Source organism: Dendropsophus ebraccatus, chromosome 14 (genome assembly GCF_027789765.1).
Source record: "Dendropsophus ebraccatus isolate aDenEbr1 chromosome 14, aDenEbr1.pat, whole genome shotgun sequence".
NCBI lineage: Eukaryota > Metazoa > Chordata > Amphibia > Anura > Hylidae > Dendropsophus > Dendropsophus ebraccatus.
Window position 1 is genome coordinate 34,225,084 of NC_091467.1, and position 288,358 is coordinate 34,513,441.

Sequence of the window (288,358 nt, forward strand, 5' to 3'; positions counted from 1 at the left end):
CAATAGGGGATCTACTCTGCTGAGCTTTTATACTCGCTGCCAGATATTTCCCAGGCCTTCCTGCCTCAATGAAATTTTTTTGTCCCTTAAAAAAAACAACATGTTGCGCCTTATTAGCCAAATACGAGGAGAGTTCTGCTTGCGCCACCCTCAGAGCTTCGCCATTCTTACGGGAGGGGTCCAAGCCAAACTCCTGTTCCATTTTACAAACAGCATCCTTTAACTCCAGCTCTCGTTTAACAAACGATCTCCCTAAAAAGAACACCTCTTAAAAAGGCCTTCATTGACTCCCAGACAGAATGAGGGTGGGCTGAACCCTTATTGACTTCCCAGAATGCACGCAATTCTTCTTTTATCTTATCTTTCTGGTCTAAAAGAGATAACCAGTATGAGTTAAATTTGAACAGCCTAATCACACCACTGCTTTCACCCAAATCCCCTATAATACCAACCAAAGGGGAATGGTCAGAAAGTGAACGGGTCTCATAGGTCAGTCCACGAATCCTTTTTAACATATCCTTATTACAAAAGGCAAGATCGATACGAGAAGCAGACATGTGGGATGCACTAAAACAGGAAAAAACAATCTCATCCCCCCTTAGGCATCTCCAAATATCACACCACCCACTCTCTTCTACAAATTTATCCAAAGGAGTTCTTCCAGATATATGCTTCAAGAGTTGCCCCCTACGATCTTTCACTCTGTCAAAAACACAATTAAAATCCCCCAAAATAATAAAAGGAAAATCCTCTCTTGTTAACAAAAACTCCACCAAATCAACTAGGATCTGGGAAGAGAAGGGGGGTGGGACATAGAGGAAGGCGATCACCAACTCAGTATTGTATATTATCGCATGTAGGAAAATATACCTACCGCCGGAATGTATTCTCTTAGCGATTAACCTGAATGGAATTTTCCTATGAATATATACAGAGACTCCACGCGCATAACTAGAAAAAACTGCATGATAGGAATGGGAGGCCCACCTGCAATTCATCCTCAACAAGGAGTCTGAAGTACAGTGAGTCTCAACTAAAGCCACAATACAAGGTAAATGTTTCTGAACTACATCAAAGATCACCCTCCTCTTGACTCTATTCCCCGTACCCCTCACATTCCAAAAAAAAAACTTTAAGTGCTTCAGCCATCTACCACTCTAAAAAAAAAAAAAAGAAAAAAAACCACCCCAAGCCCCTCTCGTTCTCCTCTTATATATTCGCCTGGTGCAATCTTTTTTTGATATCCTGAAAAGACATTCTCTTTTCCTGTGTAGCCCTGGAGAAATCTGGAAAAAGTGAGATTTTCCCACCATTATAAGATATTTGTTTTTGTCTGGCCAGCTTAAGTATTACGTCCCTGTCCCCCGAACAAATAGTCTTTATGATCATAGTCCTGGGAGGACTACCGGGAGGCAATGGCCTAAAGGGTATTCTATGCGCTCTTTCCAGAGCAAAAAATTGTGAAAAAACCTCTTTGCCAAATGAATCCTCCAGCCAGGATGTGCAAAACTTAATGGAGTCATTCCCCTCAACCCCCTCAGGCAGGCCCAATATTCTAACATTTGACCGCCTCGAACGGTCTTCCATTTCGTTAACCTTGTCTTGCGTAGACAGCAACTGCTGCGAGATATCATTAACCTTTTTCTGCAAGTCCAAAACCCCTTTCTCCAAAGGGGGAATAGCTTTTTCACAATCCATAACTTTTTCTCTCATTTTAATCATGTCCCCTCTCAAAAGGCCAATATCAGAGGAGAGAGCCCCAACCGTTAGGGACAAGTCCGACACCGCCTTATTGCAGGATCTAATTTCAGCAAAGATCTTATCCAGCGTAACTTTAGATGCCTCAGCACCCTGCTCCAAAACCTCCCGTGTCTCCTTCTCATCCTCTCGCAGGGTATTGAGCCCAGAGACCGCTCCAACGTTTTTTTCAATCAGCGGGGATGCAAGTGGATGGTTCCGAGATTTCCCTCCACCAACGGGGGAATTTAAGAACTTGTCCATTTTGGGGGATGAGCTGCCCCATTTTCTTTTGCGCTGGTTTAGGGGCCATGCTGATGCCCAATCAATCCACTTTCCTCCTGTCCTATCTGAGAGATACAGAAGGAAGGGGTGGTTGAAATGTTTACGGACAATGAGAGAGTTGCCTTAGTATAAAACCAGCATAGTTGATTATTACTCACAAGGTACCAACCGAGGGGGTATAGGGGAAGATGCACCAAGACTTGTATCCAGTTTGAGCAGCACAACAGGGACCTAAGGCAGCACTCTCCTGAGATCAAAAACAAAAACAAACGGATAGGCTTAGTACATAGCAGCAGCACAGCGTCCAGCTGGAGCGTCTCATAACAGCAACTAAGTCTTACCCCAGGAGCCACACAGTCCAAGAAAAGCAGGGGCATATAAAGTTCATACAGCCGGCCCCCTAGTCTTCAGGCTTCCTACGCTCCCCTTGGCTGCAAAAACCATATATAAAAAAAAAATAAAAAATAAAATTCAGGCTGCTCATTTAACCCAGGGGAGGGCATCTCATACTCCAGAATAAGCCGGCCATTATTCCTCCGGCCGCGGCCCCGGAGAAAGGGAAGAGCCCGCTCACACCGGTCCGCCCCCTCCCCCCGAACCCCCGCCCCGAGAACCACAACCACCACCCGGCAAATCATGCCTCAATAACTGTCAGATAACGTGTCCGGCTGATGCCGTCAGAACTCACATAGTCCAGGGCCAGGCAAGGCGCAGAGGGAGAGAACGCTTCCTAGCGTGTGTGCACCACCACACAACATGGAGCCGGGGTCCTTCTTAAGCCTACTAGGGTCACGTGATCCATGCGACTGTCCTGTGTAAAGCCTGTCCGGCCGTACTAATCGGCAGCGCCAGCAGACAAAACCCAGGAGAGACAGGCTTCTCAGCAATACTCTCAGTGTCCGGGTGACACCCGACGCCATTCGAACAGCCCATCAGCTCAACGTTCTCCTTCAGGAGCTGCACTCCCCAAACCGGCACGTATGTAGACAGGCTAGCCGCGGAGGCCTTCAGGTAATCCAGCCAGGCATGTCCGAGGAAGCGAGAGGAGATGCGGGAGGAATTCGGGGAGGGAGGGGAGGAGCAAGGAGCCGTGCGATGTAGGACGCACTGGACGACAACGGCCTATTTCCCTTAATTTAGTAGATCAGGGAGACTTCAGATTCTCTAAAAAAAGATGACATCTCGAATCGGGGTGTAATTACAATGGATCGCCAGCAGGGGCGCACTATATATAGAAGCCAATGAGTACCATTGAGTTCTATATATAGTGCGCCCCTGCTGGACATTCCATTGTAATTACAATGGATGTGCATCTAAATGTAATACAGTATACAGTGTTTTTGATTGAATACATTTATGGAATACTTTGGGGAGCAAGGGTCCTTGCTCCCCAAAGTATTCCATAAATGTAATCAATCAGTACATAACAGTAACCCGCCGAACCGCTGCCCGCCAAACCGCCACCGCTACCGAACGCCCGCCCGCCGCTGCCGAACGCCCGCCGCTCTGGACTAGACTTAACTACTACTCTCATGGTGATGGGAGAGTAGTAGCTGGGTTATATCGCCGCCGCCGCTGATGCTGCTGATGGGCGCAGGGGAGCCGCTCATCACTGTGCAGCTATCATCCCCCTCTGCTCCTCCCTCCTCCTTCTGCCAAACTTTACACTGACTATGTGATGGCTGACTCCCCGCCCGGCGCCGCTCTCCGATCACACATGCCAGACGGGGACACCAGGACCCAGCATGTGTTATCGGAGAACGGCGCTGGGCGGGGAATCAGCCATCACATAGTCAGTGTAAAGTTTGGATGGAGGAGGAGGGGGGAGCGGAGGGGGATGATAGCTGCAAAGTGATGAGCGGCTCCCCCTGCGCCCATCAGCAGCAGCATCAGCTGCGGCGGCGATATAACCAAGCTACTACTCTCCTATAACCATGAAAGTAGTAGTTGAGTCTAGTCCAGAGCGGCGGGCGTTCGGTAGCGGTTGCCGATTCGGCGGGCGGGCAGGCAGCGGTTCGGCGGGTTACTGTTATGTACTGATTGATTACATTTATGAAATACTTTGGGGAGCAAGGACACTTGCTCCCCAAAGTATTCCATAAATGTATTCAATCAGAAACACTGTATACTGTATTACATTTACATACACATCCATTGTAATTACAATGGAGTGTCCAGCAGGCGCGCACTACATACTCATTGACTTCTATATATAGTGCGCCCCTGCTGGACACTCCATTGTAATTACACCCCTGGTTCGTGACGTCATCTCTTTTTAGAGAATCTGAAGTCTCCTTGATCTACTAAATTAAGGGAAATAGCCCTATATGTGCATTTCCCATAATTAATGTACATTCGAAATTTTTCTAACTTTCCGTAAGTAATAACATATTAAAAAATAGTTTTGGCCGGAGTTGTCCTTTAAGGAAGGAGCCCAAAATGTCCTTAAGGACCGGAGCAAATTTCAGGAATATGATGTGTCACTTTATCCATTAATAACTTTGGGATGCTTTTACCTATCCTGCTGATTCTGAGATTGTGTTATATTTCTGGTAAAATTGAGTCGATACTTACAGCCTATCTTTATGAAAAACCTCAAAATAACGTGAAAAATTGCATTTTTCTAACTTTGCAATGTTGTGCTTGTAAGGAAAATGGATATGCCAAATAAATTAGATATTAAATAGCATTAGCAATATCTCTACTTTATGTTGGCAGCATTTATTAAACTTGCCTTCAATTGTTTAAGACAATAGAAAGCTTCAAAGTTTAGCAGCATTTTTCCAAATTTTCACAAGAATTTTAAAATCTGATTTTTCAAGGGACCAGTTCATGTTTGAAGTGTATTTGAGGGGGCTGTATTTTATGAAGCCCCACAAAGCACCCAATTTTAGAAACTGCACCCCCCAAACTGTTCAAAATCAATTCCAGAAAGTTTTTTTAACCCTTTAGGTGAGTCACAGAAATAAAAGCTAACTGTGTGAGAAAATTTAATTTTTAATTTTTCTTTGCAGAAATTATATTGTGATCTAATATCTTTCATAATAAAAACCCTATTTCCAGAGAAATTGCCCCATGTCTCCAGTTAAAGAAATATATGATATGTGGCCCTATTGCACTATTTGACGCAACCACAAGCCTCAGATGTAAAGGAGCGCCTAGTGAATTTTGAAGCCTCCTTACAATTGGCCAATTTTCAAAGTATCACTTCTGGTTGGCACCCCTAAAGAGACACCATTTAGGAAACTACACCCCTCGAGGAATGTAACAAGGGGTAAAGTGAGCATATGGACCCCACTGGTGACAGGTGCAATGTGCCTTGAAAATTATAAATTAAATTTTTTACACTAAAATGTTGGTGTAACTTTGAATTTTTTATGTTCACAAAGGGTTAAAAGAAAAAAATAAACCAATAATCATGTAGAGCAATTTCCCCCAATTACAGGAGTACTCCACATGTGCACACAAAGTGCAAAGTTGGCACACGGAAAGCCTCCAAAGGGAAGGAGTGCAATTTTGATTTTGGAAGCTGGATTTGGCTAGAATGTAGGAAGAAGGCCATGTCGGGTTCGCAGAGCCCCCGTGCTGCCAAAACATTGTAAACCTCCCACAAGTTACCCCATTATGGAAACTACACCCCTCAAAGAATGTAATAAGAAGTATAGTGAACATATGAACCCCACTGGTGGCAGACACAAATGTGGAACAATGTGCCGAGAAAATGAAAAATTAAATTTTTTTACACTAAAACGTTGGTAAAGCCTTCCATTTTTCATGTTCACAAGGGGTTAAAAGATAAAACAAACCACTAGTTATGTAGAGCAATTTCCCACCAATTACAGGAGTCCCCCACACTAAGTGCAAAGTTGGCACACGGAAATCCTCCAAAGTGAAGGAGTGCAATTTGGATTTTGGAAGCTGGATTTGGCCAGAATGGAGGACGAAGGCCATGTCGGGTGTGCAGAGCCCCAGTGCTGCCAGAACAGTGGAAAAACCCCACAAGTTACCCCATTATGAAAACTACATTGTTAGAATTTAACAATAAGTATAGTGAGCATATGGACCCCACTGGTGACAGACACAAATGTGGAACAATGTGCTGAGAAAATAAAAAATCAAATTTTTTACACTAAAATGTTGGTGTAACTTTGAATTTTTTACATTCCCCATTGTTAAAAGAAAAAACAAACCACTAGTCATGTAGAGCAATTCCCCCCGATTACAGGAGTACTCCACATGTGGACACATAATAGGGGGAGATTTATCAAAGGGTGTAAAATTTAGGCTGGTGCAAACTACCCACAGCAACCAATCACAGCTCAGCTTTAGGCAGTGCTGAAAGGAAAGCTGAGCTGTGATTGGTTGCTGTGGGCAGTTTGCACCAGTCTAAATTTTACACCCTTTGATAAATCTCCCCCAAAATGCAAAGCCGGTGCACGGAAAGCCTCTTAATTGAAGAAGCGCAATTTGGATTTTGGAAGCTGGATTTGGCCAGAATGGAGGACGAAGGCCATGTCGGGTTTGCAGAGCCCCTGTGCCGCCAAAACATAGTAAACCCCCCACAAGTGACCCCATTATGGAAAGGGGTATAGTGGGCATATGGACCCCACTGTTGATACAAAGTGCAAAGCCGTCGCACAAGAAGCCTCCAAAGGGAAGGAGCACAATTTAGATTTTGGAAGCTGGATTTGGCCAGAATTGAGGACGAAGGGTTCGCAGAGCCCCCGTGCTGCCAAAACATTGAAAACCCCCCACAAGTGACCCCAATGAACTCAGGAATCTGTGGTTCATACGGGGTGGGGTCACTTGAGGGGGCTTGTGGGGCTTCCTGGGACCTAGTCCTGGGACGGCGCCTTTGGGGCTTGTCATCACTAAATCATGATGACGATGAGGAAGAATAGGAAGGAAAAAGGAACGAGGGATCTTCCTCTTCTCCCTTACTGGTTGTCTCAGTATCGGAGGCAATCCAGGCATATGCCTCCTCAGCCGAGAACCTGTGGGCCATTTTTTTCTTTTTTCTTTAGGGTGCCTTCACACACACCGGATTCGCAGCAGATTTCCCGCTGTGGATTCGCACTGAAATCCGCTGCGGATGCAGTGTCAGTGTATCCCTATGAGAATACATACACACAGCAGAAATGACATCCCACTGCATGTATGTTAACCCCCCCCCCCCCCCTGCTGGCTGGAGCATACATCACCTCCTCCCCCCTCCGGTTTGCTTCGGGGCTCCCGGCGTCTGCCATTGCGCGCAGCCAATCAGTGTGCTGCCCCGCCGCAGCCACTGATTGGCTGAGCGGGACGTCCTGCTGAGAAGCCCCGAAGCAAACCATATCGGGGAGGAGATGATGTATACTCCGGCCAGCGGGGAGTTAGCTTACATACACGCAGTGGGATGTCATTCCCGCTGCCTGTATGTATTCTCATAGGGATGCACTGACACTGGATCCGCAGCGGATTTTCACTGTGAATCCACAGTGTGATAACATCCTTAGAGGGGTTTGTAAGTGTTATGCTTTTACACGTGTAAGTGTGTTTGTTTTATGTACTGTTTTTACATTTTATTTGTGTGGTTTAGATTTTTTTATTTTTTTACTTGGGAGGCCCACCGAGGGTGGGGGGTGGATGAGTAAATAAAGAATTGTTTACTAAAAAAGGAAAAGTAGAGGGGCGGCAGGACGGAGTGGAGAGGATAAGAGGAGAGGGGAGAGAGTAAGAGGAGAGAGGAGAGGGTGGCAGAGGAGGGGGTGGCAGGAGAGGAGAGAGGGTAAGAGGAGAGGGTGGCAGCGGAGAGGGTGGCAGGAGAGGAGCGGCAGGATGGAGGGGAGAGGGTAAGAGGCGAGAGGAGAGTGTGGCAGGACAGAGGGTGGCAGAGGAGGGGAGAGGGTAGCAGGAAAGAGGATAGGGTGGCAGAATGGAGGGCGTGGGTGGCAGGACGAAGGGCAGCTGGGTGGCAGGACAGAGGAGAAGGGGGGCTGGGTGGCAGGACGGAGGAGAAGGGGGGCTGGGTGGCAGGATGGAGGAGGAGGGGAGCTGGGTGTCAGGACGGAGGAGGAGGGGAGTTGGGTGGCAGGACGGAGGAGGAGGAGGGGGGCTGGATGGCAGGATGGAGGAGTAGGGGAGCTGGGTGGCAGGACGGTGGCAGGACAGAAGAAGAGGGGGGCTGGGTGGCAGGATGGAGGAGGAGGGCGGCTGGGTGGCAGGACGGAGGTGGAGGGGATCTGGGTTCGACGGACAGAGAAGGAATCGGGCTGGGTGGCAGGGCGGTGGCAGGATGGAGGAGAAGGGGGGCTGGATGGAGGGACAGAGGAGGAGGGAAGCTGGGTGGCAGGACGGAGGGGAGAGGGTAAGAATCGAGCGGAGAGTGTGGCAGAGGAGGGGAGAGGGTGGCAGATAAGAGGATAGGGTGGCAGGACGGAGGGGAGAGGGTAGCAGGACAGAGGGTGTGGGTGGCAGGACGAAGGGGAGAAGGTGGCAGGGTGGAGGAGGAGGGTGGCTGGGTGGCAGGATGGAGGAGAAGGGGGGCTGGGTGGCAGGACGGAGGAGAAGGGGGGCTGGGTAACAGGATGGAGGAGGAGGGGAGCTACATGGCAGGACGGAGGAGGAGGGGGGCTGGGTTGTCGGAAGGAGGAGGAGGGGGGCTGGGTGACAGGATGGAGGAGGAGGGTGGCTGGGTGGCAGAACGGAGAAGGGGGGTTGGGTGGCAGGACAGAGGAGAAGGGGGTCTGGGTGGCAGGACGGAGGGGGGCTGGATGGCAGGACGGAGGAGGAGGGGAGCTGGGTGGCAAGACGGTGGCAGGACAGAAGAAAAGGGGGGCTGGGTGGCAGGATGGAGGAGGAGGGGGCTGGGTGGCAGGACAAAGGAGGGGGGGCTGGATTCGACGGGCAGAGAAGGAATTGGGCTGGGTAGCAGGACGGTGGCAGGATGGAGGAGGAGCGGGGCTGGATGGAGTGACGGAGGAGGAAGGGAACTGGCTGGCAGGACAGAGGAGGAGGGGAGCTGGGTAGCAGGATGGAGGAGGAAGGGGGTTGGATGGCAGGACGGAGGAGAAGGGGGCTGGGTGGCAGGACGGAGGAGGAGGAGGGGAGATGGGTGGCAGGACGGTGGCAGGACGGAGGAGGAGGGGGCTGGATGGTAGGACAGAGGAGGAGGGGATCTGGGTGACAGGATGGAGGAGGAGGGGGGCTGGGTGGCAGGACAGAGGTGGAGGGGGGCTGGGTGACAGGACAGAGGAGGAGGGGAGCAGGGTGGCAGGATGGAGAAGGAGGGGATAATTACTGTATCATAAAGGGGTGGGTGTCCTAAGATCTATATTCTGAATTGTGGCCATACACTTGTATTGTAGGGGATTGTATAGATGTCATTTACATCATATACTGTTATTTTTTGGAATTGGTCTTGGAATTGGATAATGGATGGTCCCTACTTTTACCCTTTGAATCTGTTAGTAGTGGGGGGACACCAGCCTGTGTAAGGAATGGTGTCTTGGACTGCTGGGGCGGTTGTAGAGAGCCAGGGGTTAATGGGGGCTGTGAGGGGGCTGTGAACAGGTTAACTGGCAGTTAAAGATGGAGTTAAAGGTTGTCATGGGGTGGAGTTGGTTGGCAGGAAAGGGCTGGCAGCGGGAGGAGCTTATGGGGTATATATGTCTGGGTAGGGGGCGGACTCGCCCTCTTTCTCGGTTTCCAGCAAGAAGTGTGTCCCTCCCTCCCTATTGTTGAAGGTTTGGTTTAGTTGGACAGCATTGGTGTTTACAATTTGGTGGTGGATTTGGTGTGTATGAGTGTTACAACTTTCATTCTAAGTCACAGCGGTGAGTAGTCAGAAAGGAGAAGGAGGCAGTGCCCGTCGGCCTTCCGACAGCTGGCACGACCCCGAAGAAGACAGTTTTGGTTCTCCAAAGTAAACATTTAATAAAGCTGTGGCCGACCCCGTCCACTTAAGTTTAAATAGTTGTCTGTGCAGTCATTTCAGGAGTTCAGCACCATCATGCAGTATAGGTTATCAAAGCAGTCAATACTGGATGCTGTTTATAATGGCCTGTTTTCGGACTATGGAGCAGCACGTATAGCTGATTCTCATATCTTCCCTTTTACATTGCAGATCTTCCAGACTTTATTAAAACGGTGGAGGACGTACCTGGCGAGGATGAACAGATCAGCGACCAGGAAGAAACGCCAATACCTGTAGCAGTCCTCACAGTACTAGAAAAGACACCAGAGGAGGCCGAGATGGACATAGCTGAAAAAACTAAAGTTATGTATATCCACAGAAAGAATAGGGATCCTGTGGCAATAAGCCTCGCTGAAAAAAAGAAAGAGATAACAAGAAAGAGAAGATTTTGGAGGAGCTATCAGGAGTCTTTGTGAATTAGGATTCTGTAAATGACCAACCGTTACCTACTCAAGAGGAGTGTGAGTAATCCATTTCGCACTAATTGACCTTATTATTACACTATACATATTGCGGCCAATAGAGGAACCATTGGATGTTGTATTATGTTTTCTTTTATTTCATCACTGTTTGGTCAGTTGTTTGCTGACCCTTTTACATTTTCTTGTAAAATTTAACAATGTTCAATAAACTATTTGTCATAAAAGAAAAAGAAGATTTTGGAGATTTGGCTCCTTGTTCAAAAAAAGAAAGGAAAAGTTCTGGACCAAGAGTGAGATAAGAAAAGAAAGGAGGGAGAAAATAAGAAAAAAAAAAAGAAAAAAGGTGAAAAATAAGCAGGAGGTCTGTGCTGCAGAAAGGATGAGAATACACACCGGCCGTGGACCCAGCCTTATGTCTTATACATGTATACCTCCCAACCGTCCCGGATCAATCGGTACAGTCCCGATTTGGGGGTGTTGTCCTGCTGTCCCGGAACAGCCCCTCTGTTTCCCGCAGGCGTCACTGAAGCCATCTGACAGTGTGAGCGGCTCCTGCGGCTGCTGATAGTGTCAGGTGGCTTCAGGGACGCTCTTTGCATAAGCAGAGAGCTTCTGGAGCAGCCGGTTGGATACACAGCTCAGCTGCTGCCCCGGAAGCTCTCTGCTCCAGCTCCGCACGGTACCTGCTTTCCTCTTCTCTCCTGTTATCTACTGTCTGCTGCAATGCTGGTGATGTTCCAGGTCAAGGAAAGGTCGGAGAGAAGATGAAAGCAGATACCGCGGGGCTGGAGCTATGAGCTGCGGGGGCAGGGGGCTGTGTGTCAGGCTGCCTGTTCCCTCCTACTTTGTCCCTGACCTGTGACCATCTTGGAGAAGACCAGCAGCCAGTTGGAATCTGACTAGGTGAGTATATGTTGTTTTTATTATTTTCTGTCAGGGAAGGGTCTGCAGTGGGATTAACTGGGGGAGGGGGAATTACTACATTGGGATTAACTGGGGGAGGGGGGATTACTACAATAGGATTAACTGGGGGTGGGGGGATTACTACAACGGGATTAACTGGGGGAGGGGGATAACTAAAGTGGGATTAACTGGGGAGGGAGGATACTACAGCGGGATTAACTGGGGGAGGGGGGATAATACAGCGGGATTAACTGGGGGAGGTGGGATACTACAGCAGGATTAACTGGGGGAGGGGGGATGCTACAGCGGGATTAACTGGGGGAGGGGGGATTACCTCAGCGGGATTAACTGGGGGAGGGGGGATGCTACAGCGTGATTAACTGGGGGAGGGGGGATGCTACAGAGGGATTAACTGGGGGAGGGGGGATTACTACAGAGGGATTAACTGGGGGAGTGGGGATAACTACAGCGGAATTAACTGGGGGAGGGGGGATGCTACAGCGGGATTAACTGGGGGAGGGGGGATTACTACAAAGGAATTAACAGGGGGAGGGGGGATTACTACAGCGGGATTAACTGGGGGAGGGGGGATACTACAGCGGGATTAACTGGGGTGGGGGATTACTAAAGTGGGATTAACTGGGGGAGGGGGGATTACTACAGTGGGATTAACTGGGGGAGGGGGGATTACTACAGCGGGATTAACTGGGGGAGGGGGATTACTACAATAGGATTAACTAGGGGAGGGGAATTACTAAAGTGGGATTAACTGGGGGAGGGGGATTACTACAATAGGATAAACTAGGGGAGGGGAATTACTACAGTGGGATTAACGGGGGAGGGGGGTTACTACAGTGGGATTAACTGGGGAAGGGGATTACTACAGTGGGATTAACTGGGGGAGGGGGGATACTACAGTGTGTCCTAGGGGGAGGGGGGGTTACTACAGTGTGTCCTAGGGGGAGGGGGGGGTTACTACAGTGTGTCCTAGGGGGAGGTTACTACAGTGTGTCCTAGGGGGAGGGGGAGGTTGCTACAGTGTGTTATATGGGAAGATGGGGTTTACTACAATGGGATATGGAGGCACAGAGGGGTCTGTACCATATGGGACACAGAGAGTTACTGTGAAGCAGATGAGGATGATACTGGAGAGAGGAGCCTAAAATGTTTGTCTCGCAGATGGCCGGAGAGGTTTTCAAGATGGCCGTGCATGATGGCGAAGAACCACAAAAGTGATCAACAAGAGAAGACGTCCCCTGTGAGTCACTGAATAACTGCACTATAATACCTATAAGGTCTGCAGGTGTACAGCCTCATCTACTGCTATATAGTCAGTGCTGAGGGACAGTACTGCTCAGTGTATAGTGGATGTTATGCAGTAGTAGTTTGGGGTGGATAAGTCACTATGCGGTGAAGATCTGGTGGTAAAATTTGTTTCCTATATAATGGTAATAGGCAATGGGGGCGTGGCTATGGGGCGTGGCCATAGGGCGTGGCACATTGCCGTGACTGTCCCTCTTTCCTCCGAGCAAAAGTTGGGAGGTATAAACATGTAGTTACCACCTAATAAACATCATACATGTAAATCCTGATGATTTATTGCTATTTCTTCTCTAGTCACACTCTGTCGATTAGATCACCGTGATTCCTGCATTTATTACTGTTGTACTATTGTTTTGAGTGACCAAAACAAAGATTCACAGGGGATCAAAAAAAGTGCAGGACAATCACAAATAAATATAATTGTATTCTTTATTTAGGTAATTTTAATTTAAAATACATACAAAATGAATGAAAAAATGAAAAAAAGGTAAGGGGAATGAAACAGAACCAAATACATAAATTGGTGAGGGGACATAGAAAAATGTTTTATGAGGTCATATATTGCACATGCATGAGAATTAAAGGACAACTCCGGGGAAAATTTTTTTGGGCTTATTTAACACACATTACAAAGTTATATAACTTTGTAATGTGGTTAAATACCCGGTCTGGCCCCCTTCCCCCACTTTCCGACCCCTGACCCCCCACCCCGGAAGTTAAAGAATATATACATTACCTATTACGGTCGTCACGGTCCTCTTCTCTGGTGTCGGGTGATGTCAGAGCTGGGGGCGGTCCGGGTCTTCTTCCTCCTCGGCGTCTTCATTGAGAGTGAATGGGAGAGAAAAGGCTGCTGGTGCACATGCGCACCAGCAGCCTTTTCATTGGCTGGAGCCCATCACATGGCTTCCAGCTTGCCCAGCCCTGATTGGCTGAGCTTGCTGGAAGCCATGTGATGCGCTCCAGCCAATGAAAAGGCTGCCGATGCGCAAGCGCACTGGCAGCCTTTTCTCTCTCATGGACCCGGAAGCAAGAGACATCGCTGGACGGCGGAGGTAGGTGACGGTGAGGCGGACGGCGGGCGAATGGAGTGGCGATCGTCACCGGAGGGATGGTGAGTATGGTGTCTGTGTTTTTTTTTGGGGGGGGGGTCCCGCCGGAGTTGTCCTTTAATGAAGACTAAAGTAACTGTGGCAATACAGGCACCCTCCACTGGGTATTGAATAATATAAACAGTAGTAAATAGCAGCAAAAGATAAAGTGTAAACAGTAAAAAAACCTATTTAAAACTGTAGTTGCTCAATGAGCAACACACATAGGTGAAATCACCAAAAAGTATATACAAATACAAACTAGGAGGATGCGTGTATTGCAACAAGTCCCACACACCTACTCACCCTACGCACGTTTCGCGTGGCTCGCTTTGTCAAGGGATATGAGTAATGAGGGGAAAACCTCATTCTTTTATACTGGATGTAGCCAATCAAAGCACCTCAACACAGGTGGAGTAACTCACCCTGATGGTAACAACGAAATCAGGGAAGAGAGTATGACGGAGAAAACCGGAAGTACGTACACAGTGCGTCACACGCAACCGGAAATGATGCTGGCAAACTCCGGTCACATGACCGCGGACATTTGACCAAAGAGCGCACCTAACTCAAATCTAAATAGAGATAGATCTATAAACAGCTATAACCTAATGAAATAAAGAGGGAACTAAACCTATATCATGACAAGGTGAAATTTCTTATGGCAATGGATGTAAAGTAGTGCGCATGCGCAAACGCCCCCAAAAGAAGAATTACATAATGGCCAGTAAGTATATAGCACAATGGCTAACAAACAGTGATGTGTACACATATAACCCCGATACCAGTTACATAAATAAAACATAGTGATGAGTGAAGGTGCTCAGTGCTCAGTGATACATGCAAACATAAAGTGTTAAATAAACCAACTGTGAACAAGTGAATACTTACCACTATCAAAATTAATAGGTACCTAAAATAACTCTTTTCCCCCCTCACCTCCCCCCCCTCCTCCCCTTTCTTGATTCTGGTTTAATATAGCATGTCAGTTTTTCCCATCCACACCCCATGTGTATCTATTATATTCGCCTTTTTATGCGATCATATTATTGCACTGCAGATTTGCCCATTAATTTATTCATATTTTGTACACGTGATTTATATGCTATGGCATTTATTATGTATGTTGCATTGGGAGTAGGTATAAGTATATGTGTATATATATGCATTTTTAATATGGTATATGGTATTTATATATGTATGTTGTATTTGGAAAAGACATAAGTATATAAGTATATTTTTATATTCAATTAGCACTTTTGCAGAATATGATGTATATAACTAGCACTTTGCACTTTCATATGAAGTACAGGCTATTTTTGTATAGAGATTTATATACTTTTTTCATATATCTTTCACATGATTATTAATTTATTAGTTATTTTAGGTACCTATTAATTTTGATAGTGGTAAGTATTCACTTGTTCACAGTTGGTTTATTTAAAGGGGTTGTCCGGCGCTAAAAAATTATTCACAGAATAACACACATTACAAAGTTATACAACTTTGTAATGTGTGTTATGTCTGTGAATGGCCCCCTTCCCCGTGTCCCACCACCCCCACCCGTGTACCCGGAAGTGTGGTGCGCTATACTCACATGACGTGGCCGCGTCATCAGCCGCTCAGCCGCGATTGGCTGAGCACAGTTATGCTCAGCCAATCGCAGCTGAGCTTCGGATGACGCTGCAGAGGGCGGCCGGCACTCGGGAAGATCCGCCGTCCGCCCGAAGAAGACGTCACTGCTGAGGATCGGAGACCGTGGTCGGCACGTGACAGGTATGTATAGCGCACCACACTTCCGGGTACACGGGTGGGGGTGGTGGGACACGGGGAAGGGGGCCATTCACAGACATAACATACATTACAGAGTTGTATAACTTTGTAATGTGTGTTATTCTGTGAATAATTTTTTAGCGCCGGACAACCCCTTTAACACTTTATGTTTGCATGTATCACTGAGCACTGAGCACTGAGCACTGAGCACCTTCACTCATCACTATGTTTTATTTATGTAACTGGTATCGGGGTTATATGTGTACACATCACTGTTTGTTAGCCATTGTGCTATATACTTACTGGCCATTATGTAATTCTTCTTTTGGGGGCGTTTGCGCATGCGCACTACTTTACATCCATTACCATAAGAAATTTCACCTTGTCATGATATAGGTTTAGTTCCCTCTTTATTTCATTAGGTTATAGCTGTTTATAGATCTATCTCTATTTAGATTTGAGTTAGGTGCGCTCTTTGGTCACATGTCCGCGCTCGCGTGACCGGAGTTTGCCAGCATCATTTCCAGTTGCGTGTGACGCACTGTGTCACATGATCGGCACGTACTTCCGGTTTTCTCCGTCATACTCTCTTCCCTGATTTCGTTGTTACCATCAGGGTGAGTTACTCCACCTGTGTTGAGGTGCTTTGATTGGCTACATCCAGTATAAAAGAATGAGGTTTTCCCCTCATTACTCATATCCCTTGACAAAGCGAGCCACGCGAAACGTGCGTAGGGTGAGTAGGTGTGTGGGACTTGTTGCAATACACGCATCCTCCTAGTTTGTATTTGTATATACTTTTTGGTGATTTCACCTATGTGTGTTGCTCATTGAGCAACTGCAGCTTTAAATAGGTTTTTTACTGTTTACACTTTATCTTTTGCTGCTATTTACTACTGTTTATATTATTCAATACCCAGTGGAGGGTGCCTGTTTTGCCACAGTTACTTTAGTCTTCATTAATTCTCATGCATGTGCAATATATGACCTCATAAAACATTTTTCTATGTCCCCTCACCAATTTATGTATTTGGTTCTGTTTCATTCCCCTTACCTTTTTTCATTTTTTCATTCATTTTGTATGTATTTTAAATTAAAATTACCTAAATAAAGAATACAATTATATTTATTTGTGATTGTCCTGCACTTTTTTTAATCCCCTGTGGATCTTTGTTTTGGTGTAATATATATTTCTATGTGCGTTCAGGACTGAACTATTTGGGCATTTTTTGTTTGGATATTGTTTTGAGTGATTGGCATGTGTCCTGTGCTACCATATTAAATAGCGCGCCAATGATCCGATTTGTCTGCTGCAAGTTATGCCCAGCAGCATGTATACCCTGAGGAAACCTTTACTATAGCTGATGAAAACACGTAGGGAGACAGGGTCGGACTGGGGTACTGTGGGCCACCAGGGAATTAGGAGAAGTCCCATGAAACTAACAAATCTCAGGCAGTCAGGGGGAGCGGGAACATAATGAAGAAAGTATACTTATGAGTCCCTGTGCCCCTATAGTGCCTCCTTAAAGATATTTGACAGCCGTCAGCCTTCTGCTGCTCCTCCAGCTGCAATGTCACAATGTACTCGGCTAAAGGATCACCCACTCTGACTGAGGCAGGCATCAGGAACCTCAGTGCGCGTCGCTGGGGCTTCCTGTACCGGAAGTCCCGGCCTGGGCGCACACTGAGCTTCCGGGGAGCGACACATCAGCCGGGGCAGAAGAGGAAAGGAAGCAGTGATGGGGGAGCGCTGGTAGGTGAGTTGGGTGTTTGTTTTTTTTATCTGCTGTGCAGGGGGGAGTGATCTATAAGGGAAGAATACGGGGGAGCCATCTATAAGGGGGGAATACGGGGGAGCCATCTATAGGGGGGGATACAGGGGGGAGCCATCTATAGGGGGGGATACAGGGGGGAGCCATCTATAGGGGGGATACAGGGGGAGCCATCTATAGGGGGATACAGGGAGGAGCCATCTATAGGGGGGATACAGGGGGGAGCCATCTATAGGGAGGGATACAGGGGGGAGCCATCTATAGGGGGGATACAGGGGGGAGCCATCTATACGGGGGGAATACGGGGGAGCCATCTATAAGGGGGTAATACAGGGGGGAGCCATCTATAAGGGGGTAATACAGGGGGAGCCATCTATAAGGGGGGGATACAGGGGGAGCCATCTATAAGGGGGGGGGATACAGGGGGAGCCATCTATAAGGGGGGGGATACAGGGGGAGCCATCTATAAGGGGGGATACAGGGGGGAGCCATCTATAAGGGGGTAATACAGGGGGAGCTATCTATAAGGGGCCAATACAGATGTGCAGTGTGTAGAGAGATGAGGATGGTGACAGAGAGTGGAGCCTAATATGTCTGTCTGGCAGATTCTGTGGATTCGTGGCTCGGAGAAGTTCTCATAACAGCACAGGGCAAATGGAAAAGAAGATGAAAAGGGAAGAACTCTGATCAGAGAAAACGTCCCATGTGAGTCACTTGATGTATCTGCACTGTAATGTAATGTATATGGTGTACAGAACCTGTGTAGAGCTGGGTACCTCTATATGACTGGATGAGGTGATAGTGATCTGTGTACAGTGGATTAGTCAGTAGCAGCGGTGGTGTTAGTCAGTATGCGGTGGTAATATTTGTTGCTTGTTATCTGGCATATATATAGAGAAGGGCAAAACAACATGTCTCATATAGACAGAGGAGCAACAACATGACTATTATATTATATATGAACCATGTTGTTTCCCTGTATTCTGTATACAGGGAAACAACATGGTTCTCATATATAATAGTCATGTTGTTGCCCCTCTGTATATATGAGACATGTTGTTTTGTCCTTCTCTATATATAAGCCATGTTGTTTCCCTGTATATTGTATTATACAGTATACATACAGGGAGACAACATGGTTCTCATATATAATAGTCATGTTGTTGCCCCTCTGTATATATGAGACATGTTGTTTTGCCCTTCTCTATATATAAGCCATGTTGTTTCCCTGTATATTGTATTATACAGTATACATACAGGGAGACAACATGGTTCTCATATATAATAGTCATGTTGTTGCCCCTCTGTATATATGAGACATGTTGCACTGGTGTGACAATAAACCCTGCAGATTGCTGTTGGAAGTGCCGTCTCCATTGCGTTTTTTGGATACTTTGAAGCCAACCTGGTCTGGTTTGGTGAGGCACGCACGGTTATTTTTTGTTTTTGCGCTGCTGAGAGACTGTGTTGTGAATTAAAGTTTATATTAACAATAATTTGTATTTTTTATTGTACGTAATTGTACTGGCTGGGGCGGGGTTGCAAAGATGGGGGGTTTTGATGGCGGCGGCCGCGGGGGGTGGGGCCCAATTCGCACCTCTGCCCAGGGGCCCATATTGCTGTTAAGACGGCCCTGCCACTGAGTGGGGTGTTTAGCACTCATATGCCTACACATGCTGGTAGTGGTTAGCCTGGTTAGCCAGCTCTCCTGCTGATCCTGGTGTGGCACAGGTTGTGCACTACAGTCCGTCGGTTATCCGCATTTTCTTCGAAGAACCTCCAGACTTGCGAACATCTAGCCCTGGCCACGGGAGTTTGACTCCGTGAAACAGTTGTTGATCTACTTGCTCTGCCCCTGCTTCTCCCTCTGCCCACCCCTCTTCCTGTTCCAACCTGTCCTGTGGCTGAACTTGACTCCCCCTCAGAAACACTGTCACTAGGCTTATCCACCCAGCTCGGGTCAGTCACCTCGTCCTCATCCATCAGCTCTTCCTCCAATTCTGAATCCCTCCTTTCCCTGGAGGGGCCAGGCTGTGGGGAAGGAGGCTGAGCTTTTGGAGCAAGGGTTCCACGCCCTTGACTAGCGTGGGCGGACTGTGTGGAAGACTGGGTGGTGGATAAGTTACTGGACACATTATCCGCTATCCACATCAGCACCTGTTCACACTGCTGCAGTTTCAATAGTGGTGTACCCTGAGACCCCATAAGTTGAGAGAATAATTTAGGGAGTGAATGTCTGCGGTGTGCCACTGCTCCCTCCTCAACGGGTGCTGCTGTGTCACCCTGCCCAGAATCATGGCCTCTGCCCACTACATTACTTAGATTCCCACGTCTACGCCCTCGTCCCTTACCCCTGGGCTTCACCATTTTATTGATACTGCACAGTCAAGACTGAGATAGCTGCACTACAGATCACAGCAAGGCAAGAAAATATATTACTCAGACTACTTTTGGAGGTAGTCGTATAGAGTCTGTGTGTAAGGGATGATATATGGTGTATAGCAGCACTTACACAGGGCAATCAGTAGCGAGCTTAGATATGCCTTGACTAAGAAAGGCAGAAATCAGAAAATATACTGGTGGTCACACTATTTTTTGGAGGCTGTCGAATACAATCTGTTTCTGACTGCAGCTTTATGCTCAATGCCACCATCTTACACAGGACAATTAGCAGTGAGCTTGGGTATGGCTTCAGTAAGATATACAGAAATAAGTAAATATACTGGTGGTCACACTAGTATTTGGAGGCTGTCATATAGAGTCTGTTTGTAAGTGGTGGTCTTTGGTCTGTGCCACCTGTTACATAGGACAAAGAGCAGTGAAGTTATATGCAGGTGTACTACAAATCACAGCAATACAATGTACGACAGCAGCACTACCAGCCACAAAATAATAAAATAGTACTGAGCACATCTTAGGGGTCTGTATGCAACACCTAATGTCCTCTTTCTGCCAGCAGCTGATCACCACAGTGTGCTGCAGAAATTGTGGTAGCTGCACTGCAAGTCCCAGCCAGCAGTCTGGAGTAATTAAAAAAAAACAAAAAACATTTTAAGCCCTTACAAGGGCTGTTTGATTCCTTCGCTAGTATTCCCTGCCTACTGGAATGCTATTTCCCTCCCTAAAGCCCTCCCTGACCAGCAGCAGCTTTTTCCCTAATCTATTCAAGCATACGTCTTTAGGCTGGGTTCACACTAGGTATATTTCAGTCAGTATTGTGGTCCTCATATTGCAACCAAAACCAGGAGTGGATTAAAAACACAGAAAGGATCTGTTCACATAATGTTGAAATTGAGTGGATGGCCGCCATATAACAGTAAATAACGGCCATTATTTCAATATAACAGCCGTTGTTTTAAAATAACAGCAAATATTTGCCATTAAATGGCGGCCATCCACTCAATTTCATCATTGTGTGAACAGAGCCTTTCTGTGTTTTTAATCCACTCCTGGTTTTGGTTGCAATATGAGGACCACAATACTGACTAAAATATACGTAGTGTGAACCCAGCCTAAGAGAGCACTACTGGCCAAGATTTTTATGTGGCAGGGTCATCTGATCTGGCCAACCAATCGCTGCTATCGACATGTATGGGTCCCACGTGATCGCAGGATGTACCAAAGAGTCTCCTGCATGTTTATTGGCTGAGAAATAGCACCCAAACTTACAGGAAACGGATGATGAGATTTTCTCAAGTATCGCGAGAACCCTAATTCTCAATCGAGTACCAAGCTCGGACGAGCATGCTCGATCACTACTTAAGACAATAGTACAACATTAATACATGCAGGAGTCACAGTGATCTAATCCAAAGAGTGTGACTAGAGAAGAAATGAAAATAAGTCATCAGGATTGTATGATGTTTATTTGATGGTATAATGTATATTTGATGGTACATGTATCAGACATAAGGTTGGTCCACAGCCGGCGTTTATCCTTATCCTATCGGCAGCACAGCCATGATGTCCTCCTGCAGATCTTTCGTCTTTTTTCTTGTTTTTTCCTTATTTTATCTCTCCTCCTTTCTCTTATAAGATGACTTCTGGTCCGGGACTTTTCTTTTCTTTTTTTGAGCAGGGAGCCAAATCTCCAGAAACCTTTTTTTCTTGCCACCTCTTTCTTTTTCTCAGAAAGGCCTATTGCCACAGGATCCCTTAGTCTTCTGTGAACATCAATAAACAGGTTTTTTGCCATTTTTTCTATGCGCCTCACTGTCTCCTCTGTTCTCTTTTCCAATACTGCAAGGACTGCGGCCGGTATTGTTTCTTGTTTCTGGTCTCTGACATGTTTCTCCTCACCAGGTAAGTCTGGAAGGTAAAAGAGAAGACATGAGAATCAGCTATACCAGATGCTCCATAGACAGAATACAGCCCGCCATAAACAGCACCCAGTATTCTACTAACAGATTCAAAGGGTGAAAGTAGGGACCCATCCATTATCCAATTCCAAGACCAATTCCAAAAATAACAGTATATGAGGTAAATGACAGCTATACAATTGCCTATAATACAAGTGTATGGCCACCATTCAGAACCTAGATCTTCGGACACCCTCCCCCTTTATGATATAATGATTATTATTACCTGGTTTACGGACCAACACTTCTTCTAAATGCGCCTCCTGTGGCCTCTGACGGCGGCGGCGCCGACACCAATAAATGATGCTGTGAAAGAAAATAAAATCCTTAGATATATTAAGCTGGAATTGCCAAACTGCCTAAATGTTTCCTTTCTCATCCCTCCTCAAGGCTTCATGTACGGCTATGTAGTAGAGATCCCATAACCTCAGAGCCGTCTATAACCATCAAAGAATATAACCAGCAGGAACTTACCAGGAAATGATGACCAGAAAAGCCAGGACCAGTCCTATAATCCCACCGATGAGACCTCCGCCTGGTGATAAACAAAGACAGGGATTATTATGTGTTATTTATTACTATTATGATTATATATATATATATATATATATATATATATATATATATCATTGTGAAAGTAACTACTCACTGATATGGCCTCCGTTGTTCCCTATCCCAGGATCCCCGATCACTGTCAAGAAAGGAAAATATTACAGATGTTATATACATTTCCCAGCTACATAGATTTAGTGTCCATTTAGAAAAATAAAGTTCCTCCAATATGAGGCCATTACCAGATGACTCTGTGACTTCCCCTTTTCCAAAGCACAATGTAAATAGTGATACCATCACCAGGACTCTCTGCAGAGACATCCTCACTCTCCAACTGCCAACTGCAGAGTAACCCCAGTGCATCCTGGAACCTGTCATATAGCAGTGTGATGTCATAGACCCTTTCTTATTCCATTGTGATGTCATCAGGCATCTGAGCTAACTGTGAAGTTGTGTCAGCAGTGTTGTCATAGTAACATGGAGTGAGGGATGAGCACTGTATGTAGGGAGGAGATTGTTTACTGAGCAGTATGATGGATAAATAAATAAAAATAAAGGGCACCGAATATACATAGGCTCCAAAAAGAAGCTAAAGTAAAAATAAATAAATAAAAGTACTTTACAACAATTCATATATATATATATATATATATATATATATATATATTTTATAACTGTTTTTTTGTCTATACAGTTTTGTACTAGATTATATATCCAGTATAGCATGTGAAGAAAAAAAAAAGTGTGAAGAAGAAAAAAACATAGATGGTCCAGTTAATAAATGCATTATAGAAGTACTACAAAACCCTGAATAACCTACATGAGGAGGTACTACAAGTCCCAGGATGTCCTGTAAATAAATAACCTATGTAACATTCAGTTAGTAAAATCTCAACATAGTCGACATGTAAATTACAGCACAGTGCAGCACAGGAACTGCAAGTCCAATATTTTCATATATATATATATATATATATATATATATATATATATATATATCCATATATACATAAATGTATATATATGTATATATATATATACATTTATTTTTTAAAAATGTCAGTCTGCCCACTTTAATTCCAATTTTTACAGCCAGCACCACTTTGGGCCAGTCTGGGTGTGAGGCGGCCATCCCTCTCTGTGTATTATTAGTGTTACATCAGTTGCCCAAAGTCAATTCTTTTTTTATCAAATTCTTTTGATGCCCATGCTTTGACTGGTCGAGCCAAATGGGTGCATACTTTATTATAAATTATAAATCTTATCTTAATATAGTCTTTTGAAAATCTTGTCTTAATATACATCTCTAGGCAAGTAGTACTCTGCTCTGTACTGACCAGGGGAAAAACCTCTTGAAACTGGTGGGTGTCCCATTCTTTTAATTGTTTTCACACATTGCAGTTCCATAGTCATACTGTGTCATATCAGTGAAGATACTGGACTATGACAGTTCTGCAATGGTGAATTGGTGAAGGCGCTTACTTGGCTATTAAACACATTTTTCCGTCTTCTATAGGACAGACAGCTTGTAAATTTCCACTAGATTTTTTGGTTTTGTGAATTGGAGGAGACAAATTACTTATGCTTACCATACAGATATCAATGCTTCTAACCTCAGGATCAAGATTTAAGTTGATTAAAAAACCAAAGATAGCTTGAACAAACGAACATTGGTCATGGATATAGTCTTCTGAAGTCAGCTTAAAGTCTAGCTCTACCAATGTGTACTTAAACACATACACAGTGTGTGGAGGTGGATGAGTGGGAAGAATTTGTCAGGTAAATGTTCTTGACTCAGAAAGTAATTTAAAAAATTCAGAATAATTTACTGACTACAGAATCACTCCTTTCACCACACATAACTTTCACTTAAAAATATGAGTTCTTGCATGTTGATGTAAATGCCTTTTAACCCATTTCTTCCCTTAAAGAGCTGGTAATGCTATTAGAATACATTAACCCCTTAAGGACCTTGGGCGTACATTTACGCCCCAGCTGTCTGGGCCTTCCCAGGCTATGGAGAGGGCTCACGAGCTGAGCCCGCCCCATAGCGGGTGAGAACCGGCTGCTATCTGCAGCCAGACCCTCACCCTCAATAGCGGGCCACAGCGATTGCGCGGGGCGCCAACCATTAACCCCTTAAACGCCGCGATCACGCCGCGACCGCAGCGTTTAAGTATTAGTGACCGGAGCATCTCCAGTCACTTAGCGATTTCTTTTCCTGACTGCCAGAAGTCTTCTCCTTACCTCTGTGCAGTCCTCGGATCAGTTATCTGATTCAGGCAGGCTGAATGGCAGGCTGAATCAGAAGATCATTGATAACACTGATCTCTGCTATGCTATGGCATAGCAGGGATCAGTGTTACTGATCCAATGTATGAAAGTGATAGTTTCCTAAGGGAACTATAAGGGTGCGTTCACACCTACAGGATCTGCAGCAGATCTGCAGCAGATTTGATGCTGTGTTCAGTTACTTAAATGAAATCTGCTGCAGAAAATCAGCTGCAGATCCTGTAGGTGTGAACGCACCATTAAAGTGTAAAAAAAATAAAATAAATTAATGTTTTACAAAATGCAGCAAAGCCCCTCCCCCAATAAAAGTGAAAATCACGAAAAAGTTAATTAACATATTATATACCGTAGCGTGCGTAATCGCCCAATATATTAAAATAAAACATTACTATTCCCTCACGGTAAACGGCTTAAACAAAAAGTGGTAAAAAAAAACGCTTTTTTAAAATGACATTTTATGTATAAAAAAATTTATAAAAAGCGATCAATACGTTTGATCTAGAAAAAAATTTTATTAATAAAAACTAGAGGTCATAACGCAAAAAATGACACCCCATACGACCCCGTAGATGAAAAAAATAAAAATAGTGAAATGAAATAAAACCTAGAAAACCTGCATATCACCGTGTTCAGATGAACCTATAGAATAAAGGAAAAATGCCAGTTTTACCGTAAAGTGCATTACGTAAACATGGAACCCCCCAAAATTTGCGGAATCGCATTCTTTAACCCAAATTCACCCCATAAATGATATTTTGGGGGTTCCGTCATTCATTTTATGGCTGATTGAAAGATGCCATTACAAAGTACACCTACTCCTGAAAAAAAAAAGCCCCCACATGGCCCTGTAGGTGGAAAAATGAAAGAGTTATGGGTCTTAGAAGGCGAGGAGAAAAAAACGAAAACGCAAAAGTGACAATTGACCCGGTCCTTAAGGGGTTAAAGAAGTACCCCTGAGAATACTTTTTAAATCAACTGGTGTCAAAACGTTATCCAAATTTGTAATTTATTTCTATTTAAAAATCTCTAGTCTTCCAGTACTTATCAGCTGCTGTATGTATTCCACCTCGGGGCACCCCTTGGAAAAAAAAATTTCCTCGGGGCGCCCCTACTAAATAATGTTCTACAAAATAAGAAAACCGTCATACAATGACTCACAGGTGACGTCTTCTTTGATCTGAGGCTTCACTTTCCCTTTTCCTCTCCATCCGCCATGATGATTTCTTCCAGCTACTTTTCATCTCTTCAGAACCTGCCAGACAAACAATTTAGGCTCCGTACATTTCTAGCAACTTCCTTCCCTTCCTCCCTCCTGTAGGCTCCCATAGTAACTGCGCTGTTTGGTGTTATGTGCAGTAAAGCGAGTAGGAATGTGGGATGCCCCCTGTATGTAGGATCCCCTGCTGTGATGAACTAATAATGCCCCCAGAGGTGCCCCCATGAACTAATAATGCCCCCAGAGGTGCCCCATGAACTAATAATGCCCCCAAAGGTGCCCCCATGAACTAATAAGGCCCCCAGAGGTGCCCCCATATACTAATAATGCCCCCAGAGGTGCCCCCATATACTAATAATGCCCCCAGAGGTGCCCCCATGAACTAATAATGCCCCCAGAGGTGCCCCCTATGAACTAATAATGCCCCCAGAGGTGCCCCCATGAACTAATAATGCCCCCCGAAGTGCCCCCATGAACTAATAATGCCCCCAGAGGTGCTCCCATGAACTAAAAATGCCCCCAGAGGTGCCCCTATGAACTAATAATGCCCCCAGAGGTGCCCCCATGAAATAATGCCCCCAGAGGTGCCCCCATATACTAATAATGCCCTCAGAGGTGCCTCCGTAAACTAATAATGCCCCCAGAGGTGCCCCCATATACTAATAATGCCCCCAGAGGTGCCCCCTATGAACTAATAATGCCCCCAGAGGTGCCCCCATGAACTAATAATGCCCCCAGAGGTGCCCCCATATACTAATAATGCCCCCATATACTAATAATGCCCCAGAGGTGCCCCCATATACTAATAATGCCCCCAGAGGTGCCCCCATATACTATTAATGCCCCCAGAGGTGTCCCCATATACTAATAATGCCCCCAGAGGTGCCCCCATATACTAATAATTCCCCCAGAGGTGCCCCCATATACTAATAATGCCCCCAGAGGTGCCCCCATGAACTTATAATGCCCCCAGAGGTGCCCCATATACTAATAATGCCCCCAGAAGTTCCCCCATATGCTAATAATGCCCCCAGAGGTTCCCCCATATGCTAATAATGCCCCCAGAGGTGCCCCCATATACTAATAATGCCCCCAGAGGTGCCCCCATGAACTAATAATGCCCCCAGAGGTGCCCCATATACTAATAATGCCCCCAGAAGTTCCCCCATATGCTAATAATGCCCCCAGAGGTTCCCCCATATGCTAATAATGCCCCTAGAGGTGCCCCCATATACTAATAATGCCTCAGAGGTGCCCCCATATACTAATAATGCCCCCAGAGGTGCCCCCATGAACTAATAATGCCCCCAGAGGTGCCCCCATGAACTAATAATGCCCCCAGAGGTGCCCCCATGAACTAATAATGCCCCCAGATACTAATAATGCCCCCAGAGGTGCCCCCATATACTAAAAATGCCCCCAGAGGTGCCCCCATATACTAATAATGCCCCCAGAGGTGCCCCCCATATACTAATAATGCCCCCAGAGGTGCCCCCATATACTTATAATGCCCCCAGAGGTGCCCCCATATACTAATAATGCCCCCAGAGGTGCCCCCATATACTAATAATGCCCCAGAGGTGCCCCCATATACTAATAATGCCCCCAGAGGTGCCCTCATGAACTAATAATGCCCCCAGAGGTGCCCCCATATACTAATAATGCCCCCAGAGGTGCCCCCATGAACTAATAATGCCCCCAAAGGTGCCCCCATATACTAATAATGCCCCCAGAGGTGCCCCCTATGAACTAATAATGCCCCCAGAGGTGCCCCCATGAACTAATAATGCCTCCAGAGGTGCCCCTATATACTAATAATGCCCCCAGAGGTGCCCCCATATACTAATAATGCCCCCATATACTAATAATGCCCCAGAGGTGCCCCCATATACTAATAATGCCCCCAGAGGTGCCCCCATATACTAATAATGCCCCCAGAGGTGCCCCCATGAACTAATAATGCCCCCAGAGGTGCCCCATATACTAATAATGCCCCCAGAAGTTCCCCCATATGCTAATAATGCCCCCAGAGGTTCCCCCATATGCTAATAATGCCCCCAGAGGTGCCCCCATATACTAATAATGCCCCCAGAGGTGCCCCCATGAACTAATAATGCCCCCAGAGGTGCCCCCATGAACTAATAATGCCCCCAGAGGTGCCCCCATGAACTAATAATGCCCCCAGATACTAATAATGCCCCCAGAGGTGCCCCCATATACTAATAATGCCCCCAGAGGTGCCCCCATATACTAATAATGCCCCCAGAGGTGCCCCCCATATACTAATAATGCCCCCAGAGGTGCCCCCATATACTAATAATGCCCCCAGAGGTGCCCCCATATACTAATAATGCCCCCAGAGGTGCCCCCATATACTAATAATGCCCCAGAGGTGCCCCCATATACTAATAATGCCCCCAGAGGTGCCCTCATGAACTAATAATGCCCCCAGAGGTGCCCCCATATACTAATAATGCCCCTAGAGGTGCCCCCATGAACTAATAATGCCCCCTGCTCTGCCCCTAAAAAAAAAACATCCTACTCACCTAATCCGCGCTGTGCAGGCAGCAGCTCTCCTCCTCTTCGGGCTCCATCTTGCGAGCCGCGGGGACGGGACTTCCGGCAGGCGTGATGACGTCACATCATCACGCCTGCCAGAGAGGTCACGTCCCGGCCTCCCATAGGCTGCTGGCGGCCTATGGGAGTGAATATACAGTAGGAGCAGGATGCAGACACTTCCTGCTCCTATATTCTGCTCACTTTAATAGTCCGCCCGCTCACAGTGCGGGCGGAACATGAAAGTGATCCGTGCATCCCGAGAAGCTGCGCGGCCGCAGCTTCTCGGGATGCTTAAAGAGACAGCGCACATTTTCCACCGGGATCCCGCGGCACCCCTGGCGGGTTCTCCCGACGCACAAGTGTGCCGCGGCACCCCGGTTGGGAAACGCTGTCCTACAGGAAGTGGTGTATTCTTTCCAGTCTGACACAGTGTTCTCTGCTGCCATCTCTGTGCGTGACAGGGCTGTCCAAAGCAGTAACATATACCCATAGAAAACATCTCCTGCTTTGGACACATAAAGGATATAAGGGTTGTAATGGAGAGCTGAGGGAACTAAATGTTTTCAGGGAATTGTATTCCTGGGCAATTGCTCAACCAGGAAGCAGTGATTTTTTGTACATATGTACTCTATGCGCTACCCTAACCTTATTCTCTCCTAGAGGTCGTGTTTCTTAGTAATATGCGCCCCAATAAGTATGGCAGATATTTTCTATGTAAAATCTAAAGAAAACAGAGCTTGCACTGGTAAAATAAACTTGATGAGCATCACATTCCCCATCTATTTCATTTGGATCCTGCATATGGTCGTGGGCACATGCCTATATAGAAGGAGTAAATGTGTGTCATGTAGAATGTCATAATAGCTGTTAGGGCAAGAAGACACATGGTACCTTTCACAGATTGGTTTGCACTGCCAAAATGTAGAAAAATGCTTTTGTTCTCTGGTGTAAAGTGCAGGGATGAGGTTTGGGCGCAGGGTTAAAGGGGTTATCCAGCGCTACAAAAACATGGCCACTTTCCCCCTACAGTTGTCTCCAGTTCAGGTGCAGTTTTCAATTAAGCACTGAGTTTCAAAGCCCCACCCAAACTGGAGACAACAATAGGGGGAAAGTGGCCATGTTTTTGTAGTGCTGGATAACCCCTTTAAGCACTGGAAGCTGTTAATTAAAGGAGAAGTCCGGCAAAAATTTTTATTAAAGTATTGTATGATGGCAGGGGGACACCGAGGGACACAGGGCAGAGTGGAGTTTACTAGAGGGATTGGGGATGCCTCTTTTACACTTTGCACTGGGAAATAAAAGCATTTTTCTATGTTATGGAATCACAGTCACGTGAAAGATAGCAGACATATACTGTATATGGAAGTTAACATATATCTCTTTGTCCTAACAGCCATCTAATAGTGCCAGCAGTTTGGAGCATAACTGCAGATGAGAGCTTCACCACTAGTTTGTCAGCCTGGCTCCATGTAATAATTGCCATTTTCTCTCACCCAGCTGAGTGTTTTATTGATTTTGCGCAGTTAAGGAGTGCCTACTCAAGCCTACACCCCCTGGAGACCAGTATTGCCTAATCCTTCCTTCTTTCTCTCCCCCACAAGTGATTTGCTCCTCCAAGAGCCAAGCTTTAGCTAGTTCACATTTCTCACGTCCCCAATCCCCTGTGGATCTATGTCTCCAGTCTTCCTGTGCTCGCTGTCATGTTAAACACACTTCCCGCTTGTTCTGCCATTTTCTGCTGTCACGTTTCTATTTAATTTTTTCCTTTCAAGTGGAAAATTTTATTTCTTCCCTAGATAAATAACTGCAAACTCCTGCCGGGTGGGGAGAAGGGGTGAACTAAATCTGCTCATCCCATTAGACATGGGGGAAATCCAGGTATTCATATACACTATCAACATTCATAGAGCATCACTGCAACTTCCTGGGGTAAAAGTTCTCCTACTGCGTGTGATGACCTGGACCACATCATATGACCCAGATACAAGATCTGGGCATGTACTTTAGTTTGTAGTTTTACAAACTTTTCAACAGTAAACTTTGTTATTGAATAAAAAATGTTAAGGATTGGCAGCAGATTGTTAGATTCTTAGAATCATATTATAAAGACTACAAGATAGGAGTTAGATCTTGGGGTGGGAGTAGTAGATATGGATAAACTTGTAATTTACTTCTATTTAAAAATCTCGAGTCTTCCGATACTTATGAGCTGCTGAATGTCCTGCACGAAGTGTTGTTTTCTTTTCAGTCTGACACAGTGCTCTCTGCTGCCACCTCTGTTCGAGACAGGAACTGTTCAGAGCAGGATAGGTTTTCTCTGGGGATTTGCTCCTGCTCTGGACAGTTCCTGTCTCGGACAGAGATGGCAGCAGAGAGCAATGTGTCAGACTGAAAAGAAAACAACACTTCGTGCAGGACATACAGCAGCTGATAAGTACTGGAAGACTTGATATTTTTAATCAGAAGTAAATTACAAATCTGTATAACTTTATGAAACCAGTTGTTTTGAAAAAAAAAAAAAAAAAGATTTTCGCTGGAGCACCAATTTAACTCTTTGAGGACCAAGCCCAAAAATGACCCAGTGGACCGCACCAATTTTCATTTTCATTTTTTACTCCTCCCATTCCAAGAGCGTTAGCACTTTCATATTTTTATGTACAGGGACATGTAAAGGCTTGTTTTTTCCGGGAAGAGGTCTACTATGTAATGGCGTCTTTCATTCAACCATAACATGTATGACAGAACCCCCAAGATATTATTTCTGAAAATATAAATTGGTGAAATTGGATAAAACGATGCAATATGGTGACTTTTGAGGGGTTCCTGTGTCTATGTAATGCACTATACGGTAAAAGCGATGTGATACCATTATTCTATAGGTCAGTCTGAACCACAACCATGTGCAGGTTTTACAAAGATTTTCTGATGATTTTTTTTTAATTGAAGTCCTTTTTTATTTTTGCAATTAGTTATTAATAAAATGGTCCTTTTGTGACTCTTATAACGGTTTTAGTTTTTTACCTATGGGGCTGTATGGGGTGTCATTTTTTACGCCATGTTCTCTTCTTTTTATTAATACCCTATTTATGTAGATCGGACGTTTTGATCACTGTTTATTAATTTTTTTTATATATATATGTAATGTAAGCAAAAAATCGGCAATCTTGCCAATTTTTCCCTCATTTCGTTTACGCCGTATAGAATGACGATTGTTAAATTTTAATAGATCGGACAATTACGCACACTACGGTATATAATATGTTTATTCATTTAATTATTTTTATATGTTTTATTTATCAAATGGGAAAGGGGGGTATTTTAACTTTAATTGGAGGAAGGGCTTTGGGGTATTTAAAAAAAAAAATATATACTTTTTTTTTTTTTACACTTTCTAAGTTCCCTTGGGGGACTTTTACTTGCAATCATTAGATTGTATACACTGATCACTGCTATGTCTAAAGATGCGTTTACACAGAGAGATTTATCTGACAGATCTTTGAAGCCAAAGCCAGGAACAGACTATAAACAGGGAACAGGTCATAAAGAAAGACTGAAATTTCTCCTCTTTTCAAATCCATTCCTGGCTTTGGCTTCAAAAATCTGTCAGATAAATCTCTCTGTGTAAACATACCCATAGGCTTAACAATGATCAGTGTAATAGGCGTTCTGCTGATTGGGCCTGCCTGTGGCAGACTCAATCATCAGAGTGCCGATTGGACTGCACAGAGGAAGGTAACAGACCTCAGGTGGTACATTAAAACGATCGGAACCCCCGCAGTGTGACAGGAGAGGCCCCTGTCACTTACACTAAAACGTCACGGTCGCAGCATTTAAGGGGTTAATGACAGGCTGCAGGGCGATCGCTGCAGCCTGTCATTAACGGTGAGGGCCCGGCTGCTGATTGCTGATCTGGTCAGAGAGTGCTTCATAGCTCTCTAGAGACCCAGGATGTAAATGTACGTCCAGGGTCGTCTGGTGACAGACTTCAAGGACGTGCATTTACGTCCAGGGTCGTCTAGGGGTTAATGGACATACGACAATCCAGCCATCGGCCACATGAATAATCGAGTCTTGTAAAGGCACTGCAAGCAAGCACCGATCTTTCTGACCGGCACACATTTGCACGTAGCCTAAAGATGATAGAGCCACAAGTAAGGTACCATGGAATAAATAAAACAAACAACAAACCCCTCATCCCTATGTACCCATACACATCTTTATGTAGCATATTTCATTTGCTGTACCAGTGGGATTAATCGATCAGGCACTGGTCTCACAGAACACTGGATTTGAAATCAGGAATAAATAATATTCCAGACCGTAGGTATTTTTGTTCCAGGATTCCCAAAGGACCTGAAACTCTTATGTTCATACTTGCTAATTGATGCTGGACTGTTGTAATGGTGCAGTATGTGTGTATTTTTAAATTCAATTTGCACTTCTGCCAGCCCGCATCATCTGTGCTAAGAGGGTATACTCGTACAGTATATGAAACAAACACCTATTCTGATATGTATAATATCTGATTTTATATACTATATTTGTCTATGTCACTACTCAACTACTGCAGCAAATTACTGTCTGATGTCTCAAGATCCCCTTTTCCAACAGAGGGTCCGGCCGTACATTCATATCCTTCAGAATCGTCAAAAAAAGCACTTACATACATCAAGGCAAACGGTTCCCTTGTAGAGGTCAAGAGACTCAGTCTCCTTAGTCTTCCACCAACTATAAATATCTCATAATATAAGCTAGGTATTTTACTCTTGACATTTATTGCCTCCTTACATCCCCCACGCCCCAAGGGAACTGAAGCAATCTCATTTTATACAATTACCGGTCACAAGTAAGACAAAGCTCTTAAGAGGGAGGGGTATACACACAATTCCCCATTACACTTCATTTCCAATAATGACATCCCAGCACAAGGCCGACTTCTGTCAGAAGGTGGCTTATGTGAAACTGCTGTGGGTATAATGCAGTCAACCGCAGAGCTTAATATACTGCATTTAAAGTGAACACAGGTTCCACCCAGTCTGCCCCTTTAAAAAGTCAGGCCCATATGGCTATGCTTGCTATGAATGGTAGGCAGTTTTCTATAGTATTTTTAGTATGTCTTAACAGGAAAGGTTTGATGCAGATTCTACAAGCAGAAATGGGTAATTAGGCCGGGTTCACCGTAAGACAACGGCCGTTCTGTGACCTGGCTGTGTCACAGAACGGCCGCTGTCTGTGAAGTTCATCCTGGCCGGTACTACAGTACCAGCCGGATGAACTTAATTTTTTTATTGGAATGCGGGTGCTTTCTGGTGCATCCACATTCCAATTAACCATAGAGAACAATGTAAAGTACAGCCTAAGCTGCACTTTACATTGTCTGCACATTGTCAGTTTTGTGCGGCCGCTATTCAATGAATGGACATGTCAGTTTTTTGTGCGGCCACTTAGAATCCCAGCCAGAGTGTGTAAAGTGTGTATACACTCCGGCCAGGATTCCATAGACTTTAATATAATCTGCCAATTCAATAAATAACATCCGTGGTTGTAAAACTTCAACTACAATCCGTTTTTGCATTAAAAAAAAAAAAATAAATAAACGGGTAGGAAAATGGATGCAATTGGTGTACATCCATTTTGATCCGTTTTTACATTGACTTCCATTATAAGCAAAATGCATCCTTTTTTAACGTACACAAAACGTACTTGACCTTATTTTTGTGTACGTTAAAAAAAGGATATGTTTTGATCCGTTTTTTGTTTGTTTTTAAATGGAAGTCAATGGAAAAAAGATCAAACGGATGCACATGAATGCATGTGTTTTTTCATCCATTTTTTTGCAAAAACAGATGGAACAAAAGTAGTGTGAACCCAGCCTAACAGGACATAGTTAACAGCCTTCAGCCAAATACCCATTCAATGATATATCCTCTCAAGACTCAATATCACTATTGATATGGTAAGGATACTAAAAGGTCACAAAGATTATTAGGAAAGCTCATGGGGACTTCATATTTGCAGACTTTGCAGTGCCTATTTAGGTCAGTCAATCGTTTCTCATTCCATCTCCAGGTTCTCAACATAATCCACAGTATGTTGTTTTCCTATTCTCTGTTATTGATAACATTAATGGCCAATGAAGCAAAACACTTTTCTTGGCTAAACTTTGGTTTGGTTCACTTGGTTCTGGAAACTGTTTGTCTTACATCTATCAATAAGACAGACTGCTAGACGCCCATCGGAAGGAAAGGGAAGTTGGAATATTCCACATGAGATACAGTATGTCATGTTATTCAGTTTATATTCACATAGCACATAAAGGTCTAATGTCTGACATTCTTATCAACATCTTCAGTCTTTGATTTGTCCTGGGCAAGCTTTCAGTCACACACACTAGTATAACACTAGGACCCATTTTGTTGATTCTATGAAAGTTTAGAGTTCAGCACCATGGACAGTGGACAAAATGTTAGACATTTCACGCACTGGTTCTAACTGGATGCAAATCAACACAGACTTTTTAGATGTTTCCTTCATTTCTTTACTTAGTCAGGCATGTCACTAGCACCGGACTAGCTAGATGTTTGGCTTGGTGCCCTGGACTGTCACCCTAAACTGCAGCTGTGTCCTCTGGAGGCACATCATAGGCTGAGGGCACTTAAAAACTGCCACCTATGACCCACCAGGACCGGGGGCACATTAAGAAGCCTGATAGAAGTGGGGCAGTAGGGAGGGTATATATTCTAAGTTGGTAATGATTTTTAAATGGGGGCTCTAAGTGGCATAGTTTCCATGTTAGGCACTAAGGGGGTTTCTGAGAGGCGGTAGGGGCTTAAATTCTAAGTGGGGCATCATTACTGTAGAGAGAGGGCAAACAAGGGGCACCATTACTGCATAGGATACAAATGGGGGAACAAAGGAGCCTCTATTTTTGTGTTGGACACAAAGAAAGACACTATTACTTTCTTGTTCACTAAGGTGAATCGTTGGGAACAGGATTTAGGGACCAATTTTACTGACACTAAAACTGCATTACTATAATGAGAGGTTTCTAATTGTGTAAATCTTCTGGAGATAGCAAGGAAGTTACTGTATTGGTGGTACATGACCCCCCAGAGGGTACATAAAATGTATCTCAATATCCTCCCCCCTTCTTCCATTTTTTTGTATTACTGTATATGTTGTTAATATATTCGTGTACTCATAAAGGTGATGAGTGGTAACTGGAAGAAAGGGAAGAAAAAGGAAAGTGAGTCACTGGTGCTAACTGCACTGTGATCACTTATATCAGGTCTACAGTGGTATCATACCCTGCAGAGCAGAGTGTACAGTATGTAGTCATGGACTTTTTTTATTGGCAATTGTATACTGCAATTAATTAACTGCAGGACTATTAGGGCCGTATTAGATAGCCAAACAATAAATGTATGTGACCTGTTAGATCAGCGCTTGCATACCAAGCCTATCATACAGCTCAATGATCATGAAGCAAGGGCTGCAAAGACATTGTTAGAGATGTCTGTGCAGCCCTTGCTGTAAAAGTGTAAAAATAATACAGTTTACTTACCTCTCTACAATCCCCGGTGTCCCTAAAGCTTCTCCCCACTCACTGCAGCTGCTCGCTGGCAGGTCTAAAGCTGCCTCTGAGGTGACAGGCAGCTCATCCAATCACTGGCTGAGACATCACCACAACCAACGATTGGCTGAGCTGCCTGTCTCTGCACATTGCACTGCTTAAGACAAGCCAGCGGAGAGCCAGGAGAAGCTAAAAGGACACAAGGGAGCATGGAGAAGTAAGTATATAACTTTATTACTTTCTTTACACATTCCTCAGCTGCCGGCCATTACATGTAGCAATGCAAGGCCAGCGGCCAAAGATTTTCCAACATGCTTAAAAGACAACAATCATTCAGACCATCCCAATACCTCTCCCAAGATCCTTCTTCTCCTCCCTTGTAACTCTCTTTTCAGGTTTTGTCTGGTCTGGTAAAAAACCACGCATCGCTAGAGAGATTCTAGTTAGGAAGAAATCGCATGGTGGCCTTGCTCTACCTGACCTCCGGCTCTACTACCTTGCCGTTATCCACTCCAGGATACTTGATTGCTTCCTCACCCGAAGCTCTAAACAATGGGTAGCAGTGGAGCGTTACAGTTCTGGAAAGGAACCTAGTACTTGGACATGGCTGCCCAAATGTCCCTCTGGAGGCATTCCAGATTTGAACACTCACCTGGTATTAAAATCTATTAGTGCCGCTATAACCTCCTCACCCCCGAAAAGCCGTCTCTTCATGGGAGATGGTCCACTTTCTCCCATATTAGGAAATCCAGCATTTCCACCAGCCTTGGAGGCATCGGTTTATCTGGGTTTCCCACGTGCACAGGGGGTCTGTTTTGGAGACATTGTCACAGACGGTAATCTTAAACCCTATGAAGAGCTAGTCGCTGCCTCCCTACAAACCTCTAATAGATATTTGGAGTATATGCAATTACACCATTTCTTCATGACTCATAAGCGGAAGCTCCAACTTACTAGATCCTTGACCACATTTGAGAAGCTTTGCACGCAAAACACTCCGTGTAAAGGGATGGTTTCCCTCCTCTATTCTTTATTGCTGGAACCTCTCCACTCCACCCCACTGTCGTACATGGCAAAATGGAGTAGGGATCTAGGGAGAGATATATCTGTATATGACTGGGATAAGTCTGTGACTATGTGCTTCAAGACGTCCATTTCCTGTAAAGCACAGGAGACGAACTACAAACTCCTGATGAGATGGTACAGGATACCGACTGTTTTGCATAAAATGTATCCCGCTGTCCCTGAGGTGTGTTGGCGATGTGGAGCGAAGAGGGGTTCCCTCACTCATGGTGGAATTGCCCACCGATCTATGATTTCTGGAACAAGGTTATAGATATTATTCTTAAACTGACAGGTGTTCGTTTGGACCATGATCCTGCACCCCTACTTCTCTCTATCATACCTCTACCTGAGAGGCGTCCTAAAAAATCCCTCTTAAGTTTTCTCTTAATGGTGGCGCGCTCAGTTATCCCCCGGTTGTGGAAGACTACAAAATCTCCTACTATGTGTAGCTGGCTGTCGGAGCTGGCTAATATTTGCAGAATGGAGGAGTTAGTGGCCGACTCATGTAGTCAAGCTAAGAAACATACCACGATCTGGTTCCGATGGTTAGAATTTGTTACTACAGATGAATACAAACTTTTGTGTGTCCCGGTTCACCCAGATGCAATAGGAGGGAGGGACCTGGAGGTCAATTCCAATGACCGTTCTCGGGACACTTAACCCCCCCTGACTACTTTAGGCGACATGCCTGATTTCCATATTGTGGACTTTCGGGGGTGATATTTCCTTGGTGGAGTAGGGCCAGTGGACGCCACTTTTTGGATATATGTCTTTGTTATTATATAATTGACACTTGACCATTAAGTTTTGCTACGGAATTCTTCTGGGCTGCCTGTATTTTGCATCTTACTGTTTTATGATGCTTTTTCGTCTTTCTTTATATACCTGACTTGGATGCCTTACATGTACACATCTACACTGTACCCTCCCTCTTCCCCTACTTTTTGTTACTATTGTTTTACTGGAAAAATCTCTAATAAAAACTTTAATGTGAAAAAAAAGAACATCACTGTAAAAGTTCTCTAGTGGAACAAATAAAAAAAATTAAAATATTTAAAAAAAAAAAGACAACAATCAGCTGATGATCATCTCTTCTGCAGATCATTGTCTTTAGTACACAGAGCGATAATTTGACAAATCGGCCTGAATCGGCCGGTTATCACTCAATCTAATACGGCCCTTATTCAGAGCAATGCTGTTAGTTACATTAGTGTTTAAAATGGGGTATATGATCTGGTGGCAGCGCTATCTAACTATACTATCTTGGGACAATGTGCGGATGAGGGAGTGAATCCTAAGTCTTCTAAAAGTTATCACTTTGCTGCACTCAATATATGTCTTAGAGGGGACGGGGGTCTGGGCTCATGCCCCTCTTTTTAGATACCAACAATAATTGGGGGAGATTTATCAAACATGGTGTAAAGTGAAACTGGCTCAGTTGCCCCCAGCAACAAATCAGATTCCACCTTTCATTTTCCAAAGAGTCTGTGAGGAATGAAAAGTGGAATCTGATTGGTTGCTAGGGGCAACTGGGCCTGTTTCACTTTACACCATGTTTGATAAATCTCCCCCATAGTCCCTATAAAACTAGAGATTGCAGGGGCCACAGTGCTAGTAAAGTTTTGCAGCCACGTTGGATTTTTGGTTCCCTGCGTGCCACCACTTAACTCACCCTCTAACTCAACCCTATTAAAGTGAATATAGCCCAAAATCTAAATCTGAAGAATAATACGGTCTTCTAGATAATCTTTTACATAGCATTGGGTTTTAAATCATAACCTGCTTGTGTTGAAGCAATCGCATCTATATTCACTTCACTGTAACATGAAGATTATTTCAATTATATGAAGATAACAGAAGGCAGAATCGGGTTTTAGAATTGTCACGCAAGAAGGCTATCTATCCTAATCCCACAGACCCCGGAGATCTCGACAGATCTCAACCTTTAATAACAGTCCCTGCAGACTCTTTGCGGCAGTCATAAAAGTGGAATCATTACAAAAGTAGGTAATCCCAACATGAACCCGCTTGCCTACTAAAATTTGGAGAATCTGGATTTAAACTACGTGTTTCCATTTCTCGGCTCCCAAGAGCTCTACTTTTCTCGGCAGAGACGGTAAACAGTTTTAGTAAAGGACATGTCTATCTTTATTTTTATGTTTGTTTTCAACCATTGGTAATGACTTTAAAATTACCTTTGAAAGACAAGAACACTATAAGAGATAGGGTGAACTATCTAATTGTGTACGTGCCGTCTCATGTTATCATGTTGAGGGACATTCAATCAGTGACTGCAATGTTGCAATTTTCCTTCATCACATCTTCAGAGCATGGGCCCCTAATAACCAGTCACAGATTCATTACAGCTCCTTGGCAACCTGCTTGGTTTGGCTAAAAATAAAGTGTCGTCCTGTGGATAAAAAGCTGCCCGCCTTTGGTGTGCTAATTAAAAAGGACGTGGTGGTGTCCATTACTCTGTTTACTGTATTGTTCACATATTGGTAGATTTGCTGTGACCACATCTTATTACTGTCGAGTGCAAAACATCAACTCTGCTCACCATCATTTTTTGTGTACTATTTGCACTTTGGCTAAAAATGTGGTGTTTTGCCAGATCTATAGAGCTCTGCTAGATTCTAAAGATTCATGTGCCTGAATATAGTAGGCTAGATGATCTGTTTTGTTTTGTTTGTTTTTTTTTATCCATTTTTCCATTGACTTCCATTATAAAAAAAAAATGATTAAAAAACACTGATCCAAACCCATCAGGTTTTTTTTTAGCATACTTGTGTAGGCTCAAAAAAGGATGCGTTTTGATTAGAGATGAGCGAACCTGGAGCATGCTCGAGTCCATCCGAACCCGGACTTTCGGCATTTGATTAGCGGTGGCTGCTGAAGTTGGATAAAGCCCTAAGGCTATGTGGAAAACATGGATATAGTCATTGGCTGTATATATGTTTTCCAGACAACCTTAAAACTTTATCCAAGTTCAGCAGCCCCAGCTAATCAAATGCCGATCGTTCGGGTTCTGATGGACTTGAACCTGAACCCAGTTCGCTCATCTCTGGTTTTGATCCATTTTTTTTTTTAATGAAAGGCAATTGCATCAGTTGTTTTTTTTTTCATTTGTTTTTTGCATAAAACGGATGAAAAAAATGGATTGCAAAAATGCAGTGTGAATTTAGCCTGATTATAAATATTTAATGTTTAACTGTAATCTCTAATATAGAACATGTTATGACAAAATGCTAGCAATGCCCTGACATGCTGCTTATAATGTCTGGTATGTAGAAACCCGCCTTAAATGCAATTACTGTTAAAATTTTAAATATTAGTTAATACGAGTTGGACTGTAGTGGTGATGGTTGCCTGCCGAGGTTAAACCTGAATCTCTCCAATACCCTGAAGGGAAATAAAACCTAAAGTAAAATAAAACACAAATTGGTCCTCATGCTTAACAACATTGTAAGAAAAGGATAGGCACTTGAAGAGGATATGTGCCTATACAGTAGACAAATGAAGTCTTTTTGAAGCACAAAACAAAGAGAGTGGGTGCCCGCCTCACCAAACCGGACCAGTAGGACACACACATGAAAGAGGGAAATTCAAATTATTTTTTAACAATATTATTTAAAAATAAGATATTACGACCATGGTAAAGTAAGGTAGTAAAAATGCATGCAAAATAGAAAAACAGAAAAAAAAAATATGAAAACACATCAAAAAGGAAAAAGAAAAAAAAAAGATTAAATGATAAATAAAAGATAAAAATAGACAAAAAACCTAAAGATAACACAAGACAGATTCTGAAACTATGGTACAATTCAGTCCAATTACTGTTAAACCTCTTCATGACCAAAGGTAATTATTGCTTTAATAGTTTATTTTTTCACCTACGGGGCTGATTTGCGGATCATTTTTTGCACTATTATATATACTTTTTATTGGTAAAATAATGGTGCAAATTGGAATTTTTGATTATTTTTTATAAAGTTATTTTTCAATAAATAATTTTCTAAAAAATCAGCAATCCTGTTTTTTTGGGGTTTTTTTTTCAATTTTTCATTCATGCTGTTCACTGTGCAGAAACAATATTTATTTGTATAGCGCACACAGATTGCGCAGCACTTCACCAATCTGTATGTCTTTGGGTGTGGGAGGAAACCGGAGTACCCGGAGGAAACTCACGCAAACACGGAGAGAACATACAAACTCTTTGCAAACTGTTATATCCAATATTATACAATATCCTTGTGCAGGAGTGCCAGCAACGAAGATTGAATTCACGTCTTCTCAATAGATATCCCAAGAAGTCGCAGCACATCCAAATAATGAAAAAACTTGTGATTTTTATTTCATAGTAAAGATATCAGCCAGTGCAACGTTTATGTCTTATCACGAGACCTTTCTCAAGGCTTGAGAAAGATTATGGATGTGAAGGGGTTAAAAAACTGTCAGGAACTGCTAATCCATGAACATTCCACCTGGAAATCACCTCTGTTTCTGCAGTAAAATCAGTTTGATCCACTTAATCTGTTTTAGCCATTGCTGTCAGCTTTAGCATCTGATGACTTCTAAATAATTTACCAATGATCAATGTGAATAAATCATTTGAGCTATTTATAGGTAACACAAGTATAAAAGCAGTTAAAGTTAAAGGAAAGGATGTACAGTGATTTTCTAGAGCTCTAAAATGAAAATCATTACCCCTCCGGCTCCTAAAGAAAACACAATTGGTAAAGGAAAATCCATCCATGTGGCCCACAGTGGAGAATGCTGCAATATGCAATGGTCCATATGAAATCACAAGCATAGAGGTACAGTAAAAAGACCATGGACTTCTAGGGTAGCCCTATTGCAGCTCTGTATAAAGCCGAGTTGCTGAACAGCCATAAACATGCTAAGCTAGGTGAACATAATTGTTTTGCATGTTTGAAACTTTATTTTGGAGAAATGTCATTGCTAAAAGCAAATACGATATTTTTAAATGATTTTAAGGGTATAAACCCACACACCGTATACGCAGCGTATTTACTGCTGCGATACGCATCAAATACGCAACAAATACGCAACAAATACACAGCAGATTAGATCTAAATAACTGAACACAGCATCAAATCTAAACCATCAAATCTGCTGCGTATTTGTTGCGTATCTGCTGCGTATACGGTGTGTGGGTTTGTACCCTAAAAAAATAATAAATAGGGGTGAGGGGCTGTACGGTCATAAAACATTATCAATAGGGAATTACTAGATTTTTGATTGAGTTTAAAGGGAATGTCACTAGGTATATTCTGCCTTTAAATGAGGGCAGCATAAACTAGTGACAGAAATGCTGAACAGATCGGTATATTATTTGCATCATTGTGTTTAGCCATTCTCCTAATATGCAGGAGAATGGGATTCTTGCCATACCCCTTCCCCCGCCCTCCAGCTGTTGATTGACATCTGACTGCCTGTACACAGCATGGATAGATAACTTCCAATCAGCAGCTGGTGGGCAGAGTTTTCTGCTTCTCATGAATATCCAGGACTGCTGGATTTATGCACATTATGGAGAGGACTACTTATTGTCCATGCTATTCAGAAGGATATCTCTGTATCAGCTGCATAGAACAATGTAAGTAATACATCATTCTGTTCAGCTTCTCTGTCACTGCTTTATACCACCCTGAGATAGACCACAATAAACCTGCTGACAGAGTTTCTTTAACCTGTAGCCCCCCCCCCCCCCAAAAAAAAAAAAAAAAAAAAAAAGAATAGATGTTATTGCCATTATACAGTTCACAGTGCACTGGTTAGACAGCTTTTACAGTTTCTAGATATGCCCTTCCTTTCCTTAGTTATGAGGGGTTATAGTTTCTCTGACTATTCTGGTAATAGTTAGATGGGCATGACCTTAGTTTTAAAAGGGGAGGGATTTTCAGGTGATTGGCAGAATTATTCAGTGAGCGTAAAAGTATTACCTTGAGGGTTGTGTATGTAATACATACTCCCTCACTGTATAATCTCAACCATCACCTGATATTCACTCCCTCCTGAATTTAATAAATTGTCAGACAAACCTACAGATCCCATAATTAGAATAGCCTATCTACAATCTATAAAAAGGTGTGTACAGAGGCCTAAGCTATTTAATTATAATAAGAGCTCCTTTTTGGGGTTGGTGACAAGTCCTCCTATATATTATCTAGTATACTTGTGTAGGTCTACTATTGAAGTCAATATGATGATGGACGTTTAAGGCACACAGTGTATAAAATGACGGATGTTGTCTGCACGGACGTCAAAATAATGATCATGACAATTATTATGCAAACCGAGGACGTTATTTTTTTGTTCACACAGTTTTTCTCAACTGAAACTCAAATGACGAACGTAGTTTTAAACGGAGCTGAAAAAAACATTGTATGAACATAGCCAAACTGAGGACAAGAGAGGTGATGTATCTGGAAGAAAGCAGCCATGATTTTCTAAACCCTGATAACCCCTTTAATTTCAGTATAAACCAGTCAATAACAGTATAAGGCTACAAACCCGTTCCTGCTTGCTTCGGGGCTCCCGGTGTCTTCACGGCCCGCCCAGCCAATGAGTGTGCTGCGGCGGGGCAGCGCACCGATTGGCCGGGCGGAGCGTGCCGGGAGCCGCCGAAGCAAGCAGGAGCGGGGACCTGGTAATGTATATCCTGCCCGCCCCCCCTGCAGCCCCGATCGCCCCACGCCGCAAAATCGCCCCCCGCAGCCCCCGGCCATACGATCGCCCCCCCGAAGCCCCCGGCCGCACGATCGCCCCCCCGCAGCCCCCGGCCGCACGTTCGCCCCCCCGCAGCCCCCCGCCGCACGATCGCCCCCCCGCAGCCCCCCGCCGTACGATTGCCCCCCGCAGCCCCCGGCCGCACGATCGCCCCCCCCGCAGCCCCCGGCCGCACGATCGCCCCCCCGCAGCCCCCGGCCGCACGATCGCCCCCCCGCAGCCCCCGGCCGCACGATCGCCCCCCCCCCGCAGCCCCCGGCCGCACGATCGCCCCCCGCACCCCCCGGCCGTACGATCGCCCCCCGCAGCCCCCGGCCGCACGATCGCCCCCCGCAGCCCCCGACCGCACGATCGCCCCCCGCAGCCCCCGGCCGCACGATCGCCCGTCGCAGCCCCGATCGCCCCCCCGCCGCATGATCGCCCCCCGCACCCCCCGGCCGTACGATCGCCCCCCGCAGCCCCCGGCCGCACGTTCGCCCCCCCGCAGCCCCCCGCCGCACGATCGCCCCCCCGCAGCCCCCCGCCGTACGATTGCCCCCCGCAGCCCCCGGCCGCACGATCGCCCCCCCGCAGCCCCCGGCCGCACGATCGCCCCCCCGCAGCCCCCGGCCGCACGATCGCCCCCCCCCCCGCAGCCCCCGGCCGCACGATCGCCCCCCCGCACCCCCCGGCCGTACGATCGCCCCCCGCAGCCCCCGGCCGCACGATCACCCCCCGCAGCCCCCGACCGCACGATCGCCCCCCGCAGCCCCCGGCCGCACGATCGCCCGTCGCAGCCCCGATCGCCCCCCCGCCGCATGATCGCCCCCCGCACCCCCCGGCCGTACGATCGCCCCCCGCAGCCCCCGGCCCCATGATCGCCCCCCGCAGGGGGCTGCGTGGGGCGATCGTGCGGCCGGGGGCTGCGGGGGGCGATCGTACGGCCAGGGGGGTGCGGGGGGCGATCATGCGGCCGGGGGGGGGGTGCGGGGGGCGATCATGCGGCCGGGGGCGATCGGGGCTGCAGGGGGGGCCGGCAGGATATACATTACCAGGTCCCCGCTCCTGCTTGCTTCGGCGGCTCCTGGCACGTTCTGCCCGGCCAATCAATTCGCTGCCCTGCCGCAGCACACTGACTGGCCGGGCGGGCCGTGAAGACACCGGGAGCCCCGAAGCAAGCAGGAACGGGGACCCGGTAATGTATAATGTTCAGCGGCTAGGGGGTTAATGGGGAGGGCTGCAGACAAAATCGCAGCAGGGATGTACATCCCTGCTGCGAGTTTCTCTGCTAATGAAAGTATAGGGCTGGGATCTGCAGCGAGTCTCGCTGCAAAAACGCAGCAAGGAGACTCGCTGCAGACCCGCCAAGTGGGTTTGTACCCTTAGTGCTTAGATTCCCAGATATCCTAGCAACAACAAATATATTCATAACGAAGAGTTAAATTACAATAAACTTGTGCATAAAGGTAAAACTGCTGAAGGATGTGCAGATCAGAGTGTGGGTGCATATCTTAGAAACACGTTTTATGTACTGTACTTTGATATTTTAAGCATGTGGGAGTACATGTGGCTACATTAGAATTAGAGAAATGATATCACATTGAAAAGAGATTTTCTTTTTCACTTTCATAAATAAGATTAAGTTGTAGGCTTGCAGAAGGTATGACTTGTTAAAAAGGTTTTACTGTATATCTTACCACCCACAATTTGTAATTACAGCGCCTGTGGACGCATTTAAAGACTTTCAGAAATTTACAGTTTTGAAAAACTAACACATTTAAAAAAAAAAAAATTCAACAATTGTTCAGCATAAGCCAGTACTGATTTTTTCCCCCACTTCTGTGTATATGGCAGCCAGTCTTCTATGGGCATTGCTCATGTCGTATCAAAAGAGGATTTGCCTAGTTCCCATGTTGAGTACAGAAGTCCTTAAATCAAGCATCTAAATCTCCTGTACACTTCTGACATTCACATTGGTCTGATTTGACCTGGATGTTAATGCGGAATCTGCTTTAGATTCAATGGTAATCTAATTTAAAGGAGAAGTCTGGGAATTCTCAATATACATTAATTATGGGAAATACACATATCGGGGGAGATTTATCAAACATGGTGTAAAGTGAAACTAGCTCAGTCGCCCCTAGCAACCAATCAGATTCCACCTTTCATTCCTCACAGACTCTTTGGAAAATGAAAGGTGGAATCTGATTGGTTGCTAGGGGCGACTGAGCCAGTTTCACTTTACACCATGTTTAATAAATCTCCCCCCATAGTGCTTTATTCCTTCATTTACTACAGCTTGAAGTCTTCTATTCCCAACAAAAATGGTGATGTCACGAACCACTGTCTAACATGAAGAGGTGTAAACTGAGCTGCTTGCTGGGGATGGAAGCATGAAGCAGGGAAACCTCTGGTAACAACTCCGTTGCGGGACAGGAAAGAGACCACCGGGATGACGTGAAGCATCATCCTCCTGCTGATATTTCACCAGTCCCTGCACCGGAGCTCTCATTATCTGTATAGTGTGGGTGGTAGGTTACCCGGATAGATGACTACTGAGGGAGCTGCTCTCACCAGCTCTCCTCTCCTCCTATCAGCCTAGGCTCCATCCCTGCTGCCCGTGTAGCTGACCCGCCGTCCAGACCTTCCTTTACTTCTCCTTTAAGTCATGTCGCTTTGCGCTTAGGGAGAGAGCAGGCTGTACCCTTTGTACCAGGACACAGCCTCTCCCCAATCGCAGAGCGACACAGAAAGGTCCAGATGGCGGGTTGGCTACATGGGCAGCAGGGATGGAGCACAGGCTGACAGAGAAGAGTAGAGCTGGTAACAGCAGCTCCCCAGAAGTCTATCTAGATCTACTATCCACCCACACAATACAGATAACAACAGCTCCGATGCACTGATGGGAGAGAGACCACTGGGATGATTATGATTCACATGTCACATCATCCTGGTGGTCTCTCCCCCTTTCAGCACTGAAGCTGTTACCAGAGGTTACCCTGCTTCATGCTCATGTCCCCGCCAATGCACACCACCTCTGTATGTTAGACAGTGGGTCATGTGCATTATATGTGCATTTCCCAAAATTAGTCTATACTAGAAAATGTACCCGGCGCTGCCCGGGTATAAAGTGTCAGTGTGTTAATTAGATTTGTTCTAAGGTGCCCAGGAGGCCAAGCTAAAGGTATTGTTTCATCTGAGTTAATCAGTGGAATTAGTGTATACCTGTAGTGCATAGTTGGAGGGGTTCTGTATACCCACAATGTATAGTTTTTAGGGGTCTCGCATATCTGTAGTGCATAGTTGGGGGGGCTGTATACCTATAGTGTATAGTTGAGGGAGGTCCTGTATACCTGCAGTGTACAGTTGGTGAAGGTCCTGTATACCTGTACTGTATAGTTTGGGGGTCCTGTATACCTGTAGTATATAGTTGGTGCTGCATACCTGTAATGTATAGTTGGTGGAGGTCTTGTATACCTGTAGTTTATAGTTTGAGGGTCCTGGATACCTGTAGTGTATAATTGGTGGAGGTCTTGTATACCTGTAGTATACAGTTCGGGAGTCCTGTATACCTGTAGTAAATAGTTTGAGGGTCCTGTATAACTATAGTATAGAGTTGGTGGAGGTCCTGTATACCTGTAGTGTATAGTTTGGGGTCCTATACACCTGTAGTATATAGCTGGTGGAGTTCCTGTATTACCTGTAGTATATTTGGGGTCCTGTATACTTGTAGTATAGAGTTGGTGAAGGTGCTGTATACCTGTATTATAGAGTTGGTGTAGGTCCTGTATACCTGTAGTGTATGGTTTTGAGGTCCTGTATACCTGTAGTGTATAGTTTGGGGTCCTATATACCTGTAGTATATAGTTGGTGGAGTTCCTGTATACCTGTAGTGTATAGTTTTGGGGTCCTGTATACCTGTAGTGTATAGTTTGGGGTCCTGTATACCTGTAGTATATAGTTGGTGGAGGTCCTGTATACCTGAAGTATATAGTTGGTGGAGGTCCTGTATACCTGAAGTATATAGTCGGTGGAGTTCCTGTATACCTGTAGTATATAGTTTTGGGGTCCTGTATACCTGTAGTGTAAAGTTTGGGGTCCTGTATACCTGTAGTGTATAGTTTTGTGGAGGTCCCATGCACTTGTAGTGTATAGTTTTGGGGTCCTGTATACCTGCAGGGTTGTATTTACCCGTATGGCAGTGTTATTCAGGCACAGTGTGTCGGTATTGGTCATGTCTGGTATGGGGGTGTTATCCAGTCACAGTATGGCGGTATTGGTCAGGTCTGGTGTGGCGGTGTTATCCAGTCACGGTATGGTGGTATTGGTCAGGTCTGGTATAGCGGTGTTATCCAGTCACAGTATGGCAGTATTGGTCAGGTCTGATATGATGGTGTTTTCCAGTCACAGTATGGTGGTATTGGTCAGGTCTGGTATGACAGTGTTATCCAGCACAGTATGGCGGTATTGGTCAGAACTGGTATAACAGTGTTATCCAGCACAGTATGGCGGTATTGGTCAGGTCTTATATGACAGTGTTATCCAGTCACAGTATGGCGGTATTGGTCAGGTCTGGTATGACAGTGTTATCCAGTCACAGTATGGCGGTATTGGTCAGGTCTGGTGCGGCAGTGTTATCCAGTCACAGTATGGTGGTATTGGTCAGGTCCGGTGTGGCAGTGTTATCCAGTCACAGTATGGCGGTATTGGTCAGGTCTGGTGTGGCGGTGTTACCCAGTCACAGTATTGCGGTATTGGTCAGGTCTGGTATGGAGGTGTTATCCAGTCACAGTATGGCGGTATTGGTCAGGTCTGGTATGGAGGTGTTATCCAGTCACAGTATGGCGGTATTGGTCAGGTCTGGCAGTGTTATCCAGTCACAGTATGGCGGTATTGGTCAGGTCTGGTATGACAGTGTTATACAGCACAGTATGGCGGTATTGGTCAGGTCTGGTGTAGCAGTGTTACCCAGTCACAGTTTGGTATACCTGTTGTGCCCTGTATATACATGTACTGTATGGATGGAGTAGGGGGTCCTGTATATACATGTACTGTATAGATGGAGTAGGAGGTCCTGTATATACCTGTACTGTATGGATGGAGTAGGAGGTCCTGTATATACATGTGCTGTATAGATGGAGTAGGGGGTCCTGTATATACATGTACTGTATAAATGGAGTAGGGGGTCCTGTATACATGTACTGTATAGATGGAGTAGGGAGTCTACCAGTTATTACTGTGGATGTTGTGAGGCAGCTTCCCTAGCAACCATTGCTCCCTGTGAAAATGAAAGCAGTAATCCTATTGGTTGCTAAGGCTAAGTTCACACTGCGTTTTCAGCATACGTTTAACGCATCCGTTTTTTGCAAAAAAAGCATGAAAAACGGATTGCAAAAAACGGATTCATTTGTGTGCATCCGTTTTTCCATTGACTTCCATTATAAAAAAAAACGGATCCGTTTTTTTTGGCGGACCAAAACAGACCAAAAAAAACGTTGCTGACCCTATTTTTCTGGACGTTAAAAAAAACGGATCCGTTAAACGGATGCTGAAAACGCAGTGTGAACCTAGCCTAAGGCTCCAACTGCTGTGTCTGCTGCAGCTAATTATATCACCTGTGTTTGCAGTGAGGAGATTTTCCCATTCATCTCTATGGGGCGCCTCTCTTTCCCCTCCCCCTCCCCTCCTGTACATCTGACGGGAACGGGACCTTCGCAATAACTTTCCCGGGCACCCAATGTATCTGTGTGCCAAATTTGGGGTCAAACGGTTCAGGCGTTTGGAAGTCTATAGAGGACAGACAGACAGAAGGACAGACAGACAGAAGGACAGACAGACAGACTTTGATTTTTATGATATAGATTGAGAATTTGTATAATTTTGTTGGACAATAACATATTTAAATATATGTTTTGCCCGGACTTCTCCGTTAAAGGGGTATTTTGGTATCACAAAATTGTATTTAACCCCTTCACGTCGGCAATACGGCTATATATGTTCCTGCTGCACATACCCTGTGCATCTGAAAGGTATATAAATGTTTCTAGCTGGGAAGGGGTGTTAATGGGTGCAGGTCCATTTCAATTCGATCGGCCCTGCACGTCTTACTGTTCTAAGACCTGTTGTAAGGCCATGGTGCACAGGGATCACTGCGTTTAAGGTAGTCAGTAGGGATGGTCCGAACCCTACGAGGTTCGGGTTCGTATGAACCCGAACACTCGGCATCAGATTCCCGTTGTCTGCCCGCTCCGTGGAGCGGGTGGAGACAGCAGGGAGGACCGCCTAGAAAACTGGGATACAGCCTATGGCTATGGCTGTATCCCAGTTTTCCAGGCGGTCCGCCCGCTGCACGGAGCGGGCAGACAGCGGGAACCATTACCGAGAGTTCGGGTTCGTACGAACCAGAACCGAACTCTGTTCGGACCATCCTTAGTAGTCAGTGACAAGACAAAGACCTGTCACTGACTGATCAGGACCCTTGCAGCATGGCTGCAGGGATCCCAATCCTTTGTACTGGCAGGTGGGGGTAAGCCACTTATCTCTGCTAAGAGTCTGCTCTCAGGCATAAGCAATTGCCGCTGAGGAGACCCCAGTAGGGCAGTCCTTTTTTCAAGACGTTTCCTGTTTCCTGCAATAAACGCTAGTTTCTTCATATGTAAATAGGACTGCTCTATGAAGTGTAGGCAGGCCCAGCGCCTCAAGTGCAATAATATTCGATCAAAGACCATGTTTATTTGGTGGTAAAATGGTTAAATAAATGTACCATCAATACATTCACTTTAATTTTTGCCCATGCCGTGGTCCTTTCTTTAAACCGCGATTTCTTTAAACCCGGTTCCTGTGTATGGAGCCATTCTTTTCCCGGGAACCGGGTCAGACTGAAGCACTAGAGGAGGGCCGGCCCGTCCCCAGTGGGAAGAAACCCCCCACCCCTCTATAATGCGGCTCCATTTATTCTCATGGAGCCGCATTTTAGAGGGACGGGGTTTCCTTCCACAGGAGCGGGCAGGCCGCCTCCAGTGCTCCATGCCCGGCTGGTGCTCAGAAATAGAACAACACCACATGCGGTAAATGGGTCGCGGTTCAAAAAAAGGACCATGGCACGGGCTTAAGGCGAATGTACTGATGGTACATTCTCTTTAATGCATATTTGCATATGTGTTATGTGTTTGCATTCTGCACTTCTGCAATACCTCCATTCTGTAAAAAATACTTCCATGTTATACTTCCATATTCTAAGGATTCATGGATGTTTCTATGGGTTTCAGACACTTTCAAAGCAAAACGAGTATTCAAACTATTCAGATATTGACAGAACATCTCAACTGCAAAGACTAATATGCCTCACTCTTAGACAAGTCCACTTTAAACCATAGCCCAACACAAAGAATGTATGTTTCAATGCACAAGAAAAACAGAGATTTCCTGGTTTTTCCTATTTTGTTTTGCTTTAAGCTTTCTTAAGAGCTCTCTTGCAGAAAACCCAAGAATCAAAGTATAGACAGCTACAGCAAATACATTCCGGCATGTGGGTATTTGTAGCCATCACAGCCCGTGAGACCATATCAAAGGCCTACAAGGTAAAATATATGCCTCTTAGGCACCCCCCTAACTGAAAGCATATTGATTCATTATAGTAGCAATGGCACTATTGAAAGCCGAGATGAAAGCGGTGTGTATGCCTAGTTCAGGAAGCTGTGTCATAAGGGTAAACGTGTTATTAGTGTGCTACATCTTCGGGATGAAAATAGCTGGCAGGAATGTAAAAAAGGGTTTTACATAGACGTGTGAATTTAATGATAGCTTAATGTATAGATCACATCGGAGATCATTATTATACCTAACATGAATATGTTCATTCTGTCACATATGAAATAAAATAACACTACAATAGTAGGCAAAAATAGAAACAACAGCTGTCCCTATTCTACTTGTAAGAATTTCACCTTCTCTACCCCCACCGAATGCCTTTCCTTCATTGCTTCTCTGCTTTACTTGTCTGTCTGGGAAAAAACAGAAGCACGCAAACAGCTCGGCCTGGCAGAAACAGTCTAGACTGGCATTCTCAGCATGGTATTTGCAGGTAAAGTATGCGTATGCAAGGGAAGACTGCCAAGCCACAAAAACACAATGATGTAATACAAACAGGTCCTATAATGCACTCATTCAACAAATGTCCTTGCAAAGACAAATCCACAGTGTACAGTTTTAACAAGCATGCTGCCCGCAACACCAGATTGCACATCAACAAAGCACAGACATATCACTGCACGTTGTATGGGTATGCACTAGAGAGCACTAGGGCAGCTCGTGTCCCGCCTCTCATAAACATTATCTTCACAATGCGCATAAACACAATAAAAATGATAAGGATTATGACCCATCTAAAATGCCTCGTGGATAGGTTCAGCTATTGTTTTTTTATTTAACCCCTTTGACGAACATTATACATCTTTTGTTGGCAGGGTAAACATAGCCTGACATTGGTCTCCTGAGCAGAATATTATAGGAGCTCATTTGTTGCATCTAATTACAAAGAGTAGAGAAACCTCCAACTCTTTAAAGGGAATCTGTCATTATGTTTATGTTATTTTAAATGAGGGCAGCATAAACTAGTGGCAGAAATGCTGAACAGATCAGTGTATTACTATCATTCTGTTTAACCGTTCTCCTAATATGCAGGAGAATAGGATTCTTGTCGCACCCCTTCCCCACCCTTTGGCTGCCGATTGACAGTTGCCCGTCTATATACAACATGGAGAGATAACTGCCAATCAGCAGCTTGTGGGTGGAGTTTTCTGCCTCATGAATATTGAGGACTACTGGGCTCATGCACATAATGGAGAGGACTACTTATTGTCCAGGTTACTAAGAAAGATATCTCTGGATCAGCTGTACAGAACAATGTAAGTGATACATCATTCTGTTCAGCTTCTCTGTAACTAGTTTTTGCTACATGGATAACAGGCAGAAATTCCCATTAGAAGCCCCACCCCTGGACTGCACTCAAAATCCCATCTGCTTCAATGGGATACGTCACGCGAGGCATCCCATTGAAACAGTTAGCATACAGGATTCTGAGCGGAGTTTGCAGGCAGGGGTTACGCTCGGAATTTCCGCCTGTTTTCCGTGCCCTTGGTGCTGCTTGATGACTGCTTGGTCATCCAGTTGTTAAAATAATTGCACCAGACAAAAAACCTATTTTTTTTTCCATAGAAGATGCACATTTTGTTCAGAAATTGTATGTGGTTTTTCAGATACTTTTACTCAGTGTTCTAGGTGGGCGTCTACTGATGATGAAGCTGATTTCAGAATGCCCTGCAGTGCACATCTGCTTTCCTGAACAACCTTGCAAGTACACTAATAACTGCACTGACCATGGACGAAAAAACTCACAAACAGCAGATTGACTTCCACAAATATGTGTCTGTGGTTGGCATCTGTCATGTTCATACAGTCGGTAGAAAACAGACTAGAATTTATGTAAATCTAATGCCTGCAGTTTCTGGATGGCGCCATTAAAAGGCTGCCATAGAGGAACATAAGGCCTTTACTGTACCTCCATATGCCTCCGATTTCATCACATTTTATTTGAATGTTACAGAAAAAAAAGTCATATATAGCACAAAAACAGTGTTCAATAGCTGCTTTCATTTTAGCTTCATGTTTTTTCAAATAAGGTACAGAGAAAATGATGAAATCTTTCACAAATCTGATCTTTGACAGCTGTAGGTCTCCTGTTTCTTCCATCTTCCTGCACTGTCCCTTTCCAGCAGGAAGTACCTGCTCAATCAGGCAGTGACTGGCTGGGCAGGCGTTTCTGAGCCAGGATGTGACTGAGCAGAAGCGGGAGTTGCATGAGGCCGGCAGCTGACAGAGGTGTATTCTTTCCAGTTGGACACAGTGCTCTCTGCTGCCTTCTCGGTCCATGAAAGGAACTGTCTCCAGACGCGAAAGAATACCACTGCCTGCAGGACATACAGCAGCTGATAAGTACTGCAAAACTTAAGATTTAATAGAAGTAAATTACAAATCTCTGGCATCAGTTGATTTTAAAGATTTTTATTTTTTGCTGCTCTACCCCTTTGAAGAGGTCAGGCCATCATAATATGATGACATAGCCCAGGGCAGTTTCTAGGCCATTTTGGCAACAGGGCAAATCTGAAAAAAGCGCCCCCTCCCCGGACCTCAATCAGCTTTTGTCAATATGGGGGCATGCTGAGTGAGGTGTGAGGTCCAGGGGGGGACCTAGACTGCAGAGCGCCCCTATCTGGAACATGTGTCCTGGATTCCTGGGAGGGCTCATTCTGGGGGACACTTACAGAAGGAGGCCATGTTCACATGGCGTAAGAGACCGGCCGTTCCGTGACCCGGCCGGGTCATGGAGTGGCCGGTCTGTGCAAAGATTATCCCAGATGATCTTTCCTGCCGCAAAGTTCTGATGCGGGCGCATCAGTGCGCGCCCGCATCAGAACTCCCCATAGCTCACTATGAGGCAAGCGGCTTGCTTCATAGTGTGCACTGACATGGGTTTCTGCTGCCGCAATTCACTGAATAGCGGTTGCAGAAAACTGACATGTCAGTTCTTTGCGGCGCTGCGAGGGGTCCTGGCCGGAGCATATACTATGGGGGAGATTCATCAAACATGGTGTAAAGTGAAACTGGCTCAGTTGCCCCTAGCAACCAATCAGATTCCACCTTTCATTCCTCACAGACTCTTTGGAAAATGTAAGGTGGAATCTGATTGGTTGCTAGGGGCAACGGAGACAGTCTCACTTTACACCATGTTTGATAAATCTCCCCCTATGTGTATACACTCCGGCCGGGATCCCATGGAAAGCAAAGTTTTCGTACAAAGTACAGCCATTGTTGCCGATAGCAACAACGGCTGTACTTTTACGAAAACATACGTTGTGTGAACATAGCCGGAAGCAGTAAGAGGAGACAGGTCACCCCCTCCCATCCTGGAGTGATGTATCTGTGACCACAGCTCCCTTGTGAATAACTACAACTCTCAGAATGCCCTACACTAATGAAGCTCTCAGGGCATGCTGGGAGTTGTAGTTTGTGAGGGGACAACACCTTGAGGTCTCGCTTCATTCGCAGCATATTCTGAGGGCTGTGGCCTGTCAGTAAATGATGGGAGTTGTATCATTGTTTGCTGATCTTTTGAGTAGTTGTATAAATTATTATCGGTTGCACATCTCTCTGTGTATACAGGGAATATGCAGCCGATAGTAATGTATTTAAATGGCTGTACGAACCATACAGCAGCCTGGTTGCACATGACTGCATATGGGGCATGTAAAAGGTCCTTACTAATATATATGCTATAGCAATATGGGCCCTATACTATGAATATCACTTCTCTGTCTCCTTCAGTTTCTCCTCATCAGACACTTATTGCAGCAAAGAGATTAAGGTTTAACCTTTACATTGCCTGCACAGGTTACTGATGTAAGGGTTAAACTCTCAGCAATAATTACAAGTGACTGATAAGGAGAAAGTACAGACTCCAGAGTGAAGCTGCCCATCCCCCCCCCCCCCCCCCCCACTCACATACCTGGCCGGACACTGCCGATGTCTTCCCAGTCCCCCCACCCCCACACACTCAGCTGTAATAGGAGAGAGAAGCAGGACTTACAGGCTGCTTCTCCTCTGCTGTATTCAGGCCGGGTCGGGGGAGGAGACCTGTCACATGGGAGCTGCTGCCTGTGTGATGATCCTTAGCAGAGCAGCCAGGAAGTATCCCCAGGTCTCTGCTGCTGCCTCCTCTCTCCTCTCCCTGCAGCGTTCATATGACAGGACGCAAAAAGAGCCCCCCAGGAGCCAGGTGCAGTGTGAGGGGCGCACAGAGGTCTATGCCCCGGCCTCTGCACAGACAATGTCAGCCACTGCTGCTGAGTGAGGAGGGCGCCCCCTAGCTGTCAGCGCCCCGTGCCATAGCCCGCCCTGCACGGTGCTAGAAACGGCCCTGACATAGCCTAGTGATACTAAGACCCCTTTGGTTACTTCTAGATCAGGCTAGTTTTCCTTCATCATGGCCAGACACCTATTTTTTTTTTCTATGCGTAGATTTGATAGGTACATTTTTTTTCACAATCTACAGTAATCAGTAAATAGTAATCAGTAAACCTGTAATTTTTGTCCTGCTCACTTGCTCCCGCTGTAAGCCAGCAAATGGAACATGCTGCTGCATAAAGAAATTCTACTAAGCTCAGTGATATAGGGAAGAGGACTGCTTAGGCTCCTGCGTTTGCAGACATAGAAAAAGAATGCAAGGAAGCATCTGGAAGCTTTTGAATAATGTACATATTACTGTAGTGTAAGGGGAGTTTTGGACAAAGCTATATACATATTACGTTTTGTGAAAGTTGGGGACACTTAAAAAAAAGATATGTACATCCATATGTGTTGAGCAGGGTGGTCTGTAGGCAAGCTAAAGGGAGGGTATAGTAGTGCAGGCTAGCTGGATGTTGTAGTGTCATGGCCGTGGTTAGGGGCCAGAGTGGCACGCTAACTGTTTTCCCACAAACACTTTTACTAAATCAGGAAGTGCAGATGGCCAGGACTTCCTGTATTGAGTGTTTTTTCTTTTATCAGCACAAGACTAAAAAGAAGCCTTCAGGAGACTGGACCTGTGTTTCAAGTAGCTTTGTTTACAGGCATTATAATAAAAAAAAAAAATCAATGTAAATTGCAAACTTGCTTTATTTCACATCCCCTGTTGATTTATATTTTGAAAGTTATAACAACAGTGACCATAGAAGTAGTACTCAGTCCAGTTGGGATCAGTAGACTCTTCTGATGAAGCCTTGCAGTTTGGCTTGCTGTGCGTTGATAGATGAGAGAGAAAATCATGCGCACCGGGACTCTGATGACACTGTCACACGATAGCGGAATAGATGTAACCAGCGACTTGTACTGTCTGTGACCAGAGGCTTGAAGGAAGTCGGTAGAGCCAGGGGACCCATAAGCAATAAAGCAATTTCTCCAACCCTGAGCTAAGACGTATAGACGATAAGAGAAGATGATGGACCCTGCAGCGTGGACTGGCAACCCCAGAGGTAGTGGCATTCTTTGTGATCACAGCTACATAGCTGGAGGAGACACAGGAGCTTTTCTGACTGAAGGACACATGAGCCCTGGCTAGAGGTCAGGCTCCTGCTCTCCACACAGACCTAGCTCAGATCACCATATTTATGCTACATTGAGGGTTCCCATTGGTTGAGAGAGGGCTTAGGTAACTTGGACAATGATTGGGTGACAGGAGAGGGAGGTGACCACAGATAGGTAGCACAGTAATCCAAGAGAAAAACATAGTTAACCCTTGCATAAAAAACCTCAGTGAATTCTCGCTGTAAATAAATATAAATACAATATGAATACATGGTCACCCAATTCATTGCCACCCTACAACATCAATACACAACCAGCAGAAGAGTTACAGGGACCGGGACACTCCACATATCAGGGATATGGGGGGACAGAAGCTGGGGTCATAAGAGATTTTTTGGGGCTATTTTAACATTACAAAGCTTATTCCTCCTTTAACTGAGGTTGACATCTTAGTTACAGTACCTCAGATATATATATATATATATATATATATATATATATATATATATATATATATATATATATAAAGTTTGAATGCCAGGACTGGAAGTAAGAAGTTGTACAGCTGTCTGCTGTGTACACAGTCCTTACTGAGTGACAGAGTCCAGACTACATTGACAGCCAGCTCTCTTGCAGCTGCACATACTCTGTGTTGCTGCAGACTTTGGGAGACTTTAGTTGTTCAATAGTCCGTTAATGTTTCATTTCTGGTAGACTACAAAAAAAAAACAACAAAAAAAAACATTTTTAGACTAGTGCATTTGTTTCAGAAATGCAAATTTCAAGGTGATTCAACATTTTTCCCCCTCTATGATACATACTTCACTTTTATGTTTTCAAATAGCATTTTCATAAGATCAAAATATTCAGCTTTTCAATATTGTTTTGTATCATACATGTGATCTGTGTATGAAAAAGAAAGGCTGGGTGAAGAATAACACCCCAAGCAGGGACAGTAATGGGAGGGGGAACTAGAAGATGTTAAAGTGATACTGTCACCCCCCTTACACTAGCTTAATTTCATTGGTGGATAGTGTCATCTAGGAAGGGCATCATGGCAGCTGGGCCCCATCTCCGGACTACCTTGAAACCCCACCTACTGTAGGTGAAACGGCCATTGATAAAATGAAGCCATTTTATAGCAGAAAGGAGACACAGACAAGTTTTATACATGTATATATTGAATGTGCAGCATCTAAGCTTGTGGATTGTGTCTGGGGGGGGGGGGGGGGGGTGACAATATCACTTTAAGCCCTCAGCATTTCAGAGGCTTGGCGCTCCAGAGTCCCCATTAGGCTGATCAGTCCCAGTGTCACTGAGGCCGGACGAAGACAGAATCCTATGGCCACTGACTTGCTGCCGCGACCTTAGACAGCCAGGAAACCACAACGATCATGTCCATTGCTGTGATGGAGGGAGAACAGTCACTGCTGGATCACAAGGGGTAAGTTCTTGGCGAAATGTGTGTGCATGTGTTAACTCGAGCTTCCGGCCATATGTCAAGCATAGCCACAATAGAAAAACATGATACCACAAAACAACACAAAAACACATAAACATGAAATACCACGACATACACAAAATAAGCCACTGGCTGTGCAAAATTCAGATAAGAAATAGGTACTCTAAAAGAGAAAAGATTGTTCAGGTACAATGCATTCTCATTCATATCTGACCATTATTTATTATATGGTTGTACACATATTCGTTCATTTATTTCCTTCCACAAATTTTCTTGCAGTCAACAGCTTGCTACAACGTGCATCTACATTAAGCTTAATCCTTATGCCATTTTACAGCATGATAGTGATGATTAACATAGGCTATACATTATAATAATTACATTTGCTTGAGTAGCATTGTGCAGCAAAGGAGATTAGCAAAAGATTCAAAAGGTCTTTATTCAGAAAACCAACGTGAAGCATAAGCACAGAGATGCAGGTCAGGCATAAATAAAGACGAATAGAACTAGAATCGGCTACGGAAAACATTTAGGTCTGTAGGTACAAGATCTAGAGCTATAATTACTGAATAAACCTATTTAAGTGTCCATTTTTTCCATCTGTGTTTAAGATGTTCTATCAGATTACAGTGTTGATTTGACCCATTTTACAGCAGATACAGCATGCCAAGGCTTTAAAAATCAGCAACACTTGCTTGTCTGCAAATACAAATACAGTATTTTTGAAAAATTCTAAGAATGCCACTTGGCTTTACTTTTGTATACATACTTTATTTTTGGCTTTTACTTCATTTATATATAGCTGTTTAAAAAAAATAAAATGAAAAACAGGTGTAAAATTCAAGGGAATCAATGTGTCTGCTTCCTTCCAGATGGACACACAAATCATTTTCAGGACAACAATACAAGCAAAGCATATATACACATTTAGTACTGTGCTGAGGATGAGGTAGAATACTTAGAAGAACAAGAAAAACACCTGTGCCTGTGTATTGACTCTTGAATTAGTCTTCACACCACCTTATGCCCACTAGACTCGGCTGAACCTTCCTAATGGGTGGCACAGGCCCCAGACCTTGTTACCTGGAATGAGCAGAATGCTGAGGGTTCCCTGCTGACATCTGCGCTGCAAGACAGAGTTCCTAGGCTTACTGCAACTTTGCTTTGTCTGGATCAGTTCCTAGCTCTTTGGCTCTTTTGTGGATACTGTCCTGCTCTATGACTTCTCCTTGTCCTCGGGGTGGGTTGAGGTTGTCTCTGGCTGGTCCTCTCTTAAGCGGAGTTTAACAGTGCATAGTGCTGTGTAGCATTACTAGTGAAGAAGTTGTGAGAGGCCTCCTGTCTTGCGTCCTTCCCATGCGGGGTACTGACTAGGACTGAACTGAGGTACAGGGACCTGGCAGAGGGCCAGGGCCCAGATAGGACCACTGTGGAGAGCTATCTAGCTTGTGTCTTTCCTTCACCATGTCCAGTACGAAAAACCTTTGCTTCTCCTCCACCCATGTGACTTACTTCCTCCTCAGCGTGTAAAGTGCGCTGTGAGTGGGTGAAGAGTGCAACAGAAGAATAAAGGACGGAGATGATAGGAAAGAGGAAAGCTAGACTTCTACTGAGTCTACAGATTCAGGTGACACACAGAAAACAATAACCCTTTACAATCCTTCAGCTGTGCAGCTTTCATATACATAGATAATATAATATAGCGACATCTAGTGGCGAACTTTAGTACTACTTTCATCAGCGTAATAACTCAATAAGTACAGACTTTTGCGAAGGGTGAACATATACGGAACACCCGTGGTGGAACACCACACTTAGATGCTTACATAAAAAAACTTCAGAAACCTGTACAGTTCATTGTCATGATACAGGTATGTTACAGCTGCAGCCCAGTCATAAACCACTGTCTCTAGGCCCCCATTTAGGTCTCTATTTAGTATATATGCCAGGAAAATCTCTGAAGTATATATTAAACGGAAGCTGTCAAAAATGCCTTACAGTGGCATTCCCAATTCATCTGTTATTATACCATCCATTAAGCCGATATGTCATGAAATGCTATGTAAAGCCTATGACATATGCTTTAGGCGCATGCCTGTGACAGGTATCATACAGTAATGTCCATCACCCATAGACTGTAATAGCATTAGAATAACCGATTTAAAAAAAAAAAATGGAATAGCAGTCTACTTTTTTATCTTAAATGTCATTTATTGCAGTGTATATACCACAGACGTAAAAAAAAAAAAAAAAACATAGCTACACATCCACAAGTTGTAATTAAAAGAACAATTCAACAACTAGTAACAGGTAGTTAGTATACATTTTTATCAAAGTGTACAAGTCCACTTACCACTTTACACCCACCTGATTCAAGTGGATCCCTAATCTACAGGGTGTAGTGCTGAGTGGCGACTACTATTGCCTTAGCACCAGAGGCCATAGGTTGAGCTGTACAGTAGTCTGGCAACCTCACTGCTAATCGTCCAAATCGGGCCAATTAGGCTTATTATTGCTCTGTGTAATAGAGACAACGATCAGTCGATGATAACGATCAATGTTTTAGGTTTGGACCACATTGGGCGCCAACCATACTTCGCTACGTGTAATCGCGATTCGCCGCCTGATGCGCGCCGCCTCCTCTCCTGTGTTCAGCTGAAATGCCGCTCAGATGCTGCTGCCGCCGGGTCCAGGAAGCTGTGGAACACAGTAGACAAGACTGGGAGCGGGAAGAGGTAAGGTGTCAGGTGTTTCGACATTGGCTGCATGGACATCGCTATGTCCATGCAGCCCTTACTGCCCGATTATCTTACTAATAGGTCCAGTAAAAGAGTGCCAATCTAACAGATCGGCGTTCGTTTACTAAAATGATCGGGCCATAGTCGGCCTGTGTAATAGTACCCTTAGTCCCCATCTCTGGTTAACCCCAAAGCACAGACAGCAATGGCCTCTAGACAACAGCACCCCAGTGTGAACAGATCGCTAAGCTCACCTTTCCATGTGCTCCCGACCAACAGACTGAGAAAAGCTAGGCATTAAAGGGCTATCCAGGATTAGAGAAAACACAGTTGCTTTTCTGCAAAGATATCGCCACCCCTGTCATCAGGTTATGTGTGGTATTACAATTTAGTTCCATTTACTTGAATAGAACTGAGCTGCAAAATCACACCCAGAGGACAAGACTATTGCTGCTTCTAGGAGAAAGCGCACATATTTTTTTCTAAGCCTGGATAACCCCATTAATCTCTATGCAGTCGATGGGCAGAGTGCTAGAACAAATGAGCAGAGTGCTAGAACAAAAACGTACAAGTGTAGGTAGTGTACACCAACAAAAATAGTTGAAACCCTTGCAATATATAATCAGAGATGAAGTACATGAGAAGGGATTGCATAAGAATAAACCTTTATTTCGTAACCCATAAAATAATGTCACCAACAGGTGTACAACTTTAAGGGCCCTATTCCACTGGACGATTATCGTTGGGATAATCGTTAAATCGTTTGGAATGAAGCGATAATCGTTCGGTTGAATAGCAGTTAACAATTAAACTACAAACGAAAAATTGTTGGTCGCTTAATGAGACCTTGACCTATTTTTATCGTTGCTCGTTCGCAAATCGTTCGCATGGAACAAGACGTCGTTCGCAGTAGCGAAAAATGCAATAGCGACGGCAAGACGACCGCAAGAACGATCATAAGTAATGATCATCGTTACTGGCTAACTGGGTGACTGGATTAACGTGTAACTGGGTGAACAATTTCAGGTCGTTCATAATACTGGTAGTTGAGATTGTTTATCGTTAACAATTATTCTAACAATAATCGCCCCGTGGAATAGGGCCCTAAAACAAACAGGGTACAGCTCACCAATCTCTGATAGCCGAGGTGTACTGTGTGCACCACCCAAAGCACAAAAGAACCAGGCCACAAGGCGTATCTAAACTATTGGTTTGTTTAAACTGTAATCATAAAATACAGATAAGATAAAAATGTATAAACCTTGGGGCCCAGATAGTGTACATATAATAACAGGTATGGGTAAACAGTAAAAGTAAAGAGACAAAATTAAATAAATACAATGCAGTCTAAAAATCAGTAGAACTGTCTAATAAGGAACCCATAAAAAGTATAATGGACAGGTAAACTGAGGAGCCTATGCCCAGCAGTCCCTTCAGAATGAGACAGTAAGGTTATGCAATTGAAGGACCGGTCCAATAATACCCTTCATTCATTGCTTTCTATAGGTCTATTTAGATTTGGCTGGTGTTTTACCTGTTTTGCTATTTTGATCTTCTGGCCTCTGAATTACCGTTCTTTGACTTTACATTTTCCTGATGACTCCGTACTGTATTTGCTATCTCCGGTTTTGACCTTTTATGTGCATGACCTATCCTTATGTTGTTTGTCTTGTTTTGTCTCTGTGTGCACAGTTACCTAGGGAGGGACTGTCGACCAGTTGTCACTGACCACCTAGGGTCAGGCTGGCAAGTAGGAAGGAACAATTTTCGGTCTCCTAGCTCTAAGGCTTACTGTTGTGTCTTCCTTGTCTCATCTCTCCGGTCTTATGGTCTTGACAAAAATAAATAAATAGAAAGGAAGAGCCTAATATGAATGTACCAAAATTTTAAGTGGTTGACCAGCAAAATCTTTTTCTTTCAAATCAACTGGTGTCAGAAAGTTATATAGATTTGTGATTTACAGTGGTGCCTTGGATTACGAGTATAATTCGTTCCAGGACTGCGCTTGTAATCCAAATCCACTCTTGAACCAAAGCAAAGCAAAATCATTAAAATGCAGACAATTGGTTCCACGCCCCAACAATAATGATATAATAATGAAATAATGATTTAATAATGAAAGAAACAGCTGAATATGTGATATTATAAGCTACTGTACAGTATAGCAATCAGCATGTGGAATATAATGTATAGTAAGTGCATAAACCTGAAAAAACAGACGCAGTTTGTAGATAGAGGATGGAACGGCAGATCCCCATAATGCAGTAGCGTAGTACAACAGGCTAGAATAGAGAAGCAGGGCTGCTGTCAGAGGTCTGTGTGGTCACATGACAGCAGTGGGGAAGAGGGTGTGTTCAGCATGGACCACTCAAAATGTGATAATCACAGAGCTGTGCAGGAGGACAGTGACAGAAACCTTTCTATACAGCAGTGTATAAGTGCATACATATAGCAGCAGTGTGTATAGCTGAGTGTAAGTGCAGTCACATTATAGCAGCAGTGTGTATAGCTGAGTGTGAGTGCAGGCAGATTATAGCAGGAATGGAGAGAATGGGAAACACAAGGACTGACAGAGACTCCAGGGAGCATGAAGGAATGAGCAGGGCATATGTGGGCACATAAATGCAGCGCTCTCTGTCCAGGGAGAGAGGTTAGAGCTATGAAGAGGTTACCTCCACAGTCCTGTCCCCTGATGCAAGCCCCAGCCTGAAGTCATTCTGCTATGATTTGAAAGGTGAGGGAGACTTCCTGGGTCAGAGTACAGTGCTGTAGACCACACTATGCAGATCATGCCCCTTTCCCACTCGCCCTCCTACCCAGTACAGGGAACTCTTAAAGGGGTTATCGAGTGCAACAAAAACATGGCCACTTTTACCCCTCTCTTGTCAATAGTTCAGGTGTGGTTTGCAATTAGTTCCAAACCCCACCCAATCTGGAGACAAGAGAGTGGCCATGTTTTTGTAGGGATGGATAACCCCTTTAAACCAAAGCAATGCTATTAAACCAAGTTACAATTTTGAAAAACTTTGATCTCTTCTTGCAAAATGCTCTCAATCCAAGTTACCAAGGTACCACTGTACTTCTATTTAAAAATCTCACGTCTTCCCATAGTTATTAGCTACTATATGTCCCACAGGAAATGTTGTTTTATTTTCAGTCTGTCACAGTGCTCACTGTTGACCTCTCTGGCCCAGACAGGAACTCTCCAGAGTAGGAGAGGCTTTCTATAGGAATCCCCATAGAAACCTCTCCTGCTCTGGACAGTTCCTGTCTCGGCCAGAGATGTCAGCAGAGAGCACTGTGTCAGACTGAAAACAACACAACATTTCCTGCGGGACATATAGTAGCTAATAAGTATGGGAATTTTAAATAGAAGTAAATAACTATATCTATATAACTTTCTGACATCAGTTGATTTGAAAGAAAAAAATTGGACAACCCCTTTAACCCTACAGACACATTTAGGGCAGAAAGCTTTACCAGTCTACATGATAAACATTAATGAAAAACATGACATGGACAGAGACCTGGGGACCTGGATACCCTTCTACATGGCCCAGTGTAGCACCTTGAGACCGGAACTCATTCACAGAACCTTTACAAGAATCAGTCAATGAACATTGTGTTATCCACCTGCATTCCATACAGAATTATTCATTCAACCGACGATTTCTCCTTTGTTGGCTTACCACTTGCCCTTTTACATGGGCTGATTATCAGTAGTGAGGGCTCTTCTATCCCGATAAATGGCCCATGTAATAGGACCCTTAGCTGCCGAGCCTACATACCTCCAGGCTTTTATATCTTCAGTTATTTGCTCATTTTTTTTTACCAGATCCTGGAAGGTTTTCTTGTCCTAGACTTTGACCTCTGCTGAAATAAATGCAAACCCTAAGGTGTGCAGTTTTGTGCATCAGTCTTTGCTTTATACTTTTCCTTCCTTTGGGAAACTACTTGCTTTGACTCAAAAAACTGCATGTGCGATTCCAACCTTACAGCTGTTTGTGCGCCTGTCTCCTGACATTTCTGCAAGGGTTGTGGGGCGTGACTATGTTAGTAGCATTGACATGATTGATAGACATGGAGGGAAATGGAAAAGAGGGAGGTAAGAGCAAGGAAGAATCTCGAGGCTCATGCATAGTACTACAAATGCTATAGCAGGTGCAGTGCAAAAAAAAAAAGATATAAAATATCAGAAACCCCTCCAATTCTTTATAAAGAATACGATAACTGCTTCACTGATTCATTATTGGCACAAAAGAAAAAAAAACAGGACAAGAAATAGCATAGCTGGGATTCTCTCCAATATATGCTTTAGATTGACCCCAAAGGGTTGCTTCACCTTAAAGTTTGCAAATAGGTCTATATCAGACAATCTTGTATGCAGGTGCAAAAAAAAAAAAAAAGCTGCATTCGAAGCAATGTGCAGGATGAAGATGATGAACACCAAGTGCGATACATAAAATGTGTGGGAGAGAAGAAGGGATGGAATGCAGAAAAGAGGGAGCTAGGTGAGGAATGGTGCGAGATAAGTAAAAAGAAGGAATAATTGCATGGATACAGAAAAAGGGATCTGCAACAGAGAGCTGAACAATTACAGGGAGGGGAGATGAGAGTTTGGACTATATCCAGCAGGAAAGCGAGTGGCAGACAGAATGAAGGAGGTAGGCTGCTCTGCTTCTTTTGTAGGAGGTAAAGGGATTCCCCCACATGAGGGGAGCCCCCCCTCCAGGTTAGGAGAGCAAACAGCTGATGTCCCTGCCTTTGCTGACTGTCACAATACTGCTTTGCCTCTGCAGTGCGGGGACGTTTGGCTGTGTAATCTCTGGAAGGGACGCCAGGGGCTACGAAGGTCTCGTTGACAACCTGCCGACGAGCTGGGGGGACTCACCCTGAATAAGACAGGACGTAACTGCCATCAAGAGGGTGAGACTTTAATATATTAGGGGAACCAAAGCATGGGTGCTCGAATACAGTACAATTTCTCACTGCTGGAGATCCTTGACACAGGATGCAAAGCAAGCAGCAGTAAAACATTCCTAATAACTTGCCTCCTGCTATGTGCATAGAGCCAGTGAATACTAGGGTTAGGGCAAACTCGTCATTACATATTGATGTGTATGGTTATATGTATGGGATGGGGGATTTTTGGGTGTTCTGTACTGGCAAAATCCTTGTCACTAAGTTTTTTCCTTTATTATTGAAAAATACAACATATACGGTAAAGGATTATTACCACAGCTGGATGTACTATGTACATCGCCCAGATGAAAGATCAAGGTATAAGAGAAGCAGCCAAGCTTATAACAGGCAGGTACTCTCAGCAATAAAATAGAATTATTGGAATTCTCTTTCTATAGGTCAGACGGTAGGTTCCTATCAGAATGTATTCTTTAGCTTTCAGATTTTAGTCAATGCACATACTGGAAAGCGGATGGACATATCAAAATAGGACAATTGTTCATAGCATCATATTAGGACCAGTGATAGGGAAAAGCCAAGTGGTCATGTAAGGAATTAGCGGAAAAAAGACCAGCACTGGAATAAAACCAAGTAAAGGTCTTACCAGCAAGCTGAAAGATTTGTCACAAGACACTCTGACCCTGTAACCTTAGGTCAGACAGAATTCAAGGACCCCTGACTCCTCCATTAACATGACATCCAAGGCTCCATTAAAGACCCCAAGGTTTCTTTAGGGTCACCTTGGTAAAGTGATGTTGAACACAGTTTATTTCTGTCAACAGTTTTAGCAATTGCAGGAGAGGAGAAGAAACACGTAGCCGGAGATAGAAATGCATGTATATAAAAGAGATGTGTGTAATTTATGACAGTGAAAGAGGGAACGTATTCAGATACAAGTTTACAACCCTTTAAATCATTCGATGGTGTCAGACGGCTACCATGTTGTGTTCTCACCCGGGAATTTGGTTTATGTTGGCTGTAAACAATAGTAACTTATTCCATTCAGGCTATAGTATTTTTAGTATGTGGCCAGTAACTTAAGGTCCTTAGGGACTGCAGTGAACACTTACATCCCATGTGTCTTGTATGGTTATAGAGGAAAATCTTACTTCATGTAGTGATGACTTTTACAGTACTAATAATTTCCCTTCTCTGAGTCATTCTATTTAAACCAAAGCAATGTAACATACTAAATTAAATTAAAAAATCAAAAGGGGCAATACAAAGAATATTCTAAACACTATAATATATGGTATACTGTGCAATGGTAATGGCAATGGTATTGATTATAAGGTTGCATGGCATAGCAGCAATGTCAAAGCAACTTGAAGTTTAAAGAAATATTATTTCTTCTAGATTTCCCATTTTCTAAGAGGCAAGGAGGACCTGCTTGGGCTGTGACCAACGGATGAGAAGACGACTAGAAGAGGAAAGAACGGTGGGATCGTACCTTGGGAGAAGAGGAGAGGGAGGGTGGGAGAGGCAGGAAGAGAGGAGGAGGGAAAGCAGAGGAGTGCAGAGAGAGAGAGAGGCAGGGGATGAAAAGGCAGAGAGATTCATGAAAGAAAGAAGAGAGAAACTGATGCTGGAGAGAAGCTGGAGATAGATTCTACTGAACCTACAGAGCAGAAGAGTGGAAAACATAGCTGAGGAGACACACCAGAGGAAGAAGCAGTGCAAATGAATGGGAATGGGATAAAAGATATAGCAACACAGATTTGGGATCAAATGCAGATAGAAACTGGGGGAAAAGCAAGATAAAGGGAGAATTTGCAGAGAAAATGTAGCAAACCAAAAGAAAGCGAAACAGGTACGAGAGGTGCCAGGACCAGTACTTGCCAACCTCCAGTCTGTACCAACTGTTCTAACCCCCCCTACCTCTAACCTGTGGACTATTCTACCTTTCCTCTTTACACCCCAAACCTTCCTCTTTGGACTTATCCCCTGACACTTTGGCAGTCTTTGCTTGTTTGGTACCTCCTCTACTGGGACTACTTCCCATCATGCGTTCTTGTGGGTAAAAACAAATTTCTTCTTGCCCATTCTTAAACCTTTTTGATGGCAAAAAAGATATCTCACTAAAATGACGGGGTGCACATTGACCGGTGAATGTAGTTTTAGAGTTCTATAGAAAAGAACTCCTCTGGCTGTACTTTTGGATGACAGTATCTTCATTTTGTCGACATTCTTAACCACTTAATGCCAGGATGCTGCCAGACAGAATCTCTTCTATCCTTTTGGTCCAGGTAAGAGCTACATTTGCTTACATAGGGTATTTTATGCATGGCTGTACTGAATGTGAATAAACAAGATGTACATGACAGGGTATATAATGAAATAATGCTCTGAGCAAAAATAGAATCAGAGAATCACCAGCGTTCCAAAGAAAACATGCTGCTTCGTGCATTGCCTTCACAGTACGATACGGCTATTTAGGATATAGGCTAATCCCATTGGTCTAGGAAGACTTGGAAGAAACTTTTGTGTTTTTTTGTTCTTTAGAGACGACTACTACAGGCACATTGGCCAAAAGGATGTCATGCAAACTGAAAATGAATTTACTAGTAAAAAAAAATTAAGTAAATTTGTACATTTTTACTGTTCAACTTTCATTGATCAACAGAACATTTGTACATGTTACCAGTTAACATAAATTAGCCATGAAATGCCCCTTATATTACTTACTACCTTATAACTACCTGTATGGTCAAGTTTTCCCAGTGTCAGACTGGGGTATTTGGGGCCCACCAGAGAAAATGATCCTGGGGGCCCTTCAATGGAGAACCAGTGAGAAACAACATGTCAGTCAGTGTTAGTGCATGTTCTAAAGCTGGGGGCCCACTGGAGGATCCTCTGGTACTCTGGTGGGCCAGTCTGGTGGCTTTTACACAGGCCAATTATCAGAAATGAGCAGGGGCTACCGCTATAGGAACCGTGGCGGATGCTACAGGGCCCGGTGGCCCCGTCAGCCTGTGTGATGTCCCATCTTCAGACCTCTGATTAGTCGTTCAGGACCTTTGTCCTAAGTCAGCTAACCAGGGAGAAAAGCATGCCGTGTACTGTAGCGAGGCCCAGTCCACCCACCCACATTCCCACATTAAGGTTACCTCGCCTCCTGGTAACTACTAGGTCACGTCAGGGCTATATTCCTACTTGCTTCTGCCGCGTCGATATGTAGGCCACGCTGCACTTTATCCTCCCACCATGTAAGTGTACGTACGCAGGTCCCCCTCTGTCCTACTGCCTCGTACACTTGCAGCCGCCATTGAGGACTGAGACAGGGCATTTCAGCTTCATGGGCACATGGGCCGGACCAGAGTTTCCTGTCTTCCTGTTGCAGTGCAGCTCCAGGTTAGCTAAGTTAGTTTTAATCATAATCAGCTTGACATACTAAATGCAGTAATATTTATGAGGTGATTGACAGATCTGCTTCCAAAGAGTTTCTGCAGCAGCTACTATTCATACTGAGTTCTGATTTTTAATGCTATGATCATCTACCACATGAGCTCTATACTAGAAGGAGTCTTCTCTTTATTCTGTCCCCTTTCTGTCCTTCTGCTCTATAATTCCACATAGTCCACTTCCAAAGATGTTCTGTCTCTTACTAATGCTGGATTCATTGTTAATAACAAGGGTCCCCATCAAACACTAAAGCCACTATAAACATTATTCCTTCATCTTACACTTTAGCTTATTTCAGCAATCAGGTGATTGGCAGTTCTCCTTCTAAAGATGTTCTGCAGCAGCTGCTACTAATGCTAGGCTTTAATCTTTAATTAACCAATTGCATAATATAGTATAGAATGTATTTAAATGTAAATCTAAGGTGTGTATAAAATGACCAGTCCACTATGCAAATGATTGAGTATGTGAAAAAACACACAGACAGATGGATCACGTCTCAAACAGTAATATATACCAGTGTGCCCTGGATTGTCATGCGCTCCTTCCTCAACGTGCGTTTCGGTGCCTGCCTTTGTCTAGGGATTCACAAGGGCAGATTCCGAAACATGCATCAGGGCAGGCGCATGTGACGATTGCGATGATCGTCTCACTGCTGAGATCTGATCCCAAGATACAGGCAGGGGGAGAGCACGGCTCCATCTCTCAATCAAATCCAAACCTCAATCAAACAAGTACGCCAGTCATAAATAAAGCCACATCCCCATTGGGGCACATGCTTCTTAGATGGATTTGCGTCATGATTTACGCTACGCCTCCTCCCCGTCTTGCTGCGCCCCTTCTGCCCGCCCATCAGACAAGCAGGGCATATGATTGGAGTACGCCACAGATAAGGGCATATCTGCTGCTTTTCTGTAGCCTACGCCTGGGGTGTGTTTTGATACATTTCACTCAAAGGGTTGGGCATTTAGCAGGGTGTGTGTAAGGCCTGTTCACACTATGGAATCGGTGCAGAATCCTGCCTTCTACCAGTTACAATGAGAGGGCGCATGCGCCTCCCTTATCTGTGCCTCTCCGCTCAAAGAATTGATGTGTCGATTCCGTAGTGTGAACAAGGCCAAAGGGAAGCTCTAAATTCCCCATTTCAGCAATCCAATCCAGATTATCATTAGGCAACCAGGTAGACTACTTTTTTTTTTTATAAACTTCAACCATCTACTATATAACCAACTGCTCTAAGTAGTATGAATGTGATTATAATATTACATTCTATTCTAATTTGCTAAGTATTCTGTTTAATCTATCAGATTCTTCTATAAAAACCTCATTAAAAATCATACACTTCACAAGATATCCAACTACAGAGAGATTTGAAAGTACTTTTCGGGCACATATTTAGGGTAATGTGTGCGCCATGCATAACCAATTGTTTTCATTCTGAATTACGGCACATATTTGTTTTGCACATGCATTTCAGATACACTAAATCAAGTGACGTCACATATTCAAAGTGTATTGCCTGAGAATGCACTCAATGAATTCAATAAGGATAAGAGGCGTCCATGACTTAAGGGGAAATTGACAGCAAGCATATGAATATATCTGTGCTGCCAGTTACCAGGTGCCTATCACACAAGCTTTGCATACAACACCTTTAGCAATGCTCTGTGATCCGGAATATTCTGAAAAAATGTTCTTTTATTTGGCTGATAGTGTCACAGAAGTGGGTCCCGCCCCATCTCGCTCTTTAGCTGCTGCTTTCAGGCTACCCCGCCTCCTCCAGTGTCACCCGCCTCCTCCAGTGTCACCCCGCCTCTGACACTGTAAGCCCTTTTTTTTCAAAAATGTCAGATATATGCAATATATATATGCAATGCTTATATGACAGGCATCTGGAAACTCGCAGCATGGATATAGCTGTCGGTTTGCTGTCAGGGTGAAAACTCCCTGTTTACATGTGCTTCATCTGACATACACTCTGATGCAAATCCATGACCTTTCACACTGCATGTATGCGAATTTCTATATCATAAAAATTTCCTCAAAAATGTTTTGCTGCCACCATAAAGTCTAGAAATAAGAAGCACATGTAGCATTTCCAGTGACATTCACATAGAAAAGCCAATTATCCCACTGAATGATAATGGTACAATTCCTTGGGCGAATCTGCTGCACGGACATTCAGATTTCTGCTGGGAAAATATGCACTAGATCTGAAACAGATTTCTGACACAATTTAAACAGGTACTCCAGACATTTTTTTTTCTGTGTTACCGGGGCAGTTATATAGGAAAAACCTTATTTTTACCACTCCCCGCCACACCTGCTATCTCAGTGTCTGTCTCTTGCTGCAGTTCCTTGTGTCTAAGGGCCCTATTCCACCAGAAGATTATCGTTCAGATTATCGTTAAATCGTTCGAATCTAAACGATAATCGTTCGGTTGAAATGCAGTTAACGATTAACGACCGAACGAGAAATCGTTGATTGCTTTATAAGACCTGGACCTATTTTTATCGTTGCTCGTTCGCAAAACGTTCGCAAATCGTTCGCATTGAATAAGACATCGTTCGGTCGTTCGCAATAAATACGAACGCAATAGCGAATAAATGGCGAAGAAAAACGATCACAATTACCGCATAAGTAACGATTATCGTTCCATGGAAATGAGTGAACGTTTTCAGGTCTTTCACAATAGCGGTCGTTTGAGATCGTTAATCGTTAACGATTATGCAAACGATAATCTTCCGGTGGAATAGGGCCCTAAGTTGCACAAAGACCTTCCTGCTTAGCCATCAATGATCACAAGGGTATCCCGCCTCAGCCACTAATTGGCGGGTAGGTACTGTGGAATACAGACACAGCGTGGGACCAGCATCAGGATAGCAAGTACAGTAGGGGCAGCAAGGAGGGTAAATATAGCCACACCCTGAGCAGAGTTAGATTTAAAAAAAATTGAGAATACCCCTTAAAGTAACATCTATGGGGGGATTAATCAAACATGATGTAAAGTAGAATTGGCTCAGTTGCCCCTAGCAACCAATCAGATTCCACCTTTCATTTTCCAAAGAATCTGTGAGGAATGTAAAGTGTAATCTGATTGGTTGCTAGGGGCAACTGGGCCAGTTATACTTTACACCAGCTTGATAAATCTCCCCCAATGGGCGTTGTTTTAATCGCCAACAATAACCGTTCTTGCCATAAAAAATACATCATGTGAATATAATGTGTCCAATAAAAGGGTGTGGGCTTAAAGGGGCTCTGTCTACATATACCAAAAATCCACCAAATATGTCAAAACTGTTGCGGTAACATTGTGTAGTTATTAGACAGTGGTTTAGCATGTACATGAGTATCAGGATATGTACCAGCCCCCTCCATGTCTCAAACAGCTTACTTTTGAGATGTGTAAGAGCCGGGTGTGAGCACTGAAGAGTAGAAGGCTTCAACCCCTTTAATGATAAATCTTAGGCCAATTTCACACATCTGTGTACCGTCCATGATATATGTATTTCACAGGTTGCACATGGACGAGTGAACTTTTTCTTAGGGTATAAACCCACACACCGTATATGCAGCAGATATGCAACAAATACGCAGCAGATTTGTTGGTACAGATTTGATGCTGTGTTCAGTTATTTAGATCTAATCTGCTGCGAGTTTGCTGCGAGTTTGCTGCGTATCGCAGCAGTAAATACGCTGCATATACGGTGTGTGGGTTTATACCCTTAATATGTAAATAAGGGGGTTTACTGTACTTGAGTACTGTAGTTCTCAGTGCACTTATCTGCAGCACATTTCCTTATGAACATTCATAATGGCGCTCCATCATGATGTCCCCCTTTATCCCGATCATAGCAAAGAGACATTATCAATAGTCATAGGGAGTCCTGATTTATTATTAAAGGGGTGACCCACCAAAAAACAATTCCTTAAAATAAACTGGTGCTCGAAAGCGCCAGAGATGTGTAATTTACTTTTATTTAGCAATTTCAAGTCTTCCAGTACTTATCAGCTGCTGTATGTCCTGCTGGAAGCGGTGTATTCTTTCTTGTCTGACACAGTGCCATCTCTGTCCACGTCAGGAACTGTCCAGATCAGTATTAACCCATAGCTGCACCAGGACGTTACTGAACGTCCTCGTGCCGCTATGGGAGTTCAGAGGGGGGTCTCGCGGCGACCCCCTTCTGAACTGCCGCGATCCCGGGTGCCGTATGTAGCCCGGGATTGCGGCTATTAGCGGGCACGGTCCGATCGCCGTGCCCGCTAATTAAGTACTTAGAAGCAGCTGTCAAAGTTGACAGCTGCTTCTAAATACTTGCTCATCTCCATCCCTGGTGGTCTAGTGGGGGGATCGCCCCCCTGCGGCGCGATTGCTGCGGGGGGGGGCGATCCCCGCATCCATCCCGGGCCAGGGTCTGCGCCGTAATGGCGCTGATCCCGGCTCGGCATTCTATTGCTTTTGGCTGCAGCAGCCAAAAGCAATAGAACACCGATCTCATGGATTCATGCAGTATAACTATACTGCATGGATCTCTATGAGAGATCAGAGTGCATATACTAGAAGTCCCCCAGGGAAGCTTCTAGAATATGTGTAAAGTAAAAGAAAAATGTTTTTTTAATAACACAAAGCCCCCTCCCCTAATAAAAGTCTGAATCACCCCCCTTTCCCCATTTTATAAATAAAAATAAATAAACAAACATGTTTGCTATCGCCGCGTGCGTAATCGCCCGAACTATTAATTAATCACATTCCTAATCTCACACGGTAAACGGCGTCAGCGCAAAAAAAATCCCAAAGTGCAAAATTGTGCATTTTTAGTCGCATCAAATCCAGAATAATTGTAATAAAAAGCGATCAAAAAGTCGTATATGCGCAATCAAGGTACCGATAGAAAGATCACATCATGGCGCAAAAAATGACACACACAGACCCATAGACCAAAGGATAAAAGCGCTATAAGCCTGGGAATGGAGCTATTTTAAGGAACATATATTTTCTTTAAAAGGTTTTAATTTTTTACAAGCCATCAAATCAAATAAAAGTTATACATGTTACATATCGTTGTAATTGTAACAACTTAAGGAACATATATAACAAGTCATATATATATATTACCCTAGGGCGAACGGAGTAAAAACAAACCCCCTCAAATAAAAAAAAAAAACATTTTTTTTTTCAATTTCACCACACATATAATTTTTTTCTGGTTTCCCGGCACATTTTAGGCAAAAATTACATCTGCCATAGCAAAGAACAATTAGTTGCGCAAAAAATAAGGGCTCATTTGGGTCTCTAGGTGGAAAAATGCAGTTGCTATGGCCTTATAGACACGAGGAGGGAAAAACGAAAACGCAAAAATGAAAACTGGCTGTGTCCCCTAAGGGTTAAAGGACAAGTGCCATGAAAAGCTTTTTCCCAGTAATTGAAGCACATTACAAATTTACAAATTATATAACTCTGTAATATGCTTCAATCACCTATCTGCCTCCCTTCCCTGTCTTTTCCCCCCTCCACCCACCACCAGGAAGTATCCTAACTCACACAGACCTAATTACTGCCGTCACCGTCACCAGGCAGCTCCTTCTTGTGAGGATGAGTCATCAGCAGGAGGGCTGCTCTAGGTCCTGTTACAGCAGCCCCCCCCCCTCCCCAGTCCAAGTGATGGCTTGCAGTTGTTCGGCCAATGGGAGCTGAGCAAGCTGAGTCACCTGACAAGGCGAGGGGGGGGGGCTGCTGTAACAGGATAAGGAGCTGAGAGAAGAGCTTGGTGATGGTGGCAACAGTAATTAGGTCTGTGTGAGTTAGGACACTTCCTGGTGGGGGGTGGAGGGGGGAAAAGACAGGGAAGGGAGGCAGATAGGTGATTGAAGCACATTACAGAGTTATATAACTTTGTAATGTGCTTCAATTACTGGGAAAAAGTTTTTCATGGCAATTGTCCTTTAAATCCCCATTGGCAACCTTTTCTCTCCAGACTATAAAGTATACACCACTTCCTGTAGGACACACAGCAGCTAAGTACTAGAATACTTAACATTTTTAAGTAAGTAAGTAAATTACAAATCTCTGGCACTTTCTGGCACCAGTTTATTTAAAAGAATTTTTGGGGGTGGTGAACTACCCCTTTAAACGGAAACTGCCACCCCAGCACCTGAGCCCCCCATACTTACCCCCACCTGCCATTACAGTACACCACTGTTATATTCCAACAGTATGTTATTGCCTATGGATGTAAAATAATATACTGGCACCTGTTAGAGCATACCTTGACATCATGGGGATTACCAGGGGAAAAGGAGCCCCTATCACTTTGCTCACAGAATAATTGTAATTGATTGCGGAGCTCAAGTGGTTAAATATCCAGGATCTGATACTTGAATCTTTATTCTCTGATCCTAGCCATTGATGCTGGGGGGCAGCTGTCAAACACAGTTGCTTCTCAACAAGTGATAGCATAGGCACATCTTTCCATGACATGAAAAGTTTCCATAGGCAATATATAATAATCAGCAGATCGTTACAGATTTAATGTACTGTAATGTCTATTGTACTGTAACATTTAGACATGTAATGCTAAGTACTTTATGCTTCTCATAAACTATGTACAATTCCTTTTTCATTAGTCAGCAAAGTCTGTCCTTCACTATAGTATATACCTAGGTGAGCAGTATGTTGCAAATAGGACATCATTTGTTTTATGCTGGCTTAAAGGAGTACTCCAGCGAAAATCTTTTTCTTTCAAATCAACTGGTTTTACAAAGTTATATAGACTTGTAATTTACTTCTATTTAAAAATCTCAAGTCTTCCCATACTTATCAGCTGCTTTATGTCATGCTGGAAATGTTGTTTTCTTTCCAATCTGATCCAATGCTCTGCTGCCATCTCTGTCTGTGACAGGACCTGTCCAGAGCAGAAGCAAATCCTCATAGAAAACCTTTTTTTAATGGGAATTTGCTGCTGCTCTGGACAGTTCCTGAAATGGAGCAGTGTGTCAGGGTGCATGCACACTACCGAATGGCGACGGAAAACCCATCGCGCATTTCACAGCTAGCAACCGCCCGTGGACTGTGGCTGGCTGGCGTGCACGTCTGTGCCTGTCTCATAGACTCCATTCTATGCACGGGCGGATTCTGTCGTCCGTAAAAAGAGTTCATTCTTTGGACAGACGACGGAATCCGCCCGTGCATAGAATGGAGTCTATGACAGGGGTGGAGACGCATGTGCCATTCCATAGTGTGCACGCACCCTCAGACTGAAAAGAAAACAGCATTTCTTGCAGCACACACAGCAGCTGACTGGGGATTAAAAATAGAAGTAAAATGACAAATCTATATAACTTTCTGAAACCAGTTGGTTTAAAAGAAAAAGATTTTCGCTCGAGTACCCGTTTAATGTTAGAGAGCTGACAGCTATATAGTTTTGCATAAAAAAAAAAGGTTCACTAGAACTTAAATAGAAAAACTTGTAAATTAATGTATTTATGTATTTGCAAAACTAATTACAAGCACAACTCTATTAGACGAGATAAGAATACCCCTTTAAATCTTGCTCATTTCTACGTGTCTATATTATAGCCTTGCACCTCTAGAGCTTGAAATCAGAGCAAGAAGCCAGTAATCCCTTGCACGCATCAAGACCGCCTCATTCCTCTCTGCATGAATAGAGTCAGTAAGTTATATTGACTCTCTAATCCTTAGATTATGTCTCCCCATTGGGCACATGGAAACAGAGCACAAGGCGGCAGGATATGTACATGCATTTAAAATATCCCAGTTGATGGAAACTTTATAACAAAGTGCACATCCATTAAGTAAGATCCCATACAGATATAGAATGTTCCACTAAACAATTATCAAATCTCTTTGTTCTCCACTAAGCACATTTGTAGAAAAAAAATATATAACCCAAGGTGTTCACAGCATGCACAATTTGTTTAACACTTGGTACTGTAAGTTTTGTTAAAGGGAATCTGTCACTAGGTTTATTCTGCTTTAAATGATGGCAGCATAAACTAGTGGTATAAATGCTGAACAGATCTGTGTATTACTTATTTCGTTCTGTTCAGCCGTTCTCCTAATATGTAGGAGAATAGGATTCTTGACACACCATTCCCCCGCCCACCAGCTGCTGATTGACAGGTGACTGCCCATACACAGCATGGATAGATAACTGCCAATCAGCAGCAGGTGAGTGGAGTTTTCTGCTTTTCATGAATATTGGGGAATACTGGGCTCATGCACATAATGGAGAGGACTACTTATTGTCCATGTTATTCAGGAGGATATATCTGGATCAGCTGCACAGAACAATGTAAGCGATCCGTCATTATGTTCAGCTTCTCTGTCGCTAGTTTATGCTACCCTTAGAGAGTACAGCACAAACCTGCTGACAAAGTCTCTTTAAATGTAAATGGTACGGACTTCTCTCAAAAAGGAAGAGATTCTCACCAATGCTAAAGGGACTATGTAGGGAAAATAATATTAATGGCCTATTGATATCTCATTGGCACTCCTAACAACCAGCTACATGAGGAAAATATAGGGGCTTGGCTAATGTCAGGTCTTTTTCTTTGTTTACCAAGTTACAGTATCAAACATGTGGCTATGTCTGGCAATATATAGCTAAAGGGTCCTATAAAAAAATGTGCAATTATTGGCTAGCAGATGGGCAAATACATGTTAATCAGCTGAGTGGGCTTTTCTAAACTGCTAAAAAGTCATAGGCCGTACGTCTCCTCCTGTAATAGGGGATATGCAGCCGACGCAAGAAGAGGGTTGTATAAAGGATCCTGTAATCGTTTTCATGGCTCACCGGCCTGACCGATCAAGTCTTTTGATGGCTCTCTATATGAGTGCTGAGATATAGCCCCAAGAGTCATTAGCTTGAACGGAACCGTGCTGCTATAAGCTATATATAGTATCAGGCAAGCCACAACCTCAGGCACAATGTGCACCACTGCTCTTCTTCCAGTTTGTCAGTGGTAACTATCATGTAGCCTCTGTTATTCAGTTCATGGAGATAGTGAGCTAAATATTACATTTACAGATCTGGCAGACACCCCTCCCTCAGACACTTTACTCACTGCAGCCAGGGCCTGATGCCATGAGTACTGTTTGTGTATGTGATTTGTATTATTATATAGTAACTGTTGTTGTCTATGTGCTCATGCTTATCTATGATATGCACTGTGTAGTATTAGTATTTTAGAAATATGGATGGTATTATATTATCAATATATGGCACGATTTAGGCACTCTAGAAGGTGATTTTGACTGCTTTATTACCACTATTATGGTAACAACGTATGACACTGCAATTTGGAATATATATAGTAGTGATATTAAGATTCACCGATATGTAGAAAAAGATACTGGGGAACTTAACGTTCAGATGCGTAGTCTTATTTCAAGTGCAGGTTAAAATTTCAGCAGATACATCTGTGGCGGGCCTGGACGCCAACCAGTATTCACACAAGCATTCACAGATCTGACGAAGCGCGCATGCGCGTGAAACAGCTGTCATAGCTTGTGTGAATAGTGGTTGGCGTCCAGGCCCGCCACAGATGTATCTGCTGAAATTTTAACCTGCACTTGAAATAAAGACTACGCATCTGAACGGTGAATGCCCCCGTATCTTTTTCTACATATCGGTGAATATATTAAGGAACGTCTGGTCTTCAAGGGGAGCACCCCGGATGCAAAAGCATTGTGAAGTACGTGAATCGTGCCTAGTGAGTAGTGCCGGTACTATGCTCCTATAATAAGGTTATATTGAGATTTCTATTGCATTTGGAAACTGCACGTTCCACTCACTTTTATACTTTATGGTGTTAGTCTTTAGGCAACGCATTATGATATTTATTGGCCAGTTTATGATGGTTTTAAACAATGTATGACACCATGGCATATATTTTATGCAGAATTACAGTATTTAGCCACTTTTTTATGCTGTGAAATTAAGCAGTTATTCTTTTCCTGTGTAGCCCTATGGCAACTTTTCCGATGAAAAAAGTAAAAAAAAAAACTTAAACGGAACCAGTCGGCACAGTTGTGCTGATATGGTTCCCTGTAGCACAGTATAGAGTTACTGTGCAGCTCACAGAGCATACCTGCTGCGGCTGCAGCAAGAGCTTTACAAACGAGAAAAAGATAACACTTCGTGAGGCAGGTAAAGGGACGGTGACTAGTCATCTGGACAGGGGCTCTCTGCCTGTCAGCGCACAGTGGGGGGATGATTGACTGTCAATCATCCCCGCACTGTGTGCAGAGAGCGGTGACTAGTCATGGACGGCTCCCCGCCCAGACGACTAGTTGCCGGCCATCTCCCTGCCTCGCGTGGCATAATAAAACTTCTTTCTCACCTTTATAAAACTACTGCTACAGCCGCAGCTGGTATACTCCATAGATCGATACTGTGCTGCAGGGAATCATATGAGCACAATTGGTGCTGATTGGTTCCCTTTAAAATCTTCACATTTACACATGTCTATAATATATATCTATCTTTTACATATATTCATATGACTGACCTATTTGTACAAATAAGCAACCTGTAAGTTTCAACTATTTTAGCAGTGGAAAGTTATTGTTAGGCATTAGAAAGCCACAATAACAAGGCATAGAATAGATGCCTCCTGAATGAACTTCTAATACGATTTCACTTCTTATATTGGAAGGAATTGTACAGACATATTTAACAGTAAATCTCAAAGCTTGCAAATAACAGAAAGTAATAACACACTTAAAATAAGATAGATATAGATAATCTTAGCTTAGCTGCTAAATTCACGTTCGAGCTGTGGGATTTACATTTTGAAATCTGACATTAATGCTATATATATATATTATTTTTTTTTTAACAAAAGACAAAACCTGTTCTTATATTTAGGCTCTGTTCATAGTCACTGAGGGAATAATGGTAATGGCTAGATGCTGAGGGGACTGGGAGGACATTGTAGCTAAGAGTGGTAAATGCCGAAGTTAACCAGCACTGTGCAGTCCATTCAGTTAACATAGCTGCACCATTACGTCAACAACAGCAGCCTATACCTATCCTGATACAGGTAGCTCCTGATCAAAGTGCAGTCGCAGCTGACACCGAAAGATCAGGTTACCATGGCTAAATCCCATGCTGGCTCCTTGCACAAGCCCTACTGGCTTGTGCACAGAACTTGGGCGACGTGGGATGTATCCATAGTAACATGGTCTGCAATGTGACAGGTATCCTTAAATAGTATAATAATAATATAAAAAATAATAATAATATAATATTAATCATGAAAAACCTAGGGTATTTTTACATTAGAGGCTGCTGTCAGTGCTTGCAAGCTATTCCAGCATAAATGGTTAAAAAAAAGTGAGAACTGGATATTACAAAAATGCATGAAAAACCCCTCAGGCCCTCTGAACCAAACCGTTACAAACCAGATTCGTTACGAACTTTGCAAAAGGTTCGTCACGAAGTTCGTTAAAACCGCAACGGCGTCGCAAAACTGTATTGTTTTCACAGAATGGAAGAGGATATAAGGAATTATTACTCCTAAAATCCCTTTTATCCTTTTATTATGTGAATATCAAGGTGTGTGACGTCACTACAGGAACAGGAAGTGCCTGAGCGTCCATGCTCTTTCTCATTGTGTGTCTAGACTGCAGAGAGAGAGAGAGGAGCTCCGTGCTAGTTAGGGAGGGAAAGCACATAGATAGATAGGCAAACAAGTAGATATTTACAGGGAGGTAGAGAGAGGGAGAGAGAGATAGGAAGTAAAAAACTTGTGATATCCAGAAAATAGTCAAACACCGATATATCACAAAATATCTTTATTACTTGCTCGAAATAGTATAAAGCACAGGATAGTGGTTGGGGGGAGGGGGGGCAGAGGCTGTGTGACCACTAATCACAATCATTTATGCCAACAACAACCTTAGTATAAGAGGGAGTGCAGGCAGGACGCCCACAATTTATTCTTTAACGCCAAGCCAGATGTTCGTCTCCCTGCCCAGGCTCAACAGGGTCCTCTTGGCCTCTTGGTGGTGGAGTCATGGTGCGTGCCTCCGTCAGATGAGGTTCTTTATTCTCTTCATCCGATGAGGCCTCTGCTGTTTGTTGAGCTTCTTCATCTCTGCTGACAAATGAACAGTGGACAAAATCTGTTATTACAAACATGTTAGCAACATTGTAACAATTCTCAAGAACCAATATGCATCCAAAGCAGGATTTTACTTAGGCTTTTTGTGTCCTTTTTTATCCAGTATGTCCAATGTGTTAGCCAGGGGCGTAACTACCACTATAGCAGCCATAGCGGCTGCTATGGGGCCCGCCGCATCAGGGGGCCCCATGGCCTGCTCCTGCAATACACTGGGCCCCCTGAGCCGTCATCATTTGCAGCACCGGGTGGCCCTGCTGGTCTCCTGGGTTTTGCAAATGTCCCTTTAACTGCAAGCACTCCTGACCAGAGCTAGCAGTTATGTAGTTATGACTTCACTTGACCGTTTAGTGGTCAGTCGGGGGGGGGGGGGGGCAATCAAAAGTTTGCTATGGGGCCCAGCCATTTCTAGTTACGCCCCTGGTGTTAGCCTTACCTTTGCGCATAATCTAGACTATTGATCAACATTCTCACACTGCTCCCCAAAAATGATGCTCAGGGAAAATAATATGTCTGCAGAAGTCATTTATTCTCATATCTTGCGCTAATTAGCCCTTGGCTCCCTAAAAATCTCACTTGAGAAATGAGTGGGACATTGTTAGGTCATATGTAATCATTGGGGCACATTTGGCGCCATTTATCCTGTCCGTGCTTTGTAGCTAAATCGAACTCCAGTTAGGTCTTACATCATCGACTTATTAAACAATTTTTAGTATCCAGTTAGGGCATGCTGCATTTATAAAGAATATTGAGTGTACAGCAGGGGGAGCATTATTGTTAGTAACTTTATTATTATCCAGTTCCAGAAATATATAGGTCCCCCTGCAGGAAGCTCGATGTATATAATCTCTGTCTACGTAACACATGTCTATATGTCTGCACACATAAAAGACTGAACTAATACTGACATCATCTGATCCTAGCATGGACAGATGCAATTAAGACACACACTTACTGGCGCCGTCTGCTGGCATTCAAAATGAAATGCAGCATTGGGGCAAAACGCAAAGAGCCGAGTTGTTCTTGTGAGGCCCCACGCCTCATCAGCTGCCGTCGCTCCCTGATGAATCTGTCCCTCACACTGGACCACCTGGTCTCCACATGTTTGGCTGAAAGCAAAAAACGTACAGACATTAGTAATATATGAGCGTCAGGTGACCATAACAGTAGAGTTTCTTGTTTGACAAAGTGGGGAAATAACTTACCAATGATCAACTTCTGTAATCTACTATGCTTGTCCCAACCTGGGTACACAATCCGGGCAACCTCCCTCCATGCGGCACTCCGCCTTAGCCGGCTTGTGTACCCAGGCGCAGGGCCGTCCCATAGCAGTGGCCGAGCATGGACCTTAATAAAAAGATAAATAAATAATATAAACCTCTTGCAAACAATGCTTGCTTGGTAAGGTAATAGCTAGTCGAGGCTTTTTCCTTGTTAGAGGCAATGTTGCTGACTAAATATGACGTCACTTATGTGGGTGGGTTATGGAGCTTCCCATGCTGCTAACTCCCTCCCTCCTCCCTCTCCCTCCATGATGTCTGCTGCCGGCCCATATCATATACAAAGTACACAAATACTCCCATCATGTGGTCATAGTGTAAGCCTCAAATATTGCAAACATAACGTAATAGTGAATTTGACACCACAATCCGGAGGGGGGATGGGGGAGGGGGGAGTGAGTTAGCTGCAGGGGCAGCTCGCTAACACAAACCATAAGTCACACCCTCGTTTCTCAGCAACATGTGATCAAACAAAGACAATTCCTGAAAGAGATATTACACAAACATAGCGAATCAAACATAATTAGTGGCACATTGGCTACAACTGGAAATACATTGCATTATGTTTCACACAGACACATAGCCTAAGGGTACAAACACACACACCGTATAAGCAGCCTATTTACTGCTGCGATACGCAGCAAATACGCAACAAATACGCAGCAAATACGCAACAGATTAGATCTAAATAACTGAACACAGCATCAAATCTGCACCACCAAATCTGCTGCAGATCTGCTGCATATCTGCTGCGTATACGGTGTGTGTGTTTGTACCCTAACAAATATAAATGTATAGTGCGATTTAGAGCTAACCCTTATGGGCAAGCCATAGGAATTACACACATTCGTAGGGACGTGAACTACTATCAGCAATGTATGGTGACCAAAGTAGTCACACAGGGCAATGGGTGGGGGCAAAAATCCATAATAAACATTTAGCTTCGTCATAAATAAAGATCATTCATGACTAACTTGTAATTGATAAATTAGGAAGGAAAGAGCCTTTAACAACACATATATAAAATGAAGCAATGTAAAGTACCGGGACAGAATGTAAGTATTATTGAGAACAGATATCTGATATATTCGAAGACCAGACCTGTACATTTAATTTTGACACTAACTCTAAAAAATACATCAAGTGACTGTCACACACATCGCTTCTCAGACTCACAATGATAAGCCAAAAAGCGGTAAGCTGTTAGAACTCCACCTATGTCAACATTTATTAACTCATTAATGGCAAGGCATTATCAAATACTTACTTGTAAGATTAGTCCATAAACGTCGATGAGTGATTTATCGATAACCATATCTGCCTCCATCAATTTGCCTTCACCGTTCTAAATAAGCTAATTGAGTAAATTGCTTTCACTCTTCAGATGTGAAAATACACAAAATGCAGAAATAACCTTGGCATATGCACACAGGAACTAAAAAATGATACATTTGTTATTTTGTTTCTCAAAACAATCACGTGACCCCCCTAGATGCAATTGTATCATGGCCAGTGAACCTGCTTCATAGGAGTAAGTAGATTTAGTTTGTCAGAACTTTGTAAGCCGAGGAACAAAAATAGAAATATAATCATCACTAGCAGTAGTGGATTATAATAGGGGCGTTTTGGGCAGCAGCCCGGGGCCCTGAGCTCCTGGGGGGCCCATGACCACCCAAAAAGACTTATACTTTCTATGGTGTACTGTCTCCTGGCTACACTTCTGCCATGATTTGCAAAAAATCACTGTTTTTTTATGGCAATTTTGCACAAATCAGGACATCATGACATTATCTATCCTGTACTATGAACGCCAGGCTAGTGCTTCCATAGTTACAGTGGGGTGGGGGGGCCCAGGCTTGGTGAACAGCCCAGGGCCTATGGTAAAGTTAATCCGCCCCTGATCACTAGTAGTCTGTTTTTAATTATACTGGCCTGTAATTGATCAACTGCTGCCTTCTTCTCAAGTAGCCTCTCCTCAATAATACTGGACTGGAATCAATCAACTGCTGCCTCCTCCTGCTGCTCAACTTGTCTCTTCTCAACAATACTGGGCTGGGTGCAATCAAGTGCTGCCGCATCCTCCTTGTAAACTTTTTTCCCAATATTTTTTTCCACTATTTTGCCACTTTTATTCACTATATTTTATTCATTTTATTCCTATTATTATTATTATTGTTATTATTATTTATTTTATTTTTTTCTTATTATTTTTGGATTTTTTCTTTCCCCCACTTTTTTCATTGTAATAGCAACTGCAACTAAACGAAACTATACCCTATCACACTCCCACTATTGTAGTTGCAATTATTCAGCCATTAGAGCAAGGTTCGTTTTCGGTTCGAACTGATCCGAAATTCACGAAAGTTCGCCGGATGGAACCGAATCAAACTATTCAAAAGTTCGCTCATCCCTAGTGATGAGACATTTATCCCCTTTACAGTCAACAGGAGATAAGTGTCCATGATGGCATAACCCATTCAAAGCATCTGCTACTAATGTCTTGGTGCAATATACCATGGGACAACTTCAGAGGTCCTGAGGGTCTATATTTTGATTGGCTAGAGTTGTTTTAATGGCTTAAAGTTGGACACACAAAATTTCTGTACATGTGTTCTTACATACTGTACTTTTTTTAGTTGGTTAAAGCAGTGTTTCTCAACCTACGGTACACATACTTCAGGGGGTACGCAGGTTGAGGGGTTTTGTGGAGGTATAAGAAAAAAAAAAATTGCTTTTGGCACCGGGAACATTTCTAACAGTAAGCAATGTCCTGATGCTAATCACCACCGCTCCTGACTCCACCCACCTTCTTTTGCCAGCGTTCTGTACTGGGGGTGGGGCACTAAGAGAGGGTGCACAGCCTCAGGAGTGTCACTGATTGGTCATCAGGGACCCCTCCAAGACCGCCCTCCCCTAACTTCTCCCACCAGCATCGTACTTCCTGCCTCAGCACCTGCTGTGCGAGCCTGGCTGCAAGGGGACATGTATCTTCCTACAAAGGGAATTGTATCTACCTACAAGGGGCCATGGGACATGCACCACCAGTTCAGGCAAGCCCAGCCCTCCTAACTGTAAGTGTTCCCAAAAGTTTTGTACAAGGTGTATATTTGTCACACTTTCCACCCCTTATGTGTGTCCCCAGTGTACTACCACAAGCCTGGAGTAAAGCAGCAGAAAATAGCAGGTTTACTGCACAAACCAGTCACTTTGCATAAAAATCTGACTTTTTTTTGCAGATGGGCACCCTGCTTACCATATGTGCAAGTGTGGGGGCATGGCAAAGCGCAGAGGGACATGGCCTCATTTTGTGCCTGATTTACCATAGTAAAAATCTATACCAGCTTAGACCTGTTGTAGATTTCGCCAAATATACTGAAAGACGTCAGCTGCTAAAGAAATCTGCCATGGAACCATATAACCACCTGTGAGTAGTCTGATAGTTTTCTCATTATAGGTGTTTTTTTTTCTAATAGGCTAGACTGAACATAGGCTATGTTCACACAACGTAAGTATTAATCACTGCTGTTGCTGGTGATTTTCAACACGGCTGTCATTAACTTACATTATGCTGCAGCTAGAGGGAATCATGGCTGGAGTGTATACACATAGTATACACTCCGTCCTTGATTGCTAGTGCCCCCCGCAAAAACTGACAGAGAACCTGTCAGTTCACACAATGGAGCATGCGCCAACAGCCGCATGCTCCATTGTGTGCAGTGGGGAATTCAGACGCGGGCGCATCCACATCTGAATTCCGCAGATGTGAAGATCATGGATGTCAGAGGATGATCATGTCAGAGGATGATCTTCTCTGACACCGGATATTCTGTGACACGGCCGGGTCACAGAATGGCTGGTGTCTTACGCCATATGAACATGGCCTTAATCTGTACCTGAGAATATTCATAAGTAAAAACCCTTAAAATCTTTAAAATATTCCTTATATTATTATTATTATTATTATTAATCTAAATCCAGTTTCTTGTACTTATTCTTAAGCCGTGAGGCAGTGATCGCTCTGATCATGGTCAAGATATATTGTCTTATGTGCATGGCTATTTGGCTTCTTTTTACTGAATGTTAAATCATGTTTTTATGAAATTTGACAATAAAGATTACTTATATTGATTATGACAGTGTCCTTTTTGTAGGAGATATCATGGTCAATATAGTAAATAGAAATGCAGACACGAACAAAGCAACACCAACATAAATCCAAATTTTTTTATTTAAAAAAAAAAAACAATATGCAACATTGTAATTCAATATTACCGGCCCTTTAATAACCAGTTGATCCGGTGACTCTCAGGTTAGGTCTGGTGGAGACCACAGAACGTGCCGCAGTCATCCCCACCTGTCCACTGTTATCCTGATCTGAGGGCCACCAGACCTAAAGATCCAGAGGAAGGCGAAGAATCCCCCGGAGAGTTCTACCTGGGGGGGGGGGATTCCTTCCTGACCCCACAAGTGGCGATCGGATCTGATCTCCCTGGATCACTACTAGCCTGCTGCATACAGCTGTATAGATCATATAGGATCAGGAGACTCCATTCTGTAACGGAATAGTGAGATTACTGTTGCTACATGCACCACATAACATTGCTATGGTGGTGAAGTGGCCTTGGTAGCACGGTTATTTTTAAACATGCCATTTGGGTGGATTGACTTTAAAGAGTCACTGTCGTATTTTATTTTTTTTTTGCAGAAATCAATAGTCCAGGCGATTTTAAGAAACTTTGTAATTGGGTTTATTAGCCAAATCTGCCATTATCTGCATGTAAAAAGCCTTTTCCCAGGTCCCCCCCTCCTTCCTCTTTTTCATCCACTCTGAAAAATCTGAAAATTGTGACTTGTTGCAGGAGACGTACCCTGTCTGCTCTAGGGAGAGGGTAGGGGGGAGGAGGAAGGAGGGAGTTAGCCGGCAGCAGAAAGCAGATAACAGAGGATTACAGGCACGGAGCTGGGTGACAGCTGTAATCTGAGCTCAGACAGGTCACTGGTGATGGTCAGAAGAGATAACGGGTGAGGTATTTGTAGATTAACTCTTTGTTGTCCTGTTTTGGTCTTTTCTTTAGCTCTCTCCATAGGAGAACAATGAAGACAGGGGGGAGAGCTTCAAACTGCTTTTCATGATAAAAATGCATTTTTCGGATAATAAACCCAATTACAAAGTTTCTTAAAATCGCCTGGACTATTGATTTCTGCAAAAAAAAAAAATCACGACAGTGACACTTTAACAAAAAAAAAAAAAAAAAAAAAAAAAAAAGCTATTTCACGTTTATTAACAATTATTTTTTGCTTATGATGGATGATCCAGCATAAGGCGTCTTATCATAAAGCAGTGTACGTAAACTAATCTATAAGTGGTTGGAAACCATTTAAAGTCTTGATTTCATAAGCAAAATAATTAGCAAACGTTGATGTGTTCGGTACCTGAAGGGACGTAAATCAGATTAATTTAAGAAAATAACATAGGCTTATTTATTAGAAAGGCCTAGAGCGACGGCTAAGTATATCAAAGCACTTCCATTTATCCTCAGCAATGCATTAATCAATACTGCTGTTTCACTTGTGTATCCACAAACAAACGACAATAATCTGAACATGTGCATGGAAACAATGGAGCAAATAAAAGCCCTGACTGCTGCACTTCCATGTCTCAAGGGAAGGAAAGGCTTGACTCTGTCCTTAAAGGGATTTTCTAGGCTAATCAAAAAAATAATTCCCAGGGGTTGGGGTGGTAAAAAGAAACGTATACACATCCCTCTACTCACTGCTGGTCCAGCAATGCCAAAGGCAAGTGCAAATGCCCACTAAAGGCCCTATTACATAAAGCGATTATCGGGCATATTTGGATGATATCGGCTGTTACGGCCAACAATCGTCTCATGCAATAGAAGACAACGATCAGCTGACATGCACGGTCGGCTGATCTCTGTCTTTGAACATGTTGAAAGACCAACTATCACCATGTGTTGCCAGGCATTCTGTTAAGATGAAACAAAAAATGGGACCCAATGGAGAAGACAACCCTTCTCAGCACTAATTTACGCAGGACAAAAAGTGTCCCCTTTTAAAAATCCCTCCTCCATTTGCTTCAAGAGGAGATAGGGAAGTGTTAAGAAAGTAAGTGACTTTATTTCTGCACTGAAGCTCCCACAGAAGTCAATGGGAGCTTCAGGGCTTAGTCTCCCAATGCTGCTGGCAGCTATGAGAGAGCTGCGGTATAGCACTGCACAGTGATGGATAATATGCACATACCCCCAAGGCTTGTTTTATATATTTTTTTTAATCCAGTCTGTCTCTTATAAATAATATAAAATATTACTGGATGAGCCCATTTAGGTCCATTTTATGACCTAAAGTACTCCCAAGAAAGAAAAAGACAAGGATATAAAAAAGGGTTAAAAAGAATCACTAAATATTTAAAAGCCCTGGAGGGAGTCACAATGACAAGATTACACAGCCGATGTTATACAGCACAAGCACATTTACAAAGCCTGAAGTACAAGGCTGTAAAAAAGATCTTGTGGCACTCACTTTTTACACAGTCATACGTAAGGCTCAAGATATAGCAAGAACTGATGTGTCTTATATTAAAGCTACCAACGAATAATAATTCTGACTGAAAAACTTTTATGTACTCTTGTTTGTGAGCACTTTCATAAGGCTGCATTCAGTGCTTGCAGGATTTCCTAATGTGTATCTCTTACAGATCACACTTCAAGGTATACAGTGGCATCCATAACTCACAGGCTCCCATGTTAAAGTGAATGTACTATCAGGAACATCGCTACTTTTTTTTTTTTAACCTTCAGTTCTTGTGCTCGGCACCGTTTTTTTCTGAGCACTGGGGGCAGTGGGGCGATATGAATGAATGATTCTAAATGAATTGATTCTAAGAAAAAATCCTGATGATTTCCTGAAGCTTTTTAAGGCCTCTTGATCAGGATTTCCTGACAGTAAAAACTGACATGGATATGAGAAGGAGGCTATAACAGATGGATAGAATTCTTTTATGGCATGTCCACAGGTTATAGGTCATGCTTCCACCGCAATAAATGGAGAGAGCTACTTTATATGGTGCGTTTAGAGACTCCTGTTGTGAAGACAGAAGGAACAGGTAGCAAAGCTGGTACCAATGGAACCTGCACATATCAGACATTTACGGCATAATCCACAGGACATGCCCATACATACAGAAGGTGTGAGTACCACTGTAATTATATTTGGTATCACTTCCAGCTCTACATGATGTAAGCATACCTTTTCCTTAGGTACATATAACTTATTAATTGTGTCACGTCACTAGTCCACTACTGTCTCCAGTACCTTATGGCTGTGCTGAAAAGTGTTTTAGCCATGTCTTTACATCCTTTCTGCAATGCCACACATTCTTCTTTCTCCCAGGCATGTTTGTTTGATGTCCTAGACCAGTGCTTCTCAATTCCAGTCCTCATGGCCACCAACAGGTAATGTTTTAACCCTTAGAAGACCGGGCCAATTTAAATTTTTGCATTTTCGTTTTTTCCTTCTTGTGCTTAAAAGGCCATAGCACTTGCATTTTTTCACTTAGAAACCCACATAAGCCCTTCTTTTTTGCACCACTAGTTGTACTTTGCAATGACAGGCTGAATTTTTTCATGAAGTACACCGCAAAATCAGGAAAAAATTCAATGTGTGGTGAAATTGAAAAAAAAAAAACGCATTTCTTTTATGTGGAGGGTATTTTTTTTACGCCGTTCACCCTGGGGTAAAACTGACTTGTTATATATGTTCCTCAAGTCATTATGATTACAACGATATTTAATATGTATGACTTTTATATTATAAGATGGCTTGTAAAAAATTCAAACTATAACGCTTTTATCCTTTGGTCTATGGGGCTGTGTGAGGTGTCATTTTTTGCGCCATGATGTTTACTTTTTATCAGTACCTTGATTCCGCATATGCGACTTTTTGATCACTTTTTATTACAATTTTTCTAGATTTGATGCGACCAAAAATGCGCAATTTTGCACTATGGGATTTTTTTGCACTTGTGCCGCTTACTGTGTGAGATCAGAAATGTGATTAATTAATAGTTTGGGCGATTACGCACACGGTGATACCAAACATGTTTATTTATTTATTTTTATTCATAACATGGAAAAAGGGTGGTGATTCACATTTTTTTCTTTTACACATATACTAGAAGCCCCCCTGGGGGACTTCTAGTATATGCACACTGATCTCTCATTGAGATCTATGCTGTAGAGTTATACAGCATAGATCAATGAGATCAGCACTCGATTGCTTTCGGCTGCTGCAGCCAGAAGCAATCGATTGCCGAGTGGGGATCAGCGCCATTACGGCACAGACCCCTGGCCCGAGCTGTGTGGTGAGCGATCCACCCCACTAGACACCAGGGAACGGCTGCATAAGGTAATCGGATGCAGCTGTCATCTTTGACAGCTGCATCCGATTACCTAATTAGCGCGCGGCAATCGGACCGTGCCCTATAATAGCCGCCGCCCTGGGCTATATGCGGCACCTGGGACCGCGGCGGTTCAGAGCGCGTCCCCGCTCTGAACACCCGTAGGCGGCCCTGGACGTACAGGTACAGGTATGTCACAGGTGCAGCAGGTATTATGACAGGTGTTCTTTGTATGAGATATTATCAAAACATGACCTGCAGGTGAGCCATGAGGACTGGAATTGAGAAGTACAATCCTAGTACCACAGTACCAATGTTTCCTGCACTCAGGGACACAAATTAAAGTGTCACTGTCGTTACAACTTTAAAATTCTTTTTACTTTTTTTATTATCATGGAAAACACAGCACTTCCTCTTTTCTTACAGTTTTTTTTTCTCAAAAAAAACGAATCAGTCAAAAAACAGGAAGTCCTGTGTATCCCAGGCCATCTGAACGCTCACAGAGAGAGGGCAGTCATGTGATTGATGGACACATTGAGCCGTGACTCTCTGTACTGGCCAGAATTCCTGTGGTTAGTCTGTTTTTTCTCAACCAGCACAAGTCAAAAAATCTGCCTCCAGGAGACTGGACCTGGATTTCTGGTAAGTATAGCTTTGTTTTACAGCATGATAACAACAACAAAAATAATGTATATTGCAAACTTGCTTTATTTTACATCTACTGTTGATTTAGATTTTGAAAGTCCCTCCCTAATTGGAAGGTAGTGTGACTAAAAGCGACCACTTCTCCTCCCAACTTCCAATTAGTTACCTTTAGGCTATGTTCACACTTTATGTTTTTATAAATACGGAATATGTTCAAAAATATGTAAAACCACTGCCGTAGTTTTCGTGCACTACGGCCATTGTTAACTTTGTTACTTTGTTAACATTTTTCTACGACCGCAGTTCAATGAACAGCGGATGTAGTTAACCCTCACAATGTATGGTCATGCTGTACGTACATTGCACAGAGGTCTATAGCGAATTGGATTGCAGGCACACCCAAAGGTGCCTGTAATCCAAATAAAAATAATGTTTTGACACAGTTCTGACTTTTCTTGTGCCAAAATTGAGACTGGAATAAAACAAAAAAAGAAAAAAATACATTGCTATAGGAGTGAATATAGACTTTTGGTGCAATGCCAATCTGAAATGTCATTCAAACTGTGCAATATGCCTCATGAGATTCCCAGAAGACCCTGTCAGCAGTGGATGAGCTGCATACTATTGATTTCCGATTAACTACAGAAATTCTCTGAAAGAGAGTAAGATACGTGCACACCTACCCTTTTCTTTTTTTTTAACATATTTTAGAGACTGTAAAGAATGAATCACTATCAATATATGTGAATATACTGCCATAATCAAAAAGTGTTTGATAACTTTCAGTCTTCATTTGCAAGAAAAAAAGGGAATTGTCAAAGAAACGGGAAAGACACTGGGTTTCAAAAGTTAAGATGAGAATATGACACAATAAATGTTGTGTTGGTCAAGTGTTGACCAACAGTAATACATAAAGACTAATCCTTAAAGAGGTTGTCCAGGAAAAAAATCCCTTTTCCCCTATGCACAGGATAGGGGAAAAGTAGGAGGCCGCGAGGTGGTCCGTCCTCTGTACCCCCTGCCAATCTCTGTATCGGGCCCCGCCAGCTGATGAATAGAGATGGGATACGGGACCCGCGGCTTAATGAATTCCTATGGAGCGACGGAAAGAGCCGAGTACGCCAGAAGAACGTTGCCCCTTTTCTGTCAGCTCCATAGGAATAAATAGAGCAGCGCGTCCCATACCCACAGCAGCTCTATTTATAACAGCTAGCGGGGCCCGATATGGAGATCGGCGGGGGTACAAAGCTTTTATATATATATATATATATATATATATATATATATATATATATATTCCCTAGCTGGATAACCCCTTTAAAGCTATAGGCTATATACCAAGTACCATCTATGCTCACAATAGTTGTCATATGAGAGTGGGTGTTATTTAACTTTTATAAAGGTTTACTTTCTTCAGGAAAAAGAAGCACTCTAATGGGAATTTTCCAGGTCTGTACCAGGTACAGAGATACAGACACAGGCAGATAGGTGATAAGGAGATAAAATAAATGATGCTCTTACCTTTAAGTTATCAAATTAAATTTTTGTTGGAAGATTAAGTGCCACAGAAGGAGGGGCGTAGCTAGGACTCATGGGGCCTCATAGCAAAACACTGTGACCCGGCCTCCACACATACAGTTTTTTTGCTATGGGGTTTTTTTTGTTATTCCCCGTACACATACTCACCTGGCCCAACACAGTCCTCTGGCATTCCTTTTTTCTCCCAATGGCTTTTTCTCGGACATTTAGAATGCCACAGCATTTAACTGTGAGCCTTCATCACGCTCACAGTTAAAGGGACAGATGCTTCTTGGTGCATGGGCCCCCTGGAAATAGCGTGGTCTGCCTTTATGGTAGCTATGCCACAGCACAGAAGTGATGCTGAACCACAGCATGCACGCCTCTTCCCTCCCCCACCTCTCCCTGCCTTTCCTAATTGCCTTCCAGAACCGAGCCTCCTGTCCTGTAGGTCAATTAGTCAAGGAAGTGAGAGGTAGAAGTACATTCTGTGGCTCTGCATCATTTTGCAGCACTTCAGCTTCCAAGGAAAAATGCTATTTTATAACTCGACAAATGGCAAATCAGCAAAGACAAAGCCATCATTTGTTTTATCTCTTTTATCACCTATCTGCCTGTGTCTGCAGCTCTGTACCTAGTACCGACCTGACAGATTCCATTCAAAATTCTGGTACACTTATGAGAAGATACAGCATTACTTTTAAAATGACCTTGATCCCATTATCACACCATCCTTAGTTAGGCATAATAGATGTTATATACACGGCTTCAGTCTAAAATGTAACACCTTTTCAAAATTAAAATGCAATAACCATGTCTGGGCTGACAATTTCCATTTCATAAGAAACTTTGAAACATCAACCCTATTCATGAGCTTAAGCAGAACTCTTTAAATCCATTTGGAGCAATTAAACAAATGGGCATCTCTCAACCACTGCCACCGAGTCCAAAAGTAATCTAGAACTACTGAGAAATAATGTGAATACATAAAAACAGCAGGTCTCTAAATATTACATTACAGCTCACTAAAAAGAATTGTTATCTTGGCAAAAACAAATGCATTGGGCTGAAGAGGGAAGTAAATTTAAATATTGCTTATAAACAGAACTCTAAACAATAAAAAAAAAAACAGAGAGGAAAATATATTTTACCACAATAAAAAAAGATAAATGTTTCCATTTATTTACCAGCTACCATAACATGGCAATATAGGCTAATAAAGCAGTCTGTGAGGCACATACTGTGTACCAGGGCATCAATGCCAACTAATAAGCAGGAGTTTTGCTCCCATCTAGACCTCACATCATGCCCCTGGCCTCATAGTTTAATCACATTCCGACAACCAGACCCCTACCATCTTAGCATTTATCATATATCCAGGTGATAGATCAAATAGCTTCTAACCAGAATCTCCCCTTCAAAAAAAAAATCTTTAAAGAGAATGTACCATCAGTACATTCGCTTTAAGTTTTGCACATAAATAGCCGGTGAAGCCGGTGCCACAGTCCTTTTTTTGAATGGACACAAGTTATTAGCATATGTACAAAGTCGGTCAGACATGGTCCTTAACACCAAAATGGTCTGCGGAGTTAAGGGGTTAAAGGGGTTATCCAGCACTACAAAAACATGGCCACTTTTCCCCCTACTCTTTTCTCCAGTTAAGGTGTGGTTTCCAGTTAAGCTCCATTTACTTCAACGGAACTGAGTTTCAAACCCCATCCAATCTGAAGACAAGAGCGGGGCAAAAGTGGCCATGTTTTTGTAGCACTGGATAACTCCTTTAACCCCTTAACGACAAAGGGCGTATAGGTACGCCCTATTGCCGGTAAGGGCGTTCAGAGCGGGGCCGCACGGTGTTGTTGTCAATAAAAAGCCCCCTCCCCTAATAAAAGTCTGAATCACCCCCCTTTTCCCAGGTTATAAATAAAAGTAAACAAATAAATAATTAAACAAACATGTTTGCTATCGCCGCGTGCGTAATCGCCCGAACTATTAATTAATCACATTCCTGATCTCGTACGGTGAACGGCGTCAGCGCCAAAAAATCCCAAAGTGCAAAATTGCGCATTTTTGGTCGCATCAAATCCAGAAAAATTGTAATAAAAAGCGATCAAAAAGTCGTATATGCGCAATCAAGGTACCAATAGAAAGAACACATCATGGCGCAAAGAATGACACCTCACACAGCCCCATAGACCAAAGGATAAAAGTGCTATAAGCCTGGGAATGGAGCGGTTTTAAGTGACGTATATTTGTTGACAATGGTTTGAATTTTTTACAGGCCATCCGATACAATATAAGTTATACATGTTATATATCATTTTAATCGTAACAACTTGAGGAACGTGCATAACACGTCAATTTTACCCCAGGGCGAATGGCGTAAAAACACATTTCCCCCAAATAAACAAAATGCGTTTGTTTTTTTTCAATTTCACCACACTTTGAATTTTTTTCTGGTTTCGCAGTGTACTTTATGCAAAAATTCAGCCTGTCATTGCAAAGTACAATTAGTGACGCAAAAAATAAGGGCTCATGTGGGTTTCTAGGTGGAAAAATGCAAGTGCTATGGCCTTTTATGCACAAGGAGGAAAAAACGAAAACGCAAAAATCGAAATTGGCTCTGTCCTTAAGGGGTTAAAGGAGATAAACTGCCTCACCAAAAGTCAAAAGGATCTGGCAGAGGCTTATTTCCATCGCCCTACTGAGAACACATGTACACTCAGACATGCATGTGTATGGATGTGTACATGTATCGGGCAGGGGGGCAGAAGCAATATCTGTCAGCCAATCAAGAATTGAACCAATACAAATTCTAGTCTGGGAGAACTCTTCTTAGCTACTGTGACTACTACTTACCTTTTATCACCATAGGCAGTAGTATGCAGTAGTTTTCACCCATATTCACTCCATTCCTCATCTGTAAGATTATGTCTTTTGCTAAACTCTCCATCTTAATGCTTTCCCGTTTTCTACCCCCAGTGGTCTCAGAACAGGAACATCTGAGAAATAACCACTTTGCATCCAAGGATCTACTGGCAATACTTGATGCTGCAATCTTTTTCTACAGATTCCACATACATTAACCCCTTCTGGAAGAGGCTAATTTTTGGTTTTGCGTTTTCGCTTTTTCCTCATTGCATTTTTACACCTACAGACCCAAATGAGCCCTTATTTTTTGCGTCACTAATTGTACCTTGCAATGACAAGCTGAATTTTTGCATAAAATATGCTGCAAAACCAGAAAAAAAATTATATGCAAGGTGAAATTGAAAAAAAAACAAAACGCAATTCTTTTTCTTTGGGGTGGCTTAGTTTTTACGCTGTGTGTCCTATGGAAAAACTGATATGTTATACTGTAGATGTTCCTCAAGTCGGTACAATTAAAACGATATGCAACTTGCAAAACTTTTATATTATGTGATAGCTTGTAAAAAATTAAAACCATTGTTAACTAATATATATGTTCCTTAAAATCGCTCCATTCCCAGGCTTATAGCACTTTTATCCTTTGGTCTATGGGGCTGTGTGAGGTGTCATTTTTTGTGCCATGATGTGATCTTTCTATCGGTACCTTGATTGCGCGTATGCAACTTTTTTTTGGATTTTTTGGGGATTTGATGTGACCAAAAATGCGCAATTTTGCACTTTGGGATTTTTTTGCGCTTACGCCGTTTACCGTGTGAGATCAGGAATGGGATAATTTAATATTTGGGGCGATTACGCACGCGACGATAACAAACATGTTTATTTATTTATTTTTATTTATAAAATGGGAAAAGGGAGGTGATTCAAACTTTTATAAGGGTAGGCCCCGCTCTGAACTCCCCCACCCGCGCGAGGCCGTAAAGTTACGCCCTCATGCGGGAAGGGGTTAAATATTGAGAAAAATAATCTTTCATATATTGAAGGCAGACTGGAAACAGCACTGGATTCTGATCCACAATATAAAATAATTGCTCTACAAACATGCCACGTATATAGGACAAGCCTGGACCACAGCGGGTCAGCCGCCTGTATTAAAATCTATCATTTAATGGAGAGCAGAAAAGATAGCAGGATCCAGTGGTGATATCTCCACTAAACATCCTTGTATCAACATCAGTTTCACAGTCAAGTTTAGGATAAACAGGATTTCCAGGAATCAATTGAGCATAAGAACATATTCATCGACATATAGAAATACATTTGCTCGGTGTCTAAATATTTGTCAATGAAATGGATGGATTTATTGCGGCTCGCTTGTTTTACAGCTCCGATTGGTGACCTTGAGGCTGCTTTAATATCATCATCTGTCATGTTGAGCCCACAGCGTCGAAGTACAAATATATACGAGAAGGCTCATAAATGGAGGTTGAAATTTAACCTGGTTTTCTAGTGTATGTGATAACATATGATATGGGCAAATCTCTGTCCTCTCTAATGCTGATGTATGTTATTTCAAGACCTGCAAAATAAAAATTAAAACAGTTTAATAGGTGTAATGCTAGGTTTTGCTGATTTTTCTTTCTTATAGTAAAGAGTTGATAAAATAAGTAAAGGGGTTCATCAGTTTGGACAATTCCCTACTTTATAGAAGGCTCCCTTGACAATAGGGCATGCAAAACATTTCCGCCACTACTAGGACCCTTTTCTATCATCTAATCTGTGAGAAATGTTTGGAAGTATAGAAAAAATTGCACAATCCCTATTCAAATCAATGGAGTGATGTATGAAGGCCTGCCACTGGTGTAGATTGTACAAAGTTTCCAAATTTTTGCACAAACCTCCTGATCTGCACTGCGCTTGCCAAATAGATAGGATTCACTACAGTAGGGGTATAGCTTACCCGTGCACTAGATTTACTACAATTCTAGTGAAATTGTACACCAAGTCCAGGCTTAGATCTTTCATGTAAATTCCTCCATCTTTGTTGACTGTGTAATGCAGCACAAGAGAGGTCCTCAAGGATGATAGGATGCAACACTTTAAATCTCCTCCCTTACAATTAATAGATGAGTAGTATAGACAGCGGACCCCCTATACCCCCCCAACCAAATCCAATCAGAGGGTTGGCACAGATCACCCCTTCCTGCTCCTCTTTAACCATTCAGTGTCTGCAGCAGTGACCTACCTCTGCCAGTTGTTGGGAGCAGAAAGTTGAGATCTATGGGGACTCATTGGGCAACAGAATGGCGGCCTAGCTTTAACCATAAAGAAAAAAAATCTGTATTGTGTATGTATATAGGTTTTCTAAACTGGACAGTTCTTTAAGATTATTAGCCTATAATCATAAACCTAATTTTAATCCCTTTGAAAATGTAAATTTTTAACAAAAATACAGAAACTGTTGCATGAAGGGACATCCCTATCATATGCCCATGAGAGTTTCTTGGGTCTCCCCTCTATTAACCACAACACAAAGCGGCTTTCATTCTGGTAGATATAACCTAACCATATATTACACAGTCAGTCATTAATCTGAATAGTTTGCATGTAATACTACATTTCTACAGCAGCAAGAAATGTATGGCGAATGGCGATAACATTTCATTGCACAGGGTTTCACGTTTCAACAGTTTTTATTTGGATCTTAGATCATATAAAGGCAAGTATCGTTGCCACGCAAAATGACAAGACAAAGTCATGAACATATGTAAGTTATGTAATTAAGTAAAACAGGTGAAATCCCGCCTGTCTCAGTGTCCCATAGCCCGTCTATGGGGGAGCGCCCGCCCTCTCATTCACTCACAGCAGGACACTGAGCACGGCGGGAGAGATCCGCCGCAGAATTCCGCAGTATTTGCTCAGTGTGAACATACCCCACCACATCAACCAGTAAATAAGCAGAACAGAACAATGGTGCACCGATTGAAAAAGTATTTGCTACACAGCCAGACAGTGAAGCAATAACAGAGGTTGCAATGTTCATAAAAGCTCCTAAAACATACCCAGAGTTTAAAAAACAATTTACAAGTTATTTAATGAATCCCAGCCGGAGTGTATACACAAGAACACACAAGACTGACAGAGCAGACAATGTAAAGTCCGGCTCTGGGCGCACTTTACATTGTCGGCTATGGTGATTTGAAATGTGGGCACACCAAAATGTGCCCGCATTCCAAATCAAAGGAAATGAAGTTGAACCGGCTGGTAGTGCAGTACCGGCTGGGATCATCTTCACTGACACCTGGTCCATAAGCTGCCAAGCGCTGGATGAGAGCGAATTATTGCTCAGAGCTATAACTCTTTTGTATATGTATGTGGTGTTGATTGTTGACATCAACTCCTGTTAAAAGGAAAGGGAGGAGGTTTTCTCATATCTAGCTAGCACTATTTTACACATAATGAACAATTTGCAGACCAAAAGACTACTCAAAGGGAGAATACGCTTAGCCCCAATAAACAGTAGGACCAGTTGGGACCACCAATCGATAGAGGTTGGGAAGACTTGGGTAATAAGTGGTTTGCATTTTTCCCAGTAACCAGATACTAGAGGGCAGGACCCCAGAATATGGTACAGGGATCCCCTATGACCATAGCCCCTCCAACACTAGATTGAGGGCCGATAAGGGGTAAAGTACCACCTCAGAGCCGTCTTGAGTGCTGACTCTACATGGGAAGTACTTGAGTGGGCTTCGTAAATAATTTGAAAGGTGTAAGACCAATTCGCGAAAGAGAATTGCTGTCTCAGGTCCTTTTTCCATAAATTGCACCAGGGGTCTCTGAATCTGAAGCTGCAGAGATCAACTGATGGCCTGGTCAACTTCAATATAAAAATGCTTGTCTTCATGAGAACCGTCCTGTAAGAACCGTATATTCCATTACTACTGAAAAGTTATCAGAGGAGGAAAGAAATCCATCTTTCACAAGTACCATTTGACATCAAATTTAGAGCAGAGCCCTGCCAGTCTAAAATTGAAAGTAATTGAAAGCAATGGATAAGTATTCCACTTGGCATACTGAGTATTTTTTATTCAAATGCTAATTCAAAAGTAATCAAAGCCCCCTCCATATTTCCAAAGACCACAATTATTTTCAATGTATCAAGGCTGATCCTGTAAAGTAATTGACTTTGTTCACTCAGAATTAGGACAATGAAATATCATGCTGAGGATCAATGCTTTTCATACATAGTCAGAGGTTTTAAACAGTAATAAAAATCGCCTGTACAGTCAGAACTATAATTATTTCTGAATAATGCAAATGGATTGCCATAGACTGACTGATTAGCCAGACATGACCTATGAATAGGGATTGCTGACAATTAACAGCACCAAGTGCCGATGGGAATATTCCGGCACACTAGAGAGGTACTTTATAGAACGCCGCTGCAAATAGACTTAATTACTGCATAAATGTGTTTTATGGAAAATGAAAATCACAGAGCTTGGCTGATGACATTCATCGGGCCACAATACTAGATGAGAGGTTTCTTTTGAAATTAGAAGTAATATTCCAGAAACCAAACAGGGGTTTGACGCAGACGACTGAAAAGCAAATAACTGTTCCTCAAATTTTTACATTTTACTTTGGCTCTGCCAGTTGTCAACCATTATTAGGCAGCCACGTAACAGCATATATATCATAATGTCTATTACTAAGAGAAAATACAGTAATGACAGGCTGTTACTGAAGCCGACGGAGATATGTTCACGACAAAACAAAGCAAGCTTGACCTCATTGCACCTCTGCTCAGTTTTCTTCTGTTGGATATAGAGTTTACACAGTGGCACCTGTTGTAGTTAAGCGGAACCTGTCAAGTGCATCATGCTGCCCAAAGCATGGGCAACATGAAACAGGGATAGACTTCCTCAGGGCCACCAGTTATTTTTCTGTTTAACCGTTGAGACGTTCACTGATCAAGAGAACAGTGGTCACTTGTGCCTCCAGTGAATTTAGTGGCAGCATCTGCCGTCACACCATTGACTCATTATAGGACTACCAAAGATAGCCTAATACAGTGCTCAACTTGGGTGAGAAAAGTCCTTTCGGCTGTCCCCACCAACTTTTTCTACTCTAATGACCATGACTGACAAGTCTCTACATACTTGTGTATTGGGAGAGACCATTTAATCACATCTTCAATGGCAGAGAGTTACATTTCACAGGTAGGGAGAGGCTGAGCGGCTATTGTCTTTGCTATCTACTGGTGTCAGTGTTCGCTGTAATGCTCTACGGATCACTTTTCATCAGGCCTTTACTTATCAGAAACAGGACAGGAAGTCTTAAGCCCCTATTACACAAGGCGATTCAGAGGAGCAAATAAGCGCCGACCTGTCAGGTCAGCACTCATTTGCTCCTCGTTGCCTGTTTGCTGCCGGCGCTATTACACACATCGGCAGTGAGCGGGTAAGATCGGGGGGGGGGGGGGGGGGGGGGCTGGAGCCGCAGGGGGGCTGTCCGGGTGATCCCCACGGGCAACCCATAAAAGGATAGCGTCAGTTTGCTGCCGCCGTTCCTGTTCCACAGAGCGACGGCAGCATATCACTACTGTCCTGATTGTTTATTTTTCAAAGACAACAATCAGCCGACATAGTGCATGCCGGCTGATCGTTGTCTTCTATTACATGAGACAATTTATGTCCGTAACGCCCGATAAAGGCCAAATACGGACGAAAATCACTTTGGGTATTAGGGCTTTTAGCTTAGTTTAGCTTTAGCTCAGTTTTAAGGCTAGTGGCCAGAATGAATACTGCAAGAGTTTAGAATTATTTTATAGCATATTCAGTGGCAATAGTTGGTTTTCTGATGACACATTCCCTGTAAGGAAGAACTTCCATCTCTCCTTCCCGCCGGATACACGTCTGGTCACTACACAAAAAATTATAGTGGCTTTCTTCCAAAAAAAAAGTTGTGTGTGAACACCCCTTCCTAACCCTGACCCCCCTCACACACACACACATACACACACACATGTCTATTTCTGGATTAGGGACATGGCCAGGTTTCAATTTGTACTAGATTTACATGGCAGGCACTTGATTAAGCAAGGCGGAAAGTCATGCATGTGAAAGTAGCCTAATAGAAAGCAGGGGAACACAACGCTAAGTGTTCCAAGTCTGCCACCAGATACTTTTAACAATAGCCTTAGTTTGAAGACTTCCATTTAGGGACATAATTATAATATTTCCCAATACTGCCAACCAAATTAATTAATAGCCTGCGCAGCATCTTACCACGGGGGCCCCTCACTGTCCCTTGACCCAATACGATTAGTACATTTTCATGCAGTCTACAAATATTCATCATTGTATATTTTCTGGGCATAAATCCAGGCTGGCCACTGTGCACAATAGTGGCTGCAACCTATTTATTATCAGAGACAAAAACTCGGGCTGCACTTCCAGCCTCATACAAAAGCTGAACTGGCAGACAGTGCATTGACCGTTCAACACATTCCTGGATTATGTATTTATAGACCAATCCAGACACCACATAAGTGTGAGTATTCAATCTGTCAGGACTTTTTGTCTATGTGTCACTTTTGTGAGAAAAAAAAAATGGTATTCTGAGGAGAAATAAAGGGAATCTGTCAGCACCTGGACCCGACCCAAGTTGCTGACAGTGTTATATAGGTCACAGCATCCTATTCAACATGGTACCTGTAGCTCATCCGTCCATGAAGCAGAAAATGCGTAATCTGCGTGTGACCAAGTGTCAAAGAGGAGTTGCTGCTCTCTGGCCATGCTGCTCTTTGTCACGCCTCCTCCTTGGTTCAGTGCTTGTGCTGATGCAGTAGGAAGATGGAGCCATTATCCAAAGTAACCATGTGGATTACTTTTTTTTTTTTTTTAATGGCAAGGGAAAAGAGCAAGGACTTGCTTGGTTTTAAAGGCTAACTGCCCTGTATATCCCTTGCACTAGTTTTGATGCTTTTATTTCCAACACCTTGGGGGGGATTTATCAAGATCAGCATATTCGTACGTCTTAAATTAGGCCCCAACCTCTTTTCCCCGGCCAAACACCTGCCGGCCATGCGCCCAAACCTGGGTCCAGCGTCCCAAATATACACCTGCTTCCAGAAGGTGTACACTTGGATCATGATTCAGGCATGATGAATCATGATAAATGAGGTGCAGTAGGAGGCCACACCTCCTCCCTGCCCTGTAAGGCTACATTCACATGGAACAGAATTGCTGCAGATTTTACCAGCAAATTTGCACCTAAATAGACCAAAAATTTACTCCTGCTGCACATATCACTCTATTGCTAAAGATTTTGCCCCAGTTTCGGACGTCGATTAGACCCATTGAATGGGGGCTAATCAGCATCCTAGTAAACCAAGGCATACGTGACAATAAATATGTGTAGCATAAGTAGCATTTCATTTATCTACGCAGATTTCAATCTGGGCTATAAATATGTGAACTGTGATGGTCTACAAATTACATGTGGCATTTTGCAAAATACACCCTGTGACCATGGCATGTCAGTCCCATTAACAGAACAACAGTAGCCTATTGCAGCCTTTTTTTTTACATACTATTATTATTCTTTTTGCCTATTTGCCTAAAGGGGGTGATTATGATAATGATTCTAGCACAAACTCAATGGATGGAGCCGGAATCTGAGTTTAAGAAACCTGACAGCACCACGACACAATGAAGAGCACACAGCTTCCAGCCCTGTTCATTGTATATGTGCTGGACACGCAGTTTGTCTGTATAGCTGATCGGGGGGTATGTTTGATATCAACTATCTGGAGACTGGCACTGTGTTGGGCTGAATACAGAACACAACCATACTGTACATTGTGTGGTATTCCACCACACGTGTTTTTTTTTATCTCTTCTGTGCACCTCTCAATAAGCTTCCTCTTTTCAGGTTAAGTAGTGATGAAGAGTATTTTACAGTTGCACCACTAGATGTCAGTATTTCTTATTCCTATGTATTGCACAGCTGAGGAAGGTCATGGGTTAATGTTTTATGTATACCATGTGTTATTGTTGGCCAATAGAAGATGGTCTCTGCTTCTGACCTATTATCTTTCTTCTTTCTTATGCACACGCTCAACCCCACCACTCACAGTGACGTTTTCTTTAGGCCCCTGTAGGAGGAGACAATGGTGGAGGACGTACACAGTAAGTCTTATTTAGATTCTTGTGCGAGAAAGACACAAAGCAAGACGGTCCCTGCTGGCTTATGCCAGGACCCTTGTTCGGGACAACAGAGCAGTTCAGATGCAGTTAAAGACTTACTTCTTTGAACCGACTACTAGAGATGAGCGGACCGTCAGACTTTTGGTCCGACGGCATCGGCGCTCTCTCATCATGCCTTTGATCCTGTCCGCATACTTGCGCTCCTGCGAATATGCGGCAAGAATATTCCAGGGAATTCAACAGGGATTCCCTGGAATATCCTGGCCGCATATTCCCCTGAGCGCAAGTATGCGGCCAGGATCAAAGGCATGATGAGAAAGCAAACAGCTTTTGGACCAAAAGTCCGAGCAGTTCGCTCATCTCTACCGACTACCAGTTCCAAGATAAAGTGCTAAGTACACCAAAGGGAGAGGTACATCCAGAAACACTCTGACCCACACCGTGAATCAGTCTAAAAAGTGCAGGGCAGTACCCTGAAAAGAAGAGGGACTAGCCTGGATAGGACAAAGCTACCGAAAGAGGTCTACGTACTTTATCTCACAGTGCAGGTAACTGGGAAGACCCGGAAGCTTAGCTACACCCAGATAACCACGACTGGGGCTTGTATCACCCTATTAGGATGGTAGCTCGACACTGTAGGACACAAGGTGGTCAAACCAAAGTCTAAACACAGGTAAAAGTAAAGCGTATACACAGAGATTTTCTTCAAAGTTCTGGCAAAGTACATTGCTACATTGGGTTGAGGCTCCTACAGCTAACTCCTCCACTATGTCAGCACTGCTACAACCGCTTCTCTTCTTTCTTTCAAGCACCTCCTTTAAGCAATAAGGTCAAGCACTAAAGACTTTACAAAGATATATCCACTTGTATTGTTTATCCTGCAAAACTCCACAGTAAAGCTACTCTATATTTTTATTATAACTGGGACTCTGTCATTCTTCCTTTGCCCCGGCACCTACACACACAGCACAGTACACCTTGGGTTATTTTTTCCCTCTCTGTGGGTGGCGTCTTGGGGACACAAACCGGCCACACACTACAAAGCAGGTACCAACATGACACCTGTGTGCTGGACAAGCACTGGCGTCACGATATTACCATCACCGGCCGAGTACCACAAATGCTGATCGTTATGAAAAAAAAATCGTTACTCCGACATTGCTAATCGTACGATCGAGCCAATTATCGTTTCGTGTAAACGCAGCATAAGTCTGTGTTCTACCAGTCATCACTACCCAGTAGGTGTATTCATGTTAATTCTATTTGCTTTTGGTGATTAGCGTGCGATTAGCCGTGTATATAGATCCGGCGTGTTTAATGTGTGTTCACTTGGCTTGAAAAAAGTCTATATGGTATGGACAGAAACATTGCTGTTGTGTTCCACTAGCAAAAATATTCACTGAAATTTTACTTTCTTGCCGTTATTAGTGCAGCTATTTTTTGGACTTTTTTTACCGGCCGGTTGATTTTTCCGGACAAAGTGTTCTGATGCGGGCGCATCCGTGCGCGCCCGCATCAGAACACTCCACAGCACACAATGAAGCAAGCGGCCGGAGCCGCTCGCTTCATTGTCTGAACTGACAGATCTTTCTGCGGACGCAATTCACTGAATAGCGGCCGCAGAAAACTGACATGTCAGTTATTTGCGGCCTCGCATGGGATCCTGGCCGGAGTGTATACCATGTGTATACGCTCCGGCCGGGATCCCATAGCTAAGTAGGCAGTGTTCACAGGCGTACAAAGTACTTTTACGTAGTGTGAAGATAGCCTAAGATTGTTCGAACGAAATGTGTCAATCTTTCTCTGTGTATGGAGTCTGTTTTATCTTGTAGCTTTAAAAGGGAAGTTCATCCAAAATGGTTTCTTTCAAATCTACTGGTGCCAGAAAGGGCCAGAAATTTGCAATTTACTTCTATTTAAAAAAAAAAATCTCACTTCTTCCTTTACTTATCAACGGCTGTATGTCCTGCAGGAAGTTATATTCTTTCCAGTCTGGAGAGCAGGAGAGGTTATTTATGGGGATTTGCTGCTGTTCTGGAAAATTCTTGTCACAGATAGAGGTGGCAGAGAGTACTGTGTCAGACTGGAAAGAATACACCACGTCCTGTAGGACATACAGCAGCTGATAAGTACTTAAAGGGGTTATCCAGCGCTACAAAAACATGGCCACTTCTCCCCTACTGTTGTCTCCAGTTAAGGTGCGGTTTGCAATGAAGCTCCATTTACTTCAATGGAACTGAGTTTCAAAACCCCACCCAATCTGGAGACAACAGTAGGGAAAATGGCCATTTTTTTTAGCGCTGGATAACCCCTTTAAGGATGGGATTTTAGAATTGAAGTAAATTACAAATCTCTAGCATTTTCTGGAATGAGTTGATTTGAAAGAAAAAAAATTAGATGAACTACCCCTTTGAACAAAGAGATTGTTGGACAGTTCCCTGAATTGCTGGCTTTTTTTCCCATGCTTTCCAAGTCGCATGTACATATGCAGCATGGCAATTAGTGGTCATCTAGAAGTGCAGCTCAGAAACACCATGTACTAGCACATGACTCACCAGTGATGAACTACACCTCCCAGCACTCTCTAACAATTGTTGTTCCTGACTTAGTCAGTGTTTTTTTTTTTTTACCTACCGTATTTTCAGGCATATAAGGCGACAGGGTTTATAAGACGACGCCCCCGACGTTTAAGAAGATTGTCAGGGGTTCGCAGGAAAATGTTAACCCCTTTACCCCGTTCCCGGCGACCACACGTCTCCTGGCCCATTCCCGGCGCAGGCAGCGTGACGTATACTGCCTGCGTCAGGGACCCCCAAAGCTCTCCCGAGCAGCCAAGCGTTTCATCGAGAGCTTCAGGGGATCCCCGGGGCAGTCAGTGTACGTCACACTGCCTGCGCCGGTAACGGGCCAGGAGACTACGGAGGCCAGGAACGGGCCCCAGGTGAGTTAACTCTTTGTTTTTTATAATGGTCGCCCCATACGGTGGGGATGGGGCCCTCTTTGAACCCCCACCACTGTATGGAGGGACCATACCCGATGTATAAGACCCCCGACTTCTAAGAAGATTTTTCAGGGTTAAAAAGTCATCTTATACGCCAGAAAATATGGTAAGTGAGAGGTTATTTGTGCTAATTTAGTGCTGAGCGGGTGACTTTTACCATGAGCTGACAGGGGGTGATGGGGTTAATTAGTTGGATTCTATAAATACCACTAATAATAATAGAGAGATATGATATGTCAATGAGGTTTCATATCCATGAGCTGTACACGTGGGAGGCACTCGCTGCATCTGCCCGCCGCAAATTCACATTATTCCTCTTAATCGTTTGAACATCTGCTGCTTTCAAAATTTCTATCAAAGCCCTAATCTCCAGAGCCCCCCTTGTTAACCCTGGCCCTCCCCCCGTCCACAGAGCTCCTTTATTAATGGATCAATGGATGGCGATGTGTTTGTGTCACTGACCTGTCTATACAGTACGGCCTGCATATTATCTGATGAGCTGTCCGGCCGCTAGAAATGCTTGTCTGCGCCTTCTGCACTTTTATCATAAGCAATGTCTGCTATATACTTTCTGAGGCCTGTACATTGGGGAATGCTATGAAGAATATGATCGGTGATACGTAGCATTGGTTTGTCTAACAGAATCCTCCCATGTCTTACAAAATCATTAAAGAAGGATAATTAAAGGGGTTATCCCAAGAATAAAACTATCCATCATCTATCTCTCTGACTGCTGGGACACCATGGACTGCTGCACCTAGGGGGTAAACAGCTGGGATCTAAGTTATCTCTGGTCCCAGCCACTGCAAGTGATGTTAGCTGTATAACACAGCTGGTACTTGTACTTGGTTTGGGCTTAACCCCTGAGCCTGCTCCATCGTCCCTAAGACCACCATCATAGGGTGTTAAAGGGCAAGCCCAGCCATTTGAAAAATTTTCCATCCGGCAGGAGCAGGGGGAACAAAACAAACTATCATAACTTCTCTCCAGTGCTGAATTGCCCCTTCGGGACCCCTACCGGGCTCCGGGATCTCTTGCACTGCCAAAGTCACAACTCGGTTGATGGGCTGCCCACTCAGCCAGTCAGTGACTGGGATGGGACGCCGATCCAGTCACTGATTGGCTTACCATGCAGTCCATCAGCCAGGACAGGCATTTTCCCCCAAGTTGTGACGTCATCAGAACAGGGGAAAATGCCTTCCAGTGGGGGTCCCGGGGCCTGTCATGCAGCACATCATGGGTCCGAGGAGAGGTAAGCAATGATTGTTTGTTATGTGTTCCCCCCACCTCTGTCGGCTGTGGAATTTTTCAAATGGCTGGACTTCTCTATTGAGGCTTATGCACATAAGCTAAAACATTGCGTCTATATATTGTCACAGTCATAAGGGTGGGGTTCTGTCCTGAAGCCTTACTGATATCAGTAGTAGTTTCTACAGATTTATAATTTACTTCAAATTTAAAATCTCAAGTCTTCCAGTACTTATAAGCTGTTGTATGTCCTGCAGGAAATGTTGTTTTCTTTTTAGTCTGGCACAGTGCTCTCTGCTGCCTCTGCTGTCTCTGTCTGAGACAGGAACTGTCCAGAACAGTAACAAGTCCCCATAGAAAACCTCTTCTGCTCTGGACAGTTCCTGTCTCGGACAGAGATGGCAGCAGAGAGCACTGTGTCAGACTGAAAAAGATACATTTCCTGCAGGACATACAGCAGCTGATAAGTATGGGAAAATTAGAGATTTTTAAATAGGAGTAAATTACAAATCTATATAACTTTCTGAAACCAGTGGGTTTAAAAAACCTTTAATGGTGGGAAGAGATAGGTGAAAGTTTTTCATTTGACCCTATTAATAAGTGTAAAAAACTTTATCTTTGGCTTCAGAAACAATATAGGGTAAGATGAATCAAAAGGCCTTACAGTAAGAATGTTAATGCAGCCCTTGTTAAACGATTATCAGGCTATTTAAAAAGCCCAGTAAACATCTACAATACAGATCAGGCCTTCATCGGCCCGTGTAATAATGCCCTAGGGCTGCTTATACATGTCCCCTATGTTGCCTGAAAACCTGGAAACCTCAGAAAATGATAGAAACACCACGGAAAAGAAAGCAACCCTGTAGACTGGCTGCAGATGACAGCAGATACTGGTCAGACTGGTTTTTGGAGGTAGTCGAGTCTGTGTGTAAGTAGTGCTTTATGGTGTATGTGTATGCCACCTCTTAAACAGGACAATGAGCAGTGAGGTTCTATGCAGGTGTACTACAAATCACAGCAATACAATGTACAGCAGCAGCACTAGCCACAAAAAAATATAATAGAACTGAGCACTTCTTTGGGGTCTGTAAGCAACACCTAATGTCCCCTTTCTGCCAGCAGCCGGTCACCACAGTGTGCAGCTAAAATCGTGTTAGCTGCACTGCAAGTCCCAGCCAGCAGTCTGGAGTAATCAAAAAAAAATATATATTTTAAGCCCTTACAAGGGCTGTTGGGTTCTTTCTCTAGTATTCCTGCCTACAGAAACTCTAATTCCCTCCCTAACACTCTCCCTGACAATCAGAAGCTCTCTCCCTATGCTCATCCAGCATGCATGTGAGGCGAGCACCGCCGACACAGATTCTTATATGCCCAGGTCATCTGATCTGGCCAGCCAGTCGCTGCTATCGACATGTAGGGTTTCCACGTGATGCTACAAGCTCCCAAAGACTCTCCTGCGTGATGACTGGCTGAAAAAAAAAGCCGCCAAACATGCAGGAAGAGGAAGATGCCATTGTCTCGAGTATCACGAGATGCTCGTCCGAGTAACGAGCACCATCGAGTACACTAATACTTGAAAGGACGAACATGCTCGCTTATTACTAGTTACTAACTCTGTAAGTTAAACAGTGCATAAAAATAAACTATGTAGCGAACAACAACAGTAATCGTTGCCCTCTAAGGCTGCCTTTACATTATAGTTTATGAATGCTCTACACAAAAGGTGTTTCCATAGTTTGCACAAAGCCATAGAACATTGAGCACTGAGCCCTAGTTGGCGTTGTTAGTGATTAAGCCCTTCATGCATTTTGTTCCAGCTCCGTTTTCATCTTCCTTTCTCCCCGTGTTCACTCGGTTTTCCACTCTCAGTCTGCAAACCCTCTCTTATTTTTGCCCCTTATCTCCTACACTTTCCCTCCTATTCCTTGAAATCTGGTATTATCTCACTGCTTGCAATGCAAATTAAAAGCGGTTGAAAACCACACAAGTGACGTAGGGATCAGCAGTGGATGCCGGTCTCCATTCAAAATAATGAGGCCAAATCACGAGAATGCGTTTTAAGTGTTTGCTAAAGATTGTTATTTTGTTGTGAGGGTGGCAGTGTATAGGAACCCAAAGGATTATTTAATTGTACTGTATACCTGGCCGCTCTCCTGAGGAAATAGCTGCTTGGCTTCTATTAGGTGATGGAATCCATCTTAAGTGCTTTCTGCAGAGATAAGAATATATTGCAGTATGTGTCGTGAACAAAATACATTGCTGTCTGAGGGATTTGTGCTTAGGAAATGTGCGCTTGCTGACGCTTGGTTCAACCTTTTCCTTTCCAAATTAAAATTTCCCATCTAATGAGAAATGTGCAACTCAGTCCAAAGTAATCAAAAATCCACACAGTAAAAAGTCGTACATGAAAAATTCATTCACAAGAGGACTCGCTTAGATGTGCTACTTATTAAAAACACAAAATGCCACCTTCTTTTTCTTTTTGGAATCACATTTTGAGGATTTTGAGAGTAAAATCACACAATAACGTTACAGTGCAGACGTGTTTTCACAAGCCAACTACAACACTACTACATTGTGTGTTCTAATGTGGTGTCCTACCACGGGTGTTGCTATTAATTACACCATTCGTAAAACCCTTCTGTACTTATTGTATGCATGTGGTGATGAAGGTAATGATAAAGTTTCGCCACTAGGTGTCGTTGTATTTTCTGTATGTGCTCAGATGCTGCACGGCTGAAGTATGTAAAGGGATATTGTATTATTTGTGTGTCATACAGATCTGTGAACCTATGGGAATCTTTCTTCTTCTTCTTTCCTATCACCTCTCTCTTTACTTCTTCTATTGCACTCTTCACCCACTCACAGCACACTTTAGATACGCTGGGGAAGGAAGTCACATAGGTAGAGGAAGTGCATAGGTCTTTGTAGAGGAAGGACGCAAGCTAGACAGCTCTCTACAGTGGTCTCGGCTGGGCCCTTGCCCTCTGCTAGGTTCCCCCTACCCTCAAAGTTTAGTCTTAGTCAGAACCCTTTTTGGGATCGGAAGCAAGACATGACACAGCTAACAGTTTTCTACTCAGTAACGCTACACAACACTATGCAGTGTTAAAAACCCTCACCGGAGAGGACAAGTAAGAGTCACAGTGCAGGACAGCTTCCACATACAGCAGTAAGCTAGGAACTGATCCAGATAGAGCAAAGTTTCTAAGGCCTATGAACTCTATCTCGCAGCGCGGTTGTAAGCAGGTTAGGTGTAAAGACCCAAAGGTCAATACACGGGCCCAAGTATCCTCTTCTTCTTCTAAGTGTTCGTCTACCTCATCCTCCAACATCCTGGCAGAGCACAGTACTACTTGGATTGATACTCTCACAACATCCTCCTCTCTGCTACTCAGATTCTTTGTCAACACACTACTCGGACAGCACGACTGTACCCTCTACTACATTCCTATTACAGATCTGGTTGTTGTATTGTGAAGTATTCATCTACAAGTATTGTCATGTGTATTATTAAGTACTTTCTCAAGAGAAATCAATACTGTCAAAGCAAAGCTGTATAATTCGCTGCACAAAAGTACCTTTCAAGTAAAAATTAGGTCATTTATGCTAAAAGAGACTCTGTGATTCTTCATCTTACACCGACACAGTGTACACTACAGCCTTGGGACATTTCCCCTTTCTGTGGGTGGCAGTTCAGATAGTCTGGAAGGGTCACTACATCACTCCGGCCAACCGTGATATCATCCCAAGGGACCCTGTAGCAACCTGGCAGGACACTGACCACAGGGGAACAGGGTACAACCAGCCTTATCAACTAAAAGTAGGCGTGCCATCACACCTGTGTGCCCAACCGACACTGGCGTCACAAAATAACATCTTAAGGTCCAGCTGTATCTTGGCCAACCACTACTAGAGTGGTGTCACACCTAGCAAGTGACTGGCCGATCCTCTGACATAACATTCCAGGGGGTCACGACACAAATGTTGCGGTTGCCACATATGAACTCAACGGGACCTGCAAACATTGGCCAATGGCCACATGATTCTATCTTTTTATTTTATTCTTTTAGGCCGGGTTCAAACTATGTATGATACCGGCCGTTCTGTGACACCGGCCGCACGCTCCATTGTGTGCAGTGGTGAATTGGCACCCATGTGCACCCCCATCCGAATTCCCCAGAAATGAAGATCATCCGGCCGGTGACTGACAGCCACTACCAATGTCACCAATGGCAATTGTGTGTTATACTGTAATCTAATGGCCAAGCTGTGGGCCCGATTATGCTTCTTACAGAGTGCACTGCACCAATGGTGGTCTCTTACTGGCAATACTGTTTCTTCTTTCAGCGCTGAACACATCAACCTCACCTGCCCAAACCGCCCATTTTATTGAATGGAGACCCACATAATGGTCACATGTGACACTCTCCCCAACCATAGTCATACAGCAGGCTTTCTAGACTAGCCTGACTACCTAAAGCCACATGACATCCAGGGGCAAACTGCACAGATACCACAACAAGCATAACAATATAGTAACATAGCAAACTGCAGGACCATGCACAGTATATCAATGTCTGCAACACATTCTGCAATGGCATCACGGCTGACAATAACATGTCCAACAAATAATGATACAGATTACGGCCAGGTTCACACTACGTATAACACCTGACGGTCACATATATATTTGTATATAATTTTTTTTTCACTAAAGACTGTTGCATTGAATAGCATAGTCTACAATGCTATCCCATACTTTTTTCAGTATAGTTATTTATACTTATTGCAGTGCACGGGTAGAGCTTTCATGGTGTATACACATATACAGTATGTATATGAACATAATTTTAAACAGTTAATGATCTTAGGCTTAGTACTGTGTTTCTGTCTTACTTTTATCTATATGAAACTACATTATGAATAATATTTAGTACCTAGTCCTTTCTGCCTGCAAGAGGAGGCTAAATTATTCTCTATTGCCCAAAAATATAATTGCTTTTGGTCCTTTTCTATTTTTATTTCACATAAAAAGAAGGGAGAAGCGTGTTCTCTGGTAATATTTAATATGGAGCCCATCAGAGCGTGTCCTCAAGCAGAGCTGGAAATGAATGGTGCTAAAAATAGGGAGAAAACTGACATTATGAAAAAAATATGAATAAATCATGTAGTAGGTTGTGAGTGGATTGTTCCTATGTAACATATACACTTGTGTTTGCTGTCAGTGTGACATGCCCAGCGCGCTGGGAAGACGTGATTACTGTCCATCTTACTCAGATCTGTTTACAGTATAACAGCACCCTGTCGTGTGTGGGCGGAATCTGATGTGTGGTCAGCTCGCTAGAAACATATTCTAGAATTATACCGCTCTGTTCTACATAATCCTCAATTTGAACATAATAAAGGATGTGGAATGATTTTCAATGTCCAGTCTATCTATGGATAAGGCATACGTGTTGTAATTCTGAATACCCTTTAATCCACTTGTTACACCTCAAAATAAGTGTTGCCAGAGGTTCCTGGTAGATTGAAATAGCACCATTTTTGTTAGGATGAGAGAAAATGTGGACGATGAACAGTCAGCTCAGTAATTTGTGAAAATATACCCATACATATTAGAGGAAATTTGTCCAAGCCTGGCAATATTGGCAGGGCTGGTACATTTTTTAATGGGGGTCACCTAAGGGTCCAATTACACAAAACGATTATCAGTCATACTTGGCCGGTTACTGGCTGTTCCGGTCGACAACGATCAGCCGACATGCACAGTGTCGGCTGATCGTTGTCATTCAGCATGTTCTAAAATGACAATGATGAGAGTGATGGTCTGCTGCATGTCACCCTGTGCAACAGAGCGGCAGCAGTGTCACCGATCTATTCTATGGACCACCCGGATGATCTAGAGTTCATCCAGGTGCTCCCTCCCACAATTCCCTAATCTTCAATGTCTGTGCATGTAACAGCACAGACAGCAGGCGGGGAACGACGAGGAAGCGAGCGCTGATCTGACAGGTCGGCGCTCGCTTCCTCCTCAATAACGGGCCATGTAATAGGGCCCTAACTCTCCCATAAAATCAGCTGTTAGGACATAGAAGGATCAAGCATGCTAAAGGGGCTGGCAATGGTTTATTTCCCTTCCCTTCTATTGGAATAAACATGCACGCTCAACCACAGCAAGTGTGCAGGTTTAGGCTAGGTTCACATAACAGGGCAGTTGTCTTTTAATAAATAACGGACACAAATAATGTTCATCCTATTCCTCACCCTCCCCCTTTCCTCCATCCATCCCATTATTGGTTGAACTTGATGGACGTGTCTTTTTTCAATCGTACTTTGTAATTATATACGGCTCCCGGCCATACTTATTATATATACAGTATATATGTATACCTATTATTATTATTATAAGGCTGCCATCTTACCTGAACTGCTTTTAACAGTATTTAGCAATATGCTTAAGGCGGGCCCCATAGACATAAACACAATAAACATCTACAGACCCTGCATGCTCTGTGACCTCTGACATGACCAGATGTTATTTTAACAGGGAGGTGGAGGCTGAACTCTTATTGTTTTCTCTATCCACTGGTGTCACCTTTTATTGTAATTTTGCACAAAATGCGTTACTGACACCCTCCTCCCTATTATCATAGACAGAACAGGAAGTTTCAGCTTAGTTGTAGGCTTATTGGTCATAATCAATAATTGATTATTTATTTCAAAATGAAAAATATGTGAAAAAATGTAAAAGCATTTTTTTAATACTTTATCATAGCATAACAATAGGTAATTTTCTGATGATACATTGTCTATAATTTTATATGTTTAGCTATGATAGCAAAGCATGCGCCTCAGGTTATAGGGCAGCGCCAGGAATCCAATGTCCCTTTGCGGAGTACTGAAATAATGGTCTAGGGTAGCTAATGGAATCTTTGGTGAAGTAGCGCGCCCCATATATCAAGGGCAAAATTTACACCAGGCCCCCCCAAGCTTTCCCCTTGCTTTAATCGAAAGAAATAGTCTCTGAAATATTATACTGTATATGAATCGATACCATATGTTTGCAGCATCCACCCCCATGATATATTCGACATCAATTCATCATGCTCTGCCCGCACCTCTTTTTTTTTTCTATTCTGTAGCAGACGTAATCGCTTGTATCTTCTCCTCTATCCCAATCTGTTGTCTTTCCTGACGTTATCTACCCTACCTCCTGTCTGTGCATCACTCCCTCCGTACCCCTGACTTTTTCTTTTTTCTTTATCACACCGTTGCTTTATTTATTTTCTTTATGGCCGCCACCGTCTTTCCCTTCTCCAACGCCGCCGCATGCTCTGCACTCAGCCTTTCTATCTGTATTGCACAGATGACACAACTATCACTCAGGCTGCTAGAAGAGAAATGTATTCATTACTAGTCCCTGTGTTTGCAAGTTAAAGAGGCTTGGAGAGGTCCATCATTCATCCTGGCACTGAGTTGTCAGATAGCCCAATGGATTGTATCGCTGGGGGCGTGCCTAAGCATTCTGCTGCCCGGATAGCAACAGAAATTGCTGCCTTCCCTTCCATAACACAGACTAACAAGCCTTCCTATTAGTGTGGCATGCATTATAAATAGGAAATATTGACATTTTAATTGTTATTATCTCTAGCGGCAATAAAGGGCCATCACACGCTGGCTGCGGGAGCACGGAAATGTAGATTTTATAATCTGATTTGCAGCCTTTACGCTGCTTGGTATTGCTGTCAGAGACAGCTGCATCATTATAATGTAACTCATGTGGGCTGCTGGCAAACAAAGGTGGGCGTTTTTTGTCTCCAATAAAGTAAACCAATCATCTCGACCACTTCTTCAGTGGTTCAGACGATATCTCGGTCGGGGTCCTTGGTTAATATGTATGACATAGTGATAAAGGCTCTAGGATTTTTAGGTTAGGGTGATAACACATGATCAGGGTATGTTGCAGTGTCCAATACTGCAGTGAATTTTTACCATTACTTACAATTGGAAACTGGTTTGATGCAGTTATATTGCAACATGATTGTGTGTTCTCCCACTTGCTATGTTTAAAACCTAGTATTTTGGCCAGTGTTTTAAGCCAAAAACAGGAGTGGGTCGAAAACATAGAAAAGCTATGATCCGACTATGTGAAAATGATGCCTGTCTTTCTAAGCCTTTATTACCAGTGGACGGCTATCTTATAGGGCTAAAATGGTGACCATTCAGAAAGACAACCATCATTTTTCCCTTGTTATTTGAAACAAGTGCCACTATTCCACAAATAATGGCTGTTGTTTGGCCGCAAAAGGACGGGCGTCAAATTTTTTTTTACCTCAAATGATCAAAAAAAAGACGTTGCTTGGTCACGGCCAAAATATATTTCCATTATCGTTTTTCTATTGTCAGTTCCACTCCTGATTTATTCTAAAAACTACTTTTTGTGAACATAGCCCTATTATTATATTATATGTACTGTAAATGGGGTTAGAAGTGTAGTTTTTGGTGAAGTTTGTGATGAGTTATTTTTTAGCTGTAGAGGTGGATCCCCTATGAATATTTCTTTTTCATTTGAATACAATAATTATTTTGGCTCAAAAACAACGTGTGAGAGAGGTGGCCTGAATGTGGGTCAGACAGATGTCAGTTTGGGTCATCAGACCTGCGGCCGGATCGGGACGCTTAGCCATAGTACACATAAAAATAGGCATCTAAATTATACTATTGTGAACCAGGCTTTTTGTAGAAATATCATCAAAGAATAAGCCAATGGTTACAATAATGGTGACACCTAGAAGACATGTACATGCGTCTCACGCATCTGTATTATAAAGGACAGTCAACACTGTTTTTCTACATGAGGACTGATTTTTAGAGAGACACATACAGCACACCACAGGGTCTTGTTGATGAGACCACGTGAAGTATGACTAGAGCCAGGGAGTCAATATAACTTGTACTGAGCATAAGATGTGGCGGGATGCCATTCTACATCCTCAGCTTCGGACGTTCCTTAATATGCTGGAGTGGTCTGCATATGGATTCATGCACACATGACAATTACAAAAATTACACACATGACAATTGTCAAAATTTCTTCAAATACCAATATACTACCATTTTTCTTGCATGTGTTTCATTAATTGTAGCTATGTAACCAGGATTATATTAATATGTATTATATGAATATGTATATATAAATGCCATTGAATTATAGTTGGTTTACATCTAATTTCAAGGGGATATTGGGGCTTTAAAAGTAAATCTAACCTTATGGGGGGGATTTAGGGGGGATACAAGTACGCCGGTCTTATATTAGGCCCCGCCCCCTTTTCACTGGCAGGCTTCACTAAGAGGCGCATGCCTCTTAGTGAATCCGTCCGGCTGGGCGCCCGAATCTGCGAGCAGGTGTAAATTATGATAAATTAAATTATCACACGCCCCCAAGCTCTGCCAGCCCACCCATCGGGCAGACCGGGGGAACAGGATGTGTACGCAAGGGAGAAGGGGTTTCCTTTTTAAATTTTAAGGCCTATTCACAGGTTAAGATATCAGTTCTAGAACCTTGTTACATGGGGAAAATTATGGCCCAAACGACCTGAAAAATGATTTGTGTTTGATTGCACATCCCCCCATAGTGGATGTGTAGCCAAGGACTTATTGCAGAAAATTGCCATGCAACTGAGCACTGATCACCATGATCTGCACTGCAGACAAGCTTGGGCCTTTTAATACATTCCATAGATTTATGGGGGTCCACCTCTGAGTACTCCTACTGATGAGCTGTTTTAAGGCTCTTGTGCAATCACAGCTGCCTCTTCAATTTTTCTTTGGATTGTACTTGTAGCCACCATACTACAGTATGAGTAGCTGGGGTGCAAGGTACTGCAGGATAGGCCACCACTCTTTAAATTGTCACTGTCTTAAGAAAGATTTTTGATCGATTGGTTTGATCGATTGGTTCATACCCCCACCAATTATTAGAATAAGTACACTGCTAATAGCTCCTTCACTTGCTGCAGGAGACTGATTCTAAAGTAAGTTTATTGAGAAAAACTCCTGCAGAGAAGCACTCGGCCAAATGATCACCAAGATCGATGCTTTTTACTTGCAGCCTGTTGGTCCAGTAAAAAGGCTGTTAAGGCCCTCATATACCTTTAATAACTAACGGACGAATGATCATCTGCTCGTCCTTCCCATGTTCAACACACCAAGTGTTCTTGTGTTCTCTATGGGGAGAAAAGCGGTAAGCTGTGGCTTATCTCTCTCTGAACAAAGGGGCCAGCTGTGATTTTCTATCACGGACGACCCCTATCACCACCAACATCTCAATTCAATGGTTGTTCTAGAGGGCCCCACACACTTTATACCGGTGGCTAATAACACCACAAGTAGGGGGTTCGACTGCTATAAGTCTTAAGTATATGAGTTCTCTTGTAAGTCAATGTCCCTTGCAAGGTGACTAGGGACAGCAGCTAAACCAGAAACCCAGCTGTTGACAGCTGTTTCAGGGTATTTTCCTAAAAGGGTATAATACCCTACAACTTCTTATATTATCACTTATATATATATATACACAGATAGTAAAAAAAAAATAAAAGCTTGTTCTCATCCCAACTCCCTTCATTGTCTATGAAAGGTAATCAGTCCAAGTATCCATCTAGCTTATGATATCTATGTCCTTGCTATTGTCTGACGCCTGGCAGCCTGACAGCAGATTCATTAGTGCTCTATAGATCTGATGTCAGAAGACTGGCTAAGTGGCATCTGCTCATTCTAAGTTCACAGTCCGCTATCCTTACACTTAATTTACAAAAAATAGTGTCGAAGACAATTGAGAAGGATGGAACAATAGTGATGAGTTAACTGAGTGACTCCATGTATCTTCTGCTTAATGGCTGATTGGCAGGCTGGCATGTGGCGTGTGGATTTTGCCAGCCCTAAATACGTAGTTTGGAGGTGGCTGTCCATGCATTTCCTCTCGTGATTTATGTGATTAACAGGATGCAGACTTTCTGCTGTCTCTGCCTGGGCACAATTAGAGCAACAAATGAAGCTTAATGGAGGCATGGAGATGCGTGTCACATCCGTGTAATGCTCTGATCGTTTCAGTCCTAAGACACCGCTCCCCTAACTAGTCACTGTCATAAAGGCTTGGAACAGATTGCACTGTATCCCTGTTACTCAGAATAACTAATATGAATGGCAACATTATGATATGTAAAGATCCAGTTAAACAGGGTAATGTATAAATGTGCGATCACATATAGCATATTGTCACAGTGTGAATAATAACAATGCAATCTCATTGCATTGCATTGATTAACCATCACTTTGACAGAGGATATTGTTAAAATACAGTGGTACCTTGGTTTAAGAAGAACTTGGATTGAGAGCATTTTGCAAGAAGCTCACAGTTTTTCAAAATTTGACTTGGTTTAAGAGCATTGCCTTGGTTTAAGAGCTCCCTGGACTGGGTAAGAGCGTGAGTGGGGGAGGGGCATGGTCTGCATAGTCTGGTCTACAGCCCTGTACTATGACCCAGGAAGTCTCCCTCACCTTCCAAATCATAGTAGATCCACTTCAGGCTGGGGCCTGCATCAGGGGACAGGACTGTGGGGTAGTCTCTCCATAGCTGTAACCCCTCTCTCCCGGACAGAGAGTGCTGCATCTACTGTATGTGCCCACATCTGCCCTGCTCATTCCTTCATGCTCCCTTTAGTCTCTGTTTGCCCTTGTGTTACCCATCCTCTCCATTACTGTACAGTAACTTATATGACATAATCAGCTGTTTCTAAATCTTTGTTTAATTTGTTTTACCTGTTATTTAGAATTTTTTAAAAATCATTATTTTTGGGGTGTGGAACCAATTTGCTTTAAGAGTTATTTGGATTACAAGCGCAATTATGCTCGTAATCCAAGGCACCACTGTACTAATAAATGAGGATATTGTTAAAAGTGCAGACCCAGCAATAGTTCATGACTGAAAGAGAAATCTAACCTGCTGATTGTCCCTATAGAGAATAGGTCCCTGAGGAAGGTAAGTTTGTTAGGTTTATCCTCAGCACCATTTTCAGGATATTTGTTGATTATTGGACATGCTAATGAAGTGTTTTATTGGACTGGGACATGACTACCGCCCCCAGTGCACTGATCCAGCCTGGCCTGCCCTTCCAATAAATCTAATAAAGGCCCTATCCCACCAACAGATCTGACGACAGATTATCTGCCAAAGATTTGAAGCTAAACCCAGGAGTGGATTTGAAAAGAAGAGAAATCCAGTCTTTACTTTATGACCTGATCTCTGTTTATAGTCTGTTCCTGGGTTTGGCTTCAGATTTTTGGCAGATAATCTGTCGTCAGATCTGTTGGTGGAATAGGGCAGAGCCCCACCCCAATATTCAATAGGAAGAAGGCCCTTGGTTCTATAGAAGTCTCCCTATCCCTACTGATCTGAGTGCCAAAGGACACACATGCCCAGTTACCATCCCTGTCCGCCTACTGAGCTGAGTGCTAGAGAACACACACATGCCCAGTTACCATCGCTGTCCACCTACTGAGCTTAGTGCTGGAGGACACACATGCCCAATTACTATCCCTGTCCACCTACTGAGCTTAGTGCTGGAGGACACACATGCCCAGTTACTATCCCTGTCCTCCTACTAAGCTGAGTGCTCAAAGACATACTGTACATGCCCAGTTACTATCGCTGTCCACCGACTGATCTGAGTGTTGGAGGACACACATGCCCAGTTACCATCACTGTCCACCCACTGATCTGAGTGCTGGAGGACACACATTCCCAGTTACTATCCCTTTCCACCTACTGAGCTGAGTGCTGGAGGACACACATGCCCAGTTACTATCCCTGTCCTCCTACTGAGCTGAGTGCTGGAGGACACATATGCCCAGTTACTATAGCTGTCCACCTACTGAGCTGAGCGCTGGAGGACACACATGCCCAGTTACTATCCCTGTCCACCTACTGCTCTGAGTGCTGGAGGACACACATGCCCAGTTACTATCCCTTTCCCCCTAATGATCTGAGTGCTGGAGGACGCACATGCCCAGTTACTATCCCTGTCCACCTACTGCTCTGAGTGCTGGAGGACACACATGCCCAGTTACTATCCCTGTCCACCTACTGTGCTGAGCGCTAGAGGACGCACATGCCCAGTTACCATCGCTGTCCACCTACTGATCTGAGTGCTGGAGGACACACATGCCCAGTTACTATCCCTGTCCACCTACTGAGCTGAGCGCTGGAGGACACACATGCCCAGTTACTATCCCTGTCCACCTACTGAGCTGAGCGCTGAAGGACACACATGCCCAGTTACTATCCCTGTCCACCTACTGCTCTGAGTGCTGGAGGACACACATGCCCAGTTACTATCCCTGTCCACCTACTGCTCTGAGTGCTGGAGGACACACATGCCCAGTTACTATCCCTGTCTACCTACTGATCTGAGTGCTGGAGGACACACATGCCCAGTTACTATCCCTGTCCACGTACTGAGCTGAGCGCCAGAGGACGCACATGCCTAGTTACTATCCCTGTCCACCTACTGAGCTGAGTGCTGAAGGACATACATGCCTAGTTACTATCCCTGTCCTCCTACTGAGCTGAGTGCTGAAGGACATACATGCCTAGTTACTATCCCTGTCCACCTACTGAGCTGAGTGCTGAAGTACATACATGCCTAGTTACTATCCTTGTCCACCTACTGAGCTGAGCGCTAGAGGACACAAATGCCCAGTTACTATCCCTGTCCACCTACTGTGCTGAGCGCTAGAGGACGCACATGCCCAGTTACCATCGCTGTCCACCTACTGATCTGAGTGCTGGAGGACACACATGCCCAGTTACTATCCCTGTCCACCTACTGAGCTGAGCGCTGGAGGACACACATACCCAGTTACTATCCCTGTCCACCTACTGCTCTGAGTGCTGGAGGACACACATGCCCAGTTACTATCCCTGTCCACCTACTGCTCTGAGTGCTGGAGGACACACATGCCCAGTTACTATCCCTGTCTACCTACTGATCTGAGTGCTGGAGGACACACATGCCCAGTTACTATCCCTGTCCACGTACTGAGCTGAGCGCCAGAGGACGCACATGCCTAGTTACTATCCCTGTCCTCCTACTGAGCTGAGTGCTGAAGGACATACATGCCTAGTTACTATCCCTGTCCTCCTACTGAGCTGAGTGCTGAAGGACATACATGCCCAGTTACTATCCTTGTCCACCTACTGAGCTGAGCGCTAGAGGACACAAATGCCCAGTTACTATCCCTGTCCACCTACTGATCTGAGTTCTGGAGGACACACATGCCCAGTTACTATCCCTGTCCATCTACTGATCTGAGTGCTGGAGGACACTCATGTCCAGTTACTATCCCTGTCCACCTACTGATCTGAGTTCTGGAGGACACACATGCCCAGTTACTATCCCTGTCCACCTACTGAGCTTAGTGCTGGAGGACACTCATGCCCAGTTACTATCCCCGTCCACCTACTGATCTGAGTGCTGGAGGACATACATGCCCAGTTACTATCCCTGTCCACCTACTGAGCTTAGTGCTGGAGGACACACATGCCCAGTTACTATCCCTGTCCACCTACTGAGCTTAGTGCTGGAGGGCACACATGCCCAGTTACTATCCCTGTCCACCTACTGATCTGAGTGCTGGAGGACACACATGCTCAGTTACTATCCCTGTCCACCTACTGAGCTTAGTGCTGGAGGACACACATGCCCAGTTACTATCCCTGTCCACCTACTGAGCTTAGTGCTGGAGGGCACACATGCCCAGTTACTATCCCTGTCCACCTACTGATCTGAGTGCTGGAGGACACACATGCTCAGTTACTATCCCCATCCTCCTACTGATCTGAGTGCTGGCAGACACACTTGCTCAGTTACTCTCTCTCTGTCCACCTACCGAGCTGAGTGTTGAAGTAACCCTTACTTCAGAACATTCTATACAAATAGCTTTCAGGAGACATCTGCGAATAAACACCAAAAAAGATCTCAAAGATGAAATCTACCTTGTTGGTACTGTAACTTGTCTAGTGTGCATTGACCAGTGGCAATCTTGGTTGTCTTATTATTGCGGAAGCAGCATGGGTTGCTGATTCTTGTCGTTTTACAACATGAGGCTTTCATGAACTGAATGCTATTGTATGCCCTGTACGGTTACACTATTGAGTTGTTAGATATTAATATAGTATATCTTCTTTTAAAGGTCATCACAGCAGGGGTCAGTCTCGCTCTAACCTCTCTCCAGGACCAGTGTGAAAATCTCCAGAATAGTTCAAACATTACAGGTGAGTCATAAAATGTGCAGCAAGAGAATTGAGATGATTCATGGCTGGGGTCTCCACAGAGGGGATGTTTTTTTCACATTAACACAGTTAGAAGGATCTAGACTGGATTTAGGTAATAGATAACAAAGCTGCCGTGCAGGGTGCCGGCTTTCTTTCATGCTGTTTATGAGAGTCTAGCACATTGAAGAATGAAGCGCTGATTTATGTGTTAAGCATAGAGAACATGAGCTTATTATATAATGAGACATACAAAAACCGTGCTCATAGAGAATGGCATATCTGCTCACTTTATTTCAATATATCTTTAAAAAAGAGGATGCGGGAGGGGTGTGATACTCTGCGGTGGGGGGAATCACCTTACTGAAGGAGATAAAGATGCAAGACTGATGAAATCTTCAATGCTAGTTCTATGGACGAGTGGCACTTATGTTTGACGGTTACAAAAAAAATAAATGAATAAGAGGCACAGAATCGTAGCTGTTCTCATAAATAGGCGCAGACTTAGTTGCATAGTAAGCTGGCAGTTCTGATACACCTTTAGGGTTTGTTCACACTACGTAAAACTACGGACGTAGTTCTCGCCGCAGAACTACGACCGTAGTTTTGCGGGGTGGGACATAGCTTTATTTTTAATGGGATCCCGGCCGGAGGGTACACACGTCGTATACGCTACGGCCGGGATCCCGTGCGTCGCCGGAAAAAACTGACATGTCAGTGAATTCCGGCCGCAGAAAGACCTGCCAGTGCACACAGTGAAGCGAGCAGCTCCGGCCGCTCGCTTCACTGTGCGCTATGGGAAGCGAGCATCCCGCATCAGAGCTCCACGGCCGTAAAGATCACTTAAGTCCTGGCCGGGATGATCCAGGCTAAGACCGGTCGTTCCGTGACCCAGCCGGGGTCACGGAACGGCCGGTTGTTCACAGCGTGTGAACATAGCTTTAAAGGAGAAGTTCGTCGAAAATTTTTATTAAAGTATTGTATTGTCTCTGAAAAGTTATACAAATCACCAATAAACACTCATTACATGAAATGCACATAAAGTGTTTTTTCCCCTGCACTTTCTACTGCATCAAGGCTTCACTTCCTGGATAAAATGGTGATGTCACGACCCGACTCCCAGAGCTGTGCGGGCTGTGGCTGCTGTAGAGGATGATGGCAGGGGGATGCTCAGTGTCCCTCCAGTGCCCTGTGATCTCAGTGTTCCCCTGCCATCATCCTCTCCAGCAGCCACAGCCCGCACAGCTCTGGGAGTCGGGTCGTGACATCACCATTTTATCCAGGAGGTGAAGCTTTGATGCAGTAGTAAGTGCAGGGAAAAAAGCACTTTATGAGTATTTTCAGTAATAAGTGTATATTGGTAATTTTTATAACTTTTGGGGGGCTATACAATACTTTAATAAAAAAAATTGCGGGACTTCTCCTTTAACTAAATTGCTCAATTTTTCAGGTGTTCAATTGACTTAAGGAGAAGTCAGGCCTCCTTTTTTTTTTTTTTTTTTTTTTTTTTAAAAGGAAGGGGCACGGGGAAAGTAACAAAGAGTATTACCTCACCCCTCCCAGTGCCTCTTCAGCCCCAGACTACCGCTTCAGGACCCCTGCAGGCTCCGGGATCTCTGGCGCTACAGACATCATGACCCAGCTGATGGACTGGCCGCTCCAGTCACCGATTGGGCTGTCCATCAGCCGAGACAGGCATTTTCCCCTGAGTCATGATGTGATCACAACTCGGGGCGAAAAACCTTCAGGCAGGGGTCTCGATGCCAGTCCCGTCACTCACGGCGGTCATGGGGAGAGGTAGGTTAGGACTCGTTATTATTTTCCCCCCTGCCGGCTGCCAGTTTTTGAAAATGGACAGACTTCTCCTTTAAGTAACAACTACAATAAATAAACTGCAGACCATGTATACCAAGGAATTAAAGTGGTACTATCATTTCAAAAAACGTATGCCTACAAATACATTAAAAGTTTTCGTCAGTCAGGGTCTGGGTTAGGGCTGGGCGGTATACCGTGAAAATACCGATACCGTCTCTGGCGTCGGTTAACCGACCTCAACTTTGCCAGGACGGTATCTGCGGTATTTCCCATGTTTGTGTGCTGAGCAGTGACGCAGGGATGCCGGCAGCCAGGCAGGATGTGGCAGCAGCGGATCGGATGAAGGATCACTGAGCTCTGACACTACAGCCTGGGGAGAGCAGCGGCCAAGTGCAGCCTCTAAGTGTCCTGCGCTCTCCTCCTGGGCCTCTCTCCCCGGTCAGCACATGCAGCACAGAGCCGAGGACCGGACTGCTTCTGCTGGAGTGACCGCTCTGCCCCCTCCCCCTCCTGTCACTGCCGGGACCCGTCCTTTTAAACAGGGCAATTGCCGCACAGAGCAGTGACCTGGAGCCAGAGCGGTTCCAGAGGCTCCAGTCACTGTGCACTGCCACAGTTCTCCCCCTCCGAGTAACTAACAGCAGTAGCTCTCATGAGGTAACCTCTTCCTACTGTGTGCCGCTGCCGTCCACACAGCCCTCCCCCGTCACCAGTCTCCGTGAGGTACACTCTACAGCCGCAGGGTTGTAAATCATTCCCCCCCCCCCCCCAGGCCAGATAACTATCGAAGCTGGGATAGGGACAGTGTCTGTGTAGCAGCAGGTTATTGCACGGAGGAGCCGCTTTCTTGTTTAGCTGCCGTGCTCTGTCTATTATCACTGACACCCGAGGCAGAGGCTAAAGGAGGCAGCGGTTTCTCAATTCTCTATGTACACAGAGCATAGCAGAGCTGTCTCAGTTCATGGACACTAAAATAGCAGAGCTGTCTCAGTAGTCTCCTGTGTGTAGAGACCTGTCCCCCCTCCTATGTGTATATACAGAGACCTGTCCCCCCTCCTATGTGTATATACAGAGACCTGTCCCCCCTCCTATGTGTATATACAGAGACCTGTCCCCCCTCCTATGTGTATATACAGAGACCTGTCCCCCCTCCTATGTGTATATACAGAGACCTGTCCCCCCTCCTATGTGTATATACAGAGACCTGTCCCCCCTCCTATGTGTATATACAGAGACCTGTCCCCCCTCCTATGTGTATATACAGAGACCTGTCCCCCCTCCTATGTGTATATACAGAGACCTGTCCCCCCTCCTATGTGTATATACAGAGACCTGTCCCCCCTCCTATGTGTATATACAGAGACCTGTCTCCCCTCCTATGTGTATATACAGAGACCTGTCCCCCCTCTTGTGTGTGTGTGTATATACAGAGACCTGTCCCCCCTCTTGTGTGTGTGTGTATATACAGAGACCTGTCCCCCCTCTTGTGTGTGTGTGTGTATATACAGAGACCTGTCCCCCCTCTTGTGTGTGTGTGTGTATATACAGAGACCTGTCCCCCCTCTTGTGTGTGTGTGTATATACAATGAGACCTGTCCCCCCTCTTGTGTGTGTATATACCGAGACCTGTCCCCCCTCTTGTGTGTGTATATACAGAGACCTGTCCCCCCTCTTGTGTGTGTGTATACAGAGACCTGTCCCCCCTCTTGTGTGTGTGTATATACAGAGACCTGTCCCCCCTCTTGTGTGTGTGTATATACAGAGACCTGTCCCCCCTCTTGTGTGTGTGTATATACAGAGACCTGTCCCCCCTCTTGTGTGTGTATATACAGAGACCTGTCCCCCCTCTTGTGTGTGTGTATATACAGAGACCTGTCCCCCCTCTTGTGTGTGTGTGTGTGTGTGAGTATATACAGAGACCTGTCCCCCCTCTTGTGTGTGTGTATATACAGAGACCTGTCCCCCCTCTTGTGTGTGTATATACAGAGACCTGTCCCCCCTCTTGTGTGTGTGTATATACAGAGACCTGTCCCCCCTCTTGTGTGTGTATATACAGAGACCTGTCCCCCCTCTTGTGTGTGTGTATATACAGAGACCTGTCCCCCCTCTTGTGTGTGTGTATATACAGAGACCTGTCCCCCCTCTTGTGTGTGTGTATATACAGAGACCTGTCCCCCCTCTTGTGTGTGTGTGTATATACAGAGACCTGTCCCCCCTCTTGTGTGGGTGTATATACAGAGACCTGTCCCCCCTCTTGTGTGTGTATATACAGAGACCTGTCCCCCCTCTTGTGTGTGTGTGTGTGAGTATATACAGAGACCTGTCCCCCCTCTTGTGTGTGTGTATATACAGAGACCTGTCCCCCCTCTTGTGTGTGTATATACAGAGACCTGTCCCCCCTCTTGTGTGTGTGTATATACAGAGACCTGTCCCCCCTCTTGTGTGTGTATATACAGAGACCTGTCCCCCCTCTTGTGTGTGTGTATATACAGAGACCTGTCCCCCCTCTTGTGTGTGTGTATATACAGAGACCTGTCCCCCCTCTTGTGTGTGTGTATATACAGAGACCTGTCCCCCCTCTTGTGTGTGTGTGTATATACAGAGACCTGTCCCCCTCTTGTGTGTGTGTGTGTATATACAGAGACCTGTCCCCCCTCTTGTATAAATAGAGCTGTTTAAGGGTGTTCACATCACGTTTTTCTCCACAAGTCGGGCTACACGTCAGGAATCAGTGAAAAAAGGATGCGTGCAGCCCGACGTGCGACTGACGGCCACATTGACTTTAATGAGCAGGACAGAGTCATTATGTGACTGTGTTCTGCTCATTTGCTGAACGTACACGGCTTTTGTGCAGGACTCAAAAGCACGGTCGACTAGATCCTGCGCAAAAGCCGTGTACGTTCAGCAAATGAGCAGAACACAGTCACATAATAGCTCTGTCCTGCTCTTTAAAGTCAATGTGGCCGTCATCTGGCCGTCAGCCGCACGTTGGGCTGCACGTCCGCATCCTTTTTTCACTGATTGCTGACATGTAGCCCGACGTGTGGAGAAAAACAAGATGTGAACATACCCTAACTCTGCTGAGACCCCTAATAATAACAAATAGACTAATTTCACAGCCTTGTGTTGCTGCTGAGTAAGTTACTTTTTTTTTTTTTTTTTTTAAACAAAATATCCTGAGTTTGGCACAGACAAGTGGGTGTGGCTTACAAAGGGGCGTGTCATAATTATCGTTCAATTATTGTTACCGCAGCTACATGTGCGATAAACCGCGATATTGATTTAGGCCATTATCGCCCAGCCCTAGTCTGGGTGTTAGCTAGAACAAATTGAGAGAAGCGGTTGGCTAAGCACTTCTCTCCCTGTGTAGCTGCTCCCTCCATCCATCTCCTGCAGCAAGGTGAGAGAAGAGGAGAGAAGCGCTTCTCACAATCATAACGTTTTACACACTTTAAAACATGTCAAAAGTATTCTGAAATGCTAGTAATGCTAGAAGTTTGGCTTTTTTGCCACACACACAGTAATAACAACCCTCCACACAGTAATGGTGCCTCAATAATATTGCTCCCATAAGGCCCCACACAGTATTTGTGATTCTCTAGATACCTCATACAGAACTAGTGCCCCCACACACTAATAATTCCTCTCTTTGTTTCCCAAAAGTAATTGTGTACAGTAATAAGGGCCCATTTGTATTCCCTAAACAGAAATTATAACCCCCCCTTTGTGCCTCCATACAGTAGTCTTAAGTAATAATGTACAAAAGGTAGGTATACCCCTAATTTAGTAGGTAGACCCACCATATAGTAGTTAGGTAAGTAGACTTCCCCGATATAGCAAGTATATAGCAGATAGGTCGACTCCATATAGTAGAAATATGTAGAAGACGGCACTTCCGTGGCGGTGGTGCTCAAGGTGAGAAAAATGTTCAGATATTAGGAAGAGCCCTATGTTACTCCCCTCCCATTCCCATTGATGTTTTCCCCATATTGTTTACTTCTTGACGTTTTTACGTTGGCCCCGCCCACTTTGTGACGTAATCACGCTTGGGCCGCCCACTTTGTGATGTCATCACGTTTGGCCCCACCCATATACTTTGGCGTTTTTTTGTTGTGTATATATACCTGTTGGTGACCTCACTGCATTGTACACCCCTAAGCTGATGAAGGCCATGCTTGGCCGAAACGCGTCCTTGTACCATATGTTTGCTACACTACAATAAAGAAGCATAATCTACTTGGTGAGTGCCGGACTCCATATAGTAGGCATATAGTAGCTAGATCCCCGATATTGCAGGTAAAGTAGTAAGAAGTACTTATCAGCTGCTGTATGTCCTCCAGGAAGTGGTCTATTCTCTCCAGTCTGACGCAGTGCTCTCTGCTGCCACCTCTGTCCATGTCAGGAACTGTCCAGAACAGTAGCAAATCCTTTCCTGCTCTCCAGATTAGAAAAAATACCAGTAGGTCATACAGCTGCTCATAAGTGCTGGAAGACTTTTCATAGAAATAAATTACAAATCTCTGGCACTTTTTGGCACCAGTTGACTAGTATAACATACATGGGCGCCTTAAGAAGCAGGGCAAGAAGCTCCACCACAGTTTTCAACTGTTCTGAATGAATAAATACAGTTGCTTCCATGCTTAGCTAATTCCTACCCTGTGCCACCATAATCCTTATGCCCCAGAATTTACATAGTGATGGCAGGTAGCTAACATCACAATGCCCCAACAACATCTCAATAAAAAAGCTAAATTCATGGAACACAATGACCTCCTTCACACGTAGTTGCTATAGCTATAATAGCATATATAGATTTTTTTGTAGATTATACCTAATTTAAATACATCTTTCAAAGAAATACCAGTCCATGGCCACCATTAGTGTAACACTGATACATGAAGACATTACAGTTAGTAGAAATTGCACATTGCTTTTACTGATTTTCTTATACAAAGCTGATTGTACGGTATCCACTTTAGTCTTTTATCATTAGGATGACATCCTGTTATTACTACCGTCATTGCATGCTAAGTGCCTTTTTTGCTGTCATTGTTCCCTTGTGCACTTTGTACACATAATTTCAGGACTGTGAGACGAACTGATTTCGTATTGACATATAATAGTTACTTCTATTGCTCCTTTTCAGGTCCTGCCTGCAATATATCTATTGATATGATTGGAACATGCTGGCCGCGTACACCGGCTGGACAATTGGTGGCCAGGCCCTGCCCTGAATACTTCCAAGGTGTACAGTACAATACCACAGGTAATTTAGGATCAATAAGAAAAAAAATGGGGGGGGGGGATTGTTATATTGTAAAACCGACAGCTTTCAATCTGCCGAACACAAGTGAGAAGAAAGTGTTGCCGAGCGGCAGCAGCATGCACGCCCCTCCCTCCCCCACCCCTCCCTTCTTGACTTCCAACTGAGCCCTGTACATTATTCCTACAGGGAGGGATGGTGGAGGCAGGAGGCATGCATGCAGCAACTCAGCAACACCTCCTTGACGCTTGCACTTTGAGCATGATATAGAGCTTACAAGTTCCCTTAAAAGAAAAGCATGCTCATCTATTCTTTTGTGGAAATCTGCATGTAGATACACTTTTATAATAGGCTGCGTTCACACTACGTATATTTCAGTCAGTATATTTCAGTCAGTAATGCAACCAAACCCAGGAGTGGATTAAAAACACAGAAGGGATCTGTCCACACAATGGTGAAATTGAGTGCATGGCCGCCATATAACAGTAAATAACTGCCATTATTTCAATATAACAGCCGTTGTTCTAAAATAACAGCAAATATTTGCCATTAAATGGCGGCCATCCACTCAATTTCAACATTGTGTGAACAGATCCTTTCTGTGTTTTTAATCCACTCCTGGTTTTGGTTGCAATACTGACTGAAATATACTGACTGAAATATACATATACTGACTGAAATATACATAGTGTGAACCAAGCTTATTATGCTGCAATGTCTCAGAAGACTACAAAGAGTATAATCAACTAAATATAAGATTACTAGGTATTATCTAGAAAACCCACCACCTAAAGAATTGTAATGTAAAATGGTGAGATGACTGCACATGTAGAACTACCTCTCTATTGGAAAATCTACAAAAGAACCTTCACTTTAATATTTGTATGTCCATGAGAACTCCTACAAAATATCAATGCTGGACAATAGACTCAAGTTTCAACAAATAATTATACTTTATTGTTTACACAAACAGTTGAAACACTTAAAAACAGGAAGCAATACAATATATACATTGTATAGATTTCAAGGCAGGTAGGTAAGTGTGTATATACACACACACATATATATATATATATATATATATATATATATAATGTGTGTGTGTTTGTAAAGTATATTCTCAAGTAGGGCAGAGAAAGACTAATAATTATGCTCAAAAAATCAAATACAGATGGTAAACACAACTAGTTCAATAAATATAATGCAATAGTGGAAAAAGGTAGGTACAAATGTGCTAGTATCACGGTCTCCTCACCCTATGTAAGTCTATATAAGTATACTGCCAAGAATGGATAAGTGGTGTTGCTTGGCAGTACACTTATATAGACTTACATAGGGTGAGAAGACCCTAATACTAGCACATTTGTACCTACCATTTTGCACTATTGCTTTATATTTATTGAACTAGTTGTTTATCATCTGTATTTGATTTTTATTTTTAATTGATAATTATTAGTAGTTTCTCTCTTCCCTACTTGAGTATATACCTTACAAACATATACATCTATATATATATATAATTTACAGAGATATTTATAATACAGCATCAGAGGGGGATCCCAGTGATAAGTATAATAAGATTTGTAAGAAAATATTTGGGCTAAATGATCCCATCAGTGATTTTATAGAAAAGCAATGCAATCTAAGGAATAAATCGTGGTGGTTACATCGATGCATTAATAAATGTGACTCTGTGGTTTGCGTCCTATGATTGTTGGGCTTTAGGCCAATGGCATTAAGATTTGCATCAGTGTTTAAAATCATTGACTCTAGGAATGACACATTCATCCAGTGAATTAGTACTTTAACAAGCAGCAGAGTAGATGATGAGATCATATAAAACCACGTTCTTCACCTTTTCCAACCAGAAGTCATATTATATCTGGAAATCAGCTGCAATTGCTTTTCGGTTCTGTAGATTTACAGCTAAAGGCTGGGTACACACTACCAGTGGAGTAGCTACTATGAAGGCAGGGAAGGCGACTGCTATGGGGCCCCTGCAGGAAGGGGGCCCGAGGAAGCCTGCCCTGCCTTCATTGTAGGTACCCCGCTCCCCCAGGGGTCCAGAGAGGAAGAGGGACCCCCACTGCACTGTTCAGCCCCCTCACTGTAGGGTAGATGCTAGAGTGTATCCTCTCCTTTGAGGTGTGATGTCACCAGGAGGGGCGGGGCCTCGACCGGAAGTAGGAAGTAGTGAGCTGCTGCACCATTCACTGTGCAGAAACAGAGTGAAGGAAGCTGCAATATCCACAGTAGCATGGAGGGGTATACAAGGGAGAGGACTGGTGTGTGGGGTCTGTATACAGGGGGAGAGGACTGGTGTGTGGGGTCTGTATACAGGGGAGAGGACTGGTGTGTGGGGTCTGTATACAGGGGGAGAGGACTGGTGTGTGGGGTCTGTATACAGGGGGAGAGGACTGGTGTGTGGGGTCTGTATACAGGGGAGAGGACTGGTGTGTGGGGTCTGTATACAGGGGGAGAGGACTGGTGTGTGGGGTCTGTATACAGGGGGAGAGGACTGGTGTGTGTGGGGTCTGTATACAGGGGAGAGGACTGGTGTGTGGGGTCTGTATACAGGGGGAGAGGACTGGTGTGTGTGTGGTATGTATACAGGGGGAGAGGACTGGTGTGTGGGGTCTGTATACAGGGGGAGAGGACTGGTGTGTGTGTGGTCTGTATACAGGGGGAGAGGACTGGTGTGTGGGGTCTGTATACAGGGGAGAGGACTGGTGTGTGTGTGGTCTGTATACAGGGGGAGAGGACTGGTGTGTGTGTGGTCTGTATACAGGGGGAGAGGACTGGTGTGTGGGGTCTGTATACAGGGGGAGAGGACTGGTGTGTGTGTGGTCTGTATACAGGGGGAGAGGACGGGTGTGTGTGGGGTCTGTATACAGGGGAGAGGACTGGTGTGTGGGGTCTATATACAGGGGAGAGGACTGGTGTGTGGGGGATCTATATACAGGGGGAGAGGACTGGTGTGTGTGGGGTCTGTATACAGGGGGAGAGGACTGGTGTGTGTGGGGTCTGTATACAGGGGGAGAGGACTGGTGTGTGTGGGGTCTGTATACAGGGGAGAGCACTGGTGTGTGGGGTCTGTATACAGGGGGAGAGAACTGGTGTGTGTGGTCTGTATACAGGGGGAGAGGACGGGTGTGTGTGGAGTCTGTATACAGGGGGAGGACTGGTGTGTGGGGGGTCTGTATACAGGGGGAGAGGACTGGTGTGTGGGGGGTCTGTATACAGGGGGAGAGGACTGGTGTGTAGTCTGTATACAGGGGGAGAGGACTGGTGTGTGGGGTCTGTATACAGGGGGAGAGGACTGGTGTGGGGTCTGTATACAGGGGGAGAGGACTGGTGTGTAGTCTGTATACAGGGGGAGAGGACTGGTGTGTGGGGTCTGTATACAGGGGGAGAGGACTGGTGTGTGGGGTCTGTATACAGGGGGAGAGGACTGGTGTGTGGGGTCTGTATACAGGGGGAGAGGACTGGTGTGTGGGGTCTGTATACAGGGGGAGAGGACTGGTGTGTGGGGTCTGTATACAGGGGGAGAGGACTGGTGTGTGGGGGATCTATATACAGGGGGAGAGGACTGGTGTGTGGGGTCTGTATACAGGGGGAGAGGACTGGTGTGTGGGGTCTGTATACAGGGGGAGAGGACTGGTGTGTGGGGTCTGTATACAGGGGGAGAGGACTGGTGTGTGGGGTCTGTATACAGGGGGAGAGGACTGGTGTGTGGGGTCTGTATACAGGGGAGAAGACTGGTGTGTGGGGGATCTATATACAGGGGGAGAGGACTGGTGTGTGGGGGGTCTATATACAGGGGGAAAGGACTGGTGTGTGTAGTCTGTATACAGGGGAGAGGACTGGTGTGTGGGGTCTGTATACAGGGGGAGAGGACTGGTGTGTGGGGTCTGTATACAGGGGAGAGGACTGGTGTGGGGTCTATACAGGGGAGAGGACTAGTGTGTGTGTGGGGGGGTCTGTATACAGGGGGAGAGGACTGGTGTATGGTCTGTATACAGGGGAGAGGACTGGTGTGTGGGGGGTCTGTATACAGGGGGAGAGGACTGGTGTATGGTCTGTATACAGGGGAGAGGACTGGTGTGTGGGGGGTCTGTATACAGGGGGAGAGGACTCGTGTGTGGGGGGGTCTGTATACAGGGGGAGAGGACTCGTGTGAGTCTGTATACAGGGGGAGAGGACTGGTGTGTGGGGGGGTCTGTATACAGGGGGAGAGGACTGGTGTGTGTGGGGGTCTGTATACAGGGGGAGAGGACTGGTGTGGGGGGGGTCTGTATACAGGGGGAGAGGACTGGTGTGTGTGGGGGTCTGTATACAGGGGAGAGGACTGGTATGTGGGGTTTGTATACAGGGGAGAGGACTGGTATGTGGGGTCTGTATACAGGGGGAGAGAACCCCTGTAAACAGACACCCCACACTGGTCCCCTCTCCCCCTGTATACAGACCCCACACACCAGTCCTCTCCCCCTGTATACAGACCCCACACACACCAGTCCTCTCCCCAGTATAAAGACCCCACACACACCAGTCCTCTCCCCCTGTATACAGACCCCACACACACCAGTCCTCTCCCCCTGTATACAGACCCCACACACACCAGTCCTCTCCCCCTGTATACACCCCCCCACACACACCAGTCCTCTCCCCCTGTATACAGACCCCACACACCAGTCCTCTCCCCTGTATACAGACCACACACACCAGTCCTCTCCCCTGTATACAGACCCCCCCACCACACCAGTCCTCTCCCCTGTATACAGACCCCACACACACCAGTCCTCTCCCCTGTATAAAGACCCCACACACACCAGTCCTCTCCCCCTGTATACAGACCCCACACACCAGTCCTCTCCCCCTGTATACACCCCCCCACACACACCAGTCCTCTCCCCCTGTATACACCCCCCACACACACCAGTCCTCTCCCCCTGTATACACCCCCCCCCCACACACCAGTCCTCTCCCCCTGTATACAGACCCCACACACCAGTCCTCTCCCCTGTATACAGACCACACACACCAGTCCTCTCCCCCTGTATAGACCCCTCACTCCAGTCCTCTCCCCTGTATACAGCCCGCCCCCACTCCAGTCCTCTCCCCCTGTATACAGACCCTACACACCAGTCCTCTCCCCCTGTATACAGACCCCACACACACCAGTCCTCTCCCCTGTATACAGACCCCACACACACCAGTCCTCTCCCCTTGTATACAGACCCCACACACCAGTCCTCTCCCCCTGTATACAGCCCGCCCCCACTCCAGTCCTCTCCCCCTGTATACAGACCCTACACACCAGTCCTCTCCCCCTGTATACAGACCCCACACACACCAGTCCTCTCCCCTGTATACAGACCCCACACACACCAGTCCTCTCCCCTGTATACAGACCCCACACACACCAGTCCTCTCCCCTTGTATACAGACCCCACACACCAGTCCTCTCCCCCTGTATACAGACCACACACACCAGTCCTCTCCGCTGTATACAGTCCCCCCACACTAGTCTTCTCCCCCTGTATACAGACCCCCCACACACACCAGTCCTCTCCCCCTGTATATAGATCCCCCACACACCAGTCCTCTCCCCTGTATACAGACCCCACACACACCAGTCCTCTCCCCTTGTATACAGACCCCACACACCAGTCCTCTCCCCTGTATACAGACCACACACACCAGTCCTCTCCCCCTGTATAGACCCCTCACTCCAGTCCTCTCCCCTGTATACAGCCCGCCCCCACTCCAGTCCTCTCCCCCTGTATACAGACCCTACACACCAGTCCTCTCCCCCTGTATACAGACCACACACACCAGTCCTCTCCGCTGTATACAGTCCCCCCACACTAGTCTTCTCCCCCTGTATACAGACCCCCCACACACACCAGTCCTCTCCCCCTGTATATAGATCCCCCACACACCAGTCCTCTCCCCTGTATACAGACCCCTCACACCAGTCCTCTCCCCTGTATACAGACCCCTCACACCAGTCTTCTCTGCTGTATACAGACCCCACACACAAGTCCTCTACCCCTGTATACAGACCCTCACACACCAGTCCTCTCCCCTGTATACAGACCCCCACACACCAGTCCTCACCCCTGTATACAGACCACACACCACCAGTCCTTTCCCCTGTATATAGACCCCCCACCACCAGTCCTCTCCCCCTGTATACAGACCCCACACACCAGTCCTCTCCCCCTGTATACAGACTACACACACCAGTCCTCTCCCCCTGTATACAGACCCCACACACCAGTCCTCTCCCCCTGTATACAGACTACACACACCAGTCCTCTCCCCCTGTATACAGACCCCACACACCAGTCCTCTCCCCTGTATACAGACCCCACACACCAGTCCTCTCCCCCTGTATACAGACCCCCACACACCAGTCCTCTCCCCCTGTATACAGACTACACACACCAGTCCTCTCCCCTGTATACAGACCCCACACACCAGTCCTCTCCCCCTGTATACAGACCCCGCACACACCAGTCCTCTCCCCCTGCATACAGACCCCAAACATCAGTCCTCTCCCCCTGTATACAGACCCCACACACCAGTCCTCTCCCCCTGTATACAGACCCCACACACCAGTCCTCTCCCCTGTATACAGACCCCACACACGCCAGTCTTCTCCCCTGTATACAGACCCCACACACCAGTCCTCTCCCCTGTATACAGACCCCACACACCAGTCCTCTCCCCTTGTATACAGACCCCACACACCAGTCCTCTCCCCCTGTATACAGACCCCCACACACCAGTCCTCTCCCCTGTATACAGACCCCACACACCAGTCCTCTCCCCCTGTATACACCCCCCCACACACCAGTCCTCTCCCCCTGTATACACCCCCCACACACACCAGTCCTCTCCCCTGTATACAGACCCCACACACCAGTCCTCACCCCTGTATACAGACCACACACCAGTCCTCTCCTCCTGTATACAGACCCCCCACCACCAGTCCTTTCCCCTGTATATAGACCCCACACACCAGTCCTCTCCCCCTGTATACAGACCCCACACACCAGTCCTCTCCCCCTGTATACAGACCCCACATACCAGTCCTCTCCCCTGTATACAGACCCCACACACCAGTCCTCTCCCCTGTATACAGACCCCACACACCAGTCCTTTCCCCCTGTATACAGACCCCACACACACCAGTCCTCTCCCTGTATACAGACCCCACACACACCAGTCCTCTCCCCTGTATACAGACCCCACACACCAGTCCTCTCCCCTGTATACAGACCCCACACACCAGTCCTCTCCCCCTGTATGCAGACCCCACACACCAGTCCTCTCTCCCTGCATACAGACCCCACACACACCAGTCCTCTCTCCCTGCATACAGACCCCACACACATCAGTCCTCTCCCCCTGTATACAGACCCCATACACCAGTCCTCTCCCCCTGTATAAAGACCCCACACACCAGTCCTCTCCCCCTGTATACAGACCACACACACCAGTCCTCTCCTCCTGTATACAGCCCCCCCCCCCCACACACACACACCAGTCCTCTCCCCCTGTATACAGACCCCACACACCGGTCCTCTCTCCCCTGTATACAGACCCCACACACCAGTCCTCTCCCCCTGTATACAGACCACACACACCAGTCTTCTCCCCCTGTAGACAGACCACACACACCAGTCCTCTCCCCCTGTATACAGACCCCACACACACCAGTCCTTTCCCCTGTATACAGACCCCACACACACCAGTCCTCTCCCCTGTATACAGACCCGCACACCAATCCTGTTCCTTGTACAGACAATGGTGTATTACACCAAAGGTTTCCTGGCCGTTACGTCTGATAATCATTTGGTGTAATAATCCATGTTATCAGCTGATTGTGGTCTTCAAACTGGTCGAGTAATCCAGATCACGATAGTGCTGCTGTCTACAATGGGCAGCTTGAACAATCTAAGGATTTTTTGGGCTGCCCGTCCCGCAGCTGCCCGCAGTTCCCCCTGTCACTTTCTGTGTGTGTAATAACACAGAAAATGTGCAGGGAACAAAGGGGAAGCGAGCACTGCCCTAAAACATCGCCGCTCGCTTTCACCTCTTAATCATGCTGTATAATATGACCCGCTCAGGGAGAAGCTCAGAAGAGAGAATATGCTCAGAGAAGAGGATACATACTAGACTGTATACCCTGCAGTTAGAAAAGAGAACATTCTAGACCAGAGATGTCAGACTCAGGCCCTCCAGCAGTTGCAGAACTACAATTCCCACCATGTCTGGACAAGTAAGGCATGAAGGAAAATGTAGTTTGTAACAGCCGAGGGATGAAGTCTGACACCTGTGGTCTAGACCTTTCAAAACTGCACTTGCTAGAATGTATGCCCTCTCAGAGGAGAGGGTACACCTGGTGGAGATGCCCTCTCAGAGGAGAGGATACACCTAGTGGAGATGCCCTCTCAGAGGAGAGGATACACCTGGTGGAGATGCCCTCTCAGAGGAGAGGATACACCCCAGACATTTCAGTACTAAACATTCTAGAATGTATGCCCTCTCAGAGGAGAGGATACTCGATGGACTTTACATTACTAGGCTATGTTCACACATAAAACACAGCACTCGGTTTTGGTTGAAGAAAGAATGACCGAAATACTATGTGTGAACATAGCCCTAAACATGCTAGGATGTATACCCTGCAGTGAGAAACTCAGAGGAGAGGATACATTCTAGACACTTCAGTACTGAACATGCTAGAATGTATCCTCTCCTCTGAGTGTATCCTCTTTTCTGAGTTTCTCACTGCAGGGGATACATTTAGCATGTTCAGTACTGAAATGCCTAGAATGTATCCTCTCCTCTGAGTATATCCTCTCCATTGAGTTTCTCACTGCAGGGGATACATTCTAGCATGTTCAGTAGTGAAATGGCTAGAATGTATCTCCTCTTCTGAGTCTCTCACTGTAGGGGATACATTTAGCATGCTCAGTAGTGAAATGGCTAAAATGTATCCTCTCCTATGAGTCTCTCACTGCAGGGGATACATTCTAGCATGTTCACTACTAAAATGGCTAGAATGTATCCTCTTCTCTGAGTATATCCTCTCCTTTGAGTTTCTCACTGCAGGGGATACATTCTAGCATGTTCATTCCTTACATGGCTTGAATGTATCCTCTCCTCTGAGTATATCCTCTCCTTTGAGTTTCTCACTGCAGGGGATACATTCTAGCATGTTCAGTACTGAAATGGCTAGAATGTATCCTCTCCTCTGAGTATATCCTCTCCTCTGAGTATATCCTCTCCTTTGAGTTTCTCACTGCAGGGGATACATTCTAGCATGTTCAGTACTGAAATGGCTTGAATGTATCCTCTCCTCTAAGTATATCCTCTCCTTTGAGTTTCTCACTGCAGGGGATACATTCTAGCATGTTCAGTACTGAAATGGCTAGAATGTATCCTCTCCTCTGGGTATATCCTCTCCTCTGAGTATATCCTCTCCTCTGAGTATATCCTCTCCTTTGAGTTTCTCACTGCAGGGGATACATTCTAGCATGTTCAGTACTGAAATGGCTAGAATGTATCCTCTCCTCTGAGTCACTATAGGGGATTTATTCTAGCATGTTGAGTACTAAGAGGGTATATATTCTAGACATTTCAATACTACACATGCTAGAATGTATACCCTCAGAGTAGAGTATACATTCTAAATATTTCAATACTGAACATGCTAGAATGTATCCCCTGCAGTGAGAGACTCGGAGGAGAGGATGGCTCAGAGGAGAGGATACATTCTAGCCATTTCAGTACTGAACATGCTAGAATGTATCCCCTACAGTGAGAGCCTCAAAGGAGAGGATACATTCTAGCGTTTTCACTACTGAAGATGCTAGAATGTATCCCCTGCAGTGAGAAACTCAAAGGAGAGGATACATTCTAGCGTTTTCACTACTGAAGATGCTAGAATGTATCCCCTGCAGTGAGAAACTCAAAGGAGAGGATACATTCTAGGCTCTACCCTCACTGTAGTGCCGGGTGAGAGGGCTGAACAGAGGAGCAGGACCTGCCAGACGACACAGGAGAGGGATGAAGGACCTTTGGGTCACATGACCCAAAGGTCCTCAATACTTCTCTGTGAAGATCAGCCCGGACTACAGGAGGAGGAGGGGGAAGCCTGGGAGCTGTAAGTGCTGTGTATGTGTGTCAGTGGGTGTATATATGTGTCTGTGGGTATATGTATATGTCAGTGTGTGTATATATGTATCTGTGTATATATTTATATGTCAGTATGTGTATGTATCTGCATACCTCCCAACCGTCCCGGATCTAGCGGGACAGTCCCGATTTCGGGGCCAAGTCCCACTGTCCCGGAACGGGCCCCAAGTGTCCCGCTTCCCAAAACGTACCTGGCCCTTTAATTGCGAGCGCGCCTGATGAGCAGATGCGGGCTGTGCACAGCTTCTTCTAGTGGCCGGAAGCTGCATTCTGCCTCCGGTCACTAGAGGTCTCTCTCATCCCCTGCGTTCCCGTGCGGAGCAGGAAAGTGACGTCACCGGCAGAGCAGAGAGAAGAAGGAGACGCTGGAGCCGGCAGAAGCACAGAACCTGAGTGAGTATGTGCTTATTCTTATTTTTAATCAAACGAGGGATGGTGGGGGGAGGTGTTCATCATGGGAGTGCTGGGGGAGGGGGTCTTCATCTCTCTGCTGTCTGACTGCTATGCATTCCGGCCGGGGACGGAGGGGGGAGGCGGTGCAGTCAGACAGCAGAGTGATCAGCAGTGACCAGGGGTAGGGGTTACAAGCAGGAGAGGGGGTGAGGGGGGTGCCGCTGCTGCCACACACTGACCACTGACTGACACTGAGGGCCATCTGACACTCAGCAGCTGCGGCCTTCAGTATCAGTCAGTGGCCGCTGACAGGTCACATGCTCTGTCCCTTTCAAAGCCCTGAGCTCACATACCTCCCAGCCCCCGAAGCTCTTATCTCCAGCCCCGTGGCACTGGCTTATCTTCTCCCCTGCTTATCTTCTCCCCTGCTTATCTTCTCCCCTGCTTATCTTCTCCTCGCTGCTGATGAGGTCACCTGTCCGGGACAAGCAGGAGAGAAGAGAGTGCAGGGGCCACGGGACTGGAGATAGGAGCTGCGGGGGCCGGGAGCTGTGTGTGAGGCTGTGCACATAGCCACTACTGGGGAGAAAGCCACTGCTGTGCTGCCATGTCAGTATGCTTTTTTATTTTTCTGGTACACATCTATCTCCTATCTATCTATCTCCTATCTATCTATCTCCTATCTATCTATCTCCTATCTATCTATCTATCTATCTATCTATCTATCTATCTATCCATCTCCTATCTATCTATCTATCTATCTATCTATCTATCTATCTCCTATCTATCTCCTATCTATCTATCTATCTATCTATCTCCTATCTATCTATCTATCTATCTCCTATCTATCTATCTATCTATCTATCTATCTATCTATCTATCTATCTATCTATCTATCTCCTATCTATCTATCTCCTATCTATCTATCTATCTCCTATCTATCTATCTATCTATCTATCTATCTATCTATCTATCTATCTATCTATCTCCTATCTATCTATCTATCTATCTATCTATCTCCTATCTATCTATCTATCTCCTATCTATCTATCTATCTATCTATCTATCTATCTATCTATCTCCTATCTATCTATCTATCTATCTATCTATCTATCTCCTATCTATCTCCTATCTATCTATCTATCTATCTATCTATCTATCTATCTATCTCCTATCTATCATCTATCTATCAGATAGATAGATAAATGATAGATAGATAGATAGATAGATAGATAGATGATTGATAGATAGATAGATGATTAAAAAGATAGATAGATGATTGATAGATAGATAGATAGATAGATAGATAGATAGGAGATATATAGATAGATGATTGATTGATAGATAGATAGGAGATAGATAGGAGATAGATAGATGATAGATAGATAGATAGATAGATAGATAGATAGATAGATAGATAGGAGATAGATAGATAGATAGATAGAGAGATAGATAGGAGATAGATAGATAGATAGATAGATAGATAGATAGATAGATAGGAGATAGATAGATAGATAGATAGGAGATAGATAGATGATAAATAGATAGATAGATAGATAGATAGATAGATAGATAGATAGATAGATAGATACGTAGGAGGGAGATAGATAGATAGGAGATAGATAGATGATAGATAGATAGATAGATAGATAGATAGATAGATAGATAGATAGATAGGAGATAGATAGATAGATAGATAGGAGATAGATAGATAGATAGATAGATAGATAGATAGATAGGAGATAGATAGATAGATAGATAGATAGATAGATAGATAGATAGATGGGAGATAGATAGATAGATAGATAGATAGATAGATAGATAGATAGGAGATAGATAGATAGATAGATAGGAGATAGATAGATAGATAGATAGATAGGAGATAGATAGATAGATAGATAGATAGATAGATAGATAGATAGATAGATAGGAGATAGATAGATAGATAGATGGGAGATAGATAGATAGATAGATAGATAGGAGATAGATAATAGATAGGAGATAGATAAATAGATAGATAGATAGATAGATAGATAGATAGATAGATAGATAGATAGATAGATAGATAACAAATGTCAGCAGCACAAGCCATGATGTTGGTGCCAGCAAATTAAATCTTGACCAGAGATAGATGTCTATACCATACAGATACTTCACGGCACTCCAACTTCTATGTTGCAATAGAAGTGTTTATTCCATCAACGTGCAAAGCATTAACAAATAGTGCATGTGAGGATGATCAATATACGATAATATCACGATCTTGAATAAAATATCCCTGATCACTCATATTGGGCAAAGCTCCTCACCCCCCCCCCCCCCCCTCCACACACCTTTTTTGTTTCTTTTTGAAGCTGGTGTCCTGTTTTCCTTTGGGCACTAGATGTCATGGCTAGATGGATTGGGGCCATATAGTGAGAGTCCTGGATATTAACAGGTTCGCTTATCTCTTACCAGACTGGGGGCGCAATAAAACGTCCTCATGGCGTAATGGCTTTATGACAAGGGGTCTGGCTGCAATATGCATCCAGAGTTCACGCAGGAGACAATCAGAGGTCACTGTAAACGTCTATGGAGAAATTTGACCCCTTCAGAAAGATGACAAGCTGTCATATTCCAGAGGTGAGATTCGCTACAGGTCAGCAGGGTAGGGAGAGGGACCCATTGTAAAAGCAAGAAAGTGGCTCTAGGGGAACCCAGGGAAACCTGTAACTCCCCTAATCGGGTACACACCAGACCCATGGTTGGTATGCCCGTGACCGGCAGGTGATGCCCCGTAGTTTGATGCCCCTGGAATGCTGATCGGAAACGCGCCTGCCAAGTTATGAGGATTTGAAAATCTTCAGGCAAGTGTCTCCGGTCATAAAAGATGGACCATTAGCTCATTAGCATAGTCCCTGTCACCCCCCCTGTGAGGTCAGAGGAGGGAGGGAGACAACAGCTCTCACCATGCTTGATAAGGCAGGGAGTATGATGGGAGAGTGTTCAACACTTGGGGAACTTGTTATGAGTGTGTTGGCCCGCCGTTCCTGCTAATCCCCATAGCGTTCCAGTTCCAAACAGCTCGATAGCAAAGTAGGTTCTGGTTTTCTCCTTTTTATTTTAAGAACTGTTTTTACTGTGTATGTGTCTGTATATTTTGTACCATCTCTTTTTTTATTGTGACCTGTACTGTATGCACTGTCCTTTTTTATTTGATATTAAATTTCACTTTAATAAGAGCTTTCCTGTGTTCTAAAAAGGCCCTATGTCTCTGAAGTAAAACGTTACCAGGGGTAAGTGATTACCATAAGATTGTGATAGATGTAATTTGTAGTTGCCTTAGGTGTGCATAAGGGTAAGGCGTCACGTCAGCCTTATTGTGACGTGTGGTGGCAGCAGAAAACGTGTAACTGGGTGTTAGGTTCTGGTTGGTAGCTGATCCAAGACGGTCCGAGGTGAGCCCGGTTGCCTACTAGCCAGAACCTAAGTCACGGGGATCGTGACAAATTGGTGGCAGCGGTGGGATATCTTAGAACATTAAGTCTGTGGAGTAATAAATTGCTCTGTACACTTAAGGGCTGAGTTATCTGTAGCAGACTTTCTCAGTCTACAGGAAGGCTCTCAGTGCATACACTTGGTTATAACAGACATATATATATGTGAAACAGTTTTTCCCCTCCCCTGTTCTCTGTTCTTCTATCCTATCTTTTATTTGGCAAATCCCTGCTAAAATGGCGGAGGCATATCGAAACTACACGAGAGATGGGCTACGCAGTCTTTGTGAGCAAAGAGGTCTGGAAGGAGGGAATCGCAGTAAAGACCAGCTGATCCAAGCATTGATGGAAGATGATGCCCGGCCAGAGCAGCCTGTGGTCACCACACCATCATCGGAGGCAGCAGAGGGTCCGGTTCTGGAATCCATGGGGCACCAACGTACCGGTAGCGCCAGTCCCCAGAATGGTACGGACTCTCCTTTACCTTTGATTCTCCAACAGATGACCGACTGCGACCAAGCTTTGCGGTTGGAGCTCATACGGGAATTTGCAGCAGCGGCAGCACGACAGCAGGAGGCTGATCGAGAATTCGCAGCACGCGAACGCCAAGCTGAACGAGAATTCACCGCACGACAGGCAGAGGCCGAGAGGCAGCATCAGCTGGAACTAGCACGTGCCCAGAGGTCCAGTAATTTCCCACCCAACCGTGAGTCCAGTGAGACGGGACACCTTAAACCCCGTTTAGATCACTTCCCGGTGATGGAGAAGGATGGGGACCTGGACATGTTTCTCAGAGGCTTTGAGAAAATTTGCAGGCAGTACCAGTTGCCTTGTGAGCAGTGGGCGCGGTACTTGACCCCAGGACTGAGAGGCAAAGCCCTGGAGGTTTTTGTCTCCTTGCCCAGAGACAAGGACGGTGACTATGAGGCCATTAAGCAAGCCCTCATCCAGAAATACAATCTCTCGCCAGAGATGTATCGGAAACGATTCCGGGCTATGCAGCGTGGACCTCATGACAGTTACTCAGATGTCGTTGATGGATTGAACACCAACTTTCACCAGTGGATCGAAGGACTGTCTATCCACACCTTTGAGGATCTCAAAGACCTGATGGTCAAGGATCAGTTTTTGCACCTGTGTCCCGCAGAAGTTCGTCAGTTCATCTTGGACCGAGAACCCAGAGACGCAGCGCAAGCAGCCAAGCTGGCCGACACCTACACTGCCAATCGGGCCCCGCATTATCAGAAGCCGGCAGTGACCAGCTGGAAAGGGGGTAAGCAGACTTCTACCAACTCTGTCCCTGCTACTCGACCCTCTGGGGGTTCTACCCCTGTGGTCCCCACCAAACCTGTTGCTGATACCCGCATCTGTTTTATGTGTCGCAAAGGGGGACATATTAGTCGAGACTGTCCCGAGAGAAAGAAGCCAACCCCTGTGCCCAAATCACCGGTTTCCCCATCTACTGTTTTGTTTGTGGATGGACGGGGAGGGAAGCTCAGTGATAACATGCAGGCCGTTACCGTGGGTAACAAAATCACGATGGGCTTGAGGGACACTGGGGCGGAGATCACCCTTGTTCGCCCTGAACTGGTGAACGAAGAGGACTTAATCCCTGGGAAAACACGAACTGTGACTGGGATTGGAGGAGTGAGCCCCGCTTTGCCCATGGCGAGGGTATTTCTTGACTGGGGGGCTGGGAGTGGAATAAGGGAGGTGGGAGTGACGGATCATATTCCCACGGATGTCTTATTAGCCACTGATCTTGGTTCCTTAGTCTCCCACTATGTACCTGCTGATGTCAGGGAGGATTCACAGGTTCCTGGCATTTCGTGTGAATCCCCCTCATTGGTTGGTGCTAGTGCGGAGGTCTATAAAGATGACCTCACTGTTTGTACTAACCCTTTAAATGTGATAAACATGAGTACTAATCCTGATGCCAATTACATAGGTAATGAATCTGATGTATATAACCAGGACTGTACCAGGCTTCCATCTGTCCCCCTCACCCCTGATCCTCAGCAGGTGGGCGGAACAGATTGTAAGTACATAGCTGTGGTGACGCGTAGTGGGCGGGGCCACTCTGACACAGTGAGTGGAAGCTCCTCTGCGGTGTGTATCCCAGCAGCTGGAGGGTCAGCTGACAGCTCACAGCTGACTCAAGGCATCAGAGCAGACGAGGTGATGTCTGGCAACTCTCAAAGTGACTGGGCCCAATTTCAGGCAGCTTTGCTGACTGATGGGACGTTACAGAAACTGAGAGAGCTGGCTGATAGCACCCCGGCTGAGTCTGATACCGAGCGGATAACCTGGGATCAGGGCCGTCTCTATAGGCAGATGATTCCCACCGAGGATCAACCGGAATGGGTGCAGAGTAGGCAGCTGGTAGTGCCTCGTCCATTCCGGGAGCGACTACTGCAAGTGGCCCATGAGATACCCCTCGCAGGCCACTTGGGTATCCGCAAGACCCAGGACCGGTTGAAACAGCGTTTCTATTGTCCGGGTATGGGAAAAGAAGTGGCTAACTTCTGCCGGTCATGTCTGGTCTGTCAAAGGATGGGAAAGCCTGGGCATGTTCCCAAGGCTCCCCTCATCCCTTTACCGATCATAGATGAGCCGTTCCAGAGGGTGGCCGTAGATATTGTAGGACCGTTAGCAGTACCCAGTAGTTCTGGCAAAAGCTACATTCTGACCGTGGTAGATTATGCTACTAGGTACCCAGAAGCAGTTGCCCTATCCTCCATCAGGGCCGATAAAGTTGCGGATGCACTTCTCACCATCTTTTCCCGAGTAGGATTTCCTAAGGAGATGCTGACGGATCAGGGAACACAGTTTATGTCTAACTTGATGGAGTGCCTCTGCAAGAAAATACAGGTGCAGCATCTGGTCGCCAGTGCCTATCACCCACAGACTAATGGTCTGTGTGAGCGGTTCAATGGCGTCCTCAAGCAGATGCTCAAGATGCTTGTGGAGTCCCACGGACGGGACTGGGAGCGGTACCTCCCGCACCTGCTATTTGCTTACAGAGAAGTACCTCAGGCATCCACTGGGTTCTCTCCGTTTGAGCTCCTCTATGGAAGACGAGTACGGGGTCCCCTAGATCTCATCAAGGAATCCTGGGAGGGAGAAGTGGGTCACCCTGACGTCTCGGTCGTAGACTATGTACTAAGATTCAGGGAGATGATGGAAACCCTGACCGGCCTGGTTCAGGAGAACATGGCCCAGGCGCAGGATAGTCAGAAAAGGTGGTACGACCGAAATGCCCGAGAGCGCATTTACGCCGTCGGACAAAAGGTGTGGGTACTAGTACCCATGCCTCAAAACAAGCTGCAGGCCGCATGGGAAGGTCCTTACACCATTCACCAGCGGGTGAATGATGTGAACTATGTCGTCACTATTGATCATATTCGCAAGAAGCACAAAGTGTTTCATGTTAACATGATCAAGGCCCATGTGGAGCGTGACACGTGTGTCATGCCAGTGTGCAGTCTGCCAGAGGAAGGGGAGAGTGACAGTCTAGTTGACGTCGTAGCTGATGCAAAGACCGAGGGGACCCTAGCCGAGGCCCAGCTGAACCCACAGCTAACAGAGACCCAGAAGTCCCAGCTGTGGGCGGTGCTGAACCCTTTCCTGTCCACGTTCACGGGGAAACCAGGGAGGACTAGCCGTGCGGTGCACCATGTAGACACGGGTGCGCACCTCCCTATCCGACAGTCAGCCTATCGGGTCTCCTTAGAGGTGCGGGCGGACATGAAGAGGGAGATAGAGGAGATGTTGGGCATGGGCGTGATCCAGAGATCCCATAGCTCATGGGCCTCACCGGTTGTTCTTATCCCTAAGAAAGACCGGACAACTCGTTTTTGTGGGGACTATCGGAAACTGAATGCCATCACGGTGTTCGATGCGTATCCGATGCCCCGCATTGAAGAGTTACTGGATCAGCTCGCCGGTGCCCAATACATCACGATTATGGACTTAAGTAGGGGATACTGGCAGATTCCCATGTCCAAAGAAGCCCAGGAGAGGTCATCCTTCATCACGCCATTTGGGCTGTACGAGTATGTCGTCATGCCCTTTGGCATGAAGAATGCCCCTGCCACATTTCAGCGCTTGGTTAACCAGCTGCTCGAGGAGTTTGAAGGGTTTGCAGTAGCTTACCTGGATGACATCGCTGTGTTTAGTCAGACCTGGGAGGATCACCTGTCCCACCTGTCACAGGTGCTACAGCGGATCCAAACAGCCGGGCTGACAATCAAGCCTGGAAAGTGTCAGATGGCCATGACAGAGGTCCAGTACCTTGGACACAGAGTAGGGGGAGGGACCTTGAGACCCGAACAAGGTAAGGTGGAGGCTGTTGTAGCCTGGCCCACCCCCAAGACCAAAAAGCAGGTGATGTCCTTTCTAGGGACTGCAGGGTACTATAGGAAGTTCATTCCCAACTATAGCACCCTTGCAAAACCCTTAACGGACCTCACAAAAAAGAGATTGCCACAAGTGATTAGTTGGACCCTAGATTGTGAGCAAGCTCTAACGGCGCTAAAGCGGGCCCTGGCAAGCGCACCAGTCTTGCAAAGCCCCGACTTTAACCGCCAATTCATCGTCCAGACTGACGCCAGTGCATATGGCCTAGGCGCTGTGCTCAGTCAGGTCAATGCAGCAGGGGAAGAGCATCCCATACTTTACCTGAGTAGGAAACTGCTATCTAGGGAAGTAGCATACGCCACGGTGGAGAAAGAGTGCTTAGCCATCGTGTGGGCCCTGCAGAAGTTGCAGTCGTACCTGTATGGGCGCCGATTTACGGTCATTACTGATCACAACCCTCTGAGTTGGTTACACCGGGTAGCTGGTGACAACGGGAAGTTGCTGAGGTGGAGTTTGGTGCTGCAGCAGTATGAGTTCACCATTCAACACAAGAAGGGAAGTAATCATGGTAATGCCGACAGATTGTCCCAGCAGGGCGAAGTGGTCGAGGATGGCGTGGGATATTGATGGATGGATCAATAGTCCCGTGCCATATCTCAAAGGGGACCAATTTGTCACGATCCCCGTGACTTAGGTTCTGGCTAGTAGGCAACCGGGCTCACCTCGGACCGTCTTGGATCAGCTACCAACCAGAACCTAACACCCAGTTACACGTTTTCTGCTGCCACCACACGTCACAATAAGGCTGACGTGACGCCTTACCCTTATGCACACCTAAGGCAACTACAAATTACATCTATCACAATCTTATGGTAATCACTTACCCCTGGTAACGTTTTACTTCAGAGACATAGGGCCTTTTTAGAACACAGGAAAGCTCTTATTAAAGTGAAATTTAATATCAAATAAAAAAGGACAGTGCATACAGTACAGGTCACAATAAAAAAAGAGATGGTACAAAATATACAGACACATACACAGTAAAAACAGTTCTTAAAATAAAAAGGAGAAAACCAGAACCTACTTTGCTATCGAGCTGTTTGGAACTGGAACGCTATGGGGATTAGCAGGAACGGCGGGCCAACACACTCATAACAAGTTCCCCAAGTGTTGAACACTCTCCCATCATACTCCCTGCCTTATCAAGCATGGTGAGAGCAGTTGTCTCCCTCCCTCCTCTGACCTCACAGGGGGGGTGACAGGGACTATGCTAATGAGCTAATGGTCCATCTTTTATGACCGGAGACACTTGCCTGAAGATTTTCAAATCCTCATAACTTGGCAGGCGCGTTTCCGATCAGCATTCCAGGGGCATCAAACTACGGGGCATCACCTGCCGGTCACGGGCATACCAACCATGGGTCTGGTGTGTACCCGATTAGGGGAGTTACAGGTTTCCCTGGGTTCCCCTAGAGCCACTTTCTTGCTTTTACAATGGTGGGTCCCTCTCCCTACCCTGCTGACCTGTAGCGAATCTCACCTCTGGAATATGACAGCTTGTCATCTTTCTGAAGGGGTCAAATTTCTCCATAGACGTTTACAGTGACCTCTGATTGTCTCCTGCGTGAACTCTGGATGCATATTGCAGCCAGACCCCTTGTCATAAAGCCATTACGCCATGAGGACGTTTTATTGCGCCCCCAGTCTGGTAAGAGATAAGCGAACCTGTTAATATCCAGGACTCTCACTATATGGCCCCAATCCATCTAGCCATGACATCTAGTGCCCAAAGGAAAACAGGACACCAGCTTCAAAAAGAAACAAAAAAGGTGTGTGGGGGGGGGGGGGTGAGGAGCTTTGCCCAATATGAGTGATCAGGGATATTTTATTCAAGATCGTGATATTATCGTATATTGATCATCCTCACAGTGCAGCACAGCAAACAGTCACAAAACTGAGGTTTCTGTGAGTCAATCACCATTTTAAAGCGTGACTCGCTAAAACTTCGCGTTTATGACCGATTTAGGGGCGTGTCTTGGGTTTAGGGGCGTGTCTTTGGGTGGGGTTAGGGGCATGTCCATGTCCCTCTTTCCTCTCAGCCAAAGTTGGGAGGTATGTATCTGTGGCTATATGTGTGTGTGTGTGTGTGTGTGTGTATGTCAGCAATGTCTGTAGCACTGGTGTATATGTGTGTGTGTGTGTGTGTGTATGTCAGCAATGTCTGTAGCACTGGTGTATATGTGTGTGTTTTTGTATGTCAGTAGTGTCTCAAGTGATTGACAGGTTTGCTCCCAAAGATGTTCTGCAGCAGCTTCTATTAATGTTGGGCTCTAATAAAAGAACCCACCACTGATATCTGCTGCATTTTCTTTTATTTCTGGTTGAGTATTTCTTATTACACTGAGATGATTTCCCTGTGTACAGTCTATTAATGGTGTATACATCAGCACTAGTGTAATCACATTACAGCGTATATATGTGTGTATGTCAGTGGTGTATCTGTATATACATTAATGGTGCCTCTGCGTGTGTGTGTGTGTGTGCGTCATTGTCTGTGTTTGCCGGGGGGGAAGGCGTACAGGATTCATGGGGCCCCATACAGTTTTTTGCTATGGGGCCCCATGAATCCTAGCTACGCCCCTGCACACTACGTATATTTTAGTCAGTATTGTGGTCCTCATATTGCAACCAAAACCAGGAGTGGATTAAAAACACAGAAAGGATCTGTCCTAGGGCTGGGCGGTATACTGTCAAAATACCGATACCGTCTCTGGCGTCGGTTAACCGACCTCAACTCTGCCAGGACGGTATCTGCGGTATTTCTCCCCTCCCTCCTCCTCCTCCTCCTCACCCTGCGGCCGCATGCTCTGCTCCCCTCTGTTAATCTTCCTGAGGAGGAAGACTGGAGATCTGACAGGCTGCGCACAGGTGTGCTGTGTGCTCAGTGCTGTTGCTGCTTCCGGGCGGCTCTGGAAGCTGCACAGTGTGCCCTGCCTCCCCTCTCCCGTACATAAAGTGGCTGCATGGGTCAGGTATGGGTCAGCACATCCTCCCCCCACCGGGCACCGCACTCTTTCCCGCACAGGAATCCTCCTCGCCTCATCTTTTGGCAGTGGTGAAGCAGCTGTGTGTGACGATCTGCCCGGGACGCTGCCGGCAGATATATGTGCTACAGCACTGAGTGACAGGGGGCAGAGGATTCCTTCCTGTGCGGGAGAGAGAAAGAGCGTGGGAGCATGGAGGTGCCGACCTATAGCTGACCCCAACTGTATGTGCGGGAGAGGGGGGGGAGGGGGGGGCAGGGCAGCATGTGACAGTGACTGGGGGCAGATATTAGATAGAAAGGTATAGGAGCTAGAGAGATAGATAAATGATAGATAGATAGATAGATAGATAGATAGATAGATAGATAGATAGATAGGAGATATCTACTGTCTACCTATCTATCTATCTATCTCCTATCTATCTATTATCTATCTATCTATCTATCTCCTATCTATCTATCTATCTCCTATCTATCTATCTCCTATCTATCTATCTACTATCTATCTACTATCTATCTATCTATCTATCTATCTACTATCTATCTACTATCTATCCCCTATCTATCTATCTTCTATCTATCTATCTATCTATCTATCTATCTATCTATCTATCTATCTACTATCTATCCCCTATCTATCTATCTATCTATCTATCTATCTATCTATCTATCTATCTACTATCTATCCCCTATCTATCTATCTATCTATCTATCTATCTATCTATCTATCTATCTATCTATCTAGTAAGTAGATAGCCCACGGCACTCAAAGGGTTAATGATGCGTAATGTACTGTAGATTTATTCAAAAAAACAGTGCAGCACATCGTTTTTTTTATAAATCTGCGTTTTGCACCATTAACCCTTTGAGTGCAGTGGGCTATCTACTTACTATTTGAATACGGTCAAGAGTCAAGACCTAGGTCCGCTGGCACCAACCCAACGCCAATTGAGCAGTGCTGCTTTTTCTCTTTTTTTGTATCTATCTATCTCCTATCTATATCCTATCTATCTCCTATCTATCTCCTATCTATCTCCTATCCATCTCCTATCTGTATGTGTGTGTGTATGTATATATATAATATATATACACACACACACACTGGGGTAGATTTCTCAAACATGGTGTAAAGTGAAACTGGCCCAGTTGCCCCTAGCAACCAATCAGATTCCACTTTTCATCCCTCACAAACTCTTTGAAAAATGAAAGGTGGAATCTGATTGGTTGCTAGGGGCAACTGAGCCAGTTTCACTTTACACCATGTTTGAGAAATCTACCCCACAGTATATAGATAGATATAGCAAAAAATATAGGCAGCACAATAAACAAACTGTGGGTGGCAGCAGATGAATCCCAGACCTTGGATCAAGTCAGCTAGTAAAAATATTCTGATGGTAATACGAACGTGAAAACGTGGATTTATTCCATATAACAATATGCAGCAAACTTCACAAGTAATATATGACGTTTTGGCATCTCCTACACCATTTTCAAGTGGCACTTTTAAATGGTGTAGGAGATGCCAAAACGTTGTGTACTACTTGTGAAGTTTGCTGCACATTGTTATATGGAATAAATCCACGTTTGTATTACCATCGGAAAATGGGGTTTTCAAAAGGGGTGTGGCTTTTAAAAGGGGCGTGTCATAATTATCGGTCAATTTATAGTTACCGCCGCTATATGTACGATAAACCGCGATATTGATTTAGGCCATTATCGCCCAGCCCTAATCTGTCCACACAATGGTGAAATTGAGTGGATGGCCGCCATGTAACCGTAAATAACTGCCATTATTTCAATATAACAGCCGTTGTTTTAAAATAACAGCAAATATTTGCCATTATATGGCGGCCATTCATTCAATTTCAACATTGTGTGAACAGATCCTTTCTGTGTTTTTAATCCACTCCTGGTTTTGGTTGCAATATGAGGACCACAATACTGACTGAAATATAGGTAGTGTGAACCCAGCCAAAAAATATAAATGAAAGGGTTTTTTTTTATAGGATAGGTGATCGCTGCTGAAACCTCCTCTGATCGATAGAACGGGGATCTCAAGGGTTCTGTTCCAGAGGAGTTTGAATGCAGCATTGGTCAATGGTCATACATTGGTCATATGTAGCCAAGTACACTTCCCGCCAGATACTGATCATAGGTATAGGGGCATCTGTTGTGCACTGGGAAGCTAAAGGTATATATGTCCAAAGATTTGTTAAAATTGCCATCAAACTTCATTGTGACAAACAAAACATCCTGCACACAGAGTGGTGCCCTATTTTAGTCTTTAAGATACTGGATTGGATACTGTGTGATCCAGCTTGTTGCATATGTAAAATAGTACATCCACTGTGCTGCAGTATGATCCCCCCTTCCTTAAACTTTTTAGGTCTGTGCTTAGTGTAACCCCTTCCTAGTTGGGCTGCTGCTGTTTCTTTTATTTCCACTCCCATAGCACCTTGCAAAATCAGTGCATTAGAAACCCCTCCTTCAAGCACCATCTATAGCACTATACTGTGTAAACCATACCCCAATACAGTGCCAGCCTGTACAGTGTGCAGTTTTTCCAGCATTATTTCATGACACAGAGGAGTATGTGTAAGGGAAAGAAAGTCCCTTGTGTAATACTGGAATATAGCTTTTATCTGGTCTTGCCCCCTTAAATGGAGAGAATGAGAAATTGCTGTGTACCTTGGAGGACACTCAGGGGCCCAATAATAGCAAAGAGAGCACTCGGCACTAAACTTACTTTGACATCAATGGGAAGAGTTAGAGAATTGACCCCTAGTTTCCACAATCCCACGCCACTGCTACCGGTAGTATTACCATGGTCCGCTAATTCAATTTGCAGTCGCAGTGGTTTGTCACCTTAGCCACTGAGAGGATGATGAGGCCTGTGAAGTTACATGCCTGAACCCGAAAGCACAGGAGCTGCATTATACCAATGGTGGTACAGGAACGAGCATACATATACAGTATCTAAAAAGTATCTTGCCCGGAAAATGGCTTTCACGCCTTTTATTAAATAATAATAATAATAATAATAATTATAATTATAATAATTGTTATTATTATTATTATTATTATTATTAATAATAATAATAATAATAATAATAATATGTGTAATAAAACCAAGCAGCTTTTTCTAAATATTTGAACCAACAGGTACCCGATGAATGCAGTTTTTATATAATGTTGTACTGTATGTATATAGAAAACAATAAATAAGCTATGCCTACTTCTCTTCACTACCCCAGTGTTCTCCTACAGGTCTCCAGATCCCAGGTGAATGTTACCGCCTCCACCTCTGAGACGGATTTGTCTGTGCAGTTACAGCCTGCTCAGCCAATTACTGTCAGTGATTGGCTGAGCGAGCTGTCACAGCTGAAATGAGTCTGTCTAGGAAGTGGAGACAGGATCATTCAGCAGGGGAACTGGAGACCCGTAGGAGGACACTGGGGGAGTGTGTGGAGAGGTAGGCATAGCTTATTTATTGCTTTTTAAATACTTGCGACTGTATATTAAAACATAACCCCCTTAACTGTTTAAGAATCAGTTTGTGCATGCTATTATAGTGTCCTACTACCTGATGTGACATGCTGGATCCTGTACATTTACAACAGCAGGAATGTTATGGATAACCACTGATGTAAATGTATATGCTTATAAGTCCTAATCTTGAATTGAATATGGGCTTTTATACAATTCTAGTAATGTGCAACAATTTCTCTAATGATCATAAGTGGTTTCGCACTCCAAATAAAGAAATAAGGAATGTCTCTGCAGACGGATGTCTCTCATAAATCTATTGTCATAAGGGATTGACTGACACAGTCAGGGAGAAGACAGGTGAAATCATGGGTTAACTCCATCGATTTCACAATATGGCAGGATATGCCATCACTTTGTGATCAGTGGGGTTTGAACGGCAAGACGCAGAGTCCCTTTCAAAATTATTCTTGCACATTGGCACCCACTGAGTGTACAGAGCACTGTAAGCAGTGAATGGCTGTAATAGTGTTGATTTTATGTAATAAAGTATATTGCCCTTGAATACATTACTATTGTGTTGCATGCGCTATACTTGTGTTTCGGTGGAGCCCCCTAGCTTTTTCCTGTGTCTGAGCGGATGGTTTAGGCCGGGCACCGATAAGAGGGGAAAATCTATAAACCAAGGGTCAGAACCCCTTCATTCACAAGCTCAGAGAGGCTCAAATCCTAGCAGGAAACCAACACTTTTTGTGATAGAAATAACTCTGTAATGGCCCGGTACTTAGTAGAGAAATATATTGGCCCCATTGGAGTAATATGGCCGACAGAAAATAGTTTTTTTCCTTTGTAAGAGACCAAAGTCTTGAGAACAAACTCTTGAGAGCAATTGAAAGACTGCGAACAGTTACTAAACATAAGGATTCAGTAACGCGGTCAAGTTTTCCATTTCGGCTGGAGGTAGTTTTTGGAGTGTGTAAATGTGACATTATATTGAAGGCTTAATAAATGTAAGCTTTAGGGACTATCTGAGGTATTGAAAAGCCACGCTGCCTGCAGACTCCAGCTGTCACAGAGATTGGGAGAGACTATGGCTGTAGTATCTATGCCGCTATACTGTTGCATGTGCTAATCTGATTGCTGCTAATGAATTACAGAGTCTGGTGAATAATGGATGGACTAAATACACCATGAATGTGAACTCCATGTGCACTGTCTGAACCCAAACCCATCATGTGTATGCCCATGGGTAAAGACAGAAAGAGGTCTGAAGAAATTATACGGGCTAGGTTCACACTATGTAAAAGTGACGTCTGTTTTTCATAACAACGGCTGTCATTGTGCAAATAACACCCGTTATTTAAGAAATAATGGATGTCATTTGCTCAATGATGGCCGTTATTATGAAGGATGGACGTCATCTTTACATGGTGTGAACCTAGCCCAACTTAGAACAATTTTTCTATGAAATTTTGGCTAAATGTTTCAAAGAAATTTCCCTGTATTTATTTTCTAAAAGGGGTTGTTCATAATTTTTTTTCTTCCAAATCATTTTTGATTTATTTGTTTAAAAAAAAACTTATCAGCTGCTGAAGTTGTATTCTTTCAAGTCTGGAGAGTAGGAGAGGTTTTCTAGTGGGATTTGCTATTGCTCTGGACAGTTCCTGTCACTGACACAGGTGGCAGCAGAGAGCATTGTATCAGACTGGAGATAATACACCACTTCCTGCAGAACATACAGCTGCTGATAAGTACAGGAAGACTCAAGATTTTTTAATAGACATAAATTACAGATCACTTTGGGGCACCAGTTGATTTGAAAGAAAAAAAATGTTGAACTACCCCTTTAATTTAAAGAGGCAACATATTCATATTGTCATTACTCACATCGCTCCTTGTCCCCATTAGGGCTCACAATCTTTATTCAAAATTAACGTACGTTTTTGAAGTTTGGAAAGGAAACTGGAGTACCATTAAACATGGGGAAAACATACAAACTCCATGCAGATGTTACCCCTTTGAGTATGTGCACACTGAGGAATTCTTAAGGAATTGTAGAGGAAAGTTTTATGCTTGAATTTCCTCCCCTACTCAGCTCAGGCAAAATAGGAGCAGAATTTGAGCAGAATTCAAACAGAATACAAGGGGACTACAAGCATAATTCAAGCGGAATTCAAAAAGACTTTATGCATCCATTGACTTCTATAGGATTCCTCTAGCAGAATCCACCCAAAGAATTGATATGTCAAGCATGGAAAGCGGATCTGCAGCAGAAAATTCTGCTCAGAAATTCTGCAATGTGAACAACAGAAAGGAAATCCAGTTAAACACAATGGGACTTTGCTCTGTTCATATTTTACAGGAGGAATTTCAAGCTCAAATAAGAGCAGATTCCTCTTCAATTCCTCGCCTTTACCTCAGTGTGCACATACCCTTTGGTCAAAATCCCTAAATTTCTTGACAAAAAAAGATATTTGGGAGATTTGGTACCTTGCTGTCCTCAGATAAGACTTGCATTCTAAGGGTAGGTTCACACTACGGAACCCGAGCGGAGAAATTCCGGCGTATTCCTTAGCTCGTACCCGTTCATGGCCACGCGCCTCTCCGCCCTTGCCATAGACACCATTCTATGCACGGGTGGATTCCACGTTTCGCCGAAAGAATTAAGGGTAGGTTCACACTACGGAGCCCAAGCGGTAAATTCCCGACGAATTCCGTAGCTCGTATCCGTTCTCGGTCACGCTCCTCTCCGTTCGTGCCATAGACACCATTCTATGCTTGGGCGGATTCCGCAATTCAAATGTCAATTCTTTCAGCGGATAGCGGAATCGGGCCACCCATAGAATGGTGTCCATGGAGCTGATGGAGAGGCGCCCGGCTACGGAATCGGTCAGAAATTCTCCGCTCGGGTTCTGTAGTGTGAACCTACCCTAATACAAAGACCCTTAAAGAGACTATATATACAGTTGGCGGGTCTGCAGCGAGTCTCCATGCTGCGTTTTTGCAGCGAGACTCGCTGCAGATCCCGGCCCTATGCTTTTAATGGCAGACAAACACGCAGCAGGGATGTACATCCCTGCTGCGAGTTTGTCTGCAGCCCACCCCATTAACCCCCCGGCCGCCGGAGCTGATACTTCACCTGATCCCGGCTCCGGCGGTTCCCGATGTCTTCAGCAAGCCGGAGCGGGGACCAGGTGAAGTATATGCTCCAGCCAGCCGCCCGCAGCCCCGGCCGCCCGATCGCCCCCCCGCAGCCCTGGCCGCCCGATCGCCCCCCCCCCCGCAGCCCCGGCCGCCTGATCGCCCCCCCGCAGCACCGATCGCACGCCCCACCGCAGCAACGATCGCACGCCCCCCCCGCAGCACCGATCACTTACACGCCCCCCTGCAGCCCCGGCCCCGGGGGGCGTGCGATCGGTGCTGTGGGGGGGCGTGTGATCGGTGCTGCGGGGGGGGGGGGGGGGCGATCGGGCGCCCGGGGCTGCGGGGGGGCGATCGGGTGGCCGGGGCTGCGGGCGGCTGGCTGGAGCATATACTTCACCTGATCCCCGCTCCGGCTTGCGGGATCAGGTGAAGTATCAGCTCCGGCGGCCGGGGGGTCAATGGGGTGGGCTGCAGACAAACTCGCAGCAGGGATGTACATCCCTGCTGCGTGTTTGTCTGCCATTAAAAGTATAGGGCCGGAATCTGCAGCGAGTCTCGCTGCAAAAACGCAGCATGGAGACTCGCTGCAGACCCGCCAAGTGGGTTTGTAACCTTATAGAGCGTTTAACAAGGCGTTGCCTGCATGAGACAACTCAATGCACATTTACAGCGTCCCCATGCCCTGTGGTTGCTTACATTCTGATGTGAACTGAAGGAAGAGCCGCTGCCTCTAATGAAGAAGAATAAACGCATAAATTAAATGCCAATTTGATATCGGAAACATGTTAATTTTATAAAATGGCCCAATGCCTTTTTACTATAGGTAACATCCAATGTTTCCCCATCTGTCTCTATAACAATGAATTATCCAGATGCATCCTATTATTGGAGACACTACAGTCTTGCCTGACCGAGCTTTTGATTCTGCTATAGCATTATTTATCTTTATTACTGTGGCCTGTTACCGGCGCGGGCTTTGATGCCTGCAGCAATCTTCACTCATCCTGATGGCTATGTGATTTGTGATGTGCCGGCAGTAGCTCACTTATCTGAAGCCTGATGAGCCAGTGGGCGGTGGATTATGCTTCCCCCACTGTATGGTGTCCAGGGCTGCATCTGGCCTGCACCTGAAACACACAATATCAGCTGCTCTCACTGGATTGGATCACTAAAGTCATCAATCATGGTTAAAATGACCCGATGCCTTTTACTTGTGATTACAAAGTATACAACATATATGGATAGGATGGGATAACCAAATAGTGGTTCGTACATTGAGACAAATATCCACCTTCTCTAAAATTTATGGCAGATTTTCTAACAGGTAAATCTAGGTTCATGTTAGAAAAGTAAAGTATGTCTGTGGTGTTTGCCGGCAGAAAGGTATACTGACGTAGGCCCTGTTTACATTACTGGACCAAACATAGTCTACTTATAGCAGACTTATGCCTCCAAGAAGAATAGGGTCGGGTGATGACTAGAGATCAGCGAATAGTGAAATATTCAATAATTTGAAATTCAATTCAAGTAGCTCCCGATATTCGTATATTCGAACGAATATCGAATCCCATTATGGTCTATGGGAGAAAAATACTTGTGACCTGGAAATCAATATTCGATCACTAGGAGGTCACCAAGTGCACAATGACTCCTCAGGAAATGATGCCAACACCTCTGGAATGCATATGGGACAGCAAGGGAAACATGCCTGGGTTCATCTAACAATAGTGATAAACGTAAAGTAGAAGCATACGTTTCGGTCAAGAGGTATGCACTAAGTGTAATATTAGTGTATATATAATATATACATATATAATATTTAATATATAATATAATATACATATTAAAATGAAAGAGTTGTTCAACTCCTTTACAGGATGCAGACTGCGCAAATCAGTAGTAGCAAGATAGCAGGTATTATCCCGCAATCACAGTATACAGCCGTATACCGGATATATAATTGTTTTTTACAATAATAAAATAAAATCGAATCGAATTTTTACTGCGTTATCGTTCAAATATTCAAACGCAATCGAATAGCATGAATAGCGTGATGACAATACAACTGACCCTTCTCTCCACCGATATCATCTCTTAGTAGAGAGTCGGGAGGTCCCCAATACATTGGCTGAACTGACCGAAGATATACACCCAGTGCTTCCCAACCTTTTCCACCTCGGGGCACCCCTTGGAAAAAAAAATTTCCTCGGGTCACCCCTACTAAATAATGTTCTACAAAAAAAGAAAACCGTCATACAGTGACTCACAGGTGACGTCTTCTTGGATCTGAGGAGTCACTTTCCCTTTCCCTCTCCATCCGCCATGATGATTTCTTCCAGCTACTTTTCATCTCTTCAGAACCTGCAAGACAAACAATTTAGGCTCTATACATTTCTAGCAACTTCCTATCCTTTCTCCCTCCTGTAGGCTCCCAAAGTAACTGCGCTGTTTGGTGTTATGTGCAGTAAAGCGAGTAGGAATGTGGGATGCCCCCTGTATGTAGGATCCCCTGCTGTGATGAACTAATAATGCCCAAGAGGTGCCCCCATGAACTAATAATGCCCAAGAGGTGCCCCCTATGAACTAATTATGCCCCCAGAGGTGCCCCCATGAACTAATAATGCCCCCAAAGGTGCCCCCATGAACTAATAAGGCCCCCAGAGGTGCCCCCATATACTAATAATGCCCCAAGGGTGGCCCCCATATACTAATAATGCCCCCAGAGGTGCCCCCATATACTAATAATGCCCCCAGAGGTTCCCCCCATGAACTAATAATGCCCCCTGAGGTGCCCCCATGAACTAATAATGCCCCCAGAGGTGCCCCCATATACTAATAATGCCCCCAGAGGTGCCCCCATGAACTAATAATGCCCCCAGAGGTGCCCCCATATACTAATAATGCCCCCAGAGGTGCCCCCATGTACTAATAATGCCCCCAGAAGTGCCCCCATATACTAATTATGCCCCCGAGGTGCCCCTCATGAACTATAAATGCCCCCGAGGTGCCCCCCATGAACTAATAATGCCCCCTGCTCTGCCCCTAAAAAAAAAAAAACATCCTACTCACCTAATCCGCGCTGTGGCTGCAAGCAGAAGCTCTCCCCCTCCTCTTCGGGCTCCATCTTGCAAGCCGCGGGGACGGGCCTTCCGGCAGGCGTGATGACGTCACATCATCACGCCTGCCGGAGAGGTCATGTCCCGGCCTCCCATAGGCCTATGGGAGTGAATATAGGAGCAGGAAGTGTCAGCGTCTGCTTACTTCAATGTTCCGGCCGCTCATAGTGCGGGCGGAACATGAAAGTGATCTGTGCATCCTGAGAAGCGGCGCGGCCGCAGCTTCTCGGGATGCTTAAAGAGAGCGCACATTTCCCACCGGGATCCCGCGGCACCCCTGGTGGGTTCTCCCGGCACACCAGTGTGCCGCGGCACCCCGGTTGGGAAACGCTGGTATACACAGTGGTGTCAAAGTACAGCTATATCGAGCATGGTGCTGTCATATTACAACAACAATAGATGTAGTGATATCATAGTACAGAGATAATGCTCACATTACAATAAAGTGAAAATGAAGATAGTGATTTAATAGTGGTGGGATAATGTATGCAGTGATGTCACAGTACAGTTTTACTCTACGTAGTGTTGTCATAAAATGCAAAGTGATATCCTACAGACAAGCGATCGGCTGCCCGCTATTAAACATGGTGCTGTCACATGATAGAATAACATACTGAGAAAGGTCACCATGAGCTTGTGACTTCATGGCAGATCTAAGGATAGCACACATTACAGTACTTGAATAATGCAGCCATGGTGTCACAGCACAGGCAAAAAGTACTAACCAGGGGTAATCATGGGGATCCATAGGAAAACGTAGAACATATTTGCAGGTAATCATCACTAACTACATCTTATGTTTGAAATGAGCCCCCTTAATTGTTAGACCCCATAGCACATGCCATCCTTGCAAACCCGATAATAATACTGATGTTTTCAACAAACTCACTTCGTCCACATGCAACCAGCTCATCATTAGGCAATGTGCATCCATGAGTCCATATTACAGCTCCATACAATCTGTACAGAGCAATAATAGGTGGCCATAGAATTGTACAGGGCCCTACTAGATCTCCATATGCCACCGATTTCCCCTTTTAATTTTCTGGCAGATACCAAATTATTGGGCTATTCTGCAGTGTTCTGATCGGCTAGGCTCCTCCATATTCAATATTCCCTTGATATTTATCTGTTATATGAATCAATCTCTTTCTACGTGGAAGCTATTAGATAGCATAGCAAAGCAGCTGCAGGAAAATAAACTTCCAGTCTGTTGCACTGTGACTCTATGAATAGATTTCAGACTGCTGTATTCTCTATACTATATTCTGGCTATGAAGCAGCAGATACAAGCATATAACTGTGATTAGATCCTTCCTAGGAAGTAATCCCCCATGGTATATATAATACATACATGACCCTGTACATAAAGCCATTGCATTGCATGCAGCATTAATATATATCTACCATTCATGTACTAACTGCAGCAATAACAACCGAAATGTACTTTTCCTAAATGTATTTTCCTATGCAATTTGTCAAAGAGGATTTTTTTTTTTTATGCCCCTGACCTACTGCAAGCTGTAACGTCTCCTCGCTCCACCTCCTATCCCAGACTGTACTTGATTAAGTCAGCTGGAAGCTGAGCCCTAAGGGTGTTCAAGGTTGGGAGAATGAGTTAGAAGGCTTTACAGCCCTGAGCACTATAAGGCCTTGGAAACAACTCTTTGGCCCTTTTTCCACAGGAAAATAAAAGCATTTTTCTATGTTCTGGAAGCACAGATGGATTTATGAAAGGTACCATGTTTCTCCTTGACATAAAAGCTATTTAAAGGTGTCCACAGTTTGGAACCTGAATTACAGCTGACGGTCACTTTAACCCTTAGGCGACCCTGGACGTACCTTTACGTCGAGGGCCGCCCAAAGGCGTTCAGAGCGGGGCCGCGTGGCGGCTACGTTCTGAACCACCGCAGTCCCGGGGGCCGCATGTAGCCCGGGAACGTGCCCGCTAATTAGATAATCGGATGCAGCTGTCAAAGATGACAGCTGCATCCGATTACCTGATGCAGCCGTTCCCTGGTGTCTAGTGGCAGAGATCGCCCCCCAGGACGTTGTCCCGGAGGTGCGATCCCCGTGTCTTCACCCGACCGGGGTCTGCGCCGTAATGGTGCTGATCCCGGCTCGGCATTCGGTTGCTTCCGGCAATAGAGTGCCTATCTCATCGATCTATGCTGTATTACTATGCAGCATAGATCGCAATGAGAGATCAGTGTAATAGTATACTAGAAGTCCCCCAGGGGGAATAACCCTAACCCCAGGGGGAATAACCCTAACCCCATGGGGGCTTCTAGTATAAGTGTAAAATTTAAAAAAAAGTGTCATTAATAATAAAAAGCTCCCTCCCCTAATAAAAGTGTGAATCACCCCCCTTTTCCCATGTTATAAATAAAAACAAATAAATAAATAAACATGTTTGGTATCGCTGCATGCCTAATCGCCCGAACTATTAATTAATCACATTTTTGGTCGCATCAAATCCAGAAAAATTGTAATAAAAAGCGATCAAAAAGTCGCATATGCGCAATCAAGGTACAGATAGAAAGAACACATCATGGTGCAAAAAATGACACCTCACACAGCCCCATAGACCAAAGGATAAAAGTGTTATAAGCCTGGGAATGGAGCGATTTTAAGGAGCACATATTTGTTAACAATGGTTTGAATTTTTTACAAGCCATCACATAATATAAAAAGTTATACATGTTACAAATCGTTGTAATCATAACGACTTGAGGAACATATGTAACAAGTCAGTTTTACCCCAGGGCGAACGGCGTAATAACAAATACCCCCCAAATAAAAGAAATGGTTTGGTTTTTTGGGTTTTTTTTTTTTCAATTTCACCAAACATTGAATTTTTTTCTGGTTCTTTATGAAAAAATTCAGCCTGTCATTGCAAAGTACAATTAGTGGCGCCAAAAATAAGGGCTCATGTTTCTAGGTGGAAAAAATGCAAGTGCTATGGCCTTTTAAGCACAAGGAGGAAAAACGAAAACGCAAAAATTAAAATTGGCCCGGTGCTCTAAGGGTTAAAGAGATTGAAGGAAGTGCGGAAGATACCACATTGGCAGTGCATGCAAAATCACTGCTGATGGACCATTTGAAACTTGATATTTGGCCTGGAGTTATCAGAGACCCTTGACAAGCCATGCTGATGTCTCCACTAACCTTGTATACAGCAGGGTGATATAGGGTGCTAAACAATATTGGGTTTTAGGTAGGTGCAGATGCCTATGGTTGTGAGCCCTCATTGCTCAGACAGTATAATCTGTACCGTTGCCTGGCTATGGCAGGTATACTACTAGGAATAACCATGCGCCATTGCCTTTCAGAACAAAATGGCTGTCCACACAGATGGAAACCAACAGCCGCATCATTCTGCCTATCAAACTAACACTCATTTGACGGCCTATGAAATGTGCTGCGAATAAATGATTTTAGTGTGTGACAGCTGTGGTACAATGTCCACAGGACAGAAATTGACATAAAATGGAATATATTACACAGTAGTTTTCATACACATCACCACAGATAGACATTTGCTCCAGGATATAGAAAAATAGGACATGGGCCAGCTGAGTCCTGAGATGCTCATTCAGCAATACTCGTATAATCCTGCAGCAATGTGTAAGTAAGATTAGAATATAAAATGAGACGGACATCGTAACTAGAATGTGTGGAAATTGTTAGAGTTTTTGTAGAACCATTCCACATAATTACCAGTTCAATTGCTTATGGGGAATCATTCCAAATTGGGGCACATTTATACATTGTAATATTGATGCCTCAATATTTTTAGAAAGCGGTGCATGGGCTACCTTATATAGCCCCAAGGGCATGCTCGGGGCCCCTCCAGGTCATAAATAGCTGAAAAACAAGACCAGAACCAGGCTGCTTCATCTGAACCTGGGTATCTTTATTCTGGAACAACAACACATTTCGGTCCTGATGAAGGTCCAAGTTTACTGAACCGAAACACGTTTCCATTTTGGGAAAAAAAATCCTGAAAAGTTTGTTTATGGTGGCACCTTGTCAAATGAGATATTGGGACTATATAGCACAAATTGTTATGCTATTTCTCTGAGCACCAGAGACTCTGTCAGTAGGTTTATGTGATCTTATCTAAGGGTAGCATAAAATAGTGGCAGAGAAGTTGAACAGAATAATGTATCACTTACATTGTTCTGTGCAGCTGATTCAGAGATAGCCTCCTGAATAACATGGACAATAAGTAGTCCTTCCCATTATGTGTATGAGCCCATTAGTCCTGGATATTCATGAGATGCCGAAAACTCCGCCCACCAGCTGCTTATTGGCAGTTATCCTTCCATGCTGTGTATAAGCAGTCAACTGTCAATCAGCAGCTAGCAAGAGAAGGGAGGGATGTAGCAAGAATCCTATTCTCCTGCATATTAGGAGAATGGCTGAACTGAATGATGTAAGTAATACACCAATCTGCTCAGCATTTCTGTCACTAGTTTATGCTGCCCTCATTTAAGGCAGTGTAAACCTGGTTCACACAGAACAGTCTGGTCCTGGCTGTTGTATAACTATGCCATCCACATGTATTTGTAGAGGGTACAGAGCAGGGGCGTAGCTAGGGGTTCAGCCTAGGGGGGGCGAGTGAGCCTCAGTGGGCCCCCAACCAATTACAGTATGTTACCCATAAGGAACCTCAGCAGATGACAATGATTCCCGAATAATATAGGGTATTTTCTAAAACATTATTCATAGTGAACAGAGACTGAGAACAGTGGAAAAGACTTTGTACATCTCACATATATAACCGTGTAAAAATTAAAGGGGTTATCCAGCATTGCTAAAACATAGCTGCCTTTTTTCCAGAAACAGCGCCACTCTCCTCCAAAGCTTGGATGTGGTAGTGCAGCTCAGTTCCACTAAAAGAGATTACAACAAGTTGTAATACCACAAACAACATAGAGGAAGCTGTGGTGCTGTTTCTGTTTTCTATCTAGCCATCCATCCATTCTTCTATCTCTTTTTTTCATATCTATCTGTCTAATATCTATTGGGCAGCATGAGGACTACACCGTAGCTGATGGTCAATGACCAAATTAGCAACACCCAAAGGAGTACAAATAGAGTAAATGTATAGTACAAATGCTGGGTAATAATAAATAGTCCGATGCAGTTCAAGGCAACTTAAATAACCTGTATACAAAAAAGCCAGACTGCAACATAACTAAAAGGAATAATTACTATAAATCCATAGAAACAATACATGAAAAATGTAGGAGAAATCAGCCCTGATAATCGTGGTGTACAGGGTATATGGAAGCAGCCAATTTATGCCTCCATGTAGTATTTAGACCCAATTTTAGCCCTCATATAGTTTGCAGGGTCCCTCTATGCTCTCATATTGTAAAAAGCCCACCATCTATATCCTAACATAGTAGATTATCCCCCCTTGTTCATCCTTATAGAAGATAGACCCTCCCTGTGCTTCCCCATATAGTATTGAGGTCCCTCTGTAGTTAGGCCTTCTGTGCCCCAATATAGTTATTATTTTCCTCCGTTTCCATGTAGTACTAGTTAGGGCCCTCTGTGCCCTCATATAGAAGTTAGCTACCCCTTTGCGTATCTATCTAGTATTTAGACCTCCATGTAGTATCCTCCATGTAGGAATCCCCTCCAGCACTATCTCATCTAGGTAATCCCCCTGGTATGTATTCCCCATGTGGCCACCCCCTTTCCCAGCAGTAATCTACCTGGTAATGCTCCTGGTGGTTAGACACCACCACCACCACTGTAAGTAGACTGTACTGTACCTCCAAATTAGGTATCCCCTTTTAAGTTAGCCAGGACATCCCATACCCCAACCCCCATATATGAAATCCTTCCTAGGAGTTAGCCCCACCCACCCACATAGGTCTCCTCCTCTATAACTAAGGGGGAAAAAGCCATACTTACCTGCTGTGTGGTTGCAGTACTGTAGTCTTCTGATGTCAACTCTCTCCCTGCTCTGTGAGCACACAAGTGACATCATCTATGTCCCACAGCTGTAAGGGAGGGAACAGCCTCTTTTGGCCACAACAGTGATTGGCAGGGTGGAGAGCCAATGCTCTCCTCTCCTTGTCAATCACCCTGCTGCATTCAACTGTATCTTCTCCTCGCATAAAAGCGCATACAGCTAAATAGTCAGACAAAACATTCGGTAGCCGTGTGGGCCTCCCTGGAGCACTAAATGATGGCCAGGGGCCACCTACAGCCAATAAACATTTGTTAAGTCTGTCTGCAAAAGCAATAGCTTTTGCGGTCAGCATTAACTGGCGAAATCTTCAGTGGGCCCCCTGCCTGTGTGGGCCCGGGAGCATCTGCCCCCTCTGCCCCCACCAAATTACGCTACTGGTACAGAGGTAACAATAGAAAAGAATACACCAGCATTATAAAATGGCTATAACATGTATTGTTGGGTGTCCTTAGACATATTGGGGAAGATTTATCAAAATGTGTAAAATATAGACTGGCGTAAACTGCCCACAGCAACCAATCAGAGCTCAGCTTTCAGCTCTGGTAAAATGACAGGGGAGCTGTAATTGGTTGCTGTGGGCAGTTTACACCAGTGTATATCTTACACTCTTTGATAAATCTGGGGCATTGTGCAAAGAGGTTTTGGACCTATAGGGCATGTCCATAATGCATACCTTGGCTTTCCCTAAATATATGGCAGAAGTTTGAGGAATACCTTTGCTGCTGTAGATTTTGCAGCAGTTTTGGAGGCAGATGCCTCATTCAGTAGGGCTAATCTATACCCTGGCTCTCCAGTGCAGTTTCTAAGTTGTATCCATGCAAAATATGTGCAAATTTCTGATTTGTGGCAGAAAAAATTAAGTTGACCATATAAACTTTGGCACATAGGACATTCACTTTTCGCCTGTATTCTGATACAGAATGTACATTGGAAAATGCTATGTGAAGATGGACTTAAAAAGTTATCTCCTAACATTGCAGTGTTTCCTCAAAGCCATTGCCTGCACAGTGGCACCTGGCATCTTGCGTAGGGGAAATGCAGCACAACTCTCCTTGTGTGAATAGGGCTGACTGTTCCCGGCATAGCCTTGTGGCCCGGAGCTTTGCTGTGCTGAGGAAAACCATAAAGGGGGTCACAACATAAAATCCATACTGCAAACCCTATAAGTTATTCTTATGTGGAAGTATAAGGCAATTGCAATGCTAGTTTTACCAAAGCCATATTGAGCGGATTCCAATTTGTACAGTATATATCCTCCCTTTAGACAATGGGAGCTGATCACAGGATGTCGTACTGTTGGGCACCACCAGTGATCAACTATAACCTGTATGACATCTATCAGCAGGTGTTCAGTTCCCCACTGAAATAAGGAACTTGACCATATAACGCATGGATATGCTGGAACCTTTGTAGCCTTTGTAGCTGATTTCTACTTTAGATGATTAATATTGGTTATGAATAAGGAACCCCTTGTATCAACTCAGAATAAAGACAGACAACCCCTTTAAGTCCTTTTCTTTTCCTCACGTCTTGCTCCTCTAACTATGCAAATGTGTGATTGTTTCTGAATGTGATTCTTTACGTTTGAAAGAACCCTTGACCCCTAGAAAATGAGACACAACATGCTCCTCATTTCACGACCCAATCTCTAAACCACAAGCAAAATGCATTTGTCTGCAAGTAATGAGAAACCAAGGCAGGCTGAAAACCAATTATATGCTTATATATACACCACTGCAGTGTATTAAATATATCTCGCGTTGTGTGCAATACTGAAAAAGTTTTCTGTGTATAATAGAGATAACCACGCTAGAGAAATACAAATCAGCTCTGTGACCTGCCGATGGTTAATCTGCCCGGCAAAGGATTTCGATACAGTCTCGTAGGGAGATAATTGATTATGTTGTCGTTACAAGGACATTGTGAAGTATTGGGGGGGGGCGGGGGGGGGGGTCATCTTTGACAAGAGTCATCAAACCTGTAGTTGTATATAGTACTTCTCCCCCCTACTTCCTGGACTCTGCGCAGCCAGCACTTAGCTTCTTGCTCATGCAGCCTGCAAACTGCTGAAGCCAGCGTGGGCCGTGGGAATGTCACAACATCAATCTTCTCTCTTCTACGTGAACCTGCAGGTCCTTGGCTGCAGAAGGTGACAGCAGGAAGGGTGACAGCTAACTCCAGAGAAGAGCAGGCCCTGCATAGAAAGCAGAGTCACTCTGTGTTATTACGATCTGGCAGATACCAGTTCTCTCCTTGAGTAACACAGTCCTGAAGGAGCTGGCGACATTATCAGAGATTTACTGCAGCACCTGCAATGTCTATCCAGCAATTCAGCACGAAGCTGGTTGAGACCCAGAGCTAAAGATCCTAGAATTTGCTGCTGTTAATGCGCTATATATCTCCAGTCTCTTCTCAACAATCATTTATGGAAGCTACATTAAAAAAAAATACTATTGCATCTGTATTATTACTACATATTACATTTTTATTACCAGGATTAACTATGTCACAGTTAGTTGTTTTAGAAGAACTAAAGAAAGTAATAAATCCAAATGACCTTGCAACAATGGTAGATTCCTTGGCGCTCAAACCTCCAGGCACAGTCACTCCACTTCAATCAAGAGGCAAAGATTTCCAGTATTCTTGCCAACCAGATGTGTTCTTTATTGCTACGCGTTTCAAGGGTTAACCACCCTCTTCATCAGGCAATTTGCGTGCCCAATGCTTTAGCTTTAAGTCTATGGAAGCAGCACAGGTGCATGGAGATGATTCAGATACTTTCTCCTGGGGGTCGGTTTACCAAGTCAATAGACAGCTAACACGGCCCCCAGAGAGGAGATGACATGTCCTGTGACTACAAAGGGAGGGGGGGGAGAGGTAGCTGAGTGTAGTCAGAGTGGGCTCAGAGTAGAGGATTTTAGACATCCAGAGTGGATAAGAATGAAAAAAAAAAAGGGAAAGGGTGCAAGATAGGTTATACATGTATTTTAGACATAGGGTTATTTTGAGAGGGTGGACTGTTAAGAATATTGTTTTTGTTACCGGATAACCCCTTTAAGGCTTTTTCACATTGGGCGGTGATTGGTGTTTCCAGAAACATTGCTCTGTGTAAAAGGCCATCTTTTTTTCATTCTTTGTTGGCAGCACATACTCCCCTTTAAACAGGGAAAGTGCTGCCGACAATAATGGAAGTAAACCTTCACATAGTCTAGCAAGAGATTGTTCGTGTGGACGTTCACCCCCAAACTATTGGGTTATGTAAATGGTCCTTTAAGGAGTCAATTTATGTAGTTGATCCATGCACATACCAGGTAATGATCTGCTCATGCGAAAGGACCATTACAAAATGAAATGCAAAATTCATAGAGAAACCAGCAGAAGTATGCTGTCCGATACTACAGTCTCCATATGGCTAATTCTTTTCATAGTCTTGATGGAAATTTAAGCAGTAAATGACTTGTCACAAACACCAGATTCCCATTCTGTCGAGAAGTCTGTGAGGACCGTAGACCAGTCCGTCAATGTGCTAATGAACCTGGTACTGAGCTACATGAGATCTGTAGTGTTAACTAGCTAAAAGTTACTTTACTTTTACTTTTTATTATGTGTTTCTATGCGAACATTATTGATATTGAGGGATAGATTGTATACATGTGTGCAGGGACGGACACAGACTACAGAGGGCCCCTGTGCAAAAAAGTGTTTGGGACCCCTAACCTATCCGTATCTCTACCTTTCTGCCTTAAAGGCACACACATTTGTACGTCAGTGTATCCGTTACGTGTTGTTGTTTCTCAGGGGGGCCCTACAGCACAGATGCCAGGGCCTACTAAAGGACTGTACTGCAGTTTGTGCAGGCCCCAGTGTGGGACTGGGGTACCCGTGGCCAACAATAGAACTGACCATGGGGGGCACCAAAATAAAGAAGCCATCAGAAGCGACATGCTGACCTTGTCCCATCCTGCACTGTTGTATCTGTGACCACGGTTCCCGGAATAACAATAACTACAACTCTCAGAATGCCTTACACTTATGAAGCTCTTGGAGGATGCTGGGAGTTGTAGTGTTTGCAGCTGTTGTACTTGGAGGGTCCTAGGTGCATTGTGGGAGATCAGAATATTTAGGAATAAACTTACAATCAAACTTACAGCATCAGAGAGGGGGGTGGGGGCTCTTTGCTTTCTCTTACACAGTCCACCTTCTATCTTACAACTTCCAACAGCCTGACAGACACACTGACAATAATCACTCACTGTAAGAGCTGCTGCTGTTGCTCTTCACAGTCCCGTCCCTGGCAGCCATAACCCTGCAGGATCCCTCCAGCCCCTGTCATCACACACTCTCTCTTCTTTCCTCCTCACACAAGGTATGCCGGACAGTGGAGTACAGGAGGGGGTGTCAGCAGCAGCAGCAGCAGTGTGCAGGAGGAGAGGTGGAGAGAGAAGAACCAGCCCAGGGAGGGCACAGCATCCAGTGACTAAGTGGGCCACACTTCCCGGATTCTGATTCCGCCTGAGGGGCCCACTACAGACATGTGCCATGCTGAGCTGACCTGGAGTCTGAGCCTGGCGGGCCCCTTTATCGGTCTGGGCCCCAGTGCAGCTAAACCTGCTGCTCAAGTGATATGTCCACCATTGCATATGTGGTGGCATTATATAAGGTTTGTCATGTTCCCTGTTTTCCTGTTCCTCCTAAAATTGGTGTTTTTGTTGACTATGCATATGTATGGCTACCTTTAGGCTGCAAAGTCAGTAACCACTCAAACCGATTGCTATTGCTTACACCATGATCCAAGCTTACAAAAGGATCCTATTAATATATATATATATACATAATTACATGTGGCAGAGAGATTCCTGTCCAGACTGTGAGTTGGATTGTGTAAGATTTTATTTCTCCATGGACAGCTCAGAAATCAATGATTTGAAGCATTTTTGCAAAGAGGAATGTGCCAGAGGGCCTCTAAGCTGTGTGGGATTGATGGACGGTTTCTGGTTAAAGTCATTGCTGTTTAATTATGTGTTATCAGTCCTTAAATCTAAAGGATCACATATTTTTTTCCAAAACAAGAACAATGAATGCTGAATCGATATTTTCTGAAAAGACACCATTTAAAGGCTGTGTACATTGTTTAAAACAGATTTATATTACTAGTCGTCACCCTCCAGCTTTTACAACTTTCTTATTCTACTATTGTAATAAAGAAGCACAGTAAAACACTTGGGGATCTATCAACAACCTCCTACAAAAACTACTCTGCATGACTTGGCAAAGCTTTGTATAAACTGCTTTTCTATAAGTAATCCTATTTATCATATACTAGTCAAAGCTAAAGAGCATGTTCACCTAAAATAAAAACAATAGCACTCAATATACATCATCAAATCATATTAAACAACCTCCTGTTCCCACACTGATGTATAACTAGACAGATTTGGAATTAAAAGCTGATTTAAGGTAAAATAAATGGCTCTAACTATGGCAATCAGAAGGAATTCCTTGATCAATTATCCATGATACACAGTAGATAACTACTAAGAGGTCTTCCCAGTAAAGAGAATGATGGCATATTGCTAGGCTTTGCCATCAATGTTCATGATCGATGAGGGTCAGACTTCTGTGACCCTTGTTAATTAGTAGAACAAAGTGGTAGGAGAGCATAGAAAGCACTGTACCACTTAAAAAAAAAAAAAAGTCAAGTAGGGCGGATTGAAGTCAAAGATCGTATTGTAAACCAAGTACAGTATGGTGCTGTTTTTCTAGTGCCACTGACGTTCTAGTGATCATTCAGTGAAGGCATAATCCTTGTAAGATGCCCCTTATTACAGTGCCCAGACAACCTCACTACGCCTTCCAGACCTTCTGATGGCCCTCTTAAGTTTATGGGGTTATCTGGGCATTTTATTTTATTAATTTTGCAGGGGCCACTAAAATAATAAAAAAGGACATGCTGACCTACCTGGGTCGTCATCCATTACCATGCTCATTTTTCTTCTTACTACTTGTGTGATGGACTTGTATTAGCAAAAAAACAAAAAGTGCAACAGCAACCGATAGGTGCAAGTGCTTACCGTACATACTCCCCCCTGCATCCACACGATAAAACCCTGCTCTATGAGAATCTTGGCAAACTATTTGATCAAACAGAGTGTACCATGTCATCAGGTTAAGGTGTCCTCAGAGACATGGTCCAACTCTAGCATTCTCACACTAGCAATGGCCTCCCCTGGGCTAACAATAAGCCTACAACTACGCAGATAGGAGCCAAATAATCGTTATTTATAGCACCCACAGGACATGGTGCTATCCTGTGTGTGCTATAAATTATAGAGATTATTATAAAGATTATTTGGATCCTATCTGCCCAGTTGTGAGCTAAGATCCTCACTTTTTAATATCTAAAGAGCAGGTTTTTATTGTGTGCACGTCAGGGGGAATATGTACGGTAAGTACTTGCACCTGTAGGTTGCTGTTGCACTTTATGTTTTTTGTCTGTACTCTAGCCACATGCAGTGTGCAACCTACAGTGCGAACAGAGGCATTGGAGTGCTGCCAATTTCGGTTTGGACTTGTATTAGCATTAATGGCCTGACTGAGGTGGGACACTGCTGCAGTCAATGATTGGCTGAGCAGGCCATCACTGCTAAGAGAACTCCGTCTCAGACGTACAGTAGAAAGAACAGGGATGAGCAGTAGACCGGATGACATCACAACAGGAGATGCAGAGGACCCAGGTAGTATGCCTTTTCTTCATATTTATAGCCCCCCAAAACTGAATATGAGTTTATATGCCCAGATATCCTCTTTAACTGCTACATGAGCCTCTATCAAGGAATCAGGATTAGGCTACAGCCTTTCAGATGCGCTAACCACCCAGGATTCTACATTGCACACAAGCAATCCCAAATGGGAAAGGTACCTGGTGCTGATGGCCTATGTTGTGCCTAATATAAACATTTAAAAGAATTAATAACCCACCTGATCCTCTCCCCCTTTAACATTTTTTGCCACTAACTTCATTTACATTAATGTTTGTAGACAGGGCCGGCTCCAGGTTTTTGTGGGCCCTTGGGCGAGAGAGCCTCAGCGGGCTCCTTTGTATAGCACACGTCGGGGCACACCTACCAAATAAAGTTTGACAAAATATTGAAAAAAAAAACTAATCCAGTAACTCACAGGTGACGTCTTCTTTGATCTGAGGCGATCGCTCTCCGTTTCCTCTCCACCTTGCCCAGACCTCCATGATGATATCTTCAAGCTACAATTCATCTCTTCGGGACCTGTCATACAAACATGTTAGGCTCCGCACATTTCCAGCAACTTCCTTCCCTTTTTCCCACCCATAGACTCCCATACAGTAGTAACTCCACTGTTTGGTGTCATGTGCAGTAAAGTAGGGAGGTTTGTAGGTCCCGTGCTGTGCCCCCCATATAGTAATAATGTCCCAATGCTGTGCCTTCCATATAGTAAAGATGTAAAGATTCCCTCTGTCCCCATAGTAATGTCCCCTGCCATGCCCCCATAGTAATATCCCCTGCTCCCCATAGTAATGTCCCCTGCCCCAATAGTAATATCCCCTGCTCCCCATAGTAATGTTCCCTGCTCCCCATAGTAATGTCCCCTGCTCTGTCCCCATAGTAATGCCCCTGCTCTGCCCCCATAGTAATGTCCCCTGCTCCCCATAGTAATGTCCCCTGCTCCCCATAGTAATGTCCCCTGCTCCTCATAGTAATGTCCCCTGCCCCCATAGTAATGTCCCCTGCTCCCCATAGTAATGTCCCCTGCTCTGTCCACATAGTAATGTCCCCTTCCCACATAGTAATGTCCCCTGCCCCCATAGTAATGTCCCCTGCTCCCCATAGTAATGTCCCCTGCTCTTTCCACATAGTAATGTCCCCTGCCCCCATAGTAATGTCCCCTGCTCCCCATAGTTATGTCCTCTGCCCCCATAGTAATGTCCTCTGCCCCCATAGTAATGTCCCCTGCACCCCATAGTAATGTTCCCTGCTCTGTCCACATACTAATGTCCCCTGCCCCCATAGTAATGTCCCCTGCTCTGTCCACATAGTAATGCCCCCTGCCCCCATAGAAATACCCCCTACTCTCCCTCAACACAAGAAAATAAAAAAATAAAACCATACTCACTAATCCGGGCGGGGGATGGGTCCTCATTACATGAGGTATACCGGGGGGAACTACAACTCCCAGCATATCCAGCCTGTTATTATGGGAGATCAGAGGACATCACAAGAGGAGGTATAAGAGGAGGACTACAACTCCCAGCATGTCCAGCCTGTTATTATGGGAGATCAGAGGACATTACAGGAGGAGATATAATAGGACTACAACTCCCAGCATGGCCAGCCTGTTATTATGGGAGATCTGAGGCCATTACAGGAGGAGGTATAAAAGGAGGACTACAACTCACAGCATACAGAAAGAAGGTATAAGTGAGCCCCGACCCTCATGTCACATGACAATGATCACAGGTCCTTCATCCATATGCAGCCTCTCCCGTTCTCAGCCCCGCCCCCTTATGACATCACCACAGGTCCTTCCCCATTGCTTTGCAGCAAACACAGCAGGTCCTTCTAGCAACCCCCCCACACACACCCGGACTCAGGGTCAGCAGCACCCTCCCCCCCAGGTGTCCGGAGGTTGATGATGAGGCGGGCGTCTGGCTTACTGCTCGGGCAAGTGTCGGGGGCCCCCTGAGCGGCCGTGGGCCCCGGCACTTGCCCGAGTATGCCGGGTGCTGACGCCGGCCCTGTCTGTAGACACTGAGGGTGTGTGGTTGGGATAGTTATAGGAGAATTGGAGGACATAAGGTACATGATGCTAAGAGATTATGCTGTCATTGTGGTTACGAATGTACTATGTTACATATGTCTGAACACATGGTGGCAAACTGGTGAAGTTATTGTGTCTCCAATTCTTTTTGCTCCTTATGTAATGGTTGTATAATATTACCCGTACATGGGTCTTTGTTTTGTATTGATTCTTTTTATTTTTAAATAGAAAAAAAAATAAAGGAATTAAAAAAAATGTCTGTAGACACTGACAACCATCAAATCATTCCCAAAGAAGAAAAGAATCCTCTTGCATGCAGTCTTACTACCCCAGATCCCTCCTCAACATAGACCCTCAAGTGTTCTCAAGAATATGTTCTTCTTATATGAGCCTATATTTAAAGGGAATCTGCCATCATTTCCATGCTGCCTTACCACATGTCATTGGAGCGGACCCTGATGGCTTCTGTCTGCCCTGTTGGCCTTGATAGATCTCTCCCTATATCAAAACAGGGATTAAAACTAGTGGGGCAGGAAGAAACTACCAGGAACTGCAATGATAACATAGTCACCAGGTTGGGTTAATACCTAGAAAGGATGTGGATAGAACTACTGAATATTGTGTTGGATTGCACATTTCTTAAAGAGAGGTGTTTAACCAAACTACACAGCCTCTTCACCTCTGTTTCTGTTGGTTTTCTAGAGGGAACTTGTTACTGGGGACTGTCAGAGATTGTCTGAAAAGTGGGACATCATCTGTCATGTCATTTTGACCTTGATAGACTACATTCTCCTTGAGACACCTGGCCCCCTCCTGCTCCACCTATGTGACTCACTCCAGTCCTCTGATTAATGCGGCTCACTCTTGTTTCCTAGTCCTCTGGAGACAGGAGATTCTACATATCTAGCAGATGAAATAATTAGAGAACCTTATGGCATTTTTCGAGAACACCCAGGAATATTTTCTATTCTCCTACCCATTATTCCAGTCCTTATCCCAATTCAATATTTTAATTTTTCTACAACGATTTTCTACATGGCATACCCTGACTTACTTGAAGAAAGAAAAGTATGAGTTGCTGTGCAAACTGACAGGGGCGTAGCTAGGATTCGTGAGGCCCCATAGCAAATAACCGTATGGGGACCCATGAATCCTGTACAGCCCTCCACCATACTCCCCCAGCCCACCGCAGTCCCAGAGCATTATTTCATTCTCCCAGCTCCCAGGTGCACCAGTCAAGAGAAAAGAATGCCAAGAAGCCATGCAAGGTGAGTAGGAGTACGCTGGTCCAGGACAGGGGGCGATGGTGTGAGCCAATGTTAGCCGTTGTCCCGTAAAGGGGGGTGCAGGGCAGGCTGGTACCATAAAGGCAGACCACCCTTCGCCGGGGTTGGCCCCCCTGTCTCATGGACCCCATAGGACTTGCATGGTCTACCTCCATGATAGTTACACCACTGCTACCTGATCTTAATGTCCTTTACTCCACCTGATCCTGTTAAGATTTACGATGCACAAATGTATGTCCAGCTACTCTTTTTATACTATCATGATTACTTGTTACACACAGACGACCTATCTTGTTTGATTATCTTCAATATATTTGATACATTTTTTATTTGAATTTAAAAAATCTTGACGTGTACCACCTTGTGGTGAAAAATAAGCCTGCTAGACTGCCTACTGCCTCGAGAAAGAAAAACCCTGCGACTGGTTTTACAGTATTCTATTTTTAGCTTATCCATCGAGAATAACAGTAACTCAATATTTAAAGATTAAAGTCTAGGAACGTTAGCGTCTCATTGTTTGCTGAGCAATCACATTCGCTCATAGGGGGTGATGCATAAATGGATGCTGGAGGGATATAAGTCGTATATGGCTTCATAAACTAAATGTAATGTTTTGCTAATAAACAGTAGGAAATCCAGCGATCCGCCTTTGTACTGTAGACGGCACAGTAGCAATGCATTAAAAGAAATATGCTGGCGTACCAACACCAGCTCCTTTTGTAGCAAGCTTCAAGTTGTTATTGGACTTTTCAAAACAATTTTGCTTTCTGTAAGCGAAGCTTCTTTCATCTCATACGTCCTTTATCTCTAGAGATGAAGAGTGTTTGGTATTATCTTTGTGTCCGTGTCACATCTGAAGCAAGGACAAATACAGCGCTCTGTAGCTTGGACGCTATGGGAAATGGTATAACACAGATGTGATATAATGTATAATAGTTCTATTTGTTGACCTGTCCAGCATTGAATGCAGTTGTATGAGCACATCGTGAAAATCCCTTAAACTTGTGGACCATTTATTGCCAAATCAATTTGTTAACAATGGTGCAGGAGGGTGCATCCTCATCGGCAATTTCTAATGATTTCTTTTTTTTTTAAATATAAGGAATTATACTATAACCCTTAAAAAAACACATTACTATCGTAAGCGATCGGTGGCCAATATCCCTGGTGAAGTCATTAGCTCTGATTTCATGGATAAGCCCCAAAGGAACCCCTGTGTATAAGCTTCAACTGTGCATTAGTAAATTTATTTTCAGTTCTATTAAGTAATTAGTGTCTTAAATCATAGAATTATTATTCCCTTAATACCAAAGCTGATACTGGCCTTAAAGAAGACCTGTCAGCAGTTGTGAGTTATCGAGGTCTCGGCAAGCTGCAAGTGACCAGGGGTAGAATCTTGTTCTTAGGTGCCCAGAAAATTTAAAGCCCCTCCTATCAGCCATGACTGATAGTTTGAGTGGTCTCCTCATTGGATGCTCAGGCTACCAGTATGTTTATCTCGGTCATGCAGAGATAAATGTTGAAGTCTGCAGGACCACCACTGCAAGTGCTAAGAAGGTTGGTTCTTCTTCTTGGGTGCCCAGAGTTCTCTGTATGGAGAGTACTTCTGACTCCTCCTCTCAGCTGTGACTGATAGCTCGAGTATCCAACCAGGAGATCACTCAAGTTTTCAGTCATAGTTTAAAGGAGGCGTCAGGCATGGCCAAGACCTTCAACAATATTTATTTATGCCGCATCAGGTATGTATTGACTCCTGCCCCTCACCTCCGTAAAACTGCTGAGAGGTTATCTTTGTTTGGCTTGTAGATTTTTTTAATCTATTTTGTGTACATGACTAAAGGGGTGTATCAGCGCCTAATAACTTAAGTGTCTAATCCTGGGGTATATGTAGTTTTGTGACACCCTGAGTTCTTACATAACAATCTTATAGAATTGACACCCACAGATTAACTCACCCATACTGGTGCTCAGGGCTGATCCGTCCCAACGTACGGTTCGCTATTAACACTCATGTCTATTGGTGAATTGTGTCAATAAAATAGTACTATGCCCATAGTGTTTTCTGTGTTGATATATGTTGTAGTGTTTTTTTTCTTTCTTTACCAGATATAGTAGTTATACATAACATATATATACATAGTTATATACATATATAACTTTTATACGGGGTATTTTTTTACCTTGTGTTTATTATCTTTAGTAGGTTTACCTCAGACCTTCTTTGTTGAAAAAAAAAGCTTGAGTTTAACAATAAGGCCTCATTTACATGTCCGTAGTGCGGCCCGTAATTGCGGCCCGCACTATTCCCATGTGCATCCATGGAACACTGCATAAAAGATAGTGATCCGTGCTGCCATTGCAGGTTTGCACTGGGATCCGCCTTTTTTTTGCGGCACAGATTATGGCCCCATACTTAAGCTCCCTTGTGAATAACATGTTTTCAGTCGAACTACATTTAAAAATGATGAGGCTCCTGGTGGCTGCAGTCTGTGAGTCACAAACATCAGTCCTAAAGGCCCAGCAATGAATCTCTAAAGTGCCAACAGTTATCAGAGGATTTTCAGTTCATATGTACTACAACTCCCAGCATATCCTGAGAGCTGCATACTGTCAGTAAATGCTGGGAGTTGTAGTGTTTGCAGCTGTTGTAGCTGGATGGTCCTAGGTGCATTGTACACTGGATGCTTTGTGGGAGATCAAAATACATAGATCTTTTGGGGCTCGGTGTGGGGATGTGACCTCATAACATAACAACTAATAGGGGATAGAACAAATATACTGTTACTGACCAAACCCAGTACAATATTACCAATAATACCAGTATATACAGTAAGAATCCAATATAATCACCTCACTATGACCACAACCAATAACACCAAATAGTGACTAATACCACCAAACCATTACTGAAATCCAGTATACCAAGACCAATAATACCAGTATAGAAGAAACAAATTTATCACAACCCCTTGACCACCACCATTACCACCCCTATACAATTACTAAATAACATTCATTGTACAAATAACAGTATCACCCCCATACACTGACCCATTTAGAGGTAGACACCAATGGTACACAGGCTTTTCCCACCATATAAGTGATTACAATGTAGTTACTAGTGACTCATAGGTGACGTCCTCTGATCGTAGAGGCCCACTTTTCAATTACTTCTCCATCTTGCCCGGTCATCATGAAGACTTTTCATGGACACAACTCATCTCCACAGAATCTGCCAGACAAGCATTTTAGGGTTCTCGCTCATACAGTACAGACATCCTCTGTGCACCCATATAGGAGTTAGACCTTCCCTGAGCCAGGTCCCTCTGAGCCTCCAAATAGTAGTTAGTTGTTTCCATATAGTAGTAAGGCCCATCTGTGCCAACATATAATAGTTAGGCTGCTCTGTGGGCCCAAATAGTAGTTAGCCCCCCCTCTATGCATTCATATAGTACTTATGCATTTCTCTGCTGGTAGGCCCCAAATATGTAGTATCCCTCATGTAGCCATCCACTGTGGGTAATTAGGTAATCCCCACTGATAGTACTCCCCAGTAGGTAATTTCCCCCATTTAGGTAGTATCCACCATTTAGGTGGTTGGTAGTTACCATCCAACCTCAAAATGTAGTATGCCCCATGCAGTAGCATTCCAATTGATATACAGTGTGTAGATAGATAGAGAGATAGATAGATAGATGTATTTTTTTCTCACATCTGTATCTCCCATGAAATGGGAACCAATCCATTTGTTAGACACGGCAGGGTCCCTTACGATCACATAATCAGTCTTGAGTAACATGAGCAGCCAATGATTGGTTTTTAGAAAGTGATTAAGACGACAGGTGCAGAAGGCACTTGGATGTCATTGACATCTGTGCTCTGCATTTGCAGCTTCACAATTCTCAGGGCAGATGCTATACTGCAGGTAGATGGCCCTTGACCAGTCGTAAATGATATATTACATATGTTGTCTCAAAGTGGTTCAAAATGCAATAAGGTAAAATAGAAAAATGCTGTGAATATAATGTATAGCTCCGAGCCAGGGAAAGCATTTCTCATCTTAATGTACATACAACCAAAGCCAGCAATTTTGGACTCCAAAGCAATTATTTAAAGGTTGTGTCATCAGTAATGTATAGCCATTTCATTGTTATATGTTTAAGGTCATTCTTTTGCTAATTTACTAATTTTCCTGAGAACAGCGATGTCTCTTTCTAAACATGTTTATAAGGTGCTATTTTCTTTCTGCAGTCTTTTGCACTCCGTCCAGTACTATAATAATCCCACCGATGCCGCCGTGGGTTATTAATCATACTTTTGCTAATTAGAAAGCTTTCTGGTTTTCTGCTTAGGTAATGTCTACAGAGAATGTCACCTCAATGGCAGCTGGGCAGGAAGAGGAGATTATACACAATGTCAGGAAATACTGAAACAGGAGGTAAGACAGAATCCCTGTGTTTACAGATCATCAGTTCAGAGTTTTTTTTAGGAGAACGGTTTATGGAAAATCATGAATTATGGCATGCTGTAAAAATGAAGAAAAATCTACATAAAATAAGTCGATTATGTACAGGCAACTATTTTGCTGTTTATATTGTTTATAATGTGGAGCAGCTCCGCGTGGGTGGGACTTATAGTGAATGTGGAAGGGGCTAGAATGTGCTCTGGCCTGAAATCTTCTTACGTCTAGGTCCTCTTTTGGACTTAGACCTCATAACTGTCACGTATTAGACATCCACATTTTCAGCAAATGGGAATACATAGACATAAGGATAGTGCAATTTATGATCCATCCTATATGCCAATACATAAGCATGCAATGCTCCATAAGATACTAGATACTGATTGTCTACAGTTTCTGAGGCAGCCACAGAGTTAGGATGACTGATCAATTGTCACTACAGTGATCTGGCATGACTGTTTGTGCAAATGATTCCATAGGTCTTTGATTGTCTGATCAAAGTCCCATGTGTATGGCCAGCCTAAGGGGTCTTTTAGATGAGCAGACTGATACCCAAAACAAGCGCTGTTCCAGAAAGTTGGCTCTTGTTTTTTTACACAGGTTAAGGCCGGGTTCACACTACGTTACACACCGAACGTTCTGCTACTGCAGTACCGGCCAGATGAACTTCAACTCTATTGAATTGGTATGCGGGCGCATCCATGTGTACCCGCATCCCAATTCACCATTGCACACAATGGAGAGACATGTCAGTTTTCACTGTGGCCTCTAGGGATCCCAGCCGGAGTGTATATTATGTGTATATGTCCCTCTGACTGCAGTGCAGCGTGAAATTTCTAATAATCACAGTTGTATTGTGAAATTTTAACGTTGTGTGAACTTAGCCTAAATATTGTCAGTACATGGTTGCTGTTTAAGAAAATGATTCAGACCCAGTTATTATTGGGGGACATACTGGTGTACAAATACGTTCATTGAAATGTCAAGTGGAGGCACGTCCACAATTTCTCATAGATAATTGTGGCACCCTTTTCACCATTTTTGACAACTTGTTCTTCATGCATGATACAACACTACTGATCAATCTACAGTCCAATTGTCTGAAAGTCCTCCGGTGCATACTGAGCATTTTCCTGCCGGTAAAGTGGTTGTTAAAGCTCTCTTTAACAGCATAAAATAGTCATCACTAACCTTAAAGTGTATTCACCCTTGAACACAATTTTTTTTTAAATGTAAGCCAGAATTCCAAGTTGATTATTTTTTAATATGACTTTATGGCGGATTAAGGAGCCATGTTTTTATACAGAGTTCCAAATCATCTGAATATACTTAAGTGATAAAGGATAAAAGATAAATGATAAAGATATTTCCATTACATGAAGAGACAGGGGTGCCCTCTGTCATCAGTACTATTTGTGGTGGAACCCCTGGCTGTGGCCCTAAGAGTATCCCTTGATGTAAAGGGTTTTTCATCATGGAGAGTTGCATAAATAGATACTTAATACAGCAAAGAATAGCACAATACAAAGATGACTTGCTTATTTTTTGTAATATTGGTGATGTCCCTACTTATATTTGGGTACCTGTCTGACCTTAAGATCAATTGGACAAAATCCATTCTATTACTCTTATGTAACCAGATACAGGTGATGTCCAAGACACTCTACAAAAAACTGGTGTATTCTCATTTCAGCAAGTTATTCCTTATCCAAAGGAAAGAGGATAACTTCTGGACCAATGGGGATCCCACTGATGGGACCTTGTCTGATCCCAAGTATGCAGTTAAGCTGTAGCCCCAAATAAAGAGAGCAGGCCACACATTGCTCTGCAACATTCAGAAGAGCCCATATAGATGGAATGGAGCTGGGCTGTGCATGGGTGGGCTGTTAGTTATAATCAGGCCTACAATTTTACTGTGTTTTCGTTATGAGCAAGAGGCCCAAGGGGCAGTCAAACCCCCTATTGATCTGCAAGTTATGCTCTATCATGTGGATATAAGATAACATGTTGAAATTAGAATAAATCTTTAAAGGGGAACTCCAGGTAGAGGTTAAAGAAAATGAAACTTCTGCAGAAGCATAACGCATTACTTACCTGTCTATCCCAGTTTTGAAACTGTCAAAAATCCATTTGTTTGGGGGGTTTTCGCTCTGTTTTGTGCTTCTGTTCTTCCTCGTTTTGAATTTCCCAGAATGCAATGCTTTCCCTCATGTGATCATCACAGCCCCCACTCACTGCAATCAGTAAAATTAGTGCAGCAGCTGCTTCTGTTCGGTCAGAGATGGTGGATCACTCAGGGGATTGGGTTATCCAGCCAAGCCTCCAGTGAGATCACGCCCTGCCCCCTGTCTGCATCATCAGCAAACACACACAATGTGAGACAGAGGCATGGAAGATTTGTCTCCTAAGGGGGGAGAGCAGCAGGAGCAGGAGACAATGTGAATTGGCACAGGGGCCATTTTTTTTTCACTTCCTGGATTTCTATCAACTACCAGTGTGGCAGAACTGTACAGATACAGTAATATATTGTATAGACACATCTATATAACTTTTAATGTACTTTTAATAGAAAACAAGTTTTTCTTATCAGAGTTCCCCTTTAAATATTTAAGAGTTCAGATTTTAGCCAAAGTGACTCAACATAATATTCTAATTCTATATTCTCTTCACACTAAATTATTTTAAAGGGGTTGTCCAGCAAAAATCTTTTTCTTTCAAATCAATTGGTGTAAGAAAGTTATATAGATATGTAATTTACTTATATTAACCCCTTAAGGACCGGGCTAATTGTCACTGTAGCGTTTTAGTTTTTTCCTCCTCGCCTTCTAAGACCCATAACTCTTTCATTTTTCCACCTACAGGGCCATGTGAGGGCTTGTTTTTTTCAGGAGCAGGTGTACTTTGTAATGGCATCTCTTCATCTGCCATAAAATAAATAACGGAACCCCCAAAATATCATTTAAGGGGTGAATTTGGATCAAGAAAAGTGTTTCCATGTTTACGTAATGCACTTTACGGTAAAACTGTCTGTAAAACTTTTTTTATGCAAATAGGTGTATTTAAAATGGCCCTATTGTGATTCTTTTAGCACTTTTATTTTTTTCACCTACGGGGTCTCATGGGGCATAATTTTTTGCGCCATGATCTCTAGTTTTTATTAGTAACATTTTTTTTCTCGATCAAACGTATACATCACTTTTTGTAAAAAAAATTTATACATAAAATGCAATTTAAAAAAAGCATTCCTTGCATTTTTTTTACCACTTTTTGTTCACGCCGTTTATTGTGCAGGAACAATATTATTTTATTTCATTAGGTCGGACAATTACGCACGCTACGGTATGTTATATGTTAATTAACTTTATTATTTTTATGTGTTTTATGCAGGGGCGTAATTAGAAATGGCTGGGCCCCATAGCAAACTTTTGATTGGGCCCCCCCCCCCGACTGACCACTAAACGGTCAAGTGAAGTCATAACTACATAACTGCTAGCTCTGGTCAGGAGTGCTTGCAGTTAAAGGGACATTTGCAAAACCCAGGAGACCAGCAGGGCCACCCGATGCTGCAAATGATGACGGCTCAGGGGGCCCAGTGTATTGCAGGAGCAGGCCATGGGGCCCCCTGATGTGGCGGGCCCCATAGCAGCCGCTATGGCTGCTATAGTGGTAGTTACGCCCCTGGTTTTATGTATAAGATGGGAAGGGGGGTGACTTTCACTCTTATTGGGGGAGGGGCTTTGGGACATTTATTAAAACTTTTATTGATTTTTTTTTTTTACACTTTTTAAGTCCCCTTAAAAATTTTTATATTACTACATTAGATCAGTAACACTGATCACTGCTGTGCCATAGCATAGCAGGGATCAGTGTTATCTGTGATCTTCTGATACAGCCTGCCTGCGGCAGACTGAGTCAGAAGATTGAAGACCTGACTGCACGAAGGAAGGTAAGAGACCTCCATCAGTCAGGCCATGTGATCAAACCTCCACAGACACGCTGCCGGGGTCCTGATTGGTAAGTGACCGGAGATGCTGCCGTCACTTACACTTAAACGCTGCAACGTTTAAGGGGTTAATGGCGGGCGGTCGTGCGATTTGAGGATGAGCGCCTGGCTGCAGATAGCTATGGGGCGAGCTCAGCTCCATAGCCCGAGACAGCGCCAGGGCGTACATTTACGCCTCTCCCGTGTTGAGGCCTAGGCAGTGGGGGTGTAAATGTACGTCCACGGTCGTTAAGGGGTTAAAAAAATCTCTAGTCTTCCCATACTTATTAGCTACTGTACAGTATATCCTGCAGAAAATTTTGTTTTATTTTCAGTCTGACACAGTGTTCTCTGCTGACATCTCTAGCTGAGACAGAATCTGTCCAGAGCAGGAGAGGTTTTCTATGGGGATTTTCTGCTGCTTTGGACAGTTCCTGTCTTGGCCAGAGATGTCAGCAGAGAGCACTGTGTCGGACTGAAAATAAACCAACATTTCCTGCATGACATACAGTCATGCAGAAAATAAAGTATTCCTCCCAAAAAATTATTGCAACTACAAATTGGAACAACACAAAAAAATAGAGGGGGGAAAAAGGCAAATTTGACATAATTTCACACAAAACTCCAAAAATGGTTTGGACAAAATTATTGGTACCCTCAACTTAATATTTGGTGGCACACCTATTGAAAAAAATAACTGAAATCAATGGTTTCCTATAACTATGAACAAGCTTCTTACACCTCTCAGCTGGAATTTTGGACCACTCTTCTTTTGCAAACTGCTCCAAGTGTCTCATATTTGAAGGGTGCCTTCTCCCAACAGCAATTTTAAGATCTCTCCACAGGTGTTCAATGGAATTTAGATCTGGAATCATTGCTGGCCACTTTAGAACTCTCCAGCGCTTTGTAACCATACATTTCTGGGTTCTTTTTAAGTATGTTTGGGGTCATTGTCCTGCTGGAAGACCCATGACCTAGAACGCAAATCCAGCTTTCTGACACTGGGCCCTACATTGTGACCCAAAATCCTTTAGTAACCTTCAGATTTCATGATGCCTTGCACACAGTCAAGGCACCCAGTTCCAGAGGCAGCAAAATAACCCCAAAACATCTCTGAACCTCCACCATATGTGACTGTAGGTACTGTGTTCTTTTCTTTGTAGGCCTCATTCCGTTTTCGGTAAACAGTAGAATGATGTGCTTTACCAAAAAGCTCTATCTTGGTCTCATCTATCCACAAGATATTTCCCAGAAGGATTTTGGCTTACTTACATACATTTTGGCAAACTGCAGTCTAGCTTTTTTATGTCTCTGTCAGCAGGGGGGTCCTCCTGGGTCCCCTGACATAGTGGTTCATTTAATTCAAATGTCAACGGATAGTTCGAGCTGACACTGATGCACCCTGTGCCTGCAGGACAGCTTGAATTTCTTTGGAACTTGATTGGGGCTGCTTATCCACCATCCGGACTATCCTGCGTTGCAACCTTTTTTTAAATTTTTCTTCTCCGTCCATGTCTAGGGAGATTAGTTACAGTGCCATGGGTTGTAAACCTCTTGATTATGTTCTGCACCGTGGACAAAGGAACATCAAGATCTCTGGAGATGGACTTGTAACCTTGGGATTGTTGATGTTTTTCCACAATTTTGGTTCTCAGGTCCTCAGACAGTTCTCTTCTTCTCTTTCTGTTCTCCATGCTTAGTATGGCACACGCGGACACACAATGCACAGATTGAGCCAACTTCTCTCCTTTTTATCTGCTTTCAGGTATTAATTTTTAAATTGCCCACACCTGTTACTTATCACAGGTGAGTGTGAATGAGCATCACATGCTTGAAACAAAGTTATTTACCCTCAATTTTGAAAAGGGACCAATAATTTTGTTCGATCCATTTTTGGAGTTTAGTGTAAAATTGTGTCAAATTTGGCATTTTTTCCTCTCTCTTTTTTTGTTTTGTTCCAATACACACAAAGGAAATAAACATGTGTATAACAAAACATGTGTAATTGCAGTAATTTTCTGTGAGGAATACTTCATTTTCTGAAAAACAATTCTGAGGTGCCAACACTTTCGGCCATGACTGTATAGTAGCTGATAATTATGGGAAGACTAGAGATTTTTAATAGAAGTAAATTACAAATCTATATAACTTTCTTATATCAGTTGATTTGAAAGTAAAAGATTTTTGCTGGATAACCTCTTTAATGTCTTATTTTCTCACCCCAGCATCTGTACCTAATGCACAATGCCCGGAACTGGATAGAGATTTCAATAATCCTAGGGGAGTAACAGCATCAGCTTCCCATATAATTACAGTAGTTCAATGTAATGGAAATTGATACAAAACAACCAACAAAGGAAAGCCATGTCACACATGTAAGGGTGGCACTCCCAGAAGAAAATATAAATAACAAAATAAATTAGATAAATAAATAAATAGTAAAAGCTGCATGTAAAGGTGGCAAAGTACAACAAATTTTATTAATACACGAATAAAATTTGTTGTACTTTGCCACCTTTACATGCAGCTTTTACTATTTATTTATTTATCTAATTTATTTTGTTATTTATATTTTCTTCTGGGAGTGCCACCCTTACATGTGTGACATGGCTTTCCTTTGTTGGTTGTTTTGTATGAATTTTTCATGTCATATTGGGTTGAGCACCCCATCCTATAGATCTAAGTAGTGCCTTGCCCTCCATTTTTTGCTTTCGGTCTGATTTTTTTTGTAATGGAAATTGCAATACACAGTGGTGCTCAGTGGTCAAGATAGTTTTTTAGTATAGTCCACCATCAGAAATATTTGCGGCACTCACCTATCATAATATGCACAACTGGCCAATGACCATTTCACATCATAGGATGTTTCCTCAAGGTCTTGACTGTATTGGATCAATACTCTGACTTGGGGAAACTAAAGGATGGAGATTTCTTTAATTGTTAATTTGAAAAAAAATTAACTGACACATTTCTGGCTACCTATGGTCACCACTAGAGGGAGCTTACCTTATATACACATATACCTTACCTTTATACATTGAACCCTAATATAAAACTATATACAGAAAGCCGATCAGCATTTTCCAGTGGCTAAAGTAGACAGAACTATAGAGTAATTCCTTGCAGGAGTCTATACATATGGCTTATTGTGGCTTATTGCTGCGATTACTGTAAATTCTCTCATAATCGTTTAAAAATTTCATTTTACCATGTACTATTTACAAGAAATTTGAAGCTATGTATTGTGGGGGAAAGCTGAGTCTTCTTTAGAGATATATTAAGAAATTAATCAGTGCACAGTGCACTTTGAGCTGGGCCGTTCATTTCCCAGTAAAAGTAACATATGAGTAGTTATTTGTTGTCAGGTCTGAAGTCACTTTGATGAGAAGCTGTGTGAAGGTAATCTTTCATAGGCTTTATTCCTAATACTGAAGACGAGATCACTCTGTCAATGAAATAAGGGTCTGTCTGTGGGCGCCCATATTTTCTGGTCGGTGTCCTCAGCTAAAATGGCCATTTATGGCTGATTTACTGTAATGATGGTTTTGCCTTAGGAAATAAGACCAACAATGTGTATCATAGATGTCTCATAGCATTTATTTCATCCGTAAATGCATCTCCGCGAAAGCGCAAGTATATTGAAACCCCTGAAATGCCATGTACAGGTAACATCATTGCATAGATGGGAATATGGGGCAGATAATAGGTTTTCACCTCTTATAAAGGGGTCTTTAACTTAACATAGCATATAACTCAGGCTTCAGTGTGCTTCATTTTACAATTCTACTGTTCTCATTTGTATTGTGTAATCCTCCAGTGTTGTTCTTATCCAGTCTATGGCTAGGTTTATACTATGTAAAAATCAAGAGGTATTAAGAGGTCTAAGAGGTATTCCACGAAAAAATTACTTTTCCCCTATCCACAGGATAGAGGAAAAGTAGAAGATCGGGGGGAGATCTCTGTACCCCCTGCGGATCTCTGTATCTTGCCTTGGCTTCTGTTATGAAAAGAGCTGTGGGTATGACACATGACCCGCGGCTCTATTCAGTCCTATAAAACTGACAGAAAGAGCCAGGTACAGCACTTTTCCAGCATACTTGGGTCTTTCCGTCACTCCATAGGAATGAATAGAGCCGTACCTGGTTATCAGTAGATGGCTATTTTCCCACTTCAGGAATATATTGGGGCAAACACTGCCGTCTCGTTAAATAGACGGCCGCTAAAAATTATCATGATTATTAATAGTGGCCATCTATGTTACGTGGTGGCCACCTTCCCCAATATGTTCCTAAAGTAAATGAATGAAGAAAAACCAAAACCTATATAACTACTTATGTAAGCTTGAAGCATTAAAAATGCTCATTGCCTTGTTGGTGGATGTCAGTGACCCTTATGGACTAAACAGCTATGTTCCCACAATGTCCCTTTTTTTTTGCCGTTTCGTGTTTTTTTTTTGGACGGCAGTCATTTTGTCACCAAAATGTGACTAGTTAATGCAAATTATGTCCATAATTTTCATAAAACTGGCACATTTTTGCTCCAAATGTTGGCCGTCCAAACAAAAGGCCACAAGACTGCAAAAAAAAGACATTGTGGGAACATAGCTAACTTGTGCCCACTCGTCTCTGCAAAAATCCTAATGCTGCATACTTGTAAAGGATCCTAATATTGTGTTTTTTTCCATAGAAAAAGAGCAAGGTTCATTACCACATAGCAATTGTGATAAATTATCTGGGACACTCCATCTCGCTCTGTGCACTATTGGTGGCGTTTACGCTCTTCTTAAGATTAAGGTAAGCATTAAGGATAGGACCCTTATTATGGATAACAATGGATGATCTCTAAGCTGCGGCTCTCCAGATGTTGTATAACTATTATTATTATTATTATTAATTTATAAAGCACCCTTAATTCCAGAGTGCTATACAATAGATAGGGGTAACAAGCAGGAACAATACAAGATCAGAATACATTACATGAAGGCAAAAGACAGACCGGTACATGGGGGAAGAGGACCCTGCCCGCTAGGGTTTACAATCTATAAAGGTACGGGGAGAGAAACAGGAGGTAAAGTGCAGCCAGTCAAGTGTGATGCAGAGTTATTGTAGGTTGTAGCCTAGTTTGAAGAGATGGGTTTTCAGGTTACTTTTGAAGGACTTGATGGTGGGTGAGAGCCGGATGTGTCAGGTTAGTGAGTTCCAGAGTATGGGGGAGGCTCGGGCAAAGTCTTGGAGGCGGTTGTGCGGGGGGAGCGCAGACGGAGGTCACTGGAGGATCGAAGGTTGCATTAGGGACAGTAGCGGGATATCAGGTCAGAGATGTACGGAGGGGACAGGTTGTGGATGGCCTTGTACGTTGTGGTTAACAATTTAAAAAGAATACATTGGGCAATGGGGAGCCAGTGGAGGGAGTGGCAGAGGGGAGAGGGAAAAGCGAGGGGAAAGGTGGATTAGTCGGGCAGCAGAGTTAAGGATAGACTGGAGGGGAGCAAGGGAGTTAGATGGAAGGCCAGAGAGGAGGATATTACAGTAGTCCGAGCGGGAAATAATGAGAGCATGTATCAACAGTTTGGTATAGTCAGGGGTGAGAAAAGATCGGATTCTGGAAATGATTTAGAGGTGAAGGCGGCAGGAGGTGGTCAGGGCCTGAATATGGGGTTTAAAGGACAGGGCAGAGTCAAAGGTGACCCTAACGCAGCGGATATGGGGGACAGGGGACAGAGAGCAGCCATTGATAGTGATTGACAGATTAGATGGCAGGGTGGAGCGAGATGGGGGAAAGATGATAAGTTCTGTTTTGTCCATGTTGAGTTTTAGAAAGTGGAATGAGAAGAAGGAAGATATGGCTGATAGACACTGGAATTCTGGATAGCAAAGAGGTGACATCCGGAGTCATTGGCGTAGAGGTGGTACCTGAAGCCGTTGGATTCTATGATATGTCCCAGGCCAGAAGTATAGATGGAGAAGAGAAGAGGCACAAGTACAGAGCCTTGGGGACGTTCTGGGAACTACAGTTCCCAGCAAGGTCTGACATCAAATAAAAATGACAAAAGCAATGCCAATGCTAAATGACATTATGCAGAGTCTTACCTCTCCAGCCAAACCAGTCTGCTCGAAAAGAGTGACACAACCATCTGCAGACAGCTGTTTTGGGATTCTTTCCCCTTGCCAATACAGAGCAGGGTACTAATGAGTGAAAGGGATGTGATAAGGTGCCATACTGTCCTGTGGTAATCTGTACCCTCTCCTGTCCTGAGCTGCCCTCCGAGAGGATTGGGCCCCCTCTAGTGACAGGCGTGTGCCTGTTCACCTCTGTTTACAGCCCAGCTCACAGGTTTTGAAGAATTCTATCCTGTTCACCTGAGGGTATATATAGCCATCACCTCCACACCATTGTGCACAGTTGTTGGTGTGTTCCAGTCAGCAAACCACGTGTGTGCTCCCTGGCTATCTGCCACTTTTTCGCTTCCTAGCGCCATCCTAGCCATTGGCTCCGCTAATGTCTGAACAGCGCCTTCTTATATTTTAAGTTTGACCACAGAAGAAGAGCATCTTGTTCCAGGTTTCTGTACTTCTTCACTACCATCAGTCCCCACTGAGGACCTTCTCTGAGGATAGCAATGTGGGAGTTCCCCGTATTAAAGCCCATCCCGCCTTTCTGCAGGCTCTGGTGAAAAACGGGCTCCTAAGGCCTCATTCACTTATCCAGTGTTTTGCAAGGAGTGTGATTTTGACCACTGGGCTTCTGTTGATTGCACCCGTTTGGAAGTGCTGGTTTGGGGATTGGAAAAACGCTGGTGTTGTCCACGGGCGTAGTGGGGTGCTTACAGGAGAGGGGAAAGAAGGGAGCGGAAACAGGAGCGGGGGAGATACGAGCGGTGAGAGATGGGAGTGGGGGAGATGAGAGCCAGTGAAAGGAGCAGGGGAGATGGGAGCTGGTGAAAGGAGCGGAGGAGAGGCATCCGGATCCGGACACATAGGATTTAATGGGCCCTAAAATTGTCCATGGTCGTGGATCTGTGACCAAGGACAATTTTACGGGACATGTGAATAAAGCCTTAGACTTTACTTCTTGGAAAAGGTACATCAGCACTCCTTGGTGATCCAGGGCATCCACCTCCTTGTGCCTGGTCCATCCTTTACACATACATATTCCATAAGTGTCCCCCACACCTTATACTGTTAGCTAAACCCGGCGTTGGCAGCAGGTTCTGCTGATTTTAGTATAGGATGTATAGGCACCTTAGCTTTGGGGTGTACTCTGTCTCACTGAAGTAAACTAGTATGTAAACGGTTCTGGAGGAGTTGCTTCTAAGGTATCTCTTCAGCCAACCAGCACTATGTTTTGTACTGAGGAGGAACAAGACCCTTAAAACAGCTGTGTATAGATTGCTATCTCTTCCTTCTGGTTTGCAGCCGATTTCGCCGTGAAATTGGCAGCGTGAAATCTGCTACAATGCTGCATGTATGAAACTAGCCATGGCCCAGATTAATAGCCAGGGGGGAAACCAAGCCTTTACCAAGACACAAAACTTATATAGACATATTGGGGAGATTTATCAAACATGGTGTAAAGTGAAACTGACTCAGTTGCCCCTAGCAACCAATCAGATTCCACCTTTCATTCCTCACAGACCGTTTGAAAAATGAAAGGTGGAATCTGATTGGTTGTTAGGGGCAACTGAGCCAGTTTCACTTTACACCATGTTTGATAAATCTCCCCCATCGATACAAAAGTAAATTCTAAATCCACTAAACCCTAATCCTAAATCCTAAAAGCAATAACATGACCTTTCCAGAAACATTAGAACTTGACAGTGACGTATCCCCGGCTATCAATTTAACGCTTCCACCTCCCTAATGGTTTTTACAGTTTCCGAAAACGTTGAGCACTGGAGAGTCACCGACTTTATTATTCCTTTATGGCCTTTAAATGACAGGAATAATCTCGTTGTGACATTTTTACACACGCCTTCAGAAAAACACAAGATAATGGTAAAGGTGTGTGTCACTGTCACATCTCCTCTAAGGCTGAGGACGAAAAAAAAAGGGATTCTTCCATGCTTTCCAATCCTAATCGCGGTACCTGCAGCAAGACACAGGTTACATTACTCTCAGCCCATTACCGAGCAGGAGACACGACTCAGCCCTGCGTGGCCACTAATCACTGTAGACAGCTCGACAACACAGGGAGATACAAGGGACAGGGAATTACAACTAGGACACAAGATTCTGCAGCAGATTATAATAGGAGCGATGGGGGTGTCCAAAACAACATCCTATTGTCTCATGATTGCTAAGTACTTTGTGTGATCAGTCTAATTCTTCATAGACCGTACTTTATTCCTTTCTCTTTCAGGAGTATTCGTTGCCTGCGGAACATCATACACTGGAACCTTATCACAGCGTTTATTCTTCGTAACATCACCTGGTTTGTGATGCAGCTCACACTCAGCCATGAAGCCCATGACAGCAATGTGGTATGTAATATTAACCTTAGGAGATAGTCCCGTGCTGCACTGCAGTGACTCTGCTATGTCTCCCCCTCACCCAGACTTTGCTATGACTGTCTGGCTGCATTTTCATGTTAATATAATATCTGCTAATGGTTTAACCTCCTCTGGTGCATTCTGGCAAAACACTGCCATTGTAATACTGCTGGGAGTCTTCTCAGCAGCTGCCGAGTCAGCAATTTTCTCCACGTACAGTATATCATTTTTGTGCAAAGGTGGCAGGAGCCGGATTTCTTTCCCAGCATTCCAGCATGTCTAACCTGCAGAGGCGCAGAGTGCCAGCTGCTGCAGAGTGGCACTGTGACCGTTCATCATGTTGCAGTGGGTGGCACTAGCACATAATGCAGAGACAAGAGGTTGGCAGAAGAAAACACGCTGGGCAACAGAGAATATGGGCGGTAACTGAGAGAAAAGCGGGGTTATATATAGTCTAAATAAGTACATAGACAAATTCCAGACTGTGCACAGATTGAAGGCTTGATTCTGTTTGTAGAAGAACTGATCGGGAAAAGCAAAAGTGGAGGGGTTTGTATGTTAGTGAATAAGATCTCGAGTAGGTATATTACATGACGGATTATGTGGCCATAAATGGCTGTCCTTTTTGTTTGCCACAACAATTCAGCCATTTCTAGATATCCTCATGCATGTGAGGAGAGTACTCTTGGGGCACTGTGATCACATGACCCACTCATGTATATCCTGAGGTGCAGCATATGTTTCTGGGAGATTCTAATCAGTTGAGTGTACAGTATTAGTAAGTATACTCACTGTATATACTGACAGCAGCACCCTGTGTAACTCATAGAGGTAAAATCAGACACCCCTCCTCCGGGCTGTGCTGCCCTGCTCTGTGGTAAGTCTGTCCATAAGATGGCTGACATGGAGGAGCATGTGACCATGCCCCGCCCCCAGTGTCCACCACTGAGCCTATATAGGCTCAGTGGTGGACACTGGGGGACGGGGCATGGTCACATACTTCTCCATGTCAGCCATCTTATGGACAGACTTACCACAGAGCAGGGCAGACCAGCCTGGAGGAGGGGTGTCTGATTTTAGCTCTATGAGGTGCTATCAGTCTATACTGTGAGTACACTTACTAATACTGTACACTAAACTATTTTACTATAAAGTTGCTAACCCCTTTAAAGAGCAATTAGCCTATTCCCTATGTGGTAGGTGTTGACTGTGTTATACAGCTAACACCTGACGGCAGTAGCCAGAATTAGAGAGAACTCCAATCCCAGCTGTTTAACCCCTTAGATGCCACAGTCATTAGCAACCACAGCATTTGATGGATTAAAAAGAAAATGGGGATAAATATGGGGTGGATATGAGGTGCTATCTTAGTCAGGGGTCTTGTTTAAAGGGGTTATCCACAATTAGAAAAACATGGGTACTTTCTTCCAGAAACAACACAACCCAAACTGAAGACAATAGAGGTGCTGTTTCTGGGGGGAAAGTGGCCATGTTTTTCTGATACAGGATAACCCCTTTAATCCTACACCATGTATGGTAGCACTGCTACATGTGGCGATAAAACATTTTAAGAAGGTTTTTCTTGCCCCACATTAATGGGGTACTATCCAGTAAGGGACACTTTTATTTTAATTTGCTTGTAGGGAGAACAGATTTACAGAAGATGTAGCACCAACTACTATGGGAGAACACCCCACAAGACCTGCAGTTTTGGAAGTGCTCTGACCCAGTCCTCTAACCACCTCAACTGGGCCCTTGTCAAAGTCAAATTCAGCTTTAAGAGCGGTCAGATCGCTTGCTTCCTAATAAATTCCACCCCTTGACAGTTTCCATTGTCACAAGATCATGTTATATAGTAGCTTCTAAGTGCTTAGAACTGATAGGCACCCAGTAGGGTGGCCACCAATTAGAATTCTGAGGTATATGCTGTAAGAACCCCTTATTAAAAAGAAAACTTGAGGCTATGTTGACAAAACATATCGAAAATAATAGGCAGGTACATTATTTTAATGCCCGTTCTAAAGAATGGGCGTTAAAATAATGATGATGTGTGAACACAGCGTACAACATTGCATTGACTTTAATGCAATTCCACCCCTGCAGTAAAGATTGGACGCTGATTCCATTGCAATCAGCGTCCGTTCTTTACCTAAAAAGAACGACGTGTGAACTTACTGTAGCTCAAAAAGACAAAGAAATGTTAATCCAAGCAGAGCTTCCTAATAAATTTGATGTATTTCATCTTGGGAAAGAATTATGGACATATGATTGGTATATTTTGAGGTGTAATACAGATGTTTTATGTTTTAGCCCGGCGCGCGCTCTGACAGCCAGACGCCCATAGAGTCAGACGCCCATAGAGAATGAATGGGGAGTCCGATGCTCCGTCATTCTCTATGGGCATCGGACTCTCCTGTCAGCGCGCGCGCCGGGCTTCGGGCGCTGATATCTCCGTGACCCGACCGGCTCAGGAAGCGGGACCCGGCGGGATCACGTGAGTATAGGGGGCTCTAACAGGGGGTCGGGAGCCTGTCAGCCCGGCACGGGGGGTGACAGGTCCTCTTTAATTAAAAAGAACCAATCAGGCCGAAAATCGCCCTAATGATAAGGAAACGTGCTGGCACATCACCCAGCACGCTTCCCAAACATCCCCCTGTACCCTCCGTGCCCCCCTCTATTAGACCGTATTCTTACTTTTATGATGTCCTGCGCTGTATGTAAATGCTGGGCAAGTAGTCACGGTCCTGGGCGGATTTAGTCACAGTACTGGGCGGTGGAATCGCTGTAATCACTCCCAGAGCTGCATTCCGCCGGCGTCACCTGGGGCCTGCACTGTACGGCGGGAGACGCACTGAGCATGAGCGGTGTCCTAAAGATGTCGGCACGCCACAGACCTGAAACGCAGGCCCCAGGTGACGTGAGCGGAACGCAGGTCTTTCAATCAAGCCCCCTCTGGGCATGATTACAGCATTTCCAACCGTCCAGGACCCTGACTAGATACGCCCACCATGACTACTAGCCCTGCATTTACATACAGCGCGGGACATCATAAAAATAAGAATACGGTCTAATAAAGGGGGACATGGAGGGTACAGGGGGATGTTTGGGAAGCGTGCTGGGTGATTTTCGGGTGATTGGTTCCCTTTAAAGGGGTTGTCCAGTGAAGAACTTTTTCTTTCAAATCAACTGGTATCAGAAAGTTATATAGATGTGAAATTTACTTTTATTAAATAATCTCAAGTCTTCCCATGGTTATTAGCCACTATATGTCATGCAGGAAATGTTTTATTTTCAGTCTGACACACTGCTCCCTGTTGACATCTCTGGCCGAGACAGGAACTGTTCAGAGCAGGACAGGTTTTCTCTGGGGATTCATAGAGACCCAAGACAAGAGTTTCTGTCTCGGCCAGGGATGTCAGCAGAGAGCAGTGTCAGACTGAAAATAAAACAACACTTCCCGCAGAACATACAGCAGCTAATAAGTATGGGAAGACTTGAGATTTTTTAATAGAAGTAAACTACAAATCTATATAAATTTCTGACGCCAGTTGATTTGAAAGGAAAAGTTTTTTGCTGGACAACCCGTTTAATTTTTATTTATCCACCTTAATTTTTATTTATTCAATATTAATATTCGTTATTGCAGGTTAGAGAAACTCAAAGGACTAGGGCACATATGTGCATGTTGTGATACCCCGTTCCTAACTACACCGATATTAATTGCTGTGACTTTGTAAATGGTAGAATATTGGTGTAGACTAGTTCATTTCTGATTTTACCTTCTTCTTTTTACCTAGGTTTGGTGTCGCCTGGTCACTATTGCTCACAATTATTTTTATGTTACTAATTTCTTCTGGATGTTTGGTGAGGGTTGCTATCTGCACACGGCCATTGTCCTGACCTACTCCACCGACAAACTGCGCAAGTGGATGTTCATCTGCATTGGCTGGTGTAAGTCATGGCAGAATATGACAAACAGGGATAGCCTGATACGGAAGCAGCTTAGACAAAGGAGAGAGTTTAGTCCAATACATGTTGTGAACATGTATTTTTTTTTAACCATGTAATAGTTTCCTTTATTACTTAAACGTAAGAGCCTAAGTGGTTGGAACCCTTTAGGAAACTTTTAGGCCGAGTTTACACACTGTTAAATGAAAGCCATAAAAATAGGAACTGTGAAATTGGTACTGGATTGGGCTATGGTCACACGCTTTCTTCTGTGTCCGTTGACGGCCGCCTTTTAGGACAGCTTTCATTTAAGGCCACATAACAGGCGTTATTTTTTAATGATGGCCGTCCAACGGCCAAAGAAGACAGCGTGTGAATATAGCCTTAAAGTACCTGCCACTTTTGTGCATTATATGGGCAGCCCAATTATTTTACTATGTATTTCAAGTCCAATCTTCTCCCATCTCCTCAGTGTGTGAGCACGCCAGACGAAGCAAAGATGCAAACCCTTCATTGAAGTATGCAAACAGTAAATTGTATTACAGGTCACTAAAACTACTAATGCTTTTTGAACTTTCCTTTTAACTCATAATCCTCATTTTGTGCATAATCATAGACTACGATTAAAAACACAAGTTTAAAGCGAATGTACCATCAGTACATTCACTTTAATTTTGTCACATGGATAGAACGGCGTCGACACGGTGAAGCCGGTGCCATGGTCCTTTTTTTCAACCACGGCCCAGTTCCCACATACGGCGCCATTCTATTCCCGGGCACCGGCCAGGGTTGAAGCACTGGCAGCAGGCCCCCAGTGGGAGGAAACCTTTGCCCCTCTATGATGCGGCTCCATTGATTCTAATGGAGCCACGTCATAGAGGGGCAGGGGTTTCCTCCCACTGTTGATAGCCTGGCCCACCTCCAGTGCTTCCCCCCCCAGCCAGGGCCTGGGAATAGAATGGCGCCATATGTGGGAACCGGGCCGTGGTTGAAAAAAAGGCTCTGTTCTATCTATATGAAACACTTAAAGTGAATGTACTGATGGTACATTCATTTTAAAATGAGTCAGTCAGTCAGTCAGTCTGGTGATCTCTAATGGATTTTACTGTATGTATAGTTCACTCATTTGTTTTGTAACCAGACCTCACCACAGCACTGGACTTCCATATTCCAATGATTTTAAAGTGACTCTGTACCCACAAACTGTCCCTCCCAAACCACTTGCACCTTCGGATAGCTGCTTTTAATCCAAGACCTGTCCTGTGGTCCGTTCGCCAGGTGATGCAGTTATTGTCCTAAAAAAATACTTTGAGGCTATGTTCACACTACGTAAGAGACCGGCCGTTCTGTGACCCCGGCTTGGTCACGGAACGGCTGGTCTCTGGCCGGATCATCTCGGCCGGTACTTAAAGCGTAACTGTCATGTTTTTTTTTATTGAAGAAATCAGTAGTATAAGCGATTTGAAGAAACTCTGTAATAGGTTTTATCAGCCAAAAAAGCCTCCTTCTGTACTCAAGAAGCAATCTCCCTGCCTCCCCCCCTGACTTCTTATCTGTGCATTATCAGGCAAACACGTCTTCATTACAGAGAAGCCAGTGAAGACGGGCTCTGCTCTCTCCATTGTAAGCCTATGGAGGGGGGAGGGGCTGAGGGAGATGAGGGAGCAGGAAGAGGTGACATGAAGGTCAGCTGTTTGTAGACTGTCTGGGCACCTAAAACGCTAAATTCAGGTGTCAGAAAGGTCAGTGCTTATCTATGAACTTACTGAGAGAAGATTGCAGGGTGTTGTGTTGTGCAGAAATCCTCCATGCTCAGTCACTCCTAACAGCCCCTCCCCTCTCCATAGCCACATAATGGAGACAGAAATCCTGCTTCATTTGATGTGAGGGGGGAGGCTGGGAGATTGCTTTTTCAGTACAGAAGGAAACTCTTTTAGTACCTAAAACCTATTACAGAGTTTCCTAAAATCGCTTGTACTATAGATATTTATTGTTTTCAGAAAAATGACCCTGAAATGACAGTTACGCTTTAAGTACTGGCCAGATGATCCTTCTGGCCGCAGAGCTCTGATGCGGGCACATCAGAGCGCGTCCGCATCAGAGCTTCCCATAGCCTACAGTGAGCCGCTTGCTTCACTGTGTGAACTAACAGGTCTTTCTGCGGCCGGAATTCACTGAATTCCGGCCGCAAAAAACTGACGTGTCAGTTGTTTGCGTCGGCGTATGGGATCCCGGTCGGAGCGCACGCGATGTGTGTACGCACCAGGCCGGGATCCCATAGAACAACAGCCATTGTTCCACCACGGTAAAAGTATGCCCGTTGTTGCCATCAGCAACAACGGCCGTACTTTTATGTAGTGTGAACATAGCCTTAAACTTTAAGCCCGTGCCAAACGGAAGTACCTGTGCCCTAACTTTGCACCTCCCCTCTGTCCCTCCTCGCCACCCTCTTCAGCATTAGGAATGCCCCTGAAACATTTACTCCATGCTGAACATCGCACAGGTGCTTAACGATCCAGCCCATGTGCCAGGCTAAACAGGAGGGGAACAGTAGGCATTCTGCCTGGAGCATTCCTAATGATGAGGAGGGCGGGGAGGAGGGACGGAGGGGTGGTGCAAAGTTAGGGCACAGATACTCCTGTTTGGCACAGGCTTCAAGTTTAAAAGTATTTTTTTAGGACAATAAGTGCATCACCTGCCAAACGGACCCCAGGACAGATTTTGGATTAAAAGCAGCTATCTAAAGGTACAAGTGGTTTGGGGGTCAGATTGTGGGTACAGAGTCGCTTTAATAACTGTGTAATGTTTCATGTTCCGAGGAGTGACATTGTGAGCGAATTGCAGCAAGGGTCCTCAACAGTTTACAGCTGATCAGTAGACATCCTCTTAGTGCAAAGGCCAGTGATAAACATTTTGTTGAGAGACCCATCTAACAAAAATACATATTCTAAAGTGGACATTCCCATCAGATTGCTAATTTTTGTTTTTTGCATCCTGGATTCACTCAGTGATGCAATATCACAAGGTTGTAAATCGAATACAGATGAGCGAACTTTGAGTATGTTCGCCATTTAATTACCGGTGGCTGAAAAAGTTGGATGCAACCCTGAGGCTGCGTAGAAAATAAGGAAATAGCCATAGACCATACACTGAATCCATGTTTTCCAGGACTCCCTAGGGCTGCATTCAACTTCTTCAGCCACCGGTAATCAAACGCAAAGAGTTTGGGTTTTGATGAACACAAACGTACTCAGAGTTCGCTAATCCCAAATCAGGAGCGTAGTCTTTTAATCTGGAGCCTATGGATATCAGAGAGAAGAATTAGGAGACTGAAAGGCCATATACTCGTATTAGGATATTATAAACAGTAATGAATCGTGTCTGACATATCATTATTCTAGTTCATTCCTTTCTTCATTGCAGGTATACCATTTCCGATCATTGTGGCGTGGGCCATTGGCAAGCTCTACTATGACAATGAGAAGTAAGAATCAGTGATGGGAAGGCACACTATGATATGGAAAAGAGTGAGAGGATGCTGCGTCCTATTAGATTAGATTCACAAATAACTTTATTAGCTATGCGTTATGGTGACATGACCCATATGTGCCATAAGAACACCATAGACTCCCTGGAGGGATGGCACAGTGGACTTCATTTGTGATTCAATAAATTTAAATTCTTCTGAAGAACCATTATTTTCCAGTCATACAGTAACATAGCTGATGCTATATGTTTCTGTACCTGACATGGTCTGGGAGCTTACCATTCCACTGAAATATAATGTTCCTTTGGACCAAAAAAAAAAATATCACAAATCAAGTCTGTGTTGTTGTCTCACCAAGAAGTCTATGACACATTATTGCCCTCCAGTAGGGACAAGGCACTGGCATACAGCAGCTCACGTGGTGAAGTACTGTATAAGTTGACCGTTTTGGTTATTTGTCAATTAAATATTATACATAAACAAATATACAGCAAACTAATTTCTGCCATGGTCAGGGGTATATGGAAAGAATGGACTAAGTCTATTGAGGGGATGTGCATGTGGAGCATAGGTCCTTATAGTCACAGCTCTGGTGGGCTTAAGTTAGTGTCACTTTTTAGATATTATCCAGTCATGCCAAAGTTTCGAGACCCGTAGGTTATAGTTGGATGCATGCTTCCTTCCCCCGCCAATTGATTGATCTAACTCATTACAGGAGATGGGCTCATTACAGGAGATGTCAATAGAGACCAACTACTGTAATCATTCAGATTAGTCAATGAGCCAGGGAGTCAAGTTTATGGCTGCATTCATAACCCAGCTATAACTTACCATCAGAGCAGGCCTCAGGACTGAGACCCAGTGGGATCTAAACTGTTGACGTGTCTGGACTACATGTGAATTTTTTTAACAAATGACAAAAACATATTTAATTCTTTGCTTTAATTTTCTTATTGTTGTCATTTACTGAATGAAAAATAAAGCAATTTTCTTAACAGTCTTCCTTAGAAATTTCACTTAGCTACTGCTCAAAGAAAGAAGAGGCTGATATATCCTTGTCTTAATAACTATCTAACAGCATTAGTAGTTTGAAATATAAATTCCCTTCAGGAAACCATAGCCCATCATTCCCTTGACTGGTCAGATGGCATACGCGCCATTACGGTCTTCCTAATTCTCTTGATACCATTAAATAACTGTCCATTATATTATGTCATTAAACAACTATTACAACAGAGAATTCCATATACTTAGATTCATGGGCTATGTTCACACATAGAATTTCCATCAGTCTTTTGGTCAGTATTTTTTCAACCAAAACCAGTAGGGGTTTGAAAACACAGAAAGGCAATGTTCCCACTTCAGGGAACATAGGGGGAAAAGGCGGCTGTCTTATTAGCGGCCGTCTATATTATGAGAAGACCGCCTTTACTTGATATGTTCCCGAAGTAGGAACATCGCAAATCCATTATAATTTTGCCATGTCCTTCTGTTTTTTGGCTACAAAGACTGACCGAAATACAATGTGTGAACATAGCCTTATTGTGTAAAATAGTAGTAATAACATAGTGCACACTTTATATATCTCCAGATGCTGGTTTGGGAAAAAGGCAGGAGTGTACACAGACTTTATCTACCAAGGTCCTGTCATCCTTGTGCTTCTGGTAAGGACACAAACTGCTGTCATTTCTGAGCTGGCATAGACAAACATATCCATTATTCATATGGTGTGTCTCATGCATAGCTATAATGCATTCAGGTGTGTACAAAAAAAAAACTAAGCCCCAAACATAGAGATTCTGTCTGTATAGAGATTCTGTCTGTCTAAATTTGCTTAGTTAATCTGAATATACTCAATTGCTAATGTAACATTTGCACTGCTATTGAATAATAAAAATGTACCCATCAGAACTATCCAGTCTTGAGCTACTCATGCATGGGTTTTACTCTTAAAGGGGTTATCCAGCACTACAAAAACATGGCCACTTTTCCCCCTACTGTTGTCTCCAGTTCAGGCGCGGTTTGCAATTAAGCTCCATTTACTTCAATGGAACTGAGTTTCAAAACCCCACCCAAACTGGAGACAACAGTAGGGGGAAAGTGGCCATGTTTTTGTAGCACTGGATAACCCCTTTAAGACTGGCTAATATAGTATTAAAGCTACTACTAAAGCTCTGTGCACTGAAATGAGTCTTTGGCTATGTTCCCACTATAAGAACATAGTGGGAAAGGCGGCAGTCTTGTAATATTGATCATGTGTCAGGCTGGGACCCAGAGACACAGGACAGGTGAAGACCTAGGCCCTAGTGCCAGCACCCGCCCCGCTGTTCCTTTCCTCTTGGAGTGATCGGCTCCTTAGCAGGCCGACCCCAACCTGAAAACAGGTACTACACTGGTGAAGAGAAACACAAAACAGAGACAATACAAAACAAACACAATATTTGCAGGGTCAGCAAGCCAGTTCAAAATCTATCAGTTGTTGCGGTACAAAATTAAAGTTGTGGGGGGGGGGGGGGGGGGGAGTCGAAAAGTCAAGCCAAAATCAGGAAAACCAGGGAATAACAATCAGGATACAAGGCTAGCTTAAAAAAAGCTAGGCAAGGTAGCATGATGGGGGCAGTAGTCTTATGGAGGCTGGAGTCCCAGCCCCAGGACATGATTGGGGCAGAGACTCCAGCCCCCTAACAGAGCTGAATGGCAGTGCTAGCCACCAGTCAGCATTACTACAATTAGAAACACCTAAGTCGCTCGGCTAGAACCTAAGGACGCCATCCACGCACCCTTAACAACCAGCCGGGCCAGTCATCAGGAACACAGTCGGCGCTTCCAGGAGGCCAGACGCACACTCCAAGAATGACGGACGGCTCCTGACATTATGAAATGCACACTAGAAATGAGCGAACCTCGAGCATGCTCGAGTCGATCCAAACCGGAACTTTCGGCATTTGATTAGCGGTGGCTGCTGAAGTTGGATAAAGCCCTAAGGCTATGTGGAAAACATGGATATAGTCATTGGCTGTATCCATGTTTTCCAGACAACCTTAGAGCTTTATCCAAGTTCTGCAGCCCCAGCTAATCAAATGTCGAACGTTCGGGTTCGGATAGACTCAAACCCGAACCCGGTTCGCTCATCTCTAATGCACACCTATCCCTGATATGTTCCCATAGTGGGAATATAGTCTTAAAACATGAGTAATGTATAAAAACCTTTAGAATATTGATATTCATATCCCATGATTCACATTTCATTGACCAACTATGCAAAAAGTTTGTCTCAAAAACAATACTGACTCAATTTGCCCCATTTTTGCATGTGGCCCCATGCATTTCCTCTCAGACTAAGTGTCAAAAAGTTGCTAACTCCTAATGCTTAAATTATGAGACATTATGACACTATATATTGTATACAGATTATGTGGTGTAATGACGGCTATTTTCTTTTTCTTGCAGATAAACTTTATATTTTTATTTAACATTGTGCGCATATTGATGACAAAGCTCCGAGCCTCCACCACATCAGAGACCATCCAGTACAGGTAGTACAGGCTCTTGTGCCTAATATCAACTCTCACGTTTACTTATCTCTTGAGGGCCCCTCTGAATTAAGTTATATATTTTTTATGCCTCCCCTACAGGAAAGCAGTCAAGGCAACACTTGTTCTCCTACCACTCCTGGGAATAACCTACATGCTTTTCTTTGTGACTCCAGGAGAGGATGAAGTCTCAAGAATTGTGTTCATCTATTTTAACTCTTTCTTACAGTCCTTCCAGGTAATGAGGAAAGATTATCTAATATGCCCTAATTTATTTAGTCCCATCCTTACCAACATTGCAATCCCAAATCTCAAGCCTTAGGGCCCTATTCCACCGGACGATTATCGTTCACATAATCGTTAACGATCTCAAACGACCGTTATTGCGAAAGACCTGAAAACGTTCACTCATTTCCATGGAACGATAATCGTTACTTATGATCATATTTGTGATGATTTTTTCTTCGCTATTTCTTCGCTATTGCGTTCGTATCTGATGCAAATGACCAAACAACGTCTTATTCAATGCGAACAATTTGCAAACGTTTTGCGAACGAGCAACCATAACAATAGGTCCAGGTCTTATAAAGCGATCAACGATTTCTAGTTCGGTCGTTAATCGTTAACTGCATTTCAACCGAACGATTATCGTTTAGATTCGAACAATTTATCGATCATCTGAACGATAATCGTCCGGTGGAATAGGGCCCTTAGTCCAAGGCCTACACCTAATCTGTCTAGCAAGGTCCCCAAAAACATCCTGGAAATTAGTTTTTGACTGTAAATTTGCATAAGATTATCTGGAGTCATTTGATGTGTCAAAGAGGCCATTGCACCCAATATTGGAAATATTGCCAAGTGCAGCTACCACCTTTGATTACTTTGCCCTGTTGAGTGAGGGACCTTGTTTGAGACCTCCTTAGATTCTGTTCACAGAGCTGGGCAGACCACTGCATGATGGACAACAGAGCCCAATAGACCCTACTGACATTAAAGGGGTTATCCAGCGCTACAAAAACATGAGAGGGGAAAAGTGGCCATGTTTTTGTAGCGCTGGGTAACCCCTTTAAGTTTTCCACTTGCGTGTGGCATTTTGTGGGATTTTAATATGACTAGAAAATACAGCGTGCAATTTTGTTACCTCATTCTGCAATTGAGGCCCTGAATGAAGCCTCTGGTTTAGATATGAACTAAACTGTGCAAAAGCATTAAGGCAGCAGTGCAGTATACAGAGAAACCACTTTGTATAAAAAATGTTAGGACTGACTTGAGTAGGTGACAAAATACAGTTATTTGTAGCCTTTTACCTTTGCTTTTCTAATACTTCATTTCTTCTACAGGGATTTTTCGTTTCTGTATTCTACTGCTTCCTAAACAGTGAGGTGGGTATTACCTATTACATGAGATTTAATTACCAGGTACAATGTATGTAAGAAAAAAAAACACAACAACTTGGAAAAGATCTTTATTGAAATAAAATAACCCAGAGAACCATCATTGACCCTTTTATTATTTAAAAAAGTAATGATCCTTTTCATGAAGTAGTCAGATCTTCTTTATTTTACCCTGTAATGTAACAAGCAGAAGTCTACTGTCACCATTGGGGGTCTTCGCAGAGGCGGGAAGGGGTAAGGGCCTCTGTTGAGACCCCCCCCCAATAGTGACAGTAGATGATAATAAATAATGGCAGTAATGCCACAAACTATCCCCTACGGATCCCTTCCTCCCTTCAAGAATACCGGGCTTGCTTGCTGCAGGAGGCTGGACTTTGCTTGCTACGGATGGCCGAAGAGTGATGTCACTCAGCAAGTTTTGCAGCGGGATGTGGGGCCTGAGGTGGTAGCCACTATGCCTGTGTCGCAAGGGAACAACTTTCGGACGGCGGGCAGTTTGTGGGAATCCTGGGGGGGTGGGTTGGCGTACTGATGTCACCGGCCCTGTGAGTGGGGGAGGGGTAGTGCTGGGGCCCCTAGAGCATTGTGGGTCCTGTAACTCGCCGACCCGTGCTGGCCCTGACTTGGGCTCTTCATTATTCTGTTGAACCTTACTAAGAGTACTATTCATTTCAATAATGATTTACAAGAGATGGTCTGGGGCACTAAAATATTACAGTTGTGTTAGAAGGAAATATGTTATACTTTAGCCTGTTTCATCAGTTTTACTAGTAAGAATCCTGAGTTTTATAGATGGTGCTGGATAAAAACAGAAACAATGTGGATCATCATGAACAGACAAACTAGCTAAGTTTACTTGTACACAGCCCAGGCTTTCTCCCTTTCTTCTGAAAATAAAAAGATTTATAACTGTGTTAGGAATAATATAATCTATGAACTGGAGGGAGGATGTAAATGACCATTTAAAGCAACTCTGTACCCACAATCTGAGCCCCCAAACCGCTTCTACCTTCAGATAGCTGCTTTTAATACAAGATCTGTCCTGGGGTCCGTTCGGCAAGTGATGCAGTTATTGTCCTAAAAAACAACTTTTAAACTGGCAGCCCTGCGTCAAACGGCCGTGGCCTAGATTGTGTATGCAGTATACTGGCACACCCTTTCTGTCCCTCCTCCCCGCCCTCTTCATCATTAGGAATGCTCCAGGCAGATTTTCTACTATTCCTCACCTTTGCTAGCATGGCACATATACTGGGTCATTAAGGCACCTGTGCAGTGTTGAGACAGGAGAAAATGTTCATGGTCATTCCTAATGATTAAGAGGGTGGGGAGGAGGGACGGAGGGACGGAGGGGTGGTGGAAAGTTAGGGCACAGATATTGTAGGCCACGGTCGTATGACACAGGGCTGCCAGTTTAAAAGTTGTTTTTTAGGACAATAACTGCATCACCTGCCGAACTGACCCCAGGACAGATCTTGGATTAAAAGCAGCTATCTGAAGGTACAAGTGGTTTGGGGGGGACAGATTGTGGGTACAGAGTCACTTTAAGTTACAAGCCTTTTAGATATCTTGATTGGAGTATTAATTGATCTCACAACCTCCAAATTCCTGCATATCTAGGAATATACAGTATATCTTGTTGTTCTTTTGGTTAAGAGTCAGTGTTCCAGCTAAGGACTATAAGTAAATATAATGCAGTCTGAGATCATGAAACCTATATTCATGGATAACACATTTTTTTTATTTACTAGGTACGGTCTGCAGTCAGAAAGCGCTGGCATCGCTGGCAAGACAAACACTCAATCCGTGCTCGAGTAGCCCGAGCAATGTCCATTCCCACGTCACCCACACGGGTCAGCTTCCATAGCATTAAACAATCTTCTGCAATCTGAACCACCTATTGAAGAACGGCGCAGTTAGCCCTCTGAAGTTTTTCAACACTGAAACAGGAAGGTGTGCGGAGGGTTGAGCCTCCTGCATGGTCATGATCGTGAATAGAACCCAAAAAGGCCACATTCCATGTGTCCAATTGAGTTGTACCTTGACAATCAAAAGAGGGTGAAGGGAGCAAAGAGGACCTTAACCCTTAGTGCAATATTGGTACTGCTAGGGATGAGCAAACTAGGACTAATCAAGCAGATAAACCAATAGATCGAACATTGCACACAGCACAAACCATAAACTTTTGTGATATATCACCAGCCACAACCAAATGATTGCTGAGTAACCTGCATCCAGGCTGTATAGCCAATCCTCCGTGCCTCGCAGTGGAAAAAGACCAGCATCAGGCTTAGCCATTGCACGATTGATCATTTTGATGCTTCTTGTCCTAACATATATAAGTTGCTACAATGTATGAGCACAAATTATAATCTGATAATGTGCTGGGCAGAAAAGGAGAATATATTAATTCAGGTTGTATAGAGTGCCATATGATTGTGTACCATGGGGACCAAATCCATTCATGGAATCATAGGACAAGCTTCCATTGAGGGCGAATGAGTAAGGCAATGCAGTGCTGCTTTGGATTAATGTTACGATAGAGATTACAGAGTAAAATTCTATTATTCAAAAATTCTATTCAAATTATAGTATTCTTTATCATGTGAGAATAACTTGCAAGATAAGAAGTATCTGTACTTTTCCTTCTCTAAGTGACCTCTTAATAGTTTCAATATACAGGGAGACTACAGGACGGAACCTATAAAAAGCTATGTTTGTATGGAAAGGCCTTCAGTCAGAATAAAGGAAGAGCGATAGAGAATATTTTCTGCAGCTTTGTACAAAGAGATTCTATTAAAGTGAATGTTCTATTGTCGGACCTATACAATGCCTGACTGGGTCAGAGGATAAAGTGCCACTGTGGACTGGATCTGCAACTCAAGTCGTTACATATTATAGGTATTTTTTACTGCACAAATATAAAGTGTTAGAGTGTTGCACTACAATCAGAAAATGTCTTTATAGTAAGTCCTCACAGTATACAAATAAAACCTTAAAATTGTCACGAATGTTGTCCAGTTATGTATGTAGAGGGTCGCACATGCATCCCCTCTAACAAGAAGTGTTTATCAGGAGTTATCGTAAGGAGTGGACTGTATCAGGCTACTATAATATATAAAAATATACAAATATTTCAGTGACCTGCGTCTGTTGTGTTTCTTTTTTATGGATAGGCAGCAGCAGTAGTTGCCTTGGGTGCCACATATTTTAGGTATTTATGTATCTTCTGGTATAACATCAAATATTGGATTATATGTGGTCTTCAACTTGTGTCTCAGCACACTCTGACAGCCACAAGTTGAACTAGGAGAAGCTCACTGCATGCAGCATTTAAAAAATATGTATGCAATTAGTTCCCCCTAGTGGTGACAGCAGGCAGCCAAAGTCAGAAAAACTAAGACAGCTGTGGTATCTGTCAAGCGTGAACAGTCAGTTCTGGAAGTTGGTGTGTTTGGAGTGGGAAAAATGGATAAGCATTAAAGGAGAAGTTCGGCAAAAAATTTTATTAGAGAATTGTATTGCCCCCCAAAAGTTATACAAATCACCAATATACACTTATTACGGGAAATGCTTATAAAGTGCTTTTTTTCCCTGCACTTACTACTGCATCAAGGCTTCACTTCCTGGATAAAATGGTGATGTCACGACCCAACTCCCAGAGCTGTGTGGGCTGTGGCTGCTGGAGAGAATAATGGCAGGGGTACACAGGGCACTGGAGGGACATTGAACATCCCTCTGCCATCATCCTCTCCCGCACAGCTCTGGGAGTCGGGTCGTGACATCACCATTTTATCCAGGAAGTGAAGCCTTGATGCAGCAGTAAGTGCAGGGAAAAAAACACTTTATAAGCATTTCCCGTAATAAGTGTATATTGGTGATTTGTATAACTTTTAGGGGGCAGTACAATTCTTTAATAAAACTCTTTGCCAGACTTCTCCTTTAAGTTTCACATGGGTCAAATAATGATGGCTAGAGATTCTGAAAAGGATAGGTCATCACAATGGATGTGTAAGGTGTTTTTAGTATGTAAGGGTTAGTACCTACAAAAACTGGTCCAAGAAAAGACAACTGGTGAACGAGACCATGGGCGCCCCAAAGAGTGAAGACTAGCCCATCTGCTCTGATCACAGAGAAGAGTTACTGTAACACAAGTTGCTGGAAAGCTGAATATTGGCTATGATAGAAAGATGTCAGATCACACAGGACATCACAGCATGTTGTGAATAGGCTCATAGAATAGAGGGATTTTTGCTGACTTTTGTCCAGCAGTGAAAATGGGTAAAGATTTTATTCATCTATGATTCACCTACTGTGCCAATACTTTAAGTGAAATTTGGATTACTTAGCATGCCCACTTGTTCTTTTCATGTGATACCACAGTGACTCCTTGTGAGTTCCTGGTCTCTCTGCTGAAAGTAGGTGATTATCATATTCCAGTGCAACCCACTTTTAGCTGCTTAGTGTATCTTACTGAATAAGTAAGCATCATAATAGAAGAGTACAGAAGATGGCTGGCGATTGACACATTGATCATAACTGCTTATTTAAGGGAATCTCCACAAAGTTAAAATTTCACATTGGAGAAAAAGATTTCACAAACCTACCACACCAGAATTACCAGAATTGTTAATGTATATAGTATGTGTGAATTTCAAGAATGAGAGGAGAATTAGCAACAATCAGACAGCATTGAACCCAAGATCTCATATACTCTACATTAGGTATATTAGTTGGCTGGTTTGTCCAACATTTACCTAACATGTATGAGCACCTTGAGAGGCAAGAAAATTTCCCATTGCAGATTATCAATTCCTCTGTGTTGTCTGACTGTCAAAGAAAAGATAGGATAGAGAATCTCCGGGAACATGTCCAAAATGAAACCTTGGCATAAAGTCTAGTCTAGGTCCTGAGGCAGAGCATCGTGCATGGATGCTGCTTCTTAATGTGGCTCAATGCAAATAGTTAAAATTAGACTGAGAACAATCAATGTCCTGAAAAACCTTTAAAAACCTGGAAACACAAATTATAAGATTGCCTTCTAAGTTATATAGAACTGACACTGAGCAATAGAACATTACCATATGGAAACATGTTGCCTCCTACTTGGCTCATCTACTATAGATTACAGAATTTCCAAGACTACTTTACATTAACCTGTCAACAAAAAGTAAGAAAAAAAGGGACTTTTTTTTTAGATCGCACATTTACTTGGGATGGCTAAAAACTCTAAATAGCATACTGAATCCTGCAGAAACATAGAAGCATTGTTAATATTTATATCCCAAATGTCAGGTTTTATAATCTAGCCTCATTACATAGAGTAATACACGACTGGTTACATAACATCTCAAAAATGCAATTTTTCAGCTAGAACATCCTATACCCTATTCTAATCTATCTTACTTTCCTCATATGCTTTACAACAAAACACCATAGAAGATGATGTCTAATCTAGTTCAGATTTTTACCAAAAAGAACATGGAATAAAGTACCATCCCTTTCAAGTAATCTCACACACTTTCCCATATCTAACCCTGATTAAAACTAAAACCTGAATAGCCTTACTAATCCTAAAACTTTTTCGCCTGATTCCATGTATGCAGTATCCACCTTATCCATGTAAAAACCTCTCTGCAGCTCTGGTCTCTTCCCTATGGCAGGCACCATTGTTATCATGATCAGGAAGCAGCTTTATTCCCAATTATACATTGTAATCTGGCTCTAAGCAATGCCTTAATCACAGTTCACTTTTCCTGTGTCCCTCCACTGATCTGCATAGAAAGTAGTCCCTCGCACACAGCTGCCAAGATCTCAATAATATACAGTACCTTGGGATCTAATTTCCCTGAGTTTACTTCTCCACTGTCCCTAACAATGCATCCATCTTTTTTATTATTTGTGCTTCTTGTACTTCTATAAGACTGTATAGAAAAAGCGAAAGAAAAATGGTATCATACCTAAATTCATTCTCTACGTATTCTTAGATTTTTGTGTAGTACTATTTCATCTCTCAGAACCTGTGTGTCCACCAGTGGAGGCTGCAAAAAGTGGACACAAAAATCAGAAGAACAAGGAAAAGTATTGAGCACTACCACTGACATCTCTTTAGTGGCGAGATATAATGCACAGACAGCAAGTGGGAAGGAATGAGGAAGAAGGGAGCACTGATCTGACAGGTCGGTGCTCGCTTCCTCCTCTTAATCACTTAGGACATCCCAACACCCTGCACTTAAGATACCCTTTGCTACATCTGTATGTATAGAGCTTCCTCATAACTAGGAGGCAGCAGTGTTTGCCCAAGCACCTCGGCCCCTGCAATCAACTGTGCTAGGAGTGCCAAAAGGTGGATCGCCATTGAAAGCCCATGCTAAGTATAGGTGATTCACGGATGGATTTTCTTCAACTTTGTTCAATACATTAATGAACTCTCATATGTTAAATTATTTGTTAGTTCCTAATACATTCATTTCATAAGATGTGAACTAGAGCATAACGCCATCATTGCAGTTAAAAATATATGAAGTCCGCCCTCTGACACTACATGGTTTGCCCTTTGACAATTGCATCCCAAAGGGTCTTCTCAACACAAGATGCCAAGAGGCAGCACAACTCCCTTAGTACATTGTCATGTTGTCACTTTCATGTACTCAGGACAGACCTGATGTGACAAAAGTGTCACTTGTCTGAATCATTTTTGCTGCAGGCGAGAAGCCCGGCTCTCACATTACTAAATGGGCAGAAAATCGTCTAACTTTACCCCTCATTTTGTCACCATTGTATCTAAGCAACGGGTGTCACAAGTCACCTTGAAAAGGAAAATGGTTGCTCATGCAGGGTCCAATTACTGCCTACCTGGGCTGCAAATATTATCAGGCTTGGGCATCAAAAGAATAGTACTCATCCTTTCAAAACTTGCAATAATCGGCCCATCATCTAAGACAACATAGAGTGTGGATATGACTGTAACATCAGTGCAGGGAGGGAGGGAAGGGACTCTAATGTGGAGCTAAATCACAAGGTCAACGCAGAACAGCCCGCAGGGGACTCGTGAGTGAAATCACATCATTCTGACCAAGTAATCCCTACTTCACATTCACTGTGTTATTACACCCTTAGAATAGACTATAGCATTTATAACAACTGACACAGCCATCATCCAATGTGAGGGATTTAATTAACAAAATGTTACCCCAACATCATGAACTGTTGGATCAAACAAAGATTTTAATGAACAGTAAAAGTTGTTTTGTGTTATCTTTCTTTCTCTTTTTTTTTTCTTAATTTTCCACATAATTTTTACATAAGGTTTTACATAAGTTTTTTTTAATTTATTCCACCTTTACTGACTGATTCAGTCTTTTGACTACTTCTTTCGCCATCTATGGCAGTGTTTCTCAACCTTTTTAAGTCAAGTAACCCCATGTGATGAGATGTTTCAGCCAAGTACTCCAAGGTACCTCGATTAGAAACGTTGCTTGAATAAGGCAGAGATCACACTGCTGCCATAGACTCTGTATAAAGTCTCTGTCAGCATTTGATTTCCCGATCAGATTCCCCCCCCCCATAACAATGTGACTGATCTGTATGTCCCAGAAATAATGCCCCCATAGTAAATATTAATGCCCCCTTCCCCAATAAAATATCCCCCTCCCCTAGTAATAATGCCTTCTGCAGCCATTATTAATGTCCCCTTTACAATAGTAACAGACCCTGTGGCCTGTAATAATGCCCACCCTTTAGCTAGATGCAATGCCTCTTGCAGCCAGATATGCCCCATTCAGCCAGGTATGACAAATGCAACTAAGTATACCCACTGCAGCTAGATATGCCCAGGGCCGTTTCTGCCATGAGGCGGAATGAGTATTCCGCTTCAGGCGGCAGATTCTGCCCCCCTGCAGGGGGCGGCAGACAGCAGCCCTGCAGCCGCTCACCTGTCCTGCCGCAGCCGTCCCATCCCGCCGCCAATGCTTACCGCTGTCTCCCGACTCTGCAGCGGTTGTGAGGGGGCGGCCGCCTGAGGTTTGCCTCAGGCGGCAGAAACCCCAGAATCGGCCCTGGATATGCCCCTTGTTGTCAAGTATACCTACTGCAGTTATATATGCCCCCTTCTTGCCAGGTATGCCTACTGCAGCCAGATATGCCCCTTTCAATTAGGTATGCCCCTTCAGTCACATACGCCCCTTGCAGCCAGATACGTCCCTAGCCAGGCATGCCTCCTGGAGCCAAATATGTCCCCTGCAGCCACATATGCTCCTTTCTGCTAGGTATGTCCCTTGCAGTCAGATCAAGTATTCAACCAAAAAAGCTGTAAAAATTTGATTCCCCTCCCACCTTCCCTGGCGCTGCTTTTTTAACCAATAACTATGGAGTGGGGAGGTGGGACAGGCACTAGGAGCACACAGGCAGTTAAAAAAAAAAAAATCTGCATTTACTGGCTGGCTAAACCATGTGACCTTCAAAGTACAAGAATAGTGGTTTTCAGATTCGTTATCAGATGCTATTGGAGCTAGACAGGGAGACAGTGTGTAGCAGGGACAATTAGGTGATTTTAGGCAGGAGAGATCCACAAAAGCCCTTGTTATAGCTAAAATTATAGATAGCAGAGATTGATCACACATATATACAGCTATTAAACCGGCTAGCAGCACATCAGTGTGTTCAGGCAGGTGGAGTGCACTGTGAGGAATAGGCTCTAGTGTATGTACTTGGACAAAAACCTCAGATATAGGGTATACAGCTGTATACTGAGAGTGTGCCAAAAAATATAATAATTTGGTACTACTGTTTTGCGTTCTGTGCGTAACATTAACCATTAGAACGCCTGTTGCCTTAAGGCATTTCTAAAAAATTATATATATTGGGTATACAGCTGTATACTGAGAATGTATTGTTGAGAGGCTATGAAAGTGGCGTAATGCTGCAACTTTGGCGTGTTAGATGCACCTAGTCATGTATGTCCCAGTTGCATTTCAGAGGTGTTTGCATAATTTTCTGAGGTGTCATGGTGGACTTGGAAACCTAAATTCAACCACTTGGAGATCACCAAGTCACAAGCCTTTTTTCCCATAGACTTTAATGGGATTCGATATTCGATCAAATAGCCAAGCATCGCGGTCTATTCGAATCAAATTTCAAACTTTCTAATATTTCACTACTCGCTTATCTCTAATCCTCAATAATTGGTAACTACTTCTATAGTGGGATTAACCCCTAGACCAGTGTTTCTCAACCTTTTCAAGCCAAGTACCCCCATGCGACATGAAGCTCCAGCCGAGTACCCCCAAGGATACGATTCATTATAATCTTTGCCCTAGGGAAGATACACCCATACGTTTTGCAGCAAAATCCGCTGCAATAGGGCGGGTTCACACTACGGAATTCTCGAGGACAATGTCCGCGGAATTCCGTCAGCTGTCCGCCCGCACATCTGGGCGCCTTTCCGCCGGCCCCATAGACACCATTCTATGGGCCGGCATATTCCGCTATAGGGCGGGTTCACACTACGGAATTCTCGCGGACAATGTCCGCGGAATTCCGTCAGCTGTCTGCCCGCACATCTGGGTGCCTTTCCGCCGGCCCCATAGACACCATTCTATGGGCCGGCGTATTCCGCTATATATCTGGCTTCATGGGAGGTATCTGGCTACATGGGAGGAGGTATCTGACTACATGGGGGAGGTATCTGACTACATGGAGGAGGTATCTGGCTATATTGGGGAGGTATCTGACTACATGGGGGGAGGTATCTGACTACTGGGGGGAGGTATCTGACTACTGGGGGGAGGTATCTGGCTACATGGAGGAGGTATCTGGCTACATGGAGGAGGTATCTGGCTACATGGAGGTGGTATCTGGCTACATGGGGGAGGTATCTGGCTACATGGGGGAGGTATCTGACTACATGGGGGAGGTATCTGACTACATGGGGAGGTATCTGGCTACATGGGGGAGGTATCTGGCTACAACAGGGAGCTACCTGACTACATGGGGAAGGTATCTGGCTACATGGGGGAGGTATCTGGCTACATGGCGGAGGTATCTGGCTACATGGGGGAGGTATCTGGCTACATGGGGGAGGTATCTGGCTACATGGCGGAGGTATCTGGCTACATGGGGGAGGTATCTGGCTACATTGGGAAGGTATCTGGCTAAGTTGGGGGCGTTATATGGCTGCAAGGAGACATATCCAGCTCAATGGGACACATCTGGCTAGCGGCAAATCTTGCCATGTCCCTTCTTTTAGCGGATCGCGGAATACGTCGGCCCATAGAATGGTGTCTATGGAGCCGGCGGAAAAGCGCGTGCCTGTGCGGGCGGACAGCTGACGGAATTCCGCGGACATTGTACGCGAGAATTCCGTAGTGTGAACCCGCCCATACTCTGTACTGTTGTGGCCCATAGTTTTGCATTCTCGCAGCAGATTTTCATTTCGCTACGAGAATGTAGCCACTGCCTATTTAACGTATTAGCTGCCTGGTTATATCACAGAGGCGTATCACACTTCTAAAACTTCACATTTATTAATTCGGCTAAAATGCTAAAAACGCCACATAAACCACAATTACTTCCAAATTTGCACCTAAAATCGGTGCATACTAGATGACAGTCGCCTGGATCATCCAATCCACATATTAAGGCGACAAACACCCACAAAATAGCTGATATTCACAAACTGATGTAAGAAAAGTAACAGTCACAATACAATACATTAACTGATACTAAAAAATCACAAAACAAATTGAGTCCTAATCAAAAATTAACTGATGTCATTAAACACACAGCATAACATAAGTACCCTCAAAAATTAATTAAATGATGTCGTTAAACACACAAAATAAATACCCGACGCGTTTCCCCGTGGTGTGTAGCCACGGATCATCAGGGGTTAAAGTGCACAGATCCTGGCAGATCCTACAGTCACATATCATAAGCAGAGAAAGCATAGATAAATAAATACAATTCTCATTGGAAACTGTGACATAGGTGCACTAAAAACTCTGTTTCACCCAATCAGCAAACAGAGACTGGACTAAATCCCACGGTCACATACCATAAACAAAGAATGCAAAGATAAATACCATTCTCATTAGGAATTGTGACGTAGGTGCACTAAGTACTCTGTTTCACCCGATCAGCAAACAGAGAAAAGCCATTCGTGGCTATAAACTAAGGAGACAGTGTGATCAAACAAAAGATGGCTCAGCCGAGCCTCTTACTCCTTCCCCTTAGGTCTGGTGTCCGGCCTCCATTGGGGCTGCAGTGGTATACCGCGGGGTGTTGAAGATACCTGTGTGCCGCCTGGACAGAGCTCCTGGCTAGCGCCAAATCTTGCCATGTCCCTTCTTTTAGCGGATCGCGGAATACGTCGGCCCATAGAATGGTGTCTATGGAGCCGGCGGAAAAGCGTGTGCCTGTGCGGGCGGACAGCTGACGGAATTCCGCGGACATTGTACGCGAGAATTCCGTAGTGTGAACCCGCCCATACTCTGTGTTGTTGTGGCCCATAGTTTTGCATTCTCGCAGCAGATTTTCATTTCGCTACAAGAATGTAGCCACTGCCTATTTAACGTATTAGCTGCCTGGCCTTACAGCTCATACTTACCTGACCACGCGCCCATCTGCTTCTCAGTCTCGCAGGACACAATTCAGTGGCTGCGGCAGGCAGTCAATAAGTTGGAAGCTAGGGAAGCAGGCAGAAGCTTGGACAAGTAATAATATGCCCCTTTCAGCTAGATATGCCCCTGCAGCCAAATACATCCCCTGCAGCCACATATGCCCCTTTTGGCTAGGTATGCCTCTTGCAGCCAGGTATGTCCCATGGAGCTGGATATGTCTCCTTGCAACCAAATAACACCCCCAACTTAGCCAGATACCTTCCCAATGTAGCCAGATACCTCCCCCATGTAGCCAGATACCTCCGCCATGTAGCCAGATACCTCCGCCATGTAGCCAGATACCTCCCCCATGTAGCCAGATACCTCCCCCATGTAGTCAGGTAGCTCCCCGTTGTAGCCAGATACCTCCCCCATGTAGCCAGATACCTCCCCATGTAGTCAGATACCTCCCCCATGTAGTCAGATACCTCCCCCATGGAGCCAGATACCTCCCCCATGTAGCCAGATACCTCCTCCATGTAGCCAGATACCTCCTCCATGTAGCCAGATACCTCCTCCATGTAGCCAGATACCTCCCCCCAGTAGTCAGATACCTTCCCCCAGTAGTCAGATACCTCCCCCTATGTAGTCAGATACCTCCCCAATATAGCCAGATACCTCCTCCATGTAGCCAGATACCTCCCCCATGTAGTCAGATACCTCCTCCCATGTAGCCAGATACCTCCCATGAAGCCAGATACCTCCCCATGAAGCCAGATACCTCCCCATGAAGCCAGATACCTCCCCAGGAAGCCAGATACCTCCCTATTTAGCCAGATACCTCCTGCATGTAGTCAGATTCCTCCCCCATGTAGCCGGAAACCTCTTCATGTAGTCAGATACCTCCCCCATGTAGTCAGATACCTCCTCCATGTAGCCAGATACCTCACCATGTAGTCAGATACCTTCCTCATGTAGCTAGATACCTTCTCATTTAGCCAGATACCTCAGCCATGTAGTCAGATACCTCCTACCATGTAGCCAGATACCTCCTACCATGTAGTCAGATACCTCCTACCATGTAGTCAGATACCTCCCCATGTAGTCAGATACCTCCCCATGTAGTCAGATAACTCCCCATGTAGTCAGATACCTCCCCCATGTAGCCAGATACCTCCTCCATGTAGCCAGATACCTCCCCCATGTAGACAGATTCCTCCCCCATGTAGACAGATACCTCCCCATGTAGTCAGATTCCTCCCCCATGTAGCCAGAAACCTCTTCATGTAGCCAGAAACCTCTTCATGTAGCCAGATACCTCCCCCATGTAGCCAGATACCTCCCCCATGTAGCCAGATACCCCCCCCCCCCATGTAGTCAGATACCTCCCATGTGTAGCCAGATACCTCCTAATGGAACCAGATACATCCCCCATGTAGTCAGATACCTCCCCCATTGTAGCCAGATACCTCCCCTATTGTAGCCAGATACCTTCTAATGGAGCCAGATACCTCTTCCACGTAGTCAGATACCTCCCCATGTGGTCAGATACCTTCCCATGAAGCCAGATACCTTCCCATGAAGCCAGATACCTTCCCATGAAGCCAGATACCTCCCCATGAAGCCAGATACCTCCCCATGAAGCCAGATACCTCCCTATTTAGCCAGATACCTCCTCCATGTAGTCATATTCCTCCCCCATGTAGCCGGAAACCTCCCCATATAGTCAGATACCTCCCCATGTAGTCAGATACCTCCCCATGTAGTCAGATACCTCCCCCATGTAGTCAGATTCCTACCCCATATAGCCAGAAACCTCTTCATGTAGCCAGATACCTCCCCATGTAGCCAGATACCTCCCCCATGTAGCCAGATACCTCCCCCATATAGCCAGATACCTCCCCCATGTAAAAAAAGATACCTCCCCCATGTAGCCAGATACCTCCCCCCATGTAGTCAGATACCTCCCCCCATGTAGTCAGATTCCTCGCTATGTAGCCAGATGTTTTGATGGTTGATTTGATGTTGCTATTGATTAATGCTGAACAGAGAGGTCTGTGATGGGGTCACCCCTTTGAAATTTCTTTTTACCTTGGGGCACCCCTACTAAATAACTTTCTACGGAAAAAAAAAAACATCATTTAGTGACTCACAAGTGACGTCTTTTTTCATCAGGGGTCACTTGTGAGGAGAAGGAGGAGAGGGTGGGGAAAAAAGAGGAGAAGGGGGGGAGAAAGGAAAAGGAGAGAGAGAAGAGGGGAAGGGGGAGAGAGGAGAAGGGGGAGAGAAGAGGAGAAGGGGGGAGAGAGGGGGAAGAAAAGAGGAGAAGGAGGAGAGAAGAGGAGAAGGGGGAGAGTAGAGGGGGGAGAGAAGGGGAGAGAGGAGAGAAGAGGAGAAGGGGGAGAGTAGAGGGGTCACTTGTGAGGAGAAGGAGGAGAGGGTGGGGAAAGAAGAGGAGAAGGGGGGAGAAAGGAAAATGAGGGAGAGAAGAGGAGAGGGGGGAGAGAAAAGGAGAAGGGGGAGAGTAGAGGGGGGAGAGAAGAGGAGAAAGGAGAAGGAGGGGGAGAGTGGAGGGAGAGAAGGGGGAGAGTAGAAGGAGGAGAAGGGGGAGAGAGGAGGAGAAGGGGGGAGAGAGGAGGAGAAGGGGGGGAGAGAAGAGGAGAAGGGGGGGAGAGAGGAGGTGAAGGAGGGAATGGGGGAGGGAGCAGAAAGGGTTGAATTTAGTGTTGGAGGCGCAATTGCCACATAGCACCCGCGGGTGGGTGATACTGCTGGGAGGGAGGAGAGTAGTGAGAGCCGTTCCTGGCGCTGGCAGTGACATTCCCCGGACCCCACTCAGCTTGTGATAGGATGCAGACTCCCCTTCCCTCCCGGACCCCACTCTGCGGATAGCGGCAGCCCGCCCTCACCCTGGCTCATTATCGATCATTATCGTGATTGCGCCCCTAACACAGAGGGCACAAAGCACCGGCGCCCTCCATCCCGGGACCATCTCGATGCTGAGCCAGGGGGAGGGCGGGCTGCTGTGTGGTCCGGGAGGGAAGGGGAGTCGGGATCCTATCAAGGGCTGAGCAGAGTCCGGGGGATGTCACTGCCGGCGCACCGCATGGTCGCCTGCTAAATGGAACAGCTCTCACTACTCTTCTTCCTCTCAGCAGCATCACCAGTGTGCAAAGCTGCTGCAGCTGGAAGGGAGATCGGAGCCGCCGCGGGCATCAGTGCCGGGACACTGCTGTGTGACAGCAGTGTCCCGGCACTAAAAACTACATTTTATTTCCCCCCCCCCTTCCCCGCGTACCCCCTCAACCTGCGCCCCGTACCCCCTGGGGTACGCGTACCACAGGTTGAGAAACCCTGCCCTAGATGACCCTGGGGATACCTGTACGTCCAGGGCCTCCTACGGGTGTCCAGAGCGGGGCCACGCCGCATGTAGCCCGGGACTATTAGCAGGCATGATTCGATCGTTGTGCCTGCTAATTAAGTAATTGGATGCAGCTGTCAAAGTTAATAGCTGCATCCGATTACCTTATGCATCCCATTCCTGATGTGTACAGGGGTGGATCACTCCTCCGGGATATTGTCCCGGAGAAGCAATCCACAGGTCCGGCTCAGGCCGGGGTCTGCGCTCTAATGTCGCTGATCGCGGCTCGGCACTCGATTACTTCCTGCTGCAGCAGCCGGAAGCAATCCAGTGCCTATTTCACTGATCTATGCTGTATAACTATACAGCATAGATCTCAATAAGAGATCAGTGTGCTTATACTAGAAGTCCCCCAGGGGGAATAACCCTAACCCCAGGGGGAATAACCCTAACCTCAGGGGGTAATAACCCTAACCCCAGGGGGGCTTCTAGTAGAAGTGTAAAAGAAATTAAAAAAAAGTGTTGTTAAGAAAAAAAAAACCTCCCCTAATAAAAGTTCGAATCACCCCCCTTTTCCCATGTTATAAATAAAAATAAATAAATAAACATGTTTCGTATTGCGTAATCGCCCGAACTATTAATTAATCACATTCCTGATCTCGCACGGTACACGGCGCAACTGCAAAAAAATCCCAAAGTGCAAAATTGTGCATTTTTGTTTCATCAAATCCAGAAGAATTGTAATAAAAAGCAATCAAAAAGTCCCATATGCGCAATCAAGGTACTGATAGAAAGAACACATCATGGCGCAAAAAATGACACCTCACACAGACCCATAGGCCAAAGGATAAAAGCGTTATAAGTGCCTGGGAATGGAGCGATTTTAAGGAACATATTTTTGTTAACAATGGTTAGAATTTTTTACAAGCCATCACATAATATAAAAGTTATACGTTACATATTGTCGTAATCATAACAACTTGAGGAACATATATAATAAGTCAGTTTTACCCCAGGGCAAAAGGCGTAAAAAAAAATCCCCTCCAAATAAAAGGAATGCGGGGTTTTTTTTTTTTTTATTTCACCACACATTGAATTTTATTCTGGTTTCGCAGTGTCATTGCCTGTCATTGCAAAGTACAATTAGTGGCACAAAAAATAAGGGCTCATGTGGGTCTCTAGGTGAAAAAATGCAAGTGCTATGGCCTTTTAAGCACAAGGAGGAAAAAACGAAAATGCAAAAATTTAAATTGGCCCGCTCCTCTGAGGGTTAAGGTGAAGAGCAGGGGTTGCTGTATATGTTCCCTGGTTAGTCTGTGCTAAAGAGGTTATGGCACAAGAGTTACCTAGTTCATCACTATTTACCTATTCCAGGGAGGACGGTCAGTATAAACAGGCATGAAAATCCCATAAAATCCACAGGAAGACATAAAACTGTTGCCTGAGGAATACAGGAACAACTGGTATTACTAGGAAGGGAGCAGAAATGCGATCATTGTGATGGTAAAATTTCCTAAGTAAAACCGACTGCATTAGTAAGAGGCACAGGCTTATTATCTTACCGCATTATGCTAAGTATATATTCTTTTTTTCTGCAGAAAGAATGAAAAACGTATGGTGGAAGCTTTGTTACCGGAATGATTTAGATTGCATTTCATTTCCTTCCCAGGATTACATATTGTTAAACTACCTTAGACATTTATTGTGGTGGAATAGATTTTTTACATTGTGTTAATAGCCGTATAAATAGAATTCTTGTTCCTCCGGTTTTTCCATTTGTCAGACATATTTTTATCCTGAAACTGCAGAGCATCTCTCTTGTGGTAAATTGAGGGTTGTAGCTATCTGATGTACAAAGGTTACATTGCACGTAGCACTACTGAAGCCACCAGTATTAGAAATAGCACATGGTCGGTAGTGACCCTGTTACAGATTTTTTTATTTGGTCCCTGAAACTTATGGGTTTGTGTACCTGCTCAATGTACTTAGGCACTCAAATATTTAAGATTGGCTTCTGGCAGCAACCTTTGCCATTGCTGACCAATGACGTCTCAGACATGTGATGGGAGACAATCTCAGAGATGCTGCAGGCCATGGTAGCATGCTGAGGCCACATAGGGTGCTCACAGTAGTATGATCAACAGGTAGCCTGGAGCTGTCATGATAGAAAGAAAAAAAAAAAAAAAAGGGGGAAATACGACTGTTTCCATGACCAAACCGATGTAACAACAAGCTATTTGCCTACCTGGAAGACTAGAGTGGTCCAGGTACCATACCTTATGATACTTCACACCATAATCTCAGAAGAAGGATCAGCACAATGTTTTCTCGTGAAGGCCTCTTCATGGCATTGCCATCATGATCATCTCTGGCTATCAATGCATTTGAGACAGGAGCGTACTAATCCCTGAAAAAGCATAGATGTCCATTACAGCCTCCACCTATGTCTCGCTCTGCACCATGATAGCCATTGAGAGTTGTGGCATGAGGTCAATAGAATACCTGTAGTTGGACATCTGACTCAATGTCCCAATGTGTGTTGCCCACTGGATGTCATCTATAAGACAGGAAAAGATGACAAAACAACATATAAACAAGATATAATAATAATAATAATAACCATTTTTATTTATATAGCACAACATATCCGCAACACTTTACAATTTTGGGGCTACATAGACAGAAATCAGACACAAGGTCTTGGCATGTGTGTGTGGGAGGGGGGGATCAAGTTGGGGAACCTGATAGACCGTCTTGAAATGTGATGAGTTTTGAGGGGACGTTTGAAGCTTTGGGTATTGGAGGTGAGTCTGACAGGTGCGGATTATGGAGCATGAGGCAAAAGTCATTAGTGGAGCATAAAGAACGAGTAAAGCGGTAGACAGAGATGAGGGTGGAGCTGTAGGGAGGTGCAGCACTGTGGAGAGCCTTGTGGATGATATTCTGTGCTTAATCTAGAGCCAGTGTAGTGACTGGCACAGGGGGGGAGGCATCAGTATAGCAGCTGGACAGGGAGATAAGACAAGATACCTTGTCCTGTCTGTTGTTGAAGGCCAAGAAAAAGTTGTAGGAGGGCGTATAACGGTACATTAAAATAATCTGAACATGCAATATAGTAGTAATTGGCAAAGTGATCGAAAAAACTGACACGACTAGTTAGTTCTGAGTTCCAGTATAGACGATGTGATCCTGCCGCATCATATGAATTACGGAGCAATAGATCTGACTGCAGTAGACGAGAATTAATGTTAGTAAATGAGATGTGATTTTTAGGTGGACAGTTTTTTTCTGATTAAACAGCAATTAGCTGCCTAAATGGCCCTGTCCTCTTCTCATTTATAGTAATGAGGATGTCATGGCATTTGTGATTTACAGCATAAACCTTGTTAGCCTGTAAAGGATATCTCTTCACAGTGTCAATTAGTCAGATCAGATTATGCAATTACATAGGAAGCTACCAAAGCTTCAACTGTCTATAGGCAGTTATGGGGGTTTTCTGTAGGTGGACACAGTGCACTGCAAAGGATTGGGCATCCTAGTGATAAACTAGCAGGATGACGTTTTGACAGTTTTGAAAGATTAGAATAATATATGAAAAATAGGGCTGATTCTGTATAACTAAAGGCTATGGACATTATTTGCGCTTTAGTTATTTTTTTATTGTTGATTTGTTTGCTGAATGCAACTTTAGGGAACTGTGTAAATAGTCGTTATTAAAAAAAAATCCTATTTAGCTTCTTCTCTAAATCTGTCAGATGGGCTTTCTGCTCTCAGTGTTAGAAATACCTCTGAAAACCTTTGGTTAGCTGCTTTTAATCAAAGATCTGTCCTGGGGTCCGTTCAGCAGGTGATGCAGTTATTGTCCTAAAAAACAACTTTTAAACTTGCAGCCCTGTGCCCAACGGCCAGGGCTTAGAATATCTGTGCCCTAACTTTGCACTGCCCCTCCGTCCCTCCTCCCCACCCTCTTCATCATTAGGAATGCCACTGGAACATTTTCTCCTATCTGAACATTGCACAGCCCATGTGCCGGGCTGACACAGCTGACGAATAGTAGACAATCTCCCTGGAGCATTCCTAATGATGAGGAGAGCGGGGAGGAGGAATTAAGAGGTTGTGCCAGCCTAATGTATACACAATCTAAGCCCCGGATGTTGGGCAAAGGGCTGCCAGTTTAAAAGTAGTTTTTTAGGACAATAACTGCATCACTTGCCGAACGGACCCTGGGACAGATCTTGTAAAAAAGCAGCTATCCGAAGGTACAAGCGGTTTGGGGGGGGGGGGGGGGAGATCAGATTGTGGGTACAGAGTCACCTTAAGGCCCTATTATGGACAATAATTGCTAGGTGTAATAGCTACTGTTAAAAGGTAATGATCAGCCAATATGCACGATGCTAGCTGATCCTTGTCTTTCAACATGTTGAAAGATTTTTGAACGATTATAACGGTCTGCTGGCCATCACTCTGACCCTCTCACTGGGGTAATAACGCTGGCAGTGAGCAGGCAACGAGGAGCAGATGAGCAATGATCTGACAGGTCGGCTCGTGTAATAGGGGCCTTAGCCTGATAAGTGAATACAATACAGTTTAAATTAGTTAATCCTGTAAACACAGTTTATGTTTTCTTTTCCTTTTTAGTAATAATTCCCAAGGTGGTTTCATGAGGATGGCAAAGCTCATTGAAACTCTTAGAGCACACTTCCCCCTCCCTCTGACGCCCATCTTGTATACCCCCCACTGTCTAGACACTACACAAATTGCATTTTCTGGCATCCTGTTATTTTGATGCTTTCTTCCAAATTATACTCATCTCCTGCACCGGGGGCTTTATGTGTGACTCTTCGACAAGGATGAAAAAGCATTTGTTAAACGTATCCAAAGGCAACCACACTATGTTAGGCAATTTGCCTGTCCTGCCCATAGATTTATTGGATATATCCAAAGCATCTTCAATTAACAGGATTATCAAGACTTAATTAAACATTATCTATGAGAATCAGACTCAGACAATCAGTGTTGCCACATATATAAAGGATGTCAGAATTACTTATATTACATATATTAGGCTATTACTGCTTCACCAGTGCTTCTCAACTCCAGGCCTCATGGCCACCAACAGGTCATGTTTTGAGAATTTCCTTAGTATTTCCCAGGTGATATAATTTTACTCAGTGCATCAGGTATTATCACAGGTGTTCTTTGTATGGGATATCCTCAAAACATGACCTGTTGGTGGGCCGAGAGGACTGGATTTGATAAGCACTAACAGGTCTAAGCTGGTATAGATTTTTAAAGACAAATTTGGTCAGCTCTCCTAGAACACCATTCACACTAGGCAGGAACACATTCCTATGGCTGAAGTTGCAAACACACACAAACACAAAAAAATGCAACAGCTCACCGCAATGGCAAGATACAGACCCACTACAGACATGAAAATAGTTAAAAGCAGCCCCCCCCCCCCAACTGTCAAAAAAAACTTCCACAAAAATAATGAGGTCTTGGTTACCATCTAAAAATGGTGTAAACTACCCCATGCATTACGGTGGCCTCATGAACGGGGCAGTCCTACACTGTACTATGGCCTCTTCATGGCATGAAATACGCCTATGCTCTGGGCATGCAAGATCTGTCTTATACTGGCACAAGCAATTACACCACCAAGTTTTTTTGGCAGTTGGGGGGCTGCCAGTACAGTGTAGGACTCCCCCGTTCATGAGGCCACCGTAAAGTGGTGGGGTAGTTTACAACATTTTCAAATGCTAATCAAGAGCCTCATTATTTTTGTGGAAGTTTTTTTTGGCAGTTGGGGGGGCTGCTTTTAACTATTTTCATGTCTGTAGTGGGTCTGTATCTTGCCATTGCGGTGAGCTGTTGCATTTTTTGTGTTTATGTGTGTTTGCAACTTCAGCCATAGCAACGTGCTCCTGCCTAGTGTGAATGGTGTTCTAGGAGAGCTGACCAAATATGTCTTTTTTTTTTCTGTGTTCCAGATGGGGGAGTGGCTGCCTCTACTTGGTCGTGCACCCCACCTACCCCACCCAGGTGGTGTAATTACTTGTGCCGGTATAAGACAGATCTTGCATGCCCCGAGCATGGGTGTATTTCATGCCATGGAGAGGCCATAGTACAGTGTAGGACTGCCCCGTGTATGAGGCCACCGTAACGTGGTGGGGTAGTTTACACCACTTTTTTTTTTTTGTGTTTTTGTGTATAGATTTTTACTATGGTAAACCAGGTACAAAATGAGGCCATGGTGCACATCTGAAAAAAAAAAGTCTCAGATTTTTATGCAAAGTGACTGGTTTGTGCAGTAAATCTGCTATTTTCTGCTGCTTTACGCCAGGCTTGTGGTAGTACACTGGGGACACACACAAGGGGTGGAGAGTGTGACAAATATAAACCTTGTACAAAACATTTGGGAACACTTATAATAGGGGAGGGCTGGGCTTGCCTGAACTGGTGGTGCATGTCTCATGGCTCCTTGTAGATACAGTTCCTCGTGTAGGTAGATACATGTCCCCCTGTAGGTACATACATGTCCCCTTGTAGGTAGTTACATGTTCCCTTGTAGGTAGATACAATTCCCCTTGTAGGTAGATACATGTCCCCTTGCAGCCAGGGTTGCGCAGCAGGTGCTGAGGCAGGAAGGACAAGGCTAAGGGAGAAGCTAGGGGAAGGCGGTCCTGAAGCTGTGTGCCCGCTCTTCTTCCATTTACCAGCAGCATCACCAAGCCCCACCCCCTGTACAGAACACTGGGGAAAGGAAGGTGGGTGGAGTCAGGAGTGGTGGTGATTAGCACCAGGACATTGCTGAATGCACCAAAAGCAAATGTTGGGGTTTTTTTTACATCTCCACGTACCCCCTCAACCTGCACCCCTAAGGTACGCGTACCGCAGGTTGAAAAACACTGGTCTATGGTCTGTCATGAGGTGGAAACCACCACAGTTGTCAATAAAGCATGAGACTGAGTGCTCTTCTTGTTGAGAAGTAAGCAGAGGTGACTGGTTGACTGTATAATGGGTGTTCCATCTAATGGCACTGATAGCTAGTGAATGAGCTGCTAGTGTATGGTTCCACATGGATGATGACTACTGATGCATGTGTATTAATTTTACAAGACATGACCTTGCTCCCCAGTTTCCAACCCTAAAATAAAGGTCATAGTAGCATTCTTAGCAGGTATGTTTCCATGCATTCTAAATGCCAAACTGTGTTGATATAAGTCATGTTTCAATTAACTAATATAATTGAAGTTATTTATGGTGCTTGATATTCCAGACTCCACCGCCGTCTCCATCTGATATGTAGATGTTGGTGTGCATTTTCATTAAGATATTTCAACATTTCTCCAGGGAATTAAGTATTCAGACACTAAAATCAGCCCCAGTTTTCCTAGGGAGCAGGTAAGGATCTTTCTGTAGTGTGGCGTGAATTATAAAAAGTCAAAAGTAAAATTATTACATTCAAAGACACCTTGCTGAGGCATCTCATAAACTGCATGTTAATTACAAATTACCGGAGCTTCCAGATTGGAGGCATATATAAAACCTTGCTTAACATTTTGCACCTGGCAAGTGTTTTTAGGCTGAGGAAGAACTTGATGTAATATGCGTCAAGGGACATAATCAGTCCTTAGAACTTACAAGACTGTTTTGCTTTATATCTCAGACATTTAAGATTTGCAATGACAGCATAAGGGTCAGAACACATCACAAAAGGGGCTACATAATATATTTGTTATGAGCCGGGCCGCGTGCTCGGCTCTAAACACTGCACGGCCGACCTGTCAGATATGCCAACGGCCTCTCTGGTAACCGGACTGGCCAGTGGCTAGGGGCGCTTCCACTGCACTGCGGAGCGCTCAGCTGAATGGAATCCTTCTTATGCTGACTGCAGGTGCAGCTGCCAGTCAGCTTTTGTGATGTTCGGGAGGTTGGAATCACAGGCCCCAACCTGTTCTGGGGCTGGGACTTCACATCTCATATAAGCCTGTGCAGTTCCCTCCCTCCTTGCCTGTGATAGAGCCTCATACTCTCAGTTTTTTCTTTCCTAGCATTTTTTCCTGTATTGTGTTACTGGTATCTTGACTTTCTGGCTTTTGACTCTTGACTACTCTTTGGATTACGTTTTTGTGCTGCGCTGCCCACTAGTTACTGACCCGGACCCCTGACCCTGGTTTATTGTGTTTTTGTCTGTATAAGTTCACTTATACAGGTTAGGCACTGTCGACCAGTTGTCTGCTGCCACCTAGTTGGGGGCAATTAGGCAGGGACAGTGAGGCGGGTGCCAGCGCCAAGGCAGCAACTGACCTTTGTTGTCCAGTTCCCTAACCTTAAAGGAAACCTGTCACGCTGTGTGCCGGGGCAGAGCCCGCCTGACTCCCTTTGGAGCCCTAGATACTTACTCTTTCCAGGAAATCCCGCTCCTGGACCCGGTCCTGGACGGAGATATCGCCATCGGAAGCTGAGCGCACGCTGTAATTACCAGAGATGAGTCCGACATCCAGGGTAGAACCTGACTTAAATTGTAGCAGTCGCCTTTCCTGGGTCCTAACTGTGACTACCAGTATTCAGATATCCCAGACGTACAGCAGTGTATAACAAATGACAGTTGCAACAACAAATATATATGCAAGTACATATAAATGCAAGAACAAAAAGAAAAAGAAATCACTAATAGATGACAGAACTAGTGATGGCACAAATAAATGATGAAGATCGCGATCAGTAACTGAACAAGACAGATGTTCAGTCTTTCCTTTACATCAATCCAGAACTATGGCCCTGACCTCAGACACCAGTAAACCTCACTGCCTCTAGAAATATACCTAATAAAAACCCTAATCTAGGAGGATTCTAGGACCCAAAGACAAAAATCAAGATTAAATACAGTAGATACTTAACACAGAAGCAAAAGCAACAAGATAAAACTACAGTAACAGAATACAGATATAAGGGTTGAACAAGAATAAAATAAAAATCAGCTGAACAAAGAGGAACAAAGAGGCTGTAAGCCAGGTAGATAGCGGTTGCGCTATAAACATTAATAGAAAGGAGAAATGGCAATAGGAAGATCTTTGTTTTTTTTGTATTACTAACAAATATTTTACTTGAACTTGTTATATACCTTATAAGACGCACTTTCTTCCTCCCAAAGTAGGAGGAAAATGTTAGTGCGTCTTATAAAATAAAGTTGAACCAGCCGAACCTCTTCTTTTGATACTGACAATATCTAACCCTCTCCCTGCCAGCTTTCAGCGATGAGATTCACTCTTTTAGTCATGTTGTCGAGACTGGGGTGATGCAGACGTGCTGCAAGCTGCGTCCTCTGTCTCAATGCTGCAGACGACCTCAATGCACGGAGGACGCCCACCGACGCAGAGGATCTGCATCACCAGTGTCACATGAGAGGAGTGGATCTCATCTCTGGAAGCCACAGAGGGTTAAACAGCCGGAAACCTATTTACAGCTACAGATGTGGTAAATATCAAAAGGAAGTGGGGGGGGGGGTAAAAATTATTTACTTTAGGGTTTGTTTGTTTTTTCAAATTTTTTTCAGCATAAGAAATTGTTGAATATTGCTCAGTTTCCGACTTTTGATGTTTGTTTTCCAAAGTGGCAAGTGTGGCATAAAAGGGGCATGGCCACTGGGGCTCACCATACTTGTAAATCATAGTTGAAATTTATATGAGCTCAGGGCTGAGATTTCACTATGCGGTACACAAGTCTCGGGGCAGCAAGGAGTGATGAGTGGTCACCATCTTCTTATAGCATCTGATGCCAAGAATCAGCCCGAAAAACAGTAAAATTGTTCTACAGTTATAAATGACGGGAGAAGGTGTTATTAGATACACTGGTCTTGATAAATCCTCCATCATGTTCCATTGTATTGGTGCTCTGTACAGCATATAATAAGGTAAAGAAGGAATCTCAGGAGTCAATAGGTAACATATCATGACTCGAGGGTTGAATGGAGCCATAATATTTCTGTGTACATGAAGCTTTATCTGTATTGCTCCCTTCTCTTTATAATTATAACAAGTCAGAATTTTTCCTTATTACTGTCATGCCCCCATTCCCTTATTTTGTAACATATAAGAAAAGCGAACATTTAACTCGCCGCCTATTGTCTGTCCACTAAATATTTCATAGCCAATTCACGTATGAAACTCATTTCCATCTCGCTCAGAAGCCAAGATCATGGCAATATCCTCACAGAGTGTTTGTCAAATAAGATCAAACATTTGTTGGCAATTTTCTGCTGTGTATTTTCCGTTAACATCATTTTTCTTTTGCCATCCTGCCTCCCCACCTCAAAGAAGCAAAAAAAAAAAAAAAAAAAAGAAGTCTGAAGATCTGAATTTAATAAATTGCCAAGAAAACCTATAAGACAAAGTGTCAGCGTGTAATGATGAAATGGAGACACTGTATAGTGTTTGTCGGAAAAATAATTACAAATAGTGTCACCGTTTTCCGTCAGAGAAGACAGATTTTTCTTCTCCGACTTTACATGGAAGGATTTCTGCAGTTAGTGGGGGAATCCCAATGGAAATGTTATCTCCATTTTATTAGATTTAACATGTCCCGTGAGGAGCTAGAGACTGTGAAATGAACAGTATATTTGTGGTCGGGACATATGGGAAACATATTTTACAGGGTAAAAGCAGCATTATAATAACCATATGTTGGCTGATAGGAGACTCAATGGAACTTCTATTAGATGAACCATGCTTCCTTTCAATTTACTTTCAATACTGTGTGACATAGCCGACTAAAAATTATATATGGTATAATGTGTTTAGTGTATCTCATAAAAGGACATTTTGTCTATGATGAGTGTGGGGTGAGTAACAGGCGGGGGTTCATATGGTGTAACAACATGAAGGGGGTTTACACTATTAAGCTTCCTACACACATACAATAGCTGTCATTCTGCCTGACTGCCTCCTACAAATGCACCTCAGCTCAGCCACGCATGTATGTGTTCTCATAGGGGAAACAGACATCTGTGGCAGCAACTTATCTAACACAAGACCATGCTGAAATCTAAAGGCACCCATATACAATAAAGTCACGGGAATCCACTGTCGCTGGGTTCACACTGCGTTTTTCCTATCCATTTAATGTATATGTTTTATGGGAAAAATGATGCAAAAACGAATGCAGTTGTGTGCCATCCATTTGGATCTGTTTTTTCATTGACTTCCATTATAAAAAAAAATGGATCAATGCGGATGAGGTTTTTTTAATGCACACAGTGTTGACTACGTTTTTCTGTCCATTTGCATTCTGCAAATTCTATACTTGTCTGTCCTCGCTTCCCTGATGTCCTTTATCTTCGGTGCCCAGTGTGTCCCCCACAGCTGCCAGAATCCTGCAATTTCTTCTAGAATAAAAGCCCACTCAGCCAATCACTGGCCGCGGTGCTGTCCGGTCCGGTCTCCATTAGCCAGCCATTAGCACCATGACTAGTGATTGGCTGAATGGGCTGGAGACGGCTGAAGACACTGAAGACCCAGAGGAGGACACCCAGGGACCATGGTGTGGCCTTCCATCTGCCCAAACTTGTTACAAACGTAGCCAAAACCGAATTCTTTGCAAAGTTCAGAACAAATCTCTGTTTGGAAAGTCCAGTTCACTCTAATTTGCACCATCAATTTCCATATGAAAATTCTCAGCATGTCAGTGAGACATTACTGTAATCTGCTGCAGATTTTACCTGTTTAAATTCTCTGGATGAAGCTGCAATGAATCATTTTATATATATATATATATATATATATATATATATATATATATATATATATATATTGTGAGAAGGTACAAGGTGTCATAGTAGATGACCGATACGTGTCACCGAGGTGCCTGGCCTCGGTGAAGTGAGCTGGTAGCTTTTGTCAGTAACCCTAGGTTACTGACACTTTTTGTTGAATAGTATGGCTGTTTGCACAGCTGATCCGGGCCGGCCTTTCACTGGAGCAGTCTTAGAGCTGGGTGGGATGACTGCTCCCACGTATTCCAGTCCGGGTTTTCTGTGGCTGGATAGAATCCAAGAAGTAGCTCAGCAGAGCTGAGGGTGTGGTCCCAACTCTGGAGTTTGTGGGACTTGCAGTGCTGGAGTGTGTCAGCTGGGAAGCTGGTGGGTGTCTGGAAGCTGTGCCATCCCACCTTTCCACATCCTAGCGGGTGAACCCGCAACTGAAAAGGACTTGTGAGTTTGTGATGTCCACTTGGACTTTATATTCTGTTTCGCTGAAGTCAAGCCATTAGTGTTTTCGTTTGCTGTACCTTCTATGCTGAAAATAAAAGGACTGCTGTTTGGCTAAACTGCATATTGAGAAAGACTTTTAGATTACCATTTGAACTCATCCCCACATATGGTGTTTCGGATGCGGGCAGCAATCCTGTGAACTTTCTGTATGTCCTGGGTCAAGGCTGCAGTACAGAGCCAGACCACACCAGCAGCCATGGAGGAGGTGATCAAACAGCTAATGCAAGCCAACCTCCAACAACAGAGGGCGCATACAGAGGCAATGCAGGCCCAGCAGGAGACTAACAAACTGTTCATCCAGTAGATGGCTGTGCTGTCAGATGCCATTCGTGCTCGGGAAAATCCACCCGGAGCCATGCTGGATGAGGGACATAAAGTCAGGAGGATTGTGAGGGAAGCTCTACAGAAGATGACGCCAGAGGACGACATCGAGGCTTTCCTTACCGTGTTTGAGAGGGTGGCTGACAGGAAAAGGCTGCCGCCTGATCAGTGGGCTGAAGTCCTAGCCCCATAATTAACCGGGGAGCCCTAAAAGGCTTATTATGATTTGGCTTTGCTAAAGAGTACCCCAAGTTGAAAGCGGAGATCTTTGCACGGCTCGGTGTCACATTGGCTGTCAGGGCTCAGAGGGTACACCATTGGGCCTACCACATGGACAAACCTCCAAGATCCCAGCTATTTGACCTGTTACACTTAGTTCAGAAGTGGTTGCAGCCTGAGCTATGTTGCCCAGCCCAAATGGTGGAGCGTGTAGTCATGGACAGGTTCATGCACTCTCTTCCCCGACCTATCCAGTGCTGGGTCGCACAGGGTGACCCCCAGACTGCAGATGACCTGGTGGGACTAGTGGAGAGGTTTCACACTGTGGAGAAATTCCTGAGGGGACCAGAGAACCATAAGTCTCTCTACTGGGGAGCCCAGAGGGACTTGGAAAGTAAGTTATCTGGCCCGAAATCCTCTCGAGAGGGTCGTCCCAAGACCAGGGGAGGGACGGAACCCATAACCAAAGGGCCTTCTCGGGAGATCATTTGCTGGAGATGTCGGGGTCCAGGTCATATGGCAGCCCAGTGCCCACTCACAACAGAGCCAATGGACTGCTCTGCAGGCCGCCGCAGTTCCCTCTTTGCGCAGCCAGCATGCAGCGCTGTTCCCACCAATGGGGAGGGACCCCAAATGTGTACCCTAACTGTTAAAGGGACTCTTGCTGCAGGACTATTGGACTCAGGAAGCCTGGTCACACTTATCTCAGCCTCTCTCCCTCATGTGTTGCTCCCTGGGAAAAATCTGGGGGTCACATGTATCCATGGGGACACCAAGGTGTATCCTGTGGCACAGGTGGTTCTGAAGACAGACTGGGGTACCCTGTCACATAATGTGGGAGTGGTTAAAAAACTGATGCATGAAGCTATTATTGGTCGTGACTGCCCCCTGTTCTGGGACCTGTGGGAAAAGGCCACTATGCCAAATCGTCCAGGGGGTTTAGACAACCTGGGGGGTCAGGAAGAGGAGGTAAACCCGGAGTTCCCTATGACCGTCCTAGTAGGGGAAAATGAGACTGAGATTACCCCAGAGGATAATGTCCCTGACTTGGAGGTGTCCCGGGGTAATTTCGGTACAGCCCAACTCAGAGACTTGACCCTGAAAGGCGCCCTAGAGAATGTTGTGGTCCTTAATGGGGTTCCCCAGGAGCCTAGGGCAGACGACCGGTTCCCACATTTTGCCATGAATAGTGACCTGTTATATCGGGTGACCAAGATAAGAGATGAGGTGGTGAAGCAGCTACTGGTGCCAAGACCATATAGGCGTATGGTAATGGATATGGCCCACTCACATGTCTTGGGTGGTCACCTAGGGGCAGACAAAACGCTTGAGAGGGTTCTACAGCATGTCTATTGGCCAGGATGTTACAGAGAGATTAGGGATTTCTGTCAATCTTGTCCTGTCTGCCAGGTCACTTCCCCGGTAGCCCATTTTCGTAGTCCTCTGGTCCCATTACCAATTATTGAGGTTCCCTTCGAGAGGATAGGAATGGATCTGGTAGGGCAGTTGATGAAGTCAGCTAGGGGGCATCAATACATCCTCGTACTTGTTGATTATGCCACCCGGTACCCTGAGACTGTCCCCCTAAGAAGTCCCACATCCAGAAACATTGCCAGGGAGTTATTCCATGTCTTCTCCCGAACAGGCATTCCTAAAGAGATTTTAACAGACCAGGGAACTCCGTTCATGTCTAAGGTAATGAAAGAACTGTGCAAGGTATTATAGGTCACTCAATTGCGCACATCGGTCTATCACCCACAAACAGATGGCCTTGTTGAACGTTTTAACAAGACCCTGAAGGTGATGCTGAAGAAAGAAGTGGAGAAGGATGGGCGGGACTGGGATTGTCTTTTACCATACCTGTTGTTCTCCATTAGAGAAGTGCCCCAATCCTCTACAGGGTTCTCTCCCTTTGAATTGTTGTATGGCAGGCACCCCAGGGGTCTCTTAGATGTAGCAAAGGAGACTTGGGAAAGTGAGGTCACGCCCTACAAAAGTGTGGTAGAGCATGTAGCCCAAATGAGGAAAGGATCTCCAAGGTGATGCCCATGGTAAAAGAGCATCTTATGCAAGCCCAAGAGGCACAGTCCAGGGTCTATAATAGGTCTGCTCGTCTGAGACAGTTTAATCCAGGAGATCGTGTACTAGTGTTAGTCCCTACTGTGGAGAGCAAGTTCCTAGCCAAGTGGCAGGGTCCCTACGAGATAGTGGAGAAAATAGGGGAGGTCAACTACAAGGTCCATCAACCAGGGAAGAGGACGCCCTTTCAGATCTACCACATTAATCTGATAAAACCGTGGAAGGAGAGAACCCCCGCTGAAGCTTTTTGTCTGGTGACACAACCAGAGACCACCTTTGAGACAGTTAAAATTTCAGAGACCCTGCCCCCCTCCCAAAAACAACAGTGTAGGGAACTGCTGCAGAAGAATAAAGATCTCTTCACGGAAACTCCCGGGTGCACCTGTGTAATAGAACATGAGATCCTTACAGATCCCCAAGTGAGGGTGAACCTAAAGCCATATAGGATCCCTGAGGCCCACCGGGTGGTCATTGCCAAAGAGGTCCAGAGAATGTTAAAACTGGGGGTGACTGAGAGGTCCAAAAGCGGGTGGTCCAGCCCAATAGTTTTGGTGCCAAAACCAAATGGTGAATGGAGATTTTGTAATGACTACCGCAGACTTAATGAAGTATCGACGGTGGATGCCTACCCCATGCCTAGGGTAGATGAGTTGGTGGAACGACTAGGGCCAGCTAGGTACATCAGCACCCTGGACCTCACTAAGGGATACTGGCAAATCCCACTGTCCAAAGAAGCTAAGGAGAAGACTGCTTTCTCCACACCTGAAGGGCTGTTTCAGTACCTCCGGATGCCATTTGGGTTGCAAGGGGCTCCTGCCACCTTCCAGAGGGCCATGGACCATGTTCTACGTCCCCATAGGAAGTATGCTGCTGCATATTTAGATGACATTGTCATCTTCAGTCATGATTGGGGAAGTCACCTCATTAAGGTTCAGGCTGTCTTGGACGCCTTAAGGAAGGCTGGTTTTACTATAAACCCAAATAAATGTGCCCTAGGGATGGAGGAAACCAGGTACTTGGGTTACATAGTTGGCAGAGGAGAAATTAAGCCGCAATTGAATAAAGTGGAAGCTATTCAGAATTGGCCCCGCCCACTCACGAAGAAACAGGTCAGGGCATTTCTGGGTATTGTGGGATACTACAGGCGGTTCGTCCCCAAGTTTGCGGAGATAGCAGTTCCCCTTACTGACCTTACAAAGGGCACAAAGTCGGCCATGGTGAAGTGGTCCCCAGAGGCAGAGAGGGCCTTTCAGGAACTAAAACGGTCTCTGTGTAGACAGCCAGTGTTGGTGGCTCCGGATTTCTCCCATGAGTTTGTGGTCCAGGCTGATGCATCGGATGTCGGTCTAGGTGCAGTGATGTCCCAGGTAGTGAACGAGGAGGAGCACCCAGTAATTTACCTTAGCAGAAAACTGTCACCAGCAGAGAGAAATTATGCCATCATGCCATGAAATTATCATCGAAAAAGAGTGTTTAGCTATAAAATGGGCACTAGACTCCCTTAGGTACTACTTATTGGGAAGGAGATTCAGGCTAGTGTCGGACCATGCCCCACTTAAGTGGATGAGAGATAAAAAAGGAAATAATGCCAGGGTTACCCGCTGGTTCCTTGCCCTGCAAGAGTTCTCCTTTTCAGTAGAACACAGACCAGGAAAAATGCAGGGAAATGCAGATGCATTGTCAAGGGTGCATAGTCTGGCGGCTGAAGGTGCCCAAGCCCCTGGCTTTGGACAGAGGGGGGGGGGGTATGTGAGAAGGTACAAGGTGTCATAGTAGATGACCGATACGTGTCACCGAGGTGCCTGGCCTCGGTGAAGTGAGCTGGTAGCTTTTGTCAGTAACCCTAGGTTACTGACACTTTTTGTTGAATAGTATGGCTGTTTGCACAGCTGATCCGGGCCGGCCTTTCACTGGAGCAGTCTTAGAGCTGGGTGGGATGACTGCTCCCACGTATTCCAGTCCGGGTTTTCTGTGGCTGGATAGAATCCAAGAAGTAGCTCAGCAGAGCTGAGGGTGTGGTCCCAACTCTGGAGTTTGTGGGACTTGCAGTGCTGGAGTGTGTCAGCTGGGAAGCTGGTGGGTGTCTGGAAGCTGTGCCATCCCACCTTTCCACATCCTAGCGGGTGAACCCGCAACTGAAAAGGACTTGTGAGTTTGTGACGTCCACTTGGACTTTATATTCTGTTTTGCTGAAGTGAAGCCATTAGTGTTTTAGTTTGCTGTACCTTCTATGCTGAAAATAAAAGGACTGCTGTTTGGCTAAACTGCATATTGAGAAAGACTTTTAGATTGCCATTTGAACTCATCCCCACTATATATATATATATATATATATATATATATATATATATATATATATATATATCTCCATCCTTACATACACACAATGGAGGAAATTTTTTTATTGACATTGTCAATTTTTAGGCAACTTGCATGAAAATGTAGGTACACTTATGCATTAGTGGGACGAGGTCACATCGGTCCACCGGATTTACTATAGTTTAGGTCAGTAACCTGGCATAAATCATAGAGGGAATTTACGGCAGCTTGAAGCTGGCATCATTTTCCCAGTATGATGCCAGTTTGTTGCCACACTGGCAGATTTATGAAAAGGCCAACGTGTTTCTTAATAAATCTGCTGAGACGAATAGCAGTCGGAAATCAGAGAGACATGTGCCCAACTGAACAAAACTCTTGACATGTCTCTCTTTTGACAGTGACCATTTAAGATTAGTGTGTCTTGGTAAATTCCTCCTAATATCCTTTAGACCAGGGATGTCAAAATCAGGCCCTCCAGCTGTTGCAAAACTACAATTCCCATCATGCCTGGACAGTTAAAAAAGCTTAGCAGCTTTTGGCTGCCCAGGTATGATGCGAATTGTAGTTCTGCAACAGCTGAAGGGCTTGAGCGTGACACAAGTGCTTAGGACTTTATTATGTTTAGTGTTAGATTGCTGCTGTCCATGGTGCTAAAAATCTCTTCAGAATGAGGTTATATTCACACACACACATACACAAACACAATCAAAAAGAAGGAAAATACGACAGTAAATCCATCGATTTTAAGGCTATTTTCAACACATAGGGGGTCATTTACAAAGACCGACATACTTCTACCCTGGTCTTAAATTAGGCTCCACCCCTTTTCTAGACAGGATTTACTAAGAGGTGCATGCCTTTTAGTAGACCTGTCCAGCTCTGAGCCCAGCACAACAAGTCTACACCTTTCCACGCCACCCCCACACCAGGCGAGTGAGGAATATGGCTGGCGTACGCCAGGGAGAAGGGGCGGATCTCTGCCTTCTCCCTGGCATACACCAGTCTTTGTTCCCCATAGTATTTTGGTCAGTATATCTGCCAGTATCTTTTCTTGTCCAAATGGGTTTTCACAACCAGTCGACCTCATATGGAGACATCAGCCCGGCTACAAAAATTAGGCTTTATTGTTTAAGAATAAGAATATTAAGAGTAATCAAAGAAGATATAAAGAAGAAGAAGGATAAGAAGAAGAAGAAAAAAAAGAACACATAAGCCCATGGCATCTCTTCGGCACACAGGGTACATTTCCTGCAGGTAATTATCTTTATTATATCTCCCGAACATTTTATATAATAATAATATGTCAGCGGCATCATTCCCGGCTGCAAATAACCTTTTGATAGACTGGCAGATTATTTTCCAAACACTCTACAAGGCTTGATGCTGCTGAACTCTTCAGCGATACATTGACGCTTGGGTTTCTCACAGTTTTCTAAATCCCCAATGGAAGTCTAAAAAAAAATCTATTTTCTTGCAACTGTCATAAATCCGCTAATTAAATGTCTTCATGCAGAAAATTTGGAAGGGGAAATATTTTTTTCCCTTCCTCCATTTTTTCACAGATTGCAGATGTGATAATCTTGTGTGAGGACTAGACCTCTCTACCCTGGGCTGTGTAAGGGATACTGAGACTATCTGACAAGCCTGAACTTTACGCACTTTGAACTCAACTTATCGAATAATGTCTGTTGCCAAAGGCAAGGCTATAATCACATTGGCGCAGGTGACTGCTTCGGCGCAAACAGGACTATTAACCCCGAGAAGATTGCAGCCAAAGTCCATTTAATTTGGATTTAATATAAGGTTTCCAATCCAAAAATAATTAGTAAACATAAGAACAGTGCTTGTTGTGTGAATTGAAGAAGACAGTACGTACACAGCTGAGTCACATTATCCTGTCCACCAGCTAATAGCCAGAGTAACCACCATGTGCGGCACAGAAAGCAGCTAGACGCATGCAGAGTGTCCTGGTAGGTGTCACAGGTATCTGTAGCCATGCTGACTGCTGTGCATCCCACAGCTGCTGGATACATAGAGTGAATACAGCCATTTTGCTGGTCCCACAGATTCTTTATTAGGTTCAGGCAATCCAAGGAATTAGGGAGCCAGGGTAGTACATGAAACTATTGGTCTTGTTCATGCTCTTGTTCACACTTTTCTAGCCATGTGTCATGTTGCATTGTCTTGCCTCAAGATCCAATCTGCTCCAGGGAACACTATCAGCATGTATGAGTGTATGTTATCCCCAAGGATAGGTTCGCACCCAGATTGGTTGAGAGCACCTCGACATAGATAAGTGGCCCATAGAAAGTCCCAGAAACATTACCCAGACCATGACACCACCACCAGCTTGTGTTCTTTCTGCAAAGATTACAGTTCTTGTCTGACACGTCAATGTCCATCTGTTTGATGAAGCAGAAAACATGGCTTATTGAAGAAGGTAACCCTTTGCCAATAGGTGGAGGTCCAACTCCAATACTCCAAAGACTAAATCTTTTTCTGCCGATGCAGCTTTGTTAGCAAAGGTTCAGTGGCCAAGCGTCTGCTTCGGAGCCCCATACAAAATATGGATCACTTAACTGTTATGTTGTACACACATCTGGTAGCCTCCTAGTTCACTCTAGCAATCGTGGACGCTGGGGGCGGGGCATGGTCACATGCTCCTCCATGTCAGCCATCTTGGACAGAATCCCCAGAGAGCAGGACAGCCTGGAGGAGGGGCGTCTGAGTTTAGCTCTATGAGGTACACAGGGAGCTGCTGTCACTAAGTGCAGTGAGTACAGTTACTAATACTGTGCACTGAACTATTTTACTAAAAAGTGTCCAACCCCTTCAAAGTGGTTATCCAGGATAAGAATAAGCACAGCTAATTATTTGCAAAAACAGCACCAACCCTGTCCCCAAGTTGTGTGTGGTATTGCAATTTAGCCTCAGTCACTTTAATGGAACTGAACTGCAAAACTCAGACCCTAACTAAGGACAAGAGGGATGCTGGTCCTGAAAGAAAGCGGCCATGTTTTTGTGGAAACCTCTTGAAGATGCAGATTTTATTGACTTCTGTAAAAGAATTGTCTTGGACAGGATTTGTATAGATCATCCTGGTTCTTCTTCAGCTTGAAGATTACTGACAAAAAAAGAACGAACACTCAAGGATTTCTTTTTATGGTATATTACACGATCTGGGCTTGTCAATAATTCTGAAGAATTGAAAATAAGCAAACTTACCTCTATAGCGAGACTGTATGAGTATATATATCAATGCAATGTAAGGAGAACTTAGAGAGGGCTTGGCAGTTAAAGTATAATGTGTGAAATTTGCTGGTTGGTATAAATTATGCTGACCACATGTCTCTTCCTGCCTCTGGGCCCCCATTAACACTATAGCCCCCATAAAGTGTCTGGCTCCATTTCCACCAATTTGATTAACTTTATATCCAATCCTATTAATTAAAAGAATACTAGATTTTTATTATGGTTATACTCTCCAGAGTAATGGCCTAAATCATATGAAATGCACCAATGATACTCTGGCCAAGACACTTAGAATGCATATTTAGCACCGTCTAGCATTTTGTCATTCTCCAATATAGATTGTGCAGTTCTTTATATTTAAAAGTTGGTTTCAGAACTAGTCTCAAAAAGACTGGAAGAGACCGTTTACATTGCTCAAATGATCTGATACACAAATTTCACAAATTTCCAACTACATTTGGGTACAAGCTGTAACAGGTAACTGGTGTGTATCTTTAGGTCTTCACTCTGGATCCTGTCCAGGATGCTGAAGCTTGACTTCTGCTGCTAGAAGGTTCTAGGCCACTTAACAAGCATAGTGCTAGTATGTAAAGGAACAAGCCCAGAAAAAGATATAGTACCCGTGCATAGCATCAGGTGATCAGGCATGTTGGTATAGAGAGTAGTCCAGGTCAAGTACTGAAGAGTTGATATGGTACATGTAGAACAAGCAGAGTATAAGTACAGGATTACGCATTTCGGGGAGAATGCATTCATTAGATCCAAAGGTGTACACATGGTGGGACATCTGTCAAGACTGGCGTACGAGTATGCCAGTCTTAAAGTCCTGCCCCCTTTCCCCCCGGCCAAATTTACTAAGAGGCATATTAAGAGCAAAATTTTTTCATGATAAATCAGGCAATATAGCAGGGTGGGATATGTCTGGTGTACACCATGGAAAAGATTCAAATCTCACCCTTATCCATGGTGTACGCCAGGGAAGCATCTTGGCAAATGTCCCCCATGGTCACAAAATGCTGGCTATATATACACAACATGCAAATGAAAAAAGGGCTGGGTGAGCGGCATGCAAGCACTGATAGTCTAATAGAGTACCATCAAAGGTAAGAACATGGAATAGATAAAACAACCATAAGATAAAAGAGCTTTGGATATGAAAACCACAAGGCTGATGTGGCTGGAATAGTTACACCTCACATCAGATGCTGCAGGAAGTGTCCATAGTGTAAACCCTTGGGGACTTTTCATTCTTGCATTTTTGTATTTTACTCCTCACATTGTAAAATTCATAACGCCTTCATTTTTCCATCAAAAAAGTCATATGAGGATTTATTTTTTGCTAAACCAAATTTGCTTTATAATGACACATTTTATTCTATCATATAATGCATGACGAGGCAGCAAAAATTCTTTGTGCAGTAAAATCGAAAAGAATACCCATTTTTGGTAATTTTGGGGGCTTTCATTTTTACGCAAGCAATTTACAGTTAAACTGACACAGTTCTCTGGGTTGTTACGATTACAACAATGGACAATTTATATAGATTTTGTTTTATTTTCCAACCTAAAAGAAAATCATTAAAACATTCCCACAAAATGAAGAAGCCTCAGGCTGGGTTCACACACAGTATATTTCAGGCAGTATTTGGTCCTCCTGTCAGGTCCTCATTGCAACCAAAACCAGGAGTGGATTGAAAACACAGAAAGGATCTGATCACATAATGTTGAAATTGAGTGGATGGCCGCCATATAACGGTAAATAACTGCCATTATTTCAATACAACAACCGTTGTTTTAAGATAACAGCAAATATTTGCCATTAAATGACGGCCATCCACTCAATTACAACATTATGTGATCAGAGCCTTTCTGTGTTTTCAATCCACTCCTGGTTTTGGTTGCAATGAGCAAATACTGCCTGAAATATACGTAGTGTGAACCCAGCCTCAAAGTGCATCGGTAGCACTTGGGTCTGGATTAACTCTTTGATTGATTTGAATTTTTTGCTATGAATTTTTTTTCTGTTTTTTTTTTATCATCAAAAATTCAAAATGTAATTTTTTTTTATTCTACGCTGTTCATCTTTTATGATCAATAATGTTATATCTTAATAGATCGGGCAATAATGCGATCTCACATACAGTATGTTTGTTTATTTACTTTTTTTTTTTTTTTTTTTTTTTTTTAAGGGGAAAGAGGGGTGATTCAAATTTTATAGGGTTTTTTTTTTATTCAATAAAACTTTATTGCTCTTTTTTTACATACATTTTTAGTCACCATAGGAGAATATTATAAGGTATCCTTTGATCATAGTGTTCTCATAAAAAAAAGCTATGATCAGTATTATCTGTGATCGACTGATAGGGGCTGCAGGAGAAGCAGTTGATCAGTTGATCAGGTCCCAAAGCCCAGACATACACATGTGAGGCTTGCGGCCTTTGGATGCAGTGGCAATCAGAACTGGGAGGAGAACCAGACCATCAGGCACAGCTTTACGGGTAAATTCATGCCGACACATGCCATGCTAGCATGAAGCGGCTGCCTTCTGCTACTCATAGTAACAGTATAACAGGAGGACAGCTAAGAATTTCCCATTATACCAGCAGTGCCGCAGGTTTTGGGTGTGTGCGCTGTCCTTTTAAATACAAGAGACAGCACATGCAATAGACAAGGACTAGCAGTGGGGGAAGAAGCGGCAACAGTGAAAACATGATGCCAGTTGTGCCCAATTAGAGAACAGTATTCATGCCAGCTCACATAAACTCCTTTCCATGTGATTGCAATGACAGTCACTCCTGGTCACAGGCCGCTGAACCTTCCACTTGACTGCGGCAGCACTGAACACAGCTGAAGGGTCAAGGCTTCTGCCATTTGTCAAAATAAAGCTTTCCTATCAATTATACATCCCCTTATAAAATGAATTAGCTGGTGCGGTGACTGCGGGATGGACGTGAAAAAGGAAAAAGTTCACCAGTTTTAACACAGATTTATCACATTCCCAAAGGTCAATGTCAGTGAAATAGAAATGCATCTTGTCCCCCTTTACAATGCTGAGATCTGGAGCTGTCATCCTTCTTGTATTATTTGGTCTAAGCTATACGCCATGCTGCTAATGTCTGAAAGATCTTGCTAATTCCCAGCAGAATAAGTGAGACATTAGGGATTTTTAAATCTTTCTTCTCTTCAAGGTGCTCTTTTTTTTTATGTGGGACATAGTGTAGGCCAGATGCGGCCGGGGACGACATAGACGGATCAGCAGATAGGCAGGCAGGAACCATGGGTAGGAATCACAGGCAAACTGGCTAGGATGACAGTACTTAGGGTTAAGCATGCAGAGGATCCAAGAAGGGAGCCATGAGATATCTGGGCTTCATAGGGAAGAAGCTGCAGGCTGCAGCCAATTCATGGTGCGTTTACACAGACAGATTTATCTGACAGATCTTTGAAGCCAAAACCAGGAACAGACTATAAACTCAGGCTAACTCACAGTGGGGGGCCTACACTGGGGGGAAGGTGGTTGGGGGGGGATGCTTAAAAGAGCTGAACTACTATCTGCTAGAGAAAGGGATGCCTCCTTTATTGGGGGATATGACATACAGGGAGATTACCTATACTGGGGTATGCCTGAATGGGTGGATACTGACTACTTGGGGTGGGGGTAACTACCAGGGAAATTACAGGAGGATATCTACTATTTAAGGGGCTCAGAGGGGTCTTATATATTATTTAAGGGCACAGATGGGGCCCACTCTCTGGGCCTCATCAGTCATATGTAATTGCTGCATATGACCACTGAGGCCGGTGATTGGCATATGATGTCACTAAGGCAAGTCTGTATTTTATTCAGGAACGATAAGGTGGTATTCAGTCATTATGTGGCAGTCGCTCTGTGGCGGTAATACTCATCAGTATATAGTGTGTATATAGAGTCATTATGTAGTGGTCACTCTGTGGCAGTAATATTGGTCTGTATATAGAGTCATTATGTAGTGGTCACTCTGTGGTGGTAATATTGGTCTGTTTATAGTGTATATAGAGTCATTATGTGGTGGTCGCTCTGTGGTGGTAATACTCATCAGTATATATTGTGTATATAGAGTGATTATGTAGTGGTCACTCTGTGGCGGTAATACTCGTCAGTATATATTGTGTATATAGAGTGATTATGTAGTGGTCACTCTGTGGCGGTAATACTCATCAGTACATAGTGTGTATATAGAGTCATTATGAGGTGGTGACTGTGGCGGTAATACTCAACAGTATATAGTGTGTATATAGTCATTATGTGGCGGTCGCTCTGTGGAGGTAATACTCATCAGTATATAGTGTGTATATAGTCATTATGTGGCGGTCGCTCTGTGGAGGTAATACTCATCAGTATATAGTGTGTATATAATTGCAGTGGTTACTCTATGGCAGTAATATTGGTCATTGTATAGTGCATTTTCTTCAGAAGCAGTGTGGAGGTACTATTTAACACTGTGTGGATGTAAAATTTTGTTCTGATATAGCGAACATTTATAAAAACAATGCATATAGCTAGTTGTGTGTCAGTCCTCTATGACACTAGCAGCAAACCTGGCACGCCATCTTCTGAACTGACTGTGACTAAAGGTGGCCATACACCTTCAATAACTGAGCCTTAGAGTACAAACACACTTGGCAGATCCGCATCGAGTTTCTTGCTGCGAATTCACAGCGAGACCCGCTGCGGATCCCTGCCCTGTACCCCCTATGGGCATACAAACTAGCAGCAGGATGCACATCCTGCTGCAAGTTTGTCCGCATCCCGCCCCGTTAACCCTGCAGCCGCTGGAGCGTATACTCCCGCTCCGGCTTGCTTCGGGGGTTCCCGGCACGTCCCGCTCAGCCAATCAGTGCGCTGCCTCGCCCTAGCGCACTGATTGGCTGAGCGGGACGTGAAGACACCGGGAGCCCCGAAGCAAGCCGGAGCTGGGACCTGGTGATGTATAGTCTCCAGTGGCCGAGGGGGTTAACGGGGCGAGCTGCTGACAAACTTGCAGCGGGATGTGCATCATGCTGCGAGTTTGTATGCCCATAGGGGGTACAGGGCAGGGATCTACAGCGAGAAACTCGCTGCGGATCCACCAAGTGTGTTTGTACCCTAACTGTGTTCTCTCTGGGGAGGGGTAAGCCACAGCTGGACAGATTCAATGGCAACTTATTCGCTGAAAAAAGTGTAAAATGTATGGGGACCTTAAATTGTTGCTACAATATACAGTTGCACCTTGGTTTAAAAGTAACTTGGTTTAAGAGTGTTTTGGTTTAAGAGCTCACAGTTTTTCAAAATTGTGACTTGGTTTAAGAGCTTTGGTTGCTTTAGTTCAAGAGCTCCCTGTACTGGATGGGAGCGCGAGTGGGGTAGGGGCATGGTCTGCATAGCGGGGTCTACAGCCCTGTACTCTGACCCAGGAAGTCTCCCTCACCTTCCAAATCATAGCAGATCCACTTCAGGCTGGGGTTTACATCAGGGGACAGGACTCTTCATAGCTGTATCCCCTCTCTCCCCGGACAGAGAGTGCTGCATGTATGTGCCCACATATATCCTGCTCATTGCTTCATGCTCCCTGCAGTCTCTGTCAGCCCTTTCCCATCCTCTCCATTACTGTACAGTAACTTTTATAATATCACACATTCTGCTGTTTCTAAGTGTTTGTTTCATCTATTTTACTTTTACTTTTCATTATTTTTGGGGTGTGGAACCAATTGTCTGCATTTCTATGATTTCTTATGGGAAAATTTGCTTTGGTTTAAAAGTAGATTTGGATTACAAGCACAGTCCCGGAACGAATTATGCTCGTAATCCAAGGCACCACTGTATTAGCATTTAGGGCCCCACCTTCAACTTTGCCCAGGGCCACATTTAGTCTAAAACCGGCCCTGCTTGCACCCTAGGAATCAGGGTCACATGCTGACTGGGAGAGGATGGAGCAGGAGCGGGGAGAGGAGAGATACCCCGAGGGGCCAAAGAGAGAGCAGCGCCGAGTGGCCTCCTTAAGCAAGAATGTGTCCGGCCACACTGGAAACATTGTTCCCCCAATCCACAATAGGATTGAAGCACCATCAAAGAAGGGAAATCTCGGCACTAGCATTTCCCAATAAATCGCTATATGACAATATGGAACTAATCACTGCTGTAAACCTAAGTCTCCAGTGATGCTCAACATTATGTAGGTTAAGTACTTCAATCAACTTTAACTGTAACACTCACCCAGTCAGCTTGCAACAATTTATTTCATTAAAAGCATGGTTACAGGACGCTGTCAAGTACATGAACAGCAGCCGTTTCCCACGAATAGTCTGCACTCTTCCCTTTCAGCCCAAATCATCCTGCCATTTAAAGGTATACATATATAACACACATGTATAATAATTAGCAACTACTTTTACATAATCAAGCAGAACAAAACCCTGAATTCCCCACACCAGCACTAAACGTATTATCAGGTTCCAGGTTTCCCAGGTTTAAATTACTAATACAGATAAATCATACGTATGTCAAGATGATCACTTAGAACCAAAGGACCTCAAGCTTCTGTTTTCAGGATTGATTCAGTTTCCTGGTGGTAGTTGTTTAACCTGCATAAGACTCAAGAACAAATTTCAGATAGTGTGTCCCCAAGGACTGCACATACATAGGCTCGAGGTTCTTTAAGTTGTGCTTAAAAAAAAAAAAAAACAACAGAAAAAAAAAACAGATAGAAGCCACAACTTAGTAAACGCAAAGGTCCTGCTGTTAACATCTTGGTGCCAGACACTACTAGACACCATCAAAGGTCGTATGGAGATGGTGCCTTAACCCCTTAGGGACCAAGCCTATTTGAGCCTTAATGACCAGACCAAATTTTGGAAATCTGGTATGGTTCACTTAATCTGCTTATAACTCTATAACGGTTTCATATATCAAAGCGGTTTTAAGATTGTTTTTTTGTGACATCTTGTACTTTATCCCAGCAGTAAAAAAAAACGTTGATATAATTTTCTTAAATAGATTAAAAAAGCAAAAAATGTGAGAAGTTTTGAAAAGTTTTCTTTTTTTTCAACTTTTAACTATAATATTCCACTTATATATGTAATTTCTGTAGAATTTTTTTTATCATACATATATTTCCATCTGTTTCCCTTGTTTTGGCATTAGTTTTGGGGGAAAAAAATAAAAAATACTCAAATTTGAGAACATACAAAATTAACCATACTTTTTAAAAATTGTGAATTACATTTTATTCCCTGCATCAAGCCAAGTTTCAGAGGCTCATACGTTTCAGAACAATAGAAAACCCCCACAAATGACCCCATTTTGGAAACTAGACCCCATAAGGAATTCATCTAGGGGTAGAGTGAGTATGTTAACCCCACATTGTTTGGACAAAATTAACGCAAAGCAAGTAAACATGAAATAAATTTCTTTTTTTCTTTTTTCTATGTGTCATTTTGAAGACATGTTATCCCTTCTAAATGCATGATAATGACAAAAGGCACCCCCTAATTTATTGCCCCATTTCTTCTGAGTTCATACATATGACCATTGTGCCCCTAACTCAATGTCTAGGCACACGGTAGGGCTCCAAATGAAGGGAGCACCTAGTGGTTTTCAGAGCACCAATTTAGCTTGAAAATCTATTAGGCCCCATTGTACTTATGGAGAGGTATTCAGCTGCCAGAACAATAGAAAACCCCCACAAATGACCCCATTTTGGAAACTAGACCCCCTAAGGAATTCATCTAGGGGTGTAGTGAGTATTTTAACCCCACAGTGTATTGAAAAAAATGAACACTAAGCAGGTGAAAGTGACAAAATGTTCTTTTTTTTTTCTTCGTGTCACTTTAAAGACATGTTATCCTTTCTAAATGCAAGATAAAGAGAAAAGGCACCCCCTAATTTATTGCCCCATTTCTTCTGAGTTCAGAAATATGACTATTGTGCCCCTAACTCAATGTTTGGACACACAGCGGGATCCAATGATTTTAGAGCACCCATTTTGCTTTAAAAAATCTATTAGGCCCCACTGTTCACTTTGAGGGGTTAAGAGCTACCAGAACAATAGAAAACCCCCACAAATTACCACATTTTGGAAACTAGACCCCATAAGGAATTCATCTAGGGGTAGAGTGAGTATTTTAACCCCACAGAGTTTGGAAAGAATTAATTCAAAGCAGGTGAAAGTGGCAAAATGTTCTCTTTTTTTTACACATAACAATGAGAAAAGGCACCCCCTAATTTATCATCCCATTTCTTCTGAGTTCAAAAATATAACTATTGTGGCCCTAACTCAATGTATGGACACACAGCGGGATCCAATGATTTTAGAGCACCCATTTTCTTCAAAAAAATCTAATAGGCCCCATTAGGCCCCAATTGTTCACTTGAAAGGGTATAGACCTGTCAGAACAATAGAAAACCTCCAAAAATGACCATATTTTGAAAAAAAAAACATAAAGAATATATTTTGGACAAAATCAATGCACAGCAGGTAAATTTACCAACAAATTTTAAAAATCAACAGGTGTAAAAATTGTGAAATCCCTATTGGCTACAAAAAGTAGAGAATTAAAGCAGAGTACCCCTAAGGGGGCACGTTCCTAAAACAGTAACTACCTGTAAATATGACTATGTCTTGCCACAGAAGCAGATATCTCGCATTTGTGTCACTTTGATGACATCAAGAGCAACATTCTGGTCTGAAATGTAGCAGGAAAAAAAAAGTTCTGTAGTGAAGGGCAATATATAAAAAAAAATTGAGGAAGATCCAACTGTGTGGAAAACTGGACTTTTTTTTAATATGAAAGAACACTTGTAGGGCTATGAAGACAAGTTTATTATTTTATAGCGACTGGTAATACAACACCTCTGTAGCCACATCAATCCCTATATGAGGAACGAATGTGGTAAGCGATGCGGTACACCATTACAGGTCACTGCCCGGGAAAGTAGGAACCGTTAGGCGCACAAAACAACCAATCACCTTCAAAATATATAGAGACCGTGTCCATTACCATTCGTCTGAACAGTAAAGTATCACTAGTCCCCATAGTGAAGAATTTATATTTAAGCCCATAGGGTGTTGATATTGAACAGCTTTATTATTAGATATCCTTCAAAAAAAAAAAAATATATGCCCTTATGAGAATACAGTATTAGGAATGGAAATAACAGACTTCTGTGGGTGGACATAGTCATAAGAACAGCTGAAAGATGATCAAATGATCACAAATGCTACTTTTCCAAAGTAATGTTGCCTTTAATTTTAAAAATAAAATATGCACAATTGGCTGTGCCATGAAAAAGATGCACTGACATTAGGGGTGTAAGAATTAAAGAGCCACTGTCGTATTTTTTTTTTTTTTTTTTTGCAGAAATCAATAGTCCAGGCGATTTTAAGAAACTTTGTAATTGGGTTTATTAGCCAAATCTGCCATTATCTGCATGTAAAAAGCCTTTTCCCAGGTCCCCCCCTCCTTCCTCTTTTTCATCCACTCTGAAAAATCTGAAAATTGTGACTTGTTGCAGGAGACGTACCCTGTCTGCTCTAGGGAGAGGGGAGGGGGGAGGAGGAAGGAGGGAGTTAGCCGGCAGCAGAAAGCAGATAACAGAGGATTACAGGCACGGAGCTGGGTGACAGCTGTAATCCGAGCTCAGACAGGTCACTGGTGACTGTCACAGGAGATATCCCGTGAGGGATTTGTAGATTAACTCTTTGTTGTCCTGTTTTGGTCTTTTCTTTAGCTCTCTCCATAGGAGAACAATGAAGACAGGGGGGAGAGCTTCAAACTGCTTTTTCATGATAAAAATGCATTTTTCGGATAATAAACCCAATTACAAAGTTTCTTAAAATCGCCTGGACTATTGATTTCTGCAAAAAAAAAAATTCACGACAGTGACACTTTAACCTGACGTGGCCCATTTTCGTTTTAACATTTTCGGTTTTTCCTCCTTGTGTTTAAAAGGTCATAGCACTTGCATTTTTCCACCTTGAAACCCACATGACCCCTTATTTTTTGCGTCACTAATTGTACTTTGCAATTACAGGCTGAATTTTTGCATAAAGTACACTGCGAAACCAGAAAAAAATTCAAAGTGTGGTGAAATTGAAAAAAAAAACGCATTTCTTTTATTTGGGGGAAATGTGTTTTTACGCCATTCGCCCTGGGGTAAAACTGACTTGTTATGCATGTTCCTCAAGTTGTTACGATTAAAACGATATGTAACATGTATAACCTATATTGTATCTGATGGCCTGTAAAAAATTCAAACCGTTGTTAACCAATATACGTTCCTTAAAATCGATCCATTCCCAGGCTTATAGCGCTTTTATCCTTTGGTCTATGGGGCTGTGCGAGGTGTCATTTTTTGCGCCATGATGTGATCTTTCTATCGGTACCTTGATTGCCCATATACGTCTTTTTGATCGCTTTTTATTACATTTTTTCTGGATTTGATGCGACCAAAAATGCGCAATTTTGCACTTTGGGATTTTTTTGCGCTGACGCCGTTTACCGTACGAGATCAGGAATGTGATTAATTAATAGATTGGGCGATTACGCACGCGGCGATACCAAACATGTTTATTTATTTATTTGTTTGTTTACTTTTATTTAAAACCTGGGAAAAGGGGGGTGATTCAGACTTTTATTAGGGGAGGGGGCTTTTTACTATTAACAACACTTTATTTATTTTTTTTACACATATACTAGAAGCCCCCCTGGGGGACTTCTAGTATATACACTTGGATCTCTCATTGAGATCTCTGCAGCATAGATATGCTGCAGAGATCCATGAGATCGGCACTCGTTTGCTTTCGGCTGCTGCAGCCGAAAACGAACGAGTGCCGAGCCGAGGACAGCGCCATCTTGGACGCGTCCCCGGCCGGCATCGGTAACGGAGATCGCTCCTCCGGAACAAGGTCCCGGAGGAGCGATCTCCCCCACTAGACCCCAGGGAAACGTTGCCTCCGGTAATCGGAGGCAGCTGTCAACTTTGACAGCTGCCTCCAATTAGCTAATTAGCGGGCACGGCGATCAGACCGTGCCCGCTAATAGCAGCGGTCCCGCGCTACTCGCGGCACCCGGGATCGTGGCACTTCAAAGTGCGGCGGCCCCGCTTTGAAGTGCAAGTGCGGACATATGACGTACCGGTACGTCATATGTCCTTAAGAGGTTAAGGAATTTAAAAGCAAGATCAATGGTTTCATTTATGTAGGCAATCATAGCCAGGGTCACTTTTGGGGGGTCCCTATGAGCTTTCACTAAAGTACATTAAAAAAGGAAAAAAAGTGTGGGATCAGATTACTGATGACAGTACAAGGATTGTGTGGACAGCACTTGTAGTCTAGTAGAAGTGGATAGATTTTTTTTTTTTACAATTCCCAATAAAAATATAATACCTCTCCTGAAATAATACACCACAAAATAAAACAGAAATTATAAAGAAATTGACTCCCTGAAAGAAGCCCTCCCTCCCAACCTTCTTGTTGTTTTTTTTATCCCCAGTACAGTAAATTTTAAAAAGAATGCCTCTCCAGAAATAATGAACCACAAAATGAAATAGAAATTATAAGGAAATTTTGTCCGTACAAAGAATCACCCCCACCCACCCTTTTTGGCATCAGAAATAAATTTAGTATTGGGACACAGTATGGTAAATTTCAAAGCAAGGGTGAATACAGAGGCCTGGGTGGGATGGACACATGGGGCAATATTAGCGTGAATTACTCCTCCTTCCGTTCTTGAGGCAAACTCTGCACCTTTTTTGGGGGTACCTTCGGGTGGCAGTGGCAGGGAGAGGGTGTGGGAAGTGGCGCTCTGTGAGTCTGCGTGCATCCTCACATTCTAGGGGCGACTGAGGGGCAGGAGAATCAAACAGGAGACGCTCAATCACCTCCTCCTGGAATTGCAGAAATGTGAGCGTCCCCTGTGCCTTCTGATATACCACGAAGGCGTTGTAGGTGGCAGTCTGAATAAGGTAGACTGCCACCTTCTTATACCAGGCCCTGGTTTTGCGCTTCACCAGGTATGGTTGCAGCGCCTGGTCTGACAAGTCCACACCACCCATAAATCGATTGTACTCGCAGACACAAGCAGGTTTAGTGCTGTCAGTGGTGGCCCCCCTCTCCCTTACCACCTCTGAGGTGTCTGCGTGCAGGGTGGTGATCATGAAGACCTACTTTCTGTCATGCCACTTGACAGCGAGCAGGTTTTCACTTGCCAGCGCAAATGATGCCCCCCTTTCTACCCACCTGGACAGCAATTCAGGTGGGAGTCCTACCCTGCTTTTTCGGACTGTCCCACAGGCCCCTGTATTCGCAGCGTGCAGCAATTTATAGAGTGGGACACTAGAATGAAATTGTCAGTGTAGAGATGGTAGCCTTTGTGCAGAAAAGGCACCATCAGCTCCCACACAATTTTCCCACTGACGCCAACTGTGTCTGGGCAGTCTTGGGGGTTTAGCTGGCGGTCCCTGCCTTCATAAATAAAAAAAATTGCAGGTGTAGCCAGTGGGGCTCTCGCACACCTTATACACCTTCACACCATAGCGCGCCCGCTTAGATGGTATAAACTGGCAGAAGGAAAGGCGGCCTTTGAAGTTCATAAGGGACTCGTCCACTGCCAGCTGCTTGTCAGGGGTGTATACACTGAGGAAGGTTTGTTGGAGGAGGGATAATAGGGGTCTTAATTTGTAGAGACGGTCAAAATTTGGGTCATTTCTTGGGGGGCACTGTGTGTTGTCATTAAAGTGCATGAAACGCATCAGGGTCTCATAGCTGGTGCGGGACATGATTGCTGCGAATACAGGGGTGCTATGGACAGCCTGGCCACTCCAGTAGCTGCGTATGGAGGGCTTTTTCACTACACCCATCAGAAGTGTCAGGGCCAGAAAATGTTTTATTTCAATGACACTTGAGGGCCTCCAGGATGTTGCATAGGTGCAGGTGGGCTTTTGGGTGATGTATTGCCGAGCGTATAAATTTGTCTGCTCGACAATAAGTCCTAGGACCTCATCACCCACAAATAAATTAAAAAAAAATCAACAGGGTTGTAATTGCCGACATCCCTGTTGATCCCAGGCGTGGCAGTGAATGGGGGGATTTGGGGAGACGGTGGTCGGACGGTGACGGACAGGAGTGACTGACAGGGGCTATCAGACACTGACAACGGACGGTGACGGACAGGAGTGACTGACAGGGGCTATCAGACACCGACAACGGACGGCGACGGACAGGAGTGACTGACAGGGGCTATCAGACACTGACAACAGACAGGGGTGACTAACACGGGTGATCAGACTGGAACAACGGACAGGGGTCACGGCCGATCAGACAGGAACAACGGACAGGGGTCACGGACAAGGGCTATCTGACAGGGGCGGCGGACAGGGGCAACGCAGAATGTGTTCTGTGCTTGTGTGAGACTTTTACACAGCACAGGTCTTGTAGTATCTCTCTCTTCTCTCCCAGATCAACTACAGGGAGAGAAGGGAGAGACACAGCACAAGACCTGTGCTGTGTTTACTAAACACAGTGCAAATGATGACTGTGATAGGTATATCACAGTCAACATTTGCTGAGGGACCAATCAGATTAGTCCCTCCCCTGTTGCTAAGTGACAGGAGCTGACAGGCAGCTCTGTCACATAGCAAAAAGCGCATGCGTGCGCGCCATTTTGTTTTTCTTTGCGCCCAGAGGGGAGGGGGGCCTCCCCCCTGGAGATCGCCCGCGGACATTGCTCTAGGACAGGTGAGGGGAACTGTCCCACAGCATTTTTATCGCCACTGACCGAAAATAGCCGATCAATGTGATCGCCGTTATTGTGTTATTGCCGGGGACCGCTCACCGCGGCCCCCTATGCCTTCTCCCAGCTCTCGGCCCCCTATGCCTTCTCCCAGCTCTCAGCTACCTCCGGCAGCTGAGAGCAGGGAGATTTTAACCCCCGCGGCGCCGTAGCTTTATTCCGATTCGCCGCAGTTAAAAGGCGTACACATCGGAATAAAGCCCATTAGTGACCGCCGTGAATATGCGTGCTGCGGTCACTAAGGGGTTAAAGTGACTCTGTACCCACAATCTGCCCTTTCCCCCCAAACCGCTTGTAACTGCTTTTAATCCAAGATCTGTCCAGGCAGGATTCCTCCTATTCATCACTTGTCTGAACACTGCACATGTGCTGGGACGTTAGGGCACCTGTGCAGTGTTCAGGCAATTAGTAATTTGGAGAACTCCTGCACAGGGACATTCCTAATGATAAGGAGGGCGGGGAGGAGGGACGGGGAGGCGTCGCAGGCCTAGGGCACAGATACTCTAGGCCACGCCAATTTGACACAGGGCTGCAAGTTTAAAAGTTGTTTTTTGGAATAATAACTGCATCACCTGCCAAACGGACCCCAGGACAGATCTTCGATTAAAAGCAGATTGTGGGTACCGAGTCGCTTTAATAAGACAGAGCAGTTTTAATAGACCTACAGAATATTAGGCAGATTGTGTTAAGAGAGCATCTAAGGCCACAGGCACACATGGAACTCTAGCGCTCTGATGCAAAATCTACAGTATGTTGTATATATCATTGGTAATTACAGTATGTCACACGCCTCTATATATCATTTTGTCGTGCCATACAGGATGTACATGCACCATAGAAAATAAATATGAAAGTGCATAATGATATAGTGTGACAGCCTCATCATTGTGCCTGTGCAATTTCTCTAACATGTCATTGTATTTCTTCAATGGTCCCTTATTGCAATGCTGCAGGAGGGCGCAGAGGCATATGGTAAAGGTATACTAGCAACCACTACATCCATTATTATCAAGTCACTGCCTAAGGCAGAATTCCCCATGATTACACCCCTGCCTATAAAGGAAATGTTTCCGTATTTTCCTTAATATTTAACTACTACTGCCATGAGCACACAGACACTACACACTTCACCTGACGTACGGCATAGGACTACGAAGCAAGCACTGAGATAAAATATAAAGATTTCTGTAATCTATACACTATAAAGAACTTGACATATTGATTTGTAGTGCATCACTTTAAACTCCAGCCACAGTTTCTTTGCAATAATAGCTTATAAAGCTGGATGGTAGCTCACACATCAGGACTGAGTGCGACCAATTCTCCAGGCAGGGGTCAGCCCTGCTTTTAAAAGATGACCCTGCCACCCGCTGGGTTTATCAACTAGATTTAGTTGGACGTGCCATGAATCCTGAAAGTGTCAGTCCTTCACAAGTCAAAATCACTGACAGGCAGACACATGCTCTCTGGAATGTAAAATGGAAGAAGTCAGACATTGGTAACGTATGCTTGACGTATGACTATGACAGGCAGGGTTCTGCCAGGTTGGATGGGACAACAATAGCAACAGCTAGACAGGAACAAGTTGTCTAAGTCTAGCTTTGCGTCTTTAGAATTCATTCATGTTATTATGTACAGGTGGATCAGTATGGAGTTAATTGGTAACTATATTGGTTAGAATCCTCCAAATTAGGAGTCTATTAAAGGTGGAGACTAGACTGTTTGGGTTATTCTATAGGTGGTTCCAGTGTCGGACTGGGGTATCTGGAGCCCACCAGAGGAAATGATCCCAGGGGCCCACCAATGAAGAACCAGTGAGCAACAACATGTCCGTCAGTGTTTGTGCAGGTTCTAAAGCTGGGGGCCCACCAGAGGATCCTCCGGTCCTCCGGTGGGCATTTCCAACACTGGGGGGTTCTCACTTTGGATTAAGCTTTCCAAAAACTTGACATTGGGATTTCATTGTTCTCTAATACAGTACCATATGTACTCAACTAGCTGCGTTCCAGTGCTGAGCATCACGTCTACCTTTCCTCACCACATTTGACATTCCATTCCAGGCCAGGGCCTTTAGCCTTGCTGTTGTCTGGGCTGGTTATCCAATTGCACTGTACCAAGTTATCCTCTGCCTGTTGATTTTGATACTATGTGTCCCAGCCAGGGCCAGCCTTAGGGTAGATGGCGCCCTGTGCGAAACTTTCTTTTGGCGCCCCCGCCTCTGCTGATGGAATCTGTGTGCACTATACAAATAAAAAAAAATAAAAAAATACACTTTTTAAGCTATGAGGGTATGCTGGGGATAGTAGTTATGCACTGTTTTAGCTGTTGGGTTATGCTGGGGCAGTGGTTATGCACGGTTTTAGCTGATGGGGTATGCTGGGGATAGTAGTTATGCACTGTTTTAGCTGTTGGGTTATGCTGGGACAGTGGTTATGCACTGTTTTAGCTGTTGGGTTATGCTGGGGCAGTGGTTATGCACTGTTTTAGCTGTTGGGTTATGCTGGGACAGTGGTTATGCACTGTTTTAGCTGTTGGGTTATGCTGGGGCAGTGGTTATGCACTGTTTTAGCTGTTGGGGTATGCTGGGGATAGTAGTTATGCACTGTTTTAGCTGTTGGGTTATGCTGGGACAGTGGTTATGCACTGTTTTAGCTGATGGGGTATGCTGGGGATAGTAGTTATGCACTGTTTTAGCTGTTGGGTTATGCTGGGACAGTGGTTATGCACTGTTTTAGCTGTTGGGTTATGCTGGGGATAGTAGTTATGCACTGTTTTAGCTGTAGGAGTATGCTGGGGGCAGTAGTTATGCGTTGTTTCATATATGAGGGATGCTGGGGGTAGTAGTTATGCACTGTTTCAGCTGTCTGGGTATGATGGGGGCAGTAGTTATGCACTGTTTCAGCTATAAGGGATGCTGGGGTAGGAGTTATGCACTGTTTCAGCTGTCTGGGTATGATGGGGGCAGTAGTTATGCACTGTTTCAGCTATAAGGGATGCTGGGGTAGGAGTTATGCACTGTTTCAGCTGTCGGGGTATGATGGGGGTAGTAGTTATGCACTGTTTCAGTTATGAGGGATGCTTGGGGTAGTAGTTATGCACTATTTAAGCTGTTGGGGTATGCTGGGGCAGTAGTTATGCACTGTTTCAGCTATGAGGGATGCTGGGGGTAGTAGTTATGCACTGTTTCAGCTGTCGGGGTATGATGGGGGCAGTAGTTATGCACTGTTTCAGCTATAAGGGATGCTGGGGTAGGAGTTATGCACTGTTTCAGCTGTCTGGGTATGATGGGGGCAGTAGTTATGCACTGTTTCAGCTATAAGGGATGCGGGGGTAGGAGTTATGCACTGTTTCAGCTGTCGGGGTATGATGGGGGTAGTAGTTATGCACTGTTTCAGTTATGAGGGATGCTTGGGGTAGTAGTTATGCACTATTTAAGCTGTTGGGGTATGCTGGGGCAGTAGTTATGCACTGTTTCAGCTATGAGGGATGCTGGGGGTAGTAGTTATGCACTGTTTCAGCTGTCGGGGTATGCTGGGGCAGTAGGTAGGAACTGTTTCAGCTATGAGGGATGCTTGGGGTAGTAGTTATGCACTGTTTCAGCTGTTGGGGTAAGCTGGGGCAGTAGTTATGCACTGTTTCAGCTATGAGGAATGCTGGGGGTAGTAGTAATTCACTGTTTCAGCTATGAGGGATGCTTGAGGTAGGAGTTATGCACTGTTTCAGCTGTCTGGGTATGATGGGGGCAGTAGTTATGCACTGTTTCAGCTATAAGGGATGCTGGGGTAGGAGTTATGCACTGTTTCAGCTGTCGGGGTATGATGGGGGTAGTAGTTATGCACTGTTTCAGTTATGAGGGATGCTTGGGGTAGTAGTTATGCACTATTTCAGCTGTTGGGGTATGCTGGGGCAGTAGTTATGCACTGTTTCAGCTATGAGGGATGCTGGGGGTAGTAGTTATGCACTGGTTCAGCTGTCGGGGTATGCTGGGGCAGTAGGTAGGAACTGTTTCAGCTATGAGGGATGCTTGGGGTAGTAGTTATGCCCTGTTTCAGCTGTTGGGGTAAGCTGGGGCAGTAGTTATGCACTGTTTCAGCTATGAGGAATGCTGGGGGTAGTAGTAATTCACTGTTTCAGCTATGAGGGATGCTTGAGGTAGTAGTTATGCACTGTTTCAGCTGTCAGGGTATGATGGGGGTATTATCTTTTTATTTTATAAAAAAAACTCCTAGAAGGCAAGGAGAGGAGAGATGCCAGTGTCTGTACATCCTGTGGCAGTGCATGTATACACAGCACCAGGGTCAGAACAGTGTATATGAAGTAGATTGCCACAGTATATACAGACTCTGCACTGTCTGTCAGAGGCAGAGAAAGAAAAAGAAGAAAGAATATACACAGGTAGGTAACATTAATTTGCCAGGTCCCTAGTCTGGCTTCAGGAGCGCCCCAAACCAAGCACTATGCAAGGAGGGCAGACGACCAGCTAGGGGGGCGCTCTGGCAGACAGACAGACAGACAGAACGTCTGTCTGCCAGACCAGTTAGGTGTGCAGCTGACTGTCTGCCAGTGGGCCCCCCATCTGGCCAGGAGTGATGCGCCTTGTGCAAATGCACAGGTCGCATAACCCTAAGGCCGGCCCTGGTCCCAGCCTATCAACTTTACTCCACCTTCATTTTAGCCCATTTGTCACTTAAGCGGCACTATCCGCAGGTTCTGCCCAATGAACCTGCTGATATGCCCCAGAAGCTCTTTACCTTCTGACTTAATTGCTGGTAATAACTTCCTTGTTCTTTTCCGCATTCTCTTTCAATTTGCTAAGTGTCGCTATGCTAATCCGGGGCTTAAGAGCATTTGGGGCGTTGCCCACAGACATGGAGCTCCACCACGGCCCAACAGCCGCCCCCCTTGCGTCCCACCCACTATGTATATTCATATTTTGCAAATTCACATTTACATAGACTATATTTACTCCCCTGTACATGCGTGGTAAATAGAGGCCACTCTGCATATATGAATATGCATAGTGGGCGGGAGGCAAGGGGGCGGGCTGGGTGGGCCATGTTTTGCTCAGGGCCGGCAGGCAATGCACCAAATGCTCCTAAACACCGAATTCTGGGGGCATCAGCAGGTTTATTGGTGCCGCTTTAGCTTTGGAAGAATTATCACTTATAACCATCCTTATAAGAGCAAGTGCTGCAAGAGGCACAGACAGGGCTTCAGGGTCACTTTCTTTCCCTTATCATTGACCCAAGCTTTATTTTACTGATGGCCTATTCTTAGAATTCAGTTACTCCAATCAGATGATCAGCAGAGGTGCCGGGATTCAGAAACCTATTGATTGGACATTGATGGCCTATCCTGAGTATAGGCTTTAACTAAAAAAAAAGCCTGGAAAACCCCTTTAATTTGGTCATTCTTACATTACTTACCTGGTATCACAGCTTGTCTTTACATGATGTTCATAATACCATCAATGGCTGTTCTGTTGTTGTCATGCACAGCCGAGTCATCTGTATAAAAATACCCCCTAAGCTGGATATTACTACATTTTTAGCTTTTGCCTGGAGAATGACTTTAAGTGAAAGCAACTCAAACGCAGCGTCTAAACCAATAATGGCTTCATACACACTGGTTTCCAGCTTTGATCTGTCTCCAGCAGCTCCTAGTATAAGCACAATAGGATTAATTCTCCTCCGAGGAACACTTTAAAAAGCAGAATTGACCACAGAAAAATATAGGGTTATAGCGTAATGTGCTTATGTTTCCACAAATAATCCTTGTTTTACTACATTGAGTTAGCATATTAATGACAGAGAGCACGAATGCTGAAAACAAAGTCCACAGGATTTCAGTCTGAATTCAAACATTCTAGCAAACGTAAGAACCACATTTTCTATAATATATAGCAGGGGTACTCAACAACTTTTAGTGAAGATCCACTTACCGGGGTCTAGTGTCAGGTGAAGGTCCGAGCTGAAAATCATTAATAAACGTGTTGCGCTCCCCCAGTAGTATATATCCCCCCTGTCCGCTCCCCCAGTAGTATATAAGCCCCTGTGCGCTCCCCCAGTATTATATAGCCCCTCTGTGCACTCCCTCAGTAGTATATAGCCCCCGTGTGCTTCCCAGTAGTATATAGACCCCTTATGTGCTCCCACTCCCATATAGCCTCCCTGTGTGATCCCCAGTAGTATATAGCCCCCCACTGTGTGCTCCCCAGTAGTATATAGACCCCCGCTTTGTGCTCTCCAGCAGTATATAGCCCCCCTGTGCGCTCCCCTAGTAGTATATAGACCCGCGATCTGTGCTCTTCAGTAGTATATAGCCCCCCTGTGCGCTCCCCCAGTAGTATATAGTCCCCCTGTGCTCCATCATTAGTATATAGCACCCCAGCTGTGTGCTCCCCCATCAGTATATAGCACCCCTGCTGTGTGCTCCCCCAGTTATATAGCGCCCCCTGTGCTCCCCCTCCCATATAGCATATAACATAAAAAAAGCACTTATACTCACCTTGGTCCAGGCGTCTTCTCTTCAACTCTTGTGGCCACACTGCAGCGGTCACAAGAGGCCGCTCTCCCCTTGTCCTGTCGCTGGCACTCCAGTGACGTCACTCAAGCGCTGAAACCAGGAGGTAGAAGGAGAATAGAGTAGAGGAGTGCCTTGAGGGCCCTGTCCAATGTAGTTGTTTACTCTGATGGTATAGCATAGTAGAGAAGAGAAGAAGAAGATACTCATACTCACATTTAGATATCTGTGATCTGACCACCTTATGCCCAATAGTTTCGGGTGTCCCCTTCTGCTAGGGTAGTATGAGGTCCCAGGTCCCTGCGCTGGTTGAGCAGACTTTTCAAAATTTCCCAAAATAGCCATGTGTGTCTTATAGGCGTTAACTACAGCTCTGTCCTACTGGGGTCAGTACCTAGCCTAAGCTATTCTGCCCTTCTGTAGTGTTGAATGTATCCCTGGCATTGACAAGTTGATCCTCAGACATCCTTCCTCCTGAGGGGTCTAGGACACTGACAAGAATCCTCGCTCTACTTTAGCAGAGACTGTCTCTCTGTGTTGCTCTCTCTAAACTATAAGACCAGAAGAACCCTCTCCCACCAGGAACTATCTCCTTTTTATAGGTCACCATAGCTAGTCTAGTGTGGGATTTGTGAGGCTGTGTGTGGGAGAGAAAGAAGAAGTGTGATAGGACAGAAAAAGATAAAAAGAAGGCCTGCACCTGTGACAGGATAAGAACAAAGATGTGATATAACACAGTTAACCCAATGCTTCCTTCAGCTTCTGCATAATATCAGACACATAAGAAGTACAGTAGTGACACCTAGTGGGGAAAACAAACAACACACTTCTCCCTTATCCCACTGTGAGAACTTGAGTGAGTTATTTTGCCCAGGTGCATAAAGAACTTAGTGGCACACTCTGTTACCCCAAGTGAGTACCGCGGGGGCGGACCTTGACAAATCGATTAAATAATGGTTTCATGTACCAGTTGCAGTTCTAGCAGTACGTATAAATTAATTTGTTCAGGCTGCTATAGAAAAGTATAACAATAAATATCTAAAATTGCCCCTATCACTTCCTCTGTCCTGTGTAATCTGTTTCTGTTTTGGCTTAAAACATACAGGAAAGGATGACATTAGATGTAGTCATAATTGCGGTAGTTTACTTGTGCTGACAAATAACCAGCATAATGATGTTAGTGTAATGTCTATGCATCATCAATACGGCAGTCTGAATATATGTCTCCTTAGGATTTCCAATACTTGAGTTCACTGCTGCTTAAACAGAAGAGAATTGATTAGAAAGGTTAAGCACCTGACTCAGGGTTTATTGAGCTTCCTTCTGTGCAACCATTAATATCCACATCTATCCTGTACACAATTCCTTGCCTGAGAATCTGTTTTCCTATGTTCCTGTTGGATATCAGGTCTAATTGTACTTTTAATAAAATGTACTTTTGGCATAGCCTTGAAACACATTACTGATCTGACATCTAATCATACTTTAAAATTCTAATCTTTCTAACCTGTCTAACCTGCTGATAGCTCCCTATAGGGCACAGAGCGTTGAGGATCAAGGTAAGTTTCTTACCTCCATCCTCTGCGTCGTTTCCACAATATTAAAAGTTTAATCCATATGCAAATATGTCATATTGGTGCACTGGGGGCACTGTCCGCCTGGGCTTTTACTTCCAGCAGAGGAAGCGTCTCTAACACGTTCTCCCTGTGCCAGAAGTCCCGGCCGCCGGCGCACACTGAGCTGAGCTCACTGGTGCCTGTGCTGACCGGGGATAGGGGGAGAAACATGGGAGGCATCTATAAGGGGTGATCTGTAAGAGGGCCAACACAGGGGGGGCATCTATAAGGGTGGTATTTATAAGGGGGCCAACACAGGGGGGCCATCTATAAGGGGACCAACACTGGGGGGGCATCTATAACGGGGGATCTATAAGAAGGCCAACACAGAGGGGCCATCTATAAGGGGGCAAACACGGGAGGTTATCTATAAGGGGCCACCACATGGGGGGGGGCATTTATATGGGTGAAAACATAAGGGGGCCATCTATAAGGGGGACAACACAGAAGAGGCCATCTATAAGGGGGGCAGAGGGGGACAACACAGAGGAGCCATCTATAATACACAGAGGGGGGCCATCTATAAGGGAGAATAAACAGAAGGGGGCCATCTATAAGGGGAAATACAAAAGGGAGGCCATCTATAAGAGGGAATACACAGAGGGGGCCATCTATAAAGGGGAATACACAGAGGGGGCCATCTATAAGAGGGAATACACAGGGGGGCATCTATAAGAGGGAATACACAGAGGGGGGCCATATATATAAGGGAGACTACACATAGGGGGCCATATAAAAGGGTCACTACACAGAGGGGGCCATCTATAAGGGCAACAACAAGGGGGCCATCTATAAGGGGGGCTACACGGGGGGCTTATCCAATAGTGGACTAGAGCGAGGAGCCATCTATAAGGGGAGGCTACAGAGAGAAGGGCCATATACTATAGAGGATGCACAGAGGATGTCATTTACTATAGGGGGACTACACAGAGGGAGGGCTCTCAAGGAGATGCACATGGGGCCATCTATATTGAATACTGAACAAGGGGCCATTTATAAATAGGCTACACAGAGGGGGTGGGGCATATATATAAGGGGGATCGCATAGAGTCAGGCCTACCCACTAAATGAGGGCATAAAGGGGCCAATACAGATTTGCAGTTTGTACAGAGATGAGGATGGTGCCAGAGTGAGGAGCCTAATATGTTTGTCTGGCAGATTCTGTGGATTCTTGGCTCGGGGAAGTTCTCATAATTGGTCCAGAGCAGATCAAGAAGAAAATGAAAAGGGAAGAACTCTCAGAGAAGAAGTCCCCTGTGAGTCACTTAATATTACTGCACTGTAATTTATATGGAGTACAGAACCTGTGTAGAGCTGGGTGTGTTAAGGGCGTAGTGGTTGGTCGAGATGGGGGGGATATTAAAACCACCGTGCTGCCCATCAATCAGCTGTTTGGTGCCCCCACTACACAGTGAACAGAAACGGAAGTAGTTGGCTCCATTCACTGTGTAGCGGTGGCCATGTGCATTTGCAGCTCAGCTCCCAATTGAGTGAACAACAGCTGGGCCGCAGTAGCAAGGTCCAGCTACAACACAGTGAACAGAGCCAGCCGCTTCAAACCCCTTTACTTTGTAGTATGGGTGCCGAACAGCTGATCGTCAGTGCAGTCCGATGGCAACTCTCCAACGATCAGTGACTGATGATCTATCCTGTGGATACCCTGTTTCCCTGAAAATAAGACAGTTTCTTATATTAATTTTTGCTCCTAAAGATGCGCTATGTCTTGTTCTCAGGGGATGTCTTATTTTTCCATGAAGAAGAATTAATAATTGCTGAACAAAAAGAAATGAACATTAATTATATACTGTATGGTAGTTGTCTTCAAAAACCAGCATAACCAGACAAAATCAACCACTTTCCCCCTCCCAGCCCCCCTCCCCATAGCGGCGTGGCGGTGGGGGTCTTACTTTCTGGGGATGCCTTATTTTCAGGGGATGCCTTATTTGAAGCTATCCTGTAAATCCTCCACTATGCCTTATTTTCAGAGGATGTCTTATTTTTTGGCAAACAGGGTATCTTATCAGTATGTTTTGTAAGGAAACCCCTTTAACACTAAAGTCAGGAAATTTCTGACTTTAAAGCAAATGTACGGTCAGCCCCCAGTGTGACGATCTCCCCTCTGTGATGCGACTCTATTAGAATCAATGGAGCCACGTCAAAGAGGGGAGGGGGTTTCGTCACACTGGGGGCCGACGGGCCTGCCACCAGTGCTTTATTTCCGGTCGCTGCCCGGGGATAGAATGGCACCTTGCGCAGGAAATGGGTGCCGGTTTATAATAGGACCGCAGAACCAGCATTCCCACGCCAGCGCCAATCAAATCATATAAAAAAACTTAAAGCGATATACCTAATGGTTCATTCGCTTTAAGATATTCCAAAATGCACCAAACTTATTAAAAGCACCTTTTAATAAATTTGGTGCAATTCTTCCAACAAACTTGTTTTTAAGCTGTCATATGAATCGCCATTGACAGCTTCCTCTAAAAAATAAAAAGCATCTAAGGATAATACACATTCTCTATATGAGTCATAAGACATTTGCGCTGAAGTACAGAGCACATAATTTACAGTTGCTTCACATAATTCCCATCTACATCATGGCTACCAGTGTGGGGTGCACAAAGCTGTCTATGTGCATTACTGCAATGCAGCATACTTTCATTTTTATTGGATGTCATGGTGTAGAATTGTATGCCATTACGGTATTATGTATGTTTTATGTTACAGAGTAGTGAAATATTAATGCATGGTGTTGGATAACACTGTATAGACATATTGTTAGAAGGTTTTGTATCCCTTGTTTGGTACATTGTGTTACTCTGCATGGTTCCTAGCACTGCTTTTCCCTGCTGAGATCTTTAGCCTTCACTGATCTCTGAGGGAGCTCAATGTGTTTCCAGCCCAAAATAACTTGCATCAAAATGCTGCTAAATTACCAGCGGCCTCAGAGGGAAATAATCAATCCAGGATAATCAGGACTACAGGATCCCCTTCATCACTGCCTTTTTTGCCTCCTTCTAATCTTCTCTACCTCTGCTTTCAGATGCTTTTCAAAGAAAATCTGCTTTATTCACAACAATGATTTTTTTTTAACTTTCTGTGTACATATTTAAGATGGTTGTAGGGGTTAGGAGGCATAGGGTTGCAGAGGGTATGGTTCCACCTTGGCCAAGGAGCCTTGTGAGCATATAAAGTTTCTCTTCCCTATATGAGGAGGCCAGTACTATAAAGTTGAGGGGCCCTGTGCCAGCTTTCACACTGATGAAAGGGGTAGGGTCCTTAGAGATGGGTACAGATACAGGACATAAGTAACGCAGCGGAGCTGAAGTGTATTTGTAGTGTCCCACTACATGTGTTTCTTCTTGTCTTAACACTTCCAGATAAAACTAGTTCATTCAAGTGTCACACCAAGTGATTTTTATCTGCATTTTCCACTGCAGCCACTAGGTGACTCACTCCTCCTGTGCACAGCTGCAGTATATGTAAAAGGTTATGTTATGTGTTTCTATATATTGTTTTATTAAGCAGACTTTCTGTACACTTCTTCTGTCTAACACACATTTCCTGTCACACCACACGATATAAGTTGGGGATTTTCTGTTAGGTGGGTAGATGCAGTTGAGTCTTAGTTAAGTGTGAGCTAACTAGCAGTGTTAAACCAAGAGGTGGGGTACCTGGGACCACGGAAGAGACCCCCTTTCCTACGCTGAGGATTCTTCAGTCAGGACAGTCACCCCCTAAGGAAAAGGCAGTGGGACTGATCCCCAGTGTAGCAAAGCAGAGACTTAGGGTCCTATTCCACGGCCCGGAATAGCCCGATTAACGATGTAAACGATCAACGATGTAAACGATCAAAGATGTAAACGAGCAAGGGCTGCAAGGACATTGTTACCGATGTCCTTGCAGCCCTTGCAGCATCATACAAAACCTGCAGGACTTCTCCGCGCTGTCTTCATCCCAGGGTCCCGCGCGCTCTATCTTCTGAATGGCCGGTCAGCTGACAGGCCACACTCACAGGCCACGGCGGTCCCGGCCTGTGATTGGCTGAGCGGCCATTCAGAAGATAGAGCGCGCGGGACCCGGGGATGAAGACAGCGCGGAGAAGAAGACCTGCAGGTAATGTATTACTGCTGCTGCTGTCAAATCGTCGGTCGCCCGCCACGCACCGCTATTCAACCGTAGCGATGCGCGGTGGGGGAACAATGATTTTAGGTCTGGCCCTAAATGATCATCGGCTGATCGTTCTCTCTATTTCACCGAATGATAATCGGCCGAATTGGGCCAAATGGGGCCGATCCGGCCGATTATCGTTACTGTGGAATAGGGCCCTTAGCCTACATACTTTATTGACAAATGCTCGTCCACTTGGGGTTAGGCTTCAGTAGGGGCTACACCTAGTGACAAAGACCTAGGACTCGTATTACCTCTCAGAATGGTCACCGATACTGTGAGGCAGAAGGCGGTCAGATAAGATAAACGGGACTTATCTAAACGCGAGTACAAGAAGTTCACTACAAGATTCAAGTATCTTTCTTCACACACATCACGGCAGAGTACTGTACTAATCAGCCAAGGGCTCCTACCCGGCCCCTATACCACGCTCTCTCAAGACAAGTCTTCACTCTCTCTTCTATCACTATCTGCTCAAATCTACCTCTGAAGTTCTCAAAGCTAAGCACTGTTTAAGTTGGGACCTGTGTGTCCGGGGGTGGGTACTACCACTTCTAGCCACCGTCACAAGTAGCCCCAAAACACCAGAGCCCCCCAGCTGCACACAACATCTGCACTAGCACCCCAGGCCAGGGGCGTAACTACCACTATATTGTATCCAATCCCACCCAATAGTGCCTCATATGGTATTCAATCCCCCCAATAGTGCCCTATATAGTATCCAATCCCCCAATAGTGCCCTATATAGTATCCAATCCCCCAAAAGTGCCCCATATGGTATCCAATCCCCCAATAGTACCCCATATTGTATCCAATCCCCCCCAATAGTGCCTCATATGGTATCTAATTCCCCAATAGTGCCCTATATAGTATCCAATCCCCCAATAGTGCCCCATATGGTATCCAATCCCCCCAATAGTGCCCCATATGGTATACAGTCCCCCCAATAGTGCCCTATATAGTATCCAATCCCCCAATAGTGCCTCATATAGTATACAATACCCCCGTACAGTGCCCATAATAGTATACTTAGTATACAATCCCCTCATATAGTGCCTCACATAGTATCAAATTTCACCATATAGTGCCCAACATAGTATCCAATCCCCCATATAGTGTCCAACATAGTATCCAATCCCCCATTATAGTGCCCCACATAGTATCCAATCCCCCATATAGTGCCCCACATAGTATCTAATTCCCCATTATAGCGCCCACATAGTATCCAATCCCCCCATATAGTGCCCCCCATAGTATCCAATCTCCCCATATAGTGCCCCACATAGTATCCAATACCCCCATATAGTGCCCCACATAGTATCCAATACCCCCATATACACTACCGTTCAAAAGTTTGGGGTCACCAAAAAATTTTGTGTTTTCCCATGAAAAGTCACACTTATTCACCACCATACGTTGTGAAATGAATAGAAAATAGAGTCAAGACATTGACAAGGTTAGAAATAATGATTTGCATTTGAAAATTGAAATTTTTACAAACTTTGCTTTTGTCAAAGAATCCACCTTTTGCAGCATTTACAGCATGGCACACCTTTGGCATTCTAGCTGTTAATCTGTTGAGGTAAGCTGGAGAAATTGCACCCCACGCTTCTAGAAGCAGCTCACACAAGTTGGATTGGTTGGATGGGCACTTCTGGTGTACCATACGGTCAAGCTGCTCCCACAACAGCTCAATGGGGTTCAGATCTGGTGACTGCGCTGGCCCCTCCATTACCAATAGAAGACCAGCTGCCTGCTTCTGCTGTAAATAGTTCTTGCACAATTTGGAGGTGAGTTTAGGGTCATTGTCCTGTTGTAGGATGAAATTGGCTCCAACCAAGCGCTGTCCACTGGGTATGGCATGGCGTTGCAGAGTGATAGCCTTCCTTATTCAGAATCCCTTTTACCCTGTACAAATCTCCCACCTTACCAGCACCAAAGCAACCCCAGACCATCACATTACCTCCACCATGCTTAACAGATGGCGTCAGGCATTCTTCCAGCATCTTTTCATTTGTTCTGCTTCTCCCAAGCGTTCTTCTTTGTGATCCAAACACCTCAAACTTGGATTCATCCGTCCACAACACTTTTTTCCAGTCTTCCTCTGTCCAATGTCTGTGTTCTTTTGCCCATCTTAATCTTTTTCTTTTATTGGCCAGTCTCAGATATGGCTTTTTCATTGCCACTCTGCCCTGAAGCCCAAAATCCCGCAGCCACCTCTTCACTGTAGATGTTGACACTGGTGTTTTGCGGGTACTACTTAATGAAGATGCCAGTTGGGGACCTGTGAGGCGTCTGTTTCTCAAACTAGAGACTCTAATGTGCTTATCTTCTTGCTTAGTTGTGCAACGCGGCCTCCCACTTCTTTTTCTACTCTGGCTAGAGCCTGTTTGTGTTGTCGTCTGAAGGGAGTAGTACACACCGTTGTAGGAAATCTTAAATTTCTTAGCAATATCTCGCATGGAATAGCCTTCATTTCTAAGAACAAGAATAGACTGTCGAATTTCACATTAGCAATGTATAGAGTATATTTGTTTAAAGTTAGGACTAGTTTAAAGTTATCTTCATTGAAAAGTACAGTGCTTTTCCTTCAAAAATAATGACATTTTAATGTGACCACAAACTTTTGAACGGTTGTGTAGTGCCCCACATAGTATCCAATACCCCCATTTAGTGTGGTCAGAAAGACAAAAACCAGTAACTCACCTGTCAGCCGTTCCCAGCAGCTCCTCTCCCAGCAGAGTGCGCATTCCCGTCATCCTCCAGCGCAGTGCCCAACATAGTATCCAATCCCCCATATAGTGTCCAACATAGTATCCAATCCCCCATTATAGTGCCCAACATAGTATCCAATCCCCCATATAGTGCCCCACATAGTATCTAATTCCCCATTATAGCGCCCACATAGTATCTAATTCCCCATTATAGTGCCCACATCGTATCCAATCCCCCATATAGTGCCCCACATAGTATCCAATACCCCCATATAGTGCCCCACATAGTATCCTATACCCCCATTTAGTGTGGTCAGAAAAACAAAAACCAGTTACTCAGCTGTCAGCCGTTCCCAGCAGCTCCTCTCCCAGCAGAGTGCGCACTTCCGTCATCCTCCAGCGCAAGCAGCAGGGTATAGAGACACTGCCTGTGCCGGAAGTGTCCTATTCTGTCATGAATTATAGAGAGGAGAGGGGGAGGAGCTACTGGAAACGGCTGAAAGGTGAGTTACTGGTTTTTGTTTTACCCCCAGCATAATGCGGGACACTGGGTGCCTTTCTGGGAAGGCGGGACAGCCCCCCGAAAACGAGACAGTTGGGGGCTATGACAATACTGTCATAGAGACAGCATCTAAGGAAGCCAGCTCAGTTAAAATTAGTAGGACTTTCCTGCTAGCTCATCGCCTACATGTTTCATTTCTTTGATGAAATGATTATTCAAATCAAGACTTCTCTATCGTCCAAGATGGAATATCTCCAAGCTTTAAGGAGAAGAGATGAACTTGCTGCCAAGATCTGAGGACCAATTTGCAAGATTTTTAAGCTATTACCACCTTCAGTTTTAATTCCCAGTAGGAATGTGTTATGACAAGCTCTCTACACTAATACCTACATCAGCCACTCTAAACCAGGTTCCAGAGCCAACCCGTGCATAGAAGACAGTCTCCACAATATACACATACCAAAAACAGTATGCAAAGGTAATGTCTAGTCTCCTATATATGGTTTTTTCCACACCTGGATTAGGATCTTATAAGCACTATTACAATTAAAGGGGTATTCGCATTATTTTTTTTCTAACTAAACTCAGGGATCAGTTATATAGAAAAAAATATGTACTTCCTGCATTCGTCGGTCCCCCACTGCCACTGCTATGTCCTCCAGTTGCACATGCGTCTGTGTTCCGCGGCCTGACTCTGAGGAGCAAACGAGCACTGCCAGCGCTCGTTTGCTCCTCGTTCCCCGCTCGCTGCTGCCGCTATTCCACGTGGCAGCAGTGAGTGAGTGATTCTGGGGAAAGCCGGGGGAGCTGCGGGGAGGTGCCGGGGGGGCTGCCTGGGTAATCGCTGATCGTCCGGGCAGCCCATAGGATATAGCAGCGGTCTGCTGCCATTGCTCCTATTGCACGGAGCGGCGCAAGCAGATTGCTGCTATATAAGTCGTTTGTCTTTCAACATGTTGAAAGACAAACAACTTCAACGATCAGCCGACATAAACGATGTCGGCTGATCATTGCCTCCTATTCCTCGGGACGATTATCAGCCGTAACGGCCGATATCGGCCAAACACAGCCGATAATCGTTCCATGGAATAGGGCCTTTACTCAAGGACCCTCTAACTCAGCCAATCAGTGGCCACCGATCAGTGAGCAGGAAGATCCTTGTGTGACACAGACAAATTAAAAGTTTTTGATGCTATGTGTTCTCCATGGGACACTTACTGAATCTGATGACCCAAAAGTCCTCAACCTGCCTAACAGAGGGGAAGATGGCGAAGACTGAGATGTAAGTGCTGTGTGTCAGTGCCTGAGTATGTCAGTGTCTGTGTCAGTCATTGTCTGTGTCAGTAAGTCAGTGTCAGTCAGTGTGTCAGTCAGTGTCAGTCAGTGTCTGTGTCAGTCTGTCAGTGTCTGTGTCAGTCAGTGTCTTTGTGAGCCTGTCAGCGTCAGTCAGTCAGTGTCTGTGTCAATAATGTTTGTTTGTGTATTTCAGTGGTGTCTCAAGTGGTGTCTCCACTCCTATTGTGTGGAGTATTTGTACTCATTATATTGTATGTTATTTGTGTTCTCTTGTTATATTTATCCTTTAATAAAAAAATATATTCGGATCAGGAACTGAAGATCAGTGAGGCTATAGGGGACTGTTGAAACTACTTTAAAGCAGTGAGGCGAGTGCTGATTTAAAATTTTTCTATGTTAAAATTATATCCTCCCAGACAACCCCTTTAAAGGGAATCTGTATGCTCATAGCTCAAGAGTCAAGAAGGCAGGGCCCAGCAGCAGCTTGTATACCTCCTTCCTTCCCCACCTCTAACTGTCTTGACAGATCGTAGTTCAGGGCTCACTGATAGAAGCCAAACCTGTTCATCAGTCATGCAGAGCAGGGTGGGATTGGGAGGTAGGAGGAGAATGCTGAAGATTGGCACTTCCTCCTTAACATTATGGGAATAAGGGCCCTATTCCACCGGACGATTATCGTTCGCATAATTGTTAACAATAAACGATCCAAACGACCGCTATTACGAAAGACCTATTTACATGGAAAGATAATCGTTACTTATGATCGTTCTTGCAGTCATCTTGTCGTTGCTATTGCGTTCGTCACTACTGCGAACGACCGAACGACTTCTTATTCAATGCAAACGATTTGCGAACGAGCAACGAAAAAATAGGTCCAGGTCTTATTAACCCCTTGCCTCTAAAGCCTGTTTTGGCCTTAATGACCAGGCTCATTTTTCAAAATCTGACCTGTCTCACTTTATGCGCTTATAGCTCAGTGATGCTTTAACGTATGCTAGGGATTCTGAGATTGTTTTTTCGTCACATATGGCACTTTATATTAGTGGCAAAATTTGGTCACTACTTTGTGTGTTTTTTGTGAAAAACATCAAAATATCATGAAAAATTTGAAAATTTAGCATTTTATGAACTTCTGAAATTCTCAGATTTTAAAAGAGGAAGTCATAGCACATAAATTAGTTACTAAATCACATTACTAATATGTCTTCTTTATTCTGGCATAATTTGATAAACATATTTTACTTTTTTAGGGTGTTATGGGGCTTAGAAATGTATCAGCAAATTATCAAATTTTCATGAAATTTCCAAAACTGATTTTTTTTAGGGACCAGTTCTTTTTTTAAATGGATTTAGAAGGCTTGTATCTTGGAAACCCCCATAAGTGACCCCATTTTGGAAACTACACACCTTAAAGAATTAATCTAGGGGTATAATGAGCATTTTAACCCTACAGGGGCTGGAGGAAAGTATTCACAATTAGGCCGTAAAAAAATTGAAAATCTAAATTTTCCAATAATATATACGTTTAGATTAGAGTTTCTCATTTTTAAAAGGAACATGAGAAAAAAAAAGTATGCCAAAATCTGTAACGCAGGTTTTCCTGAGTACAATGGTACCCCATATGTGGGCGTAAACCACTGTATGGGCACACAGCCGGGCTCAGAAGGAAGGGAGCGCCAATTAGCTTTTTTAATGCAGATTTTGCTGAAGACGTTTCTGAGCACCAGGTGCATTTGCAGAGCCCCTGTAGTGTCAGCAGAGAGAGAACCCCCCATAAGTCACCCCATTTTGGAAAGTGCACCCCTCAGAGAATTCATCTTGGAGTATGGTGAGCATTTTGACCCCACATGCATTAGAGGAAAGTATTCAAAAAAAGACAGTAAAAATGAAAAACCTGAATTTTTCCAATAATTTATTTGTTTAGTTTGAAATTTCTCAATTTCACGAGAAACAAGAGAAAAAAAGTACAGCAAAATTTGTAACGCAGGTTCTCCTGAATACAACTGTACCCCATATGTGGGCATTAACCACTATATGGGCACACAGCCGGGCTCAGAAGGGAAGGAGCGCCAATTAGCTTTTTTAATGCCGATTTTGCTGAAGAAGTTTCTGAGCGCCAGGTGCGTTTGCAGAGCCCCTGTAGTGTCTGCAGAAGGGAACCCCCCATAAGTCACCCCGTTTTGGAAAGTACACCCCTCAAAGAATTCATCTTGGGGTGCGGTGACCATTTTGACCCCACAGGTATTAGAGAAAAGTATTCAAAATAAGACAGTAAAATTGAAAAAACTTGAAATTTTCCAATTATATGTTCGTTTAGTTTGAAATTTCTCAATTTGACTAGGAACAGGGGAGAAGCTGCATGCAAAAATCTGTAACGCAGGTTCACCTGAGTAGAACGGTACCCCATATGTGGGCATAAACCACTGTATGGGCACACAGCAGGGCTCAGAAGGGAAGGAGCGCCAATTAGCATATTCAGTGCAGATTTTTCCGAAGACGTTTCTGAGCACCAGGTGCATTTGCTGTGCCCCTGTAGTGTCCGCAGAAGAGAACCCCCCAAAGTCACCCTATTTAGGAAAGTTCACCCCTCAAAGAATTCATCTTGGGGTGTGGTGAGCATTTTGACCCCACAGGTATTGGAGGAAAGTATTCAAAAGAAGACAGTAAAAATGAAAAACTCAAATTTTTCCAATAATATGTTCGTTTAGTTTAAAATTTCTAAATTTCACAAGGAGCAGGAGAAAAAATGTACCCCAAAATCTGTAACGCAGGTTCTCCTGAGTAGAACGGTACCCCATATGTGGGTATAAACCACTGTATGGGCACACAGCAGGGCTCAGAAGGGAAGGAGCGCCAATTTACTGGAGCAAAACCGCAGCTAGTAATGGTTATTAGAATAGCGCAGTTACTAAAATACAATAAAAAAATGAGATTACAGGTAATGTGGGGGGTTACGGACAGTCTGGGGTGGTTACGGGCAACCTGGGGTGGTTACGGACAATCTGGGGTGGTAACTGGCAACGTGGGGTGGTAACGGGCAACGTGGGGTGGTAACGGATAAACTGAAGTGCTTATACGTAATCTGGGATGGGTACATGTAATTTGGGGTGGTTACAGCCAATCTGGAGAGGGTCACTGGCAATTTTGGGTGGTTACGGGCAATGTGCGGTGGTCAGAGGCAACGTGCGGTGGTCAGAGGCGACGTGCGGTGGTCAGAGGCAGCGTGCGGTAGTTACGGAAAATCTGGAGGGGGTCATTGGCAATTTGGGGTGGTTACGGTCAAGGTGCGGTGGTTATAGGCAACGTGCGGTGGTTACATGTAATCTGGCGTGATTACGGGCAACCTGCGGCGGTTACGGGCAAACTGGGGTGATTACGGACAATCTGCAGGGGGTCACTGGAAATTTGAGGTGGTTACGGTCAACGTGCGGTTGTTACGTGCAACCTGGGGCGAATACGGGCAACCTGCGGTGGTTACGGGTAATCTGGGAGTAAATTGCAATTATTACTATAATAAAAAGTGTGTTTTATTTTATTTGTATGATTTTCACTTTTTCACATTTACACTTTTTCACTTGTGCTTTTTACACATTCATTTTCACTGTATTTCTATGATTACTATGATATTTTCTATCACAGTAATCATAGTTTAGTGACAGAGACCAAATTGGTCTCTGTCACTTTAAATTTTCAGAGCTTACTGCTTCTGACGCGCATGCGCACATCAGAAGCAGTCAGGACGTCGAGGAGGACGGAGCTCCAGGATCAGGTAACGTATATGGGGAAAGGGGGGTGACTGGGGGACGGGGGTGACTGGGGGGGTGGGGGGCGACTTGGGTGGGGGGACACTGAGACTTTTTATCCCGTCACCAATGATTTATGGTGACAGGGGATAAAAAGTGCCGGGCAGCACTGGAAACAGGCGATCAGTGGTATATAGTATATACCGCCGATCGCCTGCTCCAGGACCCCCCGGGGGGGTCCCCGATCACTGCCCCATGCTCTCCGCTACCTCCGGTGGCGGAGAGCATGGGGCTTTGATTATTTATTTATTTCCATCCCTGCGAACAAACATCGTTTGTTCGCAGCGATGGGGGCGGCCATCTTGGACATGATGGCCGCCCGGGAGGGGGGTTAGTGATCGGCCACAAGGGGGGGGGGGCTGATCTGGGGTCTGATTTACACTCATTTCATCTCCCCCCACCGTGGATTCACGGTGGGGGGAGATGAAATGCAGCGGCGGCTCCGGTAATGGCCAGTATCGGCGGATCGCCGCTATAACGTTAATAGCGGCGATCCGCCGGCACCGGAGGGGGCACGGAAGGGCCAGGGGGGGGCGATCAGCAGTGGCGGCGGGAGGAGGCAACATGCCACAGCCCCCTCCCGCCACCCGACCGCCGCCCTTCTTTTAAAACTCCCCATAGACGCTGCGGTCACATTGACCGCGGCGTTTATGGGGTTAACTGCCCGGGGGGAGAGCGGCTCCCCTCCAGGCAGAGGCAGCAGGAGGATGCTGTGTGACACAGCCTCTTCCTGCTGCCCGATCTCACCTAGGGACAGTGGGGGGAGGCAGGGAAAGCATGACGTTTGGGAAACGTCATGTTGCGGGAACTACCTGCTTTAAACGTCATTTTGCGGCAAGGGGTTAAACAGTCAATGATTTCTCGTTCGGTCGTTAACTGCTATTCAACCGAATGATAATAGTTTAGATTCAAGCAATTTAACGATAATCTGAACGATAATCGTCCAGTAAAATAGGGCTCTAAGGGCCCTATTACACGGGCCGATTATCATGCGAAAAATCGTTAAATTGTTCAAATTTAAATGATAATCATTCTGTGTAATTGCAGGCAAATCGTTCGGATGTCGTTGAACGTTGATTTAGATCTGAACCTAAAATTATTGTTAATCGCTCGCTGTAATTCCACATTCGTTCGCTCAAGTTCCACATTTTTTCACTAATTGTTCAGTGTAATTGCACATTGTTCATTGTTTTGCTGGGATCAGAAGGAATAAATAATCATAGTAACGATCGCAATAACGAACATAGTAACGATGGAAACTAACCACCATCGTTCTGTGTAATATGGTGAACAAGTTTAGGTTAACGATAAACAATCTTTTTTGCGATCGTTTATCATTAGTTGTTCATCGTTAAAAATCGCTCCGTGTAATAGGACCCTAACAAATATCTCACAGATTCCCTTTAAAAAATGACAGACGGTATGTAGTAGTGTGACTGTGCTGGACCACTTACTCTTCTCTGACACGAGAGATGAAATTATATAAAGGAGTACAAAAGCCCAGGGGGACACCCAAGAGGAAAATACCTTGAGGCTTGCTAAAGCAAATTTCCTTAGAACTCTGATATGACTCCTATAAGACTAAATGGTTACCTGTCCCCTTGTCTGTCAAATGGGTGGATCTTTACACAGTCTGACACTGTCCAATTAGTGCTGATAATTTAGAAGTGAGTACAAGCAAGCTGTTCCTACAAGGATATTGGTAATGCCCCTTTGTCAATTTATATATTCCATTGCAGGCGGAATAGCAGAGGAATTGCACAATGTAGAGCCCTAAGAAAAGAGACTCTAGCATCTTTAATTTATAGAATATAAATATAAATATTGTCTGCAAAAAAATTCTACCATTTTCTTTCAAAATTTTATCAGCTGCAAAAAGTTATCCGTGTTCTTCTTTGCACTAGTATACACACGGCCCCCTTTGTAGTTCCCTCGTAGTGTAGCTACATTGGAAAGCCATCTGCGGGCTGTTTCGCTGTCTGGAATTCTGCACACGCGCCAATTTGTGTAAATAAATACTAATGAACTGCAAGCAGCTCCGGGGTTTCATACAACTAATGAGCAGACAGAGAAATGAGAAACCAATGCTCCTATCACAGAGAATATTAAACAGTTCAGAGACGGGCCTTGTACTTAAATGAAACTTTACAAATGAGCTGCAAACCTTGTAAAGTTGATGGGTTAACAATGTACAAACTTTGCATAATGAAAAAACTGGTGCATAATCTCAAGGGAGTGATGTCCTCTAAACAATGCTACTGGTTTACATCCAGTAACCTATAAGCACTGAGGTACATAGAGCAGAAGGGCAAAATGGGGTCACCAGCAGTTAGGGCCCTATTACACGGAGCGATAATCGGACAAATCAGGTGTAATAGAGGGAATGATCAGCCGATGAAATCTTCATTATTTCTTTAGGTCCAGACCTAAAATCATTTGCCGTCGGGCCAGATGGCTGATGACTGTAGTATACAATATTAAAGTATTAGCTCACCTCACTACATTCCCTAGTGTCGTCGGAGGCCTTCCTCAGTGTTAGCAGCTCTGCCATCTGTTCTGGTCACTGGCCAAAACAGGCCGCTGAATGGTCAGCCAATCACTAACCGAGAAAGGCCGCCGGCTGCTCAGCCAATCACTGGCCAAGACAGGCCACGGCCAGTGATTTGCTGAGTGGCCGGCGGCCTGTCAGTGCAGAGACCGGAACAGAAGGCGAAGCTGCAGACATCAGAGGACACCGGGGACACCAGGGAATGTGGTAAGGTGAGTTAATACTTTATTATGTTACACTAATGGCAAGGGCTGCACGGACATCGCTAAAAATGTCCGTGCAGTCCTTGCTGCCCGATAGTCGGCCAGTGTAACTGCTCAGTAGCAGATCGTTGCTCATTTACAGTTTATGATCGGGCCGTGTAATAGGACCCTTATTCCATCCCCATCTATTTAAGGCAATGGTAGCATGACTTTTTCCCTCTCTGTTTTTGCTCAGTGGTCAGTGAACCTACCATTGCAGGACCAGCTGTCTAATGTTCATGGAGGCCTCCTACAAGAGGTGATGATGGGGTTGACATATTGGGAGAAAACTCACAGCCATAGGTGTTTGGCAGTGGCTTATCCACCCTCCATATTCAGAATACATCAACACTCAGTCAAGCCAAACGTTCATTTGTATGAGGTGAACAGGAGAGATAGCTGTTGACTGAACTACCTACCATCTGACCAACAGGTATTAAAGATGCATGGTGAACATAAGATAATCCCTTTCTATATGATCTATTGGAGCATACGGTCATCATGGAGGGGGTGGTTGCCATGTGATTCATGTATTTCCCCTGGCTGGCAGCAGCTTTCACCAGGCTGGATTGCTGTATTAGTCTAACCGCAAAAGGCTTTGACGCATTGTTAATAAGTGTCTCCTAGGTGGAACCCTGTCATCTGTAATCTGTGGGGAAAACTCACTTGGGTTCACCAATCATTAAACAAAGCCGGGGGAACTCAATCGACTGTGTGAGAGTGTCTCCATAGATTTTCCTGCAGTGAGACAGAAACAGCAAGCTGGGGAGTGAAGTGCTTAGCTAAGTGCTTCTCCTGGCTCTAGATAATTTTATAACACAGCCTATAGAAAAATGGGGATAGAACTAACATGAGCTAGGCCCTATAGTCATGGGCTGCTAATATTATAGTTATGGCTATACAATCTTTCTTGCTAATAATGCAAATTTTACTTTTTACTGGAAAAACAAATCCTGTGCAACCCCTATTTCTAACATAACATAAGAGAGAGGACAACTTGAAAGTGTTCTCCACATGACTTACTGCGTAGCACTTGGTCCTTCGAACGACAACTCTCTGCACAACGCCAACTGGGACACGAGGAAGTAATTAGTATGCAAGCCGAGCATTACATATAGCAGCCAGGTGGATTAGCATGCTAGGCAGTCAAATTAGAATTAGATCCCATAACCTTTCTTGCTATAAACAATATCCAGATCTATATATAGTACGCAGGTAAGAGGTCACGATTGTAACAATGACAAGTGGGCAAGGTTTAAGGAACGCAAAAATGGTGTTTGCTGTGTTTATCTGTCTCCTTCAGCTTGCAGCACAACCCTGACCCTTCCCATGGATAATGCGCAATTCTCAATATTTGAAGCCCCCCCCCCCCTCTGACTTATTACACATGGCTAGGAACGAGACAATTTCATAGTGAAAAATGTCATCTTTCAGCCATTTGGCTCTGAACGCCTCAAGTAGTGTTCCCCCCTCTTTTCATGCTATTGTTTCAAGGACATGTTTCAATGTTTGAATAATGAGATGTGCATCTTAATATTTGTTTCTTCAGAAAACTACAAATCTTCTCCTTTTCTGCCAGTTCTTCACTGTGCACACAGACCAGAGCAAAATCCGCCCCCCCCCCCATGACATTACTTATTGTTTATGCAATATATCAGTACAATGATGTCTTGTTATATACTGTGAGACGCAGATTTAGGCTATGTTCACACTAGGTAAGTCTCCGGACGTAGCGCATTACGTGAATAAGCAGCCGGAGATTTACGTAGTTTGCGTACAATAGAAAGTATACGATGTACGGCTGCACAGTTCACACTACGTACGAACTTACGCCCGGATCATACACGGCGCCGTAAAAAATGAACCAGACCATTATTTGAGGACGAAAATGCCGTAACGCCGTACGGAGTGTCGATTTCTTAATTTTTCCACTTTTCTTCACCGATCCAAAAGGTTCTGTGGGGTGTCCAGGGCTAGGCGAAGATTTCCAAGTAAAAGACCGCTGTCAGATCGCTACGTAGGGTGCTTGGGAAGCGTAAGTAGACTACGGGCGTAAGTTCGCGGCCCGTACGTAGCCGGTCGCAACTTGCGTAAATTCCCGGCCGGAGTTTAAACCGTATATGTCCGGCCGCGAAAATATGTGGCCGGACATATACGTAGTGTGAACATAGCCTAAGGCTGGGTTCACACTACGTATATTTCAGTCAGTATTGTGGTCCTCATATTGCAACCAAAACCAGGAGTGGATTGAAAACACAGAAAGGCTCTGTTCACACAATTTAGAAATTGAGTGGATGGCCGTCATTTAATGGCAAATATTTGCTGTTATTTTAAAACAACGGCTGTTATATTGAAATAATGGCAGTTATTTACTGTTATATGGCAGCCATCCACTCAATTTCAACATTGTGTGAACAGAGCCTTTCTGTGTTTTTAATCCACTCCTGGTTTTGGTTGCAATATGAGGACCACAATACTGACTGAAATATACATAGTGTGAACCCAGCCGCAAAGGTGAAGCATCTCTTATTCAATAGCTCCCTTACAGAACATTTAAAGTGAAAAGATTTTAACCATTAAAGTGACTCTGTACCCACAATCTTTCCCCCAAAACCGCTTGTACCTTCGGATAGCTGCTTTTAATCCAAGATCTGTCCTGGGGTTCATTCGGCAGGTAATGCAGTTATTGTCCTAAAAAACAACTTTTAAACTTGCAGCCCTGTGTCCAACGGCCGGGCGCATATTATCTGTGCCCTAACTTTGCACCACCCCTTCGTCCCTCCTCCCCACCCTCTTCATCATTAGGAATGCCCCTAGAACATTTTCTCCTGTCTGAACATTGCACAGGTGCTTAACGATCCAGCCCATGACACAGGTGGGGAATAGGAGACAATCTGCCTGGAGCATTCCTAATGATGAGGAGGGCGGGGAGGAGGGATGGAGAGGTTGTGCCAGCCTAATGCATACACAAGCTAAGCCCCGACCTTTGGACTCAGGGCTGCAAGTTTAAAAGTTGTTTTTTAGTCAGTATAGGACCAGCATATATGATTGCATTTTTCTAAAAGGTGTTCTTGTATTTCTTTATTAACCCCTTAAGGACAGAGCCTGAAATGGCCTTAATGACAGAGACAAATTTTATGAATATGACCAGTGTCACTTTAGTCATTAATAACTTCGGGATGCTTTTACCTATCCGGCTGATTCTGAGATTGTTTTCTCGTGACATATTGTACTTTACATTTCTGGTAAATTGGAGTCGATACTCATAACAAATCTTTATGAAAAAAACCCAAATAATGTGAAAAAATGTGAAAAAATGCATTTTTCCAACTTTGAAACTTCTTTGCGTATACAGAAAGTGGTTATACCACATAAATTATATATTAAATAGCATTAGCAACATGTCTACTTTATGTTGGCGGCATTTATTAAACTATCTTTCATTTTTTTTAGACGATAGGAAGCTTAAAACATTAGCAGCAAATTTCCAAATTTTCAGTAAAATTTCAAAATCAGATATTTTTAGGGACCTGTTCAGGTTTAAAGTGTATTTGAGGGGCCTGTATGTTAGAAAGCCCCACAAAGCACCCCATTTCAGAAACTGCACCCCCCAAACTCTGCAAAAGCACATCCAGAAAGTGTTTTAACCCTTTAGGGGAGTCACAGAAATAAAAGCCAAGTGTGTAAGGAATTTGAAAATTTTAATTTTCTGTGCAGAGATTTTATTGTAATCCAATATTTTTCATAATTATAAACCTATTACCAGAGAAATGCACCCCAATAATTATTGCCCCGTTTCTGCAGTTTATAGAAATACCCCATATGTGGCCCTATTGCGCTATTTGACGCAACCACAAGCCTCAGATATAAGGGAGCGCCTAGTGAATTTCAACGCCTCCGTTATATTTGGTCATTTTTGACTGTACCACTTCAGGTTGGCAGAGGCTCTGGGGTGACAAAACCTAAAAAACACCCCTAAAGGGACACCATTTAGAAAACTACACCCCTCAAGGAATGTAACAAGGGGTGCGGTGAGCATCTGGACCCCACAGGTGCTTCACAGATTTTCCGAACAATATGGCGTGAAAAAAGAAAAATTTATTTTTTACACTAAAACGTTGTTCTAGCCTTCAATTTTTCATTTTCTTAAAGGGATAAGAGGCAAAAAAAGACAAAAAATGTGTAGCGCAGTTTCTCCCGAGTACAGAAATACCCCACATGTGGCGATAGAGTGCCAAGGGGGCGCAGGACGAGCCTCCAAAGGGAAGGAGCGCCAATTGGCTTTTGGAAGCTGAATTTCACTGAAAAGGATTTCAAGGGCCATGTCGCATTTACAGAGCCCTCGTGCTGCCAAAACACTGGAAACCCCCCACAAGTGATTCCATTCTGGAAACTACACCCCTCAAGGAATCTAACAAGGGGTGCAGTGAGCATATGGACCCCACTGGTGACGGGCACAAATGTGGAACAATGTGACGTGAAAGGGAAAAATTTCATTTTTTCACTTTCATGGCACAAATGTGCCCGTCATCAAGGGGTCCATATCCTCACTGCACCCCTTGTTAGATTCCTTGAGGGGTGCAGTTTCCAGAATGGGGTCACTTGTGGGGGGTTTCCAGTGTTTTGGCAGCACGAAGGCTCTGTAAATGCGACATGGCGTTCATCATCCATTCTAGCCAAATCCAACCTCCAAAATCCAAATGGCGCTCCTTCCCTTCGGAGGCTTGCCCTGCGCCCACATGGCGCTTTATGTCCACATGTGGGGTATTTACGGACTCGGGGAAATTGCTCTACACATATTGTGTGTTTTTTTCTCTTTTAACCCCTTGTGAAAATGATAAATTCAAGGCTAAACCAACATTATAGTGTAAAAAATGTAATATTTCATTTTCACGCCACATTGTTCCACATTTGTGCCCGTCACCAGTGGGGTCCATATGCTCACTACACCCCTTGTTACATTCCCTGAGGGGTGTAGTTTCCATAATGGGGTCACTTGTGGGGGGTTTCAACTGTCTTGGCAACACAGAGGCCTTTTGAATGCAACATGGCCCCTCGAAATCCATTCCATCCAAATCCAGCCTTCAAAAACGAAATGGTGCTCCTTCCCTTCGGAGGCTTACCCTGCACCCGCATGGCGCTTTATGTCCACATGTGGGGTATTTACGGACTCGGGGGAAATTGCGCTACACATTTTGTTTTTTTTCTCCTCTTTTAACCCCTTGTGAAAATGATATATTCAAGGCTAAACCAACATTATAGTGTAAAAAATGTAATATTTCATTTTCACGCCACATTGTTCCACATTTGTGTCCGTCACCAGTGGGGTCCATATGCTCACTACACCCCTTGTTACATTCCTTGAGGGGTGTAGTTTCCATAATGGGGTCACTTGTGGGGGGTTTCAACTGTCTTGGCAACAGAGAGGCCTTTTGAATGCAACATGGCCCCTCGAAATCCATTCCATCCAAATCCAGCCTTCAAAAACGAAATGGTGCTCCTTCCCTTCGGAGGCTTACCCTGCACCCGCATGGCGCTTTATGTCCACATGTGGGGTATTTCCGTACTCAGGGGAAATTGCTCTACACATTAAATGTTTTTTTTTATCTTTTAACCCCTTGTGAAAATGAAAAAACATGACAAGATTAATGATTTAGAGTAAAAATTTTACAAAAATTACACTAAATGTTGGTCTAGCCTTGATTTTTTCCATTTCCACAAGGGGTTAAAAAAGAAAATGAACACAAAACGTGTAGGGTAGTGTCCCCTGAGTACGAAAATACCCCACATGTGGACATAATGTGCCATATGGGCACAGGGCAAGTCACCAAAGGGACAGAGCGCCATTTAGAGGCTGGAATGGAGGATGGAGGCCATGTCGCAATTACAAAGCTCCTGTGCTGCCAGGACAGTAGAAACCCCCGACAAGTGACCCCATTCTGGAAACTACACCCCATAAGGAATCTAACAAGGGGTGCAGTGAGCATATGGACCCCACTGGTGACGGGCACTTACGTAGAACATGTGCCGAGAAAATAAAAAATACAATTTTTTTCATTTTCACGTCCCAAATGTGGCCGTCACCAGGGGGCCATATCCCCGCTGCCCCCCTTCTTAGATTCCTTATGGGGTGTAGTTTCCAGAATGGGGTCACTTGTGGGGGGTTTCTACTGTCCTGGCCGCACAGAGGCTTTGTAATTGCGACATGGCATCCTCTAATGGAAATGGCGGCCATACCTACTTAGCTGGGGAAAAGGGACAATTCTAATTTATTTGGGGGTATTAGGCCAATTATTAGTTTATAAGGTTGGAAATGACAGGTGTCCATCAAATTCACCCTGTGTTGATCCAGAGGAAGGCAAAAAACCCTCGTAAGGCAGACGACAGTAGCCTCATCACAGGGGAAAAATTCCTTCCCGACTCCATAATGGCGATCAGAATAATCCCTGGATCAACGTGACCCCTGAAATAGGAATAAGGGACAGAATTTAGATAATGTAGAACCCCAGTGACGTGTGGTGCGCCTTGGAGCGATCCAGTATGCAGAGGCCGGGGTGATCAGGACAGGTGTCACACTGGAAAATGGTGTCCTTTCTGATCCCCCTGTTACGCCACACTCTGCACTTCTTCTGGGGTCTCCCGTTCTCCAGTGTGGGGGACGTCACCTGGAAAATGTTGCCCTGGTGCGATACGGGGTCCTTCATATCCAGAAGCGCTGGGTCCGCTCCATGGCTGCTAAATATTAGGGCGCTATTACTGCTTCTGATATGTTCGGATCGTGCCGCAAGCTACAGGGCAGCGAGAGACCAGAGGAGGGGGCGCTGGTATAAAAGTTATCCCCGTACAGGTGGTGACCTTTATCCAGCAGTGGGAAGATCAGTTCCCGGACGATCTTCCCACTAACTCCGAGGATGGGGGGGAGGGGGGCATCTGGGGGCTGGATTCGGGTGTCCCTTCCTACATACACTCTAAGGGTACATGCACACTGCGGAATGGCGACAGATAACCCTTCGTGCATTCCACAGCTGGCACCCGCCGGCGGACTGATGCAGGCGCACGTCTCCACACGTGTCATAGACTCCATTCTATGCACGGGCGGATTCCGCTCTCCGTCCAACGTGTTCATTCTTTGGATGGACGATGGAATCCGCCCGTGCATAGAATGGATTCTATGACACGGGTGGAGACACATGCCTGCATCAGTCCGCCGGCGGGTGCCAGCTGTGGAATGCACAAAGGGTTATCCTTCGCCATTCCGCAGTGTGCACGTACCCGAAATCTGTAAGTGTACCCTAAGGCACGCTCACAGAGTTTGTAGAATTTCACACCATACCGTCATCTCTTATTGGGACGGTACTGGCGGAAAAGATGTGTCTGGGGGGCAGCGTACGCTACGCTACCCCCAGATACGTCATTGGAGGATGAGGATGATGAGGATGAATGGAGGAACGAAGGACCCCCCATTCATCCTCACTGGCTGTTTCGGTGTCGGAGGTAATAATAACGTATCCCTCTGACGCTGAAAACACCCTGGGGGCCATCTTTATACGGGGACTAGTATATGGGGTATATAGTGGTGTAAGTGTCAAACTTTATTCAATGTAGTGTGGTGTAATGTAGTGTTTTTTACGTGTTTTTTTACAGTAAGTATAAAAAAAAAACCTACGCCAACAAAGGAGTTGCTGATAAATGCCGCACTTATGTGCGGCACTTATAAGCAGACCGTGGCAGTAGAATATAGAAAAAAAACACCCTACGCCAAAAAGGAGGAGTTGCTGATTAGCAGCGCACTTTCGTGCGATGCTGATCAACACTCAGCGGCGATAGGGTGCGGAAAATAGAAAAAAAAAAATTTGAAAAAAAAAAAAAAAAATTTCTACATTTGAATATCCCTGTAGCTGCTGATAAGTGTATTACACATATCAGCCGCTAGAGGGCAGCAGAGCGCAAAATACGGAAGAAGCCGACGCTGGAGCCGAAAGTAGCCGAGAGAAGCCGAACGTGACGTCACGGAAGAAGCCGAAGACCCGAACGAAGACGAGGATGCCGCGAACCCGGAAGACGCCGATCAGGAGCCCGGGACAGGTGAGTAATGT

At 44.3% G+C, this 288,358-nt stretch overlaps 2 protein-coding genes across 4 annotated transcripts; one reads left to right on the forward strand and one right to left on the reverse strand.

The window, feature by feature from the left end:
• Positions 1-21,109: 21,109 nt before the first annotated feature.
• LOC138772720 (uncharacterized) lies at positions 21,110-22,619 on the reverse strand. Its single transcript, XM_069953323.1, has 5 exons — positions 22,413-22,619; positions 22,268-22,309; positions 22,093-22,153; positions 21,845-21,924; positions 21,110-21,568 (listed from the first exon to the last, which is right to left on the reverse strand). The coding sequence occupies exons 1-5, from the start codon at positions 22,594-22,596 to the stop codon at positions 21,204-21,206; spliced, it is 732 nt and encodes a 243-aa protein (XP_069809424.1). The 5' UTR covers positions 22,597-22,619; the 3' UTR covers positions 21,110-21,203.
• Positions 22,620-67,383: 44,764 nt separating this feature from the next.
• Positions 67,384-210,721, forward strand: LOC138773059 (corticotropin-releasing factor receptor 1). Of its 3 annotated transcripts, XM_069953978.1 has the most exons (13): positions 67,384-68,134; positions 123,877-123,958; positions 130,917-131,036; positions 182,683-182,768; positions 191,461-191,567; positions 195,133-195,253; positions 199,060-199,213; positions 202,634-202,694; positions 204,289-204,361; positions 206,148-206,233; positions 206,333-206,468; positions 207,571-207,612; positions 209,373-210,721. In XM_069953978.1, the coding sequence occupies exons 1-13, from the start codon at positions 68,096-68,098 to the stop codon at positions 209,511-209,513; spliced, it is 1,248 nt and encodes a 415-aa protein (XP_069810079.1). In that variant the 5' UTR covers positions 67,384-68,095; the 3' UTR covers positions 209,514-210,721. The 3 variants fall into 3 exon arrangements, with proteins under 3 accessions (XP_069810079.1, XP_069810080.1, XP_069810081.1); XM_069953979.1 differs by lacking the exons at positions 67,384-68,134; positions 123,877-123,958 and adding an exon at positions 126,347-126,427; XM_069953980.1 differs by lacking the exons at positions 67,384-68,134; positions 123,877-123,958; positions 130,917-131,036; positions 182,683-182,768; positions 191,461-191,567 and adding an exon at positions 194,701-194,774.
• Positions 210,722-288,358: the final 77,637 nt, after the last annotated feature.

Coding starts and splice junctions, on each gene's coding strand:
- LOC138772720 (XM_069953323.1), bottom strand. CDS start 22,596: ATGACATCACAATGGAATAAGAAAGGGTCTATGACATCACACTGCTAT. Junction 22,154..22,267: donor GAACAACGGAGGCCATATCA/GTGAGTAGTTAC, acceptor GTTTATCACCAG/GCGGAGGTCTCATCGGTGGG. Junction 21,569..21,844: donor AGTGTTGGTCCGTAAACCAG/GTAATAATAATC, acceptor TTTACCTTCCAG/ACTTACCTGGTGAGGAGAAA.
- LOC138773059 (XM_069953978.1), top strand. CDS start 68,096: ATGCTGCCAGACAGAATCTCTTCTATCCTTTTGGTCCAG. Junction 195,254..199,059: donor AAGCCCATGACAGCAATGTG/GTATGTAATATT, acceptor CTTTTTACCTAG/GTTTGGTGTCGCCTGGTCAC. Junction 206,234..206,332: donor TCAGAGACCATCCAGTACAG/GTAGTACAGGCT, acceptor CCTCCCCTACAG/GAAAGCAGTCAAGGCAACAC.